The 254921-nt window shown below is 40.7% G+C and overlaps 15 protein-coding genes and 6 long non-coding RNA genes across 26 annotated transcripts; 10 read left to right on the top strand and 11 right to left on the bottom strand.

The window, feature by feature from the left end:
* Nucleotides 1-25474: 25474 nt before the first annotated feature.
* On the top strand, nucleotides 25475-28359 carry LOC126912292 (uncharacterized). Its single transcript, XR_007706922.1, has 2 exons — nucleotides 25475-25849; nucleotides 25977-28359. It is a non-coding gene; the product is annotated as an uncharacterized LOC126912292 (long non-coding RNA).
* Nucleotides 28360-29826: 1467 nt separating this feature from the next.
* LOC118278506 (eukaryotic peptide chain release factor subunit 1) lies at nucleotides 29827-81796 on the bottom strand. Of its 2 annotated transcripts, none has more exons than XM_035597726.2 (9): nucleotides 81326-81794; nucleotides 53325-53500; nucleotides 52479-52717; nucleotides 51430-51660; nucleotides 50815-50970; nucleotides 49983-50083; nucleotides 49404-49497; nucleotides 47579-47726; nucleotides 29827-30710 (listed from the first exon to the last, which is right to left on the bottom strand). In XM_035597726.2, exons 1-9 carry the CDS (start codon nucleotides 81406-81408, stop codon nucleotides 30625-30627), a joined length of 1314 nt encoding a protein of 437 aa, XP_035453619.1. In that variant the 5' UTR covers nucleotides 81409-81794; the 3' UTR covers nucleotides 29827-30624. The 2 variants fall into 2 exon arrangements, with proteins under 2 accessions (XP_035453619.1, XP_050559618.1); XM_050703661.1 differs by lacking the exon at nucleotides 29827-30710 and adding an exon at nucleotides 45555-45688 and having other exon boundaries at nucleotides 81326-81796.
* An 840-nt stretch (nucleotides 81797-82636) lies between these two features.
* LOC118278678 (stAR-related lipid transfer protein 7, mitochondrial) lies at nucleotides 82637-107595 on the top strand. 2 transcript variants are annotated; one of them, XM_050703590.1, is made up of 10 exons: nucleotides 82637-83120; nucleotides 86051-86166; nucleotides 86621-86742; nucleotides 89729-89895; nucleotides 90427-90768; nucleotides 91749-91910; nucleotides 96796-96879; nucleotides 97393-97557; nucleotides 98572-98632; nucleotides 107371-107595. In XM_050703590.1, the coding sequence occupies exons 1-10, from the start codon at nucleotides 82704-82706 to the stop codon at nucleotides 107373-107375; spliced, it is 1641 nt and encodes a 546-aa protein (XP_050559547.1). In that variant the 5' UTR covers nucleotides 82637-82703; the 3' UTR covers nucleotides 107376-107595. The 2 variants fall into 2 exon arrangements, with proteins under 2 accessions (XP_050559547.1, XP_050559546.1); XM_050703589.1 differs by lacking the exon at nucleotides 107371-107595 and having other exon boundaries at nucleotides 98572-101074.
* A 1317-nt stretch (nucleotides 107596-108912) lies between these two features.
* On the bottom strand, nucleotides 108913-118668 carry LOC118278686 (uncharacterized). The gene is made up of 9 exons (XM_035598001.2): nucleotides 118557-118668; nucleotides 117614-117670; nucleotides 117187-117219; nucleotides 116511-116636; nucleotides 114998-115208; nucleotides 114094-114201; nucleotides 113200-113347; nucleotides 110473-110662; nucleotides 108913-109053 (listed from the first exon to the last, which is right to left on the bottom strand). The coding sequence occupies exons 1-9, from the start codon at nucleotides 118590-118592 to the stop codon at nucleotides 108931-108933; spliced, it is 1032 nt and encodes a 343-aa protein (XP_035453894.2). The 5' UTR covers nucleotides 118593-118668; the 3' UTR covers nucleotides 108913-108930.
* Nucleotides 118669-118995: 327 nt separating this feature from the next.
* Nucleotides 118996-120096, bottom strand: LOC126912274 (uncharacterized). Its single transcript, XR_007706894.1, has 2 exons — nucleotides 120006-120096; nucleotides 118996-119496 (listed from the first exon to the last, which is right to left on the bottom strand). It is a non-coding gene; the product is annotated as an uncharacterized LOC126912274 (long non-coding RNA).
* A 2036-nt stretch (nucleotides 120097-122132) lies between these two features.
* On the bottom strand, nucleotides 122133-124288 carry LOC118279048 (uncharacterized). The gene is made up of 3 exons (XM_035598579.2): nucleotides 124135-124288; nucleotides 123503-123582; nucleotides 122133-123118 (listed from the first exon to the last, which is right to left on the bottom strand). Exons 1-3 carry the CDS (start codon nucleotides 124220-124222, stop codon nucleotides 122360-122362), a joined length of 927 nt encoding a protein of 308 aa, XP_035454472.2. The 5' UTR covers nucleotides 124223-124288; the 3' UTR covers nucleotides 122133-122359.
* A 1714-nt stretch (nucleotides 124289-126002) lies between these two features.
* On the top strand, nucleotides 126003-128728 carry LOC118278689 (uncharacterized). 2 transcript variants are annotated; one of them, XR_007706868.1, is made up of 3 exons: nucleotides 126003-126209; nucleotides 127188-127273; nucleotides 127991-128728. XR_007706868.1 is itself a non-coding variant. In XM_050703827.1 (3 exons), the coding sequence occupies exons 1-3, from the start codon at nucleotides 126615-126617 to the stop codon at nucleotides 128162-128164; spliced, it is 339 nt and encodes a 112-aa protein (XP_050559784.1). In that variant the 5' UTR covers nucleotides 126538-126614; the 3' UTR covers nucleotides 128165-128728. The 2 variants fall into 2 exon arrangements, 1 of the variants encoding a protein (XP_050559784.1); XM_050703827.1 differs by lacking the exon at nucleotides 126003-126209 and adding an exon at nucleotides 126538-126693.
* A 2337-nt stretch (nucleotides 128729-131065) lies between these two features.
* LOC118278780 (uncharacterized) lies at nucleotides 131066-139334 on the top strand. Its single transcript, XM_050703828.1, has 3 exons — nucleotides 131066-131188; nucleotides 131922-132001; nucleotides 138118-139334. Exons 1-3 carry the CDS (start codon nucleotides 131110-131112, stop codon nucleotides 138283-138285), a joined length of 327 nt encoding a protein of 108 aa, XP_050559785.1. The 5' UTR covers nucleotides 131066-131109; the 3' UTR covers nucleotides 138286-139334.
* A 971-nt stretch (nucleotides 139335-140305) lies between these two features.
* On the bottom strand, nucleotides 140306-142058 carry LOC118278740 (uncharacterized). Its single transcript, XM_035598073.2, has 3 exons — nucleotides 141906-142058; nucleotides 141258-141340; nucleotides 140306-140633 (listed from the first exon to the last, which is right to left on the bottom strand). Exons 1-3 carry the CDS (start codon nucleotides 141985-141987, stop codon nucleotides 140469-140471), a joined length of 330 nt encoding a protein of 109 aa, XP_035453966.2. The 5' UTR covers nucleotides 141988-142058; the 3' UTR covers nucleotides 140306-140468.
* Nucleotides 142059-142535: 477 nt separating this feature from the next.
* LOC118278752 (uncharacterized) lies at nucleotides 142536-178738 on the top strand. Of its 2 annotated transcripts, XM_050703826.1 has the most exons (4): nucleotides 142536-142697; nucleotides 143816-143898; nucleotides 144479-144646; nucleotides 178728-178738. In XM_050703826.1, exons 1-3 carry the CDS (start codon nucleotides 142610-142612, stop codon nucleotides 144644-144646), a joined length of 339 nt encoding a protein of 112 aa, XP_050559783.1. In that variant the 5' UTR covers nucleotides 142536-142609; the 3' UTR covers nucleotides 178728-178738. The 2 variants fall into 2 exon arrangements, with proteins under 2 accessions (XP_050559783.1, XP_035453977.2); XM_035598084.2 differs by lacking the exon at nucleotides 178728-178738 and having other exon boundaries at nucleotides 144479-144883.
* LOC118278680 (nucleolar protein dao-5-like) lies at nucleotides 145416-148313 on the top strand. The gene is made up of 2 exons (XM_035597995.2): nucleotides 145416-145859; nucleotides 146730-148313. The coding sequence occupies exons 1-2, from the start codon at nucleotides 145556-145558 to the stop codon at nucleotides 148226-148228; spliced, it is 1803 nt and encodes a 600-aa protein (XP_035453888.2). The 5' UTR covers nucleotides 145416-145555; the 3' UTR covers nucleotides 148229-148313.
* On the top strand, nucleotides 156247-162253 carry LOC118278415 (uncharacterized). Its single transcript, XM_035597601.2, has 5 exons — nucleotides 156247-156275; nucleotides 157049-157160; nucleotides 157377-157439; nucleotides 159554-159625; nucleotides 162010-162253. Exons 1-5 carry the CDS (start codon nucleotides 156247-156249, stop codon nucleotides 162097-162099), a joined length of 366 nt encoding a protein of 121 aa, XP_035453494.2. The 3' UTR covers nucleotides 162100-162253.
* Nucleotides 167925-170293, bottom strand: LOC126912291 (uncharacterized). The gene is made up of 2 exons (XR_007706921.1): nucleotides 168109-170293; nucleotides 167925-168067 (listed from the first exon to the last, which is right to left on the bottom strand). It is a non-coding gene; the product is annotated as an uncharacterized LOC126912291 (long non-coding RNA).
* A 5574-nt stretch (nucleotides 178739-184312) lies between the features above and the next one.
* On the bottom strand, nucleotides 184313-184681 carry LOC126912232 (uncharacterized). Its single transcript, XM_050703370.1, has one exon. It carries the CDS (start codon nucleotides 184679-184681, stop codon nucleotides 184313-184315), a length of 369 nt encoding a protein of 122 aa, XP_050559327.1.
* Nucleotides 184682-206256: 21575 nt separating this feature from the next.
* Nucleotides 206257-207387, top strand: LOC126912273 (uncharacterized). Its single transcript, XR_007706891.1, has 2 exons — nucleotides 206257-206575; nucleotides 207060-207387. It is a non-coding gene; the product is annotated as an uncharacterized LOC126912273 (long non-coding RNA).
* A 6682-nt stretch (nucleotides 207388-214069) lies between these two features.
* On the bottom strand, nucleotides 214070-215779 carry LOC126912231 (uncharacterized; the record flags this gene model as incomplete). The annotated part of the gene is made up of 1 exon (XM_050703369.1): nucleotides 214070-215779. A coding segment is annotated over exon 1 (1656 nt), but the record flags the coding sequence as incomplete, so codon positions are not given.
* Nucleotides 215780-216729: 950 nt separating this feature from the next.
* On the bottom strand, nucleotides 216730-225343 carry LOC126912282 (uncharacterized). Its single transcript, XR_007706909.1, has 2 exons — nucleotides 225027-225343; nucleotides 216730-217957 (listed from the first exon to the last, which is right to left on the bottom strand). It is a non-coding gene; the product is annotated as an uncharacterized LOC126912282 (long non-coding RNA).
* LOC126912244 (uncharacterized) lies at nucleotides 219381-221792 on the top strand. The gene has a single exon (XM_050703679.1). It carries the CDS (start codon nucleotides 220288-220290, stop codon nucleotides 221503-221505), a length of 1218 nt encoding a protein of 405 aa, XP_050559636.1. The 5' UTR covers nucleotides 219381-220287; the 3' UTR covers nucleotides 221506-221792.
* A 4649-nt stretch (nucleotides 225344-229992) lies between the features above and the next one.
* LOC118281517 (uncharacterized) lies at nucleotides 229993-231796 on the bottom strand. 2 transcript variants are annotated; one of them, XR_007706899.1, is made up of 3 exons: nucleotides 231394-231796; nucleotides 230968-231175; nucleotides 229993-230342 (listed from the first exon to the last, which is right to left on the bottom strand). It is a non-coding gene; the product is annotated as an uncharacterized LOC118281517 (long non-coding RNA). The 2 variants fall into 2 exon arrangements; XR_007706900.1 differs by having other exon boundaries at nucleotides 229993-230820; nucleotides 230968-231571.
* Nucleotides 231797-236394: 4598 nt separating this feature from the next.
* On the bottom strand, nucleotides 236395-237866 carry LOC126912230 (uncharacterized). The gene is made up of 2 exons (XM_050703367.1): nucleotides 236630-237866; nucleotides 236395-236426 (listed from the first exon to the last, which is right to left on the bottom strand). The coding sequence occupies exons 1-2, from the start codon at nucleotides 237864-237866 to the stop codon at nucleotides 236395-236397; spliced, it is 1269 nt and encodes a 422-aa protein (XP_050559324.1).
* Nucleotides 237867-253020: 15154 nt separating this feature from the next.
* Nucleotides 253021-253891, top strand: LOC126912229 (histone H4-like). Its single transcript, XM_050703366.1, has 2 exons — nucleotides 253021-253143; nucleotides 253233-253891. The coding sequence occupies exons 1-2, from the start codon at nucleotides 253021-253023 to the stop codon at nucleotides 253446-253448; spliced, it is 339 nt and encodes a 112-aa protein (XP_050559323.1). The 3' UTR covers nucleotides 253449-253891.
* Nucleotides 253892-254921: the final 1030 nt, after the last annotated feature.

Genomic DNA, 254921 nt, shown 5'->3' with positions numbered 1-254921 from the left:
TTTTTGCTCGAACTTGGCGGACACACTGCCGTGTGTCTAGATCTGTCAAGTATGTCGCGAATTTTCGAAAATAAAAACATTTGTAACCTATATCTTACTTAAACCGAATATTTTGGTGAAAGTGGTAGAAGTGGGTGATGGGCAGACGTGCTCCATCGTAGGCCGCATCATCGCTTACCATCAGGCGAGATAGTGGCCAAACGTCGACCCATCGAATGTAAAAAAAAGTTGGTTGCGGAGCGCTCAGGACTGTTTGTTTCTTGGATTGGAAACCCCAGGGCAAGAGGAAGCAGGGTCGACTCTTTCAAACCTGGCATCGCAAAGAAGTGGGAGAACCATGCTGCGGCATGAATGGACCGGCTCGTCCGTAGTGATACCACGACCTCACAGAAAACCGACGTGAAACAACGCTTGCGGTTTCAACCGGAGGACCAATCTCACCCCTTCCCAATCCTTGATAACTCAACAGCCCTTAAATTCTTATTCTCTGGTATATCAAATGCCGCCGCCCATGGACACCCGTCCATGGGCGGCGGCGATTGCTTACCATCAGGTGATCCGTCCGATAGTTTACCGGCTTATTACTTTAAAAAATAGTGTTGGCAGAAGCGGCGGGCATCGGAATGACGTGGAGCGAGGTGAAGCGGGAAGCTCAAGACCAGTCGCGATGGAGGACTTCTATGGACGCCCTCTGCCCCGAGGACATTTAGTCAAGTCAGGTTCAATGCCTGGGTCGGTCGGGCTAAGTATTATTGGGTTTTTATAACTGTTTAGTATATTAAACTTTAAAATTTCTAATTACATATCATGTTTTTAAGAACAGAACAAGACTTAACTAGGTTTCCTACTTTAAAACCATGTTTAAGCTTCTCTGCCTATCCTCAAACTAATCAAGCGCAATGTTTAACTAAAGACACACAGTTTGAAGTAAACTACAATAATATTTAGTTAGGTCAACAGCCCAGCGCTAAAGGGTTAACGATTCCAGTCACAGATCACAGATGGCTTACAAAGGGCCAGGGCTGTGCTGACGACTTTATACAAGTTATTAATATTATAACTTTCGTGAGACGTACTAAATTAATTATTATGTTATCGGCTTACTCATGTAGTTACATGAGAAAACCGACAAAATGTTTGACGAAGAACTCGACTGGTTCTAAGCCATGCTAGAGCCAAGTATGAGCAGCATTTCGCAACACACGACGCGGCGATAGTCGCTCTAGCTCTTTTTTATGTTCAATGGTTTTAATTCTTATATTGTATGGTTATCAAGATTAAGAATGTGTGCCAAAGATTGATCTGAAGTCAGGAAGGGGTTTAAATTCCAATTACAAAATTTGACTCAAGACAGGTCAAGCTAAATAAAAAACGTTTAAAAATTGTTATTCAAAAAGGGAACTGCTATCATAATCTTTACTGTCTCCATTTTTTAAGTTGAGTAATATCCCTAAAACCTTATTGTAGGTCCGAAAATTACTATGCTGAAACCGCATCAAAATCTGTTCAGCAAAACGCGAGATAATCCCGTACAAATGTACATAGTACAATATACATTAATGTACGTGAGTCAACCGTGATCTTTTAGTTTATTATGTCTCACGATACTCCATTACTCCGTCAAAAGTAAATTGTTAATAGCAATCGAAGTTTTGGAACAGGCACAGCCTTTTTAGACCCTATTTTTAAAGCAAACTTAGTATTTCAACTATTTAAAAGAATACGAACATGTTAAATTGAGGAACAACCCAATAGATACATGTGGACGCATGCTTGTTGCAAGTACTTCTCATTCAAGCGCCCGGCAGCCCTACCGGCGGTTCAACGACCCGCTCGCTCCGTTTTTAATTGTAAACTTTTTGGATTATTTATTATTAACCATAACACACCGTAGTGAATACTTTGACCAGCTAACCTTCGGTGAAAGCTTTCCAAATTATTTAATTTCTTTTCAACAACAAATTGAACAAAATAATTCCGTTTCTATGGGAATTTTTCAAATGTAGGTTAAAATAGTTTTTGTTGTAGGCTGTATAGGTGGTTACCTTTGCTTTGAAAAATTGTTCTGTCATTATTGATTTGTTTATGGTATGTGTTGACATTTTTAAATATGTTTGTTATAATATTCTTGATTTTTATGTTAAAAAATAACTGACTAAAACTGAATATTTAAATAATATGTGCACCTCTACCGACAAATGAAGCGTGAAATTATGTATTGTTCAGTTTAACATTTAACTTTTATTAATATTACAATACAATCAATACAAAACAAAGATCGGGTATACGGGTCGCTTGTTTGTAAACGGTCATGAAAAACTTTAACATTAAATTACAAATACACTGAGGTTGACCTTCAGCCCTTCGCATCCAGTCACTGCTAGCCACACAGCGGAGCGGGTATCGTGACTTTACCTAGCTGGAACGTGTGCTCCACGTTTGTCAAACAACAGCAACGTCAACATCAGCACCATATAACGTCTGCCATAATCTCCGCGCTTTGCAGATAGGTTGGAGATCAGTTTTTGAAAGATTCGTTTATCAGAGAGCGCTGCTGCTCGAGGTCTGTTTTTTTATGGTATAAGCCGGTAAACTAGCAGACGGATCACCTGATGGTAAGCCATCGCCGCCGCCCATGGACACTCGAAACACCAGAGGCATTACAAGTGCGCTGTCGGCCTTTTGGGAGTCACTCATACAACGATACACAACGCAAGCGTTGTTTCACGTCGGTTTTTGTGAGGCCGTGGTATCACTCCGGTCGAGCCGGCTCATTCGTGCCGAATCATGGCTATCTCACACTTTAGCAATAATAGTACATATACTAAATATGTAACATCTTAGTCGGCTCTTTCAACACCCACGGCAAGAGTTAGGGTGGTATGCTAACATAAACACCTAATCATCATCATCATCGTCTCAACCGAGAGACGTCCACTGCTGAACAAAGGCTTTCCCCTTAGTCCTCCACGTAGAACGACAAGCCGAACACATAATGTAACTCTATTCAGCGATCACACGGCCCCCGTTAGCCAATATCTACACAAAATTATTTCAAGAATCATGTCGATGTAACTAAAGTAGGGGTGTCTCGTTCGCGATTTCTTCCCCCCTCCCCTTACGATCCCGCACTGAGTAAGCAATTTTTATTCATCTCCCTCGTTCATTACGAGCGATTTGATACAAGTTCGTAATGGCTATTAGTTTGTAAGTTTTCTACCCATCGCCATCCACTAAAAATTTGTCTATATATCTATATGTTTCAAGGAATTCAAGGTGGCTGTTGAGGAAACAGAGGTCAGTCTCAGAGAAGGTAAATATATATGTTTTTAAATCACACACAACACATATCATCACGCCTTTTATCTATAGTACTTTATCCGACCCGGGAATCGAACCCGAGATCCCTTGTCCAGCAGTCCCACTTGCGACTACTCGACCAACGAGGTAGTTAGTTTTAAATCAATAAATATTTGTCTGTAAGTACAACCGTAGACTATACAGTTAGGTACGTGTACTGACTATCGATATAACTGGTAAAAATTACTTAGGTATCACCATCCAGGGAATCGAACCTAAGACTCCAATAGCGACTACGACCACTCAACTACCGAAAACGTCTCCTTTACATATTATAATCGCTAAATCGATCAACTGTCTAAAACTGACAGCAAGAAGTTTCAAAGTAATGAGTATTTAATAGCTACCATAGACACCCAAAACAAATAGTTTTAAAGGAAAAAAACACATGTTTCCATTCCCGCCATGGTAACGAGATAAGCCTAAAAAGATAAGTAAAGTTCCGTTCACGATAACAAAATGGAAAAAATATATAAAAAAAACACGAAACTCGAAGTTGGTCCTTTGCAAACAGAACGCATGCAGCTGTTTTAGCCCTACTCTCGTACAAGTAGGCACGAAATATATCCACACACTGAAAAAAATCTATTTTAGCGGGACGTCCGCCATTAATATTTTGGTATCTTGCCCGTCCGTGTGTAACGCACACATTGACAAACGGAAAAAACAAAAACAATCGAAAATAAACTCTAATCCCATAAGCGTAGGGTTGGTATCGATAATAGAAGGAATGTTACAGAAAATTTTGTGTATTCGAAATTCAAAACGGTCCACACACGCGCCGCGTGATCGATTTTTCGAAATGGCGGCGGAACTTCGAGGAACTGTGTCCCCCCCCCCTCCACCCCTCCCCGCACCCCGCGCTCTTCTATTACCCCGCCAATGCCTTTTTACGGCATTTTTATTTTTTCTTTTTTTATTTCCCCTCCTTGGATCTCAGGCTCCGTTTTACAGCCTGACCCGAACTTTTTATATTTTTTTTTATTTTATAGCCTATAGCTATTCCGCTTCGACGATGACATTTTATATTATGGTAATATTATGAAAACGCGAACGTTCAGAAAAGTCAATTTTGCGAGAAATATTACGAACATACTTACATACATACATATACACAGCAAGTACCTAAGTAAGTACTAGAAAACTGTGGAATATTTCGAGACAGAGAGAGACAAACAAAAAATTTCTCATTTCAATCGAAACGATAATTCGATAATTATCTTAAAATCTGACAAATTATCAACAATTAATTTGTATCAAATCAATCCAGTCTTACTTTTGCGAACGGTAAATGAAATCAGTCAAGTGAAACAGCATAATAAATGTCTTAGCCAGACCTTTTCAATAACTAGTAGAAAGTAAACGAGGATAAACTTTCAAATTGTCCGTCTTTTTGTACTAACCGTAGATAAATGCAGCCCAAAGGTTAGGTCTTAACGGGCAATCGAAAGGTCGTGGATACAAATCGTGGAACGACGCGACGGAGCGGCTTAACGGAAAAGCAAATTAAATGCTAGTTTCATTCCAGCAATGCGAAACTGCATTTCAAATTCAAATTCAAAATAGCATCAATTCTGTCTCCTTACAGGTTTTATTCAAACACATTTTGACATAATAGGCATAATGAACTAAATACCTTTAATACAAAAAAAAAACAACAAACGTCAAAATCGACAAAATAGTTTTCACTGCGAAAAAGTTTCCATTACTTTTACTTTAGTCTTTGGTCTACGTCAAAAAATGGGTTTTGTAACGTAATATTAGGTACGCTTGGGTACCAAAAGGCAGTAAGAATGTGGATATACGAAAATCGCTCTAGACATTTAATGTCCTATCCCTTGCCAACGGATTTTTGAGATAGGGAGGCAAAATGGGGGAGAGGTGGTTGTAAAAAATTTTATATCTTTGCGACTGCGTGGATCAAGAAGAAAAAAATATCAAATCGATAACCAACTTCGGATGACGTACGGTTTTATGGACATTTTTTATTTCTGAATACATTTTTATGTTATTTAACGCAACGTCACGCCTTTTATCCCCGAAGGGGTAGGCAGAGGTGCATATTACGGCACGTAATGCCGCTATACAATGTACACCCACTATTCACCATTTGTGTTATAAGTCTCATGTAATAGGGGGTGAGCCTATTGCCATATACCGGGCACAATTCCAGACTCCGTGCTATTGAGAAATTTTCGAAAAACCGAAAGAAGCCCAGTAATTTGCCTGACCCGGGAATCGAACCCGAGACCCCTCGTCGCACTTGCGACCATTCGACTACCAATAAGGCAGTATTATGTTATTTACTGTATTACTTAAAATCGTGTTGTTATTTTGACATTCTCCGTGGTTTGATCAAATCACTTAGAGATTTGGCTAAATCCCTGTTTTTATCATATCGCTGCGACACATATATAAGTAAACAGCGTGATGATACATTGGTACCTACTTATAAGGAAAATTTAAAGATAATCAAAAAAATTGCTATCTTCCTACATTTTCATAAACTATAGCTTCTGCCAGCGGCTTCGTTCGCATTCAAGTGGGACAAAAAGAGGCCTAGGTGTTATTCCACCGGAGCTGCGGACTACCTAGCGGGTTTACCGGGGCTCCGGCTCGAAAAACAGGAGTAGGAACGGGGTGGTTTTTAGTCAGTAAGAGTCTGACACTCCCTCTCGCCTCGCCCAAGGCGGGAGAAGTCATTGGATGATTTTCCACCCTGAAAAAAAAATTGGTAGGTACCTACATATAAGGAAAATTTAAAGATAATCAAAAAAATTGCTATCTTCCTACATTTTCATAAACTATAGCTTCTGCCAGCGGCTTCGTTCGCGGTCCTGTGAAATAAAAAGTAGCCTATGTGGTATTTCAGAGCATAATCTACCCCTGTTCCAAGTTTCATCCCGATCCCTTCAGCCGTTTTGGGCGTGATTGAGTAACAAACATACATACAAACATGTAAACTTTTGCATTTATAATATTAATAAGAATGTAAACTTTTGCATTTATAATATTAATAAGATTTAGATATTAGGTGCAGGGACACAATATTTATTGGAATAGACTTTATCTGGTGGGGATGATTTTACCGGGGTTCCGACTCGAAAAGCAGGAGTAGGAATGGGGTGGTTTTTAGTCAGTAATAGCCTCTCGCCTCACCCTTGCAAGAGAAGTTATGATTTTCCCCCTAAAAAACGCTAGTATACATGGGAGAGAACATAATTTTTTGTACATGCAAAGTCGAAGGCAAAAACTAGTATCAAATAATTATGTAAAGTCACGATGATCAGGAAATATTATATAGAATGGAATCCATCATACACTTTCGATGAATAACATATACATACGTTTTTTTTTATATGGATCTAACTCATAAACCGCAAGTGATTGGAATTGTAACTTTAATACAATGGTTTAAGATTGGTATTTCTGTAATCTTTATCATTGATTGATACTTTTACAAAACTGCTGAGCAAGGAGTCTCGGGTTCGTTTTCCGTGTCGGGAAGTTTTAATGGATGTTTTCGGTTTTATTTTTTGATAAATTTTGATATGGTATAAGCCGGTAAACGAGCAGACGGATCTCCTGATGGTAAGCAATCGCCGCCGCCCATGGACACTCGAAACACCAGAGGCATTACAAGTGCGTTGCCGGCCTTTTGGGAGTTAGGAATTTTTGGGTTGTTAGAGAATCGTGGATTAGGAAGATTGGAAAGAGGGGTAATTGAGCCTCCGGTAACCTCACTCACACAACGTAAGCGTTGTTTCACGTCGGTTTTCTATGAGGCCGTGGTATCACTCCGGTCGAGCCGGCCCAATCGTGCCGAAGCATGGCTCTCCCACACTTCCTGGCCTAATAATCATAATTATGATGTCATATTTTTAGCACGTATCTAATCTAAATAATTGAATTACATAATGGGCATTAAGTTTAACGCAAATAACATTAAATATGTTTGACAAAACGAGATATTGAAGTTAAATGGTTGTAAGTACGACTGTAGAACAAGGAGTCTCAGGTTCAATTAACACAGGAGCTGCGAATAACTTAACGGGCAAATCCGGCTCGAAGCAGAAGTAGGAATGGGGTGGTTTTTAGTCAGTAAGAGTCTGACACTCCCTCTCGCCTCGTCAAAGGCGGGAGACGTCTTTAGGTGATTTTTTTCCGTCGAAGTTTGATTTTCGAGTCGGATAGTCTACAGAAGCTTTATACAACTAAGTGTATCAACAATACAGAAAATTAAAAAAAATAATTAAATTAATCAAGTATTAAATTCTGTGTGAACAGCTCCATGTTCCTTGACCACAGAAGAGCTGTAATGTTGTAGGTTGTCTAGGAATGTTACGGACATGCGGCGCGGCTGTTATAATGCCGTATTTGTAAACAGTGTTCAAATTAGCTCAAAGAGAATAATGCACTTTTTGGCTTAACTACCATTTTTCGTATATCGTCAGCCAAGATGATAACAAATATGTGGTTTAAATTAAATTAAGTCATAAGAGGTTTACCCATACGGTATTATAACGACAAAATTGTCAAATTAAAATGTACCAAACATATAAAATTAATTGGAACGATCCAATGGATCACAAAAATATTTAAAAATAGATTTTGTACCATGTACAACGTAGAGATTAGTACTGTAAACATCGATCGTGCATGTTCGGGCAACATCGTCAATTTCCGTAATTATGGGGCCAGGAAAACCGCAAGATAAAGTTCATGGTTGAACCCATATAATAGGTTTTTTGTATGGTATAAGCCGGTAAACGAGCAGATGGATGGTAAACAATCGCCGCTAGCTGGACACCCGAAAGAGGTGTTAGAAGTGCGTTGCCGGCTTTATGGAGGTTAGGAATTTAAGGGTTGTTGGGGAATCGAAGTTTGGAAAGATTGGTAATTGGGCCTTCCGTAACCTCTCTTACACAACGAAACACAATGCAAGCGTTGTTTCACGTCGGTTTTCTGTGTGGCCGTGGTATCACTCTGGTCGAGCCGGCCCATTCGTGCCGAAGCATGGCTCTCTCACACTTAATTTCCATGGTTGAATAGACCATTTTGTTTTTACAAGATTTTTATTTAACTTGCAATGTATGATCTATGATGATGATATGATATACATACATGTGTGTGTAAAATGGAATCTTACAACTTGAATCTTGAAGCTTGTAGAGTGAACTAAATGTTGAAGATATCCTTCAACTGATTGAGCTGAAATTTACACGTTTAGTTTACATAACCATAAATGCTAAGTTCACTTCAAGTAAAAGTAGCTCGCCGTCCGACCAGTTCTCTTAGTATGAGTTTGCTTTACGTTTAAAGTAATCGAAATTGATTGACTGGCGCGAATAAACCAACCAATCAGAGCGCCGAACGCGCTTTCGTTTCGATTATTTTAAACGTAAAAGAAACTCGTACTAAGGGTACAGAACCAAGCCCATCAGACCTCCACAGATGGGGCCCAGTAGGCCTGATGACTGAACCAAAGCTGTGGACTACCTAGCGGGTTTACCGGGGCTCCGGTTAGGAGTAGGAACGGGGTGGTTTTTAGTCAGTAAGAGTCTGACACTCCCTCTCGCCTCGCCCAAGGCGGGAGAAGTCATTGGATGATATTACCTTACAAAAAGTGTGGCTAGAAACTAGTCAAGTTCCTCGTCAAATATTTAGATGATTAAGCCGAAAAACATAATAATTAAAGTAGTATTTTCTATATTATATCCAAAACAATATTTTTTGAAACACACACATACACATATCGTCACGCCTTTAATCCCCGAAGGGGTAGGCAGAGGTGCACATTATGGCATGTAATGCCACTGTACAATGTACACTCACTTTTCACATTTTATGTTGTAAGTCCCATGTAATAGGTGGTGAGCATATTGCCATATACCGGGCACATTTCCAGACTCCGTGCTACCACTGAGAAATTTTAGAAAATCCGAAAAAAGCCCAGTAATACTTTGCCCGACCCGTGAATCGAAAGTCGCACTTGCGACCATTCGACCAACGAGGCAGGCAGTTCAGAATTTTTTGAAACACAAAACCCATTTTACCGACTATACCCACACCGCCCTTACAAATCGCTGGTTTCAAAGCCACGAGCCCAACGCGTAATAGCTAAACTATTTACGGACCGCCCTTTGCCTAGTCAATCTAACCTTTATCTTTAAGGCAATAAGGGTCATTTTACAAAGCTGGCACACTTTCAATTTAGCTAAGACATATTTTTCCATTTCGCCTTGACACGTCAAGCAGCCATTTTTATTTAGTTTCAAATTGTTAGTTTTAGAATCAAGTTAGTGGTTCTGGTTTATTTTTGAGATTTTAACCGACTTTTAAAAAGAAGGAAGTTCTCAGTTTGACCTGTATGTGTGTATGTATGTTTGTCCACGATTATCTTGTGTTTTGCTGAACTGATTTCGATATGGTGTTCAAAAACGTATTTATAGCATTTAGGAAGAAGGTTTTTTGGTGTTTTAACACAATTTTATTATTAACTGACTTCAAAAAAGAATGTTAAAGCTTTTTTTTTAATTGAACGTAGTCTATTAAAAAAATATTTAAGTTTAAAACTTGTCACAGATTTTTTTATGGAATAGGTGGCAAACGAGCAGACGAGTCACCTGATGGTAAGCGATCAGCGCCGCCCATGGACACCCGCAACACCAGAGAAGTCACAGGTGCATTACGGCCTCTTAAAAATAAATATGCTTCTTTTATTGAAGGTTTAAAGGTCGAAGATGATCGAATGATCGCAGTTGACTGATGAAGGTATGTTGGGTTGGATTTCCGGGTTGAGCTTATATGTGCCGTCGCAAAATTTAAGCTACGTGACTAGTAGGAATAGTAGGGAAGCCATCCACAGCACGCATCTTGGTACATCACGCATCCATAGCACGCATCTTTCCATATAACATAGCTTAGATGAATTCGTTTCCACCAATACTAATGTGTATCTGTGATGCGTTTGTTAGAGAATCGTATGGCAGGTTTCCGGAGCTGCGGACGACCTATGAATGAAGCAGGATTGGATTAGTCAATGCCGAGCAAAGCGGGTGAAACCGCACGAAAGTAGATACTTAGTATAAAAATTATAAAAAAATAATCACTCTTTGGAGTAAACGTAATTACTACACGTGGTAGTGACATACTTGTGCGGTCACCCATTTAGGAACGGAGATAGCACGACCACCGACCACAGCATCCGACCTCTGACCTCCTCGCAGGAGAAACACTCCTCACATCTTATCTCCTTAGATTTGGGGAGTGGTTAAATCCGCTTTAATTTTTATCAACCAATTTTTACTTTGCTCACACACTAGGATTTTCTCCTGTGTCGTGTGTGCGTTTACAAACATATTTGTACAAGTTCACATACACGTGACACCCAGACCTGGAACAACAATTTGTGGATCATTTGTGGAGCAAAGAGATGCGCCGCTTGTCAGTCGAATATACTCTTTGAAGAACTATTTTATTTATCAAGCTGAGGACGGAACTAGATATCTTGGCTCAGGCGATAAAAGAAGTTTAGTAACGTAGGGTGTACAGTGTTGTTTCCCTTTTTAAGAGATAAAAATCATCCAATGACTTCTCTCACCCCTGCCCCTCCGTGGCCGTGGCACCCGTTAGGCAGTCCGCAGCTTCGGAAAAGTCGAGGGTGCGCGTAGAATCTTAGTGAACAACACAGAGCTACGGACTACCTAGCGGTTTACCGGAGCTCCGGCTCGAAAAGCAGGAGTAGGAACGGGGTGGTTTTTAGTCAGTAAGAGTCTGACACTTCCTCTCGCCTCGTTCAAGGCGGGAGAAGTCATTGGATGACTTTCCCCCCTTAAAACCTACCGCTATATTTGCGGCAGGTGAACTTTCCTTAAATTCAAATGAAATCACTTTAATGCATACATAGTGTACAGTGTGGTCTACAATTTTATACAGTAATATGTTCCAACTAATTCCTGCAGGCTTCTTCAATGGATCTCAAATTCTCAAACTGTATACTACACGTGCTTCTAAGCCCCCACTATTCATTCATTGTACTGACAAGCAATAAAAAAAGTGTTCTCTTATCACTACTAAACAAATGTGTACAAATTATTTAATGAACGTAAGTACGGAACGTGTAAATAATAGATAAATTAATTGAATTGCGCGTGAATTTTATTTTTTTCCTGGACTTATGCGGTCACAGCGGTCGGCTGGTTAGACAAACAAAATAACTTTAGGTAAATATGTTATTGTTTTTAATAATAAAAACTTTACGTTTCAGTTGTTTTGGTATGAAAAGTTTAAGTTTAGAGATAATATATAGAGACTAGCAAACCCGGCGAACTCCGTTTCGCCAACAATGATTTTCCCAGTTTTCCTGCTTTTCTCTTGATTTTTTTTCTGAATTTTCTTTGCTATAAACACAGAGAGCCCGAGACCTTTCCAATGAATGCAAAACCGTGAAAATCGGTTCGTGCGTTCTGGAGTTATAGCGTCAGGAAGGAAAACCCGACTTATTTTTATATTATAGATTTATTTTATGTCATGACTTGCTGAATCTCCTCCCTTAAAAAAAGTGTGAGTTACATTGAAGAACACATAAACCTCTTTCCCTGCTTACCCCTTCGTGAATTCGAGCAGACATATCACCTGATGGTAAGCAATCGCCGCCGCCCATGGACACTTGAAACACCAAAGGCGTCACAAGTACGTTGCCGGCATTTTGGGGGTTAGGAATTTAAGGGTTGTTGGGAAATCGGGGATTGGGAAGATTGGGAAGAGGGGAATCGGGCCTCTGGTAACCTCACTCACACAACGAAACACAACGTGTTGTTTCACGCCGTTTTTCGGTGAGGTCGTGGTACCACTCCGGTTGAGCCGCCCCTTTCGTGCCGAAGCACGGCTCTCCCACACTAATAAAAAATAAAAAAATATTATAATGTCATGTGACGAAAATTAATATAAAGTTGCTTTTTTAATTCAACTTTTTTTTATCACGGACTATCTTACACGTGGTTCTGACCGCATTTCTATGTGCCACAGATAAAATATTTCTCGAAATGTGACGCGATGCGATGGCGGTGAAGTTACGACCTTTGCCCGCGAAGTGAACTTTTCGAAAAAAAAACTAAATGTAATGACTCAAAAATTTCGTCCTATTTTTTGGGGATAAGATAAAGTTATTGGGAAAATAGGTTACTTCAGTACATAAGAATTGTAAAACACTCTTAATCGATTATATGCATGAAATGAATAGATTGAATGGTATTGAGTTTGTCTTTATATTCCGTACTAAAATGTCGGAGAGCCATGTTTTAAGTGTGGGAGAGTCATGCTTCAGCACGAATGGGCATTGGAACGCTTAGCACTGGTTTTTATACGGAAAGATGCGTGCTATGGATGGTTGAAACAACGCATGCGATGTTTCACGTCGGTTTTCCGAGAGGTCGTGGTATCACAGCAGTTGAGCCGGCCCATTCGTGCCGAAGCATGGCGCTCCTACCACTTAATGTATGTGAAATGATTTGTTTTCACTCACGACACAGGAGACAATTCTAGAGTAGGACAAGGTTTGTTTAGTTTATAATGAAATGAAATTTTATCTTTCTTTAACCCTGGCCTCAGGTCAGGAGTCACGGTCACCAGTCCAGCTGCCGAAATGATGAACATACCTACTAACTTACATATTTGCTAATTCATATGTAAGTCACGGTCTACTGTTCGACCGGTGGGTCTTTTTTTTGAGGGGAGAAAATCATCCAATGAGTTCTCCCGCTTTAGGCGAGGCGAGAGAGAGTGTCAGACTCTTAATGACTAAAAACCACACCGATCCTACTCCTGCTTTTTGAGTCGGAGCCCCGGTAAACCCGCTAGATAGTCCGCGGTACCGGATCAGGCATCAGCGCTACTGGGCCTCATCTGTGTTGGGCTGTTGGCTCTTTGAGCTTCGCACGCACGGGTCTGCTTCTGGTTGGGCGAGCTACCCTTGCTTGTTATCCGCTAACCCGCATCTTTAACTCCCTTGCCACCGGATTTTGGTAAACCCTGGGAGAAGACTTACACCATTTTAGTAAACTTTACTAATTGTAGGTTTAACTAAACATTGTAATACGTGCACCTTGCTTAAACTGTACTAAATGTAGGTGTTACATTGTAATAGGTGCACCTCTGCCGACCTCTTTAGAGATTAGAAGCGGTTGAAGATGTGTCAATAACCTTTTAGTTACCATGCTAAGATTAGTTATTCGTGTGATGCCAATGAGGTTAAAGATTTTACGTAGATATTAAAAAAAAGCTTAACCTCTAATGAAAAATGTTACTTTATTATTAAAAAAACGTTTGACGTCAAAACGATTTAGGTAAAGTTGCCTTACAATGAAATATTAATTTAATTTTTAAATCCATTCAAATGAATGCGTAAGAAAAAGAAAAAAAAGTGACAGATGTTTTTTGTTTTTACCTATAACTAGTTGTCGAAATGGAAATAAAAAGAAAAATAGGCGCTATGTCTAAATCGTAGGTTTTTGATAATACCTAGCGGGTTTACCGGGGCTCCGGTTCAAAAATCAGGTGTAGGAACGGAAGTCTGACACTACCTCTCACCTCGTCTTAAAAAAAAGGTTTTTGATAATATTCCGTACTAGCTTTTGCCCGCGACTTCGTTCGCGTGGAATAGTGACTTCCGGCAAATTTTTGGTTTTAACCACATAGTTCCCGATCTCGCGGGATCTCTTCAAAAATGAGATGTGGAAGATATTCCAGGGAACTCTTCAAAAATCAACATAATGAGCTCTGCGTTTGAATTTAATAGATGTATACTCACTTAGGGCATTGAAAAAATAGTTTAAAAACGGACTTAAACTACTTAAAACTAAAGAAAGCTACGAATTACGAATTTATAACAATTAAAAAAGAAACTATATTACAACCTATCCTCTATGCTATAATAACCAAGCTTAAACTAAATAATTTAAAAGAAACGACTTAAATCTAATCTAATTAATTTATAAATTAGACTTACAATTTTATTAAAAAAACTAACTACAGTAACTACTAATAATCGATATCAAACTAAACCTACGTTAAATAGTTTAACCAAAAAACCAGGAAAACCCAACAAATAAACTTATTAATTGACAAATACAACGAAACCAATTTAGAATATATGAAACAGCAGGACCACTACAGACAAATAATCATACGACTGATAATACACTTTGTCTACGATAGTACCGAAGCGCTCGGCCGATACCCAACCAAATGAATGTAACGAAACCATAGCGCGATCTATTTCGATCCCAACGCCATCTATCGAGGATAAAGACAACTTGGATTATTTATTTATACTCCGTTCGGGCATTTTCTTTGTACTAAAAGTTTAATTATATTGATATTTATTTTTTTCATACCTTTTTACTATTTATTTACTTTTTTCGATGAATTAAAACAATAACATGAACCGAAGTCGTGTAACGATCGACATAGAATTATCTATACTCCGTTAGAGCATTTTCTTTGTACTAAATGTTTTATTATATTGATATTATTTTTTTCATACCTTTTTACTATTTTTTTTTTTTTTCGATAAATTAAAACAATAACATGAACCGAAGTCGTGTAACGATCGACATAGAATTATTTATAAATAATTTAGTTCTTATTTTTATTTTTTGATTTTTGAAATAAAAATATATCTATGTCCTTTCTAAGGTTCTAAACTATATCTGTACCAAATTTCAACCAAATCCGTCAAATAGTTGCGGAGATTAATGGTATAAGCATAGAATGTTCGACGTGATTCTTTAATTTGACATAACTTTTTTATTTATGAACCGATTGACATGAAACAAACACTAAATGTAAATTTAAGCATCCCACAATATATTCGTGAAAACCGCATCCAACTCGGATCAGCCGTTTCTGAGATTAGCGCGCACAGACGAACAGACAAACAGACAAACAGACAAACAGACAAACAGACAAACAGACAAACAGACAAAAAAAAAGTTAATTACATTTTTGGGTTCGACATCGACATAACAATAACCCCTGCTATTTTTTTTATTTTTATTTTCAATGTACAGACAGCACTTTTCTACGATTTTATTATATGTATATAGATATAGATGAAATATTTCTTATTATCTTATTTTGGGCACTACGAAAACATCATCAGCCTGTTCTCGTCCACTGCTGGACATAGGCCTCTCCAATGGCACACCACTGAGCTCGATCTTCAGCTCTACGCATCCAACCACTACCAGTCACCTTGCGGATATCGTCACTCCACCTAGCTGGAGGGCGCCCTACACTACACTGTCTCCACTCTAGAACACGTTTTGGAGCTGCGGACTACCTAGCAGGTTACCGGTACTCCGGCTCAAAAACCAGGAGTAGGAACGGGGTGGTTTTTAGTCAGTAAGAGTCTAACACTCCCTCTTACCTCGCCCAAGGCGAGAGAAGTCATTAGATGATTTTCCCCCTTAAAAAAAAACAATATGGCCGGCCTAGCGACATTGTAACAGACGGAATCAGAACAAGAAACTTTCTTTAAAAAAAATGGCTCCAATGACGTCGATACTTAGATTTAAGATAACTTGAAAACTAGTTTATGTGCGTCAATATTAAGTTCTGTGTCATAATTCTACGCCATTTAATGCTTTGAAGAGATAGGTATAGGTAGATTGAGGTGTATATTTTTTTATCTTTAATCATTACGATAAATATGATGACGTATCAATTTATTAATGGGACAAGCCCGCCACAACCTCCCATACCGCTGCAACTCCTGTAAGCCAGGATCTACAGTAGATACAACCATGAAAACACCGGAACATTGAAGTCCGGCGCGTCACAGGGACATGAATGACTGTCTTGGATCCCGCAACGAAATTAATCAGAAGATATTATTAGAGGAAAGTAAAAGTAAAAACTATAGTTTCAGTCGTATGAACTAAAAAAATAACAGCAGCATTAGCCACAGCAGGTCGCAAGTGTGACTGCCGGGCAAAGGGTCTCGAGTTCGTTTCCAGGATCGGGCAAACTATCACTGGGATTTTTCGGTTGTTCAAAAATCTCCCATTCTCATTATAATATGGCAATAGGCTCACCCCCTATTACATGGGACTTATAACACAAATGGTGAATAAGTAGTGGGTGTAAATTGTATACCGGCACTACGTGCACCTCTGCCCACCCCTTCAGGGATAAAAGGCATAATAATAAAAAAGCTTGTCATCTCTGACCTAAGAAAAAAACATTACACACATTTCATTTACTTATCTCATAACAAACGATTATTATAAAAAAAAAAGAAACTATTATTATTTTGATTCGAATGTTATCTTTGGGAGAAAATAGGACGATGAACACTTAGTGGAACAAATCCCCAAGGTCTGGTTTAACACGTGTAGTGTAACTAGTTATCAAACTGCTCTCTTTTCTTACTGATTATGATGTAACTCGTGTAAGGAGCTTATCTACGTTTTGCTAGAAACTAGCCTATCAGTGTAGTAGGGATATAAACTACCTACTTTCGTATCTTACGCATGTTTGAAGAGAGCCATGCCTCGGCACGAATGGGCCGGCTCGACCGGAGTGATACCATGACCGAGCAGAAAACCGGCGTGAAACAATGGTTGCGTTGCATGTGCTATGCTACGTTGCTGTGGATGCATTTAGCTTCCACTAATCATATTCATTAGTACATAATACATATAGTTTAGCACTACTTAGCGGGTTACTGGGGCTCCGACTCAAAGAGTAATAGTAGGAATGGAGTCGGAGCGAGGGGGACTGGGATGCCGTCTCCTCCTTCTGCGAAGCAGTCATGCTAGCTAAGGAAAAGACGGAGCGCGTGAGGCAACAAATCTCTTCATGCCCCAGCCGTCAGTGCGGGTCTGCGGACGGCGAGTAAGGGTAGCTCACCGCCCGACCAGAACCAGACCCGTGCGTGCTCAAAGAGCCACCAGACCACCACAGATGGGGCCCAGTAGGGCTGATGCCTGATCCGGAGCTGCGGACTACCTAGCGGGTTTACCGGGGCTCCGGCTCGAATAGCAGGAGTAGAAACGGGGTAGTTTTTAGTCAGAAAGAGTCTGACACTCCCTCTCGCCTCACCCTAAGCGACAGAAATTATATTAAAAATTCCCCTGCCCCCCATAAAAAAATACAATCAAAACATCTTCTATTTAGTCGTCTCTCATTAAAAATTCATCTCAATTCTACCCCCTCTACTTGATCCGTTAGGCTATAAAATATCTAAGCTAAGCACAAATAAAATAAACAAAAAATCCACATAAAATTAAAAAACGAAACGACAAAATCAAAACGATTTTGTTTAAAAAAACATCATTAATATGGAATCGATGGCAAAAATCCAGTTTGCCGAATACGTATTCATACCGAATGTAGTTATGATGTTAACGTATTGGTATATATGTATATATAAAAATTATTAATGTAAGGCCAGCTAAAAATAGCTTACCAAACTGTTTGGCTTTCTAATTTTGGCTCGCTTACATCATCCCAACTGTACAAGATACTTAGCGTCAACCAAAAAACTTTGATAAAAACGCTTATTGATAAAAAACAACTTCACTTTTTTTGTTTTATGATAACTGAACAAGTTTTTGTGAAGAAGGTCTACTCTGATTGTATTGTACTTCTTTGTCGCCCAGTAACAGTAGAGTAAGGATAAGAGTTCTTTTCCACCAGAAATGTGCTATGTGGCTATCCTACGAAGCTGTGAAACTATACAGATGGGGCCCAGTAAGGTTGTTGCCCGATCCGGCGCTGCGGACTACCTAGCGGGCTTACCGGGGCTCCGGCTCGACAAGCATGAGTAGGAACGGGGTGGTTTTTAGTCAGTAAGAGTCTGACACTCCCTCTCGCCTTGTCCTGGCGAGAGAAGTCATTGGATTATTTCCCTCAAAAAAAAGGCTGTGTAGCTGTGCAAGGAAGCTACGCATATCGATAGTAGGCAAGCCATCCATAGCATGCATCTTTTCTTATAAAAAAAATGCTTACCTGCGTTCGTTTTCGGGCTCGCTGTCATTGCAGCGGTAAGGAGGAGTGGCTAGAGAGGCGCCATGGCGTCCTCACCTACCGCCTGACGCAGGTGCTTACCTGACACAGGAGTTTCGGTAGGATCCTGTTTTTGATTGGGCGGGAGGAAACGCCCGGGTGTCATCACTGCGAATACCGCCCGGGAGACACGGTAGAACATACAGTGGCGGTCTGCCATGCAGAATGTGATTTCCTTTAATTGAAGGATCACAAGACTTTCACCATGTATAGCAAATTATATTTTAGCATGTAAGTATTTCCTTTGTGGGACTGCAAATAAACAAAACGGTAAAGCGCCTGTGACGCCTCTGGTGTTGCGGGTGTCCATGGGCGGCGCTGATCGCTTACCTTCAGGTGACCCCCATCCTCGTTTGCACCATAAAAAAAACGATCGTAATATTTTTAGGACTACCACATTTGACAAAGAATAGAAAGCAGTATAATAAACTAGAACCTTTAAAAGATGATCTAAAATGGACCTTCTGCAATTACAACTGTATGATGACAAATAATTTCGTTAAAAAAGCAACTCGTACTTTGATCTCTGATAATATTTTGGCGCGGTTTCGGTCCAAATATAGCAGGTACAAATATAACAGGGGTTTTTCCTTGTAGTATATGATTGTAATAACTAAAATTTGGTAATATTTTGAGCATTGTAACTTGGTAATTAAAAAAATCTACGCTCCAGTAGCTAGCTCCGCGAGAGACACTCCGGGCGTCGGGGATCACGCGACGATCTCCGGCCACCGTAAGTGCGGGTCTGCGGACGGCGAGCAAGGGTAGCTCGCCGCCCGACCAGAACCAGACCCGTGCGAACGGGCGCCTCAAAGAGTCATCAGACCACCACAGATGGGGCCCAGTAGGGCTGATGCCTGATCCGGACTACCTAGCGAGTTTACCGGGGCTCTGGCTTGAAAAGCAGGAGTAGGAACGGGGTGGTTTGTAGCCAGTAAGAGTCTGACACTCCCTCTCGCCTCGCCAAATGCGGGTGAAGATTTTGGAAGATTTTCCATCCTTAAAAAAAAGAAAAAAGAAAGTTCTCCAGCTAAGGGGCTATTATAATGTCTGCAATTTAAAAGACTGACAGTGGTTGCATGCGAATAACTGGATCGAGCTCAGTGGCGTGCCATATACTGGGCACATTTCTAGACTCCGTGCTACTACCGAGAAATTTCTGAAAAACCAAAAAAAACTCCAGCAATGCTTTGCCCGACCCGGGAATCGAACCCGAACCTCTTGTCCACCCGACCAACGAAGCAGTCTACTACTGAGAAATTTTCGAAAAACCAAAAAAAGCCCAGTAATACTTTGCCCAACCCGAGACCCCTAGCTTGGGAACTTGCGACCACTCGACCAATGAGGCAGATGTTTTTAGTTTTCATGACGCACGCAACGTCACGCCTTTTTATCCCCGAATAGGCAGAGGTGCACATTACGGCACGTAATGCCACTGTACAATGTACACACACACAATTTATGTTATAAGTCCCATGTAATAGGTGGTGAGCGTATTGCCATATACTGGGCACAATTCCAGACTCCGTGCTACTACTGAGAAATTTTCGAAAAATCGAAAAAAGGCCAGCAATACTTTGCCCAACCCGAGACAGTTTTTTTTTAATTTTCGTATCTAACGTAATTATAGAAACTATTTATTAATCAATCGCGGTCGGCTAAGAAATATCAAATCAAATGCTTACCTCACTACATCTAAGCAAGTACCTAACTACTCTACTTTCGAAAAACCGTAGACACTTGCAACATCTGTGGTTTGTTGTTTTTTTCATTGACCTTTTTGCGTTTTTGGCTGAACGCGAAACGATTTCCAATCTTTGATTTGTGATTGACAATTTATTTATTGTTATTTTTCTACGATTGTCTTGCAAGTTGCAGCAAAAGAAAACAAAATTGACAATTTCTGATTTTATATTTAGGTATTTATTTTCTATTTTAAATTCTAAGTTTGATCGTCTGTTAGATGTCATTGACATACGGTAAAGGAAATTTCTTTGGATATTTCAAAACCGCTCTTAGATACTATTTTATTATAACTTTCGTGAGACGTCTAGGTACGCCTTTTATCACCGAAAGGGTAGGCAGAGGTACACATCACAATAGGTAATGCCGCTATACAATGTACACTCACTTTTCACCATTTGTGTTAAAAGTCCATGTAATACCCCTATTAAGCCTATTGACATAAACCGGGTACAATTCCAAAACAGTCAATTTATTATTATTTTAAATTCTAAGCTTGACTGTTTCTGATCCGGAGCTGCAGACTATAGTAACCTAACCAAATAAGGCCTATGCCCCAATAAAGCCTATTTTAAAAATTTCCCTCTTCCCGATTTCAAATGGTCGCCAAAGTTTGTAGAAGTGTGCATGCACATTATTTAACTAATTTGAGCACAGCAAGCAACCCGTGCCGCGATTATGTTGGAACCTACAGCCAAAAACAATCACGACGTGGAGCGCACTTTAGTTTTTATAAAATTCGAGTAGCGTAAACTGTTAGTATTTTTATATTTATCAGTATACGACGTGCCGTGTTTTGTCTGTATGGCAATTATACCTTTAGCCATCTCTTCACATAAGTGAAATACCTTTAATATCGGTGTATTTCATATAATCGTTGTTTTGTTTACCTATGTGCCATGCTCTAATAAAGCCTACAAAAAAAACGTGTAGGCCTTATTACGGCATAGTTGTTTTTCATAGAAAACGGATCACCATCTTCTGTCAAAAAGAACGCCAATGGATTTTGCAAAAGATGGTAAACGCTGTTAAAATGGTAGAAAGGGGTAAACGGGGTGAATAGATACAGAAAAGGGGTGAATGGATATCGGGAAATTCTTCATAGTATCTATTCACCCTTCGAATTTTATGCACCCTGTTTTACCCGGTAGGCTGCTGCAGCCAGATATAACTTCCAAAGAAGTACGCACCATCTAAAGAGTGGTTTGACTACACGAAAGCTAGGTCGGTCGCTGAATTGGCTACAGAACAAGAAGTTATTCTCATTCGTTTGACTGATGCTGGGGTACCGATGACTTCAAAGATGTTACTTGGGTATTACATGATGAGAAACTCGTTTAGCCTGATGTATAATGACCAAAATTAATTAATAAGATCTCATTACATTTATTATAAGCATTGACAAAGTTTTATTATAATTAAGAAGTTGAATACTTACTAGTTTTTATTGAGGCCTTATTAAGACATAGGGTTCCCAATAAGGCCAAAGTGACACTTTAGTTATTTGTGTTTACAAAATTGTAATTTTTGTTTCTAAAGCCATATTGATTCCATTATTACAAAGTTTAATAAATTAATATAAGATTTTGAAATTATCAGCCCATTGTCATTTTAAACCTACGAGCTAGGCGGTAATAAAAATAAGGTAGGCCTTATTTGGTTAGGTTACCTTACATAGCGGGTTTACCGATGCTCTGGCTCGAAAAGCAGGAGTGGAAGAATGCGCTGGTTTTTAGTCAGTAAGAGTCTGACACTCATTCTCGCGTCGCCCAAGACGGGAGAAGTCATTAGATGAAACTTTAAAAAAAACGGTTCACTGATTTTCAGCTTGTTGTGACATTTTATATTGCTTTTCTTATAATTTAGTCTAATTTTACCGGGTTATTGTAAATGTGAAAGTTTGTTTGTTTGGATATTTGTACGTCAATTACTCTGAAACTAATTAACGGATTTTGACTTGGGTTATAGGATACTTTTGAACCCACTACAAACTGACAGAAGCTAGTAATCACATTTTTATCCAATTATAAAACCACTTTACTTACCTAACTACTTAGAAAAACAAACTCAAATTTTGTAGGTTATCCAAATGTTAATGCCCCTTTTCGAGTGCGTTTAGAACGCATTTTTGGAAGCCAGTTACACGCTTAGCCAGTTAAAAATAAAACCCAAAGTTAAACAACGTCACGCCTTTTATCCACGAAGGGGTAGGCAGAGGTGCACATTACGGCACGTAATGCCGCTATACAATGTACACACCAACTTTTCACCATTTGTGTTATAAGTCCCAAGTAATAGGGGGTGAGCCTATTGCCATATACTGGGCACAATTCCAGACTCTGTGCTACTACTGAGAAATTTTCGAAAAACCGAAAAAAACCCAGTAATACTTTGTCCGACACGGGAATCGAAGAGACCCCTTGCCTGACAGTTGTAACTACGAACACTCAACCAACGAGGCAGGCAAAGTTAAACTTTCGAAAGTAACCAAGTTAAAAGCAATTACGTCATCATAGTCTTTTTTTGTTGTAAGTTTTCGAGTAGTTTTCCATGATTTTAAAGAAGGCCTTACTAGTGGAATTTTTTTTTCGTTGCGGGATCCAAGACAGTCATTCATGTCCCTGGGACGCGCCGGACTTCAGTGTTCCGGTGTTTTCATGGTTGTATCTACTGTAGATCCTGGCTTACAGGTATTGGGAGTTTGTGTCCCATTAACAAAAAAGGATTGGCTAGTAACGCTCTTTGATAAACCTAAACCATTCAAATTGCGATCTTTAAATTGCCTGTGAAGCGTGGAGATTATGGCAAACCCTCTTATTATACATACTCAGATTTAAGTGTGGGAAAGCCATGCTTCAGCTCGCCCAGAGTGATACTACGGCCTCACAAAAAACCGACGTGAAACAACGTCGTGTGAGTGAGGTTACCGGAGGCCCAATTCCACCCTTCCCAATCCTCGTTTCCCCAACAACCCTTAATTCCTAACTCCCCAAAACGCCGGCAACGCACTTGTAACGCCTCTGGTGTTGCCAAGTGTCCATTGCGGCGATTGCTTACCATCAGGTGATACGTCTGCTCGTTTACGGCGTGTTTCATAAAAAAAAAACAATATTATTTAAGCTGTATCACATTTAAATTAAATACATGGTACAATTGTACAATATTGTAAGTTGGCGCCAAAATTCAGTGCCTGTTTAAATTAGCGACATCTATGTTTTATAAACGCAAACTGTAAGTGACATATTGCTTGAAACATTTGACGTTTTGATTTAAATATCTACTAGATGGCGTCATTGATCACTAATTTTTTTCAAGTCCCACGGAATGCAGTTGCAGCAGAATTCTGATTCTCGTATATGTTTAGGGCGCTTACTCTTGATACCAATCTCAATCCAATAAAATCTCAATAATTATTCAATGTCTACACTATACAACCCCAATCGTAGCTTTTGCAACTCAAATATCACAATAGACTTCTTTTTCATAGTTTTTTAATTCATAAACTTCAATTATTCAATTAAATTTTTTAGGTGTGGGAGAGCAATCCTTCGACACGAATGGACCGGCTCGACCGGAGTGATACCACGGCCCTAAGTCTCCAACAATCCTTAAATCCTCACCCCCAAAAGGCCGGCAACGCACTTGTAACGCCTCTGGGGTTACAAGTGTCCATGGGCGGCGGCGATTGCTTACTATCAGGCGATTAGATTCAAGATTGAGACTGATTGGGAAAAAGGGGTATAAAAAGGGGAAGTAAGAAATAAAAAGAAATAATTGACATCACCCATCAATCGCCATTTTATTATCATACAATATAACAAATAAAATAATTTTAAAAACCAGTGTGCTGTTATTGGCTAATACATAGTAAAATCATATTCCTTTATTTATCAATTAAATATAAGTAAATGGACGTAGTTATGCAAAAACGTTCCAACCCACAAGTCACCCGAAATCTAGATAATGTGCTCAAACTACCTTATAAGACACTAAGCGTCAGATGAGCAAAAAGGTTTCAAGTTTTAAGTCTTACATCAGAAAATATTTTTTTCATTTTTGTTCCAACCCACAACCTTTATCAAATAATAACTTGTGTAAATTAACTAGAACGTACTATGAGGACAGGAACATTTAATGTTTTACGAAACAGTATATTTATTTTGTTAAAACGCCACAACAATCTTGTAGCGTTTTAGCAAAACCATGTTAAACCATTTTATTTTGTAACAAATGTTCCATTTATATTTAGAACGTTTTTGCAAAATTACAATAGCGAGGTAAAAACGTTCCAAAATTTGTGGTACGTTATGTTTCAGACCTAAATAACATAATTTGAAAACTTAAAAGGTTTCATGAACTTTGTACTATAATATACCTAAATAAAAACCTGTTTCGAAAAAAATGTTTCATCTTTAAAGAGCTCATTTTTAACACGCTTTAATTAGCTTCATCCTTAACTTTTCACATACTTTACAACTAAAAATAAATATTTATAACACGTAAAGAAAAAGTTTATTTTCTTTGTAGTTATTTACCAATAAAATATTACTTGAAACTTTTAATCTCATAGACAAAAAAACAAGAATACTAATGACATTAATCCAAAGTTATGCACAACCAGTTAATCCAAAGTTATGCACAACCAGGAACGCATCTTTCACATCTTTCAATAACTTTTTACTAGTGCAAGCGAAACAGAGTATTTTCTTTTTGACATTGAATCTTATTCGAGTTCGGAACGGTCATTATTGAATCAAACGTCGTGCGTGGAAGTGATAGTTTCCGTCGTCTTTTGTAAAGTATCCATAATACGTTTATAACAGAGAACCGTGGTGAATTTGTAGTGTACTGTGTGTCAAGTTAATTAGAATAAACAATGGAAGCTAATGAAGATGTAAGTATTAAAAATGATTGTATAATATTTTGTAATAAGTACTATATACCTATATAATTATGGTCATTAGTTTCATCGAAAGACGACTTTAACTAATTTTGGTTTATTTTTTACAGATTCCATCATTAGAGCAGTTATTAGCTAAAAAACGAAAATTATATTGGAACTCAGAAACAAAGTTATCTCTCAAGGACAGATCAAAGGTCAAGTCGAAGCTGCGAACTCCAGAGGTATGTTGGAATTTAGTTAAAGGCACAAAATAGTTTTTATGAATTTGACGGCGTATTAACTTCATTTATCCAAGCAGTCGACGAGTCAACATAATAAGCCCCGCAGAGAGAGTTAACGCGTTTTGAGTCGAAGATCGGTTTGGGTTGCATGTTGCAATATGAATCGTATATCATATCTTCTGCATGTATTGTGTATATTCTTGTTGGTGCTTTGCTATGATATACTAGCATGATTATTGTTCTTGGTGGGGCTATCAAAAATATTATTACCTAGGTACCTAATAATTTTATTAGGTATTTGCATTGGATATACGATTTATGCTTACTACATTAATTTACTGTTAAATGAAAAATATGTATATATATTACAAGGGATGGGATTGGATATGATGACATATGTGTCAGTTGGCATAATTTGTTTTTTTTTCAGCTGACTCTAATCCAGTTACGCCATATTCAAACACGCAGCCTTCAATCTCTCCTCCACCATATTCGCCACTTACTCCACTAAACTTTATGAATAAAAAAAGTACGAATAATAATTTACAAGGTAAGATGATTCTTGCAGATTATATTATTAAAATCTTTAAATATATTTGCTATACCGCCGGTCACAGTTAGTATTTGTATAAATTTGTGCCAATAGATAACTTACGTGAATATGTACATTGTTTTAGATACTTGTGATCCTGTTATTACACTACAAGAAATACAGGATGAAGTTTCCCCATCATCATCACCTCTTCGACCAATGTCACCAGAAACGCAACAACTATTTAATATATTAGCTGAGTATGAACCAATTAACAACATTAACGAAAATAATGATATTTCAAAACACGTAGATGCACCTGACTGTTTTGATAGTGATGACAGCGTTAGAGATCCAGATTATGTCTCACATAGCAAAGTAATACATATAGATGAGTCGACAACATCTTGTTCGTCTTTTAGTGATAGTGTAGATCATGAGGTGAGTAAAAATAAGAAATTTCCATCAAAAGAAAAGCTCAACAATGAGGGTATAGAAATGCTAGAACCTAACAATGAAGAATCAACAGAACTTATTCCACTTATAAGTGACGAAGATTTACGATCTAATTTGGGAACTGGTAGACCGAAAAGGGGCCGTAAGAGAATTAATCCTCAACTTAGATCTGAGAGAAAACATAATAAATACAATAATTTAGAATACACGACCTCTAAAAATAAATTAGTGAAACCAAAAACCTTTATTGAATATAATTGTAAATGTTTAAAAAATTGCGCTAGCTTGATTCCAATAGAGAAAAGAAAGGAAGAGTTCGAAAAATTTGTGCGTCTAGGGTCCTACAATGCACAATGTTTATACTTAGGATCATGTATTAAAGAAGAAAATAAAAAACGAAGTTACACTATGACTAATGTTCCTGAGGCAAAAAAAAAGCCAAAGCAATTCAGCCGTGTCTATTCTATTAATGGTACAAAAGTATGTCGTGATATGTTTTTAAATACTTTTCAAATTACTACTCAAAAAGTTACCATTGCACTAAAAAAAACTTAGAAGCAGTGAGCCCATAATGGATGGTAGAGGAGTTAGCACAGGTGGCAAGAATAAATTATCAGATGAAATGTACAATTTCATAGTCGAAACTATTTCAAAACTACCAAAGTATGAGTCGCACTACAGAAGAGAAAAGAACAATGACACGTTATATTTACAACCGGGGATGACATTAACCAAAATTTACGATATATATCAGCAGGAGTACACAAAAACTTATGGTGAAGGGCAAAAGTGCGCTTCCTTCGAATCAATCAAAAAGATTTTTTACACTAAGTTTAACCTTAAGTGTAAATCATTAAAGAAAGACACCTGCAATAAGTGCGATATATTAGCTGTAAAAATTCAAAATGCTAGAACCCTCGAGGAAAAAGAACAAGCTAGAACAGAAAAGACTCGACATTTAGAAAAGGCTGAAAATTTGAGGAAGCAGATGAACTCCGATTTTGAAGACGCTCGAAACATGTCGACTATTGAATGTTTAACATTCGATTTGGAAAAAAACCTTACCATTACCACGAATACCAACAAATGTTGCGTTTTATAAAAGGCAATTGTGGCTCTACAACAGTGGCATCCATAGTGCTTCAAATGACATTGGTCATTGTTACATATGGGTTGAAGGGGAAGCAGGAAGAGGTGCACAAGAGGTGGGATCGTGTCTAATTAAATATATTCAAACTAAACTAAGGCCCACTGTTGAACACCTTATTCTTTGGAGCGATTGTTGTGGCGGGCAGAACCGCAACATTAAAATAGTTCTAATGTTGAAAGCACTGTTAAACTCACATGACACTTTAAAAGTCATTACAATGCGATTTCTTGAGTCTGGGCATACCTTTCTGCCTAATGACACAGACTTTTCCAAAATTGAAACTGCTCTCAAACACTATCAACGTATTTATACAGCCGAAGAATATATATCTATAATTAAAAAGTGTAAGAAAAGAAAACCTTTACAAGTTTATAAAATGAATAAGGCTGATTTTTATAGCACTGAAAAATTGGAAAAAAATACAACAAATAGAAAAAAATTCACCGACAAAACCAAAGTGAACTGGATAAAGACAAAAGAAATAAGAATTGAAAAAGAAAAAGTGTTTTCTATCTTTATGAAACCATCATTGGAGGAAGATTACAAGGAATTAACAATTGAAAAAAAAGTTAAAGGGGAAACACGAAACATTAACATGTCCGATTTCTGTTTGTTGTGGCCGGATGGTAAAGCCATTGCTCCAGCCAAATTAGCAGATTTACAATCCATGTATCAGTACATACCTGAGGATTGTCATAAATTTTATAAAAACCTAAAGAGTATGGAGGGAATGATAGATGATGTCGATGGATTTGGTGGTGAACCAGATTTCGAAATGCAAGAGGATGATGAGTATGACGTATGATGATTTTATCATCATCATCAGCCTATAACAGTCCACTGCTAGACGTAGGCTTCCCCAAGCACAAAATTTTATACTGTTTTTTAAATTGTGACTTTGTAATAAAAATATCATAAGTAATTATTAATCTTTTATTTGTGGTTCAGGTTTTAAATATTTATTAAAAAATTAAATTTAGATGTAAAATGATGATGTTAAATTTTGATCATAAAATTAAGGTACAGATGGAAAAAAAGTACCTGGAATGTTTGTGCAAAATTAATTTGAAGCTATGTTCATATAAATATTAATTATGTTAAAATGTTCCAGTACCAATAATTTTTTTTTTCTTGTTGTAAAGTGAATAGCCTAAAATTAAACATATGATTATCTAAACACAATATAACTCAACAATAAAACCTTTAGTATTGACCTTTACTAGTTAGAATAAAAAAGAATACCATTGAAACGCGTAAATGCTTGTATCTCAAATTCGACTTACTGTGGACTGAAACGTTTTTGCATAACTACGTCCAAATGTATTTTTAATGAGAAAAAAATACAAGTGTCTTGGTTGGTTTTTAAAATACACGATCGCGCACAGACTTGCGACTAATCGCAAGCGTCGCTTTAGTCGCTGTACCGTCAACAAAAATACTGTCTTGATACTATTGCAATGGACTTTTGACGTTTTAGGGTACTTTCAAACTAGTCAAATTCAATATCATTTCGAAATTTCCAAAACATGAGTTTACTATGAGATTTTGAGTGTCAAATCCCATAAATTAGCTAAAAAAACAAATCAATTGATGAAAGTATGATTTCGACAATATTATAATGCTTTGAAAAATCGAAACAATTTACATTTGACTGTAAGAAAACACCCACACTAAGCGACTGCGATCAACGCTTGCGATTTTTGTAAAATTAAGTTCATAATAAACGAGTTACTGCGTGCGATCTAAAGTCGTTTAATGTGTGCCGTGTCTTAGAGCAACCTGTGAACGTACCAGTGGTTTTCTTGTGACCAATTAGGGAATGAATCAGTCTTATATTATAGGTTAAGATATAAAAAAGTAGGATAAACATTGCAATACGTCTTTTATAAGTTTTGTTAAACCTACTTTTTCAACTGTTATATTATGGGTATAAATAGTGTCTATTGAGAAACGATAAAGGGAAACTATCGTGAGGAAACCTGGACTTATAATATCTAATTATAAGTTTGAAATCTACTAGAGTGAGTGGTGATTAACTCGTCGTATGCTGAAGCACAGGGGCCTTAGTCTACTATTACAATTGTGTCAGAATGGTCGATCATTGAGCAGTGCGAGAGGGACGGAGCTATGTAGGTTGTATAGCTCCATCCCTCTTACTAAGGCCCCTGGACTCATAATATCTAATTATAAGTTTGAAATCTACTTGAGTGAGCGTGATGATTAATGCTCAAACAACTGCGAGAATAGAGACATTTGCCTAGCAATGGGCAACTTAATACTCGGATCATGTGAAGTAAGATAACCAAATTAGATGCTGCATAGAAGCCCTTAGCTCATTGAGTGTCTTATGAGCCAACGTCGGCGTAAAACAGTATTTTTGTCTAAGTAAACACGCAACGGGTTAAGAGTCATACACGATCTAACTTTAAACGCCAAAGGGGTCACCAGTGACCGACGTTAGCGGAGGATTTACCTTCAACAGTTTTCTATTGGCAGTCAAAGACTTAAACAGATAAAACCACTGGCATAAAGACAGACCAACAGTTCTTAACGCATTCGGCAACAGACAACAGTCATATATATATATAAAATATTGCAAACTGTCAGTCTTTCAGTATAAAATGGTGGCACACTGTCACTTAACTATATACGTACTATTTTCCATAAGGGATAGACCCATAGACTGGAATAAAGTCTATGGTAAAAAAACATCTGTCTTAAACCTATTACTGAGAATTTGTCCTAAACGGGTAATGGACTGTTGTCCTCAGCAGTCGTACCTTAGACTATTAGGCTAAAAATAAATGATTTAATAATATAAAACTATTACTAACAACATTCATTACAAAGAAAATACAATGAAAAGAACTTATAGTAAACGAACGATGTTGGCTACCCCAAATGGAGAAATAGTTGTAAAGATATTGTCCAGTCAACTAGTTAGGTTGACTATCGAAATTGGGACTTTGGAGGCTGTTGCACCAGGCATTATAACCAGACTCTTTAATCATAGAGATAAAAGTTCCCGAAATACAAAATAATACATTGCTCAACCTAGCTGTATTGACAACAAATTACTTTAAATAGAATGACAGTTTACCACCACATTGTAAGTTAAGGCACACATCATACGCAAGCGAGCCGTGCGACACGGCACACAGTTGCGACTGACGCGACAATCGCGCGATTAATAGTCGTCGATGTCGTACAGGTTGTCGATCTCCTCGTCGTCGAGCTGCATAGACTGGAAGTCAACTTTGTAGCGTAGGAGACCTGCGGACAAGAATATTGCATTATTAAAATTGAGAATTTCAAATAAATTGTCTTTAAAATAAATGTGTTTTTTTACTATAAATCATCCATGTATCGACTGCTTTGTTCATCCAGTGGTCGCACGGTTAAATATCCGCACTCAGAGAGATTTAATGATTACTTAAACAATTTCTTAGTATAGATTTTGTGTTGAAAACAATTGCTAAGGAATGGATTAAGTAACCATTAAATGACTCTGAGTGTGGCGATTAAAGTGTAATGTGACGTCTTTAAATATCCGAATTAAATTAAAAAATGACAGACATTAAATGACCTTTTCGTACACTTAAAGGCATCATCATTACACATCATCACATCACATATTTGGAGTAGCAAGCAAAGGTAATTCAAACTTCATATAGTCATATTAATGAGAAATTTTCGAAAAACCGAAATGCCCCAAAAATATTTTGTTTTGGACTGGGATTTCAAACCGGAGCCTCTTGCTCAACGTAGCACTTGTGACCACTCGATCAAACGAAGCGAATAACATCTTATTTTCTACAAAACAAAATACACACGAACAATTCGCAAGAAAACAGCATCACTACAAAAGTAAATCATAAAAAATGCATGCATAGAATTAATATGGAAATCAATATGATCTCAAAATAACATAGCATGCTTAACAACTAATAAGTACATAATTTCAAAACAAATAACAATGATATCCCTAAACAGAGATGTCATAGTGACCAGGAGGTTTAAGACGCCTGCTCCTCATGCATAAGAAACAACTAGCAACGGCAAGTACCAATAGGACATTTTCCAATTTATATGTACATTCTAAAATTACTACTGACAAGCTGTGAAGAAAAACATCGTGAGGAAACCAGTTTGAAATCGCCAAGCCGCATTGAGCAAGCGTGGTGATTAATCCTCAAACCTTTCTCCGTGCGAGAAGAGGCCTTTGGTCAGCAGTAGCCACTTATAGGCTGTATGTATGTAACATAGGGCTAGGAGAAAGGCAATATACATATATACTACACAATTCCATGCTCATATTTAGTTTTACTCATCACTCGTATAAAATATCACACAAAACATTGCATAAGAGTTAAATATTACCTCACATCCATTCCAGTTTCGCTAGCATGTGTTAGTAGAAAAATAAAAACATACTTTAGATTACATATCAATAAAAATAAACATTAAAATAAATCATTTTGTGTAGATGGTTATTGATGAATATTGGTTTCCTAGCGCAAAAACTGCAAAGCAGATTTAGAAAAATCGAGCATAAAATGAAAATTTTCTTGATTTATCATATTTACTAACCAAAAATCGATAGACTATACAATGTGATAGGGGCGAAACTTCTAACCCGTTAAGGCTGAGTTCTACACCTAATTTTATCGACAAAAGTCGGGGGTCGAAGTGGTCGAATCCCCTCCCCTAAAAGTTATGGCTATTTTAATATTTTATTTACTTTTTTTAATATCAAAGGTTGTATGCGTCGTAGAAACAAAAAAAAAACGACTAACGGTACCTAATAACCTTGGCTAACTAATTCATTACTTTTTTCATATGTTTGATAATGTTTTGGTGAGAAAAAAAATCATTTGTGAATTATTTTTACCGAAAAAATCACTATTTTTCAATATTTTCAATTAGGGGTTCAACCCCCCATATTATTTTTTTTGTCGATAAAATTAGATGTAGTACTCAGCCTTAACGGGTTAGAAGTCCCACGCCTATCACATTGTATAGGGTGATTGATAATTCGTGAAGGATATTTAAACACGTGATTGTACTCATGATTACTGACAACTTTCCTAAAAAAACTTTTTTGTGTATAGTTTTATTTTTATCACAATAACAAAACAAAATTTCATTAGCTCGCGGGCGCCTCTCTGCTAACAGCTGATCATGGGAAAGAATGCATGCGCGAAATTTTGTCATTGTAATAAAAATAAAACTAACAAGCATACAAGAAAAGTTTCTTTAGGAAAGTTGTTTGTAATCATGAGTACAAACACGTGTTTAAATATAGTTCACGAATTACCAGTCACCCTACACAACATTCCACATCGATCTTGGATCAAGTTTAGATTAATTTCCTTTTAATGGTTGCCTAATTCAATGACAAGAATGATGTAAAATTTTTGCATTCTCAAATCACTCACTTACATGTGTGTTTAATTCGCTGTAGATTTTGGTATTTTGTAGTAAAATAGGGGTTGAAAAAAGACTAAAAATAAATAACAAATCGTATACCATTGCAAACTCTTTTATATATATAAGAAAAGCATACAATCCAACTTGTTTACCTTAAATTTTAACACGCTCTTAACTAACAAAATTCCATCGTTTCTTTTCCATAATTAATTAATAATAATAATAAAATCTTATTGCACTAATATTTTGTTCATTTTCCGCTTATTAACAATTAATAAAACAAAATAAAACTATTCAAATCGAACCGGGCTGATTGGCTAAAAAAACAATATGACATATTTTCGTTGAATGTTAATTTTAAACCCACAATTTTCCACAAGCCGATTTTATCTTGGTCCTCCAATGGAAGTATAAAGAGTGTCATCTTGCAATTAATTTTTCAAACAATCTGTTTCTTAAACTTTATAAAAAATTACCAACTTTTCCTTAACAACACCGCACACAATATGCTTCTCTATATACGGGGCTATATTCGATATATATACGGGCGTTTATAAAAATTGTCCAGAAATAATCGTAGGGCTTACATTATAACTTTCGTGAGACATACTAAATTAATTATTATATTTTTCGGCTTACTCACGTAACTGTTTGACGAGGAACTCGACTAGTTTTAAGCCATGCCAGAGGCTTATATTCATGAGCAGCATTCCGAGACGCACGACGCGGCTATTGTCTCACTGTCACTCCCTAATATGAGCCTCTAGTATGGTTCGAAACTAGTCGAGAGGCTCATATTCATGAGCAGCATTCCGCGACACACGACGCGCTTGTTGTCGCTCCTAATATAAGCCTCTAGCATGGCTTAAAACTAGTCAAGTTCCTCGTCAAACAGTTACGTGAGTAAACCAAAAAACCTAACAACAAATCATAGGACTAATAAAATGTATAAATATTTTTTAATTTTTTTAACTTTTAGAGGGGTATTTTTGTGTAAAAAACTTTGTATATAAACGTATTAGATCCTACGACTAATATTAGATAGCTAATCAAGTTCTGCTGGCTGTATTACCTAACTAACTAAATGAATGGTACAGTCGCCAGGTTTTTGACAAATGTACTGAATAAAGGTGCTTGGAAGTTCAGTACATTTGCCAGTTTATAAGACACTTTTTACATGGAAACAATAGGGTTTAGTTACAAGTATTGTGTAAAAGAAATGACTGAAATCTTTGGGATAGATAAATAGAATGATACTTTTCCTGAAAGGCCGTCTCATGGCCAATTAAAATATTTTTTAGTCATTTTAATAAAGAACATAATTAATAGGGTAGTTCCCTAGTTCCGACTAGTCAAATTGAATACTTTTTTCGAAACGTCAAAACCTATATTTTCTATGAATTTTGTATGGGATAGTACGTCTTGACGTCATCAGATTTATACGTGAAATAGTGTATGATTATTTTTGAATATTTTATTGTATTTAAAAGTCCGAAATAGTTTATTTTTGACTGAGGAAACTACCCAAATTATTATGTTTCAAGACGCTCAGAAGAAAATATTGATTTGATTGATTGAAAATAGGTTCAAATATGACAATTCTGTTATAGATACCCTGGCAACATGTAACTTTCATTTTAAAACTGGTCTCGCACTAGCTTACGCAATAATATTCCTTATATCCAACGCCTTAAAGTATCTAATCCTATATAAACGTTATGCATACAGGGATTCGTTTAAAACAATATTAATTTTTAATATAAATAATGGCTAGCGATTAATTCTTTAATAAAGAAATAGATACTATCTGCCGAACTCAAAGACATTTAATGTTTACTTATTTTTAAGGGGGTAAATCATTCAATGACTTCTCCCGCCTTGGGTGAGGCGAGAGGGAGTGTCAGACTCTTATTGACTAAAAACCACCCCGTTCCTACTCCTGCTTTTCGAGCCGGAGCCACGGTAAACCCGCTAGGTAGTCCGCAGCTGCGGATTTAATGTTTACTTAAACTATTCCTTAGTAACGATTTTGTTCTGAAAACAATTACTAAGGACTGGCTTCAGTTGGTCACTGGTGATCGACGCTTAGCGGAGGATTTGCCTTCAACAGTTAATGCTTTAAGTAACCATTAAATGCCTCTGAGTTAGGCAGTGAGACAAGGTAGAAAATACCATATTTAATTTTGTTCCCTAATCCAAACACTTTTCTTCTCAAAAATTACAAAATATAATGTGACTTTTCAGTTATGTTTTAAGTCCCATGTAATAAACTAATAAGGGGGTGAGGTTATTGCTAAAAAAAGACCAGAGGGCCTATAGTTGGGTCATTACAAACGTGCGAACTGTTATAAGTAATTTTTATCAGATCTCTCGCTCACACTTATGCAAGTTGTGCGAGATAGTCATATTCTTTTCATGTATCAGTTCGCACGTTTGAATTGGCTTAACTAAAATTGTATGAGTTTGTTTTTTTTTTTAATAGAATAGGGGGCAAACGAGCATACGTGTCACCTGATGGTAAGCGATCAGCGCCGCCTATGGACACCCGTTTAATGAGATCGACATGTTACCGCGTTTAGCCTTCTGATTGGTTGGTTCATTGGAGTTGGCCAATCAGAGCGCCCAACGCGGTAACGTTTCGATAAAACAAACTCATACTGAGCCCTCGGCGTAATCGGACTTTTTTCATAAGTCTCTATCAAAGATTTATTCAATCATTTCCTCATTTACTACCACAAAATCATGATTAAAAGTGTTAAGTAAAATTCAACTCAAAACCACATACATAAAGAATCCCTTTTTGCATAATTTATTATATACTTTTTTTTATATAAACTTTTCTTTAGTGTCAGTTTCGAGTTCTATATAAATTTTCTATACATATACTATGTCAAGCATTTCTTTCAAGTATATTACCTATATACTATTATAGCGCGCTGTTATTATATTATGTACTAAATATATGTCTGACGATTACTCTGGATGGTTACAAGTTTAATCTTTATTTGGTTATGTTTTAAGGCTCATTTTTAAACGATTTCGTTAAATGACGGTCCGATGATTTTCATGTACGTGAATAACAACTTTATTTATCTATTTTTGAGAAGAAAAATATATTCTTTCTAACTCTTCTGTCTTCTTACTTCATTGGTATTTTTTTATGACAGAAGATAGGACATTTTTCTTTAACCATGCGGGTGGTTTAAGACCCCTTCTTCTCATGCATAAGAGTGCGGGTTCGAAACCTACCAACGGCAAGTACCAATGTGACATTTTCCGAGTTATATGTACTTTCTAAGATTATTTAGACACCACTGACAAACTGTGAAGGAAAACATCGTGAGGAAAACTGGACTTATAATTTCTGATTATAAGTTTGAAATCGCCAACCCGCATTGAGCAAGCGTGTAATTCATGTCTTCTGTGTGAGAAGAGGCCTTTGGTCAGCAGTGGCCACTTATAGGCTGTTGAGGATACGAGTATCAGTTAGCGGTTTATAAGTAAAGCAATTTATTACCTATAGTGCTTTCATTAAGGCATATTTTCCATTGTAGTATAAAAATTACATTTAAAAACCATCGGACCACCACTCATAGTACCAGCTATAACTAATTAGACTAAAAGATTCTCAAATTCATATGAAAAAACATCGACTACAAACTACAACTAGCTTTTTAACAATATTGCTAATGATTTTCAGGATTTTTGTACCGATTTGAAATATGCTAAACGAGAAATACAATCTTAAACGTGTATAGTTAAGGTTTAATTTTGTTTATCATAAGAGTCTTGCGTGTTACAAACAAATGTGGTCTTAATTTCTTTATACTTAAGGTTTAATTTTCCTTTTACATAAAGAATATTTGATATCAAAGCAATTTGATCTTTGTAACATTGGATTAGAGTTAGTATTCCTTAACTATCACATCTTTTCAACACAATAATATGGTACGCACGAAATTGTTCGAGGTCACTCGACGAGTTTCAAGCCATAGCGCAGCCCATAATCATGAGATTTGTGTTTTATATCATTTAGCATATTCCAAATCGGTTTATATTAAGCTAAATACTCTTGAATATTTGTGTTATAAGGATATTTCTGATTGCTCTGCGAGGTTGTCAGTACAAAGCTAAGACTGGGATTAAAACAAGGGACACATTGAAAAAAGCAATTCAATCCCAAATAATAATGATGGGATATAACATTAACAACCCGTGGCAATTTACTGCTGAATAATAGTCATATTTTTTCGCACTTTGTATCAAATGTTGTGTAAGATTTTTCTTACATTTACATATTGTACCTTATTTGTAAAAATGTATTTGTGGCCCGCAGGTTTAAAGCCGGTCCTCATGTTCGAAACCTACCAACGGCAAGTATCAATGTGAAATTTTCCGAATAATATTTACGTTCTAAGATTATTTAGACATATCGTGGTGATTAACGCTCAAACCTTTGATCAGCAGTGGCCACGTATAGGCTATTTATGTTATGTTGATGATATGTGTCCCTTGTTTAACTAGACCCAGTATAGTATAATAAATAGATTTCCTAGTAAAGTACACTTTAATGTCGGAATCAATTCTTGTGCCGTCCACTTGTCAGTTTCCATACTCGCTAGTCTATTGACTATTTTCATTACTTTTTAAAACATTTGTAAGTGAGAAAATAAAAATAAAATATCTTAGTACAGAGACAGTAACTATCGTGAGACATAACTAAATTAACTAACTAGAAATCATAGTTTCCTCACGTACATTAATAGAGAAAAGCTCGACCAATTTCGAGTCACAGAGGGACTCAACATCACGAACAGCGTGTGGCGACATCGCTTTTCTTTTCTTCATTAATTTAAGTAAGTAAACCATGATTTTTAGTTAATGAAGTAACTGTTGTTATGTTAAATTATATGTTTTTTTAATATCTTTTGTGACCGTTGGTCGGTTTTAGACAACCAATGGTTAATGTCTCTGTACTGAATCAATTTTTATTTTCTCACCTACATACCTGCGTGTAGTAGCGAGTTTGTAAATGAACACCTTGTCAACATAACAATAAGGTATAAAATGCTTTAACCAACTGATTACATAGAGTATGTATATTATATATTATCTCTAATACAACAAAGGCCTTCGATATAGACTGGGCATTGCGTTTGGAACTTGCCTCTTAGACAAACGGCATAAACGCTAGTCAAAATTGAAATCAATTGTACGGTATATTATGCCAAATGATAATATCATCTTTAATCAGTCACAAAACCTTTACTGCTGAACATTAGCCTTCTCAAATGGGTTCCCAAATCACCCGGTTAGAAGAGATCTGCATACAGCAGTACCCTTAGTATGAGTATGCTTTAGAGCGCGTTCGGTGCTTTGATTGGTTGGTTTATTCGAGCCGGCCAATCAGAGTGCCGAACGCATTACTTTAAGCGTAAAGCAAACTCATATTAACGGTACTAAATACAGCAGATCCCTGTGACCTGTCATCAGGTCGTCTGTCTTCCTTGTGGGTAGACGTTCTACCGTGCGTTTTATAGATACAATTACATACACTGACTTTCCTATTATTTCATGTTTGACTAGTGTTTGTGTCATTTGCCAAGGGAGGATAGACAGACTGTTAATTTAGTCGACTTATAAGTGCTTTTTCCGAAAGGTGCAATATCCACATATCTAACACTGGCGCAATTTCTTTATGAAAATTCAATAATATTTTGCCCGACCCTTAGTACGAGTTGGTTTACGTTTAAAGCAATCGAAATGAGAGCGCGTGCAGCGCCCTAATCGGTCGGCTCAAATAAACTAACCATTCAGAGCGACGAACGCGCTCTGGTTTCGATTACCTACTTTATACGTAAAGAAAACTCGTACTAAAGGTATTGATCTTGAAACGCATGCTTAAACATTCTTCAAAGTGACAAAGGAATTCTGTTGACTTAAAAGTCCAAGACAAGATATTAATTAACCTCATTGGCCAATAATTTCACATTACTTTATCAGCCGACAAACAAATCAACAGTCTATCCATGATTATATTACTTTTTTAACACCGCAACTCCGCAAGTAAAAGCCTATTGCGTGAACACGCGACGTCAATATTATACGACACTGTCAATCGAAATTGGCCAGATTATTATAAATTTTACATGTATAAAGTATAAATATATTTGAATTGCACTTACAAACTATTAATGTAATATTTCGACACGTCGGTAAATATACAATAATTGATACGTTATTGCTTATATAAAAGGTAACTGGTTATTTATAATATTTGCTATATACTTTGGATAACACGCATGGAAATCATATAAAGGGCTGATTAAATGACGAAATATTTCTAATATTTTTCAAGTGTCAACTTTGCGAGCCATTAAAGGTACGCGTCCACAGGCCCGCATCGTACGCATCGCACGCAACTGATTTTAGTTTGTCTTGTATAGAAACTTATACAACTGCGTCCACTGATCCGCATCGTACGGACCGCATCATGCGATACATGCGATGCGTACTGATGACGTCATACGGAATGCGTACAATGCGGGCCTGTGGACGCTTATTTTAAGACTCTATATAGGGTGACTGGTAATTAGTGAAGAATATTTAAACACGTGCGTAAAGTTCCAATATATCTAATAGTCTTCTGATAACGCGGGCGCGGACGCCCCGCTGCTAACAGTTGATCATGCGAAAGCACGTGCGAGCGAAATAGTTGTTTTGTTATTGTGATAAAAATAAAACTATAGAGTACATATCAAAAAGTTACTTAGAGAAAGTTATTTGTAATCATGAGTACAATCACGTGTTTAAATATCGTTCACTAATTACCAGTCACCCTATTTTAGGAGCAATGTCACGCCTTTAATCCTCGAACGATAGGCAGAGATGCACATTACGGCACGTAATGCCACTGTACAATATACACACCCACTTTACACCAATTGTTTTATAAGTCCCATGTAATAGGGGGTGAGCATTGAAGAATCTTTCATCGTTTAATCAGCTCTCTATAGCAAGAAATACCAAACAAGGTTTTAGAAAGAGGAACAAGTTAGAAGTTACAAAGAATACTAAAATTTAAATACAGACAAGAGCGTAGTAGCACATAAGAAATAAATAGGTAAAACACATACATAACAAAACGTTCGACTAAGGACTAAAAGTTTTTTATTACATTTTTTTGTTAGTATTTTATGTAAAACCGATTACACCTACATTTTATTTTATTTTACCGTTCAGAAATGGATTAACACAGCCATTTTTTTTTTAAGTACGTAAATTATAGTAAGGTAAATAAATAGAATAGGGGATATAGGCGGCAGCACGATAAGGTATATCAATATGTGTTTTTAATATATAAGGTGTTTTAAAAGTATCTACCACGGCTTTAACATTTTAAACGCCACGGGGGTCACCGGTGACCGACGTTAGCGGAGGATTTGCCTTCAACAGTTTTCTATTGGCAGTTAAAGACTTAATGGGAGGTAGTGTTATGTTTGAAGATTACAATAGTAAAGTTTTTATTTTTGTATACAAAAAAATCTACGTGTGCTTTTGTCATGAAAGAACTATCTCTTTCATTGTCTCTGTTGCTTTATCAATAAAAACAATTGGTATCAATCATTTTCATCGAATAAGCGACATATTATCGTGAGTATTTGTGAACCAATTTATTCAGACTAGATCCAATTAAAACAACGACCGACATACAACGTGTTAAAGATTCGAAGCTCTATCCATAACTTTACGCCTTTAATCCCCGATGGGGTAGGCAGAGATGCAAGTTATGGCACATAATGCCAACGTACACCCACATTTCTTTATTAATGTTCTAAGTCCCATGTAATAGGTGGTGAGCCTATTGAATCTCTATTACTTCTATCGAAGTCTCTGTTCCTTTGCAATAAGGTTAAAATTCATTTTATCAATTAGGTATACCTTACCGTGCTGCCGTATACTACAAAACCTTGCTATCTAGCGTACAGCTGCATTAAGGAGAGAAGCGCTACCACACAGGGCACTACACAGCAATAACTTAACAATGCACTACAACAGTGGCCAAACTAAACACATCAAACCTTTGAATAGTGTATATGAATATATTAAATGGTCATTTCCGTCCGTCTGGTTGTGTTTTGAAGCAAGCTGGACTGGCCGGGAGATAGGATTGGGTGTCATTTTTAAATTACAACGCAACGTCACGCCTTTTATCCCCGAAGGGATAGGCAGAGGTGCACATTACAGCACATAATGCCGCTATACAATGTACACACACTTTTCACCATTTGTGTTAAAGTCCCATGTAATAGAGGGTGAGCCTATTGCCATATACTGGACACATTTCCAGACTCCGTGCTACCACCGAGAAAATTTACGAAAATCCGAAAAAAGGCCAGTAGTACTTTGCCCGACCTGGGAATCGAACCCGAGACGCATATCTCGTAAACGACTACATCAATTTTGATATTCAACAGACTGCAAACCTCTTCTATATTTAGCATAATTATGCTACACAACTGATATAAAAAATCTTTATATATTTCTCTCCACATTTTTTACTTCATTGAACAATAAGAACTCTTAAATCTCTAACTGTCACACTCAGAGACATTCAATTATTACTTAAACTATTCCTTAGTAACGATTTTGTATAAAAAACCATTACTAAGGACTGGGTTAAGTAACAATTAAAAGACTTTGAGTACGGCGGTAAGTACACTCCAAATTGGTCTAGCCGTTTTCGAGTTACGCGTTTAACAAACACATTAACATTACTTTTTTTAGTTTTTTTTTATCCCCCAACACAGCCCAAGCATATAGCCATTACATGCATCTATATTCTAAACTAGAGATTAAAAATACATATAAATATCTGCACAACACATAATATACATATAACTCTAAGGAACGCACAGAAAGAATCGTGATAAAATAGACAAAAATATAAATGATTAAATACGATAATTTATATGTAGTAAAATACTTACGCGAATATTTCTGGACAACATTTATTAAATATATAATCATATAATGTATTGTATAATAGGTTTGTATGAATGTATATAATAATAATAATATATTGCTGGTTGCGTGGGTGAATGTCTGTCTTGCTTATTGCTTTGAGGTGAATATAACATATAGCTTTTTGTTTTAACGATGTAACACCCTTTTTAAACAGTTTTATTTATTTTAATGGTTATAAGCCGGTAAATGAGCAGACGGATCACCTAATGGTAAGCAATCGCCGCCACAAGTGCATTGCTGGCCTAGAAGGGGTGGGGGAGTTAATAATTTAAGGGTTGTTGGGGAGTCAGAGACTGGGAAAGTACCCCCCTTTCAAAGGCCTCCGGTAACCTCATTTACACAACGCAAGCGTCTGTGGTTTGTAACGTCGCGGGCTCCCCGTAAAGTGTCACGTATTATGTTAAAGGGAAATCCAGTTATAACATCTCTTTGCATTTGCTTCAATATAAAAATGTCACTTTGGAGCCTGTTTACAAAATCGTTCATTTTAAGTTTTCAACCTATGGAAAACCTTAGTGCTACAAGTTTTGGCAGACCAATTCATTCATAAACTGAATAGCAGTGCTACAAATGACATCGCGTTAACGAAGGGAGAGGTAAAAACGCAATGCAACACCCACTTTTCACCATTTTTGTACGATGATAAAGTTTTCATGTAACGGACAGACAAACATTCCAAAATACGCAACCAGTATAAATATATTTAAGTAGGTATGTATATAAAGTTTTATTTCTTTAGTATTTAGTTATTGCTGACATTAAAACGATCACTTCAGTTGGGGCAGAGTATGCAATTAATTAAATCTAATCGGGATTATTACGTCGTTTTCATTTTTTACCAACGTGAATGTTACTCGAACGTCATATCAACACCTTTCGTTCGTTATTATGTTATCAGATTACACACGTAGTTTGACGAGGAACTCGACTACTTTCAAGCCATGATAGAGGCTCATATTCATGAGCAGCATTCCGTGTCACACATGGCCAGTGCGGAAGAACCAACCAATCAGTACCCTTAGTATGAGTTTGCTTTACGTTAAACAAAACGAAACGAGAGCGCGTTCAATGCTCTGATTGGTTGGTTCATTCGAGCCGGCCAATCAAAATGCCGAACGCGCTCTCGTTTTGATTACTTTAAACGTAAAGCAAGCTCATACTAAGGGTACAGATTGGCCGGTGCGAATGAAGCAACCAATCAGAGCGCCGAACGCGCTCTCGTTTCGTTTTCGTACTGAATACACTAGTCATGGATTTAAATATCATTTAATTTATAATAATCTAATACTATTTCTAGCTGCGTCTGTCTTACTGCCGCACTCAGAGTCATTTAATGGTAACTTAACCCAGTCCTTAGCTATTGTTTTCGATATAAAATCGTTACTAAGGAATAGTTTAAGTAATCATTAAATGTCTCTGAGTGTGGTAGTTTCAAAGATAAGGCCACTAATGCGTCAATATTTTGTATTATATTCTCTATATATATTGATAACTTTAAACGTAAAGCAAACTGAATACTGGATAATACGCGATACTTAAAAAACTGATGAGGTGCAAATGCTATTTATTTTATTTATTTATGAGGTAGTTCTAACTGTTATGACTAGTTCTCAAGTAGAATTATCTAGCCTTTTTTCTTCACATAATATCTTTGAGTATTCGACTGACACTCGACCTTTTTTTTACAAATGATGGGTCGACATTTGGCTGCTATCTCTCTTGATGGTAAGTGGTGATGTGGCCTACGATGGAGGCCGCATCACCACTTACCATCAATGGATGGACGTCTGCCCATCAGCAACCTATTCAATCGGGCCTTGAAGATACTCAGGTTTATACCAATCAGGAAACACAGACTCTGGCAAGGAGTTCCGATCCCTTAAAATAATCAGTTTATCCCGAAAATATAACACGATTATAATAAACAGCTTAGAAAGCATTAACAGTTCACTATTACCAGAAAACTTCGTAATAATCCCGACGTTCAACATCAAATAAAACCAACAAAAAAATGATTAAAACACTCAATAAAAACAACTATACAGGGCCGGACTATGATGATAGGCCTATTGGGTCCCCAACAGATATTAATTATTAGGGAGCCCAAATAAAACAATAATGCTTTATAGGATTAACTAAAAAGTTTTGAGCTTATATCTTTTATTTGTTATTATTACAAATGACTCTTAGTAGTCAGATGCCATATCGTATACAAACTACGCAACGGATTTTGATGCGGTTTTTTTTTAATAGATAGAATGATTCAAGAGGAAGGTTTATATGTATAATACATGCATAATATATCACCATTGCACCCATGCGAAGCTGGGGCGGGTCGCTAATTACATTATATGTGCATGTAACTTAACTCCTGGTATGTTGAAGGTAGATCTATGCAAGACACAATGTATTTTTATTGTGTCTCATATACCCGGCAGTCAAGAGGTAATATGCCAAGTTTTATGTCAATTAGGCTTTTAGTAACTGAATATATGCAACGTCACGCTTTTTATCCCTGAAGTGGTAGGTAGAGGTGCACATTACGGCACGTAATGCCGCTATACAATGTACACACACTTTTCACCATTTGTGTTGTAAGTCCCATGTAATAGGTGAACCTATTAGTAACAGAACTTTAAACATTAACATGTCTTAATCAGTTTTTTTTTAATAATTAGAGCTCAAAACTTTTCAGCCGCCCCAGAATAGCAGATCATGTGGCTTTTTGCCGTTGCCACCCGGGTCCCAATAGGGGCCCGAAACGAAAAAATGAGGCCTAAATCCGACCCTGCTTATCTACACATCACAAAACGGGGGAAAAAGGGTTTATGTATAAAAACGCGGTGGTGTGATTGAAAGCAAATAATAATTAATTAATAATAATTGAAAATAGGTAACTATTATAATAATACGTATATCTAGAGGGATCTATTAATTAGAAAAATGTGTTGGTCCTATGGTCTCGTGGAACAATGCGTTTTGTTAAGCTTACGAGTTAATTCTTATTTTGTTTTCATATTATCACAATTTATTTGGTGTTCTTGTCTTTAGGTAAAGGGTAACTACACGTTACCTTTTTTAACTGATTAGAAAAATTAGGTATCTAAGTTTTCAGATCCTTCAACACTGAATTAGACTGCATTAGATAACTTAAAATGTCTGACTTTTGTATTTTAGTACATTAAATAGAAGCGTACAAATCAATATAGGAATCCAATGCAATAGACTAATTAGCCTATATAGTAGGATACTTCCTACTAGTCAAATTAAATACTGAAAAATTTAACTAAAAAAAAATTAATTACTTCAACATCAACTACCGCACTCAGATACAATTAATGATTACTTAAACTATTCCTTAGTACAGATTTTGTTGCGAAAACAATTGCTATATAAGTGACCATTAAATGATTTTGAGTATGGCGGCAAGACTACTCACTTTTCGGCCAATAATATTTTAGTAAAACCATAATTAAAAAATCTTGTAATACTCGTATTACCTATTCTTCGCCAATAATATTTTAGTAAAACCATAATTAAAAATCTTATTAAACTCGTATTGCTATTTCAGTTATTGTACCATTGTCAAACAAACGCATCATTCCAAAACCATAGGACCAAACCGAATCACATGCAAGCATTAATAAACCTTAATATAAGAGTCGTAATGGCGTTTTTTATGTTTTTTCCTCAAATAAGTGAAACGTATGTTTTTTAATAATCGTCTAAATCTACGTCGTCTAGCGGTTCGTCGAGCTGAAGAGATTGAAAATCCACTTTGTAACGAAGAATGCCTATTGTTCATATGTACAAAATGCAGTAACAATGTAAATAATAGCGTAAAAATGTAAACAATTGTGTAAAAATGTAAAAAATGGCATAAAAACGTAAACATTTTAGTAAAAAATGGCGTAAAAACGTAAAGAATTGAGTAAAAATGTAAATAAATGCGTAAAAATGGCGTAAAAACGCAAACAATTGTGTAAAAATGTAAATAATGGCGTAAAAACGCAAACAATTGTGTAAAAATGTAAATAATGGCGTAAAAACGTAAAAAATCGTGTAAAAAATGATGTAATATTTACGTGTCCATCCGTAGGTGTCCGAGCAGCGGTTAGGGAAAGAAATAGACATAATGGTTAGTAAATAGTTTTAGCGTTAATTAGTGATTGAGACGAGTCGAGTATTTGGCTGATATAAGGCATAAATTGATTGTCTCGATAGTCGAGTCGATCGTTTAGTGAGTCACTGCTAAGGGCTTACGGCCAATTCCAATAATTGGCAGTTAGTACTTTGATTTTATATTTACTTGTATGTTACAAGTTCACATACACTATTTTTCACTCTATAACCTCTGGTATAAGATACAATAAAATACTCGACTCATCACACACTGGAAAAAGCAATATTTAACAATATATCTTAGGAACATATTCCACAGGCCACATTCATATAAATTAAAATACATAATATACAAGTTACAAAAGCATAATTTTGTTAGTAATTCCAATCATTAAAATTTATATTAGAAATCGGCATAGATGTTCCCGTAAGATAGGCCAGTGATAATAAACCTTTCTTAATCATACATAACCTCACTCCTGTTCTGTATACTTCTTACATACATACATACATAACTTCATGCCTGTCTCCCATAGAGGTAGACAGAGACAATGAACCGCCAATTGCTACGCATCTCACACACCTCTTTCGCTTCATCAACAGTCATCAGTCTATTCATACATGCTCGTCGGTTAAGTGCACTTTTAATTTGGCCCTTTAATATATCGCCAATTTGGTCGATTTATGTCCGTCTAGGTCGCCCTGTACCGACGGACCCATTCATATCATTGGTCCAATTCTTACTTTACTCTCGCTTCCACTACATTCATTAATTTACACGCTTATCGATAACAGGGGCCAGTGTCACCTTTATAACAACTATAAGCACCCGATTTTATTAGGCATATGTTCAAAATTATCAGATGGTGACCATCCAGAGAGACAATAAGATTAATTTAGTATAACTATAATTAGCTTTTACGTTGCCAGATTTTATCATTAAACCCATGGTCGTCCCACTACAGGACAAAAGCCTTCCTACCCTCCTTCCACTCGTCTTTAAGCAAAACCTATCTGCGGCCAATCCTTATCATATCATATTAGTTCTTAATATTAAATATACATAACTAGCTACTTCCGCGCGGTTTCACCCGCTCTGCTCGGCTCCTATTGGTCATAGCGCGATGTTTTATAGCCTATAGCCTTCCTCGATAAATGGACTATCCAACACAAAAAGAATTATTCAAATTGGACCAGTAGTTCCTGAGATTAGCGCGTTCAAACAAACAAACTCTTCAGCTTTATAATATTAGTATCATTCATTCATTCATTAATATTGTCACACATGGTGCACATTATGACACGTAATGCCACTGTACAATGTACACCCACTTTTCACAATTTATGTTGTAAGTCCCATGTAATAGGTGGTAATAATGGTTTATTAAATAGATATACGGCGCATTCCAATAAACTACGGATCGGTAGATGTGCCTACGAGCCGTAGAATTTTGACACATTTTGTATGGAGCTTATGTCAAAATTCTACGGCTCGTAAGCAAATTTACCGATCGGTAGTTTATTGGAATGCGCCGATAATATGTAGTAAGCAGGGTACCGACCTCCGATCCCACCGAAGCCGCGCACAAACTGGCTGCCCTCCTGGCTCTTGTCGGTGATGATCTCGAGCGTGGCCCCGAACGACTTGTAGTTGTTGGCCAGCCACTCCAGCAGCGGCTGGCACTCCACCAGCTCCAACTCGACGCCGCTCTGTAATTTTATTAGAAGTTGTTTTAGTTGTATACAGACTGACTGGTGAGATACGTTCAATATTTGAGGACGTGATAGTATGCGAACATATATGTTGCATGTATGTTGTTGTCCTGTTTGACTGCACTGTTTGTGCGGTGGCTGGGCAACCGGCAGCCGTGCAACGTGTAGCGGGTTCGATTGCCACACAGAGAAAATAGTTTTTTCGGGTCTGGGTGTCATGTGTATGTGAACTTGTATGTTTGTAAACGCACCCACGACACAGGAGAAAATCCTACAGTGGGGCAACGTTTTTTAAAAAAGAAAAGAAAAAAAAAGAAAAAAGAAAAGAAAGACAGATGTAAATTGTTTTAATGATGAGTAGTAATTCTTTTACGCGCATTCCAATCCTACCTATCGGTAGATTTGCCTACCAGCTGTAGAATTTTGACATAAGCTCCATACAAAATGTGTCAAAATTATACCGCTGGTAGGCAAATCTACCGACAGGTAGGTTATTGGAATGCGCCGTTAATCAATTGAAATACGTTCAATGACGTAGTATTTGTGTAGGGTTGTGAAAGGTAGTAATTGTTTCTTGAGAAAGCTATGTTGCCCTATGTCTTCTCCCGCCTTGGGTGAGGCGAGAGGATATCACTCTTACTGACTAAAAACCACCTCATTTCTTCTCCTGATTTTTGAACCGGAGTCCCGATAACCTTCTATGTAGTCCGCCGGGAAGGTTATATGATTAAGTGTGTTTTCCGCCAAAGATGTGCTATGCTACGTAGCTGTGTATGCGTTTAACTACAGCTCCAGGTAAAGCTTGCTACGTAGCTAAATATCAGTGAAAATGGTCCTATAGTTTCACAGCTTAGGTCTTACATCTTCGTAGTATAGCTACTTAGCACATCTCTCGTGGAAAAGCACCTTTAGAGTATTCAAATTTACTAAAAGAGAGCTGATTTTGCATCAGTCACTACATCAACTCGACACCCGCTAAGTATAAGATGTATCTGCCAGATACACGAAAGGTTTTTATTGCATTTTTAGCTTCAACGTCACTATCCAATAAAAAAATTCAAAAAAATTGTAACAGCCGAACATGGTTTTTTTTCAGACGCATAAGTATTTATCTGAATTAGCTAGGAAATAAATACAACGTACAAATATGGAAGTTCCAGTTAAATAGTAGTACGCGGGGGATCGAGACGAGAGTGCGGGCATCTGACGCTCGCTCAGTTACTTCGACGGTAAAAGCGAGCGGCATGCGCGAGCGGTGCGTTATCTTTTACTCCTGATCTTCGAGCCGCAGTCCCGGTAACCCGCTAACCGGAAGCCCAACTTTAGGATGCTTTTCCACCAGAGATGTGCTACGTAGCGAAGAGCTATGCTGTGAAACTACGTATCGATAGTAGGGAAGCCATCCATAGCACGCATCTTTCCATATAAAAACATAGCTTAGCTGAGTCCGTTTCCACCACTACTAAGCTATGTGTACCAATGAATATGATTGGTGAAAGCCAAATGCATCCACAGCAACGTAGCATAGCACATCTCTGGTGGAAAAGCACTCTTAGAGTAGCCAAATCTACCAAAAATAGATAATTGGAAATCAACCACTACATCAACTGTGTAATCAAGTAAATGTAAAATAAACTCAGTTTTATCTAGAAAAATGTTGTAGTTCTAGTTTACCTCTTTGTCGGTGAAATGTGACTTGTCTTTTTCCTGTTCCGGGGTCAGATGCAGGATGGTCTCCTGGTTGGTGGCGTGCAGTTTCAGCACGTATCTGGAATACACGGCAGTTATATTTAATACAAATAATACTATAAGTACTTAATAAATAATCACTGTCATATTTAAACACGTTGGACGCCATATGGGCGACGCAAGCGGAGGATTTGCTCTCAACAGTATTCTATCGGTCTTAAATACCGGTTTATTTTTTTTTTATTAAAAATAGGGGAGGAAGTCACTAGGATTTCCTCCTGTTGTCCACATCACATTCAGACACGAAACAGCAATTTTTAAATCATATAAACAATTGCTCTGTGCGGCAATCGAAACCGCTACACGTTGTCTGGCAACCGGTTGCCTAACCACTGCACCAGGAGAAACCATTGGACTATTGTGTCCCCTTAAAAAACTCAGTCAGGTGAAGACTGAGAGAAATGTAAGAAAGTAATAATTATAATTGAACTCTTTATGCACATGAATGTGTACATATGTGGGCTTAATGCCATAGGCATTTTCTACCATCAAGTAGTATTTTACCTCTGGATATCCAGATTCTCCCAGCAGATGAGAGTCTCGACGGCACCGAGTTCGAGGGCGCGCAGTGTATCGTCCACACCGAAGCAGTATTTGCCGGTGTCCTGTAAATATAGTCAATAGTATTTTAGTACCACAGTGAATAGCTTGTTAGCAGATGAACTACAGAACTATCTACTACTTATACACACATACATTAACAGCCTATAAGTAGCTACTGCAGACCAAAGGCCTGGGGGCCTACTCTAATTCAATGAACGAACGAAAAAACATCGCAGATTGCATACTACAATTCTATTTATTGCGAACTTTCGTGAAGAACTTAGGTTTTGATATGAACTTAAAATAAAACATTATTTAAAGTAATTCTATTAGTAAATCAATAAAACCTACGGCCGAAAATCAAACGAAACTTCGCATTCAAGAACCGGAGTAGCCGGCTACTGTTCTCATACAGAGAAGGTTTGAGCATGAATCATCACGCTTGCTCACTGCGGATTTGCGATTTCGAACTTGTTATTAAAAATTATAAGCCCATGTACCACACGATGTTTTACTTCACCGTTTGTCAATGGTGGCTAACTAATCTTAGAAACTACATATTATAACTTGGAGGGAAAGTTACAATTGCCTTTGGTAGTTTGGCTTTATATTCCATACTCTGAATGCCATTTTAATAGCTACGATTGGGGTTGTATAGTTTTGACATTGAATAATTATCGAGATAAATAGAATGTCAATGTCAATGCAATTTCAATTGCATTGACATTGAGATTGGTTTCAAGAGTAAACACTCTGTTTTATAATAGTATTGGATAGCTAGATATGTTTTTACCTGTGAAATCTCATCAAAGTATCTGCCAATGAGTTTCTTCTCCTGTATAAACTTGACGTTCTGCAGAGATTCGGCCGCTAGCTCAATGGCCTGGTTGAACCCGTTCTCGCCGCCGTACGACACGTCCACCAGTTTGATGATCTTGGCTTGCAGACGCTGTGGACGAACATGACCATTTATTGTGTGAAAAGACAATTTAATAAAGATGGTATTTTATGGTATAAGCCAGTAAACGAACAGACCAACTGATGGTGAGCAATCGCCGCCGCCCATGGACAATCGAAACACCGGAGGCGTTAGTAGTGCTTTGCCAGGCTTTTGAGGGTTAGGTATTTAAGCGTTGTTGAGGAATCGGGGTTTGGGAATTGGTCATGGGTATGTACAGTAATGGACATCTTTTGGGTGATATGTCACATTTTTATAGGTTAATTAGTGATCTGATTGATTAATTTAATGCCTGTTTAATGTGGCCAGGGTGCATTGTTATGGTATGATTTTTTTCTGGAGACAGGTAGCTGAATTATAATTACTTAGTTTTCCTTTGGATTTATTATTATTCCTAGACTTTTCTGCACCAAATCACGTTAAATATCATTCTTATGCCAATTAACTCACCGGATCAAACATATCAGACTGGGACAGTTCAGTCTTGAAGTCAGCGGAACCGGCGAGGATGAGGCCGGCCACGTTCGGACGGTCGGCGCTGATGAACAGCTGGGTGGCCACCTCGGCGACCTTGCGTACGTAGTTGTGACGCTTCTCCATACGGAGACGCGCGAAACGTAAGGCGGACTGACCACCACGACCGTGCTTCTTCGGTAGATCTACCGTGAACTTGTGGAGGACCTGGAAATAGTATAGGAGCGTGGTTAGATTTAATTTTATTTAGGATAAGCCAGTACTGTTTGATTTTATGGGAAATAGTAGAGAATTGAAGAGGTAATAATAATTATTTTCTTATTTTACTCTTTTTTAGACAATATTAAAAATGAGTAGGTGTAATAATATTGTATAAAATCCCCTATTACACGGGATTTATAACACAAATGGTAAAAATTGTGTGTACATTGTATTGCGACATAACGTGTCGTAATGTACACCTCTGCTTACCCCTACGGAGATAAAATGCGTGATGCGTGACGTTTCATATAATCTTCTAATATATAAAAATTTCCATGTCACAATTTTAGTAACCTCCTCCGAAATGGCTTTATCGACTTTTACCAAATTTTATATGCGTATTCAGTAGGTCTGAGAATCGGCTATTATCTATTTTCCATACCCCTAAGTGATAAGGACAACCCTTCTTAAGTTTTTTTAAATAAATAACTTATAAATAATTTATTTTTTTAAACAGAGATGAATTGAAGGAGGCCTTTGCCCTGCAGTGGGACGATCATGGCTGAAGTCTAAATCTAATTCAATTTATAAGGCAAAACAGCGTTTGCCGGATCAGCTCAGCGCCGGCGTTGCGGCTCAGCGCCGGCGTTAGGGGGGCGTGATGGGGCGATGGCCCAGGGCGACAAGTTCTGGGGGCCAAGAAAAAAAACTACTACTAACTCTTGATATTGCTTCCCTCAAGTGGGCGCCACAATATTTTCGCCCAGGGTGTCTTTGGCGCCCTGGATCAGCTAGTAATATTATAATATTGCAACAACACATACCTCACGCGTGTTACCCTGCAGCGTACCGAACAGGGCGCCGTTACCGTCCATGACGATGAAACCGAACTTGTTGTCATCGGCCAGCAGAGCCGTAAGCGCCTCCGTGTGGAACTTGTTGTCGCAGAGGTACAGCGACGTGTTGATCGGCTTGAACGGCTCAAAGTCAATGTTCACCTTCTTTTCTTTGCCCTCCTCTGTGACTATAGTACCGCAGTAGATTACGAGGCCGTTCGGAGGTACTGGAATGGGAAAACATTAAATTGTTGTAAAGAAACTTTTGATTTTATATGGATTATTATCATTGTTGGCTTGAATATTGATTAAATGCTCAAAATGTCACCATTTTTACTATTCGTGGATGTCATAAAAGATGACTACGGAGTAAGGGACTAGACATTTGATAGAGCAGCAGGCAGTGATTTTCAAACTGAAATTTCCAAGCGTGTTAAACCGAATTTGTGGCTGCCTCGTTGGTCTTGGGTTCGATTCCCGGGTCGGGCTAAGTATTACTATTTTATTCGGTTTTTCGAAAATTTTTCAGTGGTAGCACGGAGTCTAGAACTGTGTCCAGTATATGGCAATAGGCTCAGCCCCTATTACATGGGACTTATAACACAAATGGTGAAAATTGGGCATACATTGCATAGCAGCATTACATGCCGTAATGTGCACCCCTGCCTACCGCTTATAGGATAAAAGACGTGACGTTGCTATTAAACCGAATTTGTGTAGATGACTGGAGTGTAGTTCCTTAATCGGCTCTTACGACGCCGGTAAGAACATTAAGGGTATCATAGTTTTAGCTTAGTTAGTTTTTTATTATATCTTATTGTAAATGATAATCACCTTTAGTGTAAAGCTTAAGCCTATGCTGTACGGAGGTAATGGCGCCAAGCACGGAGAGCCGGTTCACCCGGGACTTGATGTTCGAAGCGGTGCCGAACTCATCGGCCAACATCTTGGACACCCGCGAGATTTGATCCTTGGGCGGAATTATCAGGGAAATCATCGAGGTCCCGTTCCTGGAAAGATTGAAAAAACATTAACATTAATATACAGTTACATTAAAGTTTCAGTAGAACGGTTATTAACACTTTATTAAAAAAAAAAACGTTGCCCCACACTAGGATTTTCTCCTGTATCGTGGGTGCGTTTATAAACATACAATTTCACATGCACATGACACCCAAACCCGAAAGAACAATTTGTGGATCACACAAAGAGTTGCTCCGTGCGGGAATCGAACCCGCTACACGTTGCGCGGCAGCCAGTTGCCCTACCACCGCGCCAACCGTGCAGTCATTAAACGCCATATGGGGGCAAAAATTACCGGCGCTAGCGGAGGATTTGTCTTCAACAGATTTTTGTTGGCAGTCAAAGTATTAATTGCCGAAATAAATAAGCGATTGGTCTGCTATAAGTTAACCAATCAAGCAGAGGGCAGTACCCTTAGTATAAGTTTGTTTTACGTTGAACGAAAACGAAACATGAACGCATTTGGCGCTACGATTGGCCGGCACGAATGAACCAACCAATCACAGCGTCGAACGCGCTCTCGTCTCGATTACGTTTAACGTAAAGCAAACTCATACTAAGGGTACCAAACGCCGTAACGTTTCGATCGCGTTGGCGTTATAAATTACTAGTATTAGGGCGTCTGAACCCAATTTTTTTGGGTTCTCTGACTCATAGTCCTAAAATGAATGTCAGAAATCGATCTCTATCTACAGATCGTCGGATTAGATCTTAAAAAGGTTGGTTTTGTTGTGTGCAACCCTTGAACGCGCTATTCTAAACTGACCATATACCTAATGTAAAAACTCGTTTGTCGTATGTGCACCCAGTTTACAAACATACAATTTGTGGATCACATACACAGTGACACCGTCAGACCCGAAACAACAATTTGTGGATCACATTGTAGTGTGTGGGTGCTGCCTCTGTCAATATCGAAGCTACAGTATTTAAACCAGGTGACAACGAAGTTCCTTGAGTAGAAGAACGAAATTGCAATATCATTTCATAACTTTTTAAAACTCCATAAAAATAAGTAATGCGGTTTCAAATCATTCAGCGATTTTATGAATGATAATTTGTGGGAGCAATGGCCATCTAAAACTTAGGGTTGTAGCCAAACAATGAAACGACGGGGTTGGTACAGTCATCGACCTATCGATCGGCGACACCCCTAAAGTAAACGTGTCACTCAAACACGTTTTGGCAAAAAGTTTTATTAATTGTATAGCTTGTATTTGGGGCAGACATTGTCTGTTTAACCGACGGAAAAAAATAAGGTATTTCTGTTTATTTTAGAACGACATAGCCTAGTTTACTATGGTTTTATGTAACCATTCGTTGGATAAGTCTGTGTGCTCCATCTTCGGCCACATCTTCGCTTTGCCGTACTGGCAGTAAGCGGGTTGGTGGCCAAACGCAGACTTATCAATGTTAAAAAAAAGATAAATTAAATGCTAAAGTTTGTATGTTTGGTTGTTTATAGCACAATCACTTTCAAAAACGTCTAAATGTTGTAGCCAATATCAATAGGACTTAACGACGGGGTACTGGTTATTAGTTTCTATCGAGTCCTATCGATCGGCACTGATGCAAGCGCCATAATCACGTATGAACGTGTTCACCATCATAAAACTCATAGACATAAATAAACATTGTAAATATCCCGTTTCGAGTTTTAATGATATTGTTAGTGACCAGGTCAGTTTAAAAACATATATCCCTAACCAAAATCTCGAGACGAGCTATTCCTACACATTAAAGTACTGATTTCTATTATAATCTTTAATCCCACCCAAAACATAAATGTGAAAGGATGCCAAGTTCGATAATATTGGAATGCTTCGCCTATAAAAGAAGTGAGATCTAAATAAGTACCAAGTTCCATACACAGACCTCAGTTAAAAATGATATAACAAGTTGGCAAGTTTTCACACACTTTGTTATAAACCTACTAAACGCAATGAGTCAAGTATATAATTTTCTATTAAAACTTGCCAAGTTATATCATTTTTAACTGAGGTCTGTGTATGGAACTTGGTACTTATTTAGATCTCACTTCTTTTATAGGCGAAGCATTCCAATATTATCGAACTTGGCATCCTTTCACATTTATGTTTTGGGTGGGATTTCATTTATTTTTGTAAGGTTTATTTTCTTTTTTTCTTATTTTACTTTACTTTGACTAAATACAAACCTTCGTAACGAATTTTAGGTCGGTACGACCATTGGAAGATATAGATATTTTTTTTGTTTTAGTTCCTTAGGGGTATGAATTTACACCTTCATTATTTTTAAAACCGACTCACACTTGGCCATTTTCAGATTTTTTCCTTTACCTTGACCTAAAGACCTACCTCCATGCCAAATTTCAAGTCAATGGACCATTGGAAGTGGTCTAGGTTTTTGATGAGTGAGTGAGTCAGTCAGTGAGTGTATAGTAAAAATAGCGATTTTCTGACGTCAATATCTCAAGATCTACAATAGGTACATTAATGAAATTTTGTATTTTAGATAAGTAAGTAGATCTCGATAGATACTACAAATTTCATATGCGTAGATAAAATAGATTTTGAGTTATAGGTGGGTCGAACTTGGCCCGAAATGGTTCGTGTAATATAACCCACGGCCGGTGTGTCGGTTTTTTGCTCGAACTTGGCGGACACACTGCCGTGTGTCTAGATTTAGGTCGTGAACATATTACCTACAACCTTGCCGATCCCTTCGGGGAAACTCAACCTTATTACAATTAAAATTATACCTTGAAATATAATGAAAGTAGCGCGAATTATTAACATAATTAAGCTGAACTATTCACCATGGCATTATGTGTGCCATTTCACATAGCTCTTGACATATATTTACGTTTGTAATTTACATAGAGACCGAATTTGTGTTTGCTTTAGGTCGTAATGTGGTATTTTTACGTAAATTTACTAGACTTCGTGGCCAACCTTTTAAAAAGGACTGCGTCCTTTCCGTTTCGGTTTCAAAATACAGCATATTTCATAATACGGAATTTAATGTGTGTCTAAGATACTATAACGATTTTGTATTGAAAACAATTGCTGAGGACTGGGTTAAGTAACCATTAAATGACTCTGAGTACGACGGCTAGTTTACGGGTGGTTGGTGAAAACGGCCATCGGTTTCAACTCTTCATTATAATAATATCGTTGTCATAGCTTGTCACTAAATACGATGAATAAACTTCGCTCGTTCGCTGGTGAGTTTGCACTATAACCTTTAACTACACGTGGACAAACACCTTTGCATTCACCTTTAGAATGCGTGGGCGTTCCAATTAATACTGTATTATCGCACAGTCAGTAACGCTGTTTAGTATGCAGGTAAGAAAATGTGTAGTGAGAGAATGATTGAAGAGTTGAGAAGAGAGCCCCGTAATAAAATTGTCCATGTTATAACTTTCGTGAGAAATAATGATTATGTTTTTCGGCTTATTCGTGTGATTATTTGACGAAGAACTCGACTAGTTTCAAGCTATGCTTTTTTTTAAGGGGGGAAAATCATCCAATGACTTCTCCCACCTTGGACGAGGCGAGAGGGAGTATCAGACTCTTACTGACTAAAAACCACTCCGTTCCTACTCCTGCTTTTCAAGCCGGAGCCCCGGTAACCCGCTAGGTTGGCATCAGCCCTACTGGGTCGCATCAGTAGTGATCTGATAGCTCTTTGAGGTGCGCAAAACGTGACGCGCCTGACCCACGGGTCTGGTTCTGGTCGGGCGGCGAGCTACCCATATTCACTTATTCACCGTCCGCAGACCCGCACTTAAGAGAGAAGAGAACACTCCGGGCGTCGCAACATCCCCGACGCCCGGAGTGTGTCTCGCGACGGCTGGGAATCTTCGGTTACCTACTGAGTAAAGTAAATCTATACTAATATTATAAAGCTGAACAGTTTGTTTAATTGTTTGTTTGTTTGGACCTTGCTAATCTCCGGAACTACTGGTCCGATTTGAATAATTCTTTTTGTGTTGAATAGTGCATTTATCGGGGAAGGCTATAGGCTATAAAACATCACGCTATGGCCAATAGAAGCCAAGCAGAGCGGGTGAAACCGCGTGGAAGTAGCTAGTTTAGTATAACAATAGCTATTGTCTTTGTACTGAGTTAATATTTGCCTGCATACTAAATAACTTAGCTGACTGTACACATTGACGTCCAAAAAATGCCAGTTTATCATGGTCTCGCTTTGCATGATCTTTCCACACATTCGACGGTCAGTTTAGACTGTTTTTGCATAGTTTCACGTGTAACCGTGATGGTATTTGACCCTTTAAACTGTAACATATCAGCTTGTTTGCTGGGGATATCCATTATATTGATAACCTTTGCTATTAACGTCACAATTGTGTGTCTTTCTACCTATGATACTGTAATGGCTTTTAGTAATTGACAATAGGAGTAATGAATAGTAAGTTACGATCCGAAATGTTAAAATTGTCGTTCTAATATTTCAACGGAATTCATACACTCACGTCCCTTACATATTCCAACAATGTAAGAAAGAAATCATTTCAATTTGGGCAGTGTGAATCAATCATCGATAGCCCATAGACACGGATTATTGATAGATAATAGGGTTTGCCATTATTTCCAGGCCAGGATGAAGATCAGCCTTAGTCAGTATATAAGGCCCCAGGTTTATAAAAATTAGAGAGCATTGTTGCAGAAATGGTAAGCAATGTCTTCGATTCTGCCGTCAGCTTAGTTTCTACGTCTAACTGCCGCACTTAGAGATATTTAATGATTACTCAAACTATTCCTTAGAAACGATTTTGTATCGAAAACAATTGCTAAGGACTGGATTAGGTAACCATTAAATGACTCTGAGTACGGCGGTTACATTCTTTAATATTCTTTCTGTCTTTCTTTAATATCTCTTAAAAAACATTTCAAAACAAAATCTTATCGAGACAAATAGCTGACCAGCTACGCAAAACGAACCAAAAGTGTCCCTAACTACGAAAATATGGCTTCAGAATTTCGCACGTCGACAAAACCGTTGATAACGTGTTACGTGCGAGAAACAATTGGCCGGTAACATTATCCCGCGCCGCTCAATGTCACGACCAAAGTTCTACAAGGTGAGTTGACGGCATATAAAGGAAGTTATGTGTTTGTACCGTACACAGTGTATATTCCGGGTTGTGTGAAAACAGCGGATGATTGATTATAAAGCCATTATTTACAATGATAGCGTTGGGTAAGCGATACTCGTTACGTTACGTGTGAGATAGACAGATTTTTTCAGTCACACGTTTCATTTTCTCGAAGGTAAGAGGCGTAAATAGTAGTAGAAGGTGTGGCGACACTCTGACAAGTGACAGATGACAGTTGACAGTTGACAGATGACAGATGTCGCACATAGAAGATCGACGAAACAAATCAACGGATAACGTCATAAATACCCTGCATCGCACATATTAAGTTTACATTTATTTATTTATATTTATTTATTTATTTAATATGTTAACACGGTTTAAAAGACCAATTACATTAACACACACAAAATATGGAATTATAAAAATAAAATTGAAATAAAATGAGGAAAAACATAAAAAAACAACACTATAAAATTGGTAAAGCAAAAACAAAAAAACAATCAATAATATATACGGTACCATTGCACAATGCACGTAAGGCAACGAACAGAAAAACAAAACATTTCTACACACTATAGGCTTTCGCAAAAGCTTAGGCAGACCCTTTTAATTGTTTTAAGCTCATCCACGAATAGATCACAGTCAGGGTAGGCTTCCATGAGGCTATTGAGCGCGGACAGGACACGAGGAATAGGGGAGGATGCCCTGGCCACGGTACGACATGCGGGCACAGATAGCAGACGGTGCCTGCGAGCGCGTATGTAGTTGTTAGGAGCATAGAGTCGAACCAGTTCATTGTGAAGGTCAGGAGCATCAATTATCCCTCTGTAGATTTTAAGCGCGATGTGGAGTTGGTTAAAGTTTCTTCTAGTATCCAACATATTAAAACCTAGACATCCTACAAGGTACTTTGTCGGATACATGTAAGGATAGTACCCCAGAGAACATTTGTAGAGAAACCTCAAAAATCTCTTCTGTACTTTTTCAAGCATGAGTGAATAAGACGCCTCGTATGGACTCCAAACGCATGAGCTGGCCTCCAGCTTGCTTCTGACTAGCGTATTATACAGGAGTCTTATCACTTGTGTATTCTTGAAATCTTTTGAGTTTCTTAATACGAATCCAAGTCTTTTAAATGACTCTTTGGCAACAGTGGCAATGTGATCATGAAATGTCAACTTCTGATCGAAGATGACACCCAGGTCCCTCATATTTGATGATCTGGTTATAGGTATGCCATTGATTCTATAATCAAAGGTAACAAGGTGTCGCCTCCGACCAAAAGTCATGACATAACACTTAGTAGGATTGAATTCCATTTTGTTTGCGACTCCCCAATCGTACACTCGGTCTATGTCCCTCTGAACAGCCTCGCAATCTGATATGCTGTTGACACAAGTGTAGAGTTTAAGGTCATCAGCATACAAAAGACATTCTGCGTATTGGGGAACATCCGGGAGATCATTTATCATCAAAAGGAATAGTAAGGGGCCAAGAATTGAACCTTGACTTACACCGGATCGCGTATGGTAAGTACTGGACTCATAAATACCCAACCTTACATACTGTTGGCGGTCACGAAGGTAGTCGGCCAGTAAAAGCAGAAGGCTAGGGCAGATACCTATGGCATTAAGTTTCGCGAGCAGGATATCATTGTTGACGCGGTCAAATGCCTTCCGAAAGTCGAAATATAGAACATCAACCTGCTGACGTCGGTCAAGTTGTGATGAAATATACTCTGTCAAAGTCAACAGGTTAGATTCAACAGATCTCCTACATCTAAACCCATGTTGAGTGTGACTGAGATGTTTTTCAACTTGTTTGTATATAAGTTTATGAAGCACGTTTTCGAATACTTTGGCTGGTGACGATAAAATAGCAATTGGCCGGAATTACATGCGAAATAACACGGATAGAAAATCCCAACGAACAACAGTTGGGCAGAAAGCCCGCCAGGCTGATCACCTCGCCTGGTCGGAGGATCCTCCTTTGCTTAGGGAACTTTACTCGCTGTTCCCTAAAGTGGTGACCCCGACGTGATTGAAACCAACCTTCACGGAGCAGATCAGCACCGTCATCCTCATCCTCATCGCCATCTCCCTCACCCATCACTTCTCCGCTGAGCGGTAATCAAGTCGCAGCCAACCAGCATCCTCGGCCTCATCAGGGACCACCACACGCTACATCGAAGATATGCAGCCTGGTTCTTCCCTACGGCCTCATCAGCGTCTAGGCACAGCACTCTGCACACGGTCTGAGGACGCCTTCCTCCCGTCAACGCAGACGCCAGCCACTACGCACCTACCCTCGCAGCATCAATTCCCCGACTCACCGTGGGACACTGCGAGCTTCACTACTCCGACTCACTGGAGTATCACCCTGCACCGCTCACCCGACTCACTGGGCATTCAGCGGCACAGTTCCGACTCACTGGAACTAGGGACATTCTACACTGGCTCTGGCACCGCTCATCTCAAGCATCGACAGCCGTCTCAACAGGATCGACCTCCGGTCTTGGGGGGGAGTGATGTGGCGACACTCTGACAAGTGACAGATGACAGTAGACAGTTGACAGATGACAGATGTCGCACATAGAAGATCGACGAGCAAATCAACGGATGACGTCATAAATATCCTGCATCGCACATATTAAGTTTACATGCGAAATAACACGGATAGAAAATCCCAACGAACAACAGTTGGGCAGAAAGCCCGCCAGGCTGATCACCTCGCCTGGTCGGAGGATCCTCCTTTTCTTAGGGAACTTTACTCTCTGTTCCCTAAAAAGGTAAAAAGAGTAACGATGGACTTTCTTGCTCGTTCTTCTCCATTCGAAGCAAGGCTTTGGAACGAGCGCCTAGCTTCACAGACGGACGGACTGCCGGACAATTCAATTTGACGTTTCAAAAGTGCCTAATTTAGGATTAATAGAAATAAATGCTTTGACGTTGACTTTAACTACAATGTAGAATTATAATGTGTGAGTGAGTTTACCGGAGGTCCGATTACCAATCCCAATACCTGATCCCCAACAACCCTTAAATTTCTAACCCCCAAAAGGCCGATAACGCACTTGTAACGCCTCTGGTGTTTCGGGTGCCCATGAGCGGCGGCGATTGCTTAACATCAGGTGATCCGTCTGTTCGTTTACCCGCTTATTACATTAAAAAGGTTTGATCTGAGAGACCAGAAAACAAAACTACCAGAGTTCCTGTACCTTACTTGCGTTTTACATGCGAGCAAAGCGGTATTTAACAATATAAACCACCTTAAATAGATACATTTCAACTCGTACCGCGAAAGTTTGCACAAAAACAAAGACGGATAGTTTCATTGTTACTTTACAAGTAGAAAGTTCCTCCGCATCCGTTTATATACTAGCCCAGACGTACATTATATACTAAATAATACATATATACACGTCTCGACTCGTTTAGCGAGACAGTAATAAGATTAAATGTTTCTGTGTCTGCGCCCTTAGTATGAGTTTACATTACGTTGAAAGAAAACAAAACGAGAACGCGTTCGGCGCTCTGATTGGCCGGCGCGAATGAACCAACCAATCAGATCACCGAAAATGCTCTCGTTTCGTTTTTGTTCAACGTAAAGCAAACTCATACTAAGGGTACTGGCATTTTATTACACAGAGACCGTGCAGTAACTCTTTCTCTGATAAACCTGAACATTTTAAACTGTGAATAACTGGCACACCCAGTAATATCCTAAAACCCTTGTCGTGAGGTGACCGCAGCTGCAAAGTGGCATAGCTTTGCCATCACCCCTACTCTTCTAGAGGGTGTTATATGATGCATATAAAAAGCATACCTTAGCTGAGTCCGTTTCCACCAGTGCTATGCTATGTGTAACAAAGAATGTGATTGGTGGAAGCCAAACGCATCCACAGCAACGTAGCATAGCACATCTCTGGTGGAAAAGCACCCTGACACGCCCTCTCGCCTCACCTAAGGCGAGAGGAGAAAACATTGGATGTATTCCCCTCTCAAAAAAAAAGTAAGACAAAGCCTTACTCACACATTTCTTTGGCTTCCTTCATATTTATAAATAAATCTAACCACATACACCGGCGCTCAGTGCCTTCGCACTCAATCTAAGCGAAGACTTAGAAAAGTACCGGTGTTGAGTAAACCAAATAATGAGCGTTCGTATGATAAATGATATTTATTTTTGCAAATAGGTTACAAGATAACAGTTTTACACGTCAATCTCTAAAATAACTAGATGATGTCGGCATTTCCTATCGGACTACTCTGAGAAGAAACTGTTTGTGTTTCTAAACATCATCATCATCATATCAGCCATAAGACGTCCACTGCTGAACATAGGCCTCCCCCAATGATTTCCAGATAAGCTGGTTGGAAGCGACCTACATCCAGTGTCTCCCTGACATCGGTGTGGTGGACTTGGGACAAGCCCGCCACAACCTCCCATACCGCTGCAACTCCTGTAAGCCAGTATCTACAGTAGATACAACCATGAAAACACCGGGTGTCTTGGATCCCGCAACGAAATAAATCAGAAGATATTATTAGAGGAGAAGAAAAGAAAACGATAGTTTCCACTTCCCTTGGTGAATTTAATGCAGGAGACAGAATGACTTAAGCCGGTGTGGTGGACTTGTAAACATCTTCAAACTGTAAATGACCCACTGCTGGGCAAATGCATATCTTCTCTCTCACACGGAGAGGGAATGAGCAGCAATCACCAGGCTTGCTTAAAGCATTAACTGCCGAAAGGAAACTGTTGAAGGCAAATCCTCCGCTAAGCGTCGATCACTAGAGTCCGACGTGGCGGTTAACGTGATAATCACTACAAAATCTAGTTTCAAGGTACATTTAATATGGCGCAATTAACTTTGCCGCAAACCCTTTGAAAGGATGTTAATATTAGTTATCGATTTACGCTTCTAAGAATTAATAAGTCTTCGGCAAACCAGCATAGCTTTACACTAGTATTGATTTGTTCAATAAGGTCGATTTCAGGTTAAAAGATTGCACAAGTTATGCAATCGTTGCTTTGAGGGGTTGACATGGAAAATGGGTAATGCAGTAGTTGGGAAGCCTTGAGTGGGTGTTTGTTCAAGTAGTTATTCTTTCTTTTATACAAAATTAAATGCAGAGTGGTTGTTTGCCTTTTAATCGTGTTATTACGGAATGCTTATTACTGGGTTTTGTTTTCAGTTCTTCGAAAATTTCTTAATATTATCGTGGAGTCTGGAATTGGGCCCAGTATATGGCAATAGGCTCACCACTTATTACAAGGGACTTATAAAACAAATGATGAAAAGTACACCCGTACAATGTGTACCTCGGCCTACCCCTTCGGGGATAAAAGGCGTGACGTTATTGTTACGAATGCTTTGTGGTATAATTTTTGTGTTTAGAGATGATTAGGAAGCTATTGAGTTATACGAAGCCTCTGGCAACTGTTAAATGTGAGGCCGTGGTATCACACCGGTCGAGCACGTATGAGCATACGTGCCGAAGCATGGCTTATTACACGTGTGAAAATTTACTAGGATTATGCTGATTTTGATCCAACACGCCATTCTTCCAAACTAAACCACACACGTTCTAATAATTTAAATCAAACTACACCCTAATTAAAGACATTTACGGTCTAATATTGACCACTAGCCAGCTTGAAGTATCGTAAATGTTCCGATCGCATTACCGAGCGACCGCAATGTATGCACTGCGTCATAATATGCACTCTAACCACGTGGCCGTGGTTACGACAAAGCATAAATACAAGTATAGAATCAATATTTTTCGACATTGAGACGAGAGGTACGATAAAATAAAGGGGAGGCGTTTACTTCAGCACTAAATAAGTCGTTACAGCTAATCAGTATTCTAAAAATCTGACCAATGATCCAAACTAGCAGTAACTAATAACCAAAGTAGCAGCGTGACAATCACCATGTCTTGTGTCGTGGAATGCTGAGTATGAGCCTCTAGCATGGCTTGAGACTAGTCGAGTTCCTCGTCAAACAATTACATGAATAAGCCAATAACATAACAATTAAGTAATTTAGTACGCCTCGCCTTAATAAAAAATCCAAACTGGATGGGAACTTGAGAAAAAGATTTCTATCTTTAGTTATATACCACAGATTTAGTCACTACATTAGACCAAAGTAAAAAAATTTACATCTAAAAATTAGTTTTCTTGATAAATCATCGCACCACTCAAAAAGAATACCCCAGAAGCGGTTTTACAGTGCATTTATCCTTTGTGCATACGATAGCAGTCACGTACTACTTTCTAAGAACACTCGTATGCAGAACGTAGAGCTAAAGTGGGTTGTCAACTTTGTCATGCAAACAAAACCGATGGAGCGAGGAGGCAGTCGGTTTAGGGGGGAAATGAGGACAGAAACTCCGTTTTTAATTTAAACAAAAGGCATTATTTGTCAGAGCAGGCTTTAAAATTAAACAGTTGGTGACAGACCACTGCTGTACAATGGGTCTCCTCTTAAGAGATAGGTTTTGCCAAAATATTCTAGTTTGGAAGAAAGGCTTTTTTTTTGAGGGGAGAAAATCATCCCATGTCTTCTCCCGCCTTGGGTGAGGCGAGACGGAGTATCAGACTTTTAGCTGACTAAAAATGACCCGTTCCTTCTCCTGCGTTGAGCCGGAGTCCAGGTAACCTGTTACGTTGTCCGCAGCTCCGATTTGGACATCAGCCCTAATGGGCCTCATCTGTGGTGGTATGACTATTTGAAGCGCGCGCGAAACGCAGGTCGGGTTCTGTTCGGGCGGCGAAACATCCGCAGAACGTCATATTCCTGGAGTATGACGTCTTTCATTGTCGTCACAATACGGCAAGGTGGTCAGGTACTTAACACGTTAAAGGCTATGGGGATCACCGATGACCGGTCACCGTTAGCTGAGTATTTGCCTTCAACAGTTTTCTATTGGCAGTCATATATTATTTTATTTTTAGACTCTACATTAATTCCGGAGTTGCGGACAACGTAATAGGTTACCGGGGCTCCGGCTCAAAACAGGAGAAGGAACGGGTTAGTTTTTAGTCAATAAGAGTGACACTACCTCTCTCGAAAAAAAGACTACATTAGACAGTGCGTTTTTATTTTATCCGCATACGGATCTACGAAACAAGAGCGCCATTTTTGGCACCAAAAATTCTAATAGCAAATCTTTTCAAGGTCCCAAAAATTTGAGTACCTACATCACATAAATCATTCGAATCGAGATGCATTTTACGAAATACTGATAACTAGTTAGAAGAAAGTACTGCCAACTCGTTTCGTTTTACTGCTTCCAATACCAGTATACAGCGGAAAACGTGGAAAGTCAAGGTTGAATCGTAAATGACATCCGCTGAGATTGGCGACACGCTATGTGGAGATACTGATTTTATGTGCTACGTGTTCAACCTAGTATATAATAGTATTTGTATCTATTGAAAAATCATATTGTTGTTATAGAACACGCAGGTTGAAGAGCAGACGTATCACCTGATGGTAAGCAATCGCCGCCGCCCATGGACACTTGAAACACCAGAGGCGTTATAAATGTGTTGCCGGCCTTTTTGGGGTTAGGAATTTAAGGGTTGTTGGGGAATCAGGCATTGGGAAGATTGGGAAGGGGGGTGATTGGGCCTCCGGTAACCTTACAACAAAACGCAAGCGTTGTTTCACGTCGATTTTCGGTGAGGCCGTGGTATCAGTCCGGTCAAGCCGGCCCATTCGTGCCGAAGCATGGCTCTCCCACTCTTAGTCTTTTCTACTCCGTTGGCCAAGTGGTTGCAAGTGCGATTGCCGGGCAAGGTGTCTTCCGATTCTCGGTTCCATAGCACGCATCTTTCCATATAAAAAACATAGCTTAGCTGAGTCCGTTTCCACCATTGCTATGGCTATGTGTACCAATGAATATGATTGGTGGAAGCCAAACGCATCCACAGCATAGCACATTTCTGTTGGAAAAGCACCCTAATACTCAATTCATTACGCAAAACAAATGTGTTAGATAACCTTGAAACTAACGCACCCAATTTACCACAAATCCCACATTTGGAAACCGCATGGAGAATCCAAAACAAGTCTTCAGGGACTGTGGAGCATATTACGTAATATGTTATGTTCCCAATCCGTTCACCAAGCCAAGGACTGTAAGGGTAAAATTGCTGTGACGTCACACACATTACGTCATGTCTGACGTAATGAGTCCGAGCGTGTTTGCCGCATTAAACAAACATTTGTGTGACCTACAGAAGTCCTGGTATGGTATGTTGCATGTTTATAAACGCGACTACGATTCAGGAGAAATTCTAAACTATTACATATCAGTACCCTTAGTATGAGTTTGCTTTACGTTTAAAGTAATCGAAACAAGAGCGCGTTCGGCGCTCTGATTGGCCGAATCGAATAAACCAACCAATCAGAGCGCCGAACGCGCTCTCGTTTCGATCTCGTTTAACACAAAAGAAACTCGTACTAAGACCTCTGGTAACCAAAATGTGCATGGAAGAGTACCCTTAGTATGAGTTTGCTTTACGTTTAAAGTAATCTAAACAAGAGCGCGTTCGGCGCTCTGATTGGCCGAATCGAATAAACCAACCAATCAGAGCGCCGAACGCGCTCTCGTTTCGATCTCGTTTAACATAAAACAAACGTCGTACTAAGACCTCTGGTAACCAAAATGGGCATGGTAGAGTACCCTTAGTATGAGTTTGTTTTACGTTTAAAGTAATCGAAACAAGAGCGCGTTCGGCGCTCTGATTGGCCGGATCGAATAAACCAACCAATCAGAGCACCGAATGCGCTCTCGTTTCAATTACTTTAAACGTAAAACAAACTCGTACTAAGGGTACAGGTACACATAACCATTGTAGAGTAAGTATATCAAGTACGATATAGAATTACGAATGAAATAACCGTTATTACTATGTATTCACTGAAACCGTAAGCGTTACCAGAACAAAATTAGTTGTCTACACCTACTGATACTGATACATACGTACTGCAGTTTGGTGAGTTCAACATGCTAATCGCAGATATTACTGGTTTAAATTGATAAATCATCAATTGCTTACTATATTGTAATCAAGAATCTTTGGATTGAGATCGATTTTTGTCATCTACTATATAAAAATAAGTCGGTGTTTCCTTTCTAACGCTATAACTCCAGAACGCACGAACCGATTTCCACGATTTTGCATTCGGTGGAAAGGTCTCGGGCTCCGATATTTATAGCAGAAAATTCAAGAAAAATTCAAGAGACAAGCAGGAAAACGGAAAATCTTTTGTTTGTTTGCTAGTTATTTCTATATTTTTTGTAAAACAAAACCAGGCATTTGATTTCTTGGCATGTTGGCCACCATCTTATCTAAAGATAAACTAAAAGTAACATTTTCACTCGGGACTTGAAGACACCAGATTTTGCTTCGAATCGATTTTTAATTTCGTCCGTTAGCATAAGCAATGTAAACATTAATGAGCAACAAATTACTATTTAATAATTTAGTAACAGTTAATGACAACATTAAACGAATCATTGCTGTTTTAAAGTCATCCCATTAGTTTTGTAAACAATTTTATAGACCTAGCCTTAAGTTAAAAAGACATTAGTGCAGTCTTAATATCCCCCAGGCGGTCTAGAGTCTAGGGTGGTAGGGAGAAGGGGAGGGGAGTTCCCAGACGCCGCCAGACGGCTGTTTGCTCACCACAAACAATGGAAGTGCAACGCTCCGTCGAGTCTGTCTCTGTAAACTGTTTAAGCGGTACAGCGGATTTATTTATTTATTTTTTTACATTTAATGGGTCGACGTTTGGCCGCTATCTCACCTGATGGTAAGTGATGATGCGGCCTACGGTGGAGCACGTCTGCCCATAAGCAACCTATTCACTCGGGCCTTGAAGACACCCAGGTTATACCCATCAGGAAACAGACTCCGGCAAGGAGTTCCACTCCCTAGCAGTTCGCACAAGGAAGCTTGAAGCGAAGCGCTTCCTGCTTATAACTGTTTTTCAGCAAAGATCGTGTAATTTGTCCAGTAGAGAACAATTTTTGCGTTTTCAATCAATTAAGAACATTAATGTAACCACATTTTCCATTAATTAGGGTTTGGTGTCTGCTAATTCAGAGCCAACGTGACGCACCGGTCTGGTTCTGGTCGGGCGGCAAAACATCCGCAGAACGTCATACTCCTGTAGTATGGACGTCTTCACTTGTAGTCACAATGCATCAAGGTAAAGCAATGAGGGTCACCGGTGACTGGTTTTTTTTTATGTTTAATGGGCCGACGTTTGGCCGCTATCTCGCCTGATGGTAAGTGATAATGCGGCCTACGATGGAGCACGTCTGCCCGTAAGCAACCTATTCACTCGGACTTTGAAGACACGCAGGTTGTACCCATCTAGTCACCGTTAGCAGAGGATTTGCCTTCAACAGTTTTTTAGCCGGTAGCAGTTTTTGGCCGGTTCAAAAACCAACCAATCAAAACGCCGACCGCGCTCTCATTTCGATTACTTTAAACGTAAAGCAAATTCGTACTAACTAAGGGTACTTGATTACCCAGCAACAACACCATTGTAACGTGAATTTTAATATAGAGTTATGGCACGCGAACCTAGGATTTCTGTGCACGATTTACGGATAAACTAGCTAGATATTTGTGCGACGCGTCCTCGTTAATGGAACAATAGCCTTTGTGTCCGGTGTGTTATGACAAAATGGTATTAAAATCCGATAATAGAGAAGGTAAGAGGAATCTAAGGTACGGCAGAGAGGAAAATATTTGTCACCATTTCAAAATTTTCCGCCGATATCGAAAGAGCGTGTAAGTGTGGGAGAGCCATGCTTCGGCACGAATGAGCCGGCTCAACCGGAGTGATACCACAGCCTTACAGAAAACCGACGTGAAAAAACGCTTGCGTTGCAATTACCCCCCTTCCTAATCTTCCCAATCCCCGATTCCCCAACAACCCTTAAATTCCTAACCCGCAAAAGGCCGGCAACGCACTTGTAACGCCTCTGGTGTCAACGGGTGGCGGTGATGGCTTACCATCAAGTGATCGTAGTAGAAATACCTTCAGTTACCAGGGAGTAGGAACGTTTGCGTTACCATGGCAACCATGTACACAACAGCGTTTAATTTCCCTAGGAAAATCTGTCGCTAATACGACAATATCGATCAGTTTCGACTTCGAGTGTAGTTATAACATCAAGGCTAACGCGACTGGTGCCAATTACGAAGTACAGTGGCTAGCGGGGTCAAGCTACTCGTAATTTCTTCCTTTTATTCGATTTACAACTTTATTGTAATGATTAAAAAGTCTGAAATCCAATGAAAAAAACGACAGAATGAAGTAGTTTGATCTGCTGAGCTGATCACTGTACAAGTCAATGAGGATGAGGGCTAACATTACTTTCACTCACCTATTAATGTTAAGTGTGTTTACCATCTGATTGGTTAGTTCTTTCGAGCCGGCCAATCAGAATGCCCAATGCGGTTTCATTTCATTTGCGTTCAACGTAAAGCAAACTTATACTAAGGGTACAAATGTCTTGGAGAGTATTTCACTCAATGGTCAGCATTATTGTCAACAACCAAATCATCTAGTGTTCTCTGTAGACACCATAATGATGCGACATTGACCAGTAACGGAAGAATTTCATTGCAAATTGATAATAAAGTATTCCATAAACAAATTAGCATCATTTTAGCTTACATGTGTTAATTAAATTTGGATGTAAGGAAGCCATAATGAAGTCTAACTACACTAATAAATAAAATTGGAGTGTCAGTTTGTAATATTAAAATAACCACACACCATATTTTTTACAATCTTTGTCGAGCAGTCTGTCTATTTGTTCTGGCTGATCTCTGAAATGGCTGGACCGATTTTGACGGGCATTTTATTGGCAGGCAACTGTAGTAGTAAAGAGTAACTTATAGCTACTTTTACATCAGAATCAAAATAATAATAATAATAATAAAAATCCAACCATACGTCCGAATCGACCATCAGATTCACGTGGGGGGCGGACACGCGATTGATATATTACTGGCGCGGCCAACATGGCAATGGAAACCCATACACTATGGAGACTCGTTTAAAGAGAAAACTGAGAGGACCGCTTCCCGGGGGCGATCGCCGGGGCACACCTGGAGCTGACGCTGGGTGTTTCAGCATGCGAACCGTCAGCGGTGCGGAGTTGAGCAGGCGGGCTCCCACCGAAAAAGATGCGACAGCCGAACAAGAACACTCTGACAGTCTTAATGACTATGTCAGTAATTCCCCATTTGAGCCATATAGTCCTAGTACCGTTTCGTATGCCCCTTCATTGCAATCGTTACCTTCTTCAACAAGTTCATCACCACCTGCAGTTAACCTTAGAGATCCACTTACACCAGTTTTGGATGTTGCGCGGGAGGTTAACACCTTTTTACCCGCGTCCACCAAGGCCGGTAAACCAAGAGTGCGCATGTCTTGGAGCAAAGATGTTAATATATTCATCATGCGCACTTATTATTATATAACAAAATTAGAGACAGATATGACAATGTATAGGAAACGATTGCACGAACTATTCTCACGTCAATATCCACAAATTACAGTATCCGAACAACGCGTATCAGACCAAATGAGAACAATAGTAAAAAACAACCGACTCTCACAAGACACACTAGACCAAATAAAGGAAGAAGTACGCAAGGTTTTAGAAGAAGAAGAAACTAATGAGAATTTGAACTTCGAAAATATGTCAGAAATCACTTATAATACCCAATCATTCATTCCATCACAAGCTATGGAACTATCATCTAACTTACAGGACATTTCTTCAATCACATCTAGCACCGACCCAAACACTCAATCATCAGTCACAAATTTATCATGCACACAAAATGTCACATTCTCTCAACACGCATCCACACAAACAAATTTCACTTCAGAATCTTTATTACAGCAGGCACTAATCACACAACCTAGAGAAACGACAGAGATTGATATAGCTACACAAGAATTAATTAACCAAGTAGAAACCGCACTTATCCAATACACAGGTACAGATCCAACAGCACGTCCTAAACTACCAAAACTAAGAGGGAATAAAAAACTCTACCAGTTAGTTGATGTATTTAATAAACAAGTATTGAACCGATTTTATTCCATAGACTCTGATTTAATATGTATTCATACACTCATATATTGCAGCGCATACGTTATATGTCAAAACCTAGGATATAAGATAAGAACACACAAACCATCATCAAAATTCCATAAAAACCTTAAACCTTCTTGGCAAATAAGACTTGAAACAGATATAAAAAATTTAAGAGTAGATATAGGTAGATTAACACAGTATATAAATAACAATAGATCCAGAAAGATAATAAAAACGGTAGAAAGAATATTTAGGAAAACAAAAGTACATACCATCCACGAACCAGACAATGTAAGGCCAGAAGAATATTTAGATACATTAAAACAAAAATTAATTTTAAAGTCACAACGATTAGCGAGATATTTAAAAGCACTTCGAAGAAAAGAAGATAATAAACTGTTCTTAACTAACGAGAAAAACTTTTATAGATTATGTAGAGGCAATAGCATACAAAGTAATAGCAATATAATCCCTGAGCCAAATGAACTTCGAAGTTATTGGGCTAACTTATGGGAAAAACAAAATGACCATAATGATAATGCGGAATGGATTGATGAAGAAAGAAATAGGATGATTGACGTTGAAGAGATGGAATTAACTGACATCACACCAGAAGATATAGCAATAGTCACATCAAGATTGAAAAATTGGAAAGCAGCCGGCATAGACAGCGTTCATAATTTTTGGTACAAAAAGTTTTTCACACTACATCACATATTAGCTAAAAACGTTACAGAACTCATTAGGGGAGAACAACCGATACCCAAATTCATAACAAAAGGAATAACTTACATGCTCCCTAAAAGCAGTGATACATCAAATCCTTCTCAGTACCGTCCTATTACATGCCTACCAACCATCTACAAACTTATCACTTCACTCATCACACGAATAACCAATAGCCATCTCCATCGTAACAATATACTGTCAGAAGAACAGAAAGGATGTAGGCAAAATCATAGAGGATGCAAAGAACAGCTCATTATAGACTCTACCATTTTAAAATGTGTTCATGCACAAAAGAAAAACCTGTCCATATCCTACATAGATTACAGAAAAGCATTTGATAGCGTCCCACACTCTTGGCTACTTAGAATCTTAGAAATATATAAAATAAACCCTACCGTAATTAACTTCTTGAAGAGTGCCATGTCTGATTGGAGAACAACTTTACACCTTACTAATGGTACAGATTCTATCACCACAGACGAAATCCATATCAGGAATGGTATTTTTCAGGGAGACTCCCTCAGCCCTCTATGGTTTTGCCTTGCCTTGAACCCTTTGTCGCACCTACTCAATAACACTGATAACGGTTACAAATTAAATCCCGATACAGCCATAAGTCATCTCATGTATATGGATGATATTAAATTATTCTCGAAATCTAAAAAATGCCTAGAATCCCTAATAGAAATAACTACCCGATATAGTAAAGATATTAATATGTCATTTGGTCTAGATAAATGCCGCACACTACACATTCAAAAAGGTAAATTAATTAGTACTGTTAATAACACAGACGAACCTCCTGCTACGTTTGAATCTATGGGCCCTACTGATACTTATAAATACTTAGGTGTCCACCAGTCTAACATTATAGATCATATTAAAATAAAAAAGGATTTATCTGCACAGTTCGCACATCGATTGAATGTATTATGTAAAAAACAACTTCACTCAAAACATCTTTTCAAAGCTATCAATACTTTTGCAATTCCCGTATTAACATTCTCATTTGGTATAGTAAAATGGACACGAACAGATATCCGCAGTTTAGAAACCAAAATCCGGACCACATTAACGAAACATAATTATCATCACCCGAAGTCAGCCATTGAGAGAATTTCGATAAATCGAGAAAAGGGAGGAAGAGGGCTCATAGATTTAAACGTGTTGTGGCAAGGTCAAATCCAAAATCTTCGAAATTTCTTCTTTAGTAAAATCAACACTAGCAACATTCACTCAGCGATAGTTGAACTCGACCAAAACTATACCCCACTTAATTTATCTAACAATAACATTAGCTTCAAAACCACGCAAACCCATACCACTGAGAAGATTAATAGATGGCGCTCCAAGGAACTACACGGAAGACACCTGCATGACTTGGAGCAACCCCACATAGATATAGACGCCTCGAATAAATGGCTAAAATTAGGTTCACTTTTCCCCGAGACTGAAGGTTTTATGATAGCCATCCAAGACCAAGTCATTAATACAAGAAATTACAAAAAATATATACTTAAAGATACCAATATTCAGAACGACAAATGCAGGAAGTGTCACCGCGCAGCTGAGACGATCCAACATATCACCAGTGCATGCCCTAACTTAGCTCAAACTGACTACACCCATAGACACAATCAAGTTGCCCGTATTATTCATCAAAAGTTAGCCATAAAATGCAATCTGTTACCCCCTAAAGTCGAGCCATACTATCAATATAGTCCTAAACCGGTGCTGGAGAATCAGAGTCACAAGATATACTACGATAGAGCAATTTTAACCGACAAGACAATTCATTATAATCGACCTGATATTACTATGATAGATAAACAGAAGAAACATACATACATTATTGACATAGCAGTCCCTAATACACACAACCTACAAAAGACAATAACCGAAAAAATACATAAATATACAGATTTAAAGGAAGAAATAATCAGAATTTGGAAAATGGAAAAGGTATATATTGTGCCTCTGGTGCTCTCCAGCACCGGGGTAGTACCCAAACACCTGCATCATTATCTACAACAAATTCAGTTACCTAAAAACACATACATGACAATGCAAAAAGCCGCCATCCTAAATACGTGCCGAATAGTTCGGAAGTTCTTACAAGAAGATGCGAATATTGAACCTAATCCCATAAATGGAACTCACTTGGCTTAGGCCCGTGGTTTCATTAAATTACCGACATTCTTAAAATGTCGAGACAAACAAAAGTTTGACCGAAATAATAATAATAATAAATAACCTTTATTGTACACCTTTAGATAAATTCAGCATAAAATAACAACGTATAGGATTAAAGTGCACAAAGGCGGCCTTATCGCTTATAGCGATCTCTTCCAGGCAACCTTTGGGTGGAAGGAGCTGTTGAGTGGTAGTGGAGGTGGTTCTAGGTGTAGGTGTTATTTACATAGAATATATAATAACATACATACACGTATACGTATACATACATAAGCATACATATTTATATATATATATATATATATATATATATATATACATACATACATACATACAAACATACATACATACAAGAAAAAAGAAAAAAGAGAAAAAACATAAATACTAATTATGATATAAATGACAGAATAAGTGACAGTAAGTAATAAAAAAATAAATAAATAAATAAATAACAAGGAAAATAGTGAACTACAGCGTGGAGAGGTAATGTTTCCTCACGAGCACCTTAAACGACGCGAGGGACTGTGCTTGTCTGACTGTAAGCGGCAGAGCATTCCAGAGTCGCACGGCCAGAACCGTAAACGATCGGTCGAAGGCTCTGCTCGCATGCTGGGGCATCTCAAGCTTCAATTCCTCCGATGACCGTACTGGTCTAGAATGTGTGTCATGGAAGAACTTAAAACGTTCTTTGAGGTAATGGGGGTAGTAGGATTGAACAGTATATTGTATAGAAGAGATAAGATATGAGTATTCCGGCGAAGGCGGATCGGCAGCCACTTGAGTTTCGCGCGATATTCAGAAATGTGGTCATATTTGCGTAATCCAAATATGAACCTTATACTAAAATTTTGGAGTCGCTCAAGTTTATCTAACTGCACTTCGGTAAGATCCGGATAGCTGACGTCGGCATAATCGAGAATGGGAAGGAGCAGTGATTGAGCTAGCGCAATTTTAGTAGCAGTCGGAAGAAAGTTTCGAAGTCTACGCAAAGACTTCGCCGACGCAAACGTTTTCCGGCAGACTTGTCCCAGTTGAGGTCCCCAGGAAAAGTCACGGTCCAAAACAATACCCAAGTCTTTCACCGTGTCACTATATCGACTTGTATTAACCGCCATATATGAATTGTTCAGTAGTTTGAAGTTTCAAATTTTGCAAAAAAATTCATAACTAATTAATTACTGGATTGAAAGTTAACGTTTACTATGAAATGTCCTAAAGACAACGCAGGCCCAAGGTCTTAACCATACTCACCGTGTCCACGAACAAAAAGCTGCATAAAATGAGCTAGAAAAATGTGTTATTTTCTATAGGAAATTGACTTATGTGTAGATTTTATAATAATTGCCAATCTGTAAAATGTTTTATTGCTGGAAAGGTAAAGAGTTTTAAAACCAATCTAGTTGTAAACTTAAGCAGATATAAATGACTTATCAATAGTTTGTTACTATCATGTACGCTTTATGAGCCAAAGTAAAAAAATGAATGGATTTAAAACAAAAAAATATACGAAAAAGTCTAAAATCACCGGTGTATTAACCGCCATCAAAGTGCTCTAAATAAGGCGTTACATAGACCATTCGAAAGAGAAAAATCAGGCGATTCCAACGGTATATATAACTCATTTTCGACCAAAGTGGCGCTTAATACACTATATGGTATTGTAGTACCGTTGAAGACTACGGGTGGGATCTGTGTCCACGTGATCTTGCATCGTAGACGGGGGCTACCGACAACAATGACCTGGGTCTTCGTGGGGTTTACCTTTAAACCGTAGGCCGTACTCCATTCCGATATTCGAGCCAAGTCGGTGTTCACCATCTTGACCGCTTCGGAGAATTCGTTGGGAGGTGCCTGAGAGTAAATTTGCAGGTCGTCGGCATACAGGTGGTAGGAAGAGAGAAGTTCACTAGAGATGGAATTTATAAAAATTGCGAAGAGTAAAGGAGAAAGAACGCCCCCCTGCGGTACGCCAGCAGCCGTGTCAGACCAGGAAGAGTATGAACCCTCGACGGCAACACGCTGCCGGCGGCCACACAGGTAACTACGAAAGAAATCAATCACAGTTGGAGATATGTTAAGAGAGCTCAGTATTCCAAGCAGTATGTCGAAATCAACGGTATTGAAGGCGTTGCTAAAATCTAACAAGGTAAGGAGAGTGAGATTGCCATTTTCAATACCGCATCGTATGTCGTCAGTAATGTGAACTAGAGCCGTAGTGGTACTATGTCCCGGACGAAACCCGGATTGGTAGGGATTAAGGAGACGGTGTTTGGTAAGGAAAGTACTAAGCTGGTTATAGATGAGTCGTTCTAGGACCTTGGAAAGGAAAGGTAATATGGAAATAGGACGATAGTCGGAAAAGGATTCAGGATTTGGTTTTTTAGGGAGCGGTGTGATTTGCGCTTCCTTCCAAGCAGAAGGAAAAACGCCACTGGATAAGGAATAGTTAAGGATATGACAGATGACAGGAAGGATTTCATCCAAGACAGGGAGTATCATCTTACGGCTGACACTGTCACTCCCTACTGCATTGGAACTGATGGATAATATGCTCTTTCTAACATCACAAGCTGTGAGTTGATTGAAGAAGAATGGTGGGTAGTCGGGAGAGGGAAGAGAAGAAAGATAGTTTAAAGTCTTAGATTTGATAGACCCATTAATATAGGGTGAAGAAGAGAAGTGTTTGTTAAGAGATTCAAAATCTAAGTCTTTGGTGATAGCATTCTGACGTTGTTTACCAACACCCATCGACCTTAAGAATCTCCAGATCTTGGCTGGATCACCATTTTCAACGGACTCATGAATGTGGCGGCGTTGTGCATCCCTACACATCCTGTTGCTTCGATTACGAGCTGCAATATACTCCTCACGGTTTGCCGGATTTGGTTGGCGTTTAAATTTATCTTTAGCTGCTGCCTTTCTGTGTAGCATGACCCTGATATCATCTGTCAACCACGGCGCTGGTGCATGCTTAATTTTTACTGGACGAATCGGAGCATGTACATCATACAGTTCGTTGAGTTTATTACTAAACACCTTAATTTTATCATCGATCGCCTCAGCGTCACGGAGCTCAGACCAGTCTATGTTGCCGGCATCCTCACGAAGCCTGTCAAGATCCATGCTACCAAAATTGCGCTGAAGGAGTGTTTTAGGTTTAGATTTAGGAGGAGAGAGTTTGTAGGAAAGGAAGATAAGGTCATGGTAGGAGAAATTGTCAGCAGAACATTGTCCGTGCTTGACAACGTGCTGGTCTGACGAGACAAGGATAAGATCAAGAAGAGAAGGTGAACAGTTAGGAAAGTGGTGAGTGGCACTTAGAGGAAGAAGAGACAAGTTGAAGGATTGAGCGATGGATTGAAGTGAAGAGGAGCGAGAATCTTGTTTTAGGAGACAGGTGTTAAAGTCACCCATAATTATGCTATGACTGTAAGAGGGAGTTAATTTTAGGAGTAAATTTTCGAAAGAGGAGAAATAACTGACACGTAAAGAAGGACAGTAATAGACACCGAGCAATACTCTGGTATGCCGCAGTGTCAGTTCCAAGAAAAGATGCTCGCCAGCGTTCTGCGGCGGAGGCTGCGGTGACATATCAATTATTTTAAAGGAAATGTTTGCGCGGAGATATATGGCAACACCGCCGCCGCCGCAGCTCGTGCGATCATTTCTTATCAACTGGTATCCAGGTAGAGAGTAGGAAGTGGAAGGGAGACAAGGTTTTAACCAGGATTCGGAAACTAGGATTGCATGGATATTCTTACAGTCAAGATTTGCCAGCATATCGTGGTAATGAGCCGGAATACTCTGTGCATTTATATGGACTACATTAAGATTTTTCGATACATCGGAGAAATGAGCCTCAAGTGTGTCAGAAAGAGAGGGTAAACTACAAAAGCTGTCGTTATCGAAGTTTGCTGAAATAAAACTGTCATTATCACTCTGCGTGTCATTCATCACAATTTATAAGTATAAAATAATAATAATAAAAATATAATAATATAATTATATATAATATAATGTGGGTGTAATAATTAAAATAAATAATAATAATAGAAAAGTAAGGTAGTTTGTGTGAACTATGCTCAGGTCCACCTGCCGGTTCCGTGTTACAATTTTATAATATACGACTACCTCACAACACAACACAACACAGTGCCTCGCTCGGGCAAAAATCTCAAAGGTTTTATAAAAAAGTAGATAAATAACTGAAAAGATAATTAGGGTGAAAAAGTGATGAGGATAAATGTAAATAAACAGATAAAATTATTTTGTATATAAACATAAATAAATAAAAATTGTAATAAATAAAATAATATTTGGCATCATCTGCATTGATATTGTCTATGGTTTCATAGACAATTCATGCATCCGATGCCAAACCTGGAACGCTACTTGACATTTGACATGTGTCAAACGTCAGAAACAGTAAACAAAGTAAGGTTTGAGAATAAATAACGGTGACTGATAGAAATATAGAAGATAGTTATAATAAAATAAAAAAAAAAAAGGGGGTAAAGGATTAAAATAAATAAATATGTTAACATGGGTAGAAGCAATAAATACATAAAGAAGTAATAAATATATTGTGAAGGTATTCGATTACTACCTCAAGACAAAGGAAATAAGAAGTGAGATTGTTACCCGAACGAAGCAGGTCTATTGGAGTCACTTTTTGTTGACGCCGCGCTTCCCTCTCCGTGCCACTGCCGCAGGAGATCGCTCGGAGACTGCCGCCGTAGACCGCTCAGGGACTGCTGCAGGCTCGCCAATCGCACGCAACTCGCTGTGACTGACTATGCGGTGCCTGACGCCATCCGGCCCCAGGACATAGATGTGGCCCGCATTAGTCCAGCATTTCGTCACACCGAACTTGTTCCGCGCCGCCATGAAGACCTGGTGTCGTGTCTTGGTCAGGAACTCGGATATCGTGATACCCGTTCCCTTCAGTTTGGTCTTGCTGTGCCAGACCTTGTCTCGGGTATCCACATCCTGCACCTTAACCAGTATGGGTCTGGGACTTGACTTGCCGGTGAAGCTGCCCACCCGGTGACAACGACGGACATCGGAGGTAGTGAAACTGTTCATTTGTAATTTATCTTGGACCATGTTTGTGACCACCAGTGCAGTGTTTTCGGCCTTGTCCTCAGGAACTCCGTGGATCAGCAACATCTTTCTGCGGCCTCTCATCTCCAGTGCATCCATATCACGGGCAAAGAATTCCATCTGCCGCTGCAGACACTCAAGCGCATCCAGAGTGAATCGCTTGAATGCTTAAATATCTTTCTGTTGAAACGGTGAAAGAAGAACAGATAGATTGTGTGAAGATATATATGGAAGAGAAAGGAGTTTGTATATTGACATACATTTGATGAGGGAGAATGGTGGAAGATATATATTGTGCTTACCACAAGAAACTTGGTATAAGGGCAGATAGAAGTGTATATTCTTATGTCCCTTTCCATTACAACTGCGTTAAATATGAATTACTTGACTTTTGTCATAAATTAAGAAATGACTGTTATCAAGTCGCTTAGAAATGGCTAATTAAGAAGCCATTAATGTAGCCTAATGTCAAGACTACATATAATTATTTAATAATATTTAGTGTTGAAAAAAAATACCATGATTTCATAATATTTAGTGCCTATTTGAAAAAAATACCATGATTTCATAATATTTAGTGTTAAAAAAAAAACACCATTATTTGATAATATTTGGCGCCTATTTGAAAAAAAAAATACCATTATTTCATAATATTTAGTGCCTATTTGAAAAAAATACCATGATTTCATAATATTTAGCACCTATTTGAAAAAAAATACCATTATTTCATAATATTTAGCGCCTATTCAAAAATAAAATACCATTTCTTTAAAAAAAAAGACAAACATTATCTATAGCTAAAACAGTATTATAACCTACTTTATTTGAAAATTATAAATTATTTAAGTGTTTTGATTACTAGTTGATGTATTAACAGCTGTTAATAAGTCATTACAATGACCTTTAGACCTAACAGCTGTTTCAAAGTCTAGAAATTTTTAGGTTATGTCAAAAAATACCATGCAATAATGATAGGTTCCACAAAGATGAACTCATTTCAATATTGAACTTTATTTCAAGGACCCTAAGATGCATTTTACAATACACCATCTGCAAGACGACAAGTGCAGTGACTTGGCAAAGTATAGAAAAAAAAAATGCCACAACATTGCAAAACATTCGAAATTCAAAATTCAATACAAGTTTAATGCCAAACATATTGTTTATGGCTTGTGGACGCGGAAAAAAGCCACAAAGGAGGTTGTTAGTCATAGATCAGATTTTGATTTGACGTTTGATGTCTACGGGCGCCCTAGGACACGCGCACGTTGCACACAACATAACCAAAGCGCTATGCAATCTGGCATCTTTAACGTATGAATAAGGTCGAAATCTTTCTACTCCCAACCAATTTGCTAGCGTGTCAGCTAGCCAACGTCTCGCGCATGCAATATAAGCGCATGTGCAAAAAGTGACGCAGCCTTGTTGGCAGTATCGTCCAATCATGTGGCCAAAAACATGCCACGGAAAACTTCATAACCCAAACAAAACTTAAATGAAACACTAAAAAACTTTCAAAAACTCACCCTCTGGCCATTTCCAAGCTCTTGATCAGCTTCTTGATCTTCCATATTTCGACATTGCGATCCGCAGACGATTCCTCAGACATTTTGGATCGGTTTTATTTAACTATTACACCACAAAAACGCACTAATAGGCAAATATAATTAAAATAAAGTCTAAATAACACACCACTAAACTTCTTAGTAAAGGGATACAAGGGGAAGGGAGCCCGACTTGCGATCCAAACTGCTCTAATCCAGATCGAACCGGACGGACGAGAACCTCGTTACTCTATTCACGCACTTTTGAGTTCACATTTACGGTTGCCGTCGCTCGTACTTTTCTTCTAGTGCGGGGATTCTTGGATTTTTTCTTTATTCGGTTACCCCTAAGCATGTGGGACGTAGAAATAAGACATTACAGGGATAAAAGATGACGTTGAACAAACGATCGAACGAACGCTCAGTCGTCCGTCGATGAAATGAAAGAAGAAAATGCGTTTCGTTGTTGCCAGCATTAAAAAATTATATATTGATTTTTGTTATTTTATTTATGAGACGGCCGATGAACAGATTCGTTAAATATTTTAAATAAGCACTTGTATCTATTCCTACGACTATATATTGAAAGATTCCTAGGAAATCGGTTTGTTGTGATACGTACTTATATTGATCTATTCAAGGTTAGATAGAGAACTTTTTGTACAGGTTTTATATGGCAACATTACAAATAGGGACGAGCCAACTTTCACATTATTTTTAATTTATAAAATAATACTATTTGATATTTGATTTTCTATTAATTTACTATGTATTTAAAAAAATACAAAATAGCTAAAAAAAGTTACTTTGAAATAACATGATTAAGATAATCGCTATTCAATACAATTTCGAACCTGAAACTGTAATATGTATACTCGATGAACGAAATCTACCAATATTTATTTCACTTTCATCTTACTTTACTTTCTTATTTTACAGAAATAAAAGTTGAACAAAATCTATAACCTGGGCTTAGTGCTTTTTCATCACCTTTATTATTTTCATCACCTTTATACATTAAGGGGGATGCCCGCGAAATTTAAAATTTCTTAAAGTTTTGGATTCAGTTTTATGATAATATAATGTAGATAACTATCATATTATATTCGCCACAATGAAATATGGACATAACTCTATCTTATTAAGAAAAGATCGACAACGTTAAGACTTAACTAAAATGCTAACATAACATTCACTTTAGTGCACTGAGAAAGTAGACGATTATCTTATCAAAACATTGATTACGCAAAGCACACATGTTTTTCCAGTTATCCAGTTTTAGTAAACTAAGCGCATCACTATTCAATGTCATTCAATCAGACGACCAAAGTGAGGTTATAATTTCGCAATCGCTCCCGAGATGTTATGTAGTAAATTAAAACAAATTGTATTACCACAACAGGCCTTAAACAACACCGTACAGTTTCGCTACTTGGTAACGTCTCGATATCTGTTCAAGCAATGGATCTGGTACGATGGGTTTTTGGCGAATTTAGGTAAAAAAGAAGTTGGTAGAATGTCTGCCTTCAGGTTTATTTTGAGGGATTTTCGCGTGTGGAGTGCTTGGACAAGGTGTAATATAGTGAGTACGGTGGTTAGAAGGTGTAGGAGAGATCGCAGTGTAAGGGAAGTGATACAGAGATTCAAACAAACATTCTTTCGACCGAGAAGAACTCTGCTAATATCAGCTACTGCTGCCTATAAGGCTCGTGACGGAGATAACGAAGATGATACCCCAGTCAGCTGCGACAAAAATATTACAGATGAGGAATTACAGGTATTCTTATAACCTGTTTTTGTGTTACATCTATTTTTCTATTTTTTATTCTTATTAGGTTCTTATTAGATAGTAAATCAGTCATAACACCTATGCCCTTTATTATAAATGCGCCAAAATAATATAGTAAATATTGCAATTGTTATGAATTCATTACAACAAACATTTTGTATTTCGTTACAAAACTAAAATTCAAAACCATATTTTTTTTTATCTTATATTTTGGCTGTATATACATATTACCTTTGCCACAAAATGCAGGAAGTAGATAAAAACAAAGCCATTATCTGTGGTGATGGTGCTTTGTTGTTTTTAAAAAAATCTTAGGAAAAATACTGAAATGTAAAATGTTCTACTTGTCTCAAGGTCAAATATAAAAATAAATGATTCACACTATATGTTTACATACAAAAGACAGTTCAATAAACTGCTGTTATTCTACAATATTGTTGTTTTTATATTTCTTTGTTTTCTACATAAAAGTTCAAAAAAACAAAGTTGAGTTGTCTTTGTTCTTATTTTTAAACTGCCTTTGTCCATATTTGAGCAACTCTAAAGTAAAAAAATATTATCTTTGGTTTTGTTGAATTTAATTATGCCAAATTATGTTCACTAAGCTTCAGTAAGGGTATATTATAAAGAAGACAATAATACAGGGTAGATGACTAATTTTTATTTCAATGTCCGTCTTGTAGATTATTTTAAAACATTAGACACATATTTTTTATTTTCTTATTCTCTTTTCTTTCCCTATTAATTCAGTTATATTAGTTAAATAAATACTTTTAAACTATTACCTCTTGACATATTTTGATAATATGTAGGTAGGTCTCCTAACAAAATTGTTTTACTGGTATTTAAATATTATACTAGTAATATGTAAAAATATATGTTATGTTAAACAGTTTTAATGAGGTCTGTTCTACAAATGAAGCCCTTATATCTGAAATGGAGGTAGTTGTGGAAAAAGTATAATATTGGATGGCCACGTAATATTATAATGTAGTGGGTTGGATTCCAGCACGGAGCAACTCTTTTTGTGATTCACAAGTAGTTAGTTGTTCTGGGTGTGATGTGTATGTAAATTTGTATGTTTGGCTGCTCATATTTCTTTGTAATCTAATTCTTAGTTTACATTTGTATTGTTAGCAAATGGTTACTAGACTGTAGTGTTAATTAAAACTAAATTATATCATTGCAAGAGGAAATATGTATGAGCCAATACAAAGTATACTCTATTGCAGGGGTGGCCAACAGGTCGATCGCGATCGACCGGTCGATCCCTAAAGCATTTTTGACCGATCGCGGACCAGAAATTAAGAAAAATCTTCAAAATTTTTGGTACTAAAGTATACACACACACATAAATATTTTGTATAAAAGGTCGATCGTGAGGAACTTTTAGAAAAAAAGTTGATCGCGAGGAACTTTAAGAAAAAAAAGTCGATCGCGAGTACATATAAGTTGGCCACCCCTGCTCTATTGCCTATATGTAGTGTTCAGTTTTCATTGAAACTTTACCATTAATTGGTAGACTCGGGATCTTTTAGATACTTCCATTCCGTAATCAACTTAAAGGACATGGCTAAACCAAAGTATGGACGTCGTAACCCGTACAAATAAATATTGAATAAATATGGTACCTAGCAATAAATAAAGCCGCATAATTAAAGATTGATATTTTGTAGTTAAGAAGGTCCAGAAACTTGGCATATCTGCGCAATCCTGAAAATAAAGTAGCGCTCCTACGTCAAACAACGTTACAAAAACTTCAAAATATAACATTGCTCTGAACTTTTCCAAGGCGTTTTGAGGTACCTAAGCCGAAAGTTATTTATATATGAGGTAGATAGGTAAACAGTTCTGCTTATACTAGATAATGAACACAAAGTAACCAAGGACAGACACAAAATATATAGTAAGATTGTGCAATCTTATGCAAAATATATATTTTGTGTCGATCAAAACATTTACATCAAGTTTCAGAAAAAAGTCATTATATTACCGTTATTAAAAATTGATGTTCGTTTAATTATTTCGAATTGATTTTCGGGGAAACTAATGTCCTAATAATAGCTTGCAGTACTTACTTCCGTGTTGTCAAGTCAAACCACAACAGAAAAAAATCAATTATGAAACTTATTTTTGTTAATTTTTGTTCACCAAGTTATAAGAATTAGTTAAACACAAAATAATTCATAAGTGAATATTTAAATGATACCCGTATCATTTAAATATTCACTTATGAATTATTATTCTTATTCTTATGAATTAATATTCACTTATATATTAGCGTGAACATTCGTATTCTTGTTATTATGCCTGGGTCAGTCATTTAGCTGATCTCCTTTTATTGTAATAGAATTGATATTTCATTATACACCCAGTTTCAGTAACTAACTATACTCATTTATCATCAGTTAATAGTGTTACTGCCTTGTTTATTATAAGTTCTTCATCTTAGAATGTTTTCTAAACAATAACATACTATACCTATGTATTTCTCTAAACTGGGCTGAATCTTTTTTACAGTATAAGTCAGTCCAAATGAGAGAGAGCGGAGGATCACTTGAAGGTAAGCAATCAGCCCTCCCATTAAACATATATTATTGGGGATTTGGGGATGACAAGATCCATAATCCACCCTTTCGAGTAATTGATGCTTGCTAATCTGAACGTTTGAAGGTAAACGCTTACTGATACGGAAAATTTATTTTTGACTGTGATCCGCCTGTGGCTTGTGATGCATACGATGTGGGCCCTAATGGTAAGTTTACCTTAATGTTATAAATGCGAATGTTTATGAGTTTGTGTGTATATCCGGATGATATTTGGTACAGGGGCAGATTAGGGTCTAGAATAACAGATAAGCAAGTAAGCTTTTTCACAGGCGAAGCTAGTTGGTTAATAAATGTTTTCTTTCCACCCAGGCCTTGGTATCAGAGCTGGAGGGAGTGGAGATGCTGTCGAGGAACACACTGTTCTGCATCGGTTGTGGAAAGAGGCTAGTCATTGAGAAGAAGCAGCCCGGAGTACCGTACTGCTCGTAAGTGTGTCTTTTTTATGGAATAGTTTGCAAACGAGCAGACGAGTCACCTGGGGCCTTATCTGCTTTACAATTGTGTCAGAATGGTCGATACTGAGCAGTGCGAGAGAGATGGAGCTTACAACCTTCATAGCTCCGTCCCTCTTGCACTGATCAATGATCGACCATTCTGACACAATTGTAATCAGACTAAGGCCCCTGATGGTTAGCAATCAGCGCGCCCATGGACACTAGAAACACTAGATCGGCGTTCAGATTTTTTTTTGTATACTCATTACTTTTATTTTTATCATACAAACAACAAAATTTCGAAATCGAAGATGGGAAATAATAAAAATAAAACTAATAAGTATACAAAAAAAGTTTCTTTAGGAAAGTTGTTTGTAATCATGAGTACAATCACGTGTTTAAATATCGTTCACTAATGACCAGTCAACCTATATAACATTTTCAGATGCAAAGTATCAGAGATGCCGGCGGAGTCTCCGGACGGTTGGGTGCCCTATATGGAGGCTGAGGATGTCATCATATGGAGGAAAGAGTACAAACCTGGCATGGGACTATATGCGTATAAAGGTAGGTAGAGTAATATCAACTTTATTTCTATAACTATACGGTTGGTTTTTGAGTGTATGGTTCATTGTATAGACGAAAAAGCTGGGTTGTGTGTGCAAAGTTAACTTTGTGCAATAAAGATAAGGTTGATATTTGATTGCTCGGTTTATTATACGGAGAAAAAGGTGCTTTGGAACTATATGCGTATAAATGTGTGTAGAGTAGATTCTACTTTGTTATCGTAAAAATAGGGTTGGTTTTTGAGTACCTGTGGGAGAGCCATGCTTCGGCACGAATGGGCCGGCTCAACCGGAGTGATACCACGGCCTTACAGAAAACCGACGTGAAACAACGCTTAGGAATTTAACGTTAGCCAACATTAGGAATTTAAGGGTTGTTGGGGACTCGGGGATTGGAAAGATTGGGAAGGGTGGTGATTGGGGCGTCAAGTAACCTCACTCATACAACGAAACACAACGCAAGCGTTGTTTCACGTCGGTTTTCTGTGAGGCCGTGGTATTACTCTGGTCGAGCTGATAACGGTCAAAACCGATGGGTACCTACTGATACGTTATCGTAATTGACCTCGAAGTTCACTAGTAATATAGGTACACACCTACAACCTAGTACCTACATAATCATCATAAAGTACTACCTAGTAATTACCTACTAAGATAAATAATATTACAAAGTAAGTTAATCTAATTCTGTCTACTTAATATCACGCCTTTTATTCCACGACGGGGTAGGCACAGTTGTTTGACCGAGGTATCGAACTTAATACCTTTTCATCGAGAGTCAGCACTTGTGACCAAGGATCGGGGAAGACATTGAAATGTTAAATTAATGTAAAAAAAATTAAGGTTAGTGATTGGTTGGTTCATTCGCGCCGGCCAATCAGAGCGCCGAATGCGCACTCTGATTGGTTGGTTCATTGGAGCTAGCCAATCAGGGCGTTGAACGCGCTCTACGTTTCGATGTCGTTAAACGTAAAACACTCGTATTAAGCCCTTTGTCGCTAGCACACGGCGTCGAAGTATTAAATCCTTGTGATACAAGTATCATCTATCATGGTTATGTCATAATCAGAAAAGTAAACATGTTTATTTGTGTATTATCTTATATCTTATCCTTATCGCTACACATTACATATCTCTGATAATATAAACTTGGTTAGAATTCACTGAAATATACTACACTAGCTACTTTCGCGCGGTTTCACCCGCTCTGCTCAGTTCCTATTGATTGTAGCGTGATGTTTTATAGCCTATAGCCTTCCTCGATAAATGCACCATCCAACACAAAAATAATTATTAAAATCGGACCTAGTAGTTCCGGAGATTTGCGCGTTCAAACAAACAAAATCTTCAGCTTTATAATATTAGTATAGATTGTGTCGCATCATGAACTTTTTGTCCAATGTCTTCTCCCGCCTTGGGCGAGGCGAGAGGGAGTGTCAGACTCTTACTGACTTAAAACAACTACCCCGTTCCTACTCTTCTTCTTCGGAGCTTCGGTAATCCGCTAGGTAGCCCGCAGCTCTGGGTCGGCATCAGCCCGACTGGGCCTGGGTTGTGTAATAGGGAGTGAGCCTATTGCCGTAGACTGTTGATGATTCACGCAAACGTCAGATCGATAAGATGCATAATAATTTTATAGATAAGCATTGTAGGTGATGTGTTTGTAACACGTGGAAAATCACGAGGCCTTGGGAAGCGTTCCTATGTTCAGAACGTGTTTATCTATTGTATGATACTCAAAGTCAAAGTCAAAAGACGGTTGTTATGACACCCGCGGGAAGGGTGGAGGTGGTGCTTATTCAAATCTAGCGTCATCTCCGAGATATTTTGTTTTATGGTACAGACCGGTAAACGAGCAGACGGATCATTCATGATTCGGTGTTTTCATGGTTGTATCTACTGTACATCCTGGCTTACAGGAGTTGTAGCGGTATGGGAGATAGTGGCGGACTTGTCCCATTAAAAAATAATAATAGGCAGATCACCTGATGGTAAGCAATCGCCGCTATCCATGCGACACCTGAAACACCAGTGTGGACTTACCTTGTACGCTGCTAGCCTTTTGAGGGTTTGGAGATTGAGGATTGTGCAGACATTGAGCCTCCAGTAACCTCACTCACACGGAAACACAACGCAAGCGTTGTTTCATGTCGGTTTTCTGTGAGGCCGTGATATCACTCCGGTCGGGCCGGCCCATTCGTGCCGAAGTATGGCTTTCCTGTATTTTTAAGTATTTTCTACCCCACTTGACTTTACGAGTAGGACTATCATTAGAACTTGAAACGGGATATTTACCATGTTTATTAATGTGTATGAGTTTCCGATATTTCGGCACTGTTGCAAGCGCCATGATCATAGAAACTCGTAGACATAAATAAACATGGTAAATATCCCGTCTCAAGTTCTAATGATAGTGTTAGTGTGTTACCCCACCTATCGATCGATAGTCCATTGATGCCATTAATCGACATCGGTCGACATTGATCGACATTGATCGTGTGTGGTAGCTTTAATTGATCGACAGATACCGATCAACTTACCAATCAATCGACTGCCGGTCGATGGTCTGGAATCTATCGATCGACATCGACCAATCCATTCCACCATCGATCAATGGTATTTATCGGTTATTGATCGATTGGTATGATACAAACTATCGATCGACGTCGACGAATCCATTCTACCGTCGATCGATGATCTGGAATCTATCGATCGACATCGACCAATCCATTCCATCATCGATCGATGGTATCTATCGGCTATCGATCGATTGGTGTGGTAGAAACGATCAATCGACGTCGACTAATACATTCTACTATCGATCGATTGGTAACACCCTTACCGCTGTACTCAGAGTCATTTAATGATTACTTAAACTATTCCTTAGTAAAGTATTTGTATCAAAAATTGCTTAGGGCTGGGTTGCCCTGAGTGCGGCAGTTAGTGACCATGTCAGTTTAAAAACTTAATTTCCACCCTTTTTCCAGTATACGGCAGGTACCTAGACGTGCGAGCATCAGATTTCGCCGCGGTGCAAGTGGACGGCGCGTACCGGACCGTGTGGGACGCGGCCGTCGCGGCGCTGGCGGTCGTGGAGCGCAAGGCCAATGGACTGGCCGACCAGGCCGTGTTACATTGGGAGGTGCTGTGGCCGGTGAGTCTTCTAATTATAACGTAACGTCACGTCTTTTATCCCGAAGATCTCCGGCCACCGTAAGTGCGGGTCTGCGGACGGCGAGCATGAGTAGCTCACCGCCCGAACAGAACCAGACCCATGCGTGCGGCGCGTCGCGTTCCGCGCGCGCCCTAAAGAGCTATCAGACCACCGCAGATGGGGCTGTTGCCATATACTGGGTAGAATTCCAGACTCCGTGCTATTACATTTAAGTATTTTAGAATTTTGGCATTTTAGCTGAGTACTGGTTTTTTTGCGCCGTGTATCTTACTATTATTTTATTTTTGATCAATACTTTATGTTAATTATTTTTGCAGTGCAAACAAACTGCTTTTCTTTCTTTGTTTCATTACTAAAAAAAATATTCGAAAACCGAAAAAGCTCAGTAATCCTTTGCCCGACCCCGAGAATCGAACCTGAGACCTCTTGTCCGGCAGTCATACGACCACTCGGCCAACGATACAGTCTTATTTTACTTAATACTAAAAAAAAACAATATTTACTTTACAGAGGCTATTCGCAAACAGAGACTACGTATACATAAGACGGCACAAAGAATTCGATGTCGCGACACAAAGCCTCCCGCACAAAGACGGACTGTTTCAGGCGTCACAAACCGTTACCCGAAATGAGACAGTGTACACCGAAAGACCCAGTGTGCACTCGAAAGCGAAACGGAAAGCTATGGAGGCTTGTAGTAGAGAGAGAGATGGAGAGATGTGTGAGAATAAGGTGTATGTTATCATGTCTCGGTCCTGTGAACACCCGAAGGTGCCGGAGTCCAAACATGCCATTCGGGTTTCTGAATATTGGAGTCATATGGTCGTTAAAACCCTGAATGGACCTGATAAGGTAAGATGTTTTGATTTATGTTTCACTAGCGACTTAGGCGCAGTTTCACTCGCTCTGCTCGGCTCCTATTGATCATAGCGTGTTTTATATAGCCTATAGCCTTACTCGATAAAGGTGCTATTCAACATAAAGAGAATTATTCAAATCGGACCAGTAGAAAATTCATGAAAAATTCAAGGGAAAAGCAGTAAAACAGGGAAAGTTATTGGTGGCGAAACGGAGTTTGCCGGGTTTGCTAGTATTATCTAAAAATATCTTTAAAATACAGTAAAAAAAAAGAGTTATATGGTACAAGCCGGTAAACGAGTAAACGGATCATCTGATGGTAAGCAATCGCCGCCGCTCATGGACACTTGAAACACCAGAGGCGTTACAAGTGTGTTGCTAGCCTTTTGAGGGTTAGGAATTTAAGGGTTTTTGAGGAATCGGGGATTGGGAAGATTGGGAAGTAATTGAAACAACTCAAGCGTTGTTTCACGTCGGTTTTCTGTGAGGCCGTTTTATCACTTCGGTCGAGCCGGCCCATTCGTGCCGAAGCATGGCTCTCCCATACTTAAAAAAGTTTTCTTCATGGTTTTATCTACTGTAGATCCTGACTTACAGGAGTTGCAGCGGTTTTGGGAGGTTGTGTCGGGCTTTATCATCATCATATCAGCCATAAGACGTCCACTGCTGAACATAGGCCTCCCCCAATGACTTCCAGATAGGCCATTCTTTTTTCTTTTTTTTTTTTAATTGTTGTCCCACATTAGGATTTTCTCCTGTGTCGTGGGTGCGTTTACAAACATACAAGTTCACACGCACATGACACCCAGACCCCAAATAACAATTTGTGGACACACAAACAGTTGCTCCGTGTAGGAATTGAACCCGCTACCCGTTGCGCGGCAGCCAGTTGCCCAGCCACAGCATCAATCGTGCATTGGGGGCTGGTGGGCTTAGCTCAATAAAAAAAAGTTATAAGACACTTTTCTCTCCAGGCGGGTATGGAGTTCGTGCTAACGTACTACGACGAGCCGGCGGTGGGGGGGATGCCCACTACGGTGGCCGCCTGGGCGACGGGGCGCGCCGCCCCCGCCTACCTGCAGCGCATGCGGCGAGCTGCCTGCGATTACAGAGCTTGGAGACGGAACAAGCAGGAGGTGGGTTTATTAAATTCTTACTAAGTTTTTAAACTGACATGGTCACTAACACTAGAATTGAAACTTAAACCGGGATATTTACCATGTTTGGGGCCGTTCAATTATTACGTAAGCACTATGGGGGGGCGGGGGGTCTTTGCTTTGCTTATTTTGGATGACATGGGGGTAGGGGAGTCTAGATGATGATTACGTCATCGGTAGTTATTTTCTTTTTTACACGAATGGCAACCCACACATTGTCTTTGCTTGAAAACGAAAAGCATTTTCGGGGATTCCCGCAAGTAATACATACATTTAGTGAACAGTGCGCGGTAATTCCCCTACTCGCTTTAGAACCGAGTAAGGGAATTACCGCGCGCTGTTCACTTGTCTAAATTTCCTCTATCAGTGTATTGTTTCGTTTGGCTGCTATAGCGAGTAGACGTATTGTAAGCATAGTAAAGCAAGTTAACATTTGTGTTACCATTCATTCCATTATCCAAAGTTTAATGTTTAAATAAGATGTCATTTCAAATAGACAAATCCAAGTTATACCAAAAATTGTTTGAAAGTTTTAAAAAATCTCATACAAGTACGAAAGTACAAAATGTACAAAAGTTAGTTAACGAAGTGTGGCGAAATTATAAATTACAAGCAAAATCCGACAAGGAACTAGATATTATTGTATCTAAGAGAATCGAAGAAGAATTGCAAGCAGCGACTAAGAATAAATCCAATTTACTACATTTTTTTCTAAGGTGAGTGACGAAATCATTTTAGGTACCTACTAGAAATATTAGAAATCGCCAAAAAGTTTCTCTTTGCTAATTAGAAAATATTATGGCCTATCTTAAAGTATAGAGGTAATATTCATTATATAGATTTATTTCTTATAATTGATTCCGTCAATTGGTCACAAAATACAGGATGTCAGTTTTATACATATATATTATATACCTACAGAAAACTATACTCTATTCAAATAGGTATTTAACAGAATGTAAACAATCTTTATATGTCTTTTTATTGAAATATGTGGTTTAAAATTGTAAACTGTGTAAAATCTGTTGTGATTCATTTAAAAACTCAACCAATATTAAGAAATTGCTTTTCTGTAAATACATAAAGGTGCGTACAAACATCGTGAGGCGTGCGCCGCGAATGGTTCGCACGTATACATGTGCCGTAGCATGCCTCAGGTTGATGTATGCGAGACGAACCATTCGCGGCGCAAGCCTCGCGATGTCTGTACGCACCTTTACAGATATCTGATTTTATAATTGCATATTTCAATAAAAAGACATATCAAGATTGTTTATATTCTTTTAAATACCTACTTGAATAGACTATAACACCCTGTATTTTGTGACCGGAACGATTTGCTCGTTTAAAGATATTAGATTTAAAGCCATAGGGTTTTGTATTTACCATATTTATTGCCATACTTTGTATTTATGTAGCTTAATAAGAGAATCTTTAGCAGAACCCATAGAAAGTTTTTATTTTTAGGCAACCTGTAAACCTGCAGAAAAAACACAAATTACACAGCCAGCTTCAAATATTAAAAAACAGGAAGAAGATAAAATAAAAACCGGTAATGAATCACAACAGCAATGCGAAATTAATAAAAATACAGATAAACAGAGACCAAAACCTTCTCAGGAAGCTATGAAAAATAAGATTGCTCTACTCGAAAAAAATTTGAATGCTTTGTATTCTGCCAGAGATACTATGTCAATCCGTGCTGAAGTTGATAAACAGATCATTAAGTTGCGCGAGGAAATAAAAACAGCAAAACAGTCTTTAAACAGGAAGGTTCAAAACGCAGTTGCCCAGAAGAAACACAGGGATGGTATGAAAAGAAAGTTAGAAGATATTTGTCATGAAAATCCAGAAATGAAAAAAAGACTATCTCTGAGGGATTCAGTGGGACGTCCTAATCTTGAAAGCAATCAACCTTTACTATTGAAAACAATCGCGGATATAGCTTTATTTGGGAGTGCAGCAGATGATAGAAGACGAACGGAATCAATTCGCAGCGTAAAAACTCTTGATGAACTCACACAAGAATTACGTAAAATGGGATTTGACATTAGTCGCAGTGGGACATATCTTCGTTTGATTCCCAGAAAATCTAATTCTGCAGAGGGACGAAGACATGTATCGACAGTCCCTGTTAAGCTCATTCGGGCTCAAACTGATCACCACAAGAGCCACTTAGATAGCAAGTTCGCTGAAACATCAATCCATTATTTAGAGAACATAGCATCCATACTAGGACCAGATCAAGTATTTTTCATATCTCAAGATGATAAAGCTCGAGTCCCTATTGGCGTAACTGCGGCAAATAAGCAAGCACCTCTTCTAATGCACATGGAATATAGAATCAAATTGCCTGATCACGATTGGGTAATCGCTGAGCGTCATAAATTAATACCATCTGTTTATGCTGGTATCAAAATCACTTCCAATATGCTAGGACAACCGCAAGCCGTTGGATATTCTGGACCAACATACATCGCTATTCGAAGTGGAAAGCATAGTTCATCTACTGCTAATACTCATGCTCAGGATTTCGAGACGCTTCTCGAACTTGAAGAGTTTCGACCATTAGCTAAAACTGACCATGGACTAGTAAAACCAGTGGTAATCATGACGGTTGATGGAGGGCCAGATGAAAATCCGCGTTATCAAAAAGTCATAGGGTTTGCTATACAACACTTTAAGCGACATGATCTCGATGCATTGTTTTTAGCTACCAATGCTCCCGGAAGAAGTGCGTATAACAGAGTAGAGCGCAGAATGGCTCCTCTTAGTCGGGAACTGGCTGGTTTAATATTGCCTCATGACCATTTTGGGTCTCATTTGGATGAACGTGGCGTTACAATTGATGAACATTTAGAAAGATCTAATTTCGAATTTGCAGGAAAAGTATTAGCTGAAGTATGGAGTTCAATGGAAATTGATGGCTATAATGTTAATGCAAAATATGTTGGGGCAGGTGAACAAGATCTTCCTGATTTTCCAGACATTTATAAATGGTATTCAGAACATGTGCGTGAAAGCCAATACTTGCTCCAAATTGTAAAATGTAGAAATACAGAATGCTGTCGTCCAAGAAGTGGACTATTTAGATTACTAGACAACAGGTTTCTTCCACCACCTGTAAAAGTAAAACAAACAGTTGATGACTTGGTTTTAGATGAAGGAGGGCAATTTCTTAATCTTCCAGTCAATTTAGCTCTACGCTTAAGTGCTTCACTCAAAGATTTCCTGCAAATGCCATACGATTATTTTTGTCCGACGGTACAATTGAGGCTATCAAGTCGAACATGCAAAACGTGTGGTCTTTATCATGCTTCCGTCAAGTCACTAAATCGTCACATCGAAAAGATCCATAAGAAAGTAAACACGCACACTGATAGGAAAGTTAGACCTGTAAGAGTCGCTGCTCGTCGTGCTAATGAACTGATGTGCATTATTCAAAATTTAGAGCACCATGATGTTGAATGGCTCGATGAGAATGACGTAGACATTCCAAAATCGGATGAAAGCGAGCAGACTCACAACACTGAGCAGCAATCGAAGCAATCCAATGTCATCGAAAACTTAGAATCATGGATTCGGGTTTCATGGACTGAAGACTGTTAATTTGAATTTAATATATGTACCAAAAATTTAAAATAAGTTTGTTATGTTAGTAAGATATAATATTTTTGTCCTTTACTCTATGTTGAATACCGTTTCAGTAAAATATAATCTCTATCCTAAATCTATTTTCTTATTTTTCAAATTATAATTATAACATTATAAAATTAAAAAAACAATACATTAATTGACAAATGTTTACGTAAGCATGGGGGGAGGGGTAAGAGCTTTGCTTACTTTTGCTGACAAGGGGGATGGGGGGTAAATAATTGCAATAAATCTGCTTACGTAATACTTGAACGGCCCCTTTTTCAATATATATGAGTTTCCGATATTTCGGCACTGTTGCAAGCGCCATGATCACGAATGAACTGGTGATTAAAAAACATGGTAAATATCCCGGTTTAAGTTTCAATTCTAATTCTTACTAATGTTATAAATGCGAAAGTTTGTATTTGTATGTAAGGAGAAAGAAAAAGAGATAGAGATAGAGAATGAGAGTAAGATTACGAAAGAGTGTAAGAGTAAGAAAGAGTGTGAGAGTGAGAAAGAGTGTGAGAGTAAGAAAGAGAGTGAGACTGAGAGCGAGAAAGAGATCGAAAAAGAGAACGAGAGTGAAAAATAGAGTGAGAGTGAGAGTAAGAGTAAGAAAGAGGGAGACTGAAAAAGAGAGTGAGAAAGAGAGAGAGAGAGTGACAGTTTTGTCACTCTCTCTCTCTCTCTTTCTCACTCTCACCTCTTTCTAATTATGTAGGTATACAAACGTATACCTACATAATTAAAATAACACTTATAACTGCTCGATAATGTTTTCAACTACTTAAACCTCAATATAATGATATTTGAGTATGCAGTTTCATTAAAATTGTTTTATTCCTTTTGAAAACTTCAAACTATGAAATCCCACGCAACGCTAACGCTCTACTATATTATTTTCTGACTGCCTCGTTGACCGAGTGGTTGCAACTGCGACTGCCGGGCAAGGGGTCTCGGGTTCGATTCCCGGGTCGGGCGAAGTATCACTGGGCTTTTTTCGGTTTTTCGAAAATTTCTCAGTGGTAGCACGGAGTCTGGAAATGTGCCCGGTATATGGCAATAGGCTCACCACCTATTACATGGGACTTACAACCTAAATTGTGAAAAGTGGGTGTACACAATGGCATTATGTGCCATAATGTGCACCTCTGCCTACCCCTTCGGGGATTAAAGGCGTGACGATATGAATGTATGTATGTATGTAATTTTCTACTGGTTTCAGGATCTACCGGAGTTCATACCGTTCGCTAGAGACGAGCCGGACGAGGAGCAGACTGCAGGCATCGTCAATGAGGAAGATATGAAGGTGAGCAAATATCAACCTTAGTTACGTCGACATAAGATTCAATTGTGACCGGGACACTGTCAGCGATGTGTGAAGGTGAGCTAATATGAACCTTAGTTACGTCGACATACGATTCTATTCTGACTGAGACACTGGCTGCCAAGCGATGCAATGTGTTGCAGTTTTGATTCCCGCACATAATCTATAGAGATTATGATGATTAACGGATGACATAAATCATAAATTGTCATAAGTGTACATGCGAATAAACATGTATAGAAAGATCCTCCTTTTCTTAAAACACTTTGAACTCTGTTCCCTAAAGTAATTTATTAATAATTAGTAAGCTAACCCGGCGAACTTCGTTCCTCTCTCTCTCTCTCTCTCTCCGTCTATCTCTTTCTCTCTCGCACACACACACACACATGCTCAATTTGGTGCAGTCGTTTAGAAGCTATGCGCGTTAATATTTTTATTTTTGTTTTAATAGACGGATAATAATAATAATTTTAACTTGATTATTTCTATCTACAGTCATCCCAAACGGGTCCGGAGCTAGAGAAGTCGGACTGTACCCGAGATCAGAGCACGCAGACGGACGTAGTGTCGACGCTGCCGCACCAGCCTGAGGCCAAGGTGGCACAGCTGTCCGGCAAGGTGAAGGAAAATGTCGGCGCTGAACTTAAAGATGTTCATAATGTGAGTTTAATGAATTATTTTTCTTTGTATATGTAGTATGTTAACTAACAGAGGGCGTTCCTTTAAACTCGTTAATCTATATTAAACTAGTGGTCGCCTAGTGGTCGAAATTCGACCATATACGATTTAATTTACAATACCACTTAACATACGTTCAAGGATAATTTTTATTTAACGAATTGCTATTAGTTTTGTAAAATTCAAATTAATATATTCCGGCGCATCATGAACAGGAAAACTTTATTCATATGAGACGTGAGAATATCATTTTATAATATTTTGACATTTTGTCAAATAAGATCAGATACTATGCATGGTAGTGTGTGTAATGTTTTATTTATTGATTTAATGTACTTTATAAGCATTATTTTTGAAAAATATTAGCGTTCACAACTTCTCCTACACATAAACTATAAGTGTACCAAATTTTATGCTCCTACTCCACGCAATTGTCGTAAAAAGGGGGCCAAAGTTTTTGCATCTCGTATTAATATATAGATTGGAGATAGGGAGGATAGAAGGGGGACTTCGGCCTCCGGTAACCTCAATGACACAACGCAAATGTTATTTCACGTCAGTTTTCTGTGAGGCCGTAGTATCATGTGACGCATGGCTCTCCCACACTTATGACAGAAGCTAATAATGGAGTTTCTTGCTCGTTCTTCTCCATTCGAAGCTACATTTTGGAATGAGCACCGAGCTTCACTGACGGACAGACTGACAGACTATTATTTATTTCTTTGTTTGTTGACGTTTCAAAAGTACCTAATCATATAGTTTAATTAGAATAAATGATTTGACCTTGCAACTGGCTGCCGTGCAGCGGGTTCGATTCCCGCACGGAGCAACTCTTTGTGTGATCCACAAATTGTTTTTTCGGGTCTGGGTTTCATGTGTATGTGAAATTGTATGTTTGTAAACGCACCCACGACACAGGAGAAAATCCCAATGTGGGGCAACTATAAAAAAAAACAAAAAAAACTTTGAGTTTGTACTTATTTACTTTTTTTCCAGGAGACCCAACCCCTAACTCCGGAGCCGGAGACCCCCAAAGAAGAGGAGGAACCAAAAACTGGTGGGTGGTGGCGATATTTGTACCCATTCTATTATTTTGTTTAAAATCAAACTACATACGGCTACATATCGACCTATACAACACCAGTTTACCATGGTCTCGCTTTATGTAATCTCTCCCTACTTTCGACAATCAGTTTGCATAACGACGGTTAACAGCCAATTCCAATAACCTACCTATCGGTAGATTTGCTTACTAGAGATAGTATTTTGACATAAGCTCCATACAAAATGTGTCAAAATTCTACCTCTGGTAGGCAAATCTACCGATAGGTAGGTTATTGGAATTGGCCATAAAAGGAAATAGGGTATAAGCGACAAAAAATGAAATGTTCAGGAGAGCCGTTTAAACTCGTCGGTCGTCGAAAGAATACTAGGAAAATGTTTTTTTTTTGCTAGGGTATAAACGCCTAAAATGTCATCGTAGAGCCATGAGAGTAAGCGCATTCGAAAGAGCGGAAAATTTTACGTAGGATAGCATAATAAACTCATTTTTGACCAAAATGTCGCTTATACCCTATTTCCTTTTAATCGTCGATATTTATCATCAACAGCCTATAAGTGGCCACTGTTGACCAAAGACCTCTCTTTACACAGAAGGTTTGAGCATTAATCACCACGTTTGCTCAATGCGGGTTGGCGATTTTCAAACTTGTCTTTCAGGTTTCCTTACGATGCTTTCCTTCACCGTTTGTCAGTGGTGTCTAAATAATCTTAGAAAGTACATATAACTGGGAAAAAGTCACATTGGTACTTGCCGTTGGTAGGTTTCGAGTAACCAAGACTAGTTAGTTTATTATTCTGGTTAGCATAGGACGATGTGTAGCCCTACCTATATACAAACGATGTAAGAGACTAAGTACTCGGTCACCGTCAATTTTGCTGATTGTACTTTTTTGTGACGATATTTTATTTAACACAAATTTCAATACAGTTTAGTTCGCCAAACTTTTTAGTTTGATGGCGAGAGAGATTCGTTTTTATTTCATTTTCCAAACAAACTTGATAAACTTAACTACAATTTATAACAAAATAAATTAATTGGTAAATTAACGCTTGGGTGTGCTTTAGTAGTAGACATTAAACAAATATAATTATTTTCTCTTTAACATGAAAACTTGTATGAGTTATCATTTAAAAAACACATGACATTGTTAGTTTTGAATCTAACAAACAAATTATATTAGTCCTTTTTAAAAGGCCAGCAACGCACTTGTGACGCCTCTGGTGTTTCAAGTGTCCATGGGCGGCGCTGATCGCTTACCATCAGGTGATACGTCTGCTCGTTTGCCTAACAAAAAGTAGCCTGGGAACGCGGGCTAAGCAATTTTCACCTTTATTATTATAGTACTTAGATCACAAAGTTCCTAATACATTTTAAGTAAAATAAATATTTCTTTGAAATTTCAGTTCAACATACAAAAAGTACAATTCACAGATTAGACGATGACCAACTAACAAAAAAAAATTGACAAATAATATTATTATAAGTGTTGTATAAATAACTTTAAAACCTTGCATTAAGGTTCAATTTTGCTTAACAACCGATGAAATTATATTTTTAAAGAACACTGGGTCTCTTATATTAATTGTTTAAAAATTCTATCTTCTATGAACTGTTTGCTAATGCAATATTAACCCTATTTCTTGAGCGATAAGGTGCATTTTAAGCACTAATATACAAATATGTGACAATGAGTCAAAATGTTGTAATTTAAGTGTAATAATTATAAATTAAAATTAATTATAAATAAATTGAAATGTTGTTGAAAAGTCGTGTTTCGAGCTCGATCGATCACTTTCGGACTATACGGGGGCCGATAGCTCATACAATTTAAATGAATTATAATTCTCTTAAATAGGGATGATGACGGGGTATGAAAATTGAAAATCTATTTAGTCCGTCAGTTAGGTAATGAAAAAATATTGGACACGTATTTTTTTTATTTTGTCATTTAAGATAACAATACTTAGATAAAACGAATCAAAGTTTTGGAGTGGGAGCAAATACATACGTCATTTCTACGTATAAAACGTACCTAGAAGTGACGTCACGCGATATTTCAAATCGATATATCTCCGAAAGTATATGTTTCCGTAAGAAAATAAAAAATACGTGTGTAATATTTTTAAATAATCTACAAGACGGACATTAGAATAAAAATTAGTCATCTACCCTATTTTAAGGTACTCCTAAGTTAAATGAAATTTGGTTTTCACCAACTTATGAATAAGTGACACTTACCTACACAGGTAAGGTATTAGTTTAGGTGCTTTTTTTGAAGGGGGAAAATCATCCAATGACTTCTCTCGCCTTGGGCGAGGCGAAAGAGAGTGTCAGACTCTTACTGACTAAAAACCACCCCGTTCCTACTTCTGCCCTTCGAGCCGGAGCCCCGGTAAACCCGCTAGGTAGTCCGCAGCTCCGGATTAGTTTAAGTGCTACGTCACACTAAATAACTATTAAGTAAGAGATACTTTATGAGGTGGTTGATAAAAACTGCCATAATTGCCATATTTCACTTTGATACAAAATTTATAGTTGCGCGACTATTTATATTTATAGTTGGCAATGAGTCGTGCAACTTAGTTAGTTGTACGCTATCGTTTAGTTGCGCGACTATCTGGTTGCCGTCAACTATATGGTTGCGCGACAAAGTTGACAATGAGTCGTGCAACCCAGTTAGTTGTACGCTATCGTTTAAAGCCTCGTATTCATGGTAAACATTTTGCTTAGCAACAGTTGATCAACGTTGTTGATGAATAGCGAGAATGCCGCTGAAAACTTTGTTTAAACTAATATAAACTGATGTTTTCGCTCGCCGGGCGTCAACTCTGCAGCATGGCGCGATCAACTCCGCAACATTTTTATGCAACCATGTTGCCAAACAAAATGTTTACCATGAACACAATAATTCGCGCGATATCTGGTGGTCGTCAACAATATGGTTGCGCGACAAAGTTAATACCAGGTTATGCGACTTTATGACCTTATGAAATAGGTCCTACAATTTAATGTACATAATAAGATTTTGTTCCTATCGTGTCCAAAGTTTAGTAATAGGCTCACCCCCTATTACATGGGACTTATAACTGGTGAGAAGTGGGGGTGTACATTGTATATATGCGACTCAGTCTACCTCTTCAGGCATTATAATAAATTGGCTATTTTTAAGAAAAATAAACTACATGCCTTGTTGGTCGAGTGGTCATAAGAAGAGGTCTCGGGTTCGATTCCCGGGTCGGGCAATACTACTGGCCTATTTCGGCTTCTCGAAAATTTCTCAGTAGTAGCACGGAGTCTGGAATTGTGTCCAGTATATGGCAATAGACTCACCCCTATTACATGGGACTTATAAATGGTGAAAAGTGAGTGTACATTGTGTAGCGGCATTACGTGTCGTAATGTGCACCTCTGCCTACCCCTTCGGGGATAAAAGGCGTGACGTTGCAATAAAAATAAACTGCATATTATAATGTCACTGCCCATGTTGGTTTAGAAAGTTGCAAGCAAGAGAACGTTAGTATCAAAGTTTGATTCCCGAGTCGGTTAGTGTGTTACTGTAATTTTTTGAAAAAAATCACAGTAACTGCGCAGATGGAGTCCAGTTTGATCGTAGGAAAGATTTTTAAGAAAAGTATATTTATTTAAAAAAAATCGTAGAATTTCAATTATTAAATTAAAATTAAATAATAATATCTAGAATTAATAATGAATTAGATTTTTATATTAGGTCTGTATTGTTGGTCTGGCTTGTAAATTATTGATTGCAAAGTTAAGAGTTCGATTCTTGGGCGTGGCATTTTTCAATTTTGAAAATTGTAGCAGTAGGTTCCTTCTCCAATGAGATTTTATAATATTAACTACTTTACATGCCTTTTTCACAATATCTGGTAAATTCATAATGTTTTACAACGTACTCAAATAACAGTTTGACGACGTGACTTGACTAATTTCAACCCACAATAGGGGCTCATATTCATTAGCAGTATTTATCAGATATTGTGAATCAGGCTCTAAAAACATAATGTCTCGAAATAATTTCTAAAAATATTGAAAAATGTTTGGCTTTTTTTTTAAAAAAAAAGGGGGTGTTGTGTTATGTAACATACATAGTCTATTACAAAAAGTCAATATAATTTTAGTCACTAAAGCGAGCGAAGCCGCATAATAAAATTAGTTTAAAACACGTTGGATTTATAACATAATTGGTGAAAAGTGGGTTGTATATGTGACAGTGACAAAGGTGGCTATTCCTAAAGTCTTTGACTGCCAATAGAAAACTGTTGAAGGCAAATCCTCCGCTAACGTCGGTCACCGGTGACCACCGTGGCGTTCAATGTGTTAACTTTCCCTAGTATTAGAACTCGAAACGGGGTATTTACCATGTTTTTCTATTTCTATGAGTTTCCGATATTTCGGTAATGTTGCAAGCGCCATGGTCACGGATGACAGTTCACCCGTGGCATAATGGCACTTGCAAAAACATGGTAAATATATTGTTTTGAGTTCTAATACTAGTGTTAGTGATCATGTCAGTTAACTTTCCATTCGAAAGATCGAAGTGAACCAGAATGGTTCGACATCCCAATCCTATCTCAATCTTCAATTTGTGGATTACGATTTAGTTTTGACCGAAACTCCATAAAAGTTATACTTATACTCAAAAAATCGATTCATAGATTTTGGATTATTTTATTTTTGAGGGGGGAAAATCATCCAATGACTTCTCCCGCCTTGGGCGCTGCGAGAGGGAGTGTCAGACTCTTACTGACTAAAAACCACCCCGTTCCTTCTCCTGCTTTTCGAGCCGGAGCCCCGGTAAACCCGCTCGGTAGTCCGCAGCTCCGGATTCATAGATTTTGGATAGATGTAGGTTACCGTATTAATTTCAGCCTACTACACCCGCGGGAAGAGTAGGGGTACAAATGTATTCCACTGTGACGTCACCTCATGGTGATGATTTCAATATCATATAATATGTATACTAGGGCAAGTGACCCGGTTGTGGCCACCGACCCCTTTGTGGCCATTTGGACCTTCAAATATTTATAACTAAGTCATGGACAAATAAATTACTCTGTGATGTACAGTATTTAAAATATTGAATATTGGAGACACTGATACCGTTGGCAGCTTTGATGTGTCAAGCTTCACTTCGATGCAACAAAGCATTCTTTTTAGTTGAGAGTGAAATTGTTAAGATCTTAACAAAAAGGCTAAGGCGAGCGGGTGAGGATTTGGTTTTTATTTTTTAAATCTTTGCTTATTGTTTGGATGTTTATGTTAATACTACATGAAGAATATATTGTCTAAGTGAAACTAAAGTTATTTTGTCGCCATATATTTCTGAAGTGCGGTTATTAGAAGGTGGCCACTAATGGAGACAAAATTATGAATTTCTCCATCTTTGGCCACATGGCTGGCCAAAACTAATGTACACAGACACCCGACTTCTTCCCCTTTATTTTATCGTGGCTTTTTTTCCTTGGCTTTACATATCAACAAATACATATTTTTCATTTTCAGAGATGCAATAAATTGCCTTCACACAAAGGGGAGGTCAGTTTACTTTGCAGCTTTTACCAACGTCATATAAATGTTGATCTCTTTATTTGTAAGTTAAATTCAAGTGAAGTAATAATATTTCATATTTTCCAAACTAAATAAAAACCATTGTTTGTAAAATGTCCAATTTAATTAATAAATTTTGATTACCTTTATTGTATTTTTTGATGGCCAGAACTGGCACACGACCGTGGCCACAAATGGCACGAATCTGGCCAAAAATGGCACAAACTCCCCTTTTTTTTCTTTCTTATACAGTTATTTTTCTATTGGACGTTCTTTAAAAAAGGGTTTTCTTAGGCAAAGTTAATACATGTTAAATGACTTTTTACAAGAAATATGTTTGTGATAACAAAAAGTATAAGTTAAGAAAGCCTCAAAGTCGACAAAATTCTTAAAGTGGCCACAACCGGGTCACTTACGATATATCATATAATATGCACAAAAAACCAAAGAATTTAAAGTATGGAAACCTACGAACAATAGTTTAGGTATCTAGGATCAAACACAGAAGCAATGCAACATAGCTTTTATTTTTTTAGCATTTAGTCTTCCTTTATAAAGGTTTTGTATATTGTTGTTTAATTATACATGTAGATGCAATTTTAATTTAGTTTTTACACATACATATATCGCAGTAACTATTTTCTAAGCACACGATGATAATATGATTTCATATATTATACACATGTAACAATTGAATATTGAAAATTCTACTGCGATATGTAATTCTTAGGTATTTTAGTAGCTATATATTTAGTTTGGGAAACATTTTTAACTCATATTTGAGAGTATAGTTACATAAAGTAATTTTTAAGGTAAGCGTTCATCGGCAATGCTGACATGCGATGCGTACCGATGACGTCATACGGAATGCCGATGCCAAAAATCCGAGTGAAAGTGGGATCGGCAATCCGATTGCTGATACTTGCGTCGGCAATCCGAACGCTGTCGATACAATGGACGCAGTCTGAAAAATTAATCCGTTTGATGCGATTCGTCCGATGCGTGCGATGCGTACGATGCGGGCTTATGGACGCTTACCTTTAGTTTCACGCCGTACATGTAGCTTGTTAGGAACAGTACTGAATTTATTTTTTAATATATTAAGTTTAACAGAGAAAACATTTATTTACGTAAAACGCAAAATGCATTAGATTAATTATTTTAGATGATATGTCATGTAAATAGTGAGAAAAAACTAATATTGTATAAAAAGATAAAAAAATTAAAAGAAAATTTTGTTAAACAAAAAATGTATAACGTTAAACGGCGAAGTTGTTAAATTTAATTTTAATTTAATTTGTATAAATAGCTTGCCTGATACTAACAAACTCACCCGGCTTTACTTGCTAATCCCTACCTTTCCCACGGAGTGTAAAATGCTTAATTTAATACAATTCTTGTACTGACCATAAAGGGCCATCCATAAATTACGTCATACGAATTTCATGATTTTTTACTCCCCCCCCCCTCCCCGTCCTTGTCACAATTGGTCACATTTCTGAGACCCCCCCTAGTGTGACGTCACATTTTATAATTTTACATCTAGATTTTTTTTAGTTTAGAAAATAGTTTCAAATTCGTGTTTTAACAGTTAGATTATAATAATTGAAATGTGACGTCACGAAATTTAAGACCCCCCCCCCCTTGTCACATAAAGTGACACTTCGTCGACCCCCTTAAGGTGTGACGTAATTAATAGATGGCCCCTAAGGAAAATAACATAAAACCTATTTACCTACAATGTATGTTGTAGAATACTGTCTTTACTAACACTAGTTATTGAGGCGAAAATTACTAACGGCCAAACATATTTCCCTCCCATTTTTTAAATCATTAACCCATTTAAAATCCCCAATAATAGGGATGATGACGGGGTATGAAAATTAAAACATCTATTTAGTCCGTCAGTTAGGTAATGAAAAAATATTAGACACGTATTTTTCTATTTTGTCATATAAGATAACAATACTTAGATAAAACGAATCAATGTTTAGAAGAGCAAATACGTCATTTCTACGTATAAAACTTACCTAGAAGTGACGTCTCGCGATATTTCAAATCGATATATCTTCAAAAGTATTTGTTTCTGTAAGAAAATAAAAAATACATGTCTAATGTTTTAAAATAATCTACAAGACGGATATTAAAATAGAAATTAGTCATCTACCCTATTAGACCACCGTAGTTTACGACTAAGTCGCGCAACCAACGCAATAATGGTCAACTTGGTGTCTCAACTGTTGGCAACATGGTGGCGCAACTAGTTGCCGGCGACCGAGTCAACTCTAGTATTTGTTCTGGCGTCTCTCTGTATGGTTGCGCGACTTGGTCAGAGTCATTTAATGGTTACTTAACCCATTCCTTAGCAATCGTTTTCTATGAATATTCTTACTAAGGAATAGCTTAAGTAATCATTAAATGTCTCTGAGTGCTTATGACAATCCTTTCTTAACCTAAAATTTAATTACATAATACGACTTATGTTTCTCTCTGAATGTACGAGCTCTCAATAATAGTTCTGTCTCTATAAATTATATATAAAGTGACAGAGATAGCACGATATATAAGTACAACTTAAAATTGACTAGCATTTCAATATTGGGTCGTTACTCACGTAACCAATTCGAGTAGAACACTCGAGTAGTTTCAGACCATGATAAGGACTCATAACCTCTTTGAAATTAATCGAGCGTCCTCGAAAAGTTAGTATAAGAGTAAGTCGTATTATGTTATTAATTTAGTATGTCCACGATAGTTATATAGGGTGACTGGTAATTAGTGAACGATATTTAAACACGTGATTGTACTCATGATTACAAACAACTTTTCCAAAGAAACTTTTTTCGTGTACTCATTAGTTTTATTTTTATCACAATAACAAAATTAAAAATTTCGCGCGCGCTTGCTTTCGCATGATCAGCTGTTAGCAGCGAGGCGCCCGCGCCCGCGTTATAGGAAGACTAGTAACTAGGTAGGTATTTTGGAAGTTTACTTACTTTACTTTGTTATTGTGATAAAAATAAAAACAATAATTATACAATTAAAGTTTCTTCGGGAAAGTTGTTTGTAATCATGAGTACAATCACGTGTTTAAATATCGTTCACTAATTACCAGTCACCCTATATTTTGAAAATAGTTTTATTAATTAAGCCTCTGTCCTTAGGGTGATTGAGGAGTCCCAGTTTGCCATAACACGAATCCCCGGTACTCAAGGAAAGATCGAAAAAGCGATTTTTGTATAAACGTATTTTTTTCGAAACATTTTTTTCAATGTTCGGTGCAATGCAAAGAGAAATGCATTATTTTATTGTATGTATATAGTTGTATGTATAGGCCTGTTATAATGTGAATGTAATCTGTTATTTCGTTAGTAAATAACTTTTTAAAATATACGTGTTTTATTTCAAAGTCAAAGACAAAATTATTTGATTTATTATGTTATAACACCCTCTATTACATGGGACTTATAACACAAATGGTGAAAAGTGGATGTATATTGTATAGCGGCATTACGTGCCGTAATGTGCACCTCTGCCTACTCCTTCGGGAATAAAAGGCGTGATGTTGCAAACATACATACATAGGTCAAAATGAGAACCTTTTTCTTTGAAGTCGGTTAAAAACTACAGTTATGTCTGCACGGTTGGCGCGCTGATTGGGCAACTGGATGCCGTCCAATGTGTAGCGGGTTAGATACCCGCACGGAGCAACTCTGTGTGTTTACAAATTGTTGTTCCGGGTTCGAGTATCGTGTGTATGTGAACTTATGAGACTAAGTTCCATTTCTTTCCTACAGAATGTGTCTATCGTCTAGGTTTTTTTAGCGGGAGTATCATCCAGTGACTTCTCCCGCCTTGTGTGAGGCGAGAGGGAGTGTCAGACTCTTACTGACTAAAAAACAACCCCGTTCCTACTTGTGCTTTGAGCCAGAGCCCCGGTAACCTGTTACATTACCCGCAGCTCCGGATCAGGCAGCGCTACTGGGGCTTCATCTATGGTGGTCTGGCAAATAAAAGGCTCTTTTTTTTGAGGGGGAAAATCACCCTATGATTTCTCCCGCCTTGTGGGAGGCGACAGGCGAGAGTGTCAGTCTCTTACTGACTAAAAACCACCCCGTTCCTACTTCTGCCGTTCGAGCCGGAGCCCCGGTAAACCCACTAGGTAGTCCGCAGCTCCGGATCAGGCATCAGCCCTACTGGGCCCTGTGTGGGTCCAGTGGGGCTACGTTTAAAAAATAAAAACAAAATCTACCTCAACCTCTCATTAGTAGAGTGCAAAATTTCTGGTTCGATTCCCATATTTTGCAATTTTTTTTGGGACTCATAACATAGCTATCAAAAGTGGATGTTAGTATAAAAAAAAATTCTTTTTTTTTTTTGAAGGGGCAAATCATCTTATTGCTTCTCCCGCCTTGTGCGAGGCGAGAGGCGAGAGGGAGTGTCAGACTCTTACTGACTAAAAACCACCCCGTTCTTACTCCTGCTTTGAGCCGGAGCCCCGGTAACCTACTACATTACCCGCAGCTCCGGATGGGGCATCAGCCCTTCTGGGGCCCATCTTTTTTTTTTACTTTATTTATTATTTACACAAATAGCAAGCAAATTATAATATTTACACAAATAGCAAACAATACAATAAATAACAAATAGCAACCAAAAAACCACTAAGGTTTATCTGTGATGGTCTGTCAAATAAAAGGCTCTAAGACAATGAATTAGTTAGTTTAATTGATGAAGAACTCGTTGGAGCGCTGGTTCTGGTTGTGGCGCCACTTGCACGCCCAGTTCCAGCAGGACATGCCTGCCCACGGCTCGTCCGTGTAGAACACCTGCCCGTTCTGGTACATCTGGGAGGAAGCATGGTCAAATATAATGCAATATAGCTTTTATTTTTGTAGTTTTTAAGCCTTCCTTTATATTAAAACTATTGTTCATATCATTATATCAAAACTAGGAGAAAAATGAGAATGAGAGAAACTAGCAAAGTGTGGGAGAGCCATGCTTCAGCACGAATGGGCCGGCTTTACGCGAGTGATCTCTCGGAGAGGTCTCGGGTTCGATTACCGGTCGAGCAAAGTATTACTGGGCATTTTACGGTTTTTCGGTAGTCTCTAGATGTGTGATTGACATACAAGTTGAATTGTGAAAAGTGTGTGTACATTGTACAGTGGCATTACGTTTTTTTTTTTTTTTACATTTAATGGGTCGACGTTTGGCCGCTATCTCGTCTGATGGTAAGTGATGATGCGGCCTACGACGGAACACGTCTGCCCCTAAGCAACCTATTCACTCGGGCTTTGAAGACACCCAGGTTATACCCATCAGGAAACACAGACTCCGGCAAGGAGTTCCACTCCCTAGCAGTTCGCACAAGGAAGCTTGAAGCGAAGCGCTTCGTGCGTTTGGGTGGGATATCCACCATGAATCGGTGACGCCTCGCCCATTGTCTTGTGGTTCGACTTTTTCTTTATGAAACACGCCGTAAATGGGGGTAAACGAGCAGACGTATCACCTGATGGTAAGCAATCGTCGCCGCTCATGGACACTTGAAACACCAGAGGCGTTACAAGTGCGTTGCCGGCTTTTTGGGGGTTAGGAATTTAACTGTTGTTGTTCTGGAATCGGGGATTGGGAAGATTGGGAAGACAGACAGATTGGAAAAACAACGCAAGCGTTGTTTCGCGTCGGTTTTCTGCTCGGCCGTGGTATCACTCCGGTCGAGCCGACCCATTCGTGCCGAAGCATGGCTCTCCCACACTTGAAATAAGTGTTCCTTAATTTAATTTTCTAGTATTCCTTTTAATAAAGCTGTCGTCGGCGGTATTTGCGAACCGATACCACCTTCAAACCTTCAAGAAAATAGCGTACTCCTTTTTAAAAGACCGGCAACGCATCTGTGACTCCTCTGGTGTTGCGGGTGTCTATCTATGGGCGGCGTTGATCGTTTACCATCAGGTGACTTGTCTCGTAGGCCGAGTGATCTCAAGTGCGACTGCCGGACAAGGGGTCTCGGGTTCGATTCCCGAGTCGAGCAAAGTATTACTGGGCATTTATCGGGTTTTCGAAAATTTCTCAGTAGTCTGGAATTGTGCTCAGGATATGGCAATAGGCTCACCCCCTATTACATGGGGCTTATAACACAAACGGTGTAAAGTGGGTGTGCATTGTCAGCGGCATTACGTGCCGTAATGTGCACCTCTGCCTACTTACTACTGTAGCTCTGCCTACCCCTTCGGGGATAAAAGATGCAACGTTACATTACTTACAAAGGCCAAATCGGAACTCTTATAAGTGACTCCGTCATAACCGAATCGGAAGACGAAATTCATTGCAAATATGGAGAAGATACATCGGACATCGGTAGTGGCTGGTATGAAGTAGCGGTAGGGGCCGCAGAAGTAGGAGATTTTGGGCTCGTACTCCACGGACTCTGGAAACTCCTCGCGAGGGTTGATTCTGGAGAAAGGAAAGTGGTGTCAGTCAGCGAATTTATTTAAAAAATAGCTTCGCCCGCGTTCTCATGGGTTAAAAAGTAGCCTATGTGTTATTTTAGACCATAATCTACCCCTGTTCCAAATTCATTCTGGATTTCTTCAGCCGTTTTCATGTAATTGAGTAGAAAGAAGAAACATACTCAATATTATTTCGTAAGAAAGTAAGAATACGATTTGAAAATCTGTCCTTATGAACAGCAACCTTAGATTTACTATTTTCCCCTTTATTTTCATGAGATTTGAATCATACTAAGCTAGAATGATATTAGTAATAGAATATTATAAATTCAAATATCAGAACAGCTGAATCTACCCTTCGTAGAATGCTAAAAATCTCTTCAAAAGTTTGAAAGGGTTAAAAAAACCACAAATAGCCATTGACAATCTACTGCTGAATCATTTACATATATGTAGTTAGAGCTAAGAGATATGAAGGTCGCAGTTTAAAAGGATCCGGTTTTTCAGAGAGCTCTGCTGCCTGGTCTCTGTCAAATACATGATTATGTAGTCGGCTCTTACGACATCCACTGGATGAGTGCGGTCGCATAGGTAATTGTATTTTTTAAATAAATAATAATAAATAAAATTCTTTATTACCAACTCAATGTATACATTTTCCAATTTACACAGTGACAACCGCACTAGGCACAGCCTGTATCGCGGCTGTCAATAATACAGCGTTTACCTTAGGACTAGTCTAATAGTAATTATCAAAGAAAACCTAAAATACAAAAAAAAGAAAAATATAGGAATTTCAAATAAAATGAGGTAATTAGGTGAGTGTGTGAATATGAGTGTATGCGTGTATAAATGTGCGTGTGTATATGTATGGATATGTGTGTGTATATGTGTGAATGTATGTGTATGTGTATGAATGTGCGTGTATGTGAGTGTGTGTATGAATCTAACAGCCTGGTGTGCGAGTGTGAAAAGCATTAAGTTTACTATCGAATAGACCTTAACAACTGTTCAACTTCGTGATAATTTAAATTATTCAAATACTTGTTGGTTTTCGACTTTACTTCGCGTACGGTTTCATTTTTGAATTTACAGACCTTACAGATTTTGTTGAACAAATGTGGAAACAGGTAAACAGAAAATCTTTGTGCAAATGAGGTTTTAACTGCAGGTACATGGACTCTAAAGGTTCTTCTCTCCAGTGAATTTTGGTATGCATTGGAGGTTAACATCTGCTTGTATGTTGCACTTACAGAAGCGTTTATGTAAAGACGGCGAATGCTTAGCAATTTAGACTCTTTGTAAAGTTTCTCCGTGGGGTACCTGATAGGCCTACTCAACATAACCTTTATTACAGATCTCTGTGCCCTCTCCAATGAAATTAAGTGTGTCGTGGCAATACCTCCCCAAGCCTGTATGCAGTATGTTAACACAGATTGGCAGAGGGAGATATAGATATTTTTGACGAGATCGGCACTTGCTACATCTCTAATTTGTTTCATGACATAGATTATTTTTCTGGTTCTGGAGGACAAAGCTGCAATATGATCCCTGAAGGATAATTTTTCATCAATGTTGACTCCCAGATACTTGATAGTACGTGCTCGTTGAATAGCGTTGCAAGTACCAGAGTCTGCATTTTCAACATTTTTATCGTGATCAGAAATTATGATGTCAGGAGTAGTCAACGGAGCCGATATCATAGTTTTATGGAAACATATATACTTAGTTTTGGAAGTGTTCAAAGTCAACAAATTATTCGACAGCCAACCCATTACCTTAACCATACCTTGTTGAACACTTACGAAACAGTCACTCCAGGAAGCCTCCTGGAATATTATAGCTGTATCGTCCGCGTAACAGATAATTTTAGCATTTTTCAGTGGTAACGAGGCTAGTTCATTTAGATAAATTAAAAACAGGGTAGGTCCAAGAACGCTACCCTGTGGAACGCCGAACGATAGTTTTCCTGGAGAGCTAACCCGCGAATCTATTTTTAAACATTGTTGTCTACCAGTCAAGTAGCTCGCAAACCAATCAAGAGCAATACCCCTGACACCGATGTTTTCCAATCGTTTCAATAGGATTGGGATTGACACAGTGTCAAAGGCTTTGGCAATATCAAGGAAAACACCAACGCATGCACTGCCGTCATCTAAATTTTGTACAATATGATCAGTAAGCAATTTAACTGCATCTTCTGTTGAGCGTTTCTTCCTAAAGCCAAATTGATTTGGTGATAAAAAGTTGTTACTCTCAATATAATCAACTAAACGCTTATTAACAACTCTTTCTAAGATTTTCGAAAATACTGGTAGCAAAGAGATTGGTCTAAAGTTGTTTGGGCTATCAGTATCTCCACCCTTATGTATTGGTACAACTGCAGCGAATTTTCAATCATGTATTCTATGTATTCTATTCTGTCCTGTCCTGTCCTGTCCTGTCCTGTCCTGTCCTGTCCTGTCCTGTCCTGTCCTGTCCTGTCCTGTTCTGTTCTATTCTCTTCTATTCTACCAATTAAGTCTATAATAAGTTTCTTACTTGTAAATACACTGGGCATCGCTCCAGTTATCATCGGAGTGGCAGTACAGACCCTGGCTCGGATCCTTGGCCTGGAACTGCTCAGCATGAGGCCCGACGTATGTGGTCTCCGAGTGGCGATGGTAGAAACCGATGAAGGCAAAGGCACCTGCCCGAAAAAATAAGTTATATCAGCAAAAAATTTTATATCGACACGCCTTTTATCCCCGAAGGGGTGAGCGGAGGTGCATATTATGACTGCCTCGCCTGCGACCGCATCGTTAGCCGAGTGGTTACAAGTACGACTGCCGGTGTCTCTGGTTCGATTCCCGGGTCGGGCAAAGTATTGCTGGGCGTATTTCGGGTTTTCGAATTTTTTTCTTAAAGAATCCTTGACTGCCGAGGTCTCGGGTTCGATTCCCGGTCTAGTGAAGTATTGCTGGGCGTTTTTCGGATATTCGATTTTTTTTTCTTAAAACAACCCTTAAATTCCTAACCCCAAAAGGCCAGCAACGCACTTATAATGCCTCTGGTGTTTCGGATGTCCATGGGCGGCGGCGATTGCTTATCATCAGGTGATCCGTCTGCTCGTTTACCGGGTTATTCTATAAAAAAGCTGAACTTTAGGCCTCCCCCAATGACTTCCAGATCGGTCGGTTGGAAGCGACCTGTATCTAGCGGCTCCCTGCTACCTTTACCATGTCGCCTTTTGATTTGATCGGTAAGTCGCCTCCTTTCGAGAATTATTAGAGAAATCTAACCTTTTCACTAACAATTACATTTAGATTTAGATTTCAGCCATGATCGCCCTACTGCAGGACAAAGTGTAGCATGGATTTCCGCAAAGTAACGTCAAAGTCAAAGTCAAAGCGCCTGATTCTATTCTATAAACTAACCTTTTCATGCAAATCTTACCTCTAAACGTATAGCAATGTGGTTTCCTTTCGCTCGACAGAATCATTTGGGCATCTTCTTGGTTATGTGCCGATACTATGTAGTATGACGTGTCTAAACACTTGAATTCTGAAAAAGAAAATAAACTGAATTATATAGGGTGGTAATTAGTGACCGATATTTAAACACGTGATTGTACTCATGATTACAAACAAATTTCTCAAGAAAACTGTTTTTATATTCTCATTAGTTTTATTTTTATCACAATAACAAAACAACAAAATTTCGCGCGCGTATTCTTTCTCATGATCAGCGGTTAGTAGCCAGGCACCTGCGCCCGCGTTATCGGAACACAAGTAGGTATTTTGGAACATAACGCGCGCGTGCTAATAAAATTCTATTGTTTTGTTATTATCATAAAAATAAAACTAAAGAGTATAAAAAGGGTTTATTTGCCAGAGACCAGACAACATCGCTCTCTAAAATTAACCTAACCCTTTTTTACTTTTTACTGCGATCTTCAATCACTACCAATTGTGGAGATTACAAACACCTTTTTTATACCTTTTTTTTTGGTGATGGGGGAAACATAGGCGCCTAGCTTTTGGGGATAAAAGACTGTGTGTCTTGCGTGTGTGGGATTCTTACCTCACTAAAACTACCCCGGTGGCTACCCTCAATACCTGTAAGGGGGGCAGCGAGTCCTCTTAATAGACCTGCTCCGGAACCCCCACGGTGCAACGCCTGTTACGGCACTTCCCTAGGGAGACGTGTGTCTCCCATGAGCCTTGCTGTGCAAGTTGCACGGCAGCACGTGACCACAGTGGTACCGTCTTCCCTTAGGTACCTTTTTTGTACCTAGATGTCCTTTTTTCCATCAGCGAAATATTACAGGCTATCAATGATGATAATAAAACCAACAAACCAGGGCTCGTATACAGTCCAAAAGGTATCTTAGCTTGTGTAGACTTGATCTTAGCTTCAGAAGTGTCCATTTTCTTATTCAGCTTCAGCAGAACCATGGACATGAGAGCCATGTCGGTGGCGAAAAGTAATCTCTTCATATCTTTGATGTGTGAATCGATGAACGAATACAATTTCTTTGATCCAATTTCCATTATCTCTCGTCGTTCCGCCTGGAGAGAAGAAATTTGGGTTTAATTGTTTATGGTATAAAGGGGCGCCATGACCAACTTTAGCAGTGTGACTGTTTAAGTGGTTTCACAAAGCCGGCCTTCTCTTTTACGTTTGTTGGGTCGACGTTTGTTTGCTATCTCACCTGATGGTAAGTAATGATGCGGCCAACTATGGAGCATGTCTGCCCATACGCAACCTATTCACTCGGGCCTTGAAGACACCCAGGTTATACCCATCAGGAAACACAGACTCCGGTAAAGAATTCCACTCCCTAGCAGTTCGCACAAGGAAGCTTGAAGCGAAGCGCTTCGTGCGAGTGGGTTAGACATCTACCATGAAGGACACTTCGCCGATTGTCTTATTAGTCCGGTCATTATACGATATTGAAATATCAAAAATTCCGACAGAGCTGAATTTTGGTACAGACCTTTATTTTACTATAAAGGTAAATTTAAAAGTCCCCATCGATCCCATATGTGCTTCAAAAGTTATTCGAGGTCAAAAGTCAACATTTTAGGTATTTTGAGATATTCTCAAAAACCGTAACTTTTTTCAAAAAAATACCAGACCAAATTTGTAGATCTCAAAATTCTCTACAAAATGGTCTTTATAAGTTTTTCTATAAGTATTACCGTTTCTAAGATAGATTCGTGTGTCCCCACACACATTTTTCCACTTTGGAAGCGTCTAACTTCGATTGATTTTGACGAAAAGTGGTTTTAGAAACCTTAATGTCTTTTTTAAAGACCTATCCATAGACAACCATCACGGATATGTAAGCTGAAAAAAAATTTTTTTGAATCAGTTCCATGTATGGAGTGCCCCGCTTTACTTTTTAAATTTATAAATTTTTATTCAAAATTCGAATAATTTTCGTCAAAATCAATCGTTTGAAAGTTAGACGCTTCCAAAGTGGAAAAATGTGTGTGGGGACACACGAATCTATCTTAGAAACGGTAATACTTATAGAAAAACTTATAAAGACCATTTTGTAGAGAATTTTGAGATCTACAAATTTGGTCTGAAGTATGTTTTTGAAAAAATTACGGTTTTCTGAGAAAATCTCAAAATACCTAAAATGTCTGACGCTTTGACCTCGAATAACTTTTGAAGCACATATGGGATCGATGGGGACTTTTAAATTTTTAATCTTTATACGTAAACCAAAGGTCTGTACCAAAATTCAGCTCTGTCGGAATCTTTTCGTTTACAATTTGATGACGCAAAGAAATACCAAGTCATAGCCCCTTTTTACTAGATACTAGTAGTACTATAAAAAGATAGTTAAAATGAATAGTTACTGGGTTATGTGGTTCCTTCATGCGCCCGTTCATGTAATTGTAGTAGTCTTGCAACTTCTCAAACTTTTCGTCCGCATAACTGTGTCGAGGGTCGATCTCTTTCGAAAGCGGCATGTTGTACGGTTTCTAGAACAGAAAAAATAATTAAGCCACAATAATGTACTAAAAGTAGCAGTATCGGGGTTTCTGTATCGGTCAGGTTTATTCGGTTTGTTTTTTTTATGGTATAAGCCGGTAAACGAGCAGACGGATCACCTGTTGGTAAGCAATCGCCGTCGCCCATGGATATCCGAAACACTAGAGGCGTTACAAATGCGTTGCCGGCCTTTTGGGGATTAGGAATTTAAGGGTTTTGTGGAATTAGTAGAATTTAGAAGATTGGGGAGGCAATTGGATCTCCGGTAACCCCACTAACACAACGCAAGCGTTGTTTCACGTCGGTTTTCTGTGAGGCCGTGGTATTACTCTGTTCGAGCCGGCCCGTTCGTGTCGAAGCATGGCTCTCCCACACTTAAAAAATCGGAATTAAGAGTCTGGAATCGTACCATTTTTCACATAAAGATCGTCATTTTTAATATATACCCAATACTCCTTATATAGGTACTTTACTACTTGGAGAATATCATCATAGTATATGATGTGATGTTAATAGATAACTAAAGATTTATTTACTTACAGTTTCCACGGTAGGGAACGACAATCGGGCGAGCTGTGAACAAAAATATTACATATAACTAAGCATAAATAGGCTCACCACCTTTTACATGGGACTTACAACATAAATTGTGAAAAGTGGGTGTACACAGTGGCATTACGTGCCATTATGTGCACCTCTGCCTACCCCTTCGGGGATTAAAGGCGTGACGATATGTATGTATGTAACTAAGCATAAAATCCTAATAATATCATAAATGCGAAAGTTTGTATGTTCGTTTGTATTTCACGTCAAAACGGCTGAAGGGATCGAGATGAAATTTGGAACAAAGGTAGATTATGGTCTGGAATAACACTTTCTTTTTATCTCACAGCAACGCGGGCTAGCAGAAGATAGTAAAAAATAGGAATAAAAAGTGTAGTAATAAAGTAATTAACAAGTAATTTACCAGTTGAAATGAAGATACATCGTTGCTGGCTCCTGTGACATGTAGAAACAATAGAATCTAGAAATAAAACAGTCTCATTAAGGTGAGTATAGACTGGAGCGTTTCTGTGTAATGTAACGTTCCTAGAATTGGTACACAGCGGCGGCCTTACGAATTGCGTCAGGTCTTTGCGAGGCCCTAGACGTCTTTCGTAAAAGTATGCGATGTGAAAGTATGAATTTATCTGCATTTGTCAGTTTTTTTTTTAAATTGCTTGGGTTGTTACTTTAGGCCCGTGCAAGAGCGAAGCCCCGGGCGATTGCCGCGTTCACCACCCCCTAAGTCCGATACTGTTGGTTCAATAGGCATAAGCTCAATTTCCAAAGCATTTTAGTTCGTAAAAGAATGATACACTAGTATGTACATATCATACAGCAGCTCGTTGTTCTGTTACAAGTAAATGTTGTAGTAGAGTAGAAACGGGGTGGTTTTTAGGCAGTAAGCGTCTGACACTCCCTCTCGCTTCGTCCAAGGCGGGAGAAGACATTGGATGATTTGCCCCTCCTCAAAAAAACCCTATTGCCTAGGGGCCTCTTGCTTGCATTCGACTCAAAGACTTAAGCTACATTCAATTCAGCGTTCAACAAGTCTTTTTTTGTATACAAATACTTCATCATCAGTCTGTTCTCGTCCACTGCTGGACATAGGCCTCTCCAATGGCACGCCACTGAGCTCGATCTTCAGCTCTACGCATCCAACCACTACCAGCCACTTTGCGAATATCGTCACTCCACCTAGCTGGAGGGCGCCCTACACTTGTCTAGACACACGTTTACCCCAACGGTCATCGGCTCTTCGATAAATGTGACCGGTCCACTGCTTTTTGAGCTTGCTAATCCTCTGAGCTGTATCGGTAACTTTAGTTCTCTGTCGGATCACCTCGTTAGTCAATACAAATACTTACAGAACATAATTTTAGTAAAATTTTCAGGTTTTCCATTGAAATATTTGGACTGTCTACCAAAGAGGCACGCACTCGACTGCGCTTGGCAATCGTTACCGAATTGATTGGTACAAACTAATTAATATAATTGGAGTCATATACAATCTTGTTATATTGGAAACTATTAATTATTTTACTTACTAATTGGTTTGCGCTCGTTAGTTCCAAACTAACGTCTCAGTTTTACTCACCTTTCCAAGAGCTCAGGATTTTTTTAAGGGAGGAAAATCATCCAATGACTTCTCTCGTCTTGGGCGAGGCGCGAGGGAGTGTCAGACTCTTACTGACTAAAAACCACCCCGTTCCTATATGACTATGCAGTGAAGTATCTGACACTCCTATACGTTAGAAGTCATACGAATGATTGTCACGCTTCAAAAAGAAAAAAGAAAAAACGGGATTCAACTAAATATAACCGTTTAATAAGTAATATAAGTTTTTAAACTGACATGGTCACTAACGCTAACATTAGAACTTGAGACGGGATATTTACCATGTTTATTTATGTTTACGAGTTTCCGATATTTCGGCACTGTTGCAAGCGCCATGATCACGGATGAACAGGGGCCTTAGTCTGCTATTACAATTGTGTCAGAATGGTCGATCATTGAGCAGTGCGAGAGGGACGGAGCTATACAACCTACATAGCTCCGTCCCTCTCCCGTCCCCATTTAATTCATCCTCAAGTTCTAATATTAGTAACGTTTAATAAAAACGTTGCTTTCTCAAAATTTAAATCCCAACGGGGAATAGGCCGGCTGTAAATACTTGAAATTGATATGTTTTCTTGGCTGGTTCCTTTTCGTTTCCCCCATAAGGGATTGTAGCTCGTTTCTGTTCAAAATGAGTCTTCTGTTCGGGTGATCCATCGCTGATGTCACGGTGAAGATGTAAAGGATCGCTGTGGACATAGAAACACATCCATTACTGCCGTACTCAGAGACATTTAAGCCTTTGACTGCCAATAGAAAACTGTTGAAGGCAAATCCTCCGCTAACGTCGGTCACCGGTGACCACCACGGCGTTCAATGTGTTAATGATTACTATACACTATATTAAGCTATTCCTTAGTAACGATTTTGTTCCGAAAACAATTGGGTAGATGACTAATTTTTATTTTAATGTCCGTCTTGTAGATTATTTTAAAACATTAGACACGTATTTTTTATTTTCTTATGGAAACACCTAAAAGAAAATGAACGAACTCCTAAACTTTGATTCGTTTTTTTAAGTATTTATTACCTTAGATAATAAAAACATGTCTGACATTTTTTCAACAACAGACTGCCCAAATAGATTAATTTAAATATTTGTACCCCGTCATCATCCCTTTTGAATTAATTGACGTTCCCTATCCTACGGGAATGCGACCGAACCCGAAATAAATACATAAACATTAATAATACTCACAAATTAAAAGAAAGACCAACTTCACGAATACCATTCTAGCTAGTTATGATTCAAATCTCATGAAAATAAAGGGGAAAATAGCAAATTCTAAAGTTGTTGTTCATAAGGACATATTTTCAAATCGTATTCTTACTTTCTTATAGGTATGTTTATTACTCAATATTCACTGCACGATTGTCAACAAAGAAAGAATTAAACAATAGTCTGTCAGTCTGTCCGTCAATGAAGCTAGGTGCTGCGTTGATGCGATGGCTGTGCAACTGGCTGCCGCGCAACGGGTAGCGGGTTCGATTCCCGCACGAACGTTATGTGATTCACAAATTGTTGTTTGTGGTCTGGCTGTCATGTGTATTTAGTAGTAGTAGTAGTAGTTTAAGCCATGACAGTATTCCGCGACACACAATGCAGCGGCTGTCGCATTACTATTGTAAAAGTGCGTCAGCCGCAGCGGGACAATCGCAATCGTAGCGCGAATATTTATTTATTTATTTATCACATCACATGTTTCCTTTGCCATTACAGATATACTTAAATCTAATGCGACAAAGTAACTTATTATAAACTTTTCCTAACTATAACTTACATGCTACATAGTACGTGGTCCTTGTGAACTCACTCAGTGTACAGGTGAATATATCTATGGTGTCTGCCACTGTGTTGAGAGCATATATTTCTAGTATGACTTGAAACTAGTCCAAGTTCCTCGCCTAGTAACATACATACATACATATCGTCACGCCTTTAATCCCCGAAGGGGTAGGGCAGAAGTGCACATTAGGGCACGTAATGCCACTGTGTACACCCACTTTTCACAATTTATATTGTGAGTCCCATGTAACAGGTGGTGAGCCTATTGCCATATACCGGGCACATTTCCAGAATCCGTGCTACCACTGAGAAATTTTCGAAAAACCGAAAAAAATCCCAGTAATACTTCGCCCGACCCGGGAATCGAACCCGAGACCCCTTGCTCGGCAGTCGCAGTTGCAACCACTCGGCCAACGAGGCAGTCGGCTTGGCTAGTAATTACGTAAGTAAGCCTAAAAACATAATAATTGATTTAGTATTTTTCACGAGACTTTTATTATAGATCAGTTTATTGCTAGGTTGGAGCGGAGCTGTTGAAGTGTGATGTGTCCTTAACTCTTCTATCATTAACTCACTACACAAAAGCATCGGCATCATTCCTTACCCTCAGATGATATGGATAAGTCGGTTCAATTACCACCCCATGCCATAAAAAATAGATTATGAAATACCTTTTTTTAAGGGGGGAAAATCATTCAATGTCATCTCCCGCCCTGGGTGAGGCGGGAGGGAGTGTCAGACTCTTACTGACTAAAAACCACCCCGTTCCTTCTCTTGCTTTGAACCGGAGCCCCGCTTAAGATTATGAAATACCTACCTACGTATTTCTTCATTCATATGTGTATGCTGCCTAAGTCTACCGTTACGAATGGCCTATCTGTTGCCAATTATAAACTGACCATTTATTACTGATTAAAAAAAGTTTCATCCAATGCTATCAAAACCTATCACTATCAATATACATCGATGAAATCATCTAATGACCTCTCCCGCCTTGAACGAGGAGATCAGGAGAGTGTTAGACTTTTACTGGCTAAAAACCACCCCGTTCCAACTCCTGCTTTCGAGCCAGAACCCCGGTAAACCCGCTGAATGTCCGCAGCTCCGGAAAAATATTAGGCTGACTAACACTTTTGGGATAGAAAATCGTAAACCGTATGGGGAAAGCTTTTATATGATTTAATTTAAACCACATATTTGTTATCATCTTGGCTGATCATATACGAAAAAATTGCGAAATAGGCCCAGTAGGTAAACCAAAAAGTGAATTATTCTCTTTACAAATACGGCATTATAACAGCCGTGCCACATGTCCGTAACATTCCTAGACAACCTACAACATTACAGCTCTTCTGTGGTCAAGGAACATGGAGCTGTTCACACAGAATTTAATACTTGATTTTTTTTTGTGTTTTCGTTGAAATATTACTTGTAGTTTCATTTAAATTATATGAGTGATCTCCATACCACTATGGGGCTTGTTACTACCCAGTCTTTTACCGTAATTGCGAGAGAAATGAAATAAAAATACAAAACACATTTAAAGGAAAATTCATTTATTTAAAAGTTACACAGAATTGAAATTTAGATTTTAGACAGTACCAAACTTTAGAATTTAACATAACAAATGCCAAACCTATAGCATACAAACAAACCAATACACAAAAGATAGAATAAGATTGGAAAATTGCTACATGAGAGGCGTCTAACATCATCTATTGTGACCAAAACCGTTTAAGGAGAAAGCTAGTGATAAAACAAACTGATTAATATGCATACAGAGATGATGACAACGGTTTTTGAGATAGGTTCAAAAGCGGGGAAGCCGTAGCACGTGGAAGAACAGAGCCTGAACCGTCTAGGCCAGATGAAGGACCTAATTGGGCAACCAATGATGAAGGAGATAGTGACGACAAACTAAGTTGTGGACTTGACTGACCGTAAACCGACTGTGATGAGCCCAAAAGAGGAGTCACAATCAATTTAGGAAGTCCAGACAAACTCAAACTGGATTGCGGAGACTGACCCAAAAGGGAACTCAAGTGAAGTTGTTGATCCAAAACTGACTGATCAGAATTGCCGTAATATGGGGAAATATTTAGTTTTGACAAGCGATTCAGACCGCTTGAAAGTGGGGCTGCATTCGCGCTAGCATGCAGTCTTTGATCCGCTACAGACTGACTTAAAAGAGACTTAGAAGAGTCACTAAGAGATGAGAGTGAAAGAGAGTTACCTAGAAGAGATTGGGGGAAAGTTAGTGAAGAATATGTTTGGCTATATGCTTTTAGAGGCGATGGTAATTGTAAAACAGAGTTAGGGGAAAGGCTTGAGTATGATCCCAAGTTGCTTAACTTGGAAGATCCAACGCTTTGGCAGTATACTGTGGGCTGGATGTAGGCTGGAGTGAAGCCATAGACGCGATGAATGTGGATCAGTTTTAAGCTCACAAAGTGGGCCTCTGGTTGAGCATCACCGTCGCATATTTGTGCTGTAACTCCCACGACTGTAGGACAATAGGTGAGGTCCTGAAAATCAAAAGTAAAATTATGTTAAAAAACACTAAATTCGCCAATTTTTAGTTTTTCGTTCGTTTCGTTCTTTCATTGGTCGAATGGTCGCCAGGGCAACTGCCAGACAATGGGTCTCGGGTTCGATTCCAGGGTCGGGCGAAGTAGTACAGGGCTGTTTTTCTGTTTTTCAAAAATTTCTCAGTAGTAGCACGGAGTCTGGAATTGTGCCCGGTATATGGCAATAGGCTCACCGCCTATTACATGGGACTTATAACACAAATGGTGAAATGTAGGTGTACATTGTATAGCAGCAGCATTAAGTGCCGTAATGTGCACCTCTGCCTACCCCTTCGGGGATAAACGGCGTGTTGTTCCAAAAAAAGTAATGATGAAACTTACAGGAATTTGAATTTGCCAGTCGGTAGGGCCGGCTGCAAGGACTGTCTTCGCCAGTGTTATTGGGTAGCCAGTAGTTGGGCCTGAAAATTACAAAAGAATACACAATTTAATTCAGATTCTTTATTATACTACTTGATGGTAAGCTGATGATGAAACCGTGTTTTATGGAATAGGAGGCAAACGAGCGGACGGGTCACTTGATGGTAAGCGATCAGCGCCGCCCATGGACACCCCAAACCGCAGAGGGGTTTGTTACAAGTACGTTGCCGGCCTTTTTGGGGATTAGGAATTTAAGGGTTGATGGTGAATCGGGGATTGGGAAGGGGGTTAATTGGGTAACCTCACTAACAAAACCCAAGCGTTGTTTCAAGTCGGTTTTCTGTAAAGCCAATGGTATCACTCCGGTCGAGCCGGCCCATTCGTGCCGAAGCATTTCTGGTTCTCCCACACATATGGTTAAATACTCAAACGTCACTCAACTACAACTTTAAGACGCTCTCAAATATAGTTCTGTCCTTACAAATTCTTTGTAAATGACAGAGATAGCACGAGATTTAAGTACAACTTAAATTTGATTAGCATTTCAGTATTCGGGCGTTAGTTTTCTTGGAGTGGGGTAAAAGAAATCTTACCAGAACTGATGGGGATGCAAAAATCTGCCATGACAAACGCATGGCTGGTGCACGCTGCAATTGCTACCACAAAAGCTAAAGCTGACATATTGGTGAAGACTAGTCCACTACCACAGCCTCATTGACTATTTAAACCCAAAAATAAATTGAGAAAATAATAAATTCACGCGCAAATGATGGCGTAGGTAATTATTCCAAATTATTTTCGTTTTAACGAGTAAGCGAAGCAAAATGTTCGTTAATTTGGAATAATGGTAAGATTTTTTTAATTAGTGACTTTTTACAAGCCACGCTTGATACGAATTGTCGGAGTATATTAAAACGTGAATAAGTTCCGTTTGCAATTTAATTTACCAATTTTTTTCTAGGGTGCAAAATCATCCAATCTCTTCCCCCGTCTTGGGCGTCCGCCTTCTGCGAAGCAGTCATACTAGCTAAGGAGGAAGCAGGGCGCGCCTCAAAGAGTCATCAGACCACCACAGATTGGGCCCAGTAGCGCTGATGCCTGAACCGGAGCAGCGGACTACCTAGCGAGTTTACCGGGGCTCCTGCTCGAAAAGTCGGTGTATGAACGGTATGGTTTTTAGTCAGTAAGAGTCTGACACTCCCTCTCGCTTCGCCCAAGGCGGGAGAAGACATTGGATGTCTTTCCTCCATCAAAAACAAAGTCCTATCTGTTGAAAGTCGAGAATTCTTTTTATTCACGTTTATTCACATTTAAATTGGCTTGAGGTTGGAATTTGTGACGTCATTAGTGTTTTTTTATCGTCGATCTTCTAGTAACATAATTCATACTATCGTAATATCATGATATCGTAGAATTTAAGTTACTATGTATGGTTGTCTGCTTTTTACATTAATAAAAAAACTAATCTAAAAGTGTGTGTGTCAGTTTGTTTGTCCATCTTTCACGGCAAAACGGAGCGACGAAATGACGTTATTTTTTAAATAGAGATGAGCCTCACATAGGATACTTTTTGTCTTTTTCTAACTACCCACTTCCCTTAGAGTCGGTTCATACCTGACGTAAAATACGTCGAGCGTATCATCGGTCGTACTAACGTATCATCGGTGAGTGTGAACGTTCAATTGTTTTTCTATACATTTGTCTGTTCTGGCGTTACGCGACCGATGATACGCGACGCATGATCCGTCAGATATGAAACGACTTTAAAATATATGCTGGAAGTTTTATATGGAGCATTTCGCAAATTTTAAGTCTTTGACTGCCAATAGAAAACTGTTGAAGGCAAATCCTCCGCTAACGTCGGTCACCGGTGACCACCACGGCGTTCAATGTGTTAAGGTATATTACTAAATAATTGGTATGCGGATTAATTTATTAGTAACTAGCAAACCCGGCGAACTCCGTTTCGCCAGCAATGAATTTTCCTGTTTGCCTGCTTTTCTCTTGACATTTTTACAGAATTTTCGTTGCTATAAACCTCACGGAGCCCGAGACCTTTCCAACGAATGCAAAACCGTGGAAATCGGTTCGTGCGTTCTTGAGTTATAGTATCAGGAAGGAAAACCCGACTTATTTTTATATTATAGATCTACACCTTTTTACATATAATATCACTATTAAGATACTTAAGGGTTCTTAGATTTTCCCCTCGATTAATCTCATTGCTTGCCTCAGTCCATTTTAAGATACCTATGTGAATTTTAACAATAAAAAAATCGTGCATAATTTTTTGTCATTACAACGTCACGCTACGATTAATGGGAGCCGGGCAGCGGGCAAAACCGCGCGGCAGTAGCTAGCAGACAAATAATTATACACACAATTAGATTATTTCGTTTCAAAAGCAATTCGTAATGGATAATGCGATGAACTAATCACATACAGGCTGTAGTTCGATTTCTTTTTATGGTATAAGTCAGTAAACGAGCAGACGGATCACCTGACGGTAAGCAATCGCCGCCGCCCATGGCCAGCCGCAACACCAGAAGCCTTACAAGGACGTTGCCGGCCTTTTGGGGGTTAGGAATTTACGGGTTGTTGGGGAATCGGGGATTGAAAAGGGGGTAATTGGGCCTCCGATAACCTCATTCACACAACGAAACACAACGTAAGCGTTTTTTGTAATAGAATTCAGTTCATTGTAATAGTATTCAGTTTGCCTAGTTGATCGGTTGGCTGCAAGCTCAACTGCCAAGGCAGAGGTCTCTGTACTACTACTACTGTCTCTCGACTTAAGGATCTTATTATAACTTTCGTGACACATAACTAAATAATGAATCAATTATTATGGTATAGTATTACACCGTTTTTGCGTCGACTCGGGATTTAAACCCAACACCTAGGGAGACTGCGGACGCCTGACTTACCCAGTCAGTCGCCCTCGGAAATCCGTAACAACCTGTATATGCACTTATTATTCTATTCTACGGTTCATTTAAAATTAATCTGAAAAAAGTACTTTATACCATAGAATAGATCTATCGTTATTTTATATCTATTTACTATAGTCGATATGGTTTCTTTAAAAAGTTTAATATTTTTCGCCTGCGTCTTGGCAGTGAAGGCTAATTTCTGTACTAAAGAAACATATGGTAAGTAGTTATAGCTTTTATACTAGTTTCGCCAGCGGATTCGCCCGCGTTCATAGAATAAAAAGCAGCCTATTCTATGTATGTGTAATGTAAGTAAAGACCCCATGCGTACGGCGCGCCTCAAAGAGCCAGGCCACCACAGATGGGGCCCAGTAAGGCTGATCCCTGATACGGAGCTGCGGACTTCGTAGCGTGTTTACCGGGGCTCCGGCTCGAAAAGCAGGAGTAGGAACGGGGTGGTTTTTAGTCATTAATAGTCTGACACTCCCTCTCGCCTCGCCCATGATGAAAGAAGTCATTAGATGATTTTTCCCCCTTAAAAAAAAGTGTTTACTTAAAACACATTTTTTACTTATACAAACATATAGGGTGACTGGTAATTAGTGAACGATATTTAAACACGTGATTGTACTCATGATTACAAACAACTTTCCCAAAGAAACTTTTGTTGTATACTCATTAGTTTTATTTTTATCCCATTTTTATCTCGCCAGGTGACACTTCAGAAGACTATGATGTGTTACTTCGACCAATTATCCTATTGAAGCCAGATGTAGCTAACTTGACAGTTACTATACCTGTAAGTACACACACACACACACACACAAAGCTGAAGAGTTTGTTTGTTAATTATTATGTTATCGGCTTACACACGTAACTGTTTGACAAGGAACTATACTAGCAGCCCGACAATCGCCGCGTCGAGTGTCACGGAATGCTGCACATGAATATGAGCCTCTAGCATGGCTTGAAACTAGTCGAGTTCCTCGTCAAACAGTTACGTGAGTAAGCCAATATCATAATAATTAATTTAGTATGTTTCACGATAGTTATAATAAAGTTTGAACGCGAAAGTCTGCGGACCTACTAGTTGGAATTAAATAATTCTTTTTGTGTTGAAGTCCATTTATTGAGGAAAGTTATGGGCTGTAAACCATTGCGCTACGGTCTATAGGAGCCGAACCACTGCTAAAACCTCGTCAGCGTAGCTAGTGGTGTGCCGAAATGGGGATCTACGCGAGATACAATATGTTTCCAATGGTTTTTTTACGGTATAAGCCGGTAAACGAGCAGACGGATCACCTGATGGTAAGCAATCTGGCCTTTTCGGGGTTAAATATTTAAGGGTTGTTTGGGGAATCGTGGATTTTGAAGATTGGGAAGGGAGGCACTTAGGCCTCCGGTAACCTCACTCACACAACGAAACACAACGCAAGCGTTGTTTCACTTCGATTTCCTGCTCGGCCGATGACTCTCCCACACTAGTTTCTTTAATTAATATCTACTTTCATTGCAGAAAGTTCCCGAATGCCCTCATGGAGCTGCTGGGGTGAAGGCGTTGGCTTGCGACGATGATGCGTGGCCCACCATAGAGTTTAAGAATCTCACAGAGTTTAATGTACAAAGACATGGAGACCTGAAGACAGCAGGGCACGTGTTTATTGCCATCCATTGTCTAAAGACCCCTTAAGATACATAAATATCAAATTGGAGAAACACCGTGATTTAGACTGGTTTGAAGTATGAAGCAAATACAAAGAGGTGATGTCATAACTGGATTTCCTTTTAACATAATGCGTGACAATTTACGGGGAGCGCGGGACGTTACAAACCACCCACTCTCTATTTTCCGATTGATAGGTAGTACAGTACTAATTCATAGCACGCATCTTACCAAATACAAAAAAAAAAACATAGGTTACTTGAATCCGTTTCCTCCAGTGTTAAGCTATGTGTACCAATCATCCACAGCAACGTAGCATTCCACATCTCTGGTGGAAAAGCATCCGAAATGGTGAATAATTGGAAACGTTTTTGCAGTATGGGACAGCTAGACGGAAAATAGAGTGGACGTTGTTTGTAAACGTCCCGCGCTCCCCGTAAAGTGTCACGCATTATGGTAAAGAGAAATCCAGTTATGACATCTCCTCTTTGCATTTCCTTCATGCTTCAAACCTGTCTAAATCATAGTCTTTCTCCAATTTGACATCCCTTGCCTGATTACTGTAACCTTGACTTCATAATAAAAATATTGAATTGGTTTGATTTTGACTTACAATCATGCCTCAACCTTTCTTACATCTAATGTACACACACCACTTACCAGTCATCACCAGAAAAGTTTTGAGGCCCATGCAGCAGATGTTGAGCCTATTGCCATAAACTGGGGACAAATCTAATTCTAGGAATAGCGAAATTTCGGAGCTGCGGACTATCTAGTGGGTTTATCGGGGCTCCGGCTCGAAAAGCAGGAGTAGTAATGGGGTGGTTTTTAGTCAGTAAGAGACTGACTAATGACTCCCTCTCGCCTCGCCCAATGCGAGTAAAGTTATTAAACATTGGATGGTTTTACCCCTTGAAAACAGGATAAGCGAAATGACTAAGTTAGGTTTAGGTTAGGTTTTTATCTTTCGCATTATCAGCTGTTAGCAGCGAGGCGTCCGCGTCCGAGTTATTGGAAGACTAGTAGGTATTCTGAAACTGTAAGCTCTCGTGTTAATAAAATTTTGTTGTTTTGTTAATGCGATAAAAATAAAACTAATGAGTATACTTACAAAAATAAGTTTCTTTGGGAAAGTTGTTTGTAATCATGAGTAGAATTACGTGTTTAAATATCGTTCACTAATTACCAGTCACTCAATTAATTATTATGTTATCGGCTTACTCACGTACTATTTTGACGAGGAACTCGACTAGTTTCAAGCCTTGCTAGAGGCTCATATTCATGAGCAGCATTCCGCGACACACGACGCGGCGATTGTCGCGCTGCTACTGGCGATTCGAGGATCGCGCCCATCGCGCCCTCTGTCTGGAATCGCGCGCACTATCTGGCGCGCGCGACGATGTTGGCTCGTTAGACTCGTTCGCCGGCGGCTGCGCAGGTGTTAGATTCGATTCTCGGGTCGGCGCAAAAACGGTGCTACATACCGCGCCCACTGTGTCACACTCCAGACCCGCAACAATGTAGGTTGACGCAGATTGTAGACTCGGCTTCCAGGCAGGTGGTAATGCCCAGCCACCGTCTCGGTTGTAATTCGGACGAATGACTTATTTCGATAGTTTCACGCACTTTCCGCGGTACAAAGTATTTCTCCCTCGCTCGAAATAAGTCGCCGTCCCAATTTCAACAGAGACGGTGGCTGGGCATTACCACCTGCCTGGAAGCCGAGTCTACAATCTGCGTCAACCTACAATGTTGCGGGTCTGGAGTGTGACACAGTGAGCGCGGTATGTAGCACCGTTTTTGCGCCGACCCGAGAATCGAATCTAACACCTGCGCAGCCGCCGGCGAACGAGTCTAACGAGCCAACATCGTCGCGCGCGCCAGATAGTGCGCGCGATTCCAGACAGAGGGCGCGATGGGCGCGATCCTCGAATCGCCAGTAGCAGCGCGACAATCGCCGCGTCGTGTGTCGCGGAATGCTGCTCATGAATATGAGCCTCTAGCATGGCTTGAAACTAGTCGAGTTCCTCGTCAAAATAGTACGTGAGTAAGCCGATAACATAATAATTAATTTAGTATGTCTCACGAAAGTTACAATAAAATCATACCAATCACTCAATATAACTATAATTACTAAACGGATAATTTAACTAACCTGTTACCCGCTACAGTTGCTTACTGCAAACTCAGCACTATTACTGAGGAGTTAAAAAAAATTAAATCCTATCTACTTTTTCTTTTGTGAAATTGATTGAAAAGAGTTGTGAAATTAAGGTTGCTTTTCCACCAGAGATGTGCTATGTAGCTATGCTATGAAAATGTAATAGCTAAGCTGTGAAACTATGTGACCGTTTCCACTGATACTAAGCTATGTAGCTGTGCGAGGAAGATGCGCAGCACACACGCCCCATCTTTATTTTTTTAGTATATGGAGTTTCTTGCTCGTTCTTCTCCATTCGAAGCTACACTTTGGAACGAGCACCTAGCTTAACTGACAGACAATTCAATTTGACGTTTCAAAAGTGCCTAAATTAGGCTTAATAGAAATAATATTTTTTATTTTTTTAAAAACGTTGCCCTACACTAGGATTTTCTCTTGTGTCGTGGGTGCGTTTACAAACATACAATTTCACATACACATGACACCCAGACCCGAAACAACAATTTGTGGATCACACAAAGAGTTGCTCCTTGCGGGAATCTAACCCGTTACACGTTGCACGGCAGCCAGTTGCCCAGCCACCGCGCCAACCGTGCAGTCAAATTACATAAATGCTTTGATCTTGAATATTTTCAATGTACAGACTTAACACTTCTACAGTTTTATTATATGTATGTGATGGCGCTGAAGGTTAAATAATTAATTTGATATTTCATGCCATTGTATTTCTTTAGATTTAATGCGTATATAAGAGCAGGCATAATTTCTAAGTCTACATATACTACGTGATAGTACATTGATAGTCAACAATATGATTTGTATCAAACTCTTTTTGTTCTTCGCTTGTTTATACATAGCGGATGCTGAACGATGTACTCACGCAACATATGGTAAGTTCTTGTTTTTTGTACCAGCTATTGAGTGGACTTCTTCTCCCTTTTAATTAGTACAATTTTGGATTAAATTCGTAATGCTGGGGCCACACTAATGGAATATGCCATGGATTTTGAAAAGAAATGAACGATTATGAACTTTAATTGTTGAACAAATAGCATATTCCATTAGTGTAGCCCCAGCATAAGTGCCTGCCAAGATAAAAAAATATAATAATCTGTTAGTACTTGACCTCTTTTGCCAGCGATAACATACGGTACCGAGAGGTTCCTAACTGCTGGCCTTTTAGAGAGACTCAGAGTCGCCAAGCGAGATGGAGAAGGCTATGCTCGGAGTTTATTTGCGCGCCAAAATCCGAAAAAAATGTGAATTCGCCAAAGAACAAGAGTTACAGACATAGCTCTCAAAATATGCAGGCTGAAGTGGCAATGGGCAGGCCACGTCGCTCGGAGGACTGATGGCCGCTGGGCCAGGAAAGTGATTGAGTGGCGACCGCGGACCGGAAGACTTAATGTCGGCAGACTTCCCACTAGGTGGACCGACGACATCGTCAGAGTCGCTGGGAGCCAGTGGATGTTATTAGTCCCATGTAATAGGGACTGAGCCTATTGCCATATACCGGGCACAATTCCAGACTCCGTGCTACGACTGAGAAATTTTCGTAAATTCGAAAAAAGCCCAGTAATAAATTACCAAGTTTTAATAAATTTTAGTTTTCTTTTCCACCAGGTAGAATAACGGATAAGAAATATGCGGCTAACGTGATCCGTATACCACCAGGAGTAGCAGATTCAGACATTACGGTCGACGTGAGTCTATACTTTATACTAATATATTTTAGGGAACAGAGAGTAAAGTTAAGTTCCCTAAGAAAAGGAGGATCCTCCGACCAGGCGAAGTGATCGTACCTGGCGGGCTTTCTGCCCAACTGTTGTTCGTTGGGATTTTCTATCCATGTTTATTCGCATGTAAACTTCATATCTGCGATGCAAGATATTTATGACGTCATTCGTTGATTTGTTCGTCGATCATGTGCGACGCTCTGTCATCTCTGTCATCTGTCGCTTGTCAGATGTCGCCACAATATAAGGCTAAAGAGTTTGTTTGTTTGTTTGTTTCGAGTGAGGATTACCGGAGGTCCGATTCCTGCCCTCCCAAACCTCCCACCTCAAAAGGCTGGCAACGCACTTGTAACTCCTTTGATGTTACGGGTCTCCAGGGGCGGCGCCGATTGCTTACCATCAGCTCGTTTGCCATATATTATGTACCTGCTTACACGCATTAATAGGGTAGATGACTAATTTTTATTTCAATGTCCGTCTTGTAGATTACTTTAAAACATTAGACACGTCTTTTTTATTATCTTATGGAAACTAAAATACTTTCGAAGATATATCGATTTGAAATATCGCGTGCCATAACTTCTAAGTACGCTTTATACGTAGAAATAACGTATTTGCTTCCCACTCCTAAACTTTGATTCGTTTTATCTAAGCACTAGCTTTTGCCTGCGGCTTCGCTCGCGTTAAGAAGTATTATTATTAATTAGGTATGGTTTTTGCGGCTTTACTTTTGTTTAACGTGTGTAAAAAATTAGGGCCTACAAAACTTCTTTGTACACAATATTCTTTACTAATCTGTCATTAGGCGCTACGCCATAGTAGCTTTATGCATGCAAAGTCTCAATCCGATTGGTTTAAAATTGACAAAGTTTCATACAAACTTTCATCCCCTATTTTATCCCCTTGGGGGTAGAATTGATCAAAATCCTTTCTTAGCGGATGCCTACGTCATAACATCTACCTGCATGCCAAATTTCAGCCCGATCCGTCCAGTGGTTTCAGCTGTGCGTTGATAGATCACTATGTCAGTCAGTCAGTCAGTCAGTCAGTCAGTCAGTCAGTCACCTTTGAGTTTTATATATTTAGATGCACAGCGCCATCTAATAGCGGTAGGCAGAACTTCTCAACATTTAGAACCAAACATTATTTTGTTCGTTCCATTACGTAACTGATAGGTTCAAACCACAGAACATATAAAGAGAGTAGAAATGAAATAGTTCCTGATTTGTATCAGAACGCGTGTCGCCGTTTCTCCCACCCTTTAATTTCACTACAAGCAAGAGACCAATGTCTGAGCGGATTACCCCCACAAATAAATAACACACATTTAAATCTCGAATTTGCTATTGGTTGTCACACAAACGCAATGACTGCATTTGACGTACACTCTAACACGCATAAAAACTCATGTATGCTAGGGCGAGACAAAGGTCGATTGTTGATATCGATAAAATTTAAGTAATCTTGTTTTTGTTTTACAAGTATTGTTGAATATTGTGAAATTGTATTCATGCGAAATAGAAACCAAGTAATAAAAGTAAAATAAATAAAAAATACATAACTGAATTTTAAAACCAATTTTATTACTCAATAAGTTAAAAATCATAGGCACTTTTGAACGTCAAAGCAAATATAATAATATTAATAACGTCTGTCTGTCGGTCAGCCCTCTAGTGAAGCTATTTGCTCGTTCCAAAGTGTAGATTCCTATGGAGAAGATCGAAGATCTGTTCGTTCGATCTTTTTCAATTAGATTCACAATACAATTCTTGATAACATTGCTTTTCTTTGCATCGATTGCTTGAACTATGTGAGAACAATGTAAAACTAATATTCAGTCAAAGCGATAGAAAAAAAACCTTAAGAACAACAAAATTAATACAGTCTGGAGCTGACCAGTCCCAGTTGACAGCGCTCGTTCACCAACATGACACGTACACCAGCACCGTCCAACTCAACCATGTTGCAGGGAATCGAACGATCCAATGCCCGTGCCACCGCCAGTGAGACCTTTGAGTGAGCATGACAACTCTAAGCTGACACAAATGCATTCTACTAGTCTAATTTAGCTAATTACAGGGCTCTCACATTTACAATAATCTGTATAAAGTACAGAACACATTGAAATAACATGGTTATATTATTTCATTTTTTAAATTTACGAAAGATGATATTTTAAATATCGCCATTTTTAGACAAAAAAACTGATTTAAAGAGACTAATTTAAAATTTTCTAAAATAAAATCAGTTTACTTACTGAATTACACATTGCGATATTGTGCGGATAAACGCCTAATTTTAAGTTTCTTTTCCCTGACTTTGTTATTATGTAATTATCAACATCGAAATGTTGCGAACGAAATATGCTACATTTAGTAGGAATCCAGGAGCCCATAGTACAGGTTTTCCTAGTTTGGGTTCCTGAATCCCACCACTTGTCATTTCAATTGTTTTAAACCTGGTCGTGTAACTTGCTACATAATTTATTATACTATTAATTATTATATAAGCTTAGTTTTTAAGACCAATGTCTGTATAAATATGGTGGAGATAAAAATATACGCAGTTTCTAATCTGTGTGGTGGAACTTGAAAAAAAAAATTAATTCTACCAGTTGTGTCAATCCACAATTTTGTTACACCTGGATCTGTTGGAAACCTAAAACATAATATTAAAATAAATCATATGTCACATTCTATAAAAAAATAAAAACATAAAACTCACTCAAAATCTATATTACTAACTAGCTTTTGCCCGCGACTTCGTTCGCGTGGAATAGTGACTTCCGGCAAATTTTTGGTTTTAACCACATAGTTCCCGATCTCGCGGGATCTCTTCAAAAATGAGATGTGGAAGATATTCCAGGGAACTCTTCAAAAATCAACATAATGAGCTCTGCGTTTGAATTTAATAGATGTATACTCACTTAGGGCATTGAAAAAATAGTTTAAAAACGGACTTAAACTAACTTAAAACTAAAGAAAGCTACGAATTACGAATTTATAACAATTAAAAAAAAAACTATATTACAACCTATCCTCTATGCTATAATAACCAAGCTTAAACTAAATAATTTAAAAGAAACGACTTAAATCTAATCTAATTAATTTATAAATTAGACTTACAATTTTATTAAAAAAACTAACTACAGTAACTACTAATAATCGATATCAAACTAAACCTACGTTAAATAGTTTAACCAGAAAACCAGGAAAACCCAACAAATAAACTTATTAATTGACAAATACAACGAAACCAATTTAGAATATACGAAACAGCAGGACCACTACAGACAAATAATCATACGACTGATAATACACTTTTTCTACGATAGTACCGAAGCGCTCGGCCGATACCCAACCAAATGAATGTAACGAAACCATAGCGCGATCTATTTCGATCCCAACGCCATCTATCGAGGATAAAGACAACTTGGATTATTTATTTATACTCCGTTCGGGCATTTTCTTTGTACTAAAAGTTTAATTATATTGATATTATTTTTTTCATACCTTTTTACTATTTATTTACTTTTTTTCGATGAATTAAAACAATAACATGAACCGAAGTCGTGTAACGATCGACATAGAATTATCTATACTCCGTTAGAGCATTTTCTTTGTACTAAATGTTTTATTATATTGATATTATTTTTTTCATACCTTTTTACTATTTATTTACTTTTTTTCGATGAATTAAAACAATAACATGAACCGAAGTCGTGTAACGATCGACATAGAATTATTTATAAATAATTTATTTCTTATTTTTATTTTTTGATTTTTGAAATAAAAATATATCTATGTCCTTTCTAAGGTTCTAAACTATATCTGTACCAAATTTCAACCAAATCCGTCAAATAGTTGCGGAGATTAATGGTATAAGCATAGAATGTTCGACGTGATTCTTTAATTTGACATAACTTTTTTATTTATGAACCGATTGACATGAAACAAACACTAAATGTAAATTTAAGCATCCCACAATATATTCGTGAAAACCGCATCCAACTCGGATCAGCCGTTTCTGAGATTAGCGCGCACAGACGAACAGACAAACAGACAAACAGACAAAAAAAAAGTTAATTACATTTTTGGGTTCGACATCGACATAACAATAACCCCTGCTATTTTTTTTATTTTTATTTTCAATGTACAGACAGCACTTTTCTACGATTTTATTATATGTATAGATTGGTCGTAATAAATAATACTTATTATTTAAATTATAAAGTGTGCTATTGATTATAATAGACTGTATCATAGTAACAATCGACATTGATTACAAATTTGCCCAACACTATAGATGTCATAGATTTTGTGGAAATGAGCTTTTGTTTCGGTACTCGGGACTCTCGCAATGGACGTCATACATTGCGCGATTGCTCACGTAGTGCAAGATTGTACTCATCTATCGCAAGCAATGTATTACTATTAGTCTGCTTGCGATTATATCGTTTTTGTCTATAAATTTCATAATACTAATGTTGTAATTACAAATATCACACGTATTTTTATGTTTTTGGACTTACCGGTGAAAAGAAATTCCTTCTCGTGCTATGCTACACACCTGGTTTCTTTTCCGACACGTTATAATAGCGCAAGACGGCATAATATAATATTTTTGCGGAGATACGTACGCTGTCAAAACATGACAGCGATTGCTAGCCGGTAAGTATGGACATTTGAGCGTTATGACAGCGCGCAGTACGCCGGCTTGCACCCTCGGCACGCGTGGCCCGCCCACAAGGCCAATCCAGTCTCTTTCTTTTATCCATGGTTCAAACTAATACATTTTACATCCTTCATCATCCCTTATTTTATCACCCGTGGGGGTTGAATGGGGGTTGAATTAATCAAAATCGTATTTAAGCGAACGTCATCATAAAATTCTGATTCGTCATCAGGACTTCTTCATAAAATCTAAGAAGATGTATACAAACTTTCATCCCCTATTTTATCCCCTTGGGGGTAGAATTGATCAAAATCCTTTCTTAGCGGATGCCTACGTCATAACATCTACCTGCATGCCAAATTTCAGCCCGATCCGTCCAGTGGTTTCAGCTGTGCGTTGATAGATCACTATGTCAGTCAGTCAGTCAGTCAGTCAGTCAGTCACCTTTGAGTTTTATATATTTAGATGCACAGCGCCATCTAATAGCGGTAGGCAGAACTTCTCAACATTTAGAACTAAACATTATTTTGTTCGTTCCATTACGTACTGATAGGTTCAAACTAATACATTTTACATCCTTCATCATCCCTTATTTTATAACCCGTGGGGGTTGAATGGGGGTTGAATTAATCAAAATCGTATTTAAGCGAACGTCATCATAAAATTCTGATTCGTCATCAGGACTTCTTCATAAAATCTAAGAAGTTGTATACAAACTTTCATCCCCTATTTTATCCCCTTAGGGATGGAATTTATCAAAATCCTTTCTTAAGGGTTGCCTACGCCATAGTAGCTTTATGCATGCAAAGTCTCAGTCCGATTGGTTTAAAATTGATAAAGTTTCATACAAACTTTCATCCCCTATTTTATCCCCTTGGGGGTAGAATTGATCAAAATCCTTTCTTAGCGGATGCCTACGTCATAACATCTACCTGCATGCCAAATTTCAGCCCGATCCGTCCAGTGGTTTCAGCTGTGGGTTGATAGATCACTATGTCAGTCAGTCAGTCAGTCACCTTTGAGTTTTATATATTTAGATTGTTATCTTATATGTCAAATAAATACGTGTGTAATATTTTCCCATTACCTAATTGACGGACTAAATAGATTTTTAATTCTCATACCCCGTCATCATCCCTATTGCAATGTTATTAAAATATTATTTTTTTATAACGTCACGCCTTTTATCCGCGAAAGGGTAGGCAGAGGTGCACATTATGGCACATAATGCCAATGTACACCCACATTTCACAATATATGTTGTAAGTCCCATGTAATAGGTGGTGAGCCTATTGCCATATACCGGGCACAATTCCAGACTCCGTGCCACCACTGAGAAATTTTCGAAAAACCGAAAAAGGCCAGTAATACTTGATTAGTAGTAGTTAGTATTTTTTTTTTATTTATAGCCAATGGACAAATCCAAATGCCCGAATGGAATCGTTGGTTTAGAAGTAAAAGCCTGTGATGGTGATGTTCCGGACATATTGGCGTTTACAAGTTTATACAAATTCGTTGTTCACCGCTACGGCGCTGTCGACGAGTGGTGTGTTGTGACCATCACAGTAAACTGCTAAAGTCTTAAGCTAATGTCCGAATACTCAAACGCTACTCAATTTTAAGACGCTCTCAAAACTAGTTCTGTCCCTATCAATTCTTTATAAAATGACAGAGATAGCACGATATTTAAGTACAACTTAAAATTAAGTAGCATTTCAGTATTCGGGCGTAAGTGTGGGAGAGCCATGCTTCAGCACGAATGGGCCGGCTCGACCGGAGTGATACCACGGCCTCACAGAAAACGGACGTGAAACAACGCTTGCGTTGTGTGAGTGAGGTTACCGGAGGCCCAATTACCCTTCCCAATCTTCCCATTCTCCAACAACCCTTAAATTCCTAAAACCCAAAAGGTAACGCACTTGTAACGCCTCTGGTGTTTCAAGTGTCCATGGGCGGCGGCGATTGCTTACCATCAGGTGATCCGTCTGCTCGTTTACCGGCTTATCTATAAAAAAAAAGGCTTAAACATACAACTTGACAAGAAAGAGTATGTAATAATCGAGGTCACTAGTATCGCATTAATAATTTGTATTGCTTAATTTTAAATGGTTAATGAGGTTGTTTTAATAAAATCTGTGAAAAGCGCCTAGATAAGGTAAGCGTCTACAGGCCCGCATCGCACGCATCGGACGGATCCCACGCAACGCAACATTTTAGTTTGTCTTGTATAGAAACTCATACAACTGCGTCCACTGATCCGCATCGTACGGACCGCTCGTCGGCAATGCCTACATGCAATGCGTACCGATGACGTCATACGGAATGCCGATGCCAAAAATCCGAGTGAAAGTGAGATCGGCAATCCGATTGCTGATACTCGCGTCGGCAATCCGATCGCTGTCGATACAGTGGACGCAGTCTGAAAAAATTAATGCGTTTGATGCGATCCGTCCGATGCGTGCGATACGTACGATGCAGGCCTGTGGCTAATTACTTACCTTAAGTCTTCAGGACTTTCGATTTCAAGTTCGATATTATTTTGTTTCTTCCTATTTGCTGTCTGTATTCTGTATTCGTTGTGGTTTTATTTCAATATTACCAAACTGTTAATAAAGTTTATACTAACTATTTGTTTTTAATTTCGAAACTAACAATAGTTACTAATAGTTATAGTCTTAAAGATAAGAAGAACACTTTATTTGTTTATCTTTACGTACGATCAATACAATTGAAAAAAAAAAAGCATGAAAAAATGAGGCTACTTCTTTTTTTTTTGATGGCAACTGAGTCTCTAATACAAAATTGTCGACTATTCTGCCAATGTCGAGTGGAGACCGTAGAAAAGTTATTTCTAATTTATTCTCAAAAATATTATAGGGAATCAATCAAATTCACTGACAATAATAAAACTTTCCCTATACTTATTATTATCTTTGAATAAAACGTTAATAAAAAATAATTAGTTGTTATGATTTTTTCTTAGACAAAGAAAAACAAAATTAAATGCTAGTAATGTCAATATAAATGCTAAAAGTTTGGATTTTTCTACGCTACAGGAAATGAAATGTTTTGTTTTTAATAACTGGGTAGTATTCTCGGTCAAAAATAAATTATTACAACTTTTCAATACAATAAAATATTCAAAAATAATCACACTCTCATTCATTTTAATGAACTACTTAATTTTCGATTTTTTCTAGCTAAATTTCTAGAAATAAGTCTGCTATTTGACGTAAAAATCTGATGACATCATAATAATAGAGCATTTCATACGAAGTTCATAGAAAATATAGTTTTTTACGTTTCGAAAAAAGAATTGAATTTGACTAATAGGAAACTAGCCTATTATTTTCATGACCAGAAATGGAATGGAATAATTAGTGTTGCCATTCAAATTATTTCAAAAACAACACATCTAGGCTGGAAGTCTCGACATTACAAGTTCACACATCGATCGCTAAAATATTATTTTAGCGATAACTAATAAAAATATAATTATAATGTGACCATATCAAATAGGGACATTTTCTTATAAAAATAAACACTAAAACTATGTTTAATTTTTAGAAATATATATTTGAATAATAAAAATACATATTGAAACGAAATAAATTTTATAGAACTCGACAATTCAAAAGAGTTAATAGCAGTGTTTAATTTAGGTGAACAAATTAAATTAGTACAAACGTCAGCTGTTGATAGCGAATCGTGTTTTTACATAGTAAAATAGAAAGATTGTCAAGGGCTGTATGACCGCGGTCTAAATACAATATACTGTAATTAAAACAGTACCAACAGATTGCAGATTACCACGACGATTTACGATTAAAGTGTACAAGTCTAAAAGTTTGCCCTCGGGTGCCACATCTTCATCGCAGATTATTGCTTTAACACCAGATTCTCCGTTTGTGCACTGTGCAAGATGCTGAAACAATAGATTTTAAATATAATATACAGTGTGAATTTCACATGATTACTTTACATTCGGTATATGCAATATGAGACTGACGCATGTTAGTGAAGAATGTACCAGAATAGGGTATTATCCTACTAGTCAAATTCAATACTTTTATCGAAATGTCAAAAACGTTACTTTTCTATGAATTTTGTATGACATTGCAAATTATGACGTCATAATTTTTTTGCGTCAAATAGCATACTTATTACGCAAAAAATAGCAAGAAAAATTGAATAAATAAGTATATCGTCAAATGAATGAATGGAAATACGATTATTTTGGGATATTTTATTATATTGAAATATCAAAATAATTTATTTTTGACCGTGTAACCTTTCTCCGTCGTGCTGTTCATTTTTACGTTACGTTAACGTAAATTTGCACGTCACGTCAACGTAACGTGTCACGTTACCGCACCGTTCCATGTTGACGACGTCGCGACGTGGTGATGTGGACACGTGCTAACAGTTGGGCAGAAAGTCGGAGGATCCTCCTTTTCTTAGGGAACTTTACTCTCTGCTCCCTAAACAATGATTATGACGATAAAGGGGAAAAAGCATATAAATATAAAAGTTGTTGTGAGATACGTACCGGAATAGTGACTTTGTAGTCGCGGACAGACGGTTGCAAATAAACTGGTTCCAAGTTAAAGTGGACGCTGGTTGTTATGTCACCTGTGTATGAAACAAATACAACGTTTAAAACCTCGTAGTTGATGAATTCCGGAAAAAGGCAAAGGGTTGTGAAAAAACTTACATACATACATAACCTCACGCCTGTCTCTCATGGGGGTAGGCAGAGACAATGGAACGCCAATTGCCACGGTTCTTACACACTTCTTTCGCTTTATCAACAGTCATTAGTCTTACTTAATAAATAATAATCCTATATTATTTATATCATTATTTTCTTAATGGAAAAAACTTAATAATCCTATATTCTACTAGCAAAGCCGGCGAACTCCGTATCGCCACCAATAATTTTCCTTTTTTTTCTGCTTTTCTCTTAATTTTTTTCTGTTTTTTTTTTGCTATAAACCACACGGTGCCCGAACAATTTCCAACGAATGCAAAACCGTGGAATCGGTTCTTGCGTTCTGCAGTTATAGCGTCAGGAAGGAAATCCCGAATATTTTTATAGCAAAGAAAATATTAAGAGAAAAGCAGAAAAACAGGGAAAATCATTGGTGGCGAAACGGAATTCGCCGGGTTTGCTGTTAAAATATAAAAAAAATCTTACCTTTTATCACGACATTGCATTGCGGATCGGCGTTGATAGCGACCGCGCAGATTAACACAACGAGACCGACAAAGGAGATCATGGCGAGAGATGAATGATGCTTGCACCGACACTAGGAACCACTACACACCTTATATACACCAGGAAATAACACTAAAGTATTAAAATTTTACATAATTAGTGTACAAAACGAATTTTCTTTAATTAACACGAATTAAGCGTAACTTATATTTTAATAAAATAAGAACATTTTACACATACATACATACATACATATCGTCACGCCTTTAATCTTCGAAGGGGTGGGCAGAGGTGCACATTATGACACGTAATGCCACTGTGTACACCCACTTTTCACAATTTATGTTGTAAGTGCCATTTAATAGGAGGTGAGCCTATCACATGGGACATTTCGGCACATTTCCAGACTCCGTGCTACTGCTGAGAAATTTTCGAAAAACCGAAAAAAGCCCAGCAATACTTCGTCCGACCCGGGAATCGAACCTGAGAAAGGGGTTTCGGGTTCGATTCCCGGGTCGCACTTGCAACCACTAGGCCAACGAGGCAGTTTAATTAGTATTAATTAAAGAAAATTCGTTTTGTCCACTAATTATGAAGAAAATAATAATTTGGTTGCTTTTCCTGGTGTATATAAGGTATGTAGTGGTTCCTATTGTCGGTGCAAGCATCAGTCATCTCTCGCCATGATCTCCTCTGTCGGTCTCGTTGTGCTAATCTGCGCGGTCGCTGTCAATTCTCTTGCTCATCCTCAGTGCAATGCCGTGGGAATAGGTGAGAATTATTTTTTTAATTACCTTACCTTTAAAATTCTTATAAATAATAATGAAAGTCTTTATTCATTGTTATAAAATAGTCACAATATAGATAATCAAACAAACACAAACACAACGTCACGCCTTTTATCCCCGAAGGGGTAGGCAGTGGTGCACATTAAGGCACGTAGTGCCACTATACAATGTACACCCACTTTTCACCATTTGTGTTATAAGTCCCATGTAATAGGGGGTGAGCCTATTGCCATATATCGGGCACAATTCCAGACTCCGTGCTACCACTGAGAAATTTTCAAATAACCGAAAAAAGCCCAGTAATACTTTGCCCATATAAATAATCATCTTAATTTAAATTGAGATCTCGCCGAGTTTGAGTGTCTGTGCTAACACAGGCGAGGGGGGCACTAACAATATTACTGATGCGAGACAAGTTAATTTGTATAAACAAATTATTTAACATAAGTAGCAATCTTCATTTGGATTTCTCTGTGTCGTGGGTGCGTTTTCAAACTTAACAGTTGACGTACACCCGACACCCAGACCCAGAACAACGATCAGTAGATCACACTAAAGAGTTGTGCAGTGCAGGAACCGAACTCACGATATGTTTTTTTACATTTGATCGGTCGACGTTTGGCCGCTATCTCGCCTGATGGTAAGTGATGATGTGGCCTACGATGGAGCACGTCTGCCCATAAGGTTATACACATCAGGAAACACAGACTTCGGCAAAGAATTCTAGTCCCTAGTTGTTCGCACAAGGAAGCTTGAAGCGAAATGCTTCGTGCGAATGGGTGGGATATCTACCATGAAGGGGTGGCGCTTCGCCGATTGTCTTGTGGTTCGATGATAGAAAGGACTAGGGGGAATTAAGTTGTGCAATTGTGGCACAGCAGTCACTATGCTAAACGTGCATTGTTGATTAAACAATTTGTTTGTTAATTATTATGTTATCGACTAGTTTGATGTCATGTCAGTCATGAATATGAGCCTCTAGCATGGCTTGAAACTAGTCGAGTTCCTCGTCAAACAAATTACGTGAGTAAGCCGATAACATAATAATTAATTTAGTATGTCTCACGAAAGTTACAATAAAATTTGTTTGTTTATCTGCAGATGAAATATTAGGCAGTGAAACTTATACCTTGGAACCAGCTTACTTGCAGCCCAGTATCCGTGACTATAAAGTTAACATTCCGGTACGTACTACACAATAACTTTTATATTCATATGCTTTTTTCCTTCTCGTCATAATCGTTGTTTCACTCCAGTTTTGTTTTGTGAGGCTATGGTTACTCATCGGTCGTCTAGTATCGGTCGATCGTTCCCTAGTTTTTCTTTTTGTTTGAACGCGCTCTGAAACTTTAGTTTAGTAGGAGGATTACCACTACCCAACAAATTTAATACTACTGACTGTCCGGAAAATTATATTTGTGTTGGATAGTCCATTTGTCGAGGAAGACCAATAGAGGCTAAGCAGAATGGTTGAAAGCGCCCGAGAATAGCTAGTAGAATATAATAATCGATTATTTTACCAAGATAAAATAATTGAAATTATTAATCATATGAAATTCAAGTTGTAGGTATAATATATCCGGAGCTGCGGACTACCTAGCGGGTTTACCGGGGCTCCGGCTCGACAAGCAGGAGTAGGAACGCGGTGGTTTTTAGTCAGTAAGAGTCTGACACTCCCTCTCGCCTTACCCTGGCGAGAGAAGACATTGGATGATTTTCCGCCCTGAAAAAAAAAGTTATAATACATCAAATCTTTTATTTCAGCATGTTCCACAATGCACGAACGGAGAAATTGGTGTTAGAGCAATCATCTGCGATGACGATGTGGCACCCATTGGCAAACTTGTCGGCTTGAACACGTTATTTATAAACCGTCGTGGTAATTTAGAAAATATTGGTTCGGTTTCAGTAACAGTGTACTGTCGGAACTGACATCTGACAAGACAATCTCACTATTCTTCTCTTCTTCTTTGTAACGACGATTCGCAATCAACAGCTAATATGTGTTCTAAGTTGATTTGTTATTCAATTAAATACATCAATAATTGTAATAAATTGTCGTACTTTATAAAAGAAATTATAAAGTAATAACTTCATATTATGAGTATCGTTTTATGTTTATGTATTTTATTTTATTTTTCCAAACACGATATATATTTCAAAAAAATTGATGTTATTTTATTGTACCTTTTGAAATCCTCTCATAATGCAAGCCCGGGTCAACCTCAAAAACGGGCGTATCCGTGTGATCACTCTAGTGCTTTTCAGACATAGATTTTTAATATTAAATATTTATCTCTTTGAAAATAATGATATTCATTTTTTTTTTCAATGAGATACGGCGCACGGCTAAAGGAACATACATACCGTCCCATATTTACACATGAGCGTTATGTCAGTCATTCAGTCATTCAGTATTCCTATTTTCTGCGTAGTATGCTAGTCTATCAGTTAGTATCTGTAGTGGTGAATTAGATATTGACCGACAACGATCGGAAGGATAAATAAAGTGATAATCTACATATAAACAGATTTAACGACTGACATCTATTTTTAACTAAAAATCACGGTTTACTCATGTTATTATAAAAAAGATATCTATCGTAATCATTGTCGATACTACCAGGTTAGCCTTACTGCTTTTTGAAATGATTTAAAGTGGCAACACTCCTGTGTGAAAATATTATGTTATCTATGATTGTTTTTATTTGACATTTGAGTTGATTGGTTCCGCTTTTCCGTTCATCTTTGAAAAACGAATTCAATTTTCACTTGTTGACCGTAAATAAATTAGAAATAAAGTGTTTTTCCATCTTTAAACCATAACAAAAGTCTTATAAGATGTCGGTTACCTCAAGATCAAGTAGTATTAGTTCGAACAAACGACGAATTGATGAGATCGACGACACGATCGAATACCTAACTAATGAAATCCACAAATGTGATAACTTTGCCCTGAAATCTGATTTTGAATCTTCATTATTAGCTTTGAAATTAAGGAGGGAAAAGGTGAAGGCTCTTGCTGCGGCCGCTAGGACCCAAGTTTTGCTGGCCGACATGGAGGTTCTGATAGCCGAGAGCGACCTTCTTTCTGACGTAGAACGTTTAAAAAAATATAAAAGGATTAAATTGGATGGCGGGAAAGGTACGGTCTATGTTAATTAATAGTTTTAAAGGCTGATAATGATGAAAGAATAATGAAAAACTGTTGATAATTAGATTCTAATTGGATTCAAATTCAAAAGTAGTAGTTAGGAAACTGATTTATTACGTAAATCAAATATATGTCAAAGGATTAGGCCTCACATAGGGGCGTGTCGGTCGATAATATCGCATGCAGTATTGCGATGGTGCGTCCCGATTCCTTGCACACAGCTGCGTTTTTATCGTCCGATATTTCTTACGAGAGAGCGCGTTATTATCGCATGTTTATTTACGGTCCTGATACAAAACGTTCTAGAAGGCATATCGGAATATCGCAGGGTAGAGAAAACGCAACGTCCTACTTACTTCTCGCGGCGTTATTATCGCAGCAGTGTGTAACTACATGACCATCCTAATACAAAATGTATTGAAAACAGATATCGCAGTAACGCGTGTGATATTATCGAACGATAATAACGACATTTATTTGATTTACGTAATAAATATAGTTGCCTAATTACTAGTTTTGAATTTGAATCCAATTAGAATCTAATTGACAACAGTTTTTTCTATATTTTTCCATCAGTATTATCAAATGTACTCTTATTTCTTGTTATTGTTATTATAGGTGTCTTTATTTCGTTGTTATGAGTATTGTTATCTTCAGATTTTTATCTACGATTTATTTCACACCTTACCATTTAACTGTACAGTTAGTTTGATAGGCAGTTATAACAATCTGTACATGCTGCTATAATCAGTATTCGATAATCAGTATGTCTGTGACTCAAAACTATACTAGAGCTTTTCTCAGTATATTAATGTGAGTCAACCATTACTTTTATATAGTATGCTTCTTACTTTTCCTCAGATGAACCGCAATCAAGCCAACAAGAATCTCGTAAAAGAACTATGAAGTCCACATCTGTCCAAACTTCAACTAATTACCGAACAGATCATGAGCGCAAGAAAAGAAAGCATAGTGAATCTAAACACTCATCGAAGCACACTGACAGGGAAACAATACGGTCACCATCCAGCCCTAACACCAATAAAAACTCCACATGTAAAGATGATCTTAAGGAACCATTAAAGTCACCTCAAGCAAGCCACAAAGAATCATCCCAAATTACTACGAAGTCAATCTCCGCCCAAACTTCACCTGATCGTGGAAGTGAACATCAGCCCAAGAAAATGAAGTATAATGACTCTAGATGCTCTCCGACACTCGCTGACAGTGAAAAGATACAGTCACAGCCTGTCTTGAAAAGCCCTAATGCTGAAAACATCTCTGGTACCAGCCCTAAAGATAAGCCAACAGAATTATTAGTGTCCACTCAAACAAGTGAACAAGCATGTACACCGATACCAGAGTCTACTACCTCAACCCAAACTTCAAGTGAACCTGAGCATGATTTCACAACATCAAAGCCTATTGACGCAATACACTCTCCGATGCACATTGACATTGATACATTAGTCCCTCTATCTGTTTACAAAAGCCCTACCACTGAAAAAGAGCCCAATGTCAACCGTAAATATGTTCCTATGACACCATTGGAAAAAGCTTATAGAAGTGAGCGAGAGAATGAGTACAATAACTGGAAGCCTAGTGAGTCTAGACGCACACCTACGCCCACGACGGACTGGGACAGCGATACAATAGAGTTACCATCACTCCTTAAAAGTCCCACCGCTGTTAATAACTCCGAAGCCAGCACAGAAGATAGTCTAGTCGCCCCTTTAAAGGTGATTACCGGATACACCTCTGACATTGACATTACACTATCCAGTCCTTTAAAAGCTGAATTCGCTAAACCGTACCCAATTAAACAGTCTCAAGACATCCGGAAGTTGCAAATGGATTCTTCAGACTCAAGCAAAGACACTTCAGCTCCACAACTTAAGGAAAAAAAGAAGAAGAAACCGAGGAACAAGAAGAATCAAGAAAATCCTACTGCAACAAACAAACCTGCTACGCAAACTAAACCTGCTGCACAACCTAAACCTGCTTCGCAAACCAAACCTGCTGCTCAGACCAAATCAACTGCACAAACCAAATCGACTGCTCAAACCAAACAAACTGGTATTAAAACGAAGACTGTTACAGAAATCAATAGGGGTGCTTTTAGTCCGAAGCCTAGTGCTCATAACATAGTGACTTCGTATCATTCTCAGAATGCGATACCCTGTACAAGCAAGACACCAACTTCGTGGAGAGCTCCCATCAAACATAAATTGCCGTTGATGGTCCCTCAACCGATACCTTTAAGCCAGTGTCTCATCGGCCAACTCGTACCGCAAACCACTTTATTTGAGTCCACAACTGGTTTGCGGTCACCATACAATTTCTATAATAAGAATAATTAAAACTATATAATATTAGCTAGAGTTGATTTAAATGTCTGTTTAAGTTTCAAATATTTTATAGTAATTATATAGATGTAAAGTATTTAATATGGTTATAAGAACAAGAATTTTATTGTAAGAACTGACTTAAAGAATTCAACGACTGATATAGTTAGGTAATATTTTATAAAGATTAAGTTTTGATTCATGTAAACACCTTTTTAAAAGATTTTTTTTTTTGTTTATGTGACTTAATAAGGAATATAACTAATTTGCTGTGACTTATTTCTAATAATTTAGCAAAACAATCATGTTTGAATGTTGTTCTAAGAGTATTCAAATAAAAATCTTATCTCTGTACCAAATTTCATCTAAATCTGTTCAGGTATTTAGGTGTAAAGTTATATTTTACTATGTAAACTTATATTTAGCTTATAAAACTATTTGTAGAAGTATGTTTATTGTGATTGAAGCTAATACAAATGTTTAAAATGTTCAATTGTAGACAATTGAAACTAATTTTAAATAATTTGTGTACTAGCTCTTGTTATTAGTTTCAAACACAAAAAACCTATTTTTTCTTTTCTATTACACATTTCGTAATGCAAAAATGATAATTTGTTATTTGCGAAATGCGTTTTTAGTATTTTATATTATGGAAAATCAAAGCATTAATAGGTTTTTACGTCTTTCGAAAATTACTCAATAGTAGCATGGAGTCTGGAATTGTGTCCAGTATATAGCAATAGGCTCACCCCCTATTACATAGGACTTGATAACACAAATGGTCAATAGTGAGTGTGCATTGTATAGCGGCATTACGTACCGTAATGTTTACCTCTGCCTACCCCTTCGGGGATAAAAGGCGTGACGTTGCATTACTATACGTAAAATATGCTCATAACATAATTTTTTGTACTTCTTTTATCAATTTGTAACTTTAATTTTCATTTTTTAAGCTAATTATTGTATTCGATAGTAAAAGCGAACTAATTGGTGTGTTTAATTGATTATTTGTAAGGACGACATCTATGTGTAACAAATTGAACCAAACAGTTCGTGTTTTTTAAAGTGTTTACAGAGAAATATATGACATTGTTTTAAAAATATCATTAGAACTTAAGACGGGATATTTACCATGTTTATTTATGTCTATGAGTTTCCGATATTTCGGCACTGTTGCAAGCGCCATGATCACGGATGAACTGTGCAACAGTACCGAAATATCGGAAACTCATAGACATAAATAAACATGGTAAATATCCCGTCTCAAGTTCTAATGATAGTGTTAGTGACCAAGTCAGTTTAAAAACTTATTACCTATATTTTAAAAGACTATATTTTTTTCTTAATAATTTAAACATATTCTTATATTCTTAATTGATGTGACCTAAGAATTGTTAGGTACTTCTTTAATGTCCTATAGAGGTAAACAAATAATAATAAATTGTGATAATTTTATTCCTAATCTTATTAAAAATAAGATTTTTATGTGTAGCTTAAACAAAAGTATGACAGAATTTTTCTATGTAAGTCTTTGTAAAAGAATATTATAATATGTTTATAGTGCATTGTTTAAGAATGTAGGTCTTTCTAAAGTTTTATAATACGTACCTAGTACTTACCATGGGTATAGTCTTCGGCACGTAACTTGGCAATTTTTTTTTAAATAATAAGAAAGTTCCGCCAGTCGCACAAGGATTGATTCTCACAAGCATTGTGCGCAGACGCGGCGACGTTGCGACGTTCTTGAAAAAAATGATAACAAAATCTTGCCAAGTTATCTGCCAACCTTTATACTTAGGACAAACTGTATTATGCCCAAGGCAAGTGCCTAGGGAACACCGCAAGACGGTTGTTCCCATAGGGTGACAGTGGTACTTAAAAAAAAATAGGGGCACTGAGTTGATTTCTTAGGGCTTTCTTTAGGTTTATTCCGCCTCTTATAGCCATACTCAGAGTAATTTAATGGTTACTTAACCCAATACTTAGCAATTGTTTTCGAAACAAAATCGTTACTAAGGAATAGTTTAAGTAATCATTAAATATCTCACAAGTGCGGCAGTTATAGCCATACTCAGAGCCATTTAATGTTTACTTAAACTATTCCTTAGTAACAATTTTGTTCCGAAAACAATTGCTAAGGACTAGGTTAAGTAACCATTAAATGACTGAGTATGGTGGTAATTTAGTATAAAAATGAAACGTTTATCAGTATGACTGAAAATGCAAAATAATGCTGCAATATTTTAATAAGTAATTGTGTTTAGATTTCTATGTCAATGTTGATAATTTTAATTCTATTTTTGTATGAACAATTTTAATTGTACTTGTATCTAATTATGATAATTTCCCACTTACTCCTATAAGCTTATAGAAGAAGTGTTTTAATAATTTAATTTTATTATAATACCTATTTGTGATGAATCTTTTGTCAAAATGATTGTAGTACATACCTACTACTGATTAAAAGATTTATTTGATTTTTAATGGTTGTATTTTATTTTATCACTAGCTCCTTTTAGCCAGGTGGTTTTTAGTCAGTAAGAGTCTGACACTCCCTCTCACCTCGCCCTGGCAAGAGAAGTCACTAGATGACTTTCTTTTCTCCCCTTAAAAAAAATCAGCTTTCAGCCGCTTCCGCCGCATTCCCATTGGATAATTAGTATCCTCATAGCGTGTGTTATTCTAAGTCATAATCTACCCCTGTCCGTCATCCCGATTCCCAACTAACAATTTTGCCCTATAACCAAACCTTATATCTCAAAAAAGCTGGGTAAATTATGTATAAAGGTTTTGGTGGTGACTGATTGTTGTGTAAAAGCGTTTGACAACACAGTTTGGCTCTATAAGTTTATATAGCAAAAACGACCTATTAATAGTTGATGTAAAGGTTTACTTCACGACTTTATATAGCTGTTATAGTCAGGCGTTATAGCAACCTCCATTGTGACTAGTATACAACGATTGAACTTCATAACAGTTTTAACTGTCACCCTAATGCGCCTAATTTGCGCAATAAAGGTTCGAAACGAACTCCTATGTGTCGTTTGTTAAAGTAGAGATGACAACTCAGGAATAGGACGATATTACGATATTGAGGGCTTTAAGATCATCGTTACAGTACACAGTAATATAGTGGGCACAAAAAGTCTACATCGGAGTGATTTGGTGATATAGCTGAGTTTCAAATTATATTTATATAGCTTAATTGTCTTATAAAAGGTTGTTAATGCCCATTATAGCTGTAGTGATAAACTTATATCACAAATACATTTTTTAGAAGCAGATTGTTTTTTTATAACTATTATAGTTCCTCTATTACACTACAGTACTATAACGGAGATCTTATGTGTTTTAAAACATTATTATTGTGTATAAAGTTAGGCTAGCAATGCTTTTAAATGATAATTCCGTTTTGTAAAAGCACTTCTATCGCTCTTCTACAACAATATTGACATTTGAATAATTCTTTTTGAAGACCCATTTATAGAAAATGGTTCCGTACAAAATACAGTTCATGTCAGTGATGAAATGGAGAATAATTCATTTGTGGACAGCGATTCCAGGTGTGACAGTTTTTCAGATTGTTTGATTGATTCAACTGAAAAAAAAACCAGCAACTACGAGATGGTTTGAAGCATTGGGCTATTAATTATAATATTTCACACGAAGCAATAAAAAGTCTGCCTCGTTGGTCGAGTGGTTGCAAGTGCGACTGCCGGGCAAGGGGTCTCTGGTTCGATTCCCGGGTCGGGCGAAGTATTGCTGAGCCTTTTTCGGTTTTTCGAAAATTTCTCAGTAGTAGCACGGAGTCTGGAAATGTGCCCGGTATATGGCAATAGGCTCACCACCTATTACATGGGACTTACAATATAAATAATTGTGAAATGTGGGTGTACACAGTGGCATTACGTGCCATAATGTGCACCTCTGCCTACCCCTTCGGGGATTAAAGGTGTGACGATATGTATGTACGTAGTTATACTTTCTCTGACGTCATACGTAGTACCTACACAGATTTATAAACCATAACATTTATTCATTAACAAAAGTATATATATATATATATTTATGGAATAAGGACAAAAAATAAAACAAAAATAACAAACAAGCTCAAAAGGAACCCTAATTTCATGTAATGGTGGATGTAATCTATCATAATGAGTACTATAGTAGAGTTAAGGAAGCTGAAACTATGTTTATAACTTAAAATAAGAAATTATTTTAGTAAAAGATCATTAATTCGAAGGGGGCATTCAAATATGTCGTAAATCCATACATAGTTTATCAGTAAAATTACAGTCGCACAACATTTTCCTCGTAAAAGACGAATAATTCGATTAAGTACAAAATAATTTCTTAGTCACCACGATACCCCGTCACTTTTCTTATTTTTTTATTTCTCTTCTAAAACACTGAGACACTGCAGCGACGTGAACGAATGTAAAATGAATGAATGATGAATTTTAGTGATGTAATGGAATCATGAACTCTTTTACAGTACCCAAAAACACTTTAGTAGTGCTGCGGTGGCTTATATATCACAAAATTGTCATGCCTGATACCCTTATAGTTCTACTTTAACACTGAATGGAGATATAATTGCGCCACTTTCTTTGTAGATGCACCTTCTTTGGCCTTTTATTTGACCACCGTTTAGTTTTTACAAAACGTTCTATGGCCTTCTATAAAACTAACTTTTGTTGGTTGGGTTCCTACAGCCGTTTTGACATGCTTGAGTAATCTCTATATATAAAAATCAATTGCTGTTCGTTAGTCTCGCTAAAACTCGGGAACGGATAGACCGATTTGGCAAATTTTGGTCTTGAATTATTTGTATAAATCCAGGGCAGGTTTAAAAGGTGAGAAAAAATTTTTGAGGCGGTATGAAGTTTGCCGGGTCAGCTAGTAACATATAAATGATTTCGCATTTATAATATTAGTAAAACTGCCAGCATCTGCGAATCGCGCCATACGCCATGCATATGTGCGAATTTCTAGCGTGGCTTGAAACCGTAAAACGGGGTGAATAGAAACAAATCGGGCGTGAATAAGAACAACATTTTGTTGTGTTTTCAAGTAATTTAGAACTGTTTACACCATTTAAATATTTTTTATTAATTCATTATTAAAACCAAAAATGCTCTATTAAAACCAAAAATATGAAAACAAACTAATAATCCTAATAAAAAAATTGTTTCTATTCACCCCATTTTACCGAACTAGTCGAGTTCCTCGTCAAACAGTTACGTGAATAAGTCGATAATACCTATAAGAATTCATTTAGTATCTCATACAAAAGTTATAATAAGCTACCCACAATTTTTCACACAAGTAATAATACTAGTCAGAAGCTTTGTCAATCACCGGTTATCTCCGACCCCTCATACATCAATAAAAGATTCAAAGAGAGACTGTGTAGTCTCGGTGATGGGAACAAATTAAAAATTCGTTATAGGTATACACATCAACTTATACAAACCAGTATAACCAGACCGTCGAGCGTGCGAAAAGAACATACAAAGCGGGTCCATGATTAACTGAAGGCCTACTCTCACTGCTAGGGAGTGGAACTCCTTGCCGGAGTCTGTGTTTCCTAATGGGTATAACCTGGGTGTCTTCAAAGCCCGAGTGAATAGGTTGCTTATGGGCAGACGTGCTCCATCGTAGGCCGCATCATCACATACCATCAGGCGAGATAGCGGCCAAACGTCGGCCCATTTAACATAAAAAAAAATTTCGTCCGAATCAAATTTCGTACTACAATTCCATTTATTGCGAACTTTCGTGAACGAACAAAAATGAACGAATGAAATGAAGATAAATAAATAGGTTATGATTTTAAATTAATAAAAATAAAACGTTATTTTGAATACATAATTTCATTAGGTAGTAGGTAAATCAATAAAACCTACGGCCGAAGATAAAACGAAACTTCGCATTCGAGAACCGGAGTAGCCCCACTGTTTCTGTACTATAGATAATTTGACATGTAACCAGGGGCCTTAGGCAGTTGTCCCACCGGCAACGATGAACGAGTAACGAGTAGAGCTAGAACTAGAAACGAGTTAAGCGAGACGTGGCGAGCGAGTGTGTAGTTCTGATATTTGTGTAGCTCGGCTATAAGCGAGTGTGCGAGTGAGGCGGGCGATTACTCGCACTACGATACGCACTGTAGAGAAATGACCACTGGTTGCTCGCTCGGCGTTTGTTTTAATCGCTTGGCGAGTGTCGCCGAGCGAGTGTTATCTTTCATACCTCTTGTCAACTTGACAAACTAGTGAAGCGAGCACTCGCCGGCAGTGTGAACAGTCAGCGATCAACTATTTGTATATGCATCTCTTTTGTTTACACGGAAAGTATATCTATTGTACGTTTCTTGAGCGAGAAAATAGCCGATAGTTAGTCGTTCACTCGCCGTTGGTGGGACAACTGCCTTAGTCTGCTATTACAATTGTGTCAGAATAGTCGATCACTGAGCAGTGCAAGAGGGACGGAGCTATACAACCTACATAGCTCCGTCCCTCCCTATAGGACATTGATGTGACCCTAACTAAATGTTTTACAATGTGGGTAACATAATAATCTCGGCGAATAAAAATGGAACAAAAAGTGTGTTCTATTGAATTTCATGGTATTATAAAAGGGCTAAGCCAGGTCAGGTCAACCCTTATATCGTATATCAGGGGTTCCCAAACATTTTCTGGTCAAGGGTCGCTTTTATAATAGGGTAGATGAATAATTTTTATTTTAATGTCCGTCTTGTAGATTATTTTAAAACTTGACACTCGTATTTTTTATTTTGTTACGGAAACAAATACTTTCTATGATATATTGATATGAAATATCGCGCGACGGCGCGACGTCCCTTCTATATACATTTCATACGTATTTGCTCCTATTCCTAAACTTTGATTCGTTTTATCTAAGTATTGTTATCATAAATGATAAAACTAACAAACCCGGTGAACTCCGTTTCATCACCAATGAATTTCCCTGTTTTCCTGCTTTGTTCTCGAATTTTCGGGCTATAAACCTTACGGAGCCCGAGACCTTTCCAACGAATGCAAAACCATGGAAATCGGTTCGTGCGTTCTGGAGTTATAGCGTCAGGAAGGAAAACTCGACTTATTTTTATATAATAGGTAGATAAAAAAATACATGTGTTATATTTTGCGAGAGAAATCATTGGATGATTTTACCCACTTATAAAAAAAGTGGTACACGGTCCACAGCGGCAACGGTTGGGAACCACTGCTTTATATCCTTGATTCATTATTCCAAAGAGCCCCAGACATTAGGGGACTTTGGACAATAAGTTCCTTTATAAAGCAGTATTATTATACAGTCTATTCAATACTCTTTGTGCGCTGAATAAAACCGTTTAATAACAACTTAATACTGGTCGGTTAGTGTATTATTAACTCGTATTATTATATCAACCCTTTTTAAGGCAAATTGGCGGTTGTTCCCAGCTGCTAACCATGTAGTATATAGGGGTGACTGGAAATTAGTGAACGATATTTTAACACGTGATTGTACTCATGATTACAAACAACTTTCCCAAAGAAACTTTTTTGTAGGTATACTGATTAGTATTATTTTTATCACAATAACAAAATTTCATTAGCACGCGCGCGTAAAATTCCAAAATACCTACTAGTTTTCCGATAACGCGGGCGCGGTGCCTCGCTGCTAATAGCTGAAATATTGTTGTTTTGTTATTGTGAAAAATATAACTAAGTATACAAAAAACTTTTCAGAATGATAGCAATAGCTGATACATAACTTCTACCGGACCTAACAGCTAAATTTCAATTTATAAAATGTTAATTTTTTGTTAAGTTTCTAGTTTATTGAATAGAAATATGTAAAAAATATTTTGATCCACATAATTCACATCATTGAAGAAACGTATCATAATTTTACTTAATTGTTTAAATCATTAAATCATGTATATCATCTTAAATGTAGGTACCCTTAGAAAAGTTAACCAGTTTGCAAAATATACCATTCATTCATTCGTTCAACGCAACATGAGGGTAATGAGGGTCGAATTCAAAAAGTAAAGCTGCGGCTAGACATGCGGCATTTCTTCAAATTAATTTATTATTTTGTTCATTATTGATTCATACAATTCCGTGTAATAATCGATTGAAATATTCTTCCACATACTACCATGCATTATAAAGTATTTTATTTAAACTGAACAATTTTTGATATGACATGGGAAATGGGACGTATAACATTTTATTGGTGAAAAATGGATGCTGTACATTTGTATTATGTGCCAGTACAGCTTGGCAAAAAAGAATCTGATAAGTCCACAGCTGGAACTAAATAAAAAGCTTTGGCAATATTGCTTTACTAGTTCATTCTATGTTAACAGAATGTTACCTAATCGTTTTCATAAACTATATTAAAATTATTGCTTAATTAACTATTTAAAATTAAGCAATAGAAGTTACAGAAGTTATTAATGCGATACTAGCGACCTCGATTATTTCATACTCTTTTTTTACCAATCTGTATGTATGTACAAAACATACCACATAAAAGGTTGATGACAAAATTATTTATTCATATTGTAAATTGCACCAAGTCTTTAACAATACGAAATCTAAACTCTCATTCAGAAAAAAATATATACCTATATTCTTGAGAAAAAATTATTATGATAAATATATTCCTCAAATTCAAATATTCATCATATTATCATCTTCCTGTTGATTTGATCAACAAAATGAACATGAGTTTTATCAACAGTGTGCTCCCGGCTTTATAAAATTTTATATTCTCTGTGGTCGTTCATAATCATTCACTCATTGCCTATATAAGTTCGCAACTCGTTCTTATTCAATCACTTGTCAAATTTTTTACCAAGATACCGGTAACTTACACCGGCGTTCGCGCATTTCTTTATACCAGTGATATTACCGAGAATTTCCATGTAAGTTAGTTTTTATTATCTACTTCAGTAACTTAAGCATATTAGTGGCAGGTTTTCCTTCTTATTAGAATCTTCCTTTGATTCTAATTAGGATTTTCATCAACCGCTTTCTTTTCACGCGTAGTACCTACATCTACCCGAAAGGTATCACTTTATTTTTACCCTACATTGAACATATATTTTGTGCATATCTCTTATTTTAACTTTTGATTACAGATTGGACTGGCGTTGTTACGTGCAGCTATTACGCAGTTAACGAGACATGGACCAGGAAAGCAGGTAATTTATAAAATTTCATTATTATTTGCAACTTGCGAATTCAGTGCGGGTGGTCCGATTTTTTTTTTATTGTTCAACTAGCGTCTTCTCATGAGTGCAATAGTGATATATTATGCGTGTATTATACATAAAAACCTTCCTCTTGAATTACTCTATCTATTACTAACCGTATCAAAATCCGTTGCGTAGTTTTAAAGATTCATGCATACAAAGGGACATAGGGGCAGCGAAAGTGACATTGTTTTATACTATGTAGTGATTTTCGATTGTTTTTAAGTAAATCCTCATTCTTGTTATAAAGTAAGTTCTATGTTGCGGGTCGCGGTCGTTCGTTACTTCGTTTTTTTTTTTCGTGGTTAAATCTCGTGACGTTTCGAGTTGAATTTTTTTCGATGGTACCCTACCGCCACTAAAATGTTTAATGAACTAACTGACCAGGCAAACTTCGTATCGCCAAACATTTTGTTTTCACCTTTTAAAACTTCCCTGGACTTCTATAAATCATTCAAGACCAAAATCAGCCAATTCGGTCTAGCTTTTCTCGAGTTTTAGCGAGACTAACGAACAGCTATTGATTTTTATAATTGACATAATGTGATTGTAATTAGTTGTTGTACTGTTTGTTTCTCAAATTAAGTAAAATAATGGTCAGTGGGTAGCCTTAGGGGCGGATTTTTCTCCTTAATTATGAGTTTAGGTGTTATATATGTTATAACTAACTAGTGCCCGCGACAGCGTAAAATAATTTTGACGAAATTTAGGTATTTAATTTTTGATCGGTGGGTAGTTTTAGTCATTTTGTATAATAAAATATTTTTCGAAAATTAAAGTAGCCTAAGTTACTCCTTAGTATATCAGCTACCTGCCAATAAAATTCTCGTTAAAATCGGTCCAGCCATTTCAGAGTAGCCGGAACAAACAGAGATAGACATTAATTTAAAAAAAAATTTTTTGGTGTCCATCTGTATGTTTTCCTTCCCCATTAACAGTGGTGTCATGAGCAATCTAAATATACTTAACTTGGAAAAAGCTACATTGGTACTTGCTGTTGGTAGGTTTTGAACACTATGTGAGTGTACATACATGAGAAGCGGGTGCATTGCATAGTGATTAAATAAGTTTCCCATCTACATCTTTTATCTTTATTAAAGTAGTATCGAAATCTTACTCAACAATTAATAACTATTCACTGATGTGAGGCATCTTAAACCTTGGAGCCAGTGTGTTTTGCTTATTAGAAATTTATTTTAAACTAGCTTCTGTCAGCAGCTTCACCTACTTTCCTGTGGGATAAAAAAAGTATCCTATCACCCAATTCAGCTGATACCCTGTCTATATACCCAGTTTCATCAAAAACCATTCAGTACTTTCTGTGTGATTGATAGACAAACATACGGTTTAAGACATATTTGTCATAAACAATTTACATTGGCTTGACTGAGAAATACATAATATACATAAGTAGGTATAGAATGAGAGCCAGTGCCAGTGCAATAATAATATAATCATATTCATAAACAACCAAATTATTACATTCCATACTTAAAACTGGTTTAACACAATGGTTAAAACATACACAATAAATTTACTTTGAGTAAACGAGGGTAATCTTAAAAATTCAAACAAACAAACTTTCATACTTATAATAATTATGTATGTGTGATTAAAAGAAAATACCCTCACATTAGGATTCTGAATATTGTTAAATGTGTGTGTTCAAACACAAAAGGAATATCTTGGTAATAAGACTTATTGACTGTTTTATAATTGTATGACAAAGGCACGGACTTGAGTCCCTGGACAGCAAACTATCTAATATATAAAATGTCCATGTCACAATGTTAGTTACCGTACTCCTCCGAAGTGGCTTTACCGATTTTTACCAAATTTTATATGCGTATTCAGTAGGTCTGAGAATCGGCTACTATCTATTTTCCATACCTCTAAGTGATATGGGTTGTTCACCCTTAATTTTTATTTTAATTTTATATAAAAAAATTTGTATTATAATGCTTTATAAGGCAAAACAATGTTTGCCGGTCAGCTAGTTTTAATATAAAAAAAAAAAACACAAAAGGAAAGAATTGTTTTTAAATAATTTATTTTTATTACAGTTCTGGTGTGTCCATGTGGCCTTCACTGATATGGAGCCAACTAGACAAGAAAGGCGGTGGTCATCAAATCAGGTATTTTTTTTATAACATCACTCCTTTAATAACCAAAGGGGTAGGCAGAGGTGCACATTTTGGCACATAATGCCAATGTACACCCACATTTCATAATGTATGTTGTTAAGTCCCATGTTGTAAACTTATTGCCATATACAGGCACATTTCCAGACTCCGTGCTACTACTGAGAAATTTTTGAAAAACCAAAAAAGCCCGGTAATACTTCGCCTGACCCGGGAATCGAACCCGAGACCCTTTACCTGGCAGTCGCACTTGCAACTACTCGGCCAACGAGGCAGTCTAGCAGAGCCAACGTTTTTTATATGTACTTTTTCATTATTATATGTTGTAGTGGCCCAAAGTTTTCAGGGGGGCTTTTCCACCAGAGATATGCTATGTAGCTATGCTATGAAGTTGTAATAGTTAGGCTGTGAAACTATGTTTCTATTTCCATTCACTAGTTTCAAAGTGACTGACAGACAAACATCCAAACACACAAACTTTCACATTTATAATATTAGTGGAAATTGGGTGAAATCTAATCATTATTTTTTAAGTTAATCTATACTAATACTAGCTACTTCCGCGCGGTTTCACCCGCTCTGCTCGGTTCCTATTGATCGTGGCGTGATGATTTATAGCCTATAACCTTCCTTAATTAATGCCCTTTCCAACACAAAAAGAATTATTCTAATCAGACCAGTAGTTCCTGAGATTAGCGCATTCAAACAAACAAACAATCAAACAATCAAACAAATTGTAATAATTGTACTAATATTAGTATATTAGTATATAGTATAAATTGGAAATTGGGTGAAATCTAATTATCTTTTATGTTAATTAATAATAATCTAGCTACTCCCTTGTGGTTTCACCCAGAGCTTGGCTCCTATTGATTGCAGTTTCATACCTTACTAATATTATCTATGAATGCGAAAGTTTGTATGTTTGATTGTGTTCTGCTGCTTCACATCAAAACGACTGAAGGTATCGCGATGAAATTTAGGATATGGGAAGATAACTAATTTTTATTTTAATGTCAGTCTTGTAGATTATTTGAAAATATAAGATTTTTTTTTTCTTACGTAAATAAATACTTTCGAAGAAATATCCATTTGAAATTTCGCGTGACGTCACTTCTAGGTACATTTTCAAATGACGTATTTGCTTCCACTCCTAAACTTTGATTCGTTTTATCTAAGTACTAGCTACTTCCGCGCGGTTTCACCCGCTCTGCTCGGTTCCTATTGATCGTAGCGTGATGATTTATAGCCTATAACCTTCCTCGATAAATGCGCTATTCAACACAAAAAGAATTATTCAAATCAGACCAGTAGTTCCTGAGATTAGCGCGTTCAAACAAACAAACAAACTCTTTAGCTTTATAATACTAGTATAGATTGTTATCTTATGACAAAATAAAAAAAAATACGTGTCCTAATATTTTTGTTTAGCTATCTGACGGACTAATTAGATTTTTAATTTTCGTATCCCGTCTTCAACCCTATTGTACCCAGTATATGGCAATAGGCTCACCCCATGTTACATGGGACTTATAACACACAAACGGTGAAAAGTGGGTGTACATTGTATAGTGACATTACGTGCCGCAATGTGCAGATGCACCTCGTAACTACCGTGATAAAAGGCGTGACGTTATTTCCCTACTATTAACTATTGAGCAGTTTCGGAAAAATCTTTTATCACTACATAGTATAAAACAAAGTCGTTATTTTTGTCTGTTTGTCTGTATGCTTAAATCTTTGAAATTACGCAACGGATTTTTTGTAATAGGTAGAGTGATTCAAGAGGAAGGTTTATATCATAGGCGTAGCCAGGTTTTAGTATCGGGAGGGGTTCAAGAAAGTCGACCCATTAAATGTGTGACCAAAAAAAAACACCTTAATAAACAGATTCATAGGTAGTCATAGAGACCTTTGCCAAGCGGGGATGTATTATGCTAACTAGAAAAATAACGCTCTGTAATGTCTAGGAACGAATTTTTCGGGGGCGGGGGTTTGAATGTGTTCGGGTGTGAGTGTCATGTGTATGTGAACTTGTATGTTTGAAAATGCACCTTATTTTTAAAATAAAAAGAAATAGCCGCCTAAAAAAAAACCAACCTAAAAAAAGGTCGATGTCTGTATTTCAAAATTAAATGCAGTTTATAATTAAACTAGCTACTTCCGCGCGGTTTCACCCGCTCTGCTCGGCTCCTATTGGTCATGGCGTGATGTTTTATAGCCTGTAGCCTTCCTCGATAAATGGATTATCCAACACAAAAATAATTATTCAAATTGGACCAGTAGTTCCGAAGATTAGCGCGTTCAAACAAACAAACTCTTCAGCTTTATAATATTAGTATAGATTATTAACTAATTTCAATTCCCTTTAATTTCAGGATCATTACAAATACGATGGATCACCTGAAACGCCTGAAAGATGCCGCAACTTGAAAGAAAATCAAGTCACTGTACTATGTGGTGAATGAAATCAAGTCACAGTAGTGTGTGGCGAATGTTACACACTTAGAAGTTCGAGCTCTTATCAAGAGATGGCGTTACGTGTCTAAGGGGTAAAACCTGGGGGCTTAGGTTCGTTATATCGGACGTCACTGGTCTGGGATAGTCCTTGCTGAACTAAGGAGCTACTCTTCAAAAGTTGTTGAGAGTTTTTATTAACAACTATTTGGAAAAGATAGCCATATTTAATTAACTAGTTTCCACACTTCCGCATACATTCACCCGCTTTACTATGGAAAAACAAAATCTTATTGGTCAAATAAAACGTTATGTTCTTATTAGCCTATAGTCTTCCTGTTGAGTTTAGGATCGCATTTGTTAACACTCTGGCTTATGAGAGAAACTGTTTCTCGTAAGAAAACTTGAACTTATAATTTGAAATTTGTTTTTAAGTATATCTAAAATGTCCATCAGTTTGTTTGTCTTAGGTATATGTGGTTTGTGAGTCATACTAGTTATAGTTATATTTATTTATATTATGTTTGTTCTTTCCTTGCACGGGACCACAGGGTCCCGGACCTTTGGAAGGCATACGAGGAGCCGAAGCCAACTCGCAGAGGCCCGTTGAACAATTTTAATCTAATCTAAATGTAATGGGACATCATTTCATTATTTATATTATTATAACTATATACCCATACATACAGTAATGCCTTACATCTCGACTCGTGAGAGTCGGTATATCACAATCCTCCCGCCCTGAGACCCTCAAGAAAGAGGAGGATCGCGTTCCTTATCTACGTATATGGTGTTCCCCAAAACTTTACTAAGGATGGTGGTTGTGTGAATAGCTGCCTGTTTAAATGATTTGGATGTTATAGTTCTTGGAGTCTATTATAAGATATATCATACATATTTTTATATGGATTTTATATATTATTTCTTTAGTTGTCGCAGAGCCTGATCAGGCAAAAAGTATTTAGTTTTGATTGGAAAAGTTTTGGTTTTAGATTATCTAAAATGTCCAAACCATTTGTAATTTCCCTTTTCAATCTTTGGTCTATATTCTATATATTCTTTATCTATACATATTATTGTTTGTAGATGCTTGTTAAAATGCATCGGGAAAGTCTGTTGTTTAGTGCAAAAATCTGAAAATGGCATTACTGAGGAGCCGAAGCCAACTCGCAGAGGCCCGTTGAACAATTTTAATCTTATCTAAATGTAATGGGACATCATTTCATTATTTATATAACTATATACCCATACATACAATAATGCCTTACATCTCGACTCTTGAGAGTCTGTATTTCGGGGATAAAAGGCGTCCGTTGCGCCCTGAGACCCTCAAGAGCGCCTGGAGGATCGCGTTCCCTATCTACGTATATGTGTTCATCCACATTACTTTACTAAGATGGTGGTTGGTATCAGGTCATTATTGTTTGCCACATTCATTTTTATGTCTACATGTTAAACGAAAAATATTCAAATTCAACATCTATTTTACACATTAATGATTTTATATGCGAATATTTATATATTATTTATTTTGTTGTCGCAGAGCCTGATCAGGCAAAAAGTATTTAGTTTTTGATTGGAAAATGTTTTGGTTTTAGATTATCAGTAAATGTCCAAACCATCGTAACATTCCCTTTTCAATCTTTGGTCTATATTCTATATATTCTTTATCTATACATATTATTGTTAATAGATGTTTGTTAAAATGATCGGAAAGTCTGTTGTTTAGTGCAAAAAATCTGAAAATATTTCTTGTCTTTTTAACAATTTTTCGATATGAATAGCTACTACTGGAAGGTAGACTTTGTCATCAAAAGTTAGGATGCCTACCTAAATGTATGTATGTATTGTCATCACACATTACTTAGAAAGATGTTTGGTATCAGGTCATTATTGTTTGCCACATTCATTTTTATGTCTACATGTTAAACGAAAAAATATTCAAATTCAACATCTTTTTTTGCTCTCCTTAATGAAAAAATATGCGAATATTCGTCACATCACTATTGTAGACATTTGTTTATTGCCGGGCTTAGCAATAAGTGGTCTAGTGGGAACACTAATAGGGTTCAAAATAAAACTACTATTGTTGCCTGATCTGCTGGTTCGAAAGATAGCCATTTATTTTGTATTCGTTCATTTGCCCTATCAAACTCATGTAACGAAACCATATCGCGATGTATTTCGATCCCAACGCCATCTATCGAGCGATGGGTAAAACTTTTTAAAACAAATTGATTTTATGGTTTCTTAATTTACTTAATACGGTCGGTTTGTCTTGAAATTGTGACTGTGAAGGCTGGTTCTCCCTGTAAGGGAATGAGTTGATAAGTTATTTGATACATCGTTCAAATGTCTGAGTGTACTGACAAACTGACAAACCATTACAAGTTATGTTAGATAAAAATATGTAACTATAAACAATTATAACGATTCTAGTTAGATTATCATCACATAATTATCAATTATTCATGTCAATTTGACTATAACAATTTTAAAGACGTTCATTTGCCCTATCAAACTCATGTAACGAAACCATATCGCGATGTATTTCGATCCCAACGCCATCTATCGAGCGATGGGTAAAACTTTTTAAAACAAATTGATTTTATGGTTTCTTTATTTACATATTGGTCACAAGGAACATCGTTTGGTCGGTTTATCTTGAAATGGTGACTGAACGCTGGTTCTCCCTGTAAGGGAATGAGTTGATAAGTTATTTGATACATCGTCCAAATGTCTGAGTACTGACAAACAGACAAGTCATTACAAGTTATGTTACATAAAAATATGTAACTATAAACAATTATTACGATTCTAGTTAGCTATCATCAATTTTTCATGTCAATTTGAGTATAACAATTTTAATGACGTTGTAAACGACTACTTTACAAGGTTTTTTTTACACAAAGATATAAAGAAAACTAAATGTGTATTTTCAACATATTTCATTTTGTTCTTCAACTTCAGAGTGTAACGAGAATACTTCATTTAGTCCATTTTACAATCATTTGCGCATTTTGTCGTTATTAGAGTTCTGCAGTTTACCAATAGAATAGTAGGCAATAAACGCAGCATTATCACTAAAAGCGATCTCAACCTTTGGGTGGAGCACTGTTGAATGATAGTAGTTAAGCTTTTGAGGGGGAAAATCAAGTTTTTGTGGGGGAAAATCAAGTTTTTGTGGGGGAAAATCAAGTTTTTGAGGGGGGGAAAATCATCCAATCCAATGTCTTCGCCTTGAGCGAGGCGAGAGGAAGTGTCAGATTGGCCTGACTATCTTTTGTTGCAAATCTTCTAGAAAATTGCAATACAAATCTATTTATTGACGACGTAAGAACAGCTCCTTACCAAAGTCTCTTATTTAGGTTTACATTCAGCAATGTTACGTGTGTTTTCTGTATCTATCTGTTTGTAGTCGTCAGGTTCCGGTAGATCCTGCAAGGTTCTTTGCCTTTAGAGTCTAAAAGGACTATTTCATTTCCTTCGTCGCATTCGGTCCATTTTACATACATCTGCGCAGTTCTGCAATTTACCAACAGTCAGGGGATCAATTTCCCAAAGTTTCTGTTATGTTTAAAAACTGTAGAAACCGCACATTTAATGTAATCACATCTTTTTGTGTCTAGGCGTTGTTCAGCCGGCTCATCTGTAAATGCCGGTGAAATTATTACCTATTTGATACTTTGTCCAAATTTGGTTTTAGTTTATTTCTATCATTAGCACTTATTTCACCATTAGACTTCTGTGTACGCTGGTTCTCCCGTTAGGGAATGTGTAGATAGAATGTACTTGAAACTTCTTTCAAATTTAGTTTGTACCTGACTGTACTTACCACCAACCAATTTTCCAAATATTCTGTAATGTTAGTGTTACAATTAATTAATGTAATCGATCTTCTAATGTCTAGGTGTTGTTTAGCCGGCTTATCTGTTTTTGTTGTCGTTAGAAGCAAGCATATTGGTCTCTCATCTAGGCACTAGCTAAAGCGATGACCGCCATTGATATAATAGAAACGGATTGCTCCAAGTAATCTGGCATGAATGACTAATTGTCGGTCGAAAGTTTATTAAGCTATTTTTAATTAATTAAAAATGTGTAGACAGTCTGAATAATCGGCTCCATTGGAGTTGCGTCCTACGTTAATATTTTTTTCTATATTATAAATTTGGAATGATTTTAAGAACTCTGCATCATCACACATGTTGGTGTACTTCAAATATGGTTTCGTCTCTATCCTAATCCCTTGATGCGACGTAAAAAGACCAGTGCAGCTGCAGGGGCGGTCGGCACCAGTGGCCATACGCTATTAACTTATACTGAACCGAAACACAGGTTATTGGTTTCTAGCTCTTAGAGAAAGATAATAAAATTCTCGCCTACATGTTGTATTGTAGTCTTAACAGACTTTAAGCAGTATCGCACACGTTTTTTTGTGCCCAGAAGTGGAAAATCTTCATGGAGATCTGTCGCCTGGGGACGATGAATGGGAATGTCAGGATTTTGCTGACTAAATTCCACCATGGTGTTCCGTCTGTTTCGCTTTGGTGTCTGCGGTATACCCATCCGAAGATAAATTCTTCTGTTCTGCATTGCACCCACCAGAAGATAAATTCTTCTGTTCTGCATTGAAAAGGAAGCTCATGGACGTGTGTATTCTGCCCATCCTAACCTATGGTGCACAGACCTGGTCTTTGACAAAACATCAGAAGTCCACACTCAAGGTTTGCCAGCGAGCTATGGAGCGCAGTATCTTAGGAGTCCGATTATCGGATAGAATAAGGAACTCTACGCTGCGCTCCAAAACTCAAATCGCTGACGTTGGTCAGAAAGCCGCAAGCTTAAAATGGAACTGGGCTGGACACGTCTGCCGCATGTCCAACGAGCGGTGGGCAAAACTCACCACTGAGTGGAGCCCACTAAACGTCAATAGACGTCGCGGCAGGCCCAGAAGGAGATGGCGGGATGAACTCGACGCCTATGAAAAGGATTGGCCACAGAAAGCTCTGCACAGAGACGAATGGAAGGAGGGTAGGGAGGCCTTTGCCCTGCAGTGGGACGACCATGGCTGAAAATAAATAAAAAAATAAATCTGCATTCCACCCACCAGATGATAATGTCTTCTGTTTCGCTTTGTGTCTGCGGTACACTCATCCGAAGATAAATTCTTCAGTTCTACTTTGGTTTCTGCGTTGCACGCACCAGAAGATTTCTTCTGTTTCGCTTTGGTGTCTGCGGTATACCCATCCGAAGATACATTCTTGTTCTACTTTAGTTTATACATTGCACCCTCCAGAAGATAAGTTCTTCTGATCTCTGCTTTGCACCCACCAGAAGATAATGTCTTTTGTTTCGCTTTGGTGTCTGCGGTACACCCATCCGAAGATACATTTTTTTCTTTAGCTGTAATTTCTGCGTTGCACCCACCAGAAGATAAATTCTTCTGTTCTGCGTTGCACCCACCAGAAGATGATTTCTTCTGTTTCGTTTTGATGTCTGCGGTATACCCATCCGAAGATACATTCTTTTTCTACTTTAGTTTCTACATTGCACGCACCAGAAGATTAGTTCTTCTGATCTGCATTGCGTCCACCAGAAGATGATGTTTTCTGTTTCGCTTTGGTGTCTGCGGTATACCCATCCGAAGATACAGTCTTGTTCTACTTTAGTTTATACATTGCACGCACCAGAAGATAAATTCTTCTTTTCTGCGTTGCACCCACCAGAAGATAAATTCTTCTTTTCTGCGTTGCACCCACCAGAAGATGATGACTTCTGTTTCGCTTTGGTGTCTGCGGTATACCCATCCGAAGATACATTTTTTCCTTAGCTGTGATTTCTGCGTTGCACGCACCAGAAGATAAATTCTTCTGTTCTGCGTTGCACCCACCAGAAGATGATTTCTTCTGTTTCGTCTTGATGTCTGCGGTATACCCATCCGAAGATACATTCTTGTTCTACTTTAGTTTCTGCATTGCACTCACCAGAAGATGAATTCTTCTGTTCTGCATTGCACCCACCACACCAGAAGATGATTTCTTCTGTTGCGTTTTGATGTCTGCGGTACACTCATCCGAAGATAAATTCTTCTGTTCTACTTTGGTTTTTGCATTACAACCACCAGAAGATATTGCCTTCTGTTTCGCTTTGGTGTCTGCGGTACACTCATCCGAAGATAATTTCAAATCATGAAAATCCAATCGGGGTGTGCGATATATCAAAAATAACTCGGCGCGTCCCATCGAATCGCTTAAAAATCCCGGTTCTTTTCTGTACAGTTTTTAAGTTTTCACCAAAAGACAAAATGTTAGTACGTCTAAAGGAAACGTCGCGACGTTTAAGGCAAATATGTACACAAATCGGACTCTAAAGGTCACTGAAATTTAGTCGCTTTAGGTTAAAAATTGACGAAACCTGTGATATTTTGAAGGAAATATTTCTGTCAAAACGAGTTTTAGGGATGGAAAACCGTAAGGTGTTAGTAAAACCCTCGTCCACGAATACTACCGGAGTGGATTTTTGGGAACGTAGATTTCAAATGTACATAGCAGTAGTTTTCTACAAAGTGTGAAAAACAACAAAGAAATTATAAATTTTATAAATTTTCTTTGTATTAGTGCCATGTTTCAAAAGATTAATGTACGATAATTATGCTATTATTTCTTTTAACTGAGAGTTGCTTGTCGTCATGATATTTGGTGTAAAAGCTGCTGGTCAATTATTCGAGCCCACATATTTATGGTTCGATGTCATCTCTGAGTCCCCGACTGGGGGCGCGAGGTCGCAAGATCCTAGTCGATGTCGGTTTTGGCGGTTTCATTTCGCTGCCTGCCACTGGCGAGAGGTTGAAAGGTTGGAGTAGTCGGGCTTCTCATGGGGTCTGGAGTGGTGTCTTATCTGGTATTCCGTGCAGTTAGTGGCCGCGCTCAAGCCGGTACGGCCCTGGTTTCATGTCTACTTCAGCTTCTTCGGAACGTTTTTTTTGGGATAAGTTCCGTTCGTTCAAATGATGCAAACATTGTTCCTTGTACGCTTTGGTATTTAACTACCACCAAATTGCCAAGTATTGACAATAATACTGGTCATTTTGTTTTATTTATTCAAAAGTAAGGTACAAAACGAAGGTAATATCGCTTTTACTTAGCTCAGAAGGAGAGAGCTCCAATGCTCTCGCTAGCCGAGATTACTTTCGATGCTGGAGTATTGCAGGATTACTACAATTTCACTAAGATTCTGTGTCGATAAAGTACTTCTGCATCATCTGTAGTATAAAGCGCTCTTTTTTGTATGCCTGGCAGGATCTATAGGTCTCCAGAAGGAATTGTACGATTAAGTAATCAATAGCTTTAGCAAGATTTCGCTTAGTGACTCCATGCTGGAATATCATACAACTACGAAGGTAGTTAGTTGTTGTCGCTAAAAACGTATTTTTTTTTCAATAATCTTGGTGTCTTCGCATATGACCTAATCATTTTCTGATGGGTGTACCGTAGACATCAAAACGAAACTTTCAATTAATTTAATTTATTATAAGTTTGTAAATATATGTATATAGTTTATTGAATTTAGTATGTAGCGATGCCATTTTCGGATGGTTGCACCGCAGATATCAAAACGAAACATAATTGTATAGTATACTTGTATACAGTAATATGTACTTAGAAATCTATGATAAAAGGATTTCAGAATGTTTTTGGAATTGAAGTGGAATATACGATTTTGGTTATTAGTATCTCAAAAGTATTTTATTCAGGATCAAACGTCGGTATGTTCTTTCTTCCCATAGTATTCGTGTAGTATATGATTTCCGTAAAATAAATAACATGTACTTCTATTCAATACATTACTGTTTTTGAGATGATATTTATTTCTCATTCAGTAATTTCCATTGGAACGTTTTTGATGATCAGTATCACAGCAAAACTCTTGATAAAAATTGCTCAAGGCAGATTGGCTATTTAATCGTCCTATGTCCTATATATAATTTCTGCAAAATAACATCTGCTTCTATTGAATACATTACTGTTTTATGAGGTAATATTTATTGCCCTCGATTTCTCATTCAAGAATTTCCATCGGAACGTTTTTGATGATCACACGTACGGAAAAACTCTCTTTGAGTTAGTTTCTAAAAGGAACTTTTTTATTCTTTGAGGTGGTTTGGCTATTTTAATGGTTTTTTTAGTCGGAATGTTGCGTGCGGGGCAGCGGTGCAACTTAGGACATTGAGCAGGCAATATTGCAATTTTTGTAGTGCCTCTTAGTGTATGATTTCCGCAAAATAAAATCTACTTCTGTTCTATACATTACTGTTTTTTGAGGTAATATTTATTGCCCTCGATTTCTCATTTAATCAACGTTTTTGATGATCACACGTACGGCAAAACTCTAGAGTTGGTTTCTAAATGGACTTTTTTTATTGCTCAAGGTTGATTGGCAATTTTAATAGTTTTAATCGGAGCGTTGTTGCGTGAGAAGCACCAGTGCCACGGTGCTTCGATCGGAGCACCGGGTTTTCTAGCGCCCTCAATTTGAGACCGACGAGTCTGCAAATGCGCGACAGAGAACACCGGGCTGAGTCTCGGTGGGCTCGCGTGTTTTAACTAATGATGATCATATTGTATAATCATTAGCCTGTAATTGTCCCACTGCTAAGAAAAGGCCTCTATCTATAATTTAAAAAACGATGGTGTCCTTTGCTAAATGCTTTCTGCGGAGTGAGGATGTTGGCGCCGTAGTTATTTTTTATTTATTTTAATAAATACAAACCAACAGTATATTTTAGAAAGATTTCAAATTACTTACACTACTACTAAGTCTGTCGAGTTTGTTGAGGAAATCTGCATTCAGGGATCTTTATAATAGAATTCACCATAATCAATCATTTATTAGAAAATAATGACGTGCAGTCATTATGTTTAATTTTATAGTGTATGATTTCTGCAAAATAACATCTACTGTTTTTTGAAGTAATATTTATTGCCCTCGATTTCTCATTTAATCAACGTTTTTGATGATCACACGTACGGCAAAACTCTAGAGTTGGTTTGTAAGAGGATATTTTTTATTGCTATTGGTTATTCTAATGGTGTTAGTCGGAGTGTGTTGCGTGAGGAATACCAGTGCCACGGTGTCTCGGTTGGAGCACTGGTTTTTCTGGCGCCTCACTTTGAGACCGAAGAGTCTGCAAATGCGCGACAGAGAACACCGGGCTGAGTCTCGGTGGGCTCGCGTGATATAACTAATGGTGATCATATTGTATTATTATTAGCCTGTAATTGTCCCACTGCTAAGAAAAGGCCTCTATCTATAATTTAAAAAACGATGGTGTCCTTTGCTAAATGCTTTCTGCGGAGTGAGGTAGTGGCGCCGTAGTTATTTTATATTTATCTTAATAAATACAAACCAACAGTATTTTTTAAAAAGTTTTCGAATTACTTACACATTTTTTATTGAAACGTTACGTACTACTAAGTCATATACACTGATTGAAACGGGAACCTAAGTCTGTCTAGTTTGTTGAGGAGATCTGCATTCAGGGATCGTTATAATAGAAATCAACATAATCATTGCATCTACTACTGTTTTTTGAGGTAATATTTATTGCCCTCGATTTCTCATTTAATCAACGTTTTTGATGATCACACGTACGGCAAAACTCTAGAGTTGGTTTGTAAGAGGATATTTTTTTATTGCTTAATTCTGATTGGCGATTTTAATAGTTTGAGTCGGAGTGTTGTTGTTGCGTGAGGAACACCAGTGCCACGGTGCTTCGGTCGGAGCACCGGGGTCGGAGGACCGAAGAGTCCGCAAATGCGCGGCAGAGAACACCGGGCTGAGTCTCGGTGGGCTCGCGTGATATAACTAATGGTGATCATATTGTATTATTATTAGCCTGTAATTGTCCCACTGCTAAGAAAAGGCCTCTAATCTATAGTTTAAAAACAATAAATAGAAACCAACAGTATTTTTTAGAAAGTTTATGAAATACTTACACATTTATTGAAACGTTACGTACTACTAAGTCTGTAAAGAAAGAAAGAAAGAAAAAATGTTTATTTTGCACCGGGCACGATGCACCAAGATCTGTCTAGTTTGTTGAGGAGCTCTGCATTCAGGGATCTTTATATTAGTAATCACCATAATCAATCATTTATTAGAAAACATAATGACGTGCGGTCATTATGTTTAATTTTATAGTGTATGATTTCTGCAAAATAACATCTACTGTTTTTTGAGGTAATATTTATTGCCCTCGGTGTCTCATTTAATCAACGTTTTGATGATCACACGTACGGCAAAACTCTAGAGTTGGTTTGTAAACAGAATATTTTTTATTGCTATTCTAATAGCTTTAGTCGGAGTGTGTTGCGTGAGGAACACCAGTGCCACGGTGCTTCGGCCGGAGCACTGTTTTCTGGCGCCTCACTTTGAGACCGAAGAGTCTGCAAATGCGCGACAGAGAACACCGGGCTGAGTCTCGGTGGGCTCGCGTGATATAACTAATGGTGATCATATTGTATAATCATTAGCCTGTAATTGTCCCACTGCTAAGAAAAGGCCTCTATCTATAGTTTAAAAACCATGGTGTCCTTTGCCAAATGCTCTCTGCGAGGTGAGGATGTTGGCGCCGTAGTTATTTTATATTTATTTTAATAAATACAAACCGACAGTATTTTTTAGAAAGTTTTCGAATTACTTACACACTGATTGAAACGTGAACCCAGGTCTGTATAGTTTGTTGAGAATTATCTGCATTCAGGGATCTTTATATTAGTAATCACCATAATCAATCATTTATTAAAAAACATAATGAATGCACGAACGTCGCCTTCAGGAAGGATGGAAAAAAGTTAAAAGAATATTATGCAAATTCAGTACAAAGCCAATCTTTCCTATAGTGAATTGTTCCAAAAGCAATCGTTAGTCAATGGTATTTCTTTTGTTGGTGTATTGTGATTAACGTATCCCCTCCCGACTTAGTTATTTAGTCGTTCGAAGTTGGGACGTAAAAGACTTATTAATTTTGTTTCGTAAAGTTGACCTTTAATTTTTTTATTATTTCCCACATGATTCTAATCGGTTTCTCATTGCCCTTTTTAATGGGATCATTGAATCTATTCTATTTCACAAAATAGATATGAAACTCTGATTTAAAATCTCATGTACGAGTACCTCAGTTAGTCAGGTCGTCTCAGTTAATGTAAAGTGGCTTCGAACTGCGAAAAATTTTTTGTAGATTTTTTTTCTGTTGCACGGCGCTTGGGGCTTGCGTAATGGATTTGCTGGACAAATTTAGCGCCTTCACTCTGGTACCAGAGCTACTCTGGCTCTCTGTGTTACTAATAGACGAGCTCACTTGGCTTCTCATTTTTGGATGTTTCTTTTTTTTATTTTGTTCTCTCCATATAAGTCCCACGAGTAAGGGGAAATAATTGGCCCGATCAGGGTGTATATTGAGATGCTACCCGTATTAAAACATACATTATTGTACTATTTATACAGTATAGTATCTATACAAAAACTGAGCTCATTGAGTCAGTGAGTGTATATAGAGCGTGTATCGTTCAGATCCTCGAATGAGTGTGATCGACAGACTCTGTGGCGCAGTTACAATTTCATTTTACTCTGTAGAGGAGGAAGAAAGGATGTTAGGTTGTTTGCCTTTTTACCAGGGACTCGGCTAGATTTAGCAGAGGTTCTATGACGCTGGTGTCCCGATGTTGCATGGCCGTTTTTAAATTGTAGTCGACGACCGTTTTCGTCGGCGCATCCATCGCTTTCTTTGCGAAACGGCCTATGGCGTCTTCGGCATCATCAGAATAATACACACAGCTGTTCGTGTGTCTTGACACCGCCACCACAGCGTGTGATACGCTATTGTGAACCTGGAGCCTCCTCGACTTGGTGTTAATGATAATCACACTGTCGCAGGTCAAACCCTGGGCCTCGTGTATAGTCATGAGGCGTGTGATGTTATTCCCTTTGATAACCTCTTCCACGGCCTCCCGTATGATCAGGAGTTCTGTATTTGTAGACTGAAATATTACGTATAGCAATAATAGCACTTACGTGTACAACAGCTTCTGTACCGTCAGCTTCTGAAGGTAGTCTTAGCAAGCGAACCCTTAATTGATTTTAGAATGTTGTAGGGTTGCGTTCTTAGTTAGTATAAGTATTACATTGTAGGTATTACTCTTACTTGACACCAGTGGCTTGTCCGCCGACTCCTTATTCGGCGAAGGAAAGCTTTCCAGCGCAATACGGAATATCTGGTCTAAGATCTGCAGCCTTGGTTTCGGCAGCGGAATTCCGAACGGCGGTGTCTTTCCGCAGCATGTAAATTCTCATTCCTACATTTATTACATTCTCTGTGAAGGTCTGGATATCGTGCGTCAGGTCTAAGTTTCGTGAGATCTTCTCCAACTTCAATCCGATGAACCACATTGAGTTTTTATTCGCTGGAGGCTGCACAGTGGTTGTATTAACCGGTGTAGAATTGAAACACTCTGTGTTCATTTGAGCTTATGCTTTGACTCATTGTTCTCAAGTTAAACGACATATAATTATACATTTATTATTATATTATATTGCTGAGTAAAAAACCGTGTGCTTGCTTTACAAAGCTTAGTGAAAATATTATATTAGAAAATTTATATGAATACATACCGATAATAATGTCGTATTCTGCCCTCTTCGAGTTCACTCCGCTGTATAGCCTCAGTTTTGTCTCCACTGGCAGCCCTTTGACTGCCACCTTGACGCTCCCCACCGGCGGAAGTATGGGAAATAAGGCTACTTCCTGACCCCCTGGTTCTTGTCGAGGTCCAACAGGCAGGGTTTGATGGCCCTGTACCCCAATCTCTCTTGCCAAAGTGGTATGATGTTATCCGGATGAAATATGCACGTCAATATAAAGTGTAGTTCGTTAGCCCAAAATGGCGGCGGGGCTTTAGGTGGTCTGTAGTGCGTTCTTCTTCGCAGTCACTTTCATGTGATGCTGTATCGGGGGCTTGTCAAAACAAATTCTAATTTCTACTATTAGTATGATATTCTTCTATACAATGCTAAACATTAGCTAAATGCTAATCCTTCCCGTTGTGCAACTGCGTCACATCTCGTTCCGGTGCGTTGCCGACGTCTGTAGACAGGTGTAGAACGACCAGCTTCCTCATTGGCCGACGAAGCTAATGAAGCTAATTTGGTACCTTGGCAAATTATAATAATTACTATTATTAATTTTAAATATCAATTGTCCAAAAAGCCAATGTATAAAAAAGATTACTAGTAAAAAAAAAATACCTGTGTTACCATGCCTTCCCGTAGCATGTAAGTTCTCCTATAAACATTTTTTATCATTCTCGGCGAAGGTCTGGGCATCATCAGTGAGGTCTAAGTTTCGTGAGATCTTCTCCAACTCCAATCCTAAACACGATAACGCAACTTTCTGCCTCGCACAGCAAAACTGTGGAATGAGCTGTCGTCGGCGGTATTTCCGAACCGATACGACCTTCAAACCTTCAAGAAAAGAGCATACTCCTATGGCCGGCAACGCACCTGTGACTCCTCTGGTATTGCGGGTGTCCATGGGCGGCGCTGATCGCTTACAATCAGGTGACTCGTTTGCTCGTTTGCCTCCTATTCCATAAAAAAAAAAAAATCTGATGAACCACATCGAGCTGTGATTGGCTGGCGCCTGCACAGTGGTTCTTACATTCTTCGTGAAGGTCTGGATATCGTGCGTCAGATCCAAGTTTCGTGAGATCTTCTCCAACTCCAATCCGATAAACCACATTGAGCTGTGATTAGCTGGAGGCTGCACAGTGGTTCTTACATTCTCCGCGAAGGTCTGGATATCGTGCGTCAGATCTAAGTTTCGTGAGATCTTCTCAACTCCAATCCGATAAACCACATTGAACTGCTATTTGCCGGAGGCTGCAGACTTGCAGTGGTTCTTACATTCTCCTCGTTCTTACATTCTTAGTAGATTGAGCTATTATCGGCCGAAGTATGCAAATTGCACAGTGATTCTATTAACCGGTGTAGAATTGTAACACTCTGCGTTTTTTTTTTTTTAAATAAAACAAATCCGCAGGCATAATGTCCGCGCTCTTTTTCGTGCATTTATTAAAAATCTATTTACATGTTGGTTACATAATTATTTAGTGTCATTGGCTCGTTTTCTTATGATTAAACTTATACATCTACGTAAGTCCATTATTATTATGTATTAATGTATATTTTATTTTTTCCTTTTATGGGTTTTTTTTTCTCGAATATTTTTCTTATCATTTATCCTTATACCACCACTGTATACCTTACACTACAACTAGTTCTAATTAATCAATAATCCTTAATCCTAGAGAACAATTTCTGCGTGGCGTGCCGTTTAGATACTCGAATGAGTGTGATCGACAGACTCTGTGACGCTGTTACAATTTCATTGTGGAGAGGAGAAAGGAATGATGTTAGGTGGTAGGCCTTTTTACCAGAGATTCAGCTAACACTCTGGGTTTAGTTATGCTTGGTTTGTCGTTCTCTAGTAAAGACAAATACTGTCATACATAAAAATAACTAAATAACGTCACGTCTTTTATCCCCGAAGGGGTAGGTGGAGGTTCACATTACGGCACGAAATGCCGCTACACAATGTACACCCATACATATATTATTATATTGTATTGTATTAGTAGCCTTATAGTGTATACTGGACGATTATAATATGTATTCTGCTCTCGACGAGCTCTCTTCACTGCAGCTGGTCATTCGGGTAAATCATTGTCCACTGAATTCTGTCTGTATTTAATTGTACTGTATGTGTATTGACATAGTGTTAGCATATAATACCTACTGACATTAGTTAAAATGTTATTATGTTACCAGGGCGCTTACTCTTGAATCCAATTCCAATCGATCGACATTGATATATTGAAATTTCGTACTCTTGAGTTGCAACACTAGCGCCCATTGCATCCGTATCGCGTGGTTATTGAATGAACTAAATGGTATTGAGTTTGGCTTTATATTCCGTACTCTGAATGCTATTTTAACAGCTACGATTGAGGTTGTATAGTTTTGGTATTTAAAAATTATTGAGATTATATATTGGCTGAAATTACATTGAGATTGGTTACAAGAGTAAGCACTCTGGTCTGAAATAAATGATTATTATCATTTCAAATAAATGGTTTTAAGAAGCTAGAGTTTCGTTGGTACTGGAAGGCAATTTTTTTAAAATAGCCGGTAATAATATATTTGTATTCTTTCTTTGTACCTGTTATTAATATTGCTATTAAATAAAAATAAATGTTTATATTAACAATTTTGTTTTATTTCAATAAAAGTCTTTCTAAAATTTTTCTTATTGATACAGTATAATAAAATCAAAGAGGAAAACATTCAACTTTATTATTTAACGTAGTGATAGGTCATAATGTTTTCACTACAAGTTATCTCACCGTTCTTTATATTTTTATATTTCACTGACTCTTTCACTAAGATCAGGCTACCACCATGTATCATTGATTGACGGCAAAAAAAGTTGCCAACACAATAGTTTTTAAAATGAATAGATTGTACTTGATAATTTTTCAGCCAATGTTCAGTTATACAAACAATATCATACTTAAATTTTTCTAAAAACAATTCAATTTCTAGAGTTTTTGATGAAAAGCCCTGCATATTTTGATAGAACAATTGTAATAATTTATCTTGTGTATTCTTCTTATGTACAATTTTCTTAGATTGAGATTTAAATAAACTGCCAGAAGATACCTTTCCAATGCATGTAACATTCATAGAATTTAATATGATATCTTCTGTTGTCTTAGAATTTAGTTTAAAACATTATCAGGAGTGCCACCCACATTTGCCATCAAATGATGAGTCGCCTTCGTTATATATACTACTTATCTCTATATTATTAGATTGTCTATATAATATAGATTTGTCACTTAAATTATCTAAAACTAAATTAATATTATTTGCTAGCAATCTAGCAAGTAATACTTTACATTTCCTAGGAATATGAATATATTCCTTTGTCAAATTATTATTGGATTTAATTTGACAAAAAACAATATAATAACTGTCTCTAATGAACGTATTGAGATGTAGGCTTCTCTTAATTCATGCTCTAGTTGTGAAATGCGTGTTAAGGCATGTTCATGAGTGTCGGTGCACTGCTGGAAGGTATTAACCTTTTTAATTAATAAATCATGTTGTTGCAGTAGGTCCGTGTGACACATATGAAGTTCAGCCAATTCAGATTTAAGTTTTGTGTTTTTATTGATAATTTTTGTAACTTCCACTTCGCTATAGGCACGTTCCTGTAACAGCTGGTTACAAAGGTGCTTGGATGACTCCAGCTCCGTAAGTGCTGCTCTCAGTTTGCCCTCGGTTTCCTTTCCTCTGGTCATCATACTGAATATGGATGAGATACTGAAAATAAAAGAAAAAGAACAGCAAATAGACAGGGAAGATGACTTGAAAAACTGTGAAAAGAAAAGTAGATTGAAAGCTTTAATTTAAATTATTAGACAAGTATGATGATTAATTATATAATTTAATAATGTAGGTAGGGGGTAGGTCCTGAGAAACTAGATTAAATTTTTTAGTTATTTAAACGTGAGCTAGGTATAAATAAGGCCTAACAACATTAATAACACTACAAGTAGTGCTATTTCCTAATTTTACACTAAAGTAACAAACTTAGTAAAGTTTTTGTAATATTTCTTTGTTAGGTACTGGTGAAAGTTCTTGTGGCGTGTTTACAACTTTTCACGCAAACTAAGGACAGTTATGTATGATTTTAATTAATATCACGGTGCTTTTTATATTGTAGTGTAATGATTATCGCTAATACTCCCCTGGTTTTATGTTTTAATTTGAATATTTGTTCCGTCTGTTGACCGTTGACAGCTCGCAGGAACTTTTCGATTTTGTGGTTGTAGTTTCGTCAATTTCACAAAGATAACACTGCCACTAGTACTACTATACGTATATTCACATAATATTATGCACTTAAAGTTATAATAATACTTAAAACTAATTTTAAAATTAAATTTAATCGCAGTGTCGATTTTTGAAAACCAGCTACCAATGTTGCCAGTGCTTAGAAAAAACTCCGTTCCCGACTGGGGCGCGAGGTCGCACGATCCAGCAGGCCAATGCTTGTCTCCTCGGTGGTTGCTTCTCACTGCCTGCGACTGCAGGCGAGGGGTTGGATTAGTTGGTCGATGTGTTCTAATGGCCGCGCTCAAGCCGGTACGGGCCCGGCGAGCAGCAGGCGGTTAGCGGCGCGTAGTCAAGTCCGGTGTGGGGAGTCTCTACCATCCTGTCCAAGAGGGCAGATGGGAGGCTCATGTGGCGTTCGGTGAGTCGGGGCGACCAGGTCTGACATGCGTCTCGTTGATCGGGGCTATATCTGCTTGCCGCTAGTCTAGCAGCAGCTTCAATAGCCTGGTCTTCTCGGGCGACATTCCGTTGGCGTTCCAGTTGTAACGTTGCACGTTAATTTCTAACAAAGAAATAAAAAAATTTCACACCTACCCTACCTAAACAGAAAGAATAATCATTACAAAAAAATACCTAAATACCCGCGCGCCGCGCGCTGCGTTAGCTACCTGCCGCGGCACGGTAGCCGGTTTGGCACGATCCCCTCCACCTAGACTGCGACTCGCCGCGCTAGTACTTAGTATTCCCTGGCGCCGGCGAGAAGCTATATTAGGCAACCGACTAGAATCATCCCGAACTACCACGCAACCGCGACAGAAGAAAGTCACCTACCGCAACAGTGTCGCGAATTACAATTATTTTAATTAATTTAATTTATAAAATCAAACAATTATCCGTACCTCAATTTCTACCAAGTGCTTATTACTATTAAATTCAGTGTTAACCCCAGATCGGGGTTCCATCAGCTACCTTCCATCACCTACCTACGATCTCCGGTTTCCATCAGCTACCTTCCAGCAGCTACCTTCCAGCACCTACCTACAATCTCCGGTTTCCAGCAGCTACTTCTCAGCACCTACCTACAATCTACGGTTCATCATCTACCTACATCTACCATTCGACCGACTACCTTCCATCTTCCACTTCTACTTCACTACTATCCGAGTCTGCTGGACCTCGCGACCTTCACGTCGAAGACAGCGGGCCTACCCTGCATCACCGACGGCTGGACTACTGCGGAGCTGCGAGCGACCTACCCTCTCTACCGGCTACTGACAGGATAGTGGTGTTCTAACGGCGAACTAAGATTCGTTACGCTCGATATTCGGACTCACTCCCGGCTCAACCGACACCTATCTACCTACCTGAAAATAAAAATTGTAACTAGAAATATTTTTTCATTTTATATTTCTATCTACCCACGGTAACCACTAACGTTACAGTGGCGATTAAGTTTATTTTATCTACCTACAAAACGCCAAGCGTTACACAGTATATGATCCTAAGGTGCCGTTGGTCCATCGCAGATGAGGGACTTTATCGCGTCTAGGAGCTAGGAGCAGGCTGTAACGCTGTACGGTCGACGGGCGACAAAAGGGGCACCTTTTTCTCGTTTGCCGCGACCATTAGTGGGTTTGCCCTTGGCTGTTGAGCGGTTGGTTTGGTTGTGAGGGTAGTACGTGCTACGGTGTCTGCCCTCGGGTTGCGTGTCTCAAGGCGGAACACGGAGCACGACGAGTTGTTCGCGAGTAGATGGGTGTGTGCGACGAGTGCCGAAACTGCTGGCAGCAGTGACACTGCGCGGGGCCCTTCTACTCGCACCATGCCTCGATCTTTAGGCATCCCAGGCATACAGAGCAACTTTGTCACTCCGTAAATGCCCGGGATGGTGTTTTCCGCGCGCGCTACCTGGGCGTAATACAGTCACCCAGGTCGTCCCTGACGCGCTTGGATGGGACGGACGTAATCGGCGTCGAAGCCGGCGTCCCGCAGCGCCTCTAGTATTGCTCTAGTATTGTTTCCGGCGGGGTGTCCACTGGCAGCCCGCGGATGGCTACCTTAACACTTCGCTCCGCCGGGAGGGAGTATGTGAACTATGCTACTCACTGGCTCTTTTCCAGGTCGTCTAGGTAGGCCTGAATCGCCCTATACTCCTCGTCGGAGCGGGGCGTAAAGCGCAACACCTTCCCAAAGAGGCGTGTGTCCGAGGCGCCGCTTCAGCACCGTGAAGTGCTCAACCCAGTTGAAGAGCTTCTCCACGATGAGCGGCGGGTATCGTGTCTTCGTTGGGTTGCATGATCCATTTACAAGTGCTACAGACATGAATATTGTAAGTTGCGTACAGGTTTTAAAACTTTCGGTTTTAGAAGTTTGATTGAGAGCGCGAAGCTCTTCCAGTATGTGCCGCACCGTGTCCGCAGTTGCGCCACAGTGGTGGCACGACGGGCTCTCCTCCCGCCCGATGCGGTGCAGGTATGAGCCAAAACAGCCATGGCCTGTCATCACCTGCACCAGGCGGAAGGAGAGAAAACCAAACGGCCTCTCGAGCCAAGCTTGAAGGACTGGCCCGATGGCGTCCAGCGTCCTTCTGCCAAAGGCAGCAGCGGCAAGGTCGTCCGCCCAATGGACGACAATGGCCTCCTTGGCCTCCTGCCGCACGGCCTCCCTGACCTCATGAGCCGGGCGCTCTCCAACGGCGGAGCTACCGTCCATTCATAAACTCTGGCGAGCACCCACGCCTCCAGCTCCCACGGAGGTGTGCCCGCCAGTGCGCATGCCGCCGCGAAGCCCACTGTGCGGTAGGCCCGCGCCACCCTTTGGGCGATGGCCCTTTAGGGCACCGTCCGCCCAAATCGGAGCCCCATAGGGCCATGCTCCTGAGTATGCCGGCGTACAGACGCCGGCATCGCGCGCTGGGTCCCCCCAGATTTGGCATAAGCCACGAGACGGCGGGCATCCGCTGTCTTTAAAAGGCGTTTGCACAGCTCGGCAAAATGCGGGCCGAAACGCCACCTGCTATCTAGGATGAGGCCCAGATATTTCATCTGACCTTCTACTGCGACCCTGGTGCCGTCCACATAGATGTGGGCGTCGGGAGGAGGGCGCTGCCTCGGGCCGTGGAAGAACACGGCCTCGGTTTTGTGCAGCGCCACCGTCAGCCTCATACGGTGGATCCTGTTCACTACCAAGGAGCCGCCCGCCGATGCAAGGTTAGCCGCCGTCCGATGCAAGGTTGGCCGCCGTCGTGAAGCCCCCGCGGGCAGTGAGGAGAGTGTTGTCTGCGTAGCATATGGCACTCGTCCCGCGGAGGAGCGTTCCCCGCAGGAGCCAATCGAAACCAATGTTCCATAGGAGGTATAATTCTCTCCTCAAAATATTGCCTCATAGTAATTATTATTATACTGCTGCAAACTACAGAGTTAGAAGCTGCTGCTGACGTCACTAGTGTAAAAATCTTTCCAAATTGAATCTTCCTTATCAGCGTCAGTGTTGCTAGTTGATATTGCTAACGTTGACTCTGTAATTTCTATAGGTTGCTCTTGACAGTTGAACTTGGTTAGAATAGTTTGCAGCTCAGTTTTCAATGCATCTTTGGCAGACTCATTACTTGAGGCGTCAAATCTAAATGCCAGCTTGTTAAAACGTGGGTCTAATAGTGTGCAGGATGCACACTTTACCTTGATCTGGCTGGGATTGGGGGAAATAAAAAACACTATCTTGAAGTCTAGAAGTTTATTCTTCACAGTGTTTCTATAATGTTCTGAAGTTTCCTTTGGCAACGGTTGGGCGCGCTGAGAAGTCGAGCCGACCGCGACCGAGCAACAGGTAGATCTAGATTTGCGGTCCGAGCGGTGAGGTGCGTTCTAGTGGAGACGTCCGTTCTCAACGGCTGCTGGAGAATCCTCTCTTCTGTTGCTGCTCGCCAATCGTTTTTTTTTTATACATTTTTTTTGTATCTACACTTTTTCACGTGCTGATGGCTGTTCTTGTTTACTCGATAGCGTGGTGTAATATAGCGGGAGCTGATTAGTAAAACTCACAGACTTGTGTATTTATAAAACTAGTAAGAACTAATAACTAAATGCGGCGTCACCATCGTTGTAAAAGGGGAGGGGAGGGAGGGCTGGTGTGATCGGGGCTTTATGAACAACACCGCCTGACTTTTGTCGGGGTTTACTTCTATTCTCCATCTCTGGAACCAGTCGCCTAGTGCGGCTGCGTAGATTTGAAGGGGTGAGGCGTTGGCGCAAATGACGGCAGGGGATGGGCGGTGGGCGAAATGACTTAGATGTTGTCGATCTTAACTAGTCGACGAGGAGTAGTAGATGTGGCCAGCTTGCTGAGCAGGCCGGCGTGCCAGACGCGGTCGAACGCCTTCTCCATGTCGAGGAATACTGCAGCGGCCCGCTCGCGCTTGTTACGCGCGGCGGCCAGGTCGTGCAGTACCCTCGCGACTTGCTGGGTCGTGGAGTGTTCGGCCCTAAAGCCGAACTGTTCGCCGCGTGGCTGGAGGTGTGGGCGCAGGTGCAACAGCAGCAGCTTCTCGAAGAGCTTCGAGACGGTATCGAGGAGCGTGATGGGGCGATAGCTCCCCGGCAGCAACGTGTTCTTCCCCTGTTTGGGCAGCATGATGACTCTGCCGAGCTTCCACTTGGCCGGGAAGTGTCCGGTGCGGAAGCCGTGGAGCTCTGCATCGTCGAGGAGTAGAGTTCCCTCTCTGGTGTTTGTGTTCGCGTTCCACGCGGTGTGCTTCAGGTTGAAGTCGCCGGCCACCACTGTAGGCAGCGGCGAGTCCAGGAGGGCACGGACGTCAGCCACTGCGAAGCGGTACTGTGGTGGCCTGTAGAACGCGAACACTCGGGTCGGCTGGTGGTTGATGCAGATCTCCACGCCCAGCGCGTAGGCAGCAGTCAGCGTGGGCACCGGCAACAGCTGGTGGACGATTCTTCTCCTGACCAGGATTGCCAATCCCTGATGGCGAGACGTGGTCCTCCCGGTAGACGTGGTAGCCGCTGAGTTTCAGCTTGTCCACCGGTCTGAGGTGCGTCTCGTTGATCAGGGCTATGTCAGCTTGCCGCTGGTCTAGCAGCAGCTTCAATAGCCTGGTCTTCTCGGGGGACATCCCGTTGGCATTCCAAAACACGATTCTAAGGTGCCGCTGGTCCATCGCAAATCAGAGACTTGATTGCGTCTAGGAGCAGCGGCACTGGGTCGCTCCGCTGCGTGACGAGCGCCGTCACGATCTCTTGCAGGATCCGGACGACGTCGTTAACTGTGAGGACGCGGGCGGACTGCGCAGGGGTCGGCTGTGTTGCCGGCCGGAGTGGCGGTGGTCGGCACCACGTCTATAGGTTCCGATTCCGGCGTCGCGGTTGGCCACGCAGGTGGGGCCGTGCGCAGCGGAGGCGAGGGCGACACCGGGGTGTCGGGGATCGAGGGGGGCGGGGGGAAGAATTCCTCCCCCGCACCTTCGGTGGCCGATGGGGTCGGCGTGGCACTGGTGACAAATTGTTGGATTGCCACGTGCAGTGTTCTGGTTTCGGTGGGGCGCAGACGGGAATTCTTAAAAACCCTCCCCCGCCCCGCCGGGCCGAGCTTGGAGGAGCGCGGCGACTGCTCGCGGCCTCCGTGCGGCATCTTCAGTCGCGGGTGTGCGACGAAAATAAAAATAAAGTTCGTCGGGTAGACGCAGAAAAAGTTCGGGCGGCTGGTGGCGACACGTCAGTCGCTGACCCGCGCGGGGGACCCGCCGAGCCGGTACCCGGGGCTTGCCGCTGGTGGCAGACCGGGCACCGGACACGACGGAGGGCCTCGCGTGATCGGGCCAACGGCTGGGCGCGCTGGGTGGTCTAGCCGACCGCGACCGAGCAACTGGTTTTTCCGAGATTTGCGGTCCGAGCGGTGAGGTGCGTTCTAGTGTAGACGTGTTTCCTCGACGGCTGCAGGCGAATCTGTGTCGGCTCACAAATTCGGCCTTACTTTTATACCATTTTGCTCAAAAAAGTCGTACGGTTCTATTGGTCAACCAATATGAACGCTTACATTTTATCCAATAGGATTCGAGTGGATTTACCGAGGTATAACGAAACTACGCAATCTGTTCGCAGTCTTGCGCGAAGTGTCCCGTTTCTTCACATACAGGGCACTTAGGAGTGTCCGAAGTCTTCTCTGTCACACTGTGAACCTTCTGAGTACTCTTCTGTATTGTGGTCGCAGTGTGTGACGTCACTGTTTCTGGAAGTGCATAAGGTCCGCACAGCTCAGCTTCTCTTAAGAATTTCTCCAACTTCAAGGAGGTCGGCATCTTCTCTTGGCTGCAACAAGTTTGTAGATTGGCATTGAAGTGTGACACAGTATGCAGTAGGTCGAGCACCTCACTTTTTTTTTTTTTTTTTTGAAAGGATCACTCGTAGTTCAGCACGCTAAGGCTGTTGACTACTTAACCGGACTATCCCTAGGGTGGCCACTAACCATAAGTTAAGGCCCCCAGCCAGGGCAACTAAAGCTAAATTTAAAAACTATATGACCGCATCACTGAAGGCACCCCCTGTGGGGGTTCGAACCTCGGCTCAGCGGGGCCATAAATCGGGTCTGATTATTTAAAGGGAGTTTATGACTCTACTAGCGGCTCAGCTGCGCGGGCTGACTCGGATTGCAAAGGAGGGGGGAAGGGGGTCGTTACCAGGACGTCGCGACGGGCCCCGGCGGCGGGGCCGGAACGTGGAACGCGGTCTGTATTTGTTTTTCCGGAGAGTGCTAGTTTCCCTACGGCTTTCCTGCAAGATGGTGATGGGATCATCGGGCTGGACCAGGGTATGCCTCGGGGCTCCCGTGGCCCTTCGGAGAAAACGGTTCTGGGGAGTTTGCATCCTATGGATCGTGCGATCGTGCGCTTGCGCGAAAACCGGGCAAGCGTACGTCATTATGGGGCGTATGTACGTGGTGTATATGCGAAGTTTGCATTTGAGGGACAGTTTGCTGCGTGCATTCAGCATGGGGAAGAGTCTGCCTAGAGCGAAAGCGGCCCGCGAGCGGACCGTCTCTATGTGCTCACGAAAACTAAGGCGGTGGTCTAAGATATTTTGCTCGCTCCTACCAAGGGATCGGCTTACCAAACATGGTGATCGGAGGGGGGGGGGAGTTAGGACTGGTGTGATCGGGGCTTAATGAACAACACCGCCTGGCTTTTGTCGGGGTTTACTTCTATTCTCCATCTCCGGAACCAGTGGCCTAGTGCTGCTGCGGAGTTTTGGATGTTGGTTGCAATGTGGGCTGGGTCTTTGACTGAGTAATTAATGGCCGTGTTATCGGCTAAAAGTGAGAGTTGGACCCGCGTATGGTTTGGATTGGGCGGGAGGTTGAAAGCGCTCCTTCGGTGCGGCGGCGTTTGCGTAGATTTGAAGGGGTGAGGCGGCGGCGCAAATGACGGCAGGGGATGGGCGGTGGGCGAAAAGACTTAGATGTTGTCGATCTTAACTAGTCGACGAGGAGTAGTAGATGTGGCCAGCTTGCTGAGCAGGCCGGCGTGCCAGACGCGGTCGAACGCTTTCTCCATGTCGAGGAATACTGCGGCGGCCCGGTCGTGCTACTAGACGACCTGGCCGCGGCCGCGGCCGCGGCCCTCGCGACCTGATGGGTCGTGGAGTGTTCGGCCCTGAAGCTAAACTGGATGGCGCGTTGCCACGACTCGCCCGCGTGGTTTGCCACAGCGGACGAGATCTTCGCAGCCAGAGCGTTGAGCGAACTCTTCATGGTCGGGCAGCGGGTCCTTTGCCACGACCTGCGAAGTCTCCTCTTCCTCTCGATCATGGCGAGTATGGAGGCCGGGAGTGGTGTCGGCCTCCTAGGCGTCGCGGTGCTCGCCGTCTGGGCCTCGTCGAGTGCGGCCTGTGTGGCCGCGGCGAAGTCGTCGGCGAGGCGGTCCACGTCCGCGGGCGTGTCGACGCGGTAGGACGGCGAGTTCCGCGCCATGTGAGAAATGGTCGTCCAGGACGTTACAGTTGACCGTCGCGGTGATGCAGCGCATGACGGCCAGGTCTATGACGTCGGGTAGCAGTAGTCGGTTGCCTTTTTAGGCCTTGTCCACTAGGAATCGATAAAATAAATAAGAATTATTATTAAAAATCATAAATATATATTCATAACCATAAATCTTAAAGAAAATATACAGATACATTTAACATTATTCTACAAATTATTACAAGTAAATCACACGTAATTGTTTTAATTTAATCACTGTCAAGACTATCTACGTTAACGAATGCAAAATTTTCCTGTTCATCATCATCAAATGATTCTGCCTGTTCAATAATTAATAAACTTTGCGCCTCTACTGACAAAGTTTTATGTTTTCTGCTAAATTTATGGCGTTTTGTTGAAATTAGTAGAGCTGGTCAATAAATTGCTCAAAATATCTTCATTTGTAGCTGTTCTGTTGCATTTCCTGGAATGGTTTTGACGGTACCTACGAAAGTCTTTATTTCTAGATTCGGCCGCTTCTTCAGATAAGTGTCCAATTGCCAGCCAGCCCTCGGGTTGCGCGTCTCGCGGCGGAACACAGGGCACGACGTGTTGTTAGACGAAGAATAAAATTGTAAAATTGTCGGGTAGAAGTAAATACCCCGGGCGACTGGTGGCGACACGTCAGTAGCTGAACCGCGCGGGGACCCGCCGCGCCGGCGTTATGTTTATCCAACTAAACATAACACACAAGGTCCAGGTTTCAAGCAAGGCTGAAAAGGTCTGTTAAGTGTGGGAGCGCCATGCTTTGGCACTAATGGGCCGGCTCGACCGGAGTGATACCACGGGCTCACAGAAAACCGACGTGAAACAAACGACAAACGTGTGTTTCGTTGTATGAGTGAGGTTACGGAGGCCCAATTTCTAACCCCCAAAAAACTGGTAACGGACTTGTAACGCCTCTGGGGTTTCAAGTGTCCATGGGCGGCGGCGATTGCTTACCATCAGGTGATACGTCTGCTCGTTTATAAATTCATATATTAATTCATAAAAAAAAACTCACATGCAAAGAAAGCAGCACACTCATAAGGAGTCAATTTGCTCCTCCATGGCTTCGTGGACTGCACCGCAGCATAAATTGCCTTTCCATAAGCCCGAGCATCAAGCTCCAACTTGTATCGGCCATTCTTCAAGACCTTTGAGATCATATAAGGTCCGCATTCCAGGATCTGATTTCTCATTAGAATTCATACGTTATGACAAAAGGAAGGTCATCTTCAACTTATTTTATACATTCAACTCCATACAATTAAATTATTTTATTCCGCTATGTACAATGAATAGGACTCTAAATGAAGTCTATTAAATCTAGTCTAAGTTAAATGTAAAATTATCTTGTAGGCTAAACGACATCTCCCTCTTTCTCCATCAGGGCCTGCCGCCACGAGTTGAGATCGTATCGACTCCTGAGGTTATTTCTAGCTAGAGATACGATAAAAACCCGGACGGGTTTCTATCGTATCTCGGTGGGCAGACATTGGGTTCCCCCGAGGTCTGGAAGACATTCGACTATTGGTGAATTTGGAAGTGGTCACCGCTGTCCTGGTGGTACCGACACTCGTCCGGTCGTCTTCTTGGAGACGGTCCACAACTTCCATTGTTTCTTCCTTCGGCTGCCGCCATGTGTTCAGGAACCTTGCTTTCATATTTAATTTTGCGCCTTTAGCGTTGTAGGTATTTTGTCCATCTTCCCTCAGTAGCCGAGCACCAGCGCGTGTTTCAGGCCTCGGCTGAGATATGTTTTTGCAGATGGTATCCACGTTCTCCTCGGGGCTTTTCTTCCAAGGTCTGTAGTTGGCTTCATTCACGTTTTCTTCCGTAAACGGTCCGGTGCGGAGGATCCCGTTGAATAGCCGCGTCAGCGTCGCGGTTCAAGTTCAGTGTGCTTCAAGTTCGAAGTTGCCGGCCACTATAGTAGGCAGCGGCGAGTCCAGCAGGGCGCGGACGTCAGCCACTGCGAAGCGATATTGTGGCGGCCTGTAGAATAATAAATAATAAATAAATAAATTTTTATTCAAAAATTCTTTACAGGATAAATTACATGTAGTCTTAAATATTAAATATAAGAATGCGAACACTCGGGTCGGCTCGTGGCGTAGATTGCGCCGCATCAGCATGCGGCCGTGGAGTCGGCCGCGGTATCGCGGACGGCGGGTGTGCTGGACCGGCGTCACGTTCGACGGTGGTCGACACCGGGGCGGTGTGAGACACCCGCGTCCGGAGTGGCGGTGGTCGGCACTACTTCCATCGGTTCGGCATCGCGGCCGGCCACGCAGGTGGGGCCGTGCGCAGCGGAGGCGAGGGCGACGCCGGGGTGTCGGGGATCGAGGGGGGCGGGGGGGAAGAATTCCTCCCCCGCACCTCCGGTGGCCGATGGGGTCGGTGTGGTGGCGGCGAAGGTGGCGAATTGTTGTACCGCCACCGTCAGGTTACGCGACTCTGTGGGGCGCAGGCGGGAGTTTTTGAATATCCTCCCCCGCCCCGCCGGGCCGAGCTTGGAGGAGCGCGGCGACTGCTCGCGACCTCCGTGCGGCATCTTCGTGTCGGGTAGATGTTACGACGAAAAATAATTATTCGTCGGGTAGACGAATAAAACGAAAAATAATATGTTCGGGGTGGCTGGTGGCGACGCTTCAGCCGCTGACCCGCGCGGGGGACCCGCCGAGCCGGCACCCGGGGCTTGCCGCTGGTGGCAGACCGGGCACCGGACACGACGGAGGGCCTCGCGTGATCGGGGCAACGGCTGGGCGCGCTGAGGTGATTAGCCAACCGCGACCGAGCAGCGGGTATGTGGAAAAATTATTGCGGTCCGAGCGGTGACTGAGCAGTGATGATAGGACCACTCGTAGTTCAGCACGCTAAGGCTGTTGACTACTTAACCGGACTATCCCTAGGGTGGCCACTAACAAGAAGTTAAGGCCCCCAGCCAGGGCAACTAAAACTAAGATTTAAAAACTATATGACCGCATCACTGAGGGCACCCCCTGTGGGGTTCGAACCTCGGCTCAGCGGGGCCATAAAGGGAGGGCAGCAAGTCGGGACAGGCTGGGTCTGATTATTTAATTAGGGAGTTTATGACTCTACTAGCGGCTCAGCTGCGCGGGCTGGCTCGGATTGCAAAGGACGGGGGGGTCGTTACCAGGACGTCGCGACGGGCCCCGGCGGCGGGGCCGGAACGTGGAACGCGGTCTGTATTTGTTTTTCCGGAGAGTGCTAGTTTCCCTACGGCTTTCCTGCAAGATGGTGATGGGATCATCGGGCTGGACCAAGGTATGCCTCGGACGGCGAACGCGGGAGATTTGTGAAGGAACGTATCGGGCGGCCGATACGATGAGGGGGTTAGAATGCTTCTCGGCAGTATCGAAGTAACGCTTTGACAAGCGTTTCATGAACTGCTTCAAAGTTGGAATTCTAAGATCGACGTGAAGTTGATCATTCCTCAGGTACCACGGGGCTCCCGTGGCCCTTCGGAGAAAACGGTTCTGGAGGGTTTGCATCCTATGGATCGTGCGATCGTGCGCTTGCGCGAACACCGGGCAAGCGTACGTCATTATGGGGCGTATGCACGTGGTATATATGCGAAGTTTGCATTTGAGGGACAGTTTGCTGCGTGCATTCAGCATGGGGAAGAGTCTACCTAGAGCGAAAGCGGCCCGCGAGCGGACCGTCTTTATGTGCTCTCGAAAACTAAGGCGATGGTCTAAGATTACACCAAGATATTTGGCTCGCTCCTCCCAAGGGATCGGCTTACCAAACATGGTGATCGGGGGGGGGAGGGAGGGCCGGTGTGATCGGGGCTTAATGAACAACACCGCCTGGCTTTTGTCGGGGTTGACTTCTATTCTCCATCTCCGGAACCAGTCGCCTAGTGCGGCTGCGGAGTTTTGGAGATTGGTAGCTATTTGAGCTGGGTTTTTGCCTGAGCAATAAATCGCCGTGTCATCGGCAAAGAGGGAGAGTTGGACCCGCGGACGGGTCGGGATGTCGCTGGTGTATAGCGTGAAGAGTAGGGGGGATAGCACGGCGCCTTGAGGTACGCCGGCTCGGATTGGGCGGGAGGTTGAAAGCGCTCCTTCGATGCGATATCGAAAGGAGCGGTTCGACAAAAAGTCTCGCAAGATGAGCACGAGACGGTCTGGCACACCGAGTCGGTATAGCTTGAATATCAAGCCATTGTGCCAGACTTTGTCGAACGCTTTCGCTATGTCAAAGAATAGGGCCCCCGTCATCATGCCGCGCTGAAAGCGATCGCTTACAAACTCGACGATGCGGTGGGCCTGATGGACGCTAGAGTGACGGGCTCGAAAGCCGAACTGCTGCATAGGGATGAGGCTCTTTGCTTCGACGTAATCCTTGAGACGCTTATAAATAAGACGCTCGTAGATCTTGCCGAAAGCACTGAGCAGACTGATTGGGCGGTAGCTGCTCGGGGAGGACCTAGGCTTACCGGGCTTGGGGATGCCAATCACGATAGCCTCTTTCCAAGACTGGGGGAACATGTTATGGGCCAGGGCGCCATTGAAGATGGCCGTCAGAAGGACGATTAGCTGAGCGGGGAGGAGTTTAAAGACCCTATTGGTCATACCGTCCCGGCCCGGGGCTTTTCTGTGGTGGAGGCCCTTGATCACGTCCGCTACTTCGTCAGGGGTGACGGGGGGTAGCGGGGCGTCAGGGTCCTCGGAGGGGGGCAGGGTGGATCTGCGTTCGACTTCGGCGTCAACTCTTGCGAGGTGGGCCGGGTCGATCGGAAGGGTGCTGGGGGAACATTGGAGCTCCAGACTGTCGGCTAGGCATTCCGCTTTGTCTTCGTCGTCGAAGGCAAAGGTTTTGTCGGGGCGAATGAGGGGAGGGACAGTGGAAACCTCAGGGGATCGCAATTTCCTCTGAAGGTTCCAGAAGGCCTGGTGGGTGGGTTCGATCTCGCTTAGGAGCTTTGACCAGCGTTCTTCACGCAACTCATTAATGCTGTTACTTACTTTGCGTTGCAAGTACCGCATATGAGTCTTGTTATTTGCGCAGGGAAAAGCTCTATAGGCACGAACGGCCGCATTCTTCTCAGACAGCAGGGCACGCACATCGTCTGGGAGACTCCAGCGGTGATCGCTCACCGCCGGCACTTCCCTCGAACACTCGTTCAGGACGGATTGTACGTGCTCCGTGAGAGAGTCGACAGCGTTCGCCGTGTCTGCAGCGGATTGGATGTTATCGGGAATCCTGTCCAGGTGAGGCGAATTGGTGGACTTCAGCAGATCGCTGACTTTCCCCCAATCCGTCACCACCCGGGTAGGGGGAGGTTGGTCTGGGTCTGCCGGGCCAGTTCTGGGGGATAAACCCAGAATGACCGGTCTGTGGTCAGAGTCGAGCTCGTCTATCACTTCCAAGGAATGTAGACGTAAGTTTACATTCCTAAGGAGAGCGATATCGAGAACGTCCGGCCTTTGGGTGGGGTCGAAGGGGTAGTGGGTAGGATGCATCGGGGCGATGACGTCAAAGGAGAGGGTGGAGCACAGGTCAAACACCACTTTTCCACGAGGGTTGGTGGTGCTGCTGTTCCATGCGGGATGTTTGGCGTTGAGGTCCCCCGCCAGAATGACGGAGTCGCTCAAGCCGAAGATGGAGTTAAGATCGTCTCTGATCGCGTTGTTAATTGCGTGGGCCTCCGAAGCGGTATTAGGAGAGGGTGGGAGATACGCAGAGACTATCGTGACTGCACTGTGTCCAGTCATGCCCAGCCGACAGACCGAAACCTCCAAGTGTTTGAGGGGGGGAGGATCCATAGGTATGCAGTGCAGGGAGCCTTTATAGTAGATGAGAGTGCCACCTTTGTGGCAGCGAGACCTGTCGTTGCGGACTAACCTGTAGTTCGCAATTTTCGGGTCTCGGACATGGGGTTTAAGGAAAGACTCTTGTATGAGCATGACATCTATGCGGTGGTCGCGGAGGAAGGTGGCGATTTCGTCACGTTGGCTCTTAAGGCCATTGGCATTGAAAAACCCTAACCTAAGGGCAGTCGGCTTTAGCCTTCTTGCCGTGTACCTATCCATTACTGGGAGGTTTGGAGGGATCTGATGGCGGCGTGAACATCAGGGTACTTGTCGTACACCTGTCTGATAGCCTGGAGGTTACCTCTACAGGCTTGAAGTTCTTTGGCCATTTGGATGGCTCGGGGGGTATAGAAAGCACAGAATGTGCTGGAGATAATAACGAAGGGATCAAAATCGATCCCTTGGACTGGGGTCACGGGTTTAGGAACAGGGTGATCCATAAGCCCTGGGATGGCCTGAGGGGCCGGGGGGGGTTGGATGGGGCGGTCCATAAGCCCTGGGATGGCCTGAGGGGCCGGGGGGGGAGGAATGGGGCGGTCCATCAGCCCGGGGATGGCGGGTTGTTGGACCGGCCTCAATGCCGGGAAATGCCGCTGGGTGTTTAAGACACTCCAGGGGCTAGGCCGTTGGGGGGCGAGGGGGGTGTCGGGGCATTCCCTTGCTTGGCGGGCGATGGCTCGCTTCACCAGCTTGGGCGCCGAGGTTTTGGGGGCTTTGGGGCACCCGCGGTAGTTGGCGGGGTGGCCAGACTGGCCGCACAGCACACAGCTGGGCGGCTCAGTGCAGAGGGAGCGGTCTTTAGGGCGGGGACAATCCGCCGTTGGGTGGTCGCCCAGGCACTTGACGCACCTGGGTTTGCCATGGCAATTCTTTGCCGCGTGGCCGTGGCAATTCTTTGCCGCGTGGCCTCTCTACTTTGAGGCCGTATAGTTGGCATTTATGGCATTGCGCCATGTTGCCATTTTTATGGGGCCTCTCTACTTTGAGGCCGGAGAGTCCACAGATTGTGGAGACGGAGAAGATGGGGTGGTGTCCCTGGGTGGGAGCGCACGAGGCGACCACCATGTTAAAGGCTTCACCGTTTTTGCGGTGCATCCTATGGACGTTTAGGATGGGGATCCCCTGATCCCTAAGGTCGTCCGAGATTTCCTTTTCGGAGATCTCGGCCGGGACGTTTTTGAAGACCACCCGGACTGGGCGGTCCTCTTTAAGGGAGTACGTGTGATAGGGAACTTTCCTCCCTATCAGAAGGGCGGTGAGCGCCCTGAAGTCTTGGGTGGTGGGGACTACCACCTTAATGCCCTGCTCGACGGCGCGGGCGTGGGTGTAGGCGATGCGCTTTTCAGCGCACGCCTTGGACACTTCGGTCCAGAGGGTCCTGTCATGGACGAAGACGGGGGGGGGAGGGGGTTGTTTGCGCGTGGGCGCGCTTTGGGAGGACTGGGAGGTGGAGGGGGGGGGGGGAAGATGACGCGGGGGCTAGGGAGCTCTGTGAGGCAGAGGGGGCTTGCGGGGCGTCGGAGGTGGGGGGGTTTGGGAGGCCTGGGAGGCAGGGGGGGAGGGGCATACTGCCATGGGGCTGGCAGGTCTCTCCACGGGAGGAGAGGAGGCCTTTTTGGCCTTGGAGGCTAGGGTCGAGGAGGAAGATTTCTTCCTCCTCTTACCCTGAACTAATAGGAAATCGTCTGAGGAGGAGAGTTCGTCAGACGATGGGGGGGGGAGGTGAGTGACCCTGTGGGGGAGAGAGGCCTCACAGGGGGGGAGGGCAGCCGGCGCGGCGAAGGGAACTGGCGCGGAGGGGGGGTGTCCGACCGGTGGCGGGGGGAGGGGGTGTCGCGGAATCGCGGGGGCGTCCGCGATCTGCTCCGGGACTTGGAGCTGGACCTCCCAGGGGGGGATCCGGACCTAGGCCGGGATCTGGGGTCACGCTTGTTGATAAGCGGAGCAGGGGCGGTGGGAGGGGGGGCATTGAGACTTGGGACTAAGTCCCAAGTCGCCCAGCAGGGCCTGGAGCCTGCTTAAGAAGGCGTCTTGGAGGTCGGGCCTTGCGGCCAGGCACTCCAAGACACCCTCCAGGATGTCCTTGGATGACATGACACGAAGGGGGGAAGAACCTAAGGCAGTACCCAAAATAGTTCCCACCCGTGACACTTTCCTACCGCAAAGCTCCCGAGAAGAAAGCGCCAAACAAACTCGGGAGCGCGGAACTACTGCCGTGGGCCTGAAGGGCCGACCTAACCCTTCGAGCGGGGGAAACCCGAAGGTGTGTAGCCTCCCTGCCGGGTGTAGACAGGGAGGTGTGTACCTAGGGTGTGCCCTAAGCTTGTAAACCCCGTTGCCAATCTCAATGTGCAACGGGGGCCCTATGCGCCTTAGCAAGCCTGCTAAGGCGAAGCTGGGGAGAGAACGGATTAAGCAACCAGGTACAGCTAGGGGAGCCCCCAAGGCTGTGGTCCCAGCGCCCTTCCGATGTTTTGGTGATGCCCTGAAGGGACAAACACCGGTGTGATCGGGTCGCACACCACCTGGTTCGTTGACACCGTTAGGTTGCCCCCAGGTACCGCAAAACCGCGGATTTAAAATAAAAACTAAACGTTTCTGCCAATACCGAAACAGCGACAGTACAGCGCCTTGAAAAAGGCGTGTACTGGCAAAATCCGTAGCGGGGCTACGACTCAGTGCTACGGCGTAGCAAAATCGTAGCAGCGCTACGATGTGGGCGGGGCCTGCGTAGCAGGCGGCGGGCGCGACGTGCGTGCGTGGCCGCGGGGTGCGGCGTGCGGGGGGCGGAGTGGAGCTCGGAGCGGCGCAGCGTAGGAGCGTGCGGTCTCGGCGGGCGTCCGGAGGCCGTTTCTTGTTGGATTCGGACACGAGCAGACGCGGTCGAACGCCTTCTCCATGTCGAGGAATACTGCAGCGGCCCGCTCGCGCTTGTTACGCGCGGCGGCCAGGTCGTGCAGTACCCTCGCGACTTGCTGGGTCGTGGAGTGTTCGGCCCTAAAGCCGAACTGTTCGCCGCGTGGCTGGAGGTGTGGGCGCAGGTGCAACAGCAGCAGCTTCTCGAAGAGCTTCGATACGGTGTCCAGGAGCGTGATGGGGCGATAGCTCCCCGGCAGCAGCGTGTTCTTCCCCTGTTTAGGCAGCATGATGACTCTGCCGAGCATCCATTTGGCTGGAAAGTGTCCGATGCGGAGTCGCAATTCGGCTCCTCCTTAGGGCGGGGGCACTCGCTGGCCGGGTGCTCTTCGCCGCACCGCACACAGGCCATTGGCCGGTGGCAGTTGTGGCTAGAGTGCCGGAATTGCTGGCAGCGGTGGCATTGCGCGGGGCCCTTCTTCCCGCGCCAAGCTTCTATTTTTATCCCGGGCATGCAGAGCAACTCTGTTACCCCGTAGATGCCCGGGATGGTGTTGTCCGCGCGCGCTACCTGGGCGTAATACAAACACCCAGGTCGTCCCTGGCGCGCGCGGATGGGGCGGACGTACTCTGCGCCGTAGCCTGCGTCCTGCAGCGCCTCCATGATTGCCTCTGGTGGGGGTGTCTACTAGTAGCCCTCTGATGGCCACCTTGACGCTCCGTTCCGCGGGGAGGGAGTACGAAAACCAGGCGACTCCCTGGCTTTTCTCCAATTCGGCCAGGTAGGCCTGGATCGCCCTGTACTCCTCGTCGGAGCGGGGCGTGAAGCGCACCCCCTTCCCAAAGGGGCGCGCATTGGGTGCGTGTCCGAGCCGCCGCTTCAGCGCCGTGAAGTGCTCGACCCAGTTGGGGAGCTTCTCCACGATGAGCGGCGGGTATCGCGTCTTTGTGGGCGGTGGGGCGCATGGCGCCGCAGGTGAGCGCGGTGTCGGGGGCGGGTGTACCGGTGGTGATAATGGCGGCGGCGGCTGCGTACGTGGGCACGGGCGCAGCGCCGTGCAGCGGTGGAGCAAACGGCGGCAGGATGGGCGGTGGGCGGAAGGGCGGCGTGGTAAAAACCGCCTTTCGCTTGTCCGCCGGCATCTTGGGTGGCGAGGGGAAGCGCCCCGGCGCTATATTGTTCGGGGGCGCGCGGTATATAGGCGCGGCGCGTGGGAGCGCGGCGCTAGGGGGCGCTGTGCGCATGGGCGCAGCTGGCGCCATCGCAGTCGGCTTCTTGGGCGGGCTACGGCTTCCTCGGCTTCTGTCCCGCAGCTGGTGCGCCACGTTCGGCGTTGCCCGGGTATGAGGTACTCGCGCCTGGAGTGGCGGTGGTCGGCACCACGTCCATTGGTTACGGCGTCGCGGCCGGCCACGCAGTAGGGCCGTACGTAGCGGAGGCGAGGGTGACGCCGGGGTGTCGGGGATTGAGGGGGGCGTGGGGCAGAATTCCTCCCCCGCACCTCCGGTGGCCGATGGAGTCGGCGTGGTAGCGGCGGAGGTGGCGAACTGCTGTATCGCCACCTGCAGGTTTCTAGTTTCGGTGGGGCGCAGTCGGGAATTTTTAAAATGTGTTGGAGATGATGACAAAGGGATCAAAGTCGATCCCTTGGGCTGGAGTGGCCGGGGCCCGCTGCGTGGGAGGCAGCGGAATCGCGGGCGGGAGAGGGGGTTTGGGAACAAGGTGGTTCATAAGCCCTGGGATGGCCTGAGGGGCCGGGGGCGGAGGGATGGGGCGGTCCATCAGCCCGGAGATGACAGGTTGTTGGACCGGCCTCAACACCGGGAAATGCCGCTGGGTGTTTAGGACACTCCTGGGGCTAGGCCGTTGGGGGGCAAGGGGGTGTCGGGGCATTCCCTTTGTAACGCTTGTCGTTTTGTAGGTAGATAAAATAAACTTAATCGCCACTGTAACGTTAGTGGTTACAGTGGGTAGATAGAAATAAAATGAAAAAATATTTTAGTTAGGAATTTTATATTCGGGTAGGTAGGTAGTCGTCGGTTGAGCCGGGAGTGAGTCCGAATATCGAGCGTAACGAATTCTAGTTCGCCGTTAGAACACCACTATCCTGTCAGTTGCCGGTTGAGTGGGTAGGTCGCTCGCAGCTCCGCAGTAGTCCAGCCGTAGGTGATGCAGGGTAGGCCCGCTGTCTACGGCGTGTAGGTCGCGAAGGTCACAAGGTCCAGCAGACTCGGATAGTAGTGGTAGATGTAGGTAGATGTTAAAAGCGGAGATTGGAGGTAGGTGCTTGAAACCGCTAGGTAGATGCTGGAATCCGGAGATTGTAGGTAGGTGCTGGAAGTAGCTGCTGGAAGGTAGCTGATGGAAGGTAGCTGATGGAAACCGGAGCTTGTAGGTAGGTGCTGGAAGGTAGCTGCTGGAACCGTAGATTGTAGGTAGGTGTTGAAAGTAGCTGCTGGAAGGTAGCTGATGGAACCCCGATCTGGGGTTAACACTGAATTTAATAGTTCACTTAGTAAAATTAGGTACTTGTTTAAATTTTATAAATCAAATTAATTAAAAAAATTCGTAATTCGCGACACTGTTGCGGTAGGTGACTTTCTTCTGTCGCGTTTGCGTGGTAGTTCGGGATGATTCTAGTCGGTTGCCTAATATAGCTTCTCGCCGGCGCCAGGGAATACTAAGTACTAGCGCGGCGAGTCGCAGTCTAGGTGGAGGGGATCGTGCCGAACCGGTTACCGTGCCGCGGCAGGTAGCTAACGCAGCGCGCGGCGCGCGGGTATTTAGGTATTTTTTTGTAATGATTATTTGTTTTTCTGTTTAGTTAGGGTAGTTGTGAAATTTATTATTTCTTTGTTCAGAAAATTATTCAAAATAACGTGCAACGTTACAGTACCCCCCTTTTTAGCGTAGGATTTTCCCTAGAGAAAATCCGCTGCGTTCGCTCTTGCTAACAACTGACCTGAGTTACTCTTTCATTCATCTTCATTCATAATCCAATCATCCCTCACTTTTCATTATTCCTAACATTAACTAGCCGACATCACATTTGACATCTGTGCGTCAGCGTCCTTTCGACCTGAGTATTCTGCTTGTAGTGCACAGAACACTCACTCAGTTCAGTTATGGCTGATAGAAGAAGAAGATTAAGCTGAATTAGAGCGATTACTAGCTACACATGACTACTAATTGATAGATTGAAGATTAGAAAAGATAAATAAATAAGTTATGTTTGTGATTAAGGCTTATTTATAGAGTAATCAACCGCTCTTGCAAAGGCTTATTTAAGGAGTTGCACCGCTCCGTAGAATACCAAAGGTGTAGGGCCTTTAGCATACATAACCGTAGGGATCTATGGGGTAGAACCATGATCAAGTTTTATTTATGACCATCGGTGTAGGGCCGATAGTCATAGTATATTTAATATGATAGTAATACAATGTATGGGGTAGGCCATCATCGTATAAACTATTGGGGTAGACCAATAGATGTAGAATAGAAAAGGAATAGCCATGTGTAGTAGTAGTGAGTGGGTATAGAATTTAGTGTATATGTAGGTAGTTTTAGTTAACTTTAAAATTTAATTTAAAAATGTGTATAGGGGTGTAAGGGGTGAACTACCACCATTTTGCCCAAATGCCAACCTCACCTGCCCGTGGTGCATCCTGCCGATTAGCAAACGAGGCTCTGGCGACCGACTGATGGCGGGATAACCATCACTACTAAGGCGTAAACTAAATTACAGGCCAGTGATGGGCAGCAGCATCACTGGTGCGAGAAGTTTACACCCTGCGATCGCCAACCCGCCTGCCCAGCGTGGCGATTACGGGCAACTCCCCCCAATGTTAAAAAGAACAAGGCCGCGGCCCCTAGTTCCCGGCGGCCCCGCTAGGCCTGGCCACGGTGGCGGTCATGGTAGCGGCGGGGCAGGGGTGCGAAGAATCCCCGGGTTATGGGAGGCCACCAAAACAAATTGACCCTGGCGACGTACAACGGACGCACACTAAGGCTTGACTCGCATCTGGCGCAACTGGAGGTGGAGCTTGGGAAGATTAGGTGGCACGTTCTGGGGTTAAGCGAAGTCCGAAGAGAGGGGAGGACACCGTAACCCTAGAGTCCGGCCACCTAATGTACTTCCGAGAGGGAGACCAACAATCCCAAGGTGGCGTCGGGTTTCTGGTCAATAAGTCTCTCTCTGATAACGTTGTGGAAATATCTAGTGTGTCGAGCAGGGTAGCGTACCTCATTATCAAGCTCACCGAGAGGTACAGCCTTAAGGTGGTGCAAGTGTACGCACGGACCTCGGCACATTCAGATGATGAGGTGGAGGAAATGTTCGATGACATATCGAGGGCCCTCCACTTCACTACTAAGACCCACTACAATGTTGTCATGGGAGACTTTAACGCTAAAGTGGGAGTACAGAATTGCAGTGAATCGGTAGTAGGATCCCATGGTTTTGGAGCCAGAAACCATAGGGGGCGGATGCTGGTCAACTTCCTCGAAAGGGAGGGGCTGTTCTTGATGAACTCGTTTTTCAAAAAGCAGCCTCAAAGGAAGTGGACCTGGCGGAGCCCCGACACTATGACAAAAAATGAGATCGACTTCATCATAGCGGACAGGCGATACATATTCAGAGATGTCTCCGTGATCAACAGGTTTAACACCGGCAGTGATCACAGACTTGTCCGAGGCACTCTGAATATCGACTTTAAAGCCGAACGTGTCCGTTTGATGAAGTCCAGGCTCCGACCTACTATGCTCCAAACCATCACTGGATCTGAAACGTTTCAGCTTAATCTGGAAAACCGATTTGCTGCCTTGGAAACCACAACGGACGTTAACCAGAACCTAGAAAATGTAGTTCGAGTCCTCAGGGACGAAGGTACGAGATTCTGTAACATGCGACGTAAGGGCAGGAAGTCTAAACTTTCCGAGGAGACCCTGGGGTTGATGAGGCAACGACGTGAAAACCCACCCGTCACTTCGTCAGGAAAACGAGCACTGAACCGGGAGATCAACAAACGCGTGCGGCACGACCTCCGGTGCTTTAATACCGCTTCTATTGAAAAAGCCATCGAGCAGAATCGGGGGTCTAAGGTGTTCGTACAATCTCTCGGCAGAAGCCACCTGACGAAACTGACCACAGCAACTGGAGAAGTTGTTGCCTCTAAGCCGGCGGTTCTTTCGGAAATAGAGGACTTCTATAGCCGGTTATACGCTTCGCATGCATCTCGTCCTGATCCCGAAAATGAGGACTCTAGAGCTACATTAACGCGCCATTTCACCGAAGACCTGCCAGAAGTCAGCATTGGCGAAGTCGAGATTGCTCTTGGGCAGCTTAAAAATGGAAAAGCCCCTGGAGAGGACGGCGTTACCACAGAGCTGTTAAAAGCTGGAGGCAAACCCGTACTGAGGGAGCTCCAAAAGCTTTTTAACGCTGTCCTATTTGAAGGAGAACTCCAGAGGCGTGGAGCAGAAGTGTGGTCGTCTTGTTCTTCAAGAAAGGGGACAAAAGCCTTCTGAAGAACTATCGACCCATTTCGCTTCTAAGCCACGTCTATAAGCTGTTCTCAAGAGTGATCACGAACCGTCTTGCGCGAAGACTCGACGAATTCCAACCACCGGAGCAGGCTGGATTTCGGAGCGGATACGGCACCATAGACCACATCCACACAGTGCGGCAGATTATACAGAAAACCGAAGAGTATAATCAGCCCCTGTGCCTAGCATTTGTGGACTATGAGAAGGCCTTTGACTCGATAGAGATCTGGTCTGTCCTGGAGTCCTTGCAGCGATGCCAGGTTGATTGGCGATACATCCAAGTGATGAGATGTCTTTACGAAGCCGCCACTATGTCCGTCCAAGTACAGAATCAGCAAACACGTCTCATACCATTGCATCGAGGAGTGAGACAAGGGGACGTCATATCCCCGAAACTGTTCACTAATGCAATGGAGGATATGTTCAAGACGCTGCACTGGAAAGGACGTGGCATCAATATCAATGGCGAACACATCTCTCACTTGCGATTCGCAGATGATATCGTCATAATGGCAGAAACGCTGCAGGACCTACAAGGGATGCTGAACGACCTGGCTGACTCCTCTGCACGCATCGGCCTACGGATGAACTTGGACAAAACCAAGGTCATGTTCAATGAACATGTTCTACCGGAACCGATTGAGATTCACGGAGCCGTCCTCGAAGTTGTTCAGAAATATGTCTACCTCGGGCAAACGTTGCAGTTAGGTACAAACAACTTTGAGGATGAGGTGAATAGGAGGATTCAGTTGGGTTGGGCAGCTTTCGGAAAACTCCGTCGAGTCTTCTCATCGTCAATCCCACAGTGCCTAAAGACGAAAGTCTTTAACCAGTGCGTCCTACTCGTAATGACATACGGTGCCGAAACGTGGACACTTACGGCTAGACTGGTCCACAAACTCAAAGTCGCTCAGCGGGCTATGGAAAGGGCTATGCTCGGTGTCTCTCTCCGGAATCGCATTCGAAACGAAGTGATTCGGCAGAGAACCAAGGTGCTCGACATAGCCCACCGGATCAGCAAGCTGAAGTGGCAGTGGGCCGGCCATATTAGCCGCAGGACCGACAACCGTTGGGGTAAGCGAGTCCTGGAGTGGAGACCGCGTCTCGGTAAACGTAGTGTAGGACGCCCCCAGGCGAGGTGGAGTGACGATCTGCGCGGGATGGCTGGCAGGAGCTGGATGCGAGTCGCTAGTGATAGAGCAAAGTGGCGAACAATTGGGGAGGCCTATGTCCAGCAGTGGACTGCTATAGGCTGATGATGAATGTGTATATTTAGTTAAAATCCACGTAGTTTTAGTTATAAAAAATTTTAGTATTTAGTAGCTATTTTTAATAGTTTAAAAAGATTTCAATAGTTTAAAAGTATTTAGTTGATAGTTTAAAATATTTAGTTTACTTTAGTTGATAGTTTAAAATATTTAGTTTACTTTAGTTGATAGTTTAAAATATTTAGTTTACTTTAGTTTTTATTTACATAGCTGTAGTTACTTCTAATAAAATGATGATAAAAATTTAATTTAGTTATAAGAAGGTAAAGTAGAAGATAGTCTGTTTCCGAAGTTCGATAACCGAACTACCAGCAGTACCACCACGAACAGTAACTTTATAGTCGTCTTCAGCATTTTGTAGCGATAAAAATTTAATAGGGTAAGACATGATTAAATTTTTTTTTTTATAAAAAAAACCGCAGCGAAATGTGTGTTGCAAAACAAAAGAAAATCTAAAAGGCACAATATAAATAGTTGACACAATTTAAAACACAAAAATTATGCAAAATCAACAGAAAATCAGTCTACCAATATGTGAAATAAAAATTATTACAATAAAAAAATTTGAAGGTAGATGTAGAAAAATTCACAATTGGTATCCTGTGATTGAGAAATAATCTAACACTACTGTTAGAAAGCCAACACCACAAAAACCACAAAATGATTAGCTTACCAAAATTCTATACGGCTCGATATTCTACCTATTTGGGCGCCATTGTAACGCTTGGCGTTTTGTAGGTAGATAAAATAAACTTAATCGCCACTGTAACGTTAGTGGTTACAGTGGGTAGATAGAAATATAAAATGAAAAAAATATTTTAGTTATAAATTTTATATTCTGGTTAGGTAGGTAGTTTTTGGTTGAGCCGGGAGTGAGTCCGAATATCGAGCGTAACGAATCTTAGTTCGCCGTTAGAACACCACTATCCTGTCAGTAGCCGGTTGAGTGGGTAGGTCGCTCGCAGCTCCGCAGTAGTCCAGCCGTCGGTGATGCAGGGTAGGCCCGCTGTCTTCGACGTGAAGGTCGCGAAGGTCACGAGGTCCAGCAGACTCGGATAGTAGTGAAGATGGAAGGTAGTCGGTTGAATGGTAGATGTAGGTAGATGTTGAAAGCGGAGATTGGAGGTAGGTGCTTGAAACCGCTAGGTAGATGCTGGAAGCGGAGATTGTAGGTAGGTGCTGGAAGTAGCTGCTGGAAGGTAGCTGATGGAAGGTAGCTGATGGAAACCGGAGCTTGTAGGTAGGTGCTGGAAGTAGCTGCTGGAAACCGGAGCTTGTAGGTAGGTGTTGAAAGGTAGCTGCTGGAAGGTAGCTGATGGAACCCCGATCTGGGGTTAACACTGAATTTAATAGTAATAAGCACTTGGTAGAAATTGAGGTACGGATAATTGTTTGATTTTATAAATTAAATTAATTAAAATAATTGTAATTCGCGACACTGTTGCGGTAGGTGACTTTCTTCTGTCGCGGTTGCGTGGTAGTTCGGGATGATTCTCGTCGGTTGCCTAATATAGCTTCTCGCCGGCGCCAGGGAATACTAAGTACTAGCGCGGCGAGTCGCAGTCTAGGTGGAGGGGATCGTGCCGAACCGGTTACCGTGCCGCGGCAGGTAGCTAACGCAGCGCGCGGCGCGCGGGTATTTAGGTATTTTTTTGTAATGATTATTTTTTTTTTTCTGTTTAGACAGGGTAGCTGTGAAATTTTTTATTTCTTTGTTCACAAAATATTCAAAATAACGTGCAACGTTACACCTTGCTTGGCGGGCGATGGCTCGCTTCACCAGCTTGGGCGCCGAGGTTTTGGGTGCTTTGGGGCGTCCGCGGTAGTTGGCGGGGTGGCCAGACTGGCCGCACAGCACACAGCTCACAGCTCAGTGCAGAGGGAGCGGTCTTTAGGGCGGAGACAATTCCCCGTCGGGTGGTCGCCCAGGCACTTGACGCACCTGGGTTTCCCGTGGCAGTTCTTTGTCGCGTGCCCATAGAGTTGACATTTATGGCATTGCGCCATGTTGCCGTTCTTGTGGGGTCTCTCCACCTTGAGGCCGGAGAGTCCACAGATTGTGGAGACGGCGAAAATGGGGTGGTGTCCTTGTGTGGGAGCGCACGAGGCGACCACCATATTGAAGGCTTCACCGTTTTTGCGGTGCATCCTGTGGACGTTTAGGATAGGGATCCCCTGATCCCTAAGGTCGTCCGAGATTTCCTTTTCGGAGATCTCGGCCGGGACGTTTTTGAAGACCACCCGGACTGGGCGGTCCTCTTTGAGGGAGTACGTGTGATAGGGAACTTTCCTCCCTATCAGGAGGGCGGTGAGCGCCCTGAAGTCTTGGGTGGTGGGGACTACCACCTTAATGCCCTGCTCGACGGCGCGGGCGTGGGTGTAGGCGATGCGCTTTTCAGGACACTTCGGACACTTCGGTCCAGAGGGTCCTGTCATGGACGAAGACGGGGGGGAGGGGGTTGTTTGCGCGTGGGCGCGCTTTGGGAGGACTGGGAGGTGGAGGGGGGGGGGGAGATGACGCGGGGGCTTGGGAGCTCTGTGAGGCAGAGGGGGCTTGCGGGGCGTCGGAGGTGGGGGGGGGGTTTGGGAGGCAGGGGGGGAGGGGCATACTGCCATGGGGCTGGCAGGTCTCTCCTTGGGTGGAGCGGAGGCCTTTTTGACCTTGGAGGCTAGGGTCGAGGAGGAAGTTTTCTTCCTCAAATCGTCTGAGGAGGAGAGTTCGTCAGACGATGGGGAGGGAGTGAGAGGCCTCACAGGGGGGAGGGCAGCCGGCGCGGCGAAGGGGGTGTCCGACCGGTGGCGGGGGAGGGGGTGTCGCGGAATCGCGGGGGCGTCCGCGATCTGCTCCGGGACTTGAAGCTGGACCTCCCAGGCCCCGATCCGGACCTAGGCCGGGATCTGGGGTCACGCTTGTTGATAAGCGGAGCAGGGGCGGTGGGAGGGGGGGGGGCATTGAGACTTGGGATTAAGTCCCAAGTCGCCCAGTAGGGCCTGGAGCCTGCTTAAGAAGGCGTCTTGGAGGTCGGGCCTTGCGGCCAGGCACTCCAAGATGTCTTTGGATGACATGACACGAGTAAGGGGGGAAGTACCTAAGGCAGTTCCCAAAATAGTTCCCACCCGTGACACTTTCCTACCGCAAAGCTCCCGAGAAGAAAGCGCCAAACAAACTCGGGAGCGCGGAACTACTGCCGTGGGCCTGAAGGGCCGACCTAACCCTTCGAGCGGGGGAAACCCGAAGGTGTGTAGCCTCCCTGCCGGGTGTAGACAGGGAGGTGTGTACCTAGGGTGTGCCCTAAGCTTGTAAACCCCGTTGCCAATCTCAATGTGCAACGGGGGCCCTATGCGCCTTAGCAAGCCTGCTAAGGCGAAGCTGTGGACGAAACGGGTTAAGCAACCAGGTACAGCTAGGGGAGCCCCCAAGGCTGTGGTCCCAGCGCCCTTCCGATGGTTTGGTGATGCCCTGAAGGGACAAACACCGGTGTGATCGGGTCGCACACCACCTGGTTCGTTGACACCGTTAGGTTGCCCCCAGGTACCGCAAAACCGCGGATTTAAAATAAAAACTAAACCTTTCTGCCAATACCGAAACAGCGACAGTACAGCGCCTTGAAAAAGGCGTGCACTGGCAAAATCCGTAGCGGGGCTACGACGCAGTGCTACGGCGTAGTAGGAATCGTAGCAGCGTTACGATGTGGGCGGGGCCGCGGGGGGGCGGAGTGGAGCTCGGAGCGGCGCAGCGTTGGATCGTGCGGTCTCGGCGGGCGTCCGTAGGCGAATGTCGAGCACCTCACGTTTTCCAAAAAGATGACCTTCCTTTTGTCATAACGTATGAAATCTAATGAGAAATCAGATCCTGGACCTGCGGACCTTATAATTATGATCTAGGTCTTGAAGGATGGCCGATACAAGTTGGAGCTTGTTGCTCGGGCCTATGGAAAGGCAATTTATGCTGCGGTGCAGTTTACGAAGCCATGGAGGAGCAAATTGACTCCTTATGAGTGTGCTGCTTTCTTTGCATGTAAGTATTTTTTTTTATGAATTAATATATGAATTTATAAATATATGATGGTAAGCAATCGCCGCCGCCCATGGACACTTGAAACACCAGAGGCGTTACAAGTGCGTTACCGGCTTTTTGGGGGTAAGGAAAGGGTTGTTGGGGAATCGGGGATTGGGAAGGGGGGAATTGGGCCCCCGTAACCTCACTCATACAACGAAACACAACGCAAGCGTTGTTTCACGTCGGTTTTCTGTGAGGCCGTGGTATCACTCCGGTCGAGCCGGCCCATTAGTGCCAAAGCATGGCGCTCCCACACTTAACAGACCTTTTCAGCCTTGCTTGAAACCTGAACCTCCACACCACAAGTTAAGTGGAAAGCGAATTGAATTCGCCTAATTGCAATAGATAATTTATAAGCTCAACCGGACTGGGAATGTTAATCTTTCTTTTCAACGCTTGCTTGCCACTTAATATACCTTGGGATGTGTTTTTATTTGTGCAGATCCATCCGATGAGACCACGACAGAGGTGCTGAGCACTCCAGCCTTCGATGGTGAAGAAGTTGGACCAACAACACCTGCCGAAGACGCCAGGGTTTCAGGAGAGGCCGTGTAAGGGAACGTCGCCGGTTTGATGTTTGTCGAACTGTCAAATTCAATTGACAGGATAAGACAAACGACACTTCGCTCGAGACAGCAACGCGACCGGCGCATCACATTTTCAGATCGTATTTTTAATAATAAAATTGTGTCTAGCTAGAAATCGATAATACTTAACAACTATTGTGTTCATTGTGATTACAATTCATTAAAATTAATTTGTAACTTGTAGAGGTGGTTTCATTTTCCTTATAATATTTTTACATTTTGTTTTTTATGCTCAATAGTGCTTTAAGGGCCTATGCACACAACATTAGACACACGAGAATTTTCAGTACAATGTTCCTTCTACAATATTGAAGGTACTTTCCCTCCAAGTGGCATAGCCGTGGAAAAATTAAATTAAAGAAAAGAAGGGATTGACCTTGTGGATTGATATTATATTATGCCGTCGTGCGCTATTATAAGGTGTCGAAAAAGAAGCCAGGTATGTAGCAAAGCAGGAAATGGAATTTCTTTTCACCGGTAAGTCCAAAAACATTAAAATACTTGTGATATTTGTAATTATAACATTAGCATTATGAATTTTATAGACACGATATAATCGCAAAGCAGACTAATAGTAATACAACTTGCAATAGATGAGTACTAGCTTGCACTACGTGAGCAATCGCGCAATGTATGACGTCCATTGCGAGAGTCGCGAGTACCGAAACAAAAGTTCATTTCCATAAAATTTATGACATCGATAGTGTTGGGTAAATTTGTAATCAATATCGATTGTTACTATGATACAGTCGATTATAATCAATAGCACACTTGATAACTAAAATAATATTATTATATTACGACTAATTAATAATCTAATTAGTTATCTCTGCTTTTAGCCAACAAATTATAAGTCACATTGCGGGATATATAGCACATATTTTAATGAAAAAAATTGACTGTGACATTTGTGTTGGAGCCCTATTATCAAGCGAAGTAAATTCCGACCATAAATTTATTGTTGCAAAAGATAAGGGTGGTCTCTTGTATCCTTCAAAAGAATTGCTACTAATCTGCAAAACATCTGAAGCAGTTATAAAAAAATACACCGACAACCTTCGGAATATTAACAAGCATCTCTTAACAGCAAAGATTATGCGCAGCTTCGTTGGGACGGATTTATTTAACAACATAAGTCAACATCAGGTTGGCTTATATCCTAGTGCGAATCATGTGACAGACCTTACTAAGGCTATTATAGAAAAGTACATTAGTGTTAGACTGCATTTCATTTTGAAAAATTCAAATTTAAAAGAGAGCAAGCGTATGCTTCTGAATAAATACGTATTATTTCAGGGACAATAATGTATTTCTTTTTAAACTGTTAAACACCAGAAATGTAAGGTTGAGAGGCAATTGACTTTCTTTAACCTTTTCGCCGCCCAGCTATATTAAACACGATGTGTCGCCGTACGCCAACGTATAAATGTATAATAAATGTAAGTACGAAAGTAGGGATGGCGGTAACATCATGTCGATAATGAAAAAAAATATGTGTAAATTTAAATTGGTACACAAATTTACAATTAAAAATACAAACTGTTAAATTATAATGGTAATTTGTTTTATTTTATGAACATTTATACTAAGAAAAATGGGTATCCGTTATCGGAGATGAAGATACATGCATAGAGTTGCTAGAGATAATAATAATAATTCGTAACATTATCCACTTCACCATTCATTTCATAACGTAGTCTGTTTACTTCATATCAAGTCATTGGCGTTCATAGCACGATAAATTTCGTAAGGAATAGAGTTGTCTATGCTTTTCTTTCTTTCTATAGAGTTTGGTTTGCTTTTGGTTTTAGTTTACATTTAAAATCTAACGTCAGGTCACGATCAGGAACATTGTTTGTAGTGATTAAAAGTGGCAACATATGTGTAGTTTTGGAAATGGATGGTAAATAACTATTTTAATACATTATCGTCCTCTTCTGATGTGCTTTCCCATTCAACATCAAGGTCGGAATCAGGTTCCACACCTTCTAACAGCCGCAACAACTCATCCGAATTATATTTGGTCATTTTGCACTGCACTGGGAAAGAAAAATGTGCGTGCACGCGTCGCCCGGCACTATGACACTATGACCTTGACGCCTATGCGCTTACGACGTCACAGGTTTACTTCTATTGATGTTGAAGGCGCTAGTGTCACTCGACATCTTGCCATTACGTAGAGATGGGTCTAGCAATATCGAAAACCCTCAGTACATAATAATTAATTTTAATGAAATGGTTTGATAGGTAGATGTACATTAATTTTGAAACACATTGTAATACGTTATTTACTGACCGGAATTTCTTTTTATTCATAGAATTCAAAAAACGATTGGATGGAAAAGAAAACAAATATTATAGTAAATAAAAATTCTAATGAATGCAACTTTCACGTCACATCACTGGCCTACTTGATATGAAGTCGTAGAAGTGTACGAGGTGGCGGAAGCTCACGATAGAGAAATGTCAGATTACTCGTACCGGGTTTAATTTCGACGGCGACAATTTGGGTCGCGACACCGACAATTTCTGATTTTGATTCCACTTATCCCTAAGCCGGAATAGACCCTTTGCATATCCCGCAAGAGACGGCGAAATCGAGCCGCGTCTGATGGGAGATCCTTTAATATGTTATGACGGTACATGTATTCTCCCATGTACCACTTAAGGCGACGCTGGCTCCTACATGTCCGACAATGCCTTTTGAGTTCCAGCCACTGCCGCTCCAGGGTGTTGGTGTGAATTTTCACCTTCACATTCCCACCTGGAGCCGGTACTCCCAGGGAGGCATCTACGGGAATGTCAACCGTACCCCCCGCCAAAGTTCAGGCTGTGGTTGACAGCTGAATGACCCCTCATGCCCAACCGTAAATGGATGTTATTATAGGCGCGGTGCATGTCGGACATAATGTACGACCCTGTGCGAACGTTTGCCTCCACTATAGGGTCCAGAGTCGTACGGGTTTTATCTGGGATAAGTTCCACGTGAACTTTTCTAGTAAGGCGGCTTATGCACCCAAATGACCATGTTTGCCGCCTTAACAGCCGGCCCCTGTGGTACTTTCTTGTATACAAGTGTGTCTCATCAATTTCGACCACGTCATTGCTTCCACCTAACATTTCTCTATCGTGAGCATCCGCCACCTCGCACACCTCTCTCAAGTAATGGTATGTTTGTATTGCCGTCTTTTTCGTTACCCCGACATCTTTTGCCGCCTGCGACACCTTATCTCTCCTTAAAAAATGTATCATTAGGCGTAGCGTATTTAATACGCTAACGTGCGCCCTTTCATAAAAAGTATTTTTCAGAGGGGACCTAATGGACGGCCTGCCCTCTCTTGCACACCTCCAGCACCTTAAACGGTATTTTAATTTGTAACTATCCTTAGCCTCCCTCGACATGGGGCCTCGGCACGTTGGACACCGAGGCGTCCGGGCTGGAATAAGCAGCCATGCCTTGGCTGCAGCCACCGCAGTTTCCTCGTTGGGAATAGCGCAAGCGTAATTCCACAAATTAAAATTCCTTGCCAAAATTAATTCTAAAGGATTCATTGTTAATACTTACTTACTAACTACTTAATACTAAATAAAATATAATTAATAAAAACTAAAATCTACTTAAAAACAATTAAAAAACAATCTAAAACAAAAACTAAATCTACAACTAAGTACTAACTTACTATTAAAAAATATAAAAAAAGTAATAACTAAATTAAAAATGAATGAAACTGAAAACGATTAATAAAATAAACTATGAAACACTTTATCGCAATTTCGCAACGGAAATCATACAAAAATCGAAATTTCAGTACAAAATTCGCTCCGAAATGCGTCGCCGATACACCAACTTGCCAAAATTTGGTGAAAAACATCTACATATCGACGCCTCCCAAGCATAAGGTCGTAACACCAAAAACTCATTTTTTCAGGAGCGTAACTTTTGTATACTATAATGAAAAAAATGACTTGTAAAACATTTCGAATAGGTGTTTTTTCTCTATGTTATAAATTATTACCTATATAACGTATTTCCAGGCCTTTGATATTATAAAGAATCATATTTACGCAAAAAAACTCATTTTAGCAACTTACGACTTTATACTTCGAAGAGAAAAGTCGTATCTTATTGTTACGACTGTATGCGACGTGATTATTAATGATCATTTCTCTTAAAAAAGGGGTCATAAGAAGGTACTTGATGAATAAAAACAACGACAAATTTAAGCTCAAATCAACTTTATTACAATAATTATCATAATAGGAACATAATGCAGTCTTCTTAAATCAATGGACGTTACGATATAGGTACTTTTATTTAAAAAAAAACAAAAACAATAAATCTCTAAAAATAATATTAAATCTGCCAGATAATCTTCAAGGCCCAGATAGATTAATGTAATATGTTAGACATATACAAGTTTATGTCTAATTATACAATAATCAATTAAATGACATAGAAATACAATCAAATAATAATATCTTCAAAATGAAATGCAAATCACTTTAAAATTAGTTATTCAACCCTCTTTTATATAACACAATATAATTTTTAGGTAAGTAGGTTATCTATATATTAATACGTGATGCAAAAACTTTGGACCACATTTTACGAAAATTGCGCGGACGTAGGAGCATAAAATTTGGTATACTTATAGTTTATGTGTAGGAGAAGTGCATAGCGCTAATATTTTTCAAAAATAATGCTTATAAAGTACATTAAATCAATAAATAAAACATTACACACACATGCATAGTATCTGATCGTATTTGACAAAACGTCAAAATCGATAGACATTGCGATGATATTCTCACGTCTCATATGAAAAGAGTTTTATAAAAGAGTTTGAATTAAATAAAAATTATCCTTCAACGTACGTTAAGTGGTATTGTAAATTAAATCATATATGGTCGAATTTCGGCCACTAGGCGACCACTAGTAAGTATAATTATGTATTTATGAGGGAATAACAATTTATTATAGATAATAGATTAGTCAAAGGAATCACTATTGTTTTGTTCAACAAAAGTGCCACTGTGTGACAATTGTTGATAAAAAGTATGGTACTCTTGGGGTATTATACGGCCTTGACATAGGCTTAGTAAATCATTAAATTTTGCCAATGTAATAGGTAAATGATCTGTGTAACATTGTTCCAAAACTTCTGTATCTAATAAACTATGATTTTTCCTTCTAGATGAATAACCCTTTTTAGTTAACCTTTTGAACGCCAATGGCATGTATAGATGTCATGCGCAAGCGTGCCCTGTGCGCCACCGACATCTATAGATGCCAAGAAACAGATCACAGAGAAAAACAAAATAAACACATTAAATCATTACTTTCACGTGTTTTATTGATGTATCTTAAGAACTGAATACCCAGTTATTACATAATTGTACACAGTGAACAAAATTGCAATATAGTTATTCTAATATTTGATTGATAAAAACAACTTAAATATCGGCTAAAAAAGCATGTTCTCTCGCGCCAATGGCATGTATACATGCCTACTAGTGATGTAGTGTAATTCAAGTAATATTAAAACTTGAGCTAAATGACTCGCTTATTTTTTGTAATAACTATTAAAAAGTATATATTTAACCTTAGTCTCTGAGAAAAAAGGTAAACTCGTGACGTCGTAAGCGCGTGCCGTGTTTTTAAATGCGGGGAAGTTGCAAAAAATATTTTATCTAGTACCTACATTTTAATTGCAAAAATGGCGAGTGAAGAGGTTTATAGTACAGAAGAACTATTGCGCATTCTAGATAATTATAAAATATTTTTGTAGGTTACTATCAACATCAGAAATTTTTGTTATTGATAATAATTATAGATAATATACAATTTAGTTTTAAATTTTACAATTCCAAGACTGTTAGTGAGCATAATGTTTTATAGGTACAATTGTTGATTTTTATATATTTTTAAGTTTCACGTAACCTTTTTCAATTACAAGGCTGTTAATGAGCATAATAAATAAATACGATTGTTGATTTTTTATATTTTTAAGTTTCATGTGACATTTTACAAATACAAGGCAACTATTTTAAGAATATGAAAGTGTATAAATAATATCACTAAAATCTACAGATTTTTTATATACCTATTTAGCAGTTTTCAAATTTGATTACCTAATACATAAATGAACTCGATAAGTTACATTATTCAGCTAACTACATCCCTAATCATAAACGAGAGATTAAAAAAAAATGGATAGTTGCCCGCGCCATTGGCATGTATACATGCCAATGGCGCGTAACTGATAGATAATAGTGCTGTAACTTGCTGCAATTTTATATGTATTTTTGTGTCTCAAAAGGTTGATATTTCATTGATAGTTGCTATTAATGTGGTCTTAAGTTTATTACAGTGGGAGATTAGGTTAAATAAATATTCTTTTTATGTTATAAGCAGTTTATTCAAAAAAAAATTCAGACGAAAATTATTACTCACTTTGGTTTATCGATAACATTTTGGAATCCCTAATATTTTCAAGGTTATTTCGTTGAATTTGTGTCTCGGCGTGGAGGGCACGGCGAAGCGTTTATGCTCTGGCGGTCAAAAGGTTAATAAATTCATAACGTTGTCTTCTTCAAAGCTATAACGGTAGTTTAAAATATAAGGTTCATTTGACACTACTTGAACTTCTCTAATTTTGGTCCAAGATATTTTTTGGTTTTTAGTATTTTTAGCCCAATTTCTACCGTCAAGTAATACTTTGTAATTGTAAAAATCTGTAAAACTCATTTCAATTACTGTGTAATTTGGTGGTTTGACTTTTGACCATCTTACTAAGGCAAACCATTGTGCTGGGGTGTAAATAAGCTTATTTTTTGCATTCCTCTCGATAAGAGCATGCACTGAGTCAGCTTCATTCTGTGTGTGCCCACGCTCTAAAAACCTATGAACTATTGTTATTTTATACTTTTTTGCTGCATATGTATAAAAAGCGAAAACAATACGGTTTCGATTTTGACCGGCACAGTTGTCGGACCAAAATCGGAATTCTTTGGCACCCTGGCTAACCTTAGTTTCAATAAATTTGGATAGGCAACTTGCGACTTCACATGCCCCGTGTTTCCCGTTACTTTCAGGCCACATGTAACAAAATCCTTCTTGACTAGCTAAATCAAATATTGTGAAATTATAAATCGATAATTTTCTTTTATAGTAAAATAAACCAACATTGCCATGAGGACAGTTCAAGATTTTTTGAAAATCAAAGCATGCTGTAACTATTTTTCCTCCGCTTTCTAAAGCTTCTTTTTTATCACTTGCTTTCATTTCTCTAGCTTTAATCTTGTTACTCATGTGAAGTTCTTGTTTTTGTTTTTCTTCTTCTGTCATTGTATCTTTGTTTGTGTTGTAAATATGGCATTCGTTACAGATATCTTTTTTCGGTTTGTGAAATGATATATTCAAATTTTGATTAATGATATCTCGATATTGTCTCACTGTCGTTGCTTTTTTAGTTATATTTTCAGTAATACACCACTCATTGTACAAAGAAAACATTTTTGTAAATGTAAGGTCACTATCTAAGTATATTTTAGTAGTATCTTTACGTACATAATGAGATTCAACGGGCTGGAACGTTTTGACATGCCTTAAAACATCCTGTTTTATTTCGTCGTCTATGACAATAGTTCTGGTACCACCGCGTCGATCAGGGGAAACAGAGCCACCCCCTGAGCTCCATTTCGCCAATGCCGTTTGAACAGTTCTTTCCCCTACAGAGAGTGTGTTTAGAAACATCGTTTTGCAAACGAACACCTTATTAGGTATGTCAGAATTAGACTCAATTAGAGGCAAGCAATACTTAATCGATTTCTTGCGCCTAGACACAAGTTTTGTAGTAGAAGGATACTTAGTATCGCCTACTTCTGTATGGTTGACGATGTAATCCCATTGTCGACAGTGATCTCCAATTCGCCAAAAAGAATTAAATATACGTTCCCGTTGTTGTGCATCAAACTTCTGAAAACATTTCAGTCGGCAAGTAACCGGACATGGTTGTTTTAAAATCTTTCCATCTCTTTGAACTCCGTTCTTACTTAAATACGCTTTTCCCATATTTTTTAAACATTTTCTTTTTATGTCTTTCCACTCATCACGGCGACGGCGACGTTTTCTTCCAATAATTTTGCTTGACGACGGCGTACTTTCGTTTGACGAGCACACAGAAGAATCCTGGCTCGAAACGTTACTGAGCAGTGGTGTATTGGCTCTACTACTACTGGATGAACAATTATTATCAGCTTCGCAATTAGATACGTTACTAAATAATGGAGTCGAAGTGCAAGCTACATATTTCAAAAAGTCATTATTCGGAGAGGGCATTGGTGTCATATCGAATGAAGGTTCTATTACATCAGCTGATTCGTTTAAAAAATCTTCATTACATGGCTCGGAATCCTTAGGAGTTGGGGAAGCAATTACTGGTAAAATTGCGGCTAAGTTAGTTAGTTCAAAGTTGTCGTCAATACTTCCTGTACTATTACTAAAAGAGTACCCGAACATCGTCTTGTATTGCTCCCACTGGTGTTCAGCCTCAAGTGGTACCGGTGATACTAAAAATAAAAACAGACCATTCGTTAAAAAATTAGCACAAATAACAAATATATTGTTTTTTTTTAACCCTATAACTATAGGGTAAAAAAAATTATTTTAATGATATTTTAGCTATAATGGAAAAGCAAAGTATCGTATCACAAATTTACAACAAAGCATAAAGTCGTATGACTATGATCAGTCTTTATACGTTTAATTATTTTTATATTTCAACCACGCATAAGGTCGTAAGTATAATTTACGACTCGTAGAACGAAATAGTTACGTAGTAAAAAGTCTTAACTGATGACTGTTAATGATTAATTACAACGCATATAGTCGTAACACAGACGTTCCGATGTTATGCGTCGGAACCAATTTTTTTTTGTTTCGTCCTATAGAACACTGTAACATATTATTATGATATTCTTATCACACATATAAACAAGTAAATTGAACAATAATAATAAGATAATACAGTAAAACTTACCATTTTCAAAATTTTGACCGGCCGTTAATACTTCGCTATTTGAATTGGGCTTATCTAACACCAATTTCAAAATCTTTGAAGAACGTTCGTTACTCATTTCACCAATTTATAATTGCACAAGTAAAGTTAAGTTAGTTAGTTATCAAAAGTAAACAAAAACAACACATAATCATAAATATTTGAACATTTAAAACTAAGAGACTTCGTTCGTGTCGTTCGTGTCGTACGACGTCGGTACTGTGCGCTGATTGGCCGGCCGCGGTCCAATAGATCGAAGCACATCGTCGGAACTGTCAGCGCGACTTTATGCGCGGGAGCGTTTAAATGTTACGACTATTATCGATTCAAAAACTCATTATTGATAAATTATTTATAAATTTGGATTTCGGGAATATGAAATACTGTTTGTCAGGGTTCTAATGGCATAAAAAAAAATATTTTCATAAAAAATAATGTTCCGACTATTTGCGTGGGAGGCGTCGAAATAGAACGCGATATTTTATCTTTCACGCGTAAGTAGGTAAATTGTAGATACATGAACAATGAAACGTTCACGCAATAAACTTATTATGGGGAATGGTGGTAAAACAGAAGGTGAAGAGGCTAGAAACATTATTGTGCAGAGTAGTGGTTCCAGTTTATCGAATTCCAAACCTTCTAGTACAAAAAAAAAAAACAGTTCAATTTTTTTAAGTCCATCAAGCGAATTTTGTATATGAGAAGAAGTAGTAATTAATAAAAATAAAAAGACTGATCCTCATCCCATTACAAAAAAGGTTTTGTTGATTGTGTAATACTCTAATAAAAAATTATGAATCTAAAACAAAATAGCGTTTTTATGATACCCCATCCCTAGCAATACGACTGTTGTATGCGCCACGACAAATATTTTCCCGTAAAATCAAACATTTTCAAAAATACCTGTATCTTTTAAGATATTACTAAGAACCCTGTGCTACTGCAGCTGTGCATACACAAGGATGTTAACTATGTATTGGTACAGAAAAAAATATCTGCTGAGGACTTTCCACGTCTCTGTGGAGGTTTGAAGTCAGGACTACATACGGGAACATAGACGTCGTAACGCACATCAGGCATTCTTGATACGGGAAGTATGTGACTTGTACAGCACTGGCAGTAAGTCTTAAAATTGCGCAGCCGCAGTGAACGTGTTAAGAGAGGTGTGCGAGGTGGCGGATCCTCACGATAGAGAAATGTTAGGTGGAAACAATGACGTGGTCGAAATAGATGAGACACATTTATAAACGAGGAAGTACCACAGGGGCCGGCTGTTAAGGCGGCAAACATGGTCATTTGGGTGCATAAGCCGCCTTACTAGAAAAGTTCACGTGGAACTTATCCCCGACAAAACACGCACGTACGCACGTCGCGCCCGCTACGCCTGCTGCGCAGACCCCGCCCACATCGTAACGCTGCTACGATTCCTGCTACGCCGTAGCACTGCGTCGAAGCCCCGCTACGGATTTTGCCGGTACACGCCTGTTGGCGCTGTACTGTCGCCGTTTCTCTTTAACAGAAATAAAGTCTATTTTATTTTAAATCCGCGGTTTAGCGGTACCTGGGGCAACCTAACGGTGACAACAAACCAGGTGGTGTGCGCCCCGAGCACACCGGTGTTTGTCCCTTCAGGGCATCACCAAACTATCGGAAGGGCACTGGGACCACAGCCTTGGGGGCTCCCCTAGCTGTACCTGGTCGCTTAACCCGCTCTCTCCACAGCTTCGCCTTAGCAGGCTTGCTAAGGCGCATAGGGCCCCCGTTGCACATTGAGATTGGCAACGGGGTTTACAAGCTTAGGGCACACCTTAGGCACTCACCTCCCTGTCTACACCCGGCAGGGAGGCTACACACCTTCGGGTTTCCCCCGCTCGAAGGGTTAGGTCGGCCCTTCAGGCCCCCGGCAGTTGTTGCGCGCTCCCGAGTTTGTTTGGCGCTTTCTTCTCGGGAGCTTTGCGGTAGGAAAGTGTCAAGGGTGGGAACTGTTTTGGGAACTGCCCTAGGTACTTCCCCCCTTACTATGTCATCCAAAGACATTTTGGAGGGTGTCTTGGAGTGCCTGGCCGCTAGGCCAGACCTCCCGATAGAGAAATGTTAGGTGGAAGCAATGACGTGGTCGAAATTGATGAGACACACTTGTATACAAGAAAGTACTATAGGGGCCGGCTGTTAAGGCGGCAAACATGGTCATTTGGGTGCATAAGCCGCCTTACTAGAAAAGTACACGTGGAACTTATACCAGATAAAACCCGTACGACTCTGGACCCTATAGTAGAGGCAAACGTTCGCACAGGGTCGTACATTATGTCCGACATGCACCGCGCCTATAATAACATCCATCTACGGGCATGAGGGGTCATTCAGCCGTCAACCACAGCCTGAACTTTGTCGGGGGGCACGGTTGAAATTCCCGTAGAAGCCTCCCTGGGAGTACCGGCTCCAGGTGGGAATGTGAAGGTGAAAATTCACACCAACACCCTGGAATGGCAGTGGCTGGAACTCAAAAGGCATTGTCGGACATGCAGGAGCCAGCGTCGCCTTAAGTGGTACATGGGAGAGTACATGTACCGCCATAACATTTTAAAGGATCTCCCATCAGACGCTTCTCGATTTCGCCGTCTCTTACGGAATATGCATAGGGTCTATCCCGGTTTAGGGAAAAGATGAATCAAAACCAGAAATTGTCGGTGTCGCGACCCAAATTGTCGCCGTCGAAATTAAACCCGGTACGAGTAATCTGACATTTCTCTATCGTGAGTACCGACACATCATTTTAAAAGAACATCAGACGCGACTCGGTTTCGCTGGCTCTTACGGGATATGCATCAGGTCTATCTTCCTACACATTATCCAGGTTAGTTTCTACTTTTCTATCTCTGCTCCCCCAACGCGACGTATTTATTTTTTTAGAAATATTAGTACATTCTTAGGTACTTTAAGATTAAATTTCTTTTATTATTTTTTACTTTTTAAAGGGAAATTAAGTTTTTGTGTCGGGGGTTTTTTAAATGTTAAATTTAATTATTTCAAGGCGCTGCACTGTTGCCCGTTTCTTTATTAGCAGAGAGGTCTAGTTTTATTTTAAATCCGCGGTTTAGCGGTACCTGGGGGCTGTAGTGTCCCCTCTATTATCATAATCTTTGTAATCCTAATAGTGTATAAATTAATTATATTTCATTAATAAAACACAGTATATTCTCAGCAGTCATTCGTTTCATTTCGCTCCCTTACGCATACCGTACATGGCGACCCTGCCAAAAGAAGGTGTCATACGAGTGTCGTGTATGTGATACCTATCGCGCAGAAGTCTGACCTATTTTGGTATAAGAATGTAAAACATTAAATGAACTTTAGTTGTTACCAAGATGAACAATTTAGACTCAATCGTAGTACACTTGAGTGCTGTCGTATACATCAAAAATTGTCAATATGGGATCCTCAAAGTCAAAATATGAAGAAAAAGTTGTCGTCCAAAACGCGATCGGAGGGTCCAACCAGGCATCATTTGAGGAAATAAAGTTTCATCTAAGCACCGCTAGCATAATTCTGACGGTAATTGCATTGGTTCTGGGAGTTGGTCTACTTGCTTTCCTGTACCGAATGTATAGGAAGTGTCATATGCGCTGGATGCAGCAGGAAATACATCGGCAAAACCTGCGCTCTTCCATTTTTCGTCGCGGCCGCCGTGATGCAAAAAGCGAGGACATCGTATGACGGTGCAACATCATCTACGGCATCAGTGAAAAAAAAAATGTGAAAAAAAAGGTGAAGTGCGGGTAAAATAAAAGTGAAATAATTACGTCAAAAAAAAAAAGAAAAAGTGAAAGTGCAGCTCAGATAAGTGCGTATTAAATAATTCTTACTTGCAAATCGGGTAGGACTACTGACTATGCTCCTTTCTAGTGGACGATAAGTTATAAAAAACTAATGTAGTGGACTCTAAGATATAAAAAACAAATGTAATCTAATGTGTGTCATGATCTGTAAGTTCTATACTCCATGTGACGGCAATGCTTGGTAAGTTATGATTTTACAATTAAAGGAATTGTATGATAAACTGAAAAATATAAAGACTTATCTGATTAAAATTGGTCCTAAAAGGCGCCAAGGACAAATTGTTATTAATAAGTTAGAGGAGGCAAAAATATTTTATGACGAGTATACGTTACTTATAAGTGAATTAAACAAAGATATAAAAGAGGGAAGATTGTCTACCCAGGACACCGATTTAGTTATCAAATTGTCCTCCGAATTTCAGTCCTTGTATACTGACATAGAGTTTCTATGTACAAAACATAAATCTAGTGATTTTAAAGATAAATTTTCTGATATGACCGAAACTAACGTAAACATGGCGGAAACATTCAATTTAAAAACTGCTTTGTCCTTACTTGCTCAAATGAATGACGATGAATTAAATACTAAACAACTGATTGATAACATCGAATACTATGCGTCTGTATTGGAAAAAGATGAATGTAAGCATAAATTGATTCAGTTTGTATTAAAAAGCAGATTGTCACAAGGTGCAAAATTGAAAATAAAGTGTAGTTATTCAACTGTAACAGATTTGATCAATGATATGCGGAAAGAGCTTTTGCCCCAAAAATCAGCCCCTGCCATACAAGATAAATTACAAAAATGTAGACAAAATAATTTAAATATTCAGGATTATGGTAAGGAAATTACCGAGATGTTTGTGGAGCTGACGATTGCGCAATCCAGTGGAAATTCAGATTGTTACAACATTTTAAAACCTCTAAACGAAAAGTATGCCATTAAAAAATTCGCCGATGGGTTGCGTAATCGCAGACTTAGTACTGTCATTACATCCAGGAATTACAGCTCGTTGAAGGACGCAATCCAGGCTGCAATGGAGGAGGATATCGGGTCTGCTTCCACATCAGCTGGTGAAATCTTAGGTATGTCCCATCAAAATTATAATAAACCTACCAGTCATACTTTTTCTTCCCCTAGAAGGCAAAATTACCATCGCGGAGGTCAGCATTTTAATAGCAGAGTGTTTTCGCAGCGAACTAATTATAATCCTAATTTTAGAGGTCAAAATCAAGTCCCTATGTCTGCTCCTCGGCCAGTACAAAGACCCTGGCAGAAAAGAGGTATGTATAATAATAATAATAACCGTCGTGGAAATAGGTGGAATCGCAATCAACATATGCGCGTAATAACTGAAACGGAAAATAATAGCGATGTTGCGGAAAATAAGTTTTTTCGAGGCTAATAATTTTATCTTAACTACTAGTAGTAATTGTTGCATCAGATTATCTCTAAACAACGTGATTCATTCTTGGTTACTTGATACGGGCGCTACCATTTCGGCTCTTAAATATAAACATGCACTCGAACATAATCTTCCAATCCATAATGAGAAGATTATTATAAATGGAATTGGTGGCAAAGTCCATGCAATTGGATACACATATTTAAAATTACGAAGTGATGATAAATTATTTAGACACAAGTTTTATGTTTTTGATTCGCTACCATGTAAGGCAAGCGGTATCATCGGCCAAGATTTTTTACGGCTATTATTAGAAGAATACAATTTTAGTATCGAGTATGTAAAAGGTACAGATAACGCAGCTGCAGATGCTTTGTCTCGTATCAAAATACAAGATTTAAAGGAAATGTCTAATAAAATAATAAATGTCATGACAAGAGCGCAAAAGAGAAAGATAGCGCATACTATGCCAGATTCTTCGGCTAATATCGACTTTACCGACGATTGGTCTGATCAACCAAAAGTCGTAGAGGCGCATATTAAACCTAAGGACCACATAGAATTAGTATTTATTGAAAAGAAGAAATTAAACTCTATAAAACAACAAAATGACGTACGTTTTGAAACTAAAACGTTTTGTTATGTTCCTGTTAGGAACTCAATTTATATTAAATACATGGATTCTCAATCGCAAATTACCCCAGCGGAATTTGTGAGAGAACTTGATGAAGCATGCTTAAAAAATGGAATTAATGAACTATATTTTGTAATGACTAAAAGAAATAATGTTTTCGTGGAAAAATTATTAAATGAAGTAAAAATATACGGAAGTGCTACTATGCCTAGGTTATGTATATTAAAGGACATTATTAGAATAGAAAATAAAGATGATCAAAAGGTAATATTGAATGACTTCCATCTCTTGCCCACAAGTGGCCACGCGGGTATGAGACGGATGTTATCTAATATTAAAAAATACTATTTTTGGCCAGGATTAGAAAAAGATGTAATTAATTTTGTAAAACGCTGTGACAAATGCCAGCGACATAAGTATTCGACATACGTAAAAGAGCCTATGGTAATAACGTCAACCGCAAACACTGCCTTTGAAAAAATATATTTGGACATCGTTGGTCCCCTAGAGCGAGATAATACTAATTATTCATATATTTTGACTCTGCAGTGCGAACTTTCAAAATACGTTGAAGCCTATCCACTTATTTCTAAAAACACAACAGAGGTAGCTAGAATTTTAGTAAATAATTTTATATTGCGATATGGAATTCCGAAGGAGATCGCAACAGATAGAGGTGCAGAATTCATGTCTTCAACAATGAACGAGGTATGTAAACTTTTACACATTACAAAAACTAATTCTACCGCCTATCACCATCAGTCAATAGGTGCATTAGAAAATTCGCATAAACACCTTGGTTCCTTCCTCAGAATTCAATGTGACAACCATCCCGAAATGTGGAGTCAATGGCTTCCATTTTGGTGCTTTTCCTTCAACACGTCCGTGCATAGAGAAACAAAATTTACACCGTATGAGCTTGTTTTTGGGAAGAAATGCTCTCTCCCTAGTAATTTGTTAAGTAATATAATAGATCCCCTCTACACTTTTGATAACTACCCTTTAGAACTCAAATTTCGTTTGCAATTGGCACAAAAGGAGGCTCGAGAAAATTTACTATCTAGTAAAATTAAAAGAAAAGAAATATACGATAGAAATATGAATCCAGTTGTATATAAACCAAATGATCTGATTCTTGTTAAAAATGAGGTTGGAAACAAATTAAATTGTGTTTATTCTGGACCATATGTTGTGATAAAAGATATGTCACCGAATGTTGAAATTATGCGAAATAATAAGCCCGATGTAATACACAAAAACCGCACTAAATTGTATCACTCTAGTTAAGTAATCATAATTATCATGTATTGTATGTTATCTATTGTAATGCAAGAAAAATGCTAATGTAATAAGCATTTTCCTTTTTTTTTCAGGGGGGAGGTGTAGTGTCCCCTCTATTATCATAATCTTTGTAATCCTAATAGTGTATAAATTAATTATATTTCATTAATAAAACACAGTATATTCTCAGCAGTCATTCGTTTCATTTCGCTCCCTTACGCATACCGTACAGGGCAACTTAACGGTGACAACAAACCAGGTGGTGTGCCTCCGAGCACACCGGTGTTTGTCCCTTCAGGGCATCGTGAACAATCGGAAGGATACTGGGACCACAGCCTTGGGGGCTCCCCTAACTGTACCTGGCCTGCTTAATCCGTTCTCTCCCCTATGCGCCTTAGCAAGGGCCCCCGTTGCACATTGAGATTGGCAACGGGATTTACAAGCTTAGGGCACACCGTAGGCACTCACCTCCCTGTCTACACCCGGCAGGGAGGCTACACACCTTCGGGTTTCCCCCGCTCGAAGGGTTAGGTCGGCCCTTCAGGCCCACGGCAGTAATCGCGCGCTCCTGAGTTTGTTTGGCGCTTTCTTCTTTGGAGCTTTGCGCTAGGAAAGTGTCAACTCTTTGGGTGGGAACTCTTTCGGGTACTGCCATAGTTACTTCCCCCGCACTATTTAATATGTCATCCAAGGACATACTGGAGGGTGTCTTGGAGTGCCTGGCCGCTAGGCCCGACCTTCATAACTAGGCTCCAAGCCCTTTTGGGCGACTTAGTCCCAAACCTCATGCAAACCCAAGTCCTTATTTACATTATAACATAATTATTATACAGTCCACCCTTATTATTTATTCCACCTACTGAGCTATCGTCGCAACAGATAGTTACAAATTAAAATACCGCTTAAGGTGCTGGAGGTGTGCAAGGGAGGGCAGGCCGTCCATTAGGTCCTCTCTGAAAAATACTTTTTTAGAAAGGGCGCAGGTTAGCGTTTTAAATACGCCTAATGGTGCATTTTTTAAGGAAGGATAAGGTGTCGCAGGCGGCAAAAGATGTCGGGGTAACGAAAAAGACGGCGATACAAACATACCATTACTTGAGAGAGGTGTGCGAGGTGGCGGAAGCTTACGACAGAGAAATGTTAGGTGGTAGCAATGACGTGGTCGAAATTGAGACACATTTATGTACGACAAAGTACCACAGGGGCCGGCTGTGAACGCGGCAAACATGGTCATTTGGGTGCATAAGCCGTCTTACTAGAAAAATTCACGTGGAACTTATCCCCGAAAAAACACGCACGTACGCACGTCGCGCCCGCTACGATCCTTGCTACGCCGTAGCACTGCGTCGAAGCCCCGCTACGGATTTTGCCAGTGCCAAAAAGGCGTGCCTTTTTCAAGGCGCTGTACTGTCGCTGTTTCGGTATTGGCAGAGAGGTCTAGTTTTTATTTTAAATCCGCGGTTTAGCGGTACCTGGGGGCAACCTAACGGTGTCAACGAACCAGGTGGTGTGCGACCCGATCACACCGGTGTTTGTCCCTTCAGGGCATCACCAAACCATCGGAAGGGCGCTGGGACCACAGCCTTGGGGGCTCCCCTAGCTGTACCTGGTTGCTTAACCCGTTTCGTCCACAGCTTCGCCTTAGCAGGCTTGCTAAGGCGCATAGGGCCCCCGTTGCACATTGAGATTGGCAACGGGGTTTACAAGCTTAGGGCACACCCTAGGTACTCACCTCCCTGTCTACACCCGGCAGGGAGGCTACACACCTTCGGGTTTCCCCCGCTCGAAGGGTTAGGTCGGCCCTTCAGGCCCACGGCAGTTGTTGCGCGCTCCCGAGTTTGTTTGGCGCTTTCTTCTCGGGAGCTTTGCGGTAGGAAAGTGTCAAGGGTGGGAATTCTTTCGGGTACTGCCCTAGTTACTTCCCCCGCAATTTAAAATATGTCGTCCAAGGACACCCTGGAGGGTGTCTTGGAGTGCCTGGCCGCTAGGCCCGACCTCCAAGACGCCTTCTTACACATACTCCCTCAAAGAGGACCGCCCAGTCCGGGTGGTCTTCAAAAACGTCCCGGCGGGGATCTCCGAAAAGGAAATCTCGGACGACCTTAGGGATCAGGGGATCCCTATCCTAAACGTCCACAGGATGCACCGCAAAAACGGTGAAGCCTTCAATATGGTGGTCGCCTCGTGCGCTCCCACACAAGGACACCACCCCATCTTCTCCGTCTCCACAATCTGTGGACTCTCCGGCCTCAAAGTAGAGAGGCCCCATAAAAATGGCAACATGGCGCAATGCCATAAATGCCAACTTTACGGCCACGCGGCAAAGAATTGCCACGGGAAACCCAGGTGCGTCAAGTGCCTGGGCGACCACCCAACGGCGGATTGTCCCCGCCCTAAAGACCGCTCCCTCTGCACTGAGCCGCCCAGCTGTGTGCTGTGCGGCCAGTCTGGCCACCCCGCCAACTACCGCGGGTGTCCCAAGCCCCCAAAACCTCGGCGCCCAAGCTGATGAAGCGAGCCATCGCCCGCCAAGCAAGGGAATGCCCCGACACCCCCCTCGCCCCCCAACGTCCTAGCCCCTGGAGTGTCTTAAACACCCAGCGGCATTTCCCGGCATTGAGGCCGGTCCAACAACCCGCCATCCCCGGGCTGATGGACCACCCTGTTCCTAAACCCGTGACCCCAGCCCAAGGGATCGACTTTGATCCCTTCGTTATCATCTCCAGCACATTCTGTGCTTTCTATACCCCCCGAGCCATCCAAATGGCAAAAGAACTCCAAGCCTGTAGAGGTAACCTCCAGGCTATCAGACAGGTGTACGACAAGTACCCTGATGTTCACGCCGCCATCAGATCCCTCCAAACCTCCCAGTAATGGATAGGTACACGGCAAGAAGGCTAAAGCCGACTGCCCTTAGGTTAGGGTTTTTCAACGCCAATGGCCTTAAGAGCCAACGCGACGAAATCGCCACCTTCCTCCGCGATCACCACCGACAAGCAAAATGACAGAAAAATCCCATTTTTTTTTGATAAATATATTATATTATATCAGTGAAAATTCATATAAATACCTATATTGACGAGAGCAAGAAGGCGAAACGCACCCCCACCATCCCCGGACTCGTCGCTCAGCTCCCGCCTCGCCGTCACCGGAACCCAATTCTGAAGAACTACCGGTGACTGTAGTTGCGAGTGAGCTCGACGGACGACTATTTCTCCCTACCAACGTCGCGCCACCTGTACATCAGCTGGGGAGAGACCGGCCACCGACGGGCTTAGGAACCAGGGGTCAACAGACCAAACAAATTTCGATTTGTGTATGATTTCTATTTTGTGATAAAATGTTTTAATGGTTAATAGTTTTATTTAATAGTTTTTATTTAGTTTTAGTCATATTTGTTTTACTTATTACTTTTTTTAATATTTTTTAATAGTAAGTAGGTACTTAGTTGTAGATTTAGTTTTTGTTTTAGATTTAAGTTGTTTTTTTTTATTGTTTTTAAGTAGATTTTAGTCTTTATTAATTTTATTTAGTACTAGTTAGTAGTAAATTATAATTAATTCTTTAAAACTAATTTTGGCAAGAAATTTTAATTTATGGAATTACGCTTGCGCTATTCCCAACGAGGAAACTGCGGTGGCTGCAGCCAAGGCATGGCTAAAATACCGTTTAAGGTGCTGGAGGTGTGCAAGGGAGGGCAGGCCGTCCATTAGGTCCTCTCTGAAAAATACTTTTTTAGAAAGGGCGCACGTTAGCCTAATAAATACGCTACGCTTAATGTTACATTTTTTAAGGAGGGATAAGGTGTCGCAGGCGGCAAAAGATGTCGGGGTAACGAAAAAGACGGCGATACAAACATACCATTACTTGAGAGAGGTGTGCGAGGTGGCGGATGCTCACGAGAGGGAAATGTTAGGTGGAAACAATGACGTGGTCGAAATTGATGAGACACATTTATAAACGAGGAAGTACCACAGGTGCCGGCTGTAAATGCGGCAGACATGGTCATTTGGGTGCATAAGCCACATCGTAACGCTGCTACGATCCTTGCTACGCCGTAACACTGCGTCGTAGCCCCGCTACGGATTTTGCCAGTGCACGCCTTTTTCAAGGCGCTGTACTGTCGCTGTTTCGGTATTGGCAGAGAGGTCTAGTTTTTATTTTAAATCCGCGGTTTAGCGGTACCTGGGGGCAACCTAACGGTGTCAACAAACCAGGTGGTGTGCGACCCGATCACACCGGTGTTTGTCCCTTCAGGGCATCACCAAAATATCGGAAGGGCACTGGGACCACAGCCTTGGGGGCTCCCCTAGCTGTACCTGGACGTCTAATCCGTTCTCTCCACAGCTTCGCCTTAGCAGGCTTGCTAAGGCGCATAGGGCCCCCGTTGCACATTGAGATTGGCAACGGGGTTTACAAGCTTAGGGCACACCCTAGGTACACACCTCCCTGTCTACACCCGGCAGGGAGGCTACACACCTTCGGGTTTCCCCCGCTCGAAGGGTTAGGTCGGCCCTTCAGGCCCACGGCAGTTGTTGCGCGCTCCCGAGTTTGTTTGGCGCTTTCTTCTCGGGAGCTTTGCGGTAGGAAAGTGTCAATGGTGGGAATTCTTTCGGGTACTGCCCTAGTTACTTCCCCCGCACTATTTAATATGTCATCCAAGGACATCCTAGAGGGGGTCTTGGAGTGCCTGGCCGCTAGGCCAGACCTCCCGATAGAGAAATGTTAGGTGGAAGCAATGACGTGGTCGAAATTGATGAGACACACTTGTATACAAGAAAGTACTATAGGGGCCGGCTGTTAAGGCGGCAAACATGGTCATTTGGGTGCATAAGCCGCCTTACTAGAAAAGTTCACGTGGAACTTATCCCAGATAAAACCCGTACGACTCTGGACCCTACAGTGGAGGCAAACGTTCGCACAGGGTCGTACATTACATACTTCCGACATCTCCGCGCCTATAATAATAACCATCTACGGTTGGGCATGAGGGGTCATTCAGCTGTCAACCACAGCCTGAACTTTGTCGGGGGGCACGGTTGACATTCCCGTAGAAGCCTCCCTGGGAGTACCGGCTCCAGGTGGGAATGTGAAGGTGAAAATTCTCACCAACACCCCAGAGCGGCAGTGGCTGGAACTCAAAAGGCATTGTCGGACATGCAGGAGCCAGCGTCGCCTTAACTGGTACATGGGAGAATACATGTACCGTCATAACATATTAAAGGATCTCCCATCAGACGCGGCTCGATTTCGCCGTCTCTTACGGGATATGCATAGGGTCTATCCCGGCTTAGGGAAAAGAGGAATCAAAATCAGAAATTGTCGGTGTCGCGACCCAAATTGTCGCCGTCGAAATTAAACCCGGTACGAGTAATCTGACATTTCTCTATCGTGAGTACCGCCACATCATTTTAAAAGAACATCAGACGCGACTCGGTATCGCTGGCTCTTACGGGATATGCATGAGGTCTATCTTCCTACACATTATCCAGGTTAGTTTCTACTTTTCTATCTCTGGTCCCCCAACACGACGTACTTTTTTTTTTTTTAGAATTATTAGTACATTCTTAGGTACTATAAGATTAAAGGAGAATGGCAGGGTTGTATGGGAGTTTCGTACAGCAAAAAATTTTCGTGTTCCCGAATATTTTTGGATTTAATTGGTAGTAAACATGATTGGAAAGCCCTATAAAAATTCTCAGATTTTTAGAAGCTGGGAGATAAGAGATATGAGGTTAGGTTAGTCTATGGTCAATGGGAATATTCTGTAGATATGGATATTTTACAAGATTTTCATATTATTTATAAGGTAGAATATACATATAGTAGGTATGGGCTAGTAGAGAAGCTTGTTGTTAATAATATCAAAAGCAAAGGTCAATCGCCAAGGTTAAGCAACCCTTGCCGACTTTGGTGTGTGGATGGGTGACCATCATAGCAAGTCTCCTTCGTGTTTCGGATGAAGAAAGAGTAGGAAGATAAGAAATGACTTATGGAACATTTATCTTATATTAAAGTAAGCTACTATCATCATTGTCTAGAGTTTGTTTCGCGTTGGCGTTGTATTTTGTTGAGTGAGTGAGGTTACCGGAGGCGCAATTACCCCTTCCCTAACAACCCTTAAATTCCGAACCCCCAAAAGGCCGGCACTTCTAACGCCTCAGGTGTACATGGGCGGCGGCGATTGCTTACCATCAGATGATCCGTCTGCTCGTTTACCAACTTATTGCATAAAAAAGGTACTTACCTAGTATAACTCCGAAACCCGACTTTTGACCTTAATTGTAGTACTTTAGTAAGTTTATTCAGTTTGAGAATATTTATCTATAGAAGGGTGTCTCATTACTATTGAGAGGTGGTCCCAACATTACCCTTTGTTCTTTATCACGTGTAAGCACTAAGCACATAAACATTGTTTAAGTGAAAAAGAATGTAGGAAGTTGATAAATTGACAAGAGTACCCATTCAGTAGGGTGCTTAAGGAGTGACCTATGTCCAGCAGCGGTCTACAATAGTTTGATAATGATTAAGTGCTGATGGAGTTTTGAGCGTAGGTAAATAAAACAACTTAGTTTTTGTAGGAATACATTTACTTTATTTTCTTATACATAATTACTTGATTGGTTCTTAATATTACTTCATCCAAAAAAGGGGCAGGTCGGGTCATACCCTCATGGCAAGCATAACTCAAATACCAAAGAATGCTCATAACATGCGAGCAGCATCCCACTGTTCTTAAACCTACAATACAATTACAGCAATCACTTTTGATTGTGTCCCGGCTATTCATATTTGTTTCTATTAGGAGAAGAGTGGCAGGACTTTATTTTAGCTTGAAGCAACATAGACCATCTGGATCATAGAAGCTCAAATTGCATACTTGGCCCCAGCAAACTTCACAAACTTCATTCATGGAAGGTGTCTGTAAATAAATAACATTCATGTATATAAATTGCGCAAAAAATAACCAGGCTAGAGAATAAATCTTGACACACAAGGATTGGTGGTTTTTACCGAAGACCTTTCCAAAAATACTAAATATATTTATTGTTCACTGGAGTAGAGAATGGAAAGACCAGGATCTTTTTGTTGTTAGTAGAGCCAACATCATTAGTGTCTTACATTTAGCAACATAAAATTGTAATTGCTCTTTGCATTGCGTTTTTAGAAGCTAATTACTAAAAATATGTTATTTCATATTATTATATACCTGCTGGTGCTCCAACAAACAAGCAGGTGTTGTTGGGAGTAAGACTTTGACCACATGCAGCACACATCAGTTCAGAATTATCACTTTTCTGCTGATTAGGTTTAACGGATTGAATATCTTCATTTAGTGAAGTATCCTTAGTTCTCACTCTTAACCAACACCGCACACAAGCTTTATCTTCAGGATGAAGCTAAAATAAATAATATAAATAAAGAAAAGCTTTCATTTAAACATACATGCTATTAGTGGAAAATATTTACATTGTTTTATTTCTTAGTTTATTTCAAATAAATAAAATACCGAATTGATAAGTTATAATACTTGTTCTTATTTATACCTGTCGTGGTTAGATCCAAGTAGCAATTGTGTACGCCGTTCTTTGTTCTTCTTCAATCAAAATTCTGCATTGCCTGATTCTTAGTATGGGTTGTCCACATACAACACAAACACTGATGGCCTATGTGTCTTCTCGGCATATTATCAGAAGAACATGAATGACTAGCTAGCTGCCAGCATTCATGGTAAACATGGTCATCTGGTGTAATCTAGAAATAATTAAATGATTTTGAGTATGGCTCACCATTAAACAAAATAATAGGTACTAATAAATTATAACAGTGTTATGCAAACCAAGTAAGGCAAGTAAATAATACATGTTACCGATTACTTATGTGTTTATTTAGTGTGATATCACACATAAAAGTTATTGAAGTTCGTAACTATGGCCCATTCGTACACACAATGTTATGTGGAAACTACTTACATCTCTAAGATATGTCCACAGACGAATAGTGTTGACGATATCTTCACCGTCATTGGATAAAGCGTGTCTTCTTCTTCGGGACAAGCGAACATTGCAATTGATGCATTGCAAACTCGTCATTTTCAATAAAACACGTACACACAACACAATTAATAAAGTGTCCTTTCGCGAAAGTAGTATCAACAGATTCTGATAGAGAACGGAGAAGCAGTTGCTCAACTCAACGTAAAAATGGCCAGATAATTGCTAAATTGTTTAGATGAAGTTACAAACTACAATCCAAAACAAAACAAGGGCAAAAAACTGGACAGACTTTGAAAGATTAGGGATTTTACGAACCTGTCAATAAATAATTGCCATTACAAAAAAAATATTGATGGCAAAAATAATTCCTATAAATATAAAGATTCTATGCATTAATTATATATTCTAAGGTATAACCTGTAATTGGTTAATTATATTTACTGTTATTTCTATTTCAAAATATTTATTTATCATTTCGAGCTTTCTGATATTTTATTAATGGCAACTAATTAAACATGTCTTCTACGTTTTGTTTCATTATATTACGTTTCGTTACTAAAATCTTTTAATTGATATATTTGCTAAACCCCAGCTTCTAAAAATATTATTTTTACAGAAAAATGAATGGTTTAGTTGCCTCAATAAGTGGTACAAATTTTATCAGGGAACACCAAAAAAAGTATGCTGTACGAATTCTGCCATTCTCCTTTCTTTTATTATTTTTTACGTTTTAAAGGGAAATTAAGTTTTTGTGTCGGGGATTTTTAAAATTTTTCCAAGGCGTTGTACTGTCGCCCGTTTCTTTATTAGCAGAGAGGTCTTTTTTTTTTTTTTTTTTTTTTTTTTTTTAGGGTGGAAAATCATCCAATGACTTCTCCCGCCTTGGGCGAGGCGAGAGGGAGTGTCAGACTCTTACTGACTAAAAACCACCCCGTTCCTACTCCTGCCCGTCGAGCCGGGGCCCCGGTAAACCCGCTAGGTTGTCCGCAGCTCCGGATTAGGCATCAGCCCTACTGGGCCCCATCTGTGGTGGTCTGATGGCTCTTTGAGGCGCGCGCAGAACGCGACGCGCCGCACGCACGGGTCTGGTTCTGGTCGGGCGGCGAGCTACCCTTGCTCGTCGTCCGCAGACCCGCACTTACGGTGGCCGGAGATCGTCGCGCGATCCCCGACGCCCGGAGTGTCTCTCGCGACGGCTGGGGCGTGAAGAGGTTCTTTCTCTCACGCGCCCCGCCTCCTCCTTAGCTAGCATGACTGCTTCGCAGAAGGAGGAGACGGCATCCCAGTCCCCCTCGCTCCGCACCATGGCTTGTATCAGTGCCGGACGCGAGAGGGCGCCGTCGCCGACCACATCCCTGAGGATACGGCGGTGCTCAGCCCACGCAGGGCAGACCGCAAGCGTATGTTCCACCGTGTCCTCCGGGCGGTCTTCGCAGTGATGACACCCGGGCGTTTCCTCCCGCCCAATCAGAAACAGGAACCTACCGAAGCTTCCATGTCCGGTAAGCACCTGCGTCAGGCGGTAGGTGAGGACGCCGTGGCGCCTCTCTAGCCACTCCTCAAAGAGGGGACTTACCGCTGCAATGACAGCGAGCCCAGCCCTCGGTTGCGACAGTCGCTGTTGCCATTCCGCCATGAGATCGCGCCGGAGCTCGTCCCGCCACGCACTAATCTGGCGCGGCAGTGGAGTTTCGCCCCGGCGACGCGCGTCGGCGCGCAAACTAAAGACGCGCGCGAGCACCTTCGCCTCCAAATCCCACGGCGGGAGTCCGGCAAGGAGGTTAGCCGCCTCTCCGGAGATCGTGCGATATCCGCGGATCACTCGAATGGCCATGACCCTCTGGGACGTGAGCAGCGCCCGGGCTGGCCGCCGCATCAGGTTCGGCGCCCACACAGGGGCTCCGTAGAGGGCCATGGACCGCACGATCCCCGCGTACAACCTCCGGCAGGAGGCATTTGGCCCCCGAGGTTGGGCAGGAGCCGCTTAAGTGCAGCCCCCGTCCGTTCCAACTTAGGAGCCAAACGTCGGAAATGCTCCACGAAGTTCCATCGACTGTCGAGGACGAGTCCTAGGTACTTCATCGTCGTCTCGACGCCGATGGTAACCCCTCCTGCCGTTATTTGGGCCCCATCCGGAGGTGGCGCGTTCCCGCGGCCATGAAAACACATGGCCTCGGACTTGTGGAGCGCCACCTCGAGTCCCAATTGCCGGATCCTATCAACAACTGTCGCAACCGCTCTCGCCATTAAGTTGGCCGCCGCCTGGTGCGACCTCCCGTGCGCTAGCACCAGCGTGTCGTCGGCGTAACAGACTACGCTGACGCCGTTCGGGAGGTCGGTGCGCAGCACCCAGTCGTAACCAATGTTCCACAGGAGCGGCCCCAAAACCGAACCCTGTGGAACACCGCGCGACATCTCTCGCCGGTTCCACTCACCTTGGTGACCGGGGTAGGTGACAAACCTATCCATCAGGTAGGCCTCGATAACACGACGGAGATAAGTAGGCACCCGGTGGTACCGGAGTGCCTCCAGTATGCAGCTCCAAGGTAGTGAGTTGAAAGCGTTGGCGATGTCCAGAGACACCGCCACAACGACCTTACCCCTGGAAACTGCATTCCCCGTCGTGAGGTCTCTTACGCGCATGATGGCGTCCACCGTGGAGCGCCCTCTACGGAAGCCGAACTGGCCATCCGCGAGGTCTGGCCCAAATCCAGACAGGTGCGCGACGAGGCGGTTCGAAATTATCCTTTCGAAGACTTTTCCCACCTCGTCGAGCAGCACAATGGGCCGGTACGCGGACGGGGAGTCCGCAGGGCGCCCCGGCTTCTTCACGAGGACCAGTTTTCCCGTCTTCCACTGAAGCGGGAACTGGCCCCTCTCCAAGCATGCGCTGTAGAGACCTATTAATCGAGGCCCGAGAGCCTCCGAGGCCAGGACCCACGCCTTGCCATGTAGGCCATCGGGTCCTGGGGCGGTGTTCTTGGCGCCCATCCGGCGCACCGCCGCTCTCAGTTCTGCCTCGGTCACCTCCGGAACGGTGTCGTCGTCATCGTCGCTGTGGCCCGCATTGGGCACCGCAGGGGGCGGAGTCATGAATGGAGGGGTGAAACCCCTCCGAAGTCGGGGGAACAAGGCGCCAATTACCTCCTCCACAACTTCTGGCCGGAGACTCTGAGTCAGCGGGGGAGCCCAGGTGCGGAGCTTATCGCGCACCATCCGGTAGGGGCGCCCCCATGGATCTCTGTTCAGAGTCTCCAGCATCTCTCGGCGGGCTTCCTCCTTAGCCCGCCAAATTTCCGCTTTAAGGGCGGCCTTTGCCGCCTTGTACCCCTCGTACAACTCCGCCTCTCTGACCTCCGCATCTGAAGGACGGATACGGAGCCTGCGGTGCCTGGTGTACCGGCGTCGCGCAGCAATGCAAGCACTGCGCATAGCAGCCAACTCCTGCGACCACCAGTACACCTGGCGCTTGCGCTGACCTGGACGGACCCGGGGCATCGCCACGTCACATATTCTGGACATGGCGTCCTGGAGCCATCTTGCTTCCTCGTCGATGTCGGCAGGCCTGTCCGGTGGTATCACCCAGGCCTGCACGATTGCGGCTTCCAGGAAAAGCTCCCGGTCCAGCTGTCTCAGCGCCCAACGCGGGCCACATGGGGCCTGTCTGACTGGCGGGTCCGCGGACTCGGCGGAGACGTCAAACCGGATGTACCGGTGGTCCGAGAACGTCTCCACCTCCTCCATAACGCGCCAGTCAACGACACGAGGTGACAGAGCGGGGCTGGCGAACGATATGTCCACCACCGATTCGCCCTGCATCCGCACGCACGTGGGGACAGAACCCCGGTTCAGGACGACTAGGCCTGTCTCCAGGGCCCAGTCTTCCACCATCCTACCCCGAACGTCAGTGAGCCGGGGACCCCAAGCCAAGTTTTTGGCATTGAAGTCCCCGAGGACAAGTACGGGGAGGGAACGGAACCCAACGACGACGGCGACCAACTCCCTCAGGGAGTTGTGGAACTCGGCGAGAGTTCGGTTCGGAGAGAAATACACGCCCACCACAGCGATCTCTCCGAACCGTGCTGCGACACAACCCCGGCCTCTCTGAGCGCTCTCGAGAGTCGGGGTACCGGCGGCGGCCGACGAGATGATGGTCACCGAGCCGTCCAAGTCCGCAACCCAGTGATCCCTGGGCGGGACGAAATACGGCTCGGAGACCACAGCGACATTTATTGACCACTGCGCCATGCTCTGGAGTAGAAGGTCCTGAGCGGCGGCGCAGTGGTTGATATTCGCCTGGAGGAGGCGGAATGGAGTCATTACTGACAATCCATCACAACCTCCTCCCTGGCGGCATTACGGCCGACGGTGGCCGCGGCGGCGGTAGCAGTGGCGACTGCGGCGGCGGCGGTGGCGGAAACGACGGGGGCGGCGGAGGGCCTACCTTTACCCCTGGGTTTGGTAGGGGGGGAGCAGGCCTTGCTCCCGACCCGGTGATTGGCCGGCTTGCCGGCCGCTGCACATGCGTCGCAGTGCAGCGGGGCGGTGCACGTACCGGCCTTGTGACCGGGCTGACCGCAGCGGAAGCAGCGGTCGCTGCGGTCAACCTCCGAGGTGCATTTAACGCTCACGTGGTGGCCCACGTGGCAGCGGTAGCACCTCAGAGGCCGGACCTCGAGCAGCTTAACCTGCGCCGAGACCCAACCCACCAGGAGCCTTTTGCCCTCCTTAATTTTTTTGGCCGCTGTGACGGGGCAACTCACGACTACCGTTCGTAGACCCGAGTTGTCCGGACGGATGGTGCCTGCCTTGACCTGATCAGCAGGGCACCCACCCGTCCTGGCGACAGCGGCCACCACCTCATGCTCCGTCACGGAGTCATCCAGGCCCATTATTCGCAGATCCAAGCACTTAATGGGCCTGGACACGCGAACCTCGTCCGCACTGAGACACGCCCGAAGCCTTTCAGCTAAGGCGTCAGCGGACGGGCTGCTGGTTGCGCCGGGGACCTCCAATAAACGGGCTCCTGTTGCGGTCGCTTTAATAGCGAACCCGTTAGGGGCCCCGAACTCCGCGGGAGTCACCGCCCCCTTCAATTTGGCGAGGACGTCGCCATATGTTACGCCCCTTTTCACCGCATCGGGCTGTAATGTTATCACTACAGCCGCAGTTTTAGGGGCGAGAAGCAAGGCCGCAGCGCGCTTTTCTTTGCGCTGCTGCTGCCGCCGCTGCCGTTGCGCTTTCTTGCGGCGCTTTCTTGCTTCTTTGGCGACTCTCCTCGCCTCGCCGACGACCTGCCACTCACTGCCGTCTGGGCCCCTTGCTGTCGGGGTAGGCGCACCTGTGGCTAGGGCTTCAGCCTGCTGAACCGCAGCACCCTTTCTCCGTTTTTTGCGTCCTGAAGACGCGTTCGCCGCCGGTGTAGCTTGTGCCTGCACCGCTGGGGGTGCTGGGGTCCTCGTTGGAGGAGCCGCTCGTGGCCTCGCCACCGTTTGAGCACCGCAGCCAGTCTGACCAGAGGAGGTCGAGGACCTGGCCGCAACAGCCGCGTATGACCTCGAGGTCGCTAAGCTCGAGGCCGCTAGCGAGGGACGAAGGAGTCTGCCCTCCAGCACATTAAAACGCTGCTGGAAGGCAGCCATCTCCCTGCGCATCAGACCGAGCATATCGGGCTCCGCCGAGGGTTGAGGATGGCTTCCTCGGCAAGCGGCTAGCTCGGCCTTGGTGGACCGGAGCTCGGTCTCCAGAGCCGCGTTGGAGGCGGATAAGCGCGCCAGCTCTTGCCGCATTTCGGCCAGCTCCTGGTGCACTTTTCCCGCTGAGGGGACTTTGCACACATCAAACACCGCCGCCATTATTTCAGCCTCCATTGACTTTATCTGAGCGGCTTTGGTAGACTGGGATTTCTTCCCAGCTACCTGGCGGAGCGCTTCTCTGACGGTTTGGCGCAGCGTCCCAGTGCCGCGCTCGCCTTCCATATCGTCGGCGTCTGAGACCTCCTTTATAGAGGAGTCTGAGAGGGCGCCACTTCTTGGGGTATCCTCCGCGGCCGGACGCTTAGCCGGCTTGGACCGCGCAGTGGCTGACAGCCTCTTGGCCTTTCCCCTGCCTCTACCCCGCGCAGTCGTGGGGATTTTAGGAGGCGCCGGGGCCTCCTGCGTATTTGAGGACGAGGACAGTCCTCGAACCTCCTCCGTCCTGGGACGCTTGAACGTCGATCTTGTCTGGCGCATTGAAATGACGCTCACGCCAGACACAGATGACGAGTCGGACTCCGAGTCCGACCCCTTCCGACTTGGGGCCCGTGTGTGGGACTTGCCGGACGAGACCAGCGCCTCCCCACGGGCACCAGAGCCACTGGGGCTCTCTGCCACAACAACTGCAGGTGAGCTAAGCTCACCTGCTCTCTCCTTCTCTGGTGGTTGTTCTTTTAAATTTATGTTCTCCATGTAGTTCCCACGAGTGTGGGGGAAATATTCAGTCCACCCAGGCAGTGCCCCCTGTACCTGGGTAAGTGTATATTTGTATCCCAACTAGAGGGTCCACCGGTCCCCTAGCTGGGGGTGCGCTCGAGACTGACACTACTCCTCAGCCACGCATACCCTCGCCGCGCACCAGAACTTGGTATTGGAGGAATTTTTTATAGAGGTTAACTTCCTCGCGGTCCGGGCGATCAAGCCAAGACCCTCGTCCCGTTCAGAGTCATAAAACATGACCATGACCTCTTCCCGGATTACGATGTCGACGGTTGCAGTCGAGGACAGCTTGTGCCCCGATGCTGCTCGTTGGCAGGGTGAGTGCACAACGAGCACCGTCCTTGCCTCTCCGCCACGCTCTCTGCTAGGTTCAGAGAGACGTGCGGAGTGACGCCCCCTCGGAGGCGCAAGCCATGTGTCATCACAAAGCCCGCCGCCCCCAGAACCCATCTCGGGTTCTTCCGCTCCGTCCAGAAGTTCGCTACAGGCAATAGCCTCTCCAACCCTATCACCCCCGTTAGGGGGACTATCACCTGTACCCAGGGTGCACCACGGGGAGAGAGGTCTATTTTTATTTAAATCCGCGGTTTAGCGGTACCTGGGGGCAACCTAACGGTGTCAACGAACCAGGTGGTGTGCGCCCCGAGCACACCGGTGTTTGTCCCTTCAGGGCATCGCCGAACAATCGGAAGGGCACTGGGACCACAGTCTTGGGGGCTCCCCTAGCTGTACCTGGTCGCTTAACCCGTTTTTTCCGCAGCTTCGCCTTAGCAGGCTTGCTAAGGCGCATAGGGCCCCCGTTGCACATTGAGATTGGCAACGGGGTTTACAAGCTTAGGGCACACCCTAGGTACTCACCTCCCTGTCTACACCCGGCAGGGAGGCTACACACCTTCGGGTTTCCCCCGCTCGAAGGGTTAGGTCGGCCCTTCAGGCCCCCGGCAGTTGTTGCGCGCTCCCGAGTTTGTTTGGCGCTTTCTTCTCTGGAGCTTTGCGCTAGGAAAGTGTCAAGGGTGGGAATTCTTTCGGGTACTGCCGTAGTTACTTCCCCCGCACTATTTAATATGTCATCCAAGGACATACTGGAGGGTGTCTTGGAGTGCCTGGCCGCTAGGCCCGACCTTCATAACTAGGCTCCAGGCCCTTTTGGGCGACTTGGGACTTAGTCCCAAACCTCATGCAAACCCCCCCCGCTCCGCTTAACAAGCGAGACCCGAGATCCCGGCCTAGGTCCGGATCTCCTCCTCGGAGGACCAGCTCCAAGTCCTGGAGCAGATCGCGGACGCCCCCGCGATTCCGCGCCGTCGAGCAGGGCATCAAGGTGGTAGTCCCCACCACCCAGGACTTCAGGGCACTTACCGCCCTCCTGATAGGGAGAAACATCCCCTATCATACTTACTCCCTCAAAGAAGACCGCCCAGTCCGGGTGGTCTTCAAGAACGTCCCGGCCGAGATCTCCGAAAAGGAGATCGCGGACGACCTCAGGGATCAGGGGATCCCTATCCTCCACGTCCACAGGATGCACCGTAGAGACGGTGCAGCCTTTAATATGGTGGTCGCCTCGTGCGCTCCCACCCAAGGACACCACCCCATCTTCGCCGTGCACTCTCCGGCCTCAAGGTGGAGAAACCCCACAAAAACGGCAACATGGCTTACGCAGGTGCCCGCTTGCGCGAGAGTGCCCGCGCGACCCGATGTCTACTTGATATTGTTGTTTTCACCAAATCTTGGCAAGTTGATGTATCGGCGACGCATTTCGGAGCAAATTTTGTACTCAAATTTCGATTTTTGTATGATTTCCGTTGCGAAATTGCGATAAAAAGTGTTTCATAGTTTATTTTATTAATCGTTTTTAGTTTTATTCATTTTTAATTTAGTTATTACTTTATTTTTTAATAGCAAGTTAGTACTTAGTTGTAGATTTAGTTTTTGTTTTAGATTTAAGTTGTTTTTTTAATTGTTTTTAAGTAGATTTTAGTTTTTATTAATTATATTTTATTTATTAGTTAGTAAGTAAGTATTAACAATGAATCCTTTAGAATTAATTTTGGCAAGGAATTTTAATTTGTGGAATTACGCTTGCGCTATTCCCAACGAGGAAACTGCGGTGGCTGCAGCCAAGGCATGGCTGCTTATTCCAACCCGGACGCCTCGGTGTCCAACGTGCCGAGGCCCCATGTCGAGGGAGGCTAAGGATAGTTACAAATTAAAATACCGCTTAAGGTGCTGGAGGTGTGCAAGGGAGGGCAGGCCGTCCATTAGGTCCCCTCTGAAAAATACTTTTTTTGAAAGGGCGCACGTTAGCGTATTAAATACGCTACGCCTAATGGTGCATTTTTTAAGGAAGGATAAGGTGTCGCAGGCGGCCAAAGATGTCGGGGTAACGAAAAAGACGGCGATACAAACATACCATTACTTAAGAGAGGTGTGCGAGGTGGCGGAAGCTCACGATAGAGAAATGTTAGGTGGTAGCAATGACGTTGTCGAAATTGATGAGACACACTTGTATACAAGAAAGTACCACAGGGGCCGGCTGTTAAGGCGGCAAACATGGTCATTTGGGTGCATAAGCCGCCTTACTAGAAAAGTACACGTGGAACTTATACCAGATAAAACCCGTACGACTCTGGACCCTACAGTGGAGGCAAACGTTCGCACAGGGTCGTACATTATGTCCGACATGCACCGCGCCTATAATAACATCCATCTACGGTTGGGCATGAGGGGTCATTCAGCCGTCAACCACAGCCTGAACTTTGTCGGGGGCACGGTTGACATTCCCGTAGAAGCCTCCCTGGGAGTACCGGCTCCAGGTGGGAATGTGAAGGTGAAAATTCACACCAACACCCTAGAGCGGCAGTGGCTGGAACTCAAAAGGCATTGTCGGACATGTAGGAGCCAGCGTCGCCTTAACTGGTACATGGGAGAATACATGTACCGCCATAACATATCAAAGGATCTCCCATCAGACGCGGCTCGATTTCGCCGACTCTTACGGGATATGCATAGGGTCTATCCCGGCTTAGGGAAAAGAGGAATCAAAATCAGAAATTGTCGGTGTCGCGACCCAAATTGTTGCAGGAGCATAAAGACCTCGCTCGCGGGCGGTTGAAGAGCGAAGAAGGCAAGCTCCAAGCAAAGTGGCTCTGGAGGGAACTGTACAAGCTCCTAAATGCTACGGGCGGTTGCACAAAGACAGTCACGCAGTGGCAAAACGTAGGTCCTGTATTTACGACTATTTATTGAAAATATTTAATGGTTTGCTTAATTTCAAGGCGAGACAACGACTCCTTGGATCGCCTTGTTGTCCAAGGCAAGGTGGAAGGCTCTAGACCGCGTGGACGATCTCCAATGCGATGGACCGATCAAGTCAAGGCAATGGTTGGTGACCCCGTGCACGAGTGCACCAGATTGACCACCAACAGGGAGCGATGGCGGGACATCGTGAGGCGAGCAACATCTGCCACACAACCCACAGACACTACATGTTGACCACGACCACTCTGTCAAGAGTGATACGAATGAGAAGAAGAATTGAAAATAGACAAAAAGCGACAGACCTAAAACACATTTTTTAACCCGTACAAGTATGGTTTGACAGAAAACATCTTGCTAAAAAAGACGTTAAAACATTTTGGTCTAAATTCTTTGAAGTATTTTTACGTACACCGCGAACTGACCATTTTCAGGCGGACCTAGACAAATAGTATCCCTATGCTTTTCACCTTATTTTAGGTATTCTATAAGATGGAAATGAAAAACAAGCCATTAAAAAAACATTTTTGATTAAAAATATTTTTACGTTCCAAAATCCTAGCACACCCTTTGGTACTGAACGGAGGAAGCATAAGAGCGTTGTTTCGCGCCAGTATTGTGTGACCGTGGCCTCCAGTTTCTGTGTTCAACGTTACAGTCAACCGGGTATTTTTATTTAAATCCGCGGTTTTGCGGTACCTGGGGGCAACCTAACGGTGTAAACAAACCAGATGGTGTGTGCTCCGAGCACACCGGGCGGCATTTGTCCCTTCAGGACATCGCCGAAGTATCGGAAGGGCCATAACCTGGGGCTCCCCATCTGTACCTGGCTATCTAACCCGTTCTCTCCACAGCTTCGCCTTAGCAGGCTTGCTACACCCGACCACCTTTGGGTTTCTCCCGTCCGAAGGGGTCGGCCCTTCAGACCCCCGGCAGTCACACACTCCCGAGTTTGTTTGGCGCTTTCTTCTCGGGTGCTCAGCGCCAGGAGTGTCAAGTGACTACGTCCAATAAAAAAAAAACTACCTAGAAATCGAATACTGTTCTTGAAAAAAATACTAATAGGCCCAAGTGGCATACAAGAAAAGAAGTTAATTCCGTCTTTTTGAAAAGGAGCGAACAACCACCAGTAATATTCACCCCAATAACATTCAAATATGTGTCCTAAATGGCACAAGCATTGCTTACTAAATCTCTTGGTAATGTTGACCCTATGTCAATAGGTAGGCCATCATTTACTGGATTTAGGAAACGTCACTTTACTCAAGAATTCTTAACTTATATAACAACAGGGAAGAGTGCTTTAAACTTCACAAGCGAGCCAACACAACTGCAGTATGTTTTAAAGAAGCTTAAAGATGAATTGCTGTCTGAAAAAGAGAAGCTTATGTCTGCAGGAACAAGCAAATGGGAGACTAAAGATGAAAAATGTGAATGGGTCACTTGACGAACAATTGGTGAAGATGATTGCCAAAGGGTATCACGCTCTTCGAATGGTCGATGAAGGAGAATTCCGTAAATTTGTAGTTCATCAAAGGAGAATGGCAGAATTCGTACAGCATACTTTTTTTGGTGTTCCCTGATAAAATTTGTACCACTTATTGAGGCAACTAAACCATTCATTTTTCTGTAAAAATAATATTTTTAGAAGCTGGGGTTTAGCAAATATATCAATTAAAAGATAAAAGATTTTAGTAACGAAACGTAATATAATGAAACAAAACGTAGAAGACATGTTTAGTAAGTTGCCATTAATAAAATATCAGAAAGCACGAAATGATAAATAAATATTACAGGTTATACCTTAGAATATATAATTAATGTATATAATTATATGCATAGAATCTTTATATTTATGGGAATTATTTTTGCCATTAATATTTTTTTTGTAATGGCAATTATTTATTGACAGGTTTGTAAAATCTCTTTCAAACTTTCAAAGTCTGTCCAGTTTTTTGCCGTTGTTTTGTTTTGGATTGTAGTTTGTAAGTTCATCTAAACAATTTAGCAATTATCTGTCCATTTTTACGTTGAGTTGAGCAACTGCTTCTCCGTTCTCTATCTGTTGATACTACTTTCGCGAAAGGACGCTTTATTAATTGTGTTGTGTGTACGTGTGCGTTGTTTTATTGCAAATGACGAGTTTGCAATGCATCAATTGCAATGTTCGCTTGTCCCGAAGAAGAAGACACGCTTTATCCAATGACGGTGAAGATATCGTCAACACTATTCGTCTGTGGACATATCTTAGAGATGTAAGTAGTTTCCACATAACATTGTGTGTACGAATGGGCCATAGTTACGAACTTCAATAACTTTTACGTGTGATATCACACTAAATAAACACATAAGTAATCGGTAACATGTATTATTTACTTGCCTTACTTGGTTTGCATAACACTGTTATAATTTATTAGTACCTATTATTTTGATTAATGGTGAGCCATACTCAAAATCATTTAATTATTTATTAGATAAATAGATTACACCAGATGACCATGTTTACCATGAATGCTGGCAGCTAGCTAGTCATTCATGTTCTTCTGATAATATGCCGAGAAGACACATAGGCCATCAGTGTTTGTGTTGTATGTGGGATGTACAACCCATACTAAGAATCAGGCAATGCAGAATTTTGATTGAAGAAGAACAAAGAATGGCGTACACAATTGCTACTTGGATCTAACCACGACAGGTATAAATAAGAACATGTATTATAACTTTTATCAATTCGGTATTTTATTTATTTGAAATAAACTAAGAAATAAAACAATGTAAATATTTTCCACTAATAGCATGTATGTTTAAATGAAAGCTTTTCTTTATTTATATTATTTATTTTAGCTTCATCCTGAAGATAAAGCTTGTGTGCGGTGTTGGTTAAGAGTGAGAACTAAGGATACTTCACTAAATGAATATATTCAATCCGTTCAACCTAATCACCAGGAAAGTGATAATTCTGAACTGATGTGTGCTGCATGTGGTCAAAGTCTTACTCCCAACAACACAGCTTGTTTGTTGGAGCACCAGCAGGTATATAATAATATGACATAACATATTTATAGTAATTAGCTTCTATAAACGCAATGCAAAGAGCAATTACAATTTTATGTTGTTAAATGTAAGACACTAATGATGTTGGCTCTACTAACAACAAAAGGATCCTGGTCTTTCCTTTCTCTACTCCAGTGAACAATAAATATATTTAGTATTTTTGGAAAGATCTTCGGTAAAAACCAATCCTTATATGTCAAGATTTATTCTTTAGCCTGGTCATTTTAAGCGCAATTTATATCTATTGTATGTAAATGCTTAATTTTGAATTACATGAATGTTATTTATTTACAGACACCTTCCATGAACAAAGTTTGTGAAGTTTGCTGGGGCCAAGTATGTAATTTGAGCTTCTATGTTCCAGATGATCTATGTTGCTGCAAGCTAAAATAAAGTCCCGCCATTCTTCACCTAGAACTTATTTTGTTTTCATAGTTGCAGAAACAAATATGAATAACCGGGACACAATCAAAAGTGATTGCTGTAATTGTATTGTAGGTTTAAGAACAGTGGGATGCTGCTCACATGTTATGAGCATTCTTTGGTATTTGAGTTATGCTTGCCATGAGGGTATGACCCGACCTGCCCCTTTCTTGGATGAAGTAATATTAAGAACCAATCAAGTAATTATAAGAAAATAAAGTAAATGAAATTCCTACAAAAACTAAGTTGTTTTATTTACCTACACTGAAAACTTCACGCTGCTGGACATAGGTCACTCCTTAAGCACCCTACTGAATGGTTAAATTCTCATGTCAATTTATCAACTTCCTATATTCTTTTTCATTTAAACAATGTTTATGTGCTTAGTGCTTACACGTGATAAAGAACAAAGGGTAATGTTGGGACCACCTCTCAATAGTAATGAGACACCCTTCTATAGATAAATATTCTCAAACTGAATAAACTTACTAAAGTACTACAATTAAGGTCAAAAGTCTGGTTTCGGAGTTATACTAGGTAAGTACCTTTTTTATGCAATAAGTCGGTAAACGAGCAGACGGATCATCTGATGGTAAGCAATCGCCGCCGCCCATGTACACCTGAGGCGTTAGAAGTGCGTTGCCGGCCTTTTGGGGGTTAGGAAATTTAAGGGTTGTTGGGGAAGTGGGGTAATTGAGCCTCCGGTAACCTCGCTCACTCAACGAAATCCAACGCCAACGCGAAACAAACTCTTGAGAATGATGATAGTAGCTTACTTTATTATAAATGTTCCATAAGTCATTTCTTATCTTCCTACTCTTTCTCCTTCCGAAACACGAAGGAAACTTTCTATGATGGTCACCCATCCACACACCAAAGTCGGCAAGGGTTGCTTAACCTTGGCGATTGACCTGTGCTTTTGATATTATTAACAACAAGCTTCTCTACTAGCCCATACCTACTATACGTATATTCTACTATTCTACCTATGTAAATAATATGAATATAAATAATATGAAAATCTTGTAAAATATCCATATTTACAGAATATTCCCATTGGCCATAGACAAACCTAACCTCAAACACAAAACTGGCTATATCTCTTATCTCCCAACTTCTAAAAATCTGAGAATTTTTATAGGGCTTGTTTACTACCAATTAAACCCAAAAATATTCGGGAACACGAAAATTTTTTGCTGTACGAAACTCCCATACAACCCTGCCATTCTCCTTTCCCGAAAATCCCGGGATTTCCCGGTTCCAGCAGAGTCCGGTACCGAAAATCCCGGTTCCTTGAGACAGTACCGGTTCTCGATACCCTACATATGATGGAGCACGTCTGCCCATAAGCAACCTATACACTCGGGTCTTGAGTCTTGAAGACACCCACCCAAGGAATACCCATCAGGAAACACAGACTGCGGCAATGATTTGGACAAAGTTTGGACTCATTTGATCAAAATATACGGTACTAAGTTCTATGTATACTTTTATGTTGCATGAAGAATAAATTAATAAATAAATGCTTTTCAAATATTGTATACTCCTTTTTGTTTGGCAAAATCTTTTTCATATATCATATTGATACGAAAAGACATTTAGGAACGAGAACGAGTTAAGATAACACTAATAAAAAAAGTAAAATAAACAATACTCTAACTCAATGTTTAAAACAAGATTGATATGGAACTAATGGGAGGCCCATGTCCAGAAGTAGACATCCTGTGAGATGCAATCATCTATAAATAAATAAAGTAATATAAAAGCCCAACACCAATTACCAGCTACAAAGCAAGGAATTCACTCAAAAAACCAACAAGACATCCATACAATACAAATAAAACAAATAGATAATCATGTCATCATTACATAGTATAAAATAAAGTCGCTTTCTCTGTCCCTATGTCCCTTTGTACACTTAAGTCTTTAAAACCACGCAACGGATTTTGATGCAGTTTTTTTAATAGATAGAGTGATTCAAGAGGAAGCTTTATACATATAATACATGCATAATATATCACTATTGCACCCATGCAAAGCTGGGGCGGACTGCTAATACAATATAAATAAAAATATTCTTTTATGAAATAGGACACAAACAAGTAGACCAAACAACACCAGCGGAGTTACAAGAGTGATGATCGAGACTCCAGTAACCTTTACTAATAAAAGTGAACGACAACATAGCTTTTCCAAACCAGTTTCTATGAGATTAGTCCATTCAAATAGATCTGTTAACAAGCATGCTTGTATGAATGTGATAGAAGCTTGTGTAAGGATCATAGTAGATGGTAACAGCTTCAGTTTTGGACACAGCCAATGTTGGTAGGTGTATTGGCTTCATGTTGGCTCTATTGGCAGTCTTGTTGGTTCTGCCAGTGAAGTGGAGTTCCATGTTTCTACCATAGCTCTGTAACAAAAGAAAAGGTTAAATTAAAACTCAGTATGCAAGGAGTATGTTGAGTAAGGAGTTGTAAGGAGTAAGGAGTTGTTGAGTAAGGAGTATGTATGTTTAAATGCCTACCCTCCTGGGGCCTTAGTCTGAATGGGGCCTTAATGCAAGAGGGACGGAGCTATGTAGGTTGTATAGCTCCGTCCCTCTTGCTCTGCTCAATGATCGACCATTCTGACACATTTGTAATAGCAGACTAAGGCCCCTGGTTGGGTAAAAAATAAAATTTAATTTAATATTTAATAGTAACACACAGAAAACAGAAAGTATTATTTTTTTGTATTTAAATGGTTATAATTAACTCAATTCTACTAATTAAGCTGTTTTATTAGATATCCATAATGGAGGTAGTTGTAGACAAAATTTGATTATAATAATGTATGTGTGGTCATCAAGATTAAGAGTATGTACCACAAAATCATATTGATTGGTTGTCAGGAAGGGTGTAAACTACAAACAAACAGGTCCCTAAATGAAACAGTTTAATAATATGTAGCATTAAAAATATATCCTTCTCTATACTCCGAACTATACTATGTATATTGTATAAATTTAAAAAACAGTGGTTGAGCAGGTATTTAAAGTGTATAGCGGTAAGTCAAAGTCAAACTTAAAGCATTTATTTCAATAATTAATCCTAAATTAGGCACTTTTGAAACATCAAATTGAATTGTCCGTCAGTCTGTCTATCAGTGAAGCTAGGTGCTAAGCTAACAAAAGAAACTTTCACATAAATTATAATACAATCACAGAAATATTAGACTTTATTTATGATTAACCTATGATTAAAGTAAATTGTAAGAAAAATAAGGACCTACATTGGGATCTTATTAGAAATAAATGTCACTATGTAGCTATGTTACAAAGAAGTAATATTTAGGTAAACTGTGGTACTATGTGACCATTTCCACTGATACTAAGCTATGTAGCTGTGCAAGGAAGATGTGCAGCTCGAGTATGTGATGTAGGGAAGCCATCCATAGCACACATCTTTCCATATAGCTTAGCTGAGTCCGTTCCCACCAATGATAAGCTATGTGTACCAATGAATATGATTGGAAGCCAAACACATCCACAGCAACGTAACATAGCACATCTCTGGTGGAAAAGCACCATACTTCAAATATCATTCAAAGCAAGAAGGTGGTAATATATTACCACCACAACTTCTGTAAGCCAGGATCTACAATAGATACAACCATGAAAACACCGGAACACTGAAGTCTGTCGCATCCCAGGGACATGAATGTGTAATGACTGTCTTGGATCCCGCAAGGAAACAAATCAGAAGATGTTATTAGAGGAGAAGAAAAAGAGTCTAGTGAACTTATATGACACATACTTAATGCAACTAATGTTCTACACCTATTCAAATGATTTATCTAATACACACCACTCCTAAAACAACCCACTGACCACATAGTTGTTATCAAAACTTAGAGAAACTGGCTTTTTTAAAGAGGGAAAATCATCCCTTGCTTTTGTTGAGGCGAGAGGGAGTGTCAGACTTACTGACTAAAAACCAGCCTGTTCCTACTCCTGCTTTTCGAGCCGGAGTCCCGATAACCCAGCTAGGCAGTCCGCAGCTCCCGATTAAGAGTTCTAATGTGTGAGAATGGAAAACCGGTCAGTTAACGAAAACAGTAAGAACTGTGATAGGTACTCACATCTACCAAAATCTAGCTCAATTCTACTACAGTACTACATAAAACTGATTACCACTGCGCCGGCTCAAGGCAGGAGTAGGAACCCCTTAATGTTTAGTTAGTAAGAGTCTGACATTCTTTCACCCAAGGCGGGAAAATTCATTGGATGATTTTCCCGCCCGTACCTATATAGAGAAAATCTAAAGAATTTGGTAGTGATTGTCGTGCTTTCACGATACATTAAACTACTTGTAAGGAACTGGAGGGAAATTGGATATGGATCTGTCTAATAGGAAAAACCGGTCGGTGAGATTCGTAGAAGTAAAACGACCGAAAACCGTTAAATAGTCTGAGTCCAAGGATGTAATCTAATTAGATTCTACTGTACCAATAGTAATCGGATTCTTAAACCTTTGTAGTATTACCTATAATATGCATTATATAATCAAAGTCTTAAACAACTAAAATATTCTCTTATGAGAATATTTTAGAATTGCTACCTAACCCCTAAGATAACTGACTAACCTAGAATTGAACACGTGGTTCCTATTAGTTTTTTTTTCTAAGCACCCACGTGGAAGGTCACATCAGAAAGTCGTTAATATTAAAACAAACAATGATATGAAGATAATATTTAACGGTGTAAAATAAAGAGAAATACTTACAGTTAAAATAATAACGGCTCAGGCGATTCAGCAAATACCGTTTCTCGACAGCGAATGCCGCGAATGGATTAAAAATTTTTATTGAACGAAATTAAAAGCCTGAATGAACCAAATGAATGACAATCTAAAGGAAGCAGTGTTGCCATAATCTGCTGCCCTTAAATCACGTTCCAATTTGGTTGGACACGGACTCGACCGCCGATTTTCTAAAACATTTCCTTAGTATGAAAAATAAAACATTTTTTTGAATACTGTTGATCATAGTATTGAACAAATTCTTTGGTCTTCTTTGGTCCATAATAATACGTGAACAGTGGATGTTATTCAATTAATCTCCTTTTTTTAGTAAGTGAATTACTGTACAGCAAATTCCCGTAGATTTTGCTACCGCCATACATTTGTTGCTGGCAATTGCCGTAACAATAGGATCATTGCGAATAGGAAACTGTTGGTGGTCATGAAAAAAAAATATTTTAAAAAAGCAACTAGCGATTGGACGCCCTACCGTCGTAACGTCTGTAGCAATGTCGGAGTAATTGTGAATTGAAAAGTAAATAAATTTGCTCTAATTATGAACAAAATTATGGTAATTCATGCAAAAAGAAATAACTTTAAAGTGAGAAAATATTTAATTCAAAATTGAACTAAAGCGCCTGCCAAAACTTGCACAGCAATATTTTAATTTTATACAAAATGTCAACTAATAATTTTTAAGGCACTTAATATATTTTTTTTATTATAACAATATCTTTAAATTACATAAACAATTATAATATGAGTACCATTTAACAACTGTTCAATGAGAAACACACATTATAATATTAATTATTAAGTAGAAAACATGACTATTTCAAAAAATATCCAAGGTTTCCAATGAACAAAAAAGTTCCATTAAATTTGTCAAGTCACTCTTTCATTTCTTTTATAATCAACAGTTATGATATCTACATAACACTAACTATTTTAGAGTAATAACTTATCTAAAATATGATTGAAAAGTATATTATTAAAAATAAAGTTAAGTGCCTACAATAATAGTCACAGCAACAAGTAGCAAATACTCTAATCATCACTGCTATAAAACGAAAGTGACAAAGAATATTTAAATTGATAATTCCAATTCCAGTTTCACGCAAAAGTATTCCATTAAGGTAATATATAAATGTAATACTTTATAGGTTTAAAATTATAAAACTGTCGCGTATAAAGTATCAAATATGCGATCACTCGGGATGAGGACCGGGTATGAATATTAAAAATCTATTTAGTCCGTCAGTTAGGTAATGAAAAAATATTAGACACGTATTTTTTTTATTTTATCCTATAAGATAACAATACTTATTTAAAACGAATCAAAGCTTAAGAGTGGACGCAAATACATTATTTCTACGTATAAAATGTACATAGAATGACGTCACGCAGTATTTCAAATCTCCATAAGAAAATAAAGAATACGTGTCTAATATTATAAAATAATCTGCAAGGCGGACATAGTCATCTATCCTATTCTATGGTAGGTACCTACAGTTTTAAACCGAAGATTATTAATTATGAAATAGTTTTATTCTCGCACTGCGTTGTTCGTTAGCGTGCATCGCTCGTTTCGTTCGTTTTTGAACAATCTAAGAGATCTGAGAGTCCGTCGCGGAGACGACGACGCGTATCGTCGCCTGGTGCAGCTCGCGAGGAGAGCACGGACACCATCGACGACGACGAGGAACCTTCTTCGTCTCCTCCGGCGGCGGTCCAGGCGTGCCGTCTGGCAGGCAGGCGGTACGCGGCCGCCGGGCGGTCGCGGTGTTTTACGACGGTTCACTTTCAGCTCGATAATTGGGCCGCGAGACCGTCGAATATCGACGAATTGCTGTCGCGGCGGAAGCTCGATATCCTCCCCGTTGATACGTCGACCTCGACGCCCGCTACACGTCGATCCTATAGAGAAAATAACATTTTGAACCGGACCCGACCGACGCTCGGTACGCAGTCTCCGAAATAAAACACCGGCACGCGCCGATCTCGCCCACCACCCGCCGAACCGAGCCGCCCGGCGCCGCTCAGCTTCATGACCGACACCTCGACACCGTCCTCGTCCTCGAACCACCTAATTTTCCATTATTAAAACCGATTTTATTAGACGCGTGTTAGTGAAAACTTTCGACAGTTCCGACGAGAAAACGTTCCGCGACATCACTGCGCTCGTTACGGTAAAGTTCCGTGGTACCTTAGCGCGCGCGTTCCGACCGTGAGAGATGGGAAATTAAAAGTCTATAGCACTTGGATTCGCTGGCAGCCGAGGAGGACGGACGCCTACAGAAGTAGAAGATAACGCCTCAGCCTCACGGACCGCAAATCAAGATTAATTCAGTTGGCCCGATCACGCGAGGCCCTCCGTCGTGTCCGGTGCCCGGTCTGCCACCAGCGGCAAGCCCCGGGTACCGCTCGGCGGGTCCCCCGCGCGGGTCAGCGGCTGACGTGTTGCCACCACCACCTGAAACAATCCTTAAATTAAAATTCGGCGATGATGTTTCATTGAGGCCGCGAGTCATCGCCGCGCTCCGCCAAGCTTGGTCGGGAGAGGGTGGTCGGTGGGAAGGTATTCAAGAACTCCCGCCTGCGCCCCACCGAAGCCGCAACCTGCAACTAGCGATCCAGCAGTGGTCAACCGCTACTAGGTACCGGGGTGCGAGGCACCTAGTCCTCCTCGATTCCTGACACCCCGACTTCACCTTCGCCGCCGCTGTGTGGCCTGCTTGAGCCGGAAGACATGAAGCCACCACTGCCACGCACGACGTGGGTGCCTCAAACCGACCACCGTTGGAAGTGACGCCGTGAAATCAGAATAGCGGTGGTGCAGCCTGCCGCTACCGCAGCCGCCGCGCCCCGCTCCCCTGCCCCCGCACCTACAACACCAGCCACTAGCGGCGCATCAACAGCAGTCAAGACACCGCCTCCGGCAGCGATAGGATAGGATACAGGCACAGACCTGGTTCGCGCGACCTCGCGCCCCCAGTCGGGGACACAGAGAAGACCTTTAGCGTGCGACTCGTCAACGAAATTCGCCTTCGAACGCCCGCCGAGACCGCACGCTTCCACGCTGCGCCACTACGAGCTGCACCCCGCCCCCCGCACGCCGCACCCCGCGGCCACGCACGCATTAAATCCGCGGTTTTGCGGTACCTGGTGGCTACCTAAACCAGGTGGTGTGGACTTCAGGACATCGCCGAATAATCGGAAGGGCACTGGGACCACAGACTTGGGGGCTCCCCTAACTGTACCTGGTCGTCTAACCCGTTCTCTCCACAGCTTCGCCTTAGCAGGCACACACCTCCCTACCTACACCCGGTAGGCTACACACCTTCGGGTTTCCCTCGCCCAAAGGGGGAAGGCGGCCCTTCAGGCCCACGGCAGTCGCGCGCTCCCGAGTTTGTTTGGCGCTTTCTTCTCGGGAGCTTTGCGCTAGGATAGTGTCGAGGGTGGGTATCCTTGCGGTTACTGCCGTAGATACTTCCCCCCCGAACTTTGTCATCCAAGGACATACTAGAGGGTGTCTTGGAGTGCAAGACGCCTTCGTATCTAGGCTTCAGGCCCTTTTGGGTAACTTGGGACTTAGTTAGTCCCAGTCCCAAGCCTCAATGCCCCCGCCCCCGCTCACACTGCCCCCGCTACGCTTAACAAGCGAGACCCAAGATCCCGGTCTAGGTCCGATCTTGCCGCGCCGGCTCCCTCCCAAGTGTGAGGCCTCTCTCCCCTTCGGAGTCACTCACCTCCCCCCATCGTCTGACAAGCATTCTTCAGACGACTTTCTAGTAGTTCAGGGTAAAAGAAGGAAGAAAACTTCCTGAAGCCCGCCATCCGTCGTCTCGCTCGCAGAGGTGGAGTGAAGCGTATCTCCGGTTTGATCTACGAAGAGACCAGAGGCGTGCTGAAAGTGTTCCTCGAGAACGTGATCCGTGACGCCGTCACCTACACCGAGCACGCCAAGAGGAAGACCGTCACCGCCATGGACGTTGTATACGCCCTGAAGCGTCAAGGCCGCACCCTGTACGGTTTCGGCGGTTAAGCAGCACAGCGCTCCTCCGGACGCCGGCGGCGGCGAGCGCCGCCACCTCGCGGACTATCGCGGGTGGCGGCGGCCCACTCGTCGCGTGCGTGCGTTCGCGCGCTACGCATACAAAAAAAAGGCCCTTTTCAGGGCCGCATATGATTCGAAACTGATGTAAACGTTTCTCGATAACAGAATAGTCAAAAACAAAAACGTACACACCTACCTACCTACCTACCTACCTATCTTTCCATCCAATAATCCACCCAATCACCTATACTTACCTACCCTATAAGATGATGACGATGACGAGTAAATAAAGTAAAAGTAATTCCTAATAAGTATGCCCCCGGTATATTACAGTTACAACTTACCGTCTACGTACCTACCTAACTTGCATGATCCTCCTACATTTTCATAAAATTAATTAATAACTTTGAATAAATGAATATACCCGTCGCTTGCTCGATTTCTTTCACTCACCGCTCGAGCCGGCGGCGGCGCCTCTGCTCCTGCTGCTGTGTCGGTGTCCGCCTGTGAATATATGAGATTCAATTCAATATAATAATTGTAACTAATAATGTACATATATGTACGTATGTTTTCATCAAGTAAGTACGTTAAGTATTATGCGTATGTAGTTAGTTAGTTAGTTAGTTAGTTAGTTAGTTAGTTAGTAAGTAAGTTAATGAGCAAAAGCAGGCTAATAATACGCATAATACATACGCAAACGCACGCAGTATCTGTGAAACGAACACGCATCTAACGCATAGAACTGTCGCAGCTCGACGTTTGCGATCGCACAGCGTCCGTCGAGTCTATCTATCCAAGTACAACGCAGTCGATCCGTAGCGCAACTGCGTATGCTGTATTAATGATTGATCACAATATTATATCCAAGTTATTACCGATCTATCTGAGATATTATAGTCAGTAGAAGTACTGCTACTAAGGCTTACGACGTCTGATTACAATAGAGGTCAAGTGATTACTTACTTTGAAAAAATTAAACAACATTCATGTATCTAAGTATGTATATTGTGGTATTATATCATTCTACATGATGGTATATTATAAAATAATACATTATCGTATAGTAAATCAGTAACTATGTACTTAATTATTAGGTTGTTACGATTCGTTTATTTACAGGTACGTATAGGTACGTTTTAATGTTAGAGAGTGCAATCCGAGAGATCTGAGAGTCCGTCGCGTATCGTCGCCTGCGGGTGCGTGCAGCGTGCAGCGTGCGGCTCGCGAGGAGAGCACCCGGGACACCATCGACGACGACGAGGAACCTTCTTCGTCTCCTCCGGCGGCGGTCCAGCCGTGCCGTCTGGCAGGCAGGCGGTACGCGGCCGCCGGGCGGCCGCGGTGTTTTACGACGGTTCACTTTCAGCTCGATAATTGGGCCGCGAGACCGTCGAATATCGACGAATTGCTGTCGCGGCGGAAGCTCGATATCCTCCCCGTTGATACGTCGACCTCGAC

Source organism: Spodoptera frugiperda, chromosome 24, assembly GCF_023101765.2.
Source record: "Spodoptera frugiperda isolate SF20-4 chromosome 24, AGI-APGP_CSIRO_Sfru_2.0, whole genome shotgun sequence".
NCBI classification, from domain to species: domain Eukaryota; kingdom Metazoa; phylum Arthropoda; class Insecta; order Lepidoptera; family Noctuidae; genus Spodoptera; species Spodoptera frugiperda.
Note: the sequence above shows the minus strand (reverse complement) of the source record. Positions and strands in the feature narration are given on the sequence as shown.

Bases quoted from the DNA above. Each gene is read 5' to 3' on its own strand.
- LOC118278506 (XM_035597726.2), bottom strand. From the start codon at position 81,408: ATGTCTGAGGAATCGTCTGCGGATCGCAATGTCGAAATATGGAAGATC. The intron at 51,661-52,478 runs GTATGTGTTGTT...TACTATTTCCAG, and splicing joins TGCAGGGTAACACGCGTGAG to GTCCTCCACAAGTTCACGGT. The intron at 50,084-50,814 runs GTAAAAACATAT...CTATATTTACAG, and splicing joins ACTTTGATGAGATTTCACAG to GACACCGGCAAATACTGCTT.
- LOC118278678 (XM_050703589.1), top strand. From the start codon at position 82,704: ATGTTATGTAGTAAATTAAAACAAATTGTATTACCACAACAGGCCTTA. The intron at 86,167-86,620 runs GTAAGTGTGTCT...TAACATTTTCAG, and splicing joins CCCGGAGTACCGTACTGCTC to ATGCAAAGTATCAGAGATGC. The intron at 90,769-91,748 runs GTAAGATGTTTT...TTTTCTCTCCAG, and splicing joins CCCTGAATGGACCTGATAAG to GCGGGTATGGAGTTCGTGCT.
- LOC118278686 (XM_035598001.2), bottom strand. From the start codon at position 118,592: ATGGAAAACCTGAAAATTTTACTAAAATTATGTTCT. The intron at 114,202-114,997 runs GTTTGTTGGTTT...TTTCTTTTTCAG, and splicing joins TGGACTGTATACGAGCCCTG to AATTCAAGTGTTTAGACACG. The intron at 110,663-113,199 runs GTAAGAAACTTA...TCCTTTCTCCAG, and splicing joins GATGCCCAGTGTATTTACAA to AATCAACCCTCGCGAGGAGT.
- LOC118279048 (XM_035598579.2), bottom strand. From the start codon at position 124,222: ATGTCAGCTTTAGCTTTTGTGGTAGCAATTGCAGCGTGCACCAGCCAT. The intron at 123,583-124,134 runs GTAAGATTTCTT...TGTAATTTTCAG, and splicing joins TTGCATCCCCATCAGTTCTG to GCCCAACTACTGGCTACCCA. The intron at 123,119-123,502 runs GTAAGTTTCATC...TTTGATTTTCAG, and splicing joins ACTGGCAAATTCAAATTCCT to GACCTCACCTATTGTCCTAC.
- LOC118278689 (XM_050703827.1), top strand. From the start codon at position 126,615: ATGGTTTCTTTAAAAAGTTTAATATTTTTCGCCTGCGTCTTGGCAGTG. The intron at 126,694-127,187 runs GTAAGTAGTTAT...TTATCTCGCCAG, and splicing joins CTGTACTAAAGAAACATATG to GTGACACTTCAGAAGACTAT. The intron at 127,274-127,990 runs GTAAGTACACAC...CTTTCATTGCAG, and splicing joins ACTTGACAGTTACTATACCT to AAAGTTCCCGAATGCCCTCA.
- LOC118278780 (XM_050703828.1), top strand. From the start codon at position 131,110: ATGATTTGTATCAAACTCTTTTTGTTCTTCGCTTGTTTATACATAGCG. The intron at 131,189-131,921 runs GTAAGTTCTTGT...CTTTTCCACCAG, and splicing joins ATGTACTCACGCAACATATG to GTAGAATAACGGATAAGAAA. The intron at 132,002-138,117 runs GTGAGTCTATAC...TTTTATTTATAG, and splicing joins ATTCAGACATTACGGTCGAC to CCAATGGACAAATCCAAATG.
- LOC118278740 (XM_035598073.2), bottom strand. From the start codon at position 141,987: ATGATCTCCTTTGTCGGTCTCGTTGTGTTAATCTGCGCGGTCGCTATC. The intron at 141,341-141,905 runs GTAAGATTTTTT...TTTCATACACAG, and splicing joins ATGCAATGTCGTGATAAAAG to GTGACATAACAACCAGCGTC. The intron at 140,634-141,257 runs GTACGTATCTCA...CTATTGTTTCAG, and splicing joins ACTACAAAGTCACTATTCCG to CATCTTGCACAGTGCACAAA.
- LOC118278752 (XM_050703826.1), top strand. From the start codon at position 142,610: ATGATCTCCTCTGTCGGTCTCGTTGTGCTAATCTGCGCGGTCGCTGTC. The intron at 142,698-143,815 runs GTGAGAATTATT...GTTTATCTGCAG, and splicing joins GTGCAATGCCGTGGGAATAG to ATGAAATATTAGGCAGTGAA. The intron at 143,899-144,478 runs GTACGTACTACA...CTTTTATTTCAG, and splicing joins ACTATAAAGTTAACATTCCG to CATGTTCCACAATGCACGAA.
- LOC118278680 (XM_035597995.2), top strand. From the start codon at position 145,556: ATGTCGGTTACCTCAAGATCAAGTAGTATTAGTTCGAACAAACGACGA. The intron at 145,860-146,729 runs GTACGGTCTATG...ACTTTTCCTCAG, and splicing joins TAAATTGGATGGCGGGAAAG to ATGAACCGCAATCAAGCCAA.
- LOC118278415 (XM_035597601.2), top strand. From the start codon at position 156,247: ATGAGGGTAATGAGGGTCGAATTCAAAAA. The intron at 157,440-159,553 runs GTAATTTATAAA...TTTTTATTACAG, and splicing joins GACATGGACCAGGAAAGCAG to TTCTGGTGTGTCCATGTGGC. The intron at 159,626-162,009 runs GTATTTTTTTTA...CTTTAATTTCAG, and splicing joins GGCGGTGGTCATCAAATCAG to GATCATTACAAATACGATGG.
- LOC126912232 (XM_050703370.1), bottom strand. From the start codon at position 184,681: ATGCCGCACGGAGGCCGCGAGCAGTCGCCGCGCTCCTCCAAGCTCGGC.
- LOC126912244 (XM_050703679.1), top strand. From the start codon at position 220,288: ATGATTTTACAATTAAAGGAATTGTATGATAAACTGAAAAATATAAAG.
- LOC126912230 (XM_050703367.1), bottom strand. From the start codon at position 237,866: ATGGAGAACATAAATTTAAAAGAACAACCACCAGAGAAGGAGAGAGCA. The intron at 236,427-236,629 runs GCAAAGAAAAGC...CGTTTATTGGAG, and splicing joins GCAGCGGCGGCAGCAGCAGC to GTCCCCGGCGCAACCAGCAG.
- LOC126912229 (XM_050703366.1), top strand. From the start codon at position 253,021: ATGCCCCCGCCCCCGCTCACACTGCCCCCGCTACGCTTAACAAGCGAG. The intron at 253,144-253,232 runs GTCACTCACCTC...AACTTCCTGAAG, and splicing joins AGGCCTCTCTCCCCTTCGGA to CCCGCCATCCGTCGTCTCGC.